This window comes from Squalius cephalus, assembly GCF_949319135.1.
Source record: "Squalius cephalus genome assembly, chromosome: 7".
Taxonomy (NCBI): Eukaryota; Metazoa; Chordata; class Actinopteri; order Cypriniformes; family Leuciscidae; genus Squalius; species Squalius cephalus.
This window is the reverse complement of record NC_137128.1, coordinates 31,400,186-31,688,543: the sequence shown is the minus strand read 5'-3', so window position 1 is coordinate 31,688,543 and position 288,358 is coordinate 31,400,186. Positions and strand designations below refer to the sequence as shown.

Sequence of the window (288,358 nt, the reverse complement as noted above, 5' to 3'; positions counted from 1 at the left end):
GGTGCCATTTCAAAGACAGCTTTTTCTATTAACATATGTTGGGCCACATATGTCTGTATGGCACGATAGCCTAGTATCATGTTTCTAGTTTCCCAAAACCACAGTCATAAGTTGAGAGCCAGTGTTTATGCAATGAACAAGAAGTGGTGAGCAAAACATATGTGGGGCCTACAGATATGAGCTTTCTCTTTCAGTGTATTTCGGCCCTCAGTTATGGTTCATTCTGAGGGTAGATTATTCATTCCATGGGGCATGGCGGGAAAAAAGTTTTGGTTCGTTCTCTTCAATTCGGATTTGACGGCTTCATCAATCAGGGTGTAAGCAGGGTCGACTCACAGAGACTTTCCTGGAGTAAACAGTTCACAGCTGGTTGGAAATCCCTGGCAATGTGATTTTATGATATAATCCCAAATCACTCTGCCAGGAATCCCTCCAGCCGGCCCATTGATGAGATGACCAGAAGAAAGTGAGGAAGAAAACCAGCAACTAACATAATAGCCTGCCAGTAAGCGTTGGGGACACACGTTGTTCCTCAACGCTGTGGTATCACACATCTCCTGTTTCACACTCCGCTCACGGGGATAATTTACCCAGGCTCACGCATACTCTTTTGAAAACAGGCTTTGAATGGAGCCATAGTGTCTTCTGTTTACATGACCCTGGGTTCTCTCTCTGTGTGTGTGTGTGTGTGTGTGTCCACCTTGCCATTAGATTCTGATGACAAGATTTGTCCTCTCACCAGCAAATTGTTACCATCTTTAGCCAAGTATGATCCACACATCAGAGTTTAGCCTGTTAAATGGTGCTCATCATGTGGAATGAGTGTATCATTTCAAGTGACTGACATAATGAGAAACATAAAATTGTCAGGGTCACTGCAACAGCTAAATAATAGAGTTAATTTTCCGCATGAATCATCAGGGCTGTTGTTTCGTGCAGTGGCTCACGATATAGGGCCATGATTGCGATCGGCCTCTGCTCCTCCTCTCATGTCCATGGAGATGTTGTGATTTTTCATCTCTGTGACTGTAGCCAGAAACCAATTGCATTAGAGACCATATTAAAAGCTAGAAGCCAGTTGTCTGAACTAAATGCAAATGGCTGTTTTTACAAAGAGCTGTTTTCTCTTGTAGTCCTTAGCTGGAGCCTTTATTACTGCGTGTGAGATTCACTGTGACCTAAAATGAAAGGATGTGTTGCTTTGTCCTTAGACAGTTGCCTTTTGATATCTCTATATATGATGAACATGTCTGTGAATTTCTGAGTTATAAGTATGACATTTTCTCATGACGGTAAACTCACCCAAGTCTGTCTATTTGAGATTATCTCCAGACAGGCATTATGGAAAGGATCTGAAAAAAGAGAAAGAGAGTCTTTTTGTTCATTTTGAAAGCAGTTTGAATTTCCTTCATTATCTCTGAATGATACATAGTGAATTAGTCTGTGAAAAACATATCTTGTGCTACGTGCACAGATCCCCTTTCACATGGTTTTATAGACCAAGCTGTGATATGCTATAGTGCCATTCATCAGAATATTAGTTTGAACAGCTACATTATATTTATTGTTTGAGTTTATTTATTCATAAAGCTAATTTTTGATAGATCTAGTGCATGCCAAAGTGCTGTACAACGGCCAGACATGACAAAACAAAACTATAATAAAAACCAGAATGCAGTTGAACGTGTTGAATATATCATAGTATGCTTCAAGTGCTTCAAGTATCCTATTGATATATAAACGTGTGTGTATCACATAAATGAGTTTGAACTTTGTTTTACTGTCAATAAGTGTGATTTTACTTGTTAAGCTCTGAAAAAAATGCGTTGAGCTATGTCTCTCATGCGGGAGACAAAATATGGCTTGAATCTTGAAAAGGGAACATAAAAAAAAAAAGGAACATAAATATTAAATCTCTGAAATCTTTACAGCTGGCTTCAAATATAAAGTCTATTCCAAGATTGGATGGACCATTTACACATAAGCGTGTTATTCTTAACAGATCACGCTGAATTGATTACTCTAGTTATTATGATTTATATAAAAAAAAACAATAAAAAAAACAACATTTTTGCTACATGCATATGTTTATGTGTGTTTGTATTTTATTTTCAATTCATATTTTAAGATGCATATAAATAAACTTTTTCCTTTGAGTTCATCTAGTGTTTGTCATTTTAACATTTGTTTGTCAAGTTAACATTTTTCATTCTTTAATTAAAAAAATAAATAATTTAAATGTTTTATACGTCCTTATTGTGATCCACTGTTGACTTCATTAGATGTATAAGATCTTGTAATTGTCTCATTTGTCAATCAAGCAAGATCTATAAGTCAGCCTAAGTTTAGTTGAGCCTTGTTACTGTTTTAGTATTTCATTGGGGAAACTGTGTTTTCCATTTCTCCTTGACAGCTTAATGTGTTACTTAGTTCAATTCCAGAGAGAAAGCTCAGTGAAACCAAATAATTGTCACATCACTTTTGAAATGACTTAAGCACCTTTCAGAAGCCTCATCAGATCCAGACAATTAAAGACTTGTTCAATTCAAGTTCAACTGTATAGTCTAATCTAAGAAAAGAGTAAGTGCTATTAAATACAAAAGAAGGTGAATAAAACAGAAACTCTGTGAAGGAATAAAATATAAATATTTCAGTATGATAAATCTATGATTTCAAGCTGTAAAATAGTTAACTTTGACAAATTTCAATATACAGTCATTGGAAGTGGACTTGTTTGATACGATGACTCATAATGTGGTTTCATCAGTGGCCATGTGAACAAAAGTCACATTGCAAAGTTTGAAAAAATTCTTGGCAAGCTTTTTGCTTTAAAATGATTGAAGTTAAATTCACACAATACAGTATTTCTTGTGCTATTATGCCAAGTGTCAAAAAAAAAACAAAAAAAAACAAACATTGTTTTGCTATCTTTTTCCCATCATCCCCCAAGAGCATGAATTAAGATATCAATTTCAGCAATGTTGTTGAAAAAACATGCTTTTGGGTTTTAGTGACAGGTTCCCTTGCTCTCATAATGTCTACCATCTACTCGCTTTGAGCTGCTGCAGCATGCCTACGAAATTATGGCAATTGAGGCCAGCTCTGGCACCTTGTATTTTCTGCCTGCATCTAGTATTTGACACTCTGTTATGCCCCTGGCAGACAATCACAGGACTTGTGCTGCATGTCTGAAATAACGCCAGCACCCCTCTCCCCATGATTACACATGATTTTAACAGTCTCAGCTGTTATGGCTAGACGGCCTCAGGGGCAGCCCAGGACACACGTGATTGGTCTGGCTGCTCTGACGCCATTGCCTTGTCCTGGCGGGGAGGAAACACTTATGTGGACAAAGGGAGGCATTGCATGCTGGGAAATGGGTGGGCGGGCTTCCCAAGCTGATGTTGCAGATAAAGTTGACTGTGTGCCCGGTGCGTATGGAAAAGGCCCTTTGGCAGGGGGCTGGGGTTTAGAAAGGGGAACCGGGATGCAGATCGAGACAGAGACTTGTGATGTTGAGTTGAGAAACTGAAGGCAAAGGTGTAGGACTCATGATAGCAACAACCTATTGATAATCACGATAATCAATAAGCACACAAGCACACATAATATGCTTGCAGGAAAAAAAAATAGAAAAATTCAGGAAGAGATTATATGTCTCCTGAAGATTTGGACATTAAATCTTGTATTCTTCGGTAAATATTGCTCTATGTTCAGTTGTTATTAACATAGTCCCTGGAAATAATCAGGGATGTCAGTGATTGCGCATCCAAAATGAGATTTTCCGGGTTCTAGAGGGTCACCTCCCTTCCAGGATTTTGTAACCACAGAGATTTCACATTGCAATTACTTCAAATGTACTTGAAATACTTGTTTGTGACTTCAAGCAAACTGTAACTGATTTGTGGTGTCATTAACCATCATTTTAATATGAAACAGAAAAGGTCAAGGTTTTGATTTGATAAACCATTATTTTAAATCAAGTATTTGCGCAATAAAAAATATTGAGCGTGATTGAATTATTAATCAGTACAATATTATTCCTTACATTTGTTGTGTCTTTGTAAATCTTAACAACACTGATCCAGTTTATTTCCTATTTAGTCATATGGAATCAAATGGTAATCTTAGAAACTTGGAATAACATGCTCAGAGGAATTTATCACAGTCTGTCTTAGATGGTTTACATTTTCCTCTTGAGGGACCACATCCAAAAAAACAAAAACCTCCACATCGAGGTTAAACCACATTTGCTGTACTGTCAAAGACACTCTTCATTAACTAAATATCTAACAGGCCTTCAGCTGAAGTAGCTGTCTGGTGGTATAATAACTTTGATAATTATTTAATACATAGCAGAGAGTGTATGCTGCATAACTTCAAAAACACTCTCGAGAACACAAGAGGATGAGCATAATCAGACTTAGACTAAATGAAAATGTGGTTGCATAAGCCTATACAGGCCCTTAAATAAATGTACAATGCCATATTAAAGGACAGCAGAACATGTTTCAGTAGACTGGCTAAACACCGCTAGGGACAGTACGATTCAGCTTTCAACTATAATGTGTTCCAGCATATGGATTTGAAAATGTACGGAACATACATCTGAAATACGGTGTCCTGTGGAAAAAAGAAAAGAAAAAAAAGAACACAGGGATATCAATTATTAAAATAATAGCTAATAGCTGATTTTTATCCAATTAACCTGGCTCACTCTTGCCAACTCCACTCGCTGATTACTAGCGGCGCTGAGACAAGCACTGCTTTCCCACGCATAAATGAAGGTAGGGAAAATTTGGGGACTTTATTGGACTTGGAAAAATGCAATAAAATCTCTCTCTCTGAATGCACCCATCTGTTGGACCTTAGAAGACTTCCTGTAAACAAGTCGTAGAGAACAAAACCTCTCACACCAGGTCTTTGCCCATAATTACCCTTTCATCTTTATTTTCCTCTTTTCTTTTTAGCCTGCTGTCTGCCTGCTGTCTTCATGCTCTTACTCACATTATCACTGCGACACTTAGCAGGGCCCTTGGCACTGTGAAGAATTATTATGATGTTTAATTCCATGGATTTATTTTGAACACTGCTATTTTACTTGTCAAATCTTAAAATATAAGCGATTAGTCATTTGATATCTCGGAAGGGTCTGAAAAGATGGAGCTTTTATATAAAATACGATAAATTCTTTTGCTCGTCTCCCACTCGAACAATGAAATCATTGTGATGTCTCAGTAAAGTGGATCATCTCTACGTTCCTTATGTTTTGTTTCTTACATTTTGCAACTAATTAACATTGTTACTTTCTTAGGCTGCCATTGTTGAGGAAATTAGTAATGAATCCTAATTTGATTTGTTCAGATATGGGCCGTTATGATGTAATTTCCCTTCCCCCTCCTCATAATTTGTTTGCGTGCATCATGTGCCATTTCCTTTCCCCTGCTCTACTCTAGTAGCCTTTCAGCTGCCAGGAAGGGGCATTTTTCATACAGTTACCCATTTACTGGTAGCAACACAGCGCAGTTTTGTATAACTTGAAATCTTCCAGATTACCCCTGTTGCTTGTAATTTACATCAGTGAATTGTAGCTGCAGGATTACAGGATTTACATCCCAATTTAATTAGACTTTCTGTTAGGTTTGATTATTCTGAAAATGAAGAATATAACCCAATCATTGAAGTGCACGACTCAGTCATTTAAGCCAGTGCTCTGAAATAAGGTAGACCTCCTTGGATAGAACATAAACATGAATGTGGCTTTTTAAAATGCAGTTAGCGTGGTATTAAAATGAAACTCTGCTCACACGCGCATACTGTAATAATAATTTACAAGCTCACAAAGCTTAATTTGTAAGCTCACAAAGCTTTAGAAATGTATTTACTGAATTTATTGCTTTTTCATTTCATCCTTTTTTAGATCGATATCATCATGTATGCAGTCATTATTTAAAAGGCTTTTTTTATAATTATTTAAAAACAATTCATAGGTATATATTTAAATATGTTCATAAAATTAAATATATATTTATAAATATGTATAGATTTTTGTCAAATCAACTTCAAAATTTATGTGCTTCAGATAGCATAATATTTTGAGTTTCTGTTGATTAAACCAATCTCCTTCATTGTATCAACTACATTTTTTTAATTTCAATGAACTTAAAATGTTAAGGCAACCAGGTTACTTACTTTTTAAGTTAAACCAACATATTTTTACTATGTAGTTTTTGGTTTTATACTTGTTTCCTCATATCAGGAATTAAAAAAAAAAGTATTGGAAAAACTCTCTTAAAATACAATCTTAAACTCATCTTTTGGCATAAACACAAATTTAAATTAATTAAATAATGTGCTATATATTTACAATCTTTAAATATGCTCCAGTTTTGTTTGATTTACTGGCTGTACATTGAGGCTCATTGACGTATGTAAGCAGAGGCAGTGTGCAGCTTTAGGCCACACTGTTGTTCTAATCACGTCAGTGATGTCAGGTGGAAAAGATGGCTTACTTCCTCTCTCTCTGCCAGGATCCAATTGAGAGAGGCAAAAGTAGCAAGACAAAGCACATGCTCAGGGCCTCTTAATCATGACTGTTGAGGGTCCCAGGAATTAAATTACATATACATTTCTTCCACTGTCTTTATATTTCTATAAACACAGTGAACGGAAATCTTTTGGGATTTTTTAATGACTATAAACACACACATTTTCTTTTTATGTATGTACTGTTTATTTATTTATTTGTTCACTTCGAAACACTATTTTTAGACATAGTCTCACTGACAATATTTTTAGTTAAACAGCTGCTTTATATTGTAAAAAACCATGAAGCCTCAACAACATGAAGCCTCAACAAATTGTTAGGAGTATCACTAAAATCTGGCGGCTATTAAACCCAATATAAATCCAGTGTTGGGAGTCTAAATAGAGGCATATAAATTCATTGCTAAACTATGAAGTGTTTTACTGCAGATTAAATTCTGTTTATTATTTTCACTTTAAAGCTTTTTTGATGTCTGTCTACTGTGAAACTTTATGTCAGAACTGTGTTTTTTAGCAATATGTGGGGTTAAATACAGGTTCCAGCATTAAAATCTAATTTCAAGCACGATAAACACAGGCCCATAAACCTCTCCCGCCACATTATAATGAGCAGCAATTTTTGATATTTAAACAGCAATTTATGAGGGAGGGGATGGAGGGAAAATGCCATATTAATGCTTATTCTTTTTAAAACTAATGAATTAAAAAAACATGTAAAAGGGAAATAATAAATTTAAGTTATTCTCCATGAATAATACCGTAGTAAAAAAAAAAGCACTTATATTTTCTATTTCTTTTATTGGATCCCTGTTTTTTCTTTTATTGGATCCCTGTTTTCAAATATATATTAGAGATTTTGGTAAGCAATTTTCATGCCCTTTAAATCTAACAATAAATGCCACCGTTTATCATTTTTTTAACAATGCAGGACTGCTGTTACAAAATTGCCGAGCTGTAGCACTTGCACTTATTCTTTCTTTTTCATTTATTTATTTATTTGTATGTATCCCAAGCGTTCATGCGTTCAAAACACATGAACAGGTGAAAAATCACAGACACAATACCGTATGCAGACAAAAGGAAAAAACCTGCCTCAAGGTTCGCTTGTAGTGTATAATCCAAAAGTTTGGGTCAAGCAAATCCAGTGGCAAATGAATGTGTTAATTTGACAAAATTTAAAGTTACCAAACTGCTGCATCCCAAAATGAAGTTTTTACTCACAATTAAGTCCAGGTGACTCGCACTCTCAGAGCTGAAATAAACCAAGACTGGTACTGTTGTGGCCTTGGCCGTGGTGATCCTCACAGCCAAGCATGCATGGAACCAGGGCCATACAGAGTGTCCATACATGCGGAGACTGGTCTCCACTGTTAGAGTCCCGAGCAAAGCTCTGCCCTACACTCCTCCTCTAGTCAGACTCAGGAACTGAAACGGAGGCGTACACATCATTCAGAAGTTTGTCTTTGAAAACCACACCCATCCCAGAGCAGAGAGAGGAGGGAGAGGCTGCCTTTTCCTTAAATAACACCAGAGAGGGGAGGAAACTTGTGTTTAACTAGTGTTTTCAGCCTCAAAACAAGCCTCAAAGGATCAGGCAGGAGGCTGAGTTTGTAAAATAAAAAGGAAACAGAAAGTTAGTGATATCTGAGGTCATAGCCTACAGGATTTTCTTTGACTCTATACGTGTCATAGATTTAGATTTTATTGTCATTTACATGCAGTAGTTCTCAAGTCATCAATCTCACAGCATTATGATCATCTTTAATTATTCTGTCTTAAATCATGCCCTGCTATCAACATGCATGAGCAATGTTCTTTATGCTTAATGACCGACTTGTGTTTACAGAATGACTGTTTGTGTTGCTAGGTAACTGGCTTCTATATTATCATCTTAATCCAATCAAACTCAATCACAGCCCACTTTCCCTGAAACTAGATACCACATATCCACATCCATCAATACTTGTTGTTCAGTTGTGTAAATGATGGCTCAAGTCATCTATAGCGGCGGTTCACAACTGGACCTAGTTTTTACATTAGACATCATGTGGCGACCCTACATATTACCAATATTAAATTTGAGTGGTTTTATTCTCTTGGCAGCCAATAATTCACTGCATAAAATTCATTGTGGGTGGTACAAACCATGGCTTTGTTGCAAATGAACCCATGTTTTATGTGTTCTGGGTCATATTTTCTTTTACCTGGCAAGTTTTGTTTATTGTTTGAGGGTGAGGGCATGTCACTGCATCTGACATGTAACATCTGCCTAATTTGACTATAGTGACAAATGAATTTTGACCAAAATACAGTAGTTTGACTGGATACTCAATAAAATTGTTGTGAATGTGTATCTTTATTTCCTTATTTCGATTTGCTTTGCGGTTTATTCAGGGAGTCATTTGCAAACTCAGCAACTGCTCTAAACTATTCTGATTTTGACTGACCGAGTCTGATTCAAGTCTGAAGACTGATTAATGATACATTAAAAAGAGCTGGTTCATTAGACACATTTGCAGCTCAATCTATTTTCTTTTCTCAGTGTTGCATAAAGGTAAGCACTGGTGCAGATTCTTTATTATTGCACACAATCCATTTTTTTTTTTCTCTACCATTTTCGTCTCATTTTTGACAATTGTAAATACTGTCTAGAATCTTACTGGGACTTTTTTCGGGGCGGCCTTCAGACGTTACTGCAGGTTATGGCTTTGACTAATCAGAGCCCTACTGTGGAAGAGGAAATGACACAATTAACAGCCCTGTGAGGACCTGCTTACAAAGGAGAGGTCTAGAAACAAAGTATAAAAGTCTTATTTGGTCTGGCTGGTTGCCTGGACAGCAAGTGAAAACAAAGTTTGCTCACACACTCCCTATCGGGGACTTCAGACAGCCAGACAGCCAGACCTTCATGAACACTTTCACCTGTAACTCCCTGAAAAGGGGAAACTGTGCATGCCTGTGTGTGTGTGTGTGTGTAGTGTATGCATGTATTAGGTTTGTGTATGTATGAGTCATGCTGTATGGGAGACTCCACCCTGCGTAGGAGGGCAATTGAGCCTGTCACTTACTCTGTCCTGGGAAGAACTGCCCAGACAACAGCTCTCTTTGTTCAAATGTCAGTTAAACTCGGGTAATGATGAGATCTTTCCAGCTGTCCAATCCCAAAGCTATTTCGCTTGCTTTATACAAATTAACCAATGCCATAAAAGTACAGCACGATCAGAAATTTAAATGTGTATCCCGTATGTTTTTCTTCTTTTTTCTTTTCTTTCGTCGTCTTATTAAAAAAAAAAAAAAAATTCTACAATTTCTTAGATTGAAACTGCTCTTTAAAATGTCACTTCAATTCTTACCTGTAGCTTCTCTATTTTAGTGCATTTTCTCTTTAGTCATGCAACCTTAAATTGCACTTGTAATAAACGTACGTATTCTGGTTTGTGAATGTGTGTTTGTGTGTGTTGCCTAATTTAGAAGAATCTGGCTGCTAATTCAAAGGCTCAGTCTGGAGTAAAAGGGAATTCGAGACGTGGACATTTTCTGGGATCACAATCCTGCCTGATTGGGTCTGAGAGCAAGGCAAAGTTTAGCAGAGCACTCCTTCACCAACCAAATGTAAGCAAATGTGTGACATTGACCATGTTAATTCCTTTGTACAAAAGGTCAGATGTTCTTTCTTCCATTGAAGAACGGAAAGCTCTTTGGATGATTCTCTAATCAATAACATGAACGTGAGGTTTTGTTCAAATGTTATTTAAGATAATCTAACTTGTAATATATTTTAATTAAATTAGAAAATATATTTTTTATAACATAATTTATCATTATTTAATAAACTATTCTGATTTTGAAAAAAAAAATTACATTTAATGTGTCATTTTCAGTCCTGTTACTTGTTCACAAAATTAGCCCTGTTCTTCTTCCAGAAACATCTCTGAAGATCTGTTGACTGCATGCATGCTGTTTTCAATTTAAAATGAATCTGAGGGAAATAATATTCTGATATTTGCTTTGAAGTCTCTAAACGCTGGGTAACTTTAGGCCTGAGCTGCAGCGGAGGAAAATTAGGCCCATGTGGTCATGTGTGCCACTTAATAAGGGACATTGGGTTTCGCTCTGAAGTAATCTGCCAGCTGGCTGAGTGGCCAGAATCAGATATTTGCTTGCTGCTCTGTCCAAATAAAGCACGTCTTCCTCTTGTCGCCTGCATTGTCCCACTGCTGCGGGTTTGTTTTCACCAATTAAGAATCATTCATGTTGAAATCTGCTCGCTACTTTAGCCAATGTAGCTCTTGGGATTTTCTTCCTGTAAGGGTGCACACCATTTTGAAACGTATAATTCATGCAGCATATAATACAGACTGTTTATGCATTTCCTTTATTAGTCAATGATTGACATTTCACCTCACTGATATATTACAGTTGGTTGTGGGAACAAGGGGGTTTTGTTTTGAAGGGAACTGTGAAGTCGGATTGGTTTCTGGAAACACTTATCCGGGGGCCTGACTGATTATGCCGGGTAAAGACTGCATGCACACTCTGTAGTTTTATTTAGCAGACTGCATGGCAATTAACTAATCACTCGGGCCTAGAAGCAGGTGATTATGCCACATCTCATTCAAACCCGCCGTTCATACACTCTGAACATTGTTTTGCAACCTTTGTCTTGTTTAACTAGGTGGAATCCTCAAACGTATACATATTCAGGAGCTTTATTTTGAAGTGCGGATTTTTTTGCTTTATTTTGTACAGCCATCATTTTATTTATTTCGAAGAGTGATTCATTCTTAATAGTCGGTTAGAATTGGTATCTGAATAACTATTTCATAAAGCTTGCTTATCACCACCTGTATTAGCGTGTAAAACGATCCACTTAATGGAATAATTTTTCCCTCGCACATGCAAAACTAGCACCTAGAGGCATCCATTAAGGGATTTTATTCCTTTAACAAGATCTGATTGTACGACTTCTTCATATAATAGGCATGTACATTGCTATCTGTGGCAAGTTCTGACAGTCTGTCAATGAAATGTAGGTTCAGATGGATTGGGACACACCCAACGTAAGCTTTATCTGCTCGGTGGCCTGTGTTTCTTTCATTCAGTGGGGGGGAAAAAAAAACTGCTTCGGAAATGTGCAAAAAGAACATGTCATGCTGCTAAAGAAAAAGAAAGGCAAGTCAAATGAACTCCAGCAAAGGTCAGCAGCAGTGAGCCATTTGGACTTGTCTAGTTGATAAAATGCCTGCATTGTAATTTAATATGTGTGCCATAGTAGTGCATCAAAGACAACCTCCAGGGGAAGTGACTGAGAGCAAAAAGGTCTGTGCTAATGCATGTTAGCTTCTCTGCACATCGTCTGACACTATAGCTGCATCTCTGTTCATGGTATTGCGCCATATTGATTTTGATTATACTGATATAATGCCTGCAACTGCTGACGCTGAATTGGCCCTTTGACCTAATGGGTTTTAAGCACCTTGCACACGTGCCTCTGCTCAACATTGACACCCAGAAAAGTGTGCATCATAATTAACACCATAAGACTTGAAGAATGGGGTACTCAGACATTTTGTCCTTTATGCATAGTTGTGGTTGATTGGGAAAGCAGCAAAACAGATCTAATCTGGTTTTGGGCGTATGCATATTTTGTGTGTGTGTGTATATATATATATATATATATATATATATATATATATATATATATATATATATTGCATCCATGCTGAATATATATATATATATATATATATATATATATATATATATATTTGTGTGTGTGTGTGATTTCAATTAAATACATTTTTAGAATAAGGATAAGACATCTTAGACTGATAATCAACCCAATATTACGGCCAGACCTGTTCGTTTTGATATTGCTCAAATCATATTTCAGGGTTCCATAATCAGTTTAGACCCGATCCCCAGATGAACTTGATGACAAGATCCCCTGGTTCTAATTTCAGGGAGAAAGACAGGAAGTTAGAGCATACTCCATTTGTAATGATACTGCAATCTTGTGAACACTCCAGAGTTCAAATTATCTTGATCTTGATTTTCTTCCCCCAACACCCTCATGTGCTACTTACAATGTCACAAGAAAAATACGGCATGTGCATGCATGATAAATATTCCTGTAAACATCAATTTACAAATTAAACCAATTCAATTATTAAAATTTTTTTTTATATATAATGAATGAATGGACGTTTATCAAGGCAGTCCTTTGTTGTGAGCATCTACATAAAGTACATAAAAATACATACATTTTATTTTTTATATATGAAATCTATAATTATATTAGTACATATATTGTGTATATATTGTAAATAATAAAAAATAAATAATGACACTAAATATAAGTACTTGGTTTACTATTTATTATATATATATATATATATATATATATATATATATATATATATACTGTATATATTTATTTATATATATATATATATATATATATATATATATATATATATATATATATATATATTTAAATGAAATATAATAATCTGTGAGTGCCTTTACAAAGATAAACACTCTCATTTGTCACTGGATATGAGAATTCATTTAGCTGTGTTCAAGAAATATTTTATTAAATGCAGATTAAATTTAGGCAACAAAAATAATTTTGTGCTGAACAGTATGTCGTTACAAAAGCATCTCCGTTAGCTTTGTCCTGATTCACTGCAAAAGTTCAGCTCTTAAGATTATTACGTTTAGCCTAAATTGTTACTTGTTTTGGTGGAGAGCCATGCTGTCTATTCAATTCTAACATGCATTACACTCTTTTACTATGTTTTACCAGTGAGGGCATGCCACATAGCTATAGTATTAGAGAGCCTCTTGATGAAATATGCCTTTAATCTTAGTACAAGGACACCTTGTGTTCTCAGCAGCACTGCAGTGCTTTTACAAGGTGACACTTTTTTCCCTTTTGTCTCATGGTGACATGTTTTTCATGATCTACTGCTAGGTTCATGCACTTTGTTTCTCTGACATAAAAAGATTAGTGTGAAAATGCTAATCTTATTTGCGTTCTAGGTATTTCTTGTTCTAGTTTGCAAAACTTTAAGTAAATATATAATATTTAAATATAAGTAAATATTAGTGCATATTTTATTATCAGCATTATTTTTCAAATACCAAACTAACCTACTCACTGCAACAACCATGTACAGTGAGGTTCATGGTCAGTGTCACAAATTTACTTATTTGAACTGTGACCAAGAAACAGTGCAGAATATATTTTCATGACGTTTCTTTATTTTAAAATCCTAAAACCCTGGTTATTTCCAGGTTTAAATTAGATTTAGATTTTTTTCATTGTGGACTTCTGAACTTGTACGTGGTTGTTGCAGTGAGCAGGTTCTAGGTTTATGTTTGAAAAACAGAAACAGTGCTGATTGGCTCTCAACACAACAAGGATATTGATTGCTTTTCTTGTACTCACATTCAGCAACTATTTGAATACTCATTTCAGCACCAAACGTTTTTTCTTTTAATTTGTTGATGTTCAAGCAGGTTTTTCAGGTCTTGTTAAGCTAATCAAGTAATCTCAGAGTAAGGTTGACACTTCCAAATTCACTACAAATGTATTTGTCTGGGTCAGACCCTGATCGGTGAGCAGTCAACATAAGTGCCATCAAACCATGTGTTTCTGGCTATCTTGCGGCATCTGGATCCAATTTCCGCCTTTCGTTCTGTCGCAGAGCGAAGGGAAGCTTATGCCATGAGTCACTGCCCTGAGGCACTTTGTTCGGTGGCTAGCCGTGTACACGGGAACCGGTTGTAAAGCCAGCCATTGTAATCTCATCTCTTCTGAACACAAGCCCAAGAACTGGCCTGAGGTGGCAGGGCCGAGTCTCTTTCCCACACTTGCACCACCATTAAACTCCTCAGTCTGGCTTGGGTGAGACAGACAGCTGGAGCTTACTGTTAACATGCCTTCTCTCTCTCTCTCTCTCTCTCTCTCTCTCTCTCTCTCTCTCTCTCTCTCTCTCTCTCTCTCTCTCTCTCTCTCTCTCTCTCTTGTTCTCTTGAGCTGATAATCACCAGATGGTTGATAGTGATTGTAGGATCCACTCTTGTCTTTACCTCATATGACCTCAGGTGCTCTGATATATTTTAAGGAGCACTGAGAACTCTTTTCAGATGCCACTTATATATCAATGGAAGGCATTTATTAAGCTGCCTGTCTTTACATGTGTTAAGGTCACTGTAGATGTAAAAATTAAAGATTCATACTGACTATTAGCTCATAATTTCTTAATGGAATAGTTTTTCTTTTATGTTCCAAAGAAGAAAGAAATTCATGGTTTAGAACACCATGAGTAAGCAATAAGGTCCGAGAGGCTGTGCTGTATTGTGAATAAGTAACGGCTGAAGGGCGTTGTTAGGCACGACGCGAAGCGGTGTCGTTCAGTCGTTCAACCCCTTCAGCCGTTACTTATTCACGATACAGCACTTGCCTTGAGTACCTTATTGCTTTTATAAAACGGTTACCACACAATATTAAAGTAAAAAAAAAAAAATTATTAGTGCAACTTTCATGAAGTTAAATCAATAAAAGCATTCCTTCCGCTAGAAAAAAATAGTCCCTGACCGTGAACAACAACGTTCCAATGTGTAATACATGAAAGCTCAAATAAAAACAACAAACCGTTCTCAAACTTTGTCTCATTCTTTTTATTTTTTACAACACAATATTTGTGAAATTTCCTCACACAAATAGGCATAGCTTATCTCTCAGCATGAGAAAACGTTTATTTTTTTTATTTATTCCGTTATTTTCTCTCTGCACTAAACTAAATATTTTCATAGCCTAAATAAAAACACAAGGGCACATATTTTAATAGATAACAGTTAGGTCTTTAATCTATTTTATTAATGTTATTAATTTAGTTGCTAAAATGCTGCCTAACAAGAGATACTTTTTTTATTGTTGTTTATTTAAATTTATTTGAACATCTCCGTTTATTGTGCACGCATCAGTGTCAGCAGTGTTTTCTGTTGCAGCAAGAATGTCGCTCCAGTGCTTTCTTTGCTTTAAGTTTGGCCTTCAGTAGCTCTTTAGTGAACTTTCACACTTATGTCCACTCACAGACATAATTTCCCTCGATTCGAGACCAGCATCGGACAATCTCTGCACCATGGTGCTGCGAAGGCAGTGATTTGTGTAAACCTTGGAGGTGCCTGCTGCTTTTTCTTACGTAATTCTTACGTTTTTTTCTATGTTTATGGTGATACGTGTGGTTGCTAAGGGTGTTGCTAAGGGCGCAGTGATAAATAGAACCGTTGGGTTAAGCGGTCATAGCCGTGTTTTATCGTGAATAAAGCACAGCTGACCAATCAGAATCACGGATTGGAACTAACCGTTTTATAAGAGTGAGAAAATAATGTCAGAATCTATTAACATTTATTTATTTATTTAATCAGTTTAACTATTCATGAACTATGTCCAGCCTGTAAAACCTATTTGAACCTATTGTAGTAACATAGAAATGAGATGGTTTTAAACAAAGAAATTATTTAATATTACTAACCCTGAATAAGGTCACACAAATGAATTTCCTTTATGAATTTTTTAATATTAAAAATATACAAAAGGAGAAAAGCATTTTAATACGCGTTATACTTACCACAATTATTATGCATTTAAACTGTTTGTCTATAATGCTGTTGGAGAAATTTCCACCCATTCCACCCCCATTCACATGTCTAAATTTGGTCAGTCCAGTTAAGTCCTTCCACAGATCATTTGCTTCGAACCGAAAATTCTGTCAACATTTACCCTCCCTCATGTTGAGTGAAACTTTTCCCATGGAACACAAGAGGATTCAACATGTTGATCTTTTCCATAATGAAAATGCATTGTGATCATTGGCTGACAAGTTCAGTGCCATTTTTATTTATAGTTTATTATTATTTAATCATCAGGATTAAAGATTATAAACTAGTAATTTAAAAAAGGTCATATCTTATTCAATTCTTTATCCAATCTATGTCTTTACACAAATTACCCAAATGTAGTACTCTAAATTAAGTCTATTTCTTGAATTCCTGTTGGGGCTTTAAGGTTTAAGACCTTAATGATTTTTTTTCTGTAACGCTGCTTTGAAATTACATGTTTTGTGAAAGCGCTATACAAAATGACTTGACTTGACTTGACTTGCTATATGCCAAAAAAGAAAGAAACAAAGCCATTTTGGTAAAACGCCAAACATTTGAAAATATGTAAAAATATGTAATGGCAATATGTAGAAATATAATGCTATTTTATACGTTATTAAATTAGAGTGAATTCATAAGCACAGTTTAGGCAGTGCATGTGGTCTGATGTGTGTGGGCGATCTGAGTTCAAATCGTTCTCATTTTCATTGCATAATAACTAAATTAACTAAATGATTTCAAGTTAGTACATTAATTTGAACAAATTTTTCAAATTTTGTTGAAAAGGCTTCATTTAATTGTGTAAAAGAATGAATCTCAATTTAATTTAGTTAAGTCATGCGGGTTTGGAACACCATGATGGTGTGTAAATGAAGACATCATTTTTATTTTTGGGTGAACGATCCTTGTTAGGTAACAATTTCAAATGCTCACTTTTTACAGTGCAGTTTTCATGATAGCTCCCTTTCTCTCCGTTTTACATTCTGGTTTCCACTTTTAAATAATCCAATAATCAGAATTTCACTCTTTAACATTTAATGAAAGTTTTGACTGGATCCTAGCGCCCTTGCTGTTATGTTTCAGTTGTGTTTGTGTTCTCTCTCTCTCACACCCCAGTAGCGATGTGCTGAGGGACTATATGTAGCTGTAAGACCTAAGTGTGAAAACAGCTCCATTTTCATTGCCTGTCTGTTTTCCTCTCTTTCTTTTGTAATAATGGCTGCCTGGCTGGTGTTGAAAACTTGTGGTGTGTTCAGAGTAACAGTGTGTTCAGCCCTTAGACTGGCTCTCTGCACCTCTGTCCACAGCTCTGGAAATGACCTCATTAGTTTTCACATCCTATGCATTGTGAGTGATGGAGAGAGTAGTGATTGAGATTATGGATTTAGCTCACATGGAGGGTGATGTGGTTCCTCCATTTCCTGTTTGGATATTTAGTGATGTGGGATTTTGATAGTTGCTAATAACAATGAGTCATTTCAAAACAAACCTAAAGACTGTGATTCACTCAAAATCTGCCATGACCTCTGTCACAAAGGGGCTCGTTAGACTGAGATATGCAAAACCTGCATCTGCTGTACTTTAATGTTGTATTATAAAGTAGATGCTGGTTTATTAAATAATATTAACAGATTGATATCCATATTTTGAATATTATTAAAAAGGTCTCTTCTTTGATTTCTGTGAAGTCCATGCTTAGCCATATTAATACTTATTTACAAGCATACTATTCTATAACTATATTTATAAAGGCTCATTAAGACCTATACTGCATTATAAGAACAGTTATTTTTTATAATTACTTACAAGTCATGCATTTGCTTTTTCAATGTGCATGCTCATAATCCATTATGCACTGATATAACGTCTAAATATAAAATAGTTGCAGAGGCACTTGTTTGCTGTACCAGTTAGTTATCAATTATGGCTAATGTTTGCATTTGAGGTCATGAATGGTCATTTTGATTTGTTAAAATCTATATCTCCTCAGCCATATGCATGGTATTGCTTATAGCAGTTTGAAATTATACTTTAAAAAATATTGTTTTGCTAGTATGATACATTTTCAACTGTTTGTATTAATGATTTCTGTTTTTTTTCCCAATTATTTTATTATTGTTCATTAGTTACATTTACATGAAACAACTTACAATGAGAAAATCTTCATGATTTCTTAACATTTGCTTTAGGAAAATTGCATCCTATGTTTTCCCTTTACTTAAAGCCATCAATGATGCATTTATAGAGGTTAGTAACTGTATTATCACTCACAATAAGTAGTTATAAGAAGAACACAACACGGCTAATAACAATCTATTCACTCATTTGACAGAAATAAATCTGCATTACTAAAAAGTCATAATACAAGATAATATTAATAATAACAATATAATAACATTATAGCAATGCAAGTTGCATTTTTATAATTGCATTCATGGAACCATACGACTGTAATACTTATAAATCAGTGTATAATGGATTATGAGCATGCGCATTGAAAAAGCAAATGCATGGCTTATAAGTAATATAAAAAAATATATAAATGTACTGTAACTATAACTGTTCTTATAATACAGTATAGGTCTTTAATGAGTCTTTATACATATAGTTATAGAAAAGTAATACTTATAAATAAGTATAAAGGGAGCTATAATTCATTATAACCATGGACTTCATAGAAAGTGTTACCAAAATGATTAATAAAAAGTAGGGCTGTCAAAAGATTAATCGCATCCAAAATAAAAGTTTGTGTTTACATAATATATGTGTGTGTACTGTGTATAATTATTTTGTATATATAAATACACACACATGCATGTATATATTTAAGGAATATTTGCATACATATACTGTATATATATTTATATAGTTTATATTATATATAAATATAATTTTTTTTATATATAAATAACACATTTTTCTTAAATATATACATGCATGTGTGTGTATTTATATATACAAATTTAATTATACACAGTACACACACATATATTATTAAAAACGAACTTTTATTTTGGATGCGATTAATCGCGATTAATCTTTTGACAGCCCTAATAAAAAGTAAATTGACACGATAAAAAATACTTTTTCAATTAAAAGGAAATTTAGCCTCATGGGCAGCGCTCTGACATGTAGCACGGTTGCGCTTCAGATGACCTGAGTTCGAGTCCCGGCACTGCCAGTTCCTATTTGGATAAAATATACAGTAGCACAAAAGTCGTATAGACTTGTCTTATGTATTATTTAACTTTAATGATGCTTCAAGGCTTCGCCTTTGAAGCTTGACAGCTCCTATTCACATTCACTTTCATTATATTGATATATTTCATTATATTCTTCAAAAATTAATCTTTTGTGTTCCACAATAGAACGAAAGTCATACACGCTTTGAAACATGAACATGAAAGTAAGTAAATACTGACAGGATTTGAATTTCTGAGTGAAGTGATCCTTTTAGCAAGAGGAAAAAGCAACATTAAAAAGACAAGTTCAGTCAGACCACCGTGCACATTTGACAACGGTGTACGGTTTATTATTTCAGTCCTTCTGACTCCCTCCTCCCTTCACTTCATTTGGGTTAATGTCCTCCTCTCATTTCCATATGAGTCATTTTGTGGTTTGGAAACGGGTCGGTATCTGACTGTAGCTCCCACTAGAGATTGGTAATAGAGTTAGGGTAGAGACAGGGCGGTCTATGGGTGGGCAGAGGGGGAGTGCACACAGTAGCCATGATGCATCTGCGTGTAGGGTTGAACTCTGGGGTGGTTTCCGTGTGTTCCTGGTTGGCGTGCTCGAGGTGGATGTGATGATAGATACCAAAAAACAAGGGAGCCTGTTTCAGGTGAATGATAGCCTCATTTGGCCTTTTGCTGAGAGCTGAATTTATCGAGCTTGGGTTTATCCAGTCACTGCTCTCCTAAGAAGCTTTTGTTGTGCTAGAACATGATCATTAATCTTTTATCATCTAAGAAAACTGTTCTAAGAAAAAAAGGTTCACTGCCGATGGACATAAGCTATTAGCTTTCTTTTCACAAACCATTAAATGCTAGGGAGTAGTTTTGGTTTCTTTTAGAGTTTAAATTAGCAAAGTAAAATATATATGTGTATATATATAATAAAAACATACTGTATAAATATATAAATATAATAATAAATAAATATTAACTAAAGCAAAATATCAAAAATTAATATATATATATGAATGTTTGATATATCGCTTTAGTTCATATTTATTTATTTATTATTATATTTATATACAGTATGTTTTTAGTATATATATATATATATATATATATAAAATATACTGTATATAAATAATAAATAAATATGAACTAGAGCAAAATATCAACAACAAAAATCGCGTTCGCGTTTTCAGAAGTGCCACATTGTTTTTTACTTATTACCCTCAGGGTGAGTATACGGGTGGGTCTAGTAAGCTGCTTTATCATGGGATGGATCACTGTCATCATTAACATGCAATCCTGGCAGCCACCAAATTCAGGCGGCTCATTCATTTACTACTAATTGGGGATCTAAGGTAGATACACATCTTTTTTTTACTTTTTTTTTTGCTATGCAGTGCATCAATAAACAGTCCCTCATATTTTTGAGCCAACATTGCGGGCTAACAGAAACCAGAATGTAATGCTACTTTCTATGCCAGTAATCATTACTGTAAGTTTGGCAGAGCCTCTCCAGACTCTCCTTTCAATTGCATTCTTGTTTTGCACAGAAACACACAGCATGAATTTTTTTTATTTTTTTTTGTGATGATGGAAATCATACTGAATCACACAGCTTTAGAATAGGGATATGTCTGAGGTTTTCAACCTGCATTTTATTTAATTTATAAAATAAATAAATAAATAATACTTTTTATATACTGTATATTAGGGTTGTCAATAGATAAAAAAAATTGTATCACGATTAATCGCACACTTATCGTGGAATTAAACATACGTCTTGTTTAACTCATTCATTCTGTCATAATTTGTATTATCCAACAAAGTAAATCATTAGATTGAAGGGTGATTCTCACAAAACTGTATTTTCTGCAAGCTTTTTTCAAGGTAAATTTAGTTGTCTTTCCAAAAAAGGAGGGAAATTTGGAGACTCCAAGGACACCAAATAACCAAATGATATAAGGAGATAAATGTATGCACACCAAAGCAGCCATGAAAAAAGTTCTGAATTCACTGTGTAGTACATGTGTACAGTGCAACAGCTAAGAGCTTGTTTACATTGTAGACATGTCAAGTTGCAATAGCCAACAGGACCACATGGAGATGCCAAAAAAAAAAAAAAAAACTAAATGACACATTGACCTGACTGCAAATGCCTACTACAGTACAAGGATCCATTCGGAATGACTAAACACAGCAACATACACATGACAAATCAAAACATCATCCTATGTGTGGAAACAACGTGAACGTACCGAAATGTATCTGTGCATAAATAGAATGTACGTTCAGTGCATGGAGAGTGCACATACACGGCTTGTTTGTGTATCAATATAACGGACTCACGCATGCTTACTGTACGACTCCTATACATAACTGCAATCGTCTTTACCTTGATTGTAATCCTCATCCATCAAAACTTTATTAGCGAGACACTGGTTTGCTTTATCAAGCCGAGAATCTTAGTTTGCATATCATCTGGCGATACAGTGTTCGGTGGGATGTTTTGATACATTTCAGTCTTTATTTCACACAGCGCGATACGTGAGGTATCACGCTCTTCAGAAACAATCAGAATATGACAGAGCTCATGTTTTAATGCGAAACTGGAATGAATAATTCACTGAAAATGTAATTTAAGGTAAATACATTTTTGTAAGTTAAGGATTTTGTATTAAAACCATGGGTCGACAGCCCTATATATAACTTTGTTTTGACCAGTAGGTACTGCTGTATGGCTGTGGTAACCACTTCAAACAGGTGTCACTGACGCATATGGGGACATTCTGTCCCTGTTTAAACCTCGGAAACTGTAATTGTTCCCAGAACATTAGGGAATAACTGTGTGTCAGTGCGTGCAAGGAAGAGGGGAAAGTTGGAATCAGCCCTCAATATTGGGCTTTGGCTACACTCATGTCTCTCCCTCTCTCTCTCTCTCTCTCTCTCTCTCTCTCTCTCTCTCTCTCTCTCTCTCTCTCTCTCTCTCTCTCTCTTGCTTTTTCTCTTCCTGCACTTCTCTCTGGCCTATGTGGAATAAATTATGTTCAGCTTTGGTATGGGTAGTCCTGATGAATCATAAGCTTGTGATTTCAAAATGTAAAAATATCACAAAGAGCTACATTGTTTCAATGGGCAACCCCCACTTCACTGACAGCAGTTTTTTCTTTTCTTTATTTTGTCTATTATTTCTCCTCCATGTAGTAAATCATTGCTAGTGAATGTAAATCAATTTAGAAGTCACATGTTGTTAAACCAATGAAAATGTCATATTTCACTCAGATTTGTGATAACTGTGAATCCTGTTGTACAAATGCCTGAATTTTAAATAATCATTGTCCAGTGTACAGTGTTCTGAACTCTTTACAATATTGTTAGGTAATCATGAGGGTGATTGAGAAAATGAAATATCTTGGTGTTACTAGGATCAGTTAAGTCATATATTAAGTCAATATGTCATGCGCCATTCACACCCATAGTCAAGTCAAGTCAAGTCACCTTCATTTATATAGCGCTTTTAACAACAAAGATTGTATCAAAGCAGCTTTACAGTGATAATATGCAATTAAAGTAACATAGATTGTTTTGGCTTGACAGCAGCTCTAGAATAAAGTTATTGTCCAGCTAAAGTTAGTTTTGATTGATTCACTTCCGTCGCAACAATCATTAGTTATTAACTTAGGGGCCGCAACACGACACCGTTCTAACAGAAAACCCTTAAGTTCTCTCTGCGCAAACTTTAAAAATGTGAACCTGTGAGAATGCTGATGGTGTGTATATGTGTATTACGTGTTTAGTCTATAGGTATGCGCGTTTGAATATATATGTGCGCAGGTGTGTAGTCCTTCTTTACAAACCAACCTTCAACAAACTACTTGTCTGGCCTTAAAATTTATAATACAGAATTTTTATCGCTTCCGTGTAGCCACGTGAACCGGAATTATCCCAACAAATTTTTATCTGTACTGAGGTGAAGGGAAGGAGACTGGTTGACACTTCAGGACTTCATTGTCGTCATGTCCAGGCGCAGGTCCTTCATCAGATCTGGATACGGCCTGGATCTGGCGGACTGCGGTAAACTTCGGGATAAACAGAGAGACTAATATTAGCATAGACGCCATTCTTCTTATGATGTAACAAGTACATCAGGATTGATGGGAACTGTTCCCGGTTCCGGCTGACCTAATCTATACAGCCTAACATTGAATTATAGAAATCTATAATGTGTTATGTGTATGCTAGGTCAAAGAGATGTGTTTTTTGAACTGGTAGAGTGTGTCTGCTTCCCGGACAATGTTAGGAAGATTGTTCCAAAGTTTTGGTGCTAAATAGGAAAAGGATCTACCGCCAGCAGTCGATTTTGATATTCTAGGTATTATCAACTGGCCGGAATTTTGAGATCGCAATAGATGTGAAGGACTATAATGCGTTAAGAGCTCGCTCAAGTATTGGGAGGCTAAACCATTTACTAGTTTTGCAAGTAATCAGCAATATTTTAAAATGTATAAGATGTTTAATAGGGAGCCAATGCAGTGTTGACAGAACGGAGCTAATATGGTCATACTTCCTGGTTCTGGTAAGAACTCTAGCTGCTGCATTTTGGACCAGCTGTAGTTTGTCATAGTCTCTTCATCGCTTGGCCATTTCCCTTCACAACTCTCTAGATGGCGGCATGTTTAATCCAGGATGACGTAAATCTAGTTGTTTTATGCCTAATTGAATATAGAATGAAGTGAACAATCTGCTGCACTTGGAGTATACAGACTCAACCCAGATTGACAGTCCCATTCCAGTCCTTTTCAGTCATTATACTTGAAGGCAGGGGATGATCAAGGGTATGCTGGATCATGTTGTAGGCATGGCTTTCCACTCTGAGAACCTTTGATATTAGTCACTGACCGGATAGATGTGTCTCTGGAGGGACATGGTTTTAGTTTCCCAGATTTTATGGTTGTTTATTGACAGAAGTTCGTAGTTGTTTAAAAATGGCTTTGTTTAGAGCTTAAAATGTAATGCTTTGGGAAAATCTTTAATCAATGTGATGCTGAAGTGGTTGAATAACATGTATAGATGCACTATTCAGATTTAAATATGTAGGCTATTCTCTTGTTTGTGGAAAATGTCCAATCAGAGCAAGGAGAAACCATGTGATGTTTATTTTACCCTTTTTTGTTAATTCTTTTACCCCTGTGTCATTGTTACAGGTTTCTGAGAATCATTTAAATAATGCAAATCATTACAAATGCTGTTTGCATTATTTTGTTAAACAGGGAAAGCAAAACTTTATACATAGCCTACCTTTATAAATGAACAAATGTTGTAAAGAATGTCCAATCATTTGACTATTTGACTAGCCTATTAACTCTTTCCCCGCCATTGATGGAAATTTCCATCATAATGAGACAACGCTTCCACTCGCAATTGACAGAAATTTTCGGCTTTCCGTGTTTTCACTGGGTAGGGAGAGCTATTAGGCCCCACTCATCTTCTGAAAGAGTATTGAATCTCCTGATTAAAACACAGGCGAAGAAGTAGAAACAAGCGATCGCATGTGCATATGAAAAATAACGTGATCATCAACATTAAACCACATATAAAACAAAAATATAGTACAAACTTTGCTAATGTGATTGTTTTGAACAAGTATTAACAAGTATTAAGTATTGGGGTTGGTAAGGATTTTTTTTTGTGTGTGTTTTTGAAACAAGTCTCTTTGATCAAAAACACAGCAAATATTGTGAAATATTATTACAATTTAAAATAACAGTTTTCTATTTTATATTTTAAATGTAATTTCTTCCTTTTATGGAAAAGCTGAATTTTCAGCATCATTACTCCAGTCTTCAGTGTCACATGATCTTTCAGAAATCAAGCCGATATGCTAATTTGATGCTCAAAAAACATTTATTATTATCAGTGTTGAAAACATGTGTGCTGATTTATATTTTAGAGTAAACTGTGATACATTTCTTTAAGGATTTTTATGATGAATAGAAAGTTTATAGAACAGCATTTTTGAAAAATAATTTTTGTAACAATCTAAACGTCTTTGCATTCTGTCTATCTCTATCCATAGATCTTTCTCGATAGATAGATAGATGGATGATCGATCTGCATGTACTGTACATACACTCCAGATAAATTACCTGATATCACCAAACGGCTATTTCAAAACTAGGCCATTAGTCAACCATTGTGACCCTTCCCTAAAATATGCATCTGTCTGTTTATACAAAGCCATATAACTCAGCACCTGTAAAGTCTTCATAGGCATGTAATCTCTAACAATTAACTGATTATTTACATCATCAGGTCTAAAGAAACTTATATGACCCAAGCAGTGATTGGATTGAAAGGGGATAATCTTTCTCATAATGACTCCTCCTTTAGAGCACAGCAAAATTATATTTGAAATCATTTACAAAATGTATGCCTGGACAAGTGCATTTACTACACCCAGACTAAAAGCATTATCAATGGGATCAGCGCTCTATGTAAAGGAAGGAAAGAGGGTGTTTTCAAATGCATATTTCTGGTGACTCATATCACTGAATCTCCTTGGCTAAGGTACACTGCTGATGAGCAAGATTTTCTCTTGCGTCCATTTCCCCTCAAACATATTGCCATTACCATTTTCTGCAAAATAACCCTCATCTTATAGCATCAAGAGGAAAAGAGATGACTTCCAATCTTAAAAAAGTGTGCAGGACTGTCATTATGTCCATGGTGATTGTGTGCAACTACAACCAACGCGTTCAAACTACTTTTTACTATACAGAACTAACTGGATTTGTTATTTCATTTTCTCAAATGTTGTTGTATTATGTTGCTTGAGAAAATAGGCTCTGGAGAAAAAAGATAGTTTGGGTGTGGAAATCGTAGTGGCAGCAGCATCAAACTGCTGCAGAGAAACTGGTTGAGTTACTGTTGCCGAGGGTGCAATCTTGATGACTTTTCGAGGGGTGTAACCTCAGTGACTCAGATGTGAAGTATGTTCTCATTCAAGGTGAATGAGTCACTGGGTAGCAAGAATACTACTTCTTAAGTGAGCACAAATCCTACTCTCCCATGCTTTCTTTCTTCTAACATGAAGTTGAAAAAGGAAAACAAATTATTTAAAAAGAAGCTTTTGGCCAAAATATTGCAGCATGGATTTTTTTTTGTCTTTGTTTTATATATATATATATATATATAAAAGTTTTGCTCTGTTGGCGCAAATATATTTTATATGTGTATAAAAATAAAGTGTGCAGCTGTGAAGCTGAAATGATTATATACTGCAGCTGCGAGTGATGAAACTATCAGAGCAGTAAATAGTTAGCAAGGCATTCAGGTATGATTTTTTTTTCCTGTATTGGTAACAGCACTAGCTATTAAAATCATACTTCATATTTCATGCATTTCATAAACTGAAAAAAAAATTTGGATTTACTTTGAAACAATTTTCACTCAGAAAATGCACAAATAATTACAAAGAAACAGCAAGTAACAAACTGAATTAAAAGTGAATAACAATTGTTTTATTTACAACTTTTTTAAAGTGTGTTTTAAAACCGCAGACTCAAAGGTGCATTCATTAATTTTTACACATCGATAAATGAATAGTGCTTTTGAAATGTCCCAGGAGGCACCACTCATATCAGTATAGCCTAATAAAAGCTGTTTCATTTTACATTGAGCGGGTTGTCTCATGAGGGCCACCATGTTGAGATCACATGACCAGCTGAATAATTCTTGCTTTACAATGGACCCTTTTCACAGACCGTGATGATGTGCTTCCACAGTTATCAACATCTCAAATATTCATCTTTAATATTTGATTTTTTTTTTAAATAATATACAATTATAACACTATAAACACGAATTAACACTACTGTTTCTAATACCACGGCTGATGGATTGGCGGCAAATTTCACATCATTCTCTCTTCTGACTGCTGTAATCAATCTCTCGATATCTCTTCCCTAGTTTGGAAAGTCACAGAAACTTCCGCTTGTGAAAAGTGTCCATATCTTGACTTTTAACGGATATTTGCCCTCATTCAGTAAATGAATCATGGCTGACTGTGAATAGCACAACTTACATGAAAACCTTTGCCTGGAAAGCAAAGTCCAAAACAGCTGTAATATCGGTCAGAGCAATAGATAAAATTTGAGTGCGTGGTGCAACTAAATAATGCATCAACTGGGCAAAAATCATTGTGATTCACTTAATCCAGAGGGCACAAGTTGCACAGCTCATAATAATACTCCAGGGTGAAGTACAATAATTCTGCACAATGACTCACAAAGGAAGGAACAAACATTGAACCATTAAGTACGACTCCCCTCCATTCCCAGCATGAATTCAACCAGCAAATACATAAAAACAACAATCTCTAGATTATCACGAAAAGAAGAAAGAAGCAGCAGTAGTTCTGATTTCACCACGCTGGCCTCGAGGATTCTGAGCAAAATATGAATCCTTATATGAAGTTATACATGAATTTGAACTACCACAAGTATCTCGATTACATGAAAATGTGTCTCTGCGTGTGCGAGAGCTCAGGCATCGGTCATTATTGATGTGAAGAGGAGTGTCGTTTTCAGCGATACAAGACTTGCCTTTCTTAAGTCTGCCCGACAAACATTATTAATTATTCCCTGCATTTAAACCCTATTGTCCTTAGCATGTGAAACAGTTGGAGGCTGTTAAATGTCAGCCACTGTGGCACCTTTAAATAGTCTGCTTAAGACTAGAATAATTAGGAGGATATGCACTGGCTGAATAAATAAGTTTTATGTGCACTTCAGGCAGCTGTCTCTGTTCTGGAGTTTAGGTGCCCGGCTTCCTCCCCCTCGCTACTGGCTCCTGGGTGCACGGCATATTGATTTACAAAAACATTTAATGAGCGAGCGCTAATATTATTTTATTTCCATACGCATACAATATCCACTTCAGAGCCTGAAATGAATGAAAAGTGCAAACAAATGAATGTTTCAGTCAGTTTATTCAAGCACAGAAATTGGCTTTATATAATAAGATGTAAAATGCATTCTGTTTTGCATCATTAAAGGTTCTGTTGATGTTGTGTAATGCAAATTTGCTATTAAAGGCAAAAAAAAAAAAAAAAAAATACAAATCTAAAAGCCTCTAAAAGAGGCTATATTGTCTGAAGTTCTATGATAAACCAACTACAGTTTGTGTTGTTTAGATTATTATTGTTTTTACATGATTTTTTTTTGTTGCTTTGAATTATTCAGTCAGTTTTTAGAAACAATTATATTCCACAAAATTGTAGATCATACGCTTATCAAAATATATAATTTAAATGAGCCTTGAAAAGTAAACTGCAATTTTAGAAGGTACTTTTCTCGAGCAAACAGGTAAAATCATTTCTGTTGTTGGCTTAACCTCAATTTGAATTTACTGAATTTATTGCTTCTCCGAGTTTAATGATTCAGAACAGTACGGAAGTTGCTTTTATTCCATTCTGTTCCTGCAAGAGAAGCTGTTTTGAACATGTATTTGGCTTGTTTTCGAGATATATAATATTCATTTGATTTCTTGGAAGAGGAGATAAAAGGGACCCGTAAAGCATGTTTTCATTATTGAAAAAATTAAGATGACCAATCTGCAGTGCTCTTCCCTTTTCTCATTTTCCAGGTAAATTCTGGCCATAACTAAAACCTAATTTAAGATATTGCTGTTTTTTGGATGTTTTTTTTCCACCAAATATAATTGTGATATAATCAGATATAAATACAAAACAGCTGAATGTTTTTACCCTCTTGGTTTCATGCAATAAAGATAGCAGATGAAAATTATTACTATATGATTAACATTTGTATTTGGTTTTTTGTTGTTATTTGTTTTTATTTTTTAATCAAGTATGAACTAAATACATTTTACTAAATATTTAACAGAAATCACGTATATAGATTTTGATAAATTCCAATTTAATATTACAAATTAAAATAAAATGTACACATTTATTTTTTATTTTATTTTTTAAAAATTTAACTGTCAGAGTAACTTCATAAAACTTTAATTATTGCATGTTAATTCAAAGCTGTCTCAGTTTACAGTATATGCCATATGTAGACTTTAAAAAAAAAAAAAGTCAAAAATTAATACAAAAAAATCATTTTGCATCATTTCTTATATCTCAATAAGTACTATTTTCTATGAGATTAACATTAATTTAAGTCAACAAAAACAGGTGTCCCATTGGTCTCAGTACACTCGGTCAGACTCGATAGAAGTCTGCTGTAATTTTTATATGATAAAAAACAATGGGGTGCTGCAGTGCTATTTATCATCTCAGCAAGCAATCAAACAGTAATTTAGTTGTATTATTTTTTTCGCCATCTTCTCTTTGGATTATGCCTTTGTTCTTTAATAAATGACTAAATGTAAATGGTTGCTGGTGTCCTCTCAGTGACTTTGAACTGCAGAATAAAGCCTCACGATATCTCGCTGCCTGGGCCGTGCCCATAGCAGAGTTTTTTTCTTTTTTCTTTTGCATACTACCCGTATTACAAAGCCATGTTTGTTTTTACTAAAGATGATTGTGCTGTTCTTCTGATAAGGTAGTCAGGCACAGTTTAAGATGAATGAAATGGAGAATTGGAGAACATCTCTCCGGCTTTGAGAGGAAAGTCACTCCTATAGTAAATCTGTTCACCATTCAGTGTTGAATCTGGCCTCGGAATGAGTCTAGCTGCTTTGTCACAGCTTTTAAAGCATTGTTTAATTTCACGACTCAAAAACTTCTGTAGAGAAAATTCTGCTGGCAAGGAAATGCGAAATTTGCTACAGACTACTATAATTACTCTACTGCTACAGATGCTTGGCAATGAGTGTGAGATTTGCTTTTGTAGAGTAGCACACAAGGTTAACTTCTGACAATTTTGATAAGTAGTGAAGGACATTTTTTTTATCCATCTTTTTCAAATGAAGTGTCATAAAGGACGATAACTAGAAAATCCAACGCCCACTCAACAGCCTCATCCATCCCCCATTCTTTTCTGTGGCAGGCAGTTGTCCGTGTCTGACTAGCGCCCAGACGAGCGTGTTTGTGCTAGACTGAACGGCTGCATTTTAAGTGTCTCTTGGCAGACACACAGCAAATACCTGCGCCAGGTGGATCGGCAATCCCAACACTCACTCACACACACACACGGCTCAGGTGTGACTGCAAGTCCGAGAATTCCCAAAACAGTCAGTGTGGTGTAGACTTGCACTTTCAAACTTAAAACCTTGGTAACACTTTATGTTGATGGTCCCTTTTAAACATTCTGTTGACTATAACTTTGCAATATGTCAAGTAACTCACATTAGTAGACTTAAAATCTGCTAACTCTTTATTGTGATGGTTCTCCAACAGATATTCTACTGATTATAAGTATATTTGCAAACTTCTAAAACTTTTAAAAGACAGTTTTTAAAACTACTTCAAACTTTTCACTTCTCAAGCCAACATCATTGTGATGAACTTCTTTTAGTTATTTATTATAAACACTAGTTTGTAGCACAGATAGTTCTACTGTTTATCATTATTCTTAAGAAGTAGATAACTTCTTAGTTATTTACCTATAGCGTAAATGAAGTGAGATTTATATACTGTACATTTCGTAACTTGGAAATCTTGATTTAATATGACGCATTCTCATGTTTAAGACAACTTGGATTGTGCAGAGTTCACTCTGTGATCTCTGCTATCTATAGATGTATTTTGTCCATAGAAATGCATTTTTATGTACAGTGACTGAGGGGCGTTTTCAATGCATAGCTCATAGACCCGATTTATTGATAATTGACATTTTGTATTGATGGATTACATGATCGATTCCACATTTACCGTCAGTGGCCATCGCAACTTTTAGTGCAGTGCAGCATAGAAAATTGTGAGAAAATTATGCGCAAAATGAAAGCTTGAGGAAGTCTCCCACGACAGGACAAAGCAATACTGATACGATCCCCATATATATATATATATACTATATATACTTGTGGACTCTATGTATGCAGACTATCGAGTTACACTATAGAAAAAACGTCTACTTAACTTAACAGATTAACTTAACTTAACTAACCTGGCAGACAATCTATTTTTCTACTGACTTTTTTTCTATAGTGTAGGTCGATAGTGGACTCTATGCACTTGTGGACTCTATGCATGCAGACTATCGAGTTACACTATAGAAAAAACGTCTACTTAACTTAACAGATTAACTTAACTTAACTAACCTGGCAGACAATCTATTTTTCTACTGACTTTTTTTCTATAGTGTAGGTCGATAGTCTGCATGCATAGAGTCCACAAGTTGTTGCAACTCTATTTCTAATGCAGGTTAATCAGCATCCTCCAGACACTTTTCAATACTACTACTAACAGCAAAGTAGGTACTTACGACAGTAACTTACAGTAGTACTGGAATTGTGCCTTCAGGGGTCACAGAATTAATTTTACCTCAAATAAACCTTCAGAAAGAAAAACAAACCTCCTCCTTGCCATATGTACATGTGTGTTTGAGACCATATGGGCAAGTTTATTTTTAGTTGGGAGCCATATTGGGTTTCATTAAGGCTGCAGTGAGGGTCCCAGACGGCCCGCCTCGGTAAAGACCACGCAATGCCAGAGGCCAAAGTGTTTTTTTGCCCATGTTGTGACGCAGAGCGGTGGAGCACACATGCTTACATACACACCATCTCTCTCACACACAAAGAGCGTGTAGAATGGGTTCTTTGTACTGCTTTGGTGCCATGTCTCTGCGCTGACAACATTTTTCCCCTTCAAAGACCAAATCCAACACAACTCCAGCTGCCCCGTCTGTCTGTTTGGGTGGGCGAGAAAAGGGTCAGGACTCTGAAGTGAGGGAGAGCCACGCCATTCTTATACGTTACTTTAAAATGTCTACTACGTCTGTGCCAAAACAGTAGCCATGATTAGACACCGCAGGGTGTTCTAATACACAAGTCCGCACTGGTGTCAGGTATGGATTATAGATTTTCCAGACCAGCCGCATCCTGCGTCTCTGATTGCTGTCTAATTCTCGGAAAATTAGACTTCTTCAATGTTCTTGCCCTTTACCACCATTTTAAAAAAATTCCCTGCTGGGTGAAAGCAATTATAAGTAAATATGAAAAAGGTCCTCCATGTAGACGTTTGTTCTCATTTATCTCCATCAGTATTGCTTGCGTCTCTTACTCTCTGCTTCCCTCTTAGGGCAGAGAATAGAATTGCAGAGCTTTTTCTTCAATTCATTTGCAATCCAATGCTGCTGACAGGTCTCTTCCAGTGAATGCCAGTCTTAATGATTCTGTGACCTTGAGAATGGAGCGAATAGACAAATAGATTAAAATAGAATGTGGACGCTTACAGAATTCGAAATGGGTAAGATGATAGCCTCATATAATTAATAAAATACTAATTCTGTAAGTGTTTTACTGAGAATCGGAAAGATATTTATGTTTTATCAACTGTGCTCACATACAGAGGGAATTTGCCTTGGTATCAGAATTTCCACTTTTTTGTTTGTTTGTTGGTTTTTGGGAGGGTTAGATTATAATGTGATGTGTAAAAAAAAAAAAAAAAAAATTTTACCTTCAGAATTTAAAAATCTGTAAAAATGTAAAAATTTGTATTTAAAAAATTAAAAATTTGTATTTAAAATCTGGAAATAATTATTAATCTAAAGTAGATGTGTACATTACACATCTACTTTTATTTGTATTCATCTTTTATCTGAAAAATATTAAAAAAGTTATAACCCTAGTGTATGGACGTGTAAGGAAAATGTTTTTACTTTTTGTTTGATGTTACACCTCAAAAGTTTTTTTAAGCATCTGAAACCAACATGAATACATACATTTCTAAAAACTTAGAACGTGTTTTAAACAAGATTCTCCTTTTAAAGGATCTTTCATATTTATGATGGCCATCCAAGTTGGCTTTCTCAAGTGCAGTTAAGGGCAATTAACATACTTGTGTACACCAAATTAATGAGTTCTGCTAACTTATTAGGGTTTACAGTGCACTTCTTTAATGTTACTGACTCATTTTCAGAATAATACAAGCATAATGAATATGTTTAGTATTTGTGTGTTGATAATATTATATGCAGAAAGAACATATTTGTACAAGTAGTTTCAATAAGGAAAACAGAAATGTAAATATCAAATAAGATATAATAATAATCCATCACACACGGATTTGTTAACTGCTGAAGTTAACATACATATTTCATAAGAAATAATTGTGTTTTATACTGTTAAGAAACCTTATTGGGCAGTGGTAACTGTTCATGAGAAAGATTGCCTGCAGCAAAAACAGTCGATGGGTCTCTGACGACTGCCTGCCGTTTTCTCACTTTGGAAGTGACAAGGGGTGGCAGGGGTGCACTAATGATCTTCTCAGCTGCTGTCTTGACTGTCTGTTGTAGCCAATTTTTGCCTGTTTTGGTCCCAGAGAAAAACCAGACAGCTACAGACGTGCACAGACTCAATGCCCACTGAGTATAACTGTATCAGAAGCTCCTGTATTTGGCAAGTTCAAAGTCCTCAGATGGCGAAGGAAATATATGCACTGAGCCTTTTTTACATCAATGAAGGTTTTCCCACAAGTTCTGGGAGAGTGAATGACAGTGAGAGTCCATGGCTGACAGTGATGTTGAGTATAGTGAGGAGTTTTGATGTCCACTATTATCTCTACATTAATTCAGTAATAATAATTTATGATTTAATAATAATGATTAGATGTTTTTCATAAATATTGTGGAAATATGATGTACAAAACCGAAAGAAAAAAAAAAACATTGTAACCAACTGCTTATTACAAGTTTGCAAGCATTTTTTTTTCTCAGCAGAGAAAGATTTTTCAAGCAGTGTGCAACTGAATCAACACCAAATTCCAAAAACACTCAAACACCCAGTTCAGTGACAAGAGTGATTACAGAACCAGTCTCTCTGTGCCCATAAAGATGATGAACTTTGGAATTTATGCATTGAATTAAAGAGAAAAACTCAAATAAGTGTTTACTCCCGCACAAGTAGACATATCTGACATTAGAAAAATAAGCGAGGGGAGAGATAATTGCGCCATTCAATAACTGGGACTTCTGCCACCTCTCCAAATAATGGACAGTTTCAGTAACAATCAATACCTGATAATCTGATTTTTTTTTTTTAAGTGAAAATGAAAACAAAAATGCATTTTTTTCATGTATACATTATTGTTTTTAATTCCAATGTCAAACCTTAGTTACATCACTTTTAAACAGTTAGTATAATTAAAATAAACTTACAAATGTTTTGTGTCGTTTTTCATTTTTTATTTGCCATAACATTTACATTTAGCCTATGGATGAGGGGTATAGATTTAAAACAACTCTCATATTTCACCAATATTCTTACCCATTTACAAATGGTATTTTTTCATTTAAAGTTTATAAAAAAAAAAAAATATATATATATATATATATATATATATATACACACTCACCTAAAGGATTATTAGGAACACCTGTTCAATTTCTCATTAATGCAATTATCTAATCAACCAATCACATGGCAGTTGCTTCAGTGCATTTAGGGGTGTGGTCCTGGTCAAGACAATCTCCTGAACTCCAAACTGAATGTCAGAATGGGAAAGAAAGGTGATTTAAGCAATTTTGAGCGTGGCATGGTTGTTGGTGCCAGACGGGCCGGTCTGAGTATTTCACAGTCTGCTCAGTTACTGGGATACAACCACGCACAACCATTTCTAGGGTTTACAAAGAATGGTGTGAAAAGGGAAAAACATCCAGTATGCGGCAGTCCTGTGGGCGAAAATGCCTTGTTGATGCTAGAGGTCAGAGGAGAATGGGCCGACTGATTCAAGCTGATAGAAGAGCAACTTTGACTGAAATAACCACTCGTTACAACCGAGGTATGCAGCAAAGCATTTGTGAAGCCACAACACGCACAACCTTGAGGCGGATGGGCTACAACAGCAGAAGACCCCACCGGGTACCACTCATCTCCACTACAAATAGGAAAAAGAGGCTACAATTTGCACGAGCTCACCAAAATTGGACAGTTGAAGACTGGAAAAATGTTGCCTGGTCTGATGAGTCTTGATTTCTGTTGAGACATTCAGATGGTAGAGTCAGAATTTGGCGTAAACAGAATGAGAACATGGATCCATCATGCCTTGTTACCACTGTGCAGGCTGGTGGTGTAATGGTGTGGGGGATGTTTTCTTGGCACACTTTAGGCCCCTTAGTGCCAATTGGGCATCGTTTAAATGCCACGGCCTACCTGAGCATTGTTTCTGACCATGTCCATCCCTTTATGACCACCATGTACCCATCCTCTGATGGCTACTTCCAGCAGGATAATGCACCATGTCACAAAGCTCGAATCATTTCAAATTGGTTTCTTGAACATGACAATGAGTTCACTGTACTAAAATGGCCCCCACCTTGTTGAATCAATGCCACGTAGAATTAAGGCAGTTCTGAAGGCGAAAGGGGGTCAAACACAGTATTAGTATGGTGTTCCTAATAATCCTTTAGGTGAGTGTATATATATTATAATGTAATAATTTCACAGTTAATCTCCAAATTTATGTAGAAACAACATAAAGACCGTATATTTAAAATACTTTAATGGCATCTTTTTATGAATTAAGGCCATGTATCACTGATTCTAATTCAGCTACTGATGTCTCGATGAAAAACATTACAGTGTAATTGAAAGCTATACATTTTTTAAACATTTATTAGGCTTAAAAAAAATAACTTTTAATTAGGGCTGCACGATTAACCTTTATCGCATCGATATTGAGGTTTTAACTCCCGCAATAACCTAACCTCAGGAGTCTGAGGTTTTTTCCCCCGCCTCTGACATTTGAGTGACAAACCTATTAGCCAATCAAAATGGTCGAATCTCGCGTTCCTGGCTTGCTGGCCAATTAGAAATGGCAATGGAAAGTTACAAGGTTGTATGCAGTGCACCGGCTTTCTGGCAGCAGCAAAGCAGCTAACACACAACGTGTACCTCGAAAAAGCTTGTAACTGCGCAGAAATGGCCAAAGGCACTTCTTCGGTGACGGGAGAGGAAGCGGGGGAGCACTTGTACTTCAGCTGTTTGGACTTATTTTGGATTCGCGAAGAACGACGTGGAGCAAAAGAGTGCTAAAATATGTCGACGTGCCGTGGCCAGATCCAGAGGAAACACTACCAATCTATACCAGCATCTTAAAAATCACCACCGACACCAGGGTTCCAGACTGCGACCATTTTTTGAGAATGTGCGAGTTAAAATTTTATGTGGTCGCATTTGTGCGAGTGCATGGTCATGTAGCCTACTAAGTTAAATTCACGCATGAATTTTCTGCATTGAACTTGTTTTAGCGCCCGCCAAAGTGAATTTTTGTCCCGCCAAAGTCTTATTTGATCGGTGAGTAATGTAGATGAACTGCTGCGCTTGTGAGTGACAGGGCGCATGTTTAACTGAAAGAACGAGCAGAGAGAGAGAGAGAGCCGGTCGCGCGCGCGCATTCTCTCTCTCTCTCTCTTCGGAGCCAGGCGAAAGTGTAAACAAGACTTCACCGTCTCCAAACTAAGCGCTGTCTTGCTCTCTCTCCCTCACACATATTAATCAAAATAAATCGACACGGTGGTAAAAGGTCGGAAGACCAAAGTTTCATGTGGATCATTCGGAGAATTTTTTTTTTTCCTGAATTATCGCTGGGTGTGAATTGTGCTAAATAAATTGAACTGAAAAGCGTTCCGGACATTTAACTGACAAAAAAAAAAAAAAAAAAAACTCTTTAATTAAACGAAAAAAATATCCAGTGATGAAATGTTTTCTGTGTTGACAGAAATCTTGGATGTCCATGTCCTAACTGCTGGGATAATCACACAACGCGCATGACACGTCCAATTCGCGAACTAATGACTCCTTTGAACCGATTCATTTTAATGAATGGTTAAAACAACTGATCTTTCCAACAGTGAACTCAGGAGACGTCTGAATCGGTGTATAACTAATCAGTAACACTTTACAATAAGGTAAATAATGCCCAGCCATGTGAGTGGACTTCGAACGAAAACAGGATGTAAATACAGGTATGAGCGCTGGCTGAATTAACATCACTTTTATTAATATCTTTCACATCTACTGCAGTCAGATTCACCCTTGTTAACTCTAAAGGAATCACTCACATGGCTGGGCACTTATAATGACACATCAAGGATGTTAAGAGGCTAAAAGCAGGTTTAAAACTTGCCCCATTTAAGTCAACAGGGTGCAAATTTTAAAAAGAGGATAACACGGTGTAGGCAACACCGATTTTTGTCGTTGTTCTCTGTACTGACAGCACTCCAAATTTACAAAAAAATTAGCTCAATGTTAAAATTGACCGGAGTTCTCCTTTAATGACAGACAGCATTAATGGCTGCTGTCACTTTAAGATCTGCCGCTTCTGCATATGATGCGGATCTCACACGCGCCTCCTTTTCTGACATCTCTTTACGTTCAATTAAGACTTTATTTAACTCATTTAAGACTGCTCTTATGAGGATACTCGAAAAAAACTTTCGAGTATCATAGACATTTTGGCATAAATCTGTGTTATTGTTCGTTCAAACGCGAAAGAGAACTCAATACTGGCACGCGTCTTTCTGTGCGTCGAGTGTGTCATAAGGACGTTCAAAGACAGTGCGTTCTCTTTTGTCTAGTTGCGCTTGAATGGTTTAAAATCATTTGCATGAATAAGAATGTGGTCATATAATATAATGCTAGCCAAAAGATGACAGAAAAAACAGATGATGCGTTAATTGCATTAAATATTTTTTAAGCGTTAAACTGTAAAAAAGACAGCATTTATTATATTATATTATATTATATTATATTAATAAAGATTTTCATTGATTGTTGTATTTATGACGCTGTCAGTTATACAGCATGACTGTTTTGAATGTAACATCATGCTTTAACCTACTTCTAGTTTAATCGTATCAGATATGATTAAATTATAAATTTAATTGACACTTGAAACTGCTGCTGATATTTTGAAGATGTTTGAGGTTAAATATCAGTGGTTTGGGCTAATTATTTTCTGAATAAATTAGCTAGTGTTACAATTATTCCCCAGTCTCCTCTACACAAACATAAATCATTTATTTGGAGTTGTGATATAATGAATAGAGTGACTCATTTCATCTCACTGTTTTAAAGTGAATGAAACTATTGCAGTGCTTCTGCTCCATTTACTAACCTTAGGCCAAGTTGTGGACAGATTATTTAGCGCTTTGAAATGGCAAGACTGATTACGCACTTCCTGCCCCTTTTCCAGTGATCAAGATAATAATTGGCTGCCTGTGTAGGTGGCATCATGGGGTTATTTCCATGCTATTAGTCCATCAGTCCAACTGCTTGATTTTGCCTTGCTGTTTCTCTGAGCGATACAGTTTGCATGGCAATTAAAGATGCATTATGCAGTGAATATCAAATATCTGCTTGATGTCACTTGAGCAAATTGAAAAATTATTAATAGATTTGGCAAATTTATTTATGCTAATCCACATTCACTTGGTAAATACTATACATATATCTCAGTTTGAAAACTCTGATTATACATTTATAGATATAAAAAAAATTAACATTTAGTTTATTCTCTTCTGTATCCTACAATACCCAGAAGGCTAATAAATAAATAAAACAACAAATCCTTAATGAGAAATATGGAAATAAAAAGACAGGAAGAAGACAAACAAGGCTACTCAAGTACAGTCAAATTTGAATGCAAAAATGAATTCAGTAAGGCATTTATAGAGCTAACAGGACCATGCTTCAAAGATGCTGAATAATTTATTAATGCCAAGGTTAAAATGACAGCACTTCAAGAAAAGCTTTTAGCTACTTTGCTCTGCTTGTCAAAACATTTCACAAATGCTAATGATAAGACATCTATTTCTCCTAAGGACAAACGTAATTAAGCAAGCTTTACGATAGCATACGCTAGCAAACAAAATCAGACTTAATTCCCCTTTGAATTCCTTCTCACTAAGCATGGTAAGTAAATCTACCCTGTAAATGTGTTGTATTGCCATTTGCACATGAATGAAACATTTCACCTCAATTATTACATCAAAATGATGGTTACATTTAGAAACCCTTGGAGGATGCCATTTATTTAAATTCAGTACTCTGAAATGTTAGGGCCACTTCACTCAGAATGCGTTTTTGTCTTCCACTGCTCTGTTTGTTAATTGTTTTTCATTGTAAACATGCACTATATGGCCATGTTTTACCGTTGAGATCATGTCTGCCATTTTGTAACATCTTGCACATGACACAGCCTTCTAAAAACTTTCGACTTTGAGAAATCTTGTTTCGGGACTAAGGTTTCGAGACCTTGTGAATGGCTTCTTACAAGAACATCTTTGACCATTGCGTCCTGTTGCTTTTTCATTTTTTTAAGATGCTGTGTGAAGATAATAGCCTATAGATAACTTATACCCACATATTATACATTTTCTGTGTTCCTCTCCATCTCACGCACAGTTCAGTGCACAAGCCTTTCAAAGTATAATCCTTTGGCTGTGAGGGCAGTAAGACGCGTTCGGTAGACATTGTTTTCAAGCTGTTGTGTGCGCACCATCCGCACTGACACAAAATTTTGGCTTCATGCGGACAGTGCGCCGAACACCGTGGAAGGCAGACAGCCGAAGTATTCTTTAGGCTATAGGGCTGTTCACCCCTATTTCCTATTCCTATAACCCTATAAAGCAGTTATTTTCCATTGTTATCTTAGTAAACATGCACAAGATGGATGTGTTTGAATGCTGCGCTTGCAACTAGTGTCTTGCACATGACACAGCATTCTATAAACGCTGCATTCAAGTTAAAAGCATTTTTTTCCTTTTTTGAACATTTTTTTTCTTTCCACTGCCCTCGTTCTTGCTTTTTTAAACGCAAAAATGCATTCTGTGGGGAATGGCCCCTTGTTTAAAAATTTGTATTTTGCTGCGTGACGTCTCGTGTTTTTAAACGCAAGTTTTGTGTTAACGGCCCTTTAGTTTTAAATTTTTTTTTACATTTATTATCACATTAATGATATCATTCCGTCGTTCTCAATTCTGTTCACACGTGTTTGCCAATCCCCAGTGTCTATCACATGATAGTCTCAATGGCCTTGGTGGCACGTTCAGCATAATGTTTTATTCTGTGCTGCAAACAGCATTCACTCAGTCTTGAGAAGTGGTGTGCTTTGAGAGAGTCTATACCTTCTTGGTACACCTCTTCAGGTTGATCCATGCCGTAAAATGTTCAGAATATATAAATATAACCGATGAAGAGCAGTTTGGAGTGGATGTTTCGAGAGGAAGTGTGCACAGGGAGGTGTCGTGTATATGTCAAACACAATGGATGAGTCAACAGTTGCCATGTTTGATTTAGTCAACATCCTCTCAGGCAAGCTCCTACACATCTCCGCTGGCAGAACATCCGTTTGGCTCCCCATGCTCAAACTTACGCACTGTAAAATTTGCTTTCCATCCACAAATTTTGAAAATGCAAGCTCTCTTAGCACAGCAGGGCCACCAATAAGAGTTGAACCTTTTGTTTTGGATGTTGATTGCACAAAGGATGTAAACATCAAATTATACTATTTAACTTCAGCTGTAATTATAACAGTAATAATTAATGTGCACTTTTGCATTTCTTTGCTCTCTAAATGCCCTTTTGCACCACATTGAAATATTTTTTCACAGCTCAGTGAACTGAATATTACTCTTGTTAATGCAGAGGAAGCCTGAGCTTCAGCAAGTTGGCATGTGAATTCATGGTTTAGATGTCATTTGCTCTCATTTCCTCTCAGTGTTGCTTTCCTCCGTTGCTACAAACTTTATTTCTGCATTGGCAGTGCGGGAGGCGACACTGCTGTCCCTCACTTTGTGTCTGAAGAGGAAGGGGAAGGTCTTCCTGAAAGACTTGCGGAAGCTAGCGCCCATAAAACCGTAGACAATAGGGTTGATAGAAGAGTTGGCATAGGACATGCAGTTAGCCCACGTCTTGATCTTATATGTTGTGTAGTTGGCCTTGAAGTTGGGGTAGAAAGACTGGAACAGGACAAAGATCTGAATGGGACCCCAGCAAATGGTGAAGAGGACAACAATGACCACTACCATTTTGGAAATCTTACTCCTAATGGAGATAGTTCTCTCTGAGAGCAGGTGGACCTGAAACAAACAATGTTTTGACAAGATTATAGAAGGGAAATTAGTCTGATATGTGCTTTCACTTACAAAAAAATGAAATAAAATAATGGATCAGTGACATTTTTAAAGGATAATCTGCATAATGTTATGTGACAAAGAATCTATTATCTTTTATATATAAAGACAAATTTCTGTATAACTGTACGACATATTATTTATTTATTTTTAAAAAGAAGGCTAGGCAGCTTAGATCAAACAGAGTAACACCAAAAAACATTCATGGTTAAAAAATTCATTATATGTACCATATAAATAATATGTAGATATATTTGAAAATATTTGAAAAGAGAAGATTAAGGTGTAGTAGTGACATTTTTCTTTATTGCTTTTCACCTGATGGTTACACCATATTATTGATATCCTTATTTGTCACTGACCTTCCTATATTCATGCAAAATATGAATATGAAAAACTGTTGCTGTTCTAATAAATAGAACACAATTGCTGTTGTAAAAACAATTGAGTTTGACCTCTGAATTACTAAAATAGCTAGCACATTTTCTGGATAAAGGTTCCACAGTTTAATCATTATTCATTATTACATGTTGTGAATTTGTCGACTATGAAAATGGACCGAACAGACCATTCCAAAGAATTTTAAGTGAAGATAAAGTGGCAAAGAAGGTAATAAGAAACAAAAGCATTAATTAGAAAAAAGGTTATTCCACAGTGGCCACTGTTGGTTCAATTATATGGAAACAAATGCCACATCTAACCACACACCAACTAGAGTTTCATTCCTCAAAACTCAGTATACAAGAAAAATAATTTTAAGACATGTATGTTAAACATCTGCAGGCCAAAAAGCAGTATGGTGACTCAGGAGGGGAAATGTGGGGAAAAGTCTTTTTCTCAGACAAGATAGAGCTTTTAGGAGCTTTTAGGCGCTTTTAGGCTGAAATTCAAAGCAAATGTGTGGCAAAGCTAACACTGCCCCCTTCTCAAAGAGTCACTATATCTACAGTGAGGTCTGGTGTTTGGCAGCGTCATGCTGTGAGGTGTTCTTTCAGTGACTGGTTTTCTTATCAAAGGGAAACTGTGCAAAATAAAGCACATCTCAGTTCTATAAAGCATTTGTGGCACTACTTGAATATTGGAAGCACAGGTGCAAATCTAAACCCTGTCACAAATATGTTTTTGAAGGCAGCATACAACAATCGGCTCAGCAGTTGGTGAAAACAATAAAACAAAATGACAAAATCTATTAATAAACGTCCATTTATTTCAACATATGATTATGTCAAAAAATTAATTATTTAATATATGACTGGTTATGTCTCATCTATCTTTAGAAATGACGTTTATGGTGCTTTGGAAACCAATTTCTTTACTGGGAACTTTTACATACAAAACGTGTGAAGTCATGATAGATTTCGGGCACTGCCTATGTGAAACTGAACCACACCTACAGCAATGACTTGTGAGAATGCTGTGTTTGCTGTGAAAATTAGCTTTACAAAATATTAAAAGTAAGGATTAAATACTACATTTTTTGTTAAGAATATTTTATTTTAATACCATTCATTAATTCTATCGCTATATTTATAGTTAGAATGTTTATTAAGAATTAAAGGTGCAGTAAGTGATTTCTGAGAAACACTGTTGATATTTGAAATAAACCCAAACAAACACACCCCTCCCTTCATTTGCTATTAACATGTCACATTTCAATTATATTCTGCTGAAGTGAACAAAATGACTTGGAAAAAAGATTCATTCATTTTGCTGAATGAGACTCAAAGATCTGAGTCAGTAAAATGATCCAAACTTCCCATTACTACAGAGAATATGTAAGAAAAGTGAAGATGACGAATGAACAAGTAAGAAAAACAAATGAACATACAGTACACAAGAGTATATGCAAGCAAAAGTTTGTTAGTTGCCAGACTGTTACTATAGCTAAAATTACTACAACTGCATATATTGGTTCTGTGAAACATAGAAAAACCAATGTTACTCACATATGGAGCAGAATCAATGCAACCTTTGCATCCATTTTCAGGCATTCCCGCTTCCTGTCTCTCCAGCGTTGAAAAGCTTTTGTAATTTTAACGTGAGTCCTAAAGCTCTTGCCTGATCATAACCATTCTTTTTCCAGTGATATTCCTCTGACTTTTTTCTCTTTTGTAATGTCTCTCAGCCATCTCCCTTTCTACAGTCTTTCTTCAAATCTTCTCTCTCTCTCTCTCTCTCTCTCTCTCTCTCTCTCTCTCTCTCTCTCTCTCTCTCTCTCTCTCTCTCTCTCTCTCTCTCTCTATTCCCCCATCATGAGTGTATACACCCCCTACTGCTGATTGGCTACAAGTTTGTTGTGGTGCTCGGTCAGATCCACTTGCAACAGCATTTCTCAGAAATCACTCACTGCACCTTAAAAGTAGCATTTCCAGTAATTTATTTATTTATTTATTTATTCAAGGCACTGTCTTTTATTTTGGCCTTAAATTACTTTTATTTTACCAAATAAAAGTTTACTACTACAACTAGCCTACTTTGTCTTTACTGTTGAAGAGAAGGAAAGAAACAAAGATATTTCACAACCTCTCGTAGAACACCTGAATTATAGATTATAGATTAAAGAGTGTATAGCCTTTTATATATATTCAGTGGAGTGTCGTACCTGATGGCTGTTATCCACTGGTTCCACAGAGGCCTGTCCCACTCTCTTCAACATGAAGGAATAACAGAAGGAGATGGTAATGACAGGCAGTAGATACACAGCTATGAACTGATAGAGGATGAAAGCCTTCTCAGTGGCCTTTGATGGAAACCTCTCCATGCAGTATTTTCTTGGTCCATACCAATAGCCGTCCTCAAGCCTCTGGTACAGGAAGATTGGTATGGAAAGAATGAAGGAACCTTGTTGCATAAGAGAGGGTAAGATGAGAATTCAAATGCTCGTTCATTTTCAGTCTTTTAAATAGTATTCTGGGTGATGAAATGCAGTTGAGTGCTGTCATGCACTTATGTTTAAAAGCATAAATGTGAAGCTTGAATTTTTGTTGAAGCTTTTAGTCTACATTAATTTTTCAGTAAAAAATAAAGTTTGATTTTTGAGCTTTATTGTCTCAACTGTTCTTTTGAAGTGGGGCTACTTTTAAGTGGATGGACCTCGTACTTACGTTATCGATGTAATTTGGTATCCTTGTGTGAACATGCAAAACTTAGCATGGTAATGACGAGTTAAATAAATTTGATAACCAATCCATACATATCCTGTGGTTCTAGCATGTTTACACTGAAACGCACATTTTTTACGTATTGACAGCAATTTAGATATCTACAAAATTACAATGCTACAAATAATAAATACAAAAGTATATAATATAAAGGACAGCTTTAAAAACTTAAACATATTTAGGAATTATTTATATTTTGTAAATATCTTTGTATAGTTACATTTTACTAATATACAGTACATATACATTATGTCGAAAAGACTGACATTATGGGATCTTAAGCCCAATTTATACTTCTGCATCGAACTTACGCCGTAGCTACGTCGTAGGCTGTGTTTAGCGTGCGTACCCTTCGGCGTACCCTGACGCGCACCTCTCCAAAAATGGAACAACGCGTCAATTCTACGCGGACGCAAGTGCTCTGATTGGTCTGCTAGAACCCCTCCCTCGGGTTTCACATGGTCCCTCTACATGAGTAATTGCGCGTCAACGCGGACAATGACGCAGAAGTATAAATTAAAACCAACGCGTTGCCGACAGCGTAGAGGCTCCGGCGTAGGTCCGACGCAGAAGTATAAATTGGGCTTTAGCCCACTCATCTTTAAGTGGTAACAAAACAAGCCAATGGACTATGGTGAGTGAGATTTGCATGGCAAGCCATACAGGTAAATAAGCTTGCCGGCAACTCACTCATTCTTTTTGCTTCGGAGCCGAGTGGTTGTTTGTCAGTGCTCTGCCAATCTGCCTTCATTCACGAGAGGAGACGTTCTGTCACCTTCATTCATATAGCGCTTTTCTGTGTTAGAGAGACGGCAAACTCAGCCGTGTGTTTCACCATAAAGAGCAAACGTGCTGTGTTGTGATCACACCCCTGGGCGCTCCTGGCCCCATCTGACAGCCACTGCCTCACATGTCTGGGCCGTAAGCTTGCTGAGGCGGTGTTCGTTGATGATTCATGTTCTCACTGTGGGAACATGACCATTGCAATGTGGTGGAGTACCCTCTGCTAAACCCCGTTCTCGTTTCTCTGCTCCACAGAGGACCCCTTTGGTTATTACACAGGGTAATCTGTGGATTATAGTGGGAACGAATCCCGTCTCAGCCGTCGCTACACCCTCAAAAGCGTTCGGTGAAACAACATCCCTGAGACGGGTGACTCGGAGAATGAGGGATCTGCTCTTGTCCATGAGATGGTAAATCTTTTGTTCATCAAAAAATAATGAATTTCTGTTCCGCCGCTGGTACCCAACTTTTTTTTTCTTCTTTTTTTTTTTTTAAGAGCAGTTTACTCGATCTCATCCCCCTCTTCTCTCGCCACGGCGCAGGAGTTTGTGGTTCGAGGACGCAATGCCTCCTTACACGTCTCCAGCCACTTCCTTGTGGGAACTATGGAGCCAGGTAAGTCACATCACACTCACTTCCTCTACTTCGGGACGCTACGCCTCCCAGGTTGGAAGCTGCGCCTCCGCGGGTGCATCTGTAGTTCCACTGGTGCCACTTGCATGGTGTCTGGGGGCCTGTCTAGTGCTTCCCAGTCCGTCTCGTTGGCTCATTCTCTTCATCGGACCCAAGAAAGGCAGTAGGTTACAGCCAATCTTGGATATGCATCCTCACATGCGTTCGCCCTCGAGATTAGTTTGCAGCGATCGAGCTGAAGGACTCGTAATTGTCTCAATTTTGCCTCGACACAGACCATTCTTTTGATTTGCTTTCAAGGGCATACCAGTACAAGGTCCTGCCCTTCGGGCTGTCCCTGTCCCCCTGTGTCTTCACAAAAGTCGCAAAGCCTGTCCTTGCCCCGCTAAGGGAAGTGAGAGTTCACATTCTCAGCTATCTTGATGACTGGCTCATTTTAGCTCACTCTCGAGATTTGTTGTGCGAACACAGGGACCTGGTGCTCAGACGCCTCTACCATCTAGGGCTTAGGGTCAACTGGGAAAAGAACAAACTCTCCCCTATGCAGATTATATTTTTTCTCATTATGGAGTTGGACTCGCACAACATGACAGCTTGTCTCACAAACGAGCACGCACGGTCAGTGCTAAACTGCCTGAATTTGAACAGGGGAAAATCAGCGCTTCCACTGAAACTATTTAAGAGACTCCTGGGGCACATGGCATCCTCAGCCATGGTCACGGCGCTCGGATTGATGCATATGAGATCGCTTCAGGACTTGTGGTGCTGTGGCACACATCGGGTGAGCACGCCACACTTTCAGCCCGTGGTCGGACCTTGCCTTTCTATGGGCCGGAGAACAAGCCCTTAGAAAAAGTGTCCAGGCACGTTGTTGTCACAACAGATGCCTCCAGAACGGGTCTGGACGCTGTATGCAATGGACGCTCCTGGACAGGATCTCGACTGCAGTGGGAACATCAACTGCCTCAAGTTGCTAGCAGTACTGTTACAGCCTTGTGCTGGTTTTGAACGTTGTTGCAGGGCAAGCACATGCTGGTCCGGAGAGACAACACAGCCATAGTGCCGTACGTCAACCATCAGGGTGGACTACTTTCACGTCGCATGTCCCAACTTGCCTGCCATCTCCTCTGGAGTCAGTAGCGGCCCAGGTCGCTCCGTGCCATTTACATTCCGGGCGAGCTCAATCATGTAGCTGACTGACGCTCACGCTCCCGGGAGAGTGGAGACTCCACCCTCAGTTGGTCCAGCTGAGATGGAGGAGGTACCCTGTTTGCCTCTCCAGAGTCCTCCCATTCCCAGCTGTTCTATTCCCTGACCGAGGGGACCCTCTGCACGGATGCACTGGCACACAGCTGGCCCCGGGGCCCGGGGCCTAGTTTCCCCCAGTGAGTCTGCTCGCACAGACACTGTGCAAGGTCAGGGTGGAAGGGGAGTAGGTCTTGGAGTAGGAGGGGTGGTTACAAGTGCCCTATTTGCTCTGGCACACCCTGGATGGAGTTTCCTCCAAATGCAAATGTCCATTGGCTTGTTTTGTTACCACTTGAATGTGATTGGGCTCCCAAGTGAGAAGTCTTTTCTACGTAATGTCTCCGTTCCCTCCTTCAGGGAACGAGGCTTACAACAGTAACTGAGACGATATCAAGGCTAGAATAAAGAGATTCTATTTTCATACAGAACATGTTTTTGTGATCCATTGTGCTGCTTTTTAATTGATTTCCAATGCAAACATACGCTAGATGGACGTCTTTGATAGTTGCGCAGCTAGATTTTAAGACTTGTAACGGCTTGCACATCACACTCTAAGAATTTTTTAAATGCGGCTTGAAATGTTGCCTTCTTTTCCATTATTTTGCACTAAGCCTCACACAAACATGTTCTGTGAACGCTGCCTATCACACCAGTTGCATGCTAGTACATGTAATATAGCCAATTTTCAAAGATTTATTACACTGTGGGATGACTTGAAATTATTTATGTGATAATCGACAACAGACACTGTCGAAGGAGATTAAGTTGTATTTACATTTAATAAAGTGGACTAATTATTGCAGTTATAGCAAGAATACAGTCTGTCTGTTATATAAGTGTATGGATGGTGTCACCTTTATTGATATTAATGACATTCTAGCAACGTTTTGTGTATAGTGTATAATTCTACTAAATGACTTACCGATCCAGATACAGATGCTAACAATCATTGCGACACGAGGGGTCCGATGGTGCAGGGATTTCAGAGGATACACAGTCACATAGCAACGGTCTCCACTCATCGCCGTAAGAGTGATGCACGTCGCCTGTACGGTCACCTACACATTGCCAAACCTTTTGTTATCATGTGTTCATATCATTATCAGTACATGCAAGACAGACATGCCCCAGAGTGCTGGAGTAAACATAAAAATTGGATTTAAGTAATCTAAAATCTAGCACATCAAAAATGCATAATGCTTTCAATTTAGAATATATTAATTCTAGACAGAAAAAACAGCCCCATTCATTTGTGGTTTTGTCTGGTGAATTAATTGAAATGAAGGGCCTGATTGCTCATCTTAAATTAAAAGAATCGGGTAGGAGGAGAGGCTTTAGAGAATAAAGTCAACCATTGTGCTGAGTGTTTTATGCAAGCTTAACTATCCCTTAGCTCTTTGATGCAACAGGTGTGAACAAAGAGCTGTTCCATCCCATCATCTTTTGTATAAGGTATCTAATGATTAAACAAAAAAGATGTGCGTAGCCTCAATCTGAGGAAGCCTGTGTTTATGACACGAAAAGCTTCAATGGCTAGGAAAGACCAAAACCACAGCCGGATGTAAATACAACTAAGAATGAAGACTTGTGAATTAACCATAGACTTTCAGTAGATTTTCATGTACAGACAGTAAAATAAATTTTTACTTTCAATTACACTGCAACATTGCTTATATAAGTGAATTTACTTCAAAGTATAGATGAAACAAGTAACTATTCATATGTTTAATGGGATGACATCCCTTTTGTTGCATATTCTTTTTTCTTTTCTTATGTTTTTAATGGTTCTATAAACATACTGTGTCCTACTTTTCTCTTTGGCCAATGCAGTCTCTCATGAAGCAGTGAATAAAGATTGACTCACATCTTCTACTTGAAATGAGGGATGAATCATGTTGTTGAAATGCCACACAAAAATAAATTCTTCCTCCATGTATACCCAAATGTAAACACACACACACACACACACACACACACACACACACCCCTTGATATTCCTCAGAGCATTTCTATTCAATGATGGTTTTCTGTTATGGTGTATATTCTGTATGGCTATTATAAAGGGAACTGTTTGGTTCACAGAGGATTACTCTTTTATGTATTGCTTTATGAGACCGCTTGCCAAGCTATAATCTACAGTTGTTACTTTTAGTTACTCCAAAACACTAGGGGTGCCAGCACTTTTAGCCCACATCCCCATTGCCTAGTATGACAATATTTAGCTCACCCATTGTTGTCGACTTGCATTAAAAGCACATCTGTTACATAGTTCACAATAGTTTTAGCACCAAATAATGTTATAAAAAGTATAGACTCCTTTCTGTCGTTTCCTTTTACCAATTTTTTTTTAACCAACCCCACTGAGAAAACGTGCACGTGGTGACGACATTTCTGCAAAATTATGTCATGCTGCTTCTTCCACATTTTGCAACAATTTCAAAGTTAAATGTCCAGTTATTGGCACTAAAAGGGCAAACAGATGAACGTAAGTCTGGCAAAGTATTATTATGTTGGTTGTTATGTATCACAGTAGTTCAGAAATGAAATGTCCTGTGAGTGGTGCTAAAAGGTTAATGTTTGTTTAAAAAACATGCTACCTAATCTAAAACCCTTCTCTAAGCCTAACTGATAGTATTAACAAAAGAAAATAAAAGATAAAAAAAAACATTTGCAGAATCAACCATTACATTTTAGCTTGGTTCTTCAAGCTCTTTTATTGTGACTACCGATAAAGTTTATTATGTCAGAAAAGCCTTATACTGTATATGGAGCTGGTTAAGTGATGCAAACATCAAAATGTTTTCATTTTGTTTTCAAATCATGCATTATGGTAAATTATGGGTTATTGTGCAAATTATTAATAAATTATTAAATGTAAATTATTGTGCAAGGAACCACTCGAAAATAAGTCTTTATTAATCAGTAATCTGCCCCTAATCATCATAAATCAAAGTTGTTGGTGTTTTACTGCCACTAGTGGACATTTTAGCTGGACACTGCATTGAATTGTATGTAAAGGTTAAAAAAATGTAGGTAGAGGCACATTTTTTAAATGAGTTTAGGTTGTTTTTTTTAGACTTTTTTTCTTTTTCTTTTTTTAATCAGAGTTCCTGGAGCGGCATTCTCTCTGCCAGACAGTCAGAATGTGCTTGTCCAGAGAGGTACATTGATTGTGAAAAAGGTGAGGAAATCAGAAAATGTGCAATGATTAATCTCTACACACCCCACATACCAAAGCAACTACTGTACATTTGTTTCGAAATGTATCTTGAATTTTTGACATTTCAGTTTTGACATCTCTCTATACAGACTTCAATCTAAGAATATATTTTTTATTAGTATTAAAAGATATGCAAGATACTTTTGCAGTATACAACTAAACTATTTCTATACAAGACAAGACAAACATTTTGGTCATGAACATTTAGTTATGCGACTTAAGTTAATTAATTTCATTGCCAAATAATTACATCACGATGTGCCCATCTTTGGCCATCCCCAACTCTACAACACATTGTGGCTTCACTACCCAACACTAAATTTCTTTTAAAAATATGGACTATTGTCTTAACCAGTGTATAAATCCATTTATTGCTGGTTGACACTGCCGGGTACCGTATTGAAATGCAGAATCCTTTCAGCATTGATCTTACACATTTATTCCTCCTACTTTGTACTTGCAGTAGCTTTGTCAGTGTGGCCATTGTCCTCAATGCAGCAGAAAAACATTTGCACTACACAAAAGAAAAAAAAAGAATCTTGTTTTTGAACACTACTCTGTTTTTCCTTGGGTGATCTCCTTACCTGTTGGAGAAAAGCAACAAATTTGCACATGAAGTCCCCAAATATCCAGCCAGGCAGGGGGTAGAGAGTAGCAGTGAACGGCACGCAGCATAGCAGAAAAATGATGTCTGTGGCAGCCAAGTTAGCTGAGGAATTAAATATACGTGTAATGAACGATCTGTCTCATCTGAATAGGTATGCAAAATTGAATGTGCAATGGGGTTTTCCAAGGGGTTCAGGGATTCTACCAATTCTTCAAATATCGTGAAGTTAAAACAATCTTAAGAATAATTGGAGACAGAAATGGTGGAACATGCAAGGATATGTCCAGTGAATGAAATACAAAGTTCTCTCAGCAACACTGAATATGGATGTTAATCTGACTGTCATCCTATGATTGATAAAAACTTCACTGCAAAAAAGACTAAAAGTACAAATACAGTAAAATTACAAATACTAAAATACTAACACATATGCTTTGAGTGATTATGACTTTTTTTTATTATTAGGTCATTCAAGTTACGGCAATTTTAAGGCATTTCCTAACCTCACAATCTTGCTCTAGAGGTCCTTCTGCAGTGTTCCTTGAAATAATGCTATAATTCTTTGTTACATGACAGCACATCATCCTGTGGCTAATGAATCATTTACCACAAATATAATGTCAATAAGAGTTTGAACTTCAATTTGTTTCCTGTCACAGCAATTCCTGTGCAAAATTAGATTCATCGCACTGTGCTTGTATAGAGTACTAAATCATATTATTAATTACTTAATAATTTGATAATAATATTAATAATAATAATTTATGTATAGCTCCTTATATATAAAATGAAGTTCAAAGTACAGTAGGTCTGAGCATCATTTTTACAAGAAATAAAGCATAAAAACAACAAGAATGATAAAATAATTTGAAAAAGATGCAGAAAAGAACAAAAATAATACACTTACCCTATATTATTTTAAAGCAAAGAAATGTCTAAGCTGGTGAAAGGCTGTACAGAAAAAAAGGGAATTGGCTGAAACTCACCAATGTAAAAGTTAGTGGCCGTCCTCATCTGTCTGTGCTTGGAGATGACATATATCACCAGTGAGTTCCCGATCAGCCCCACCAGCATGATGAGGGAGAAGAAGAGGGGCACCAGCCAAGCATCCGTCAGGAAGGGGTGCTCCTCGTCTTCAATATCCTCCATAGAGGAGTTTCCAATGGAGCTGTTCAACAGCTCACTTGAGTTCCAGTCTTCACTAGGAAACATGATTTTAGACTTAAGAAAGACCTTAAAACAAGATGAAAAAAGTAAAGTTTCTTCTTTTCAGCAGTGACAAAATCCTCATCCCCACTAATCCAAGAAATATTAAGAAAAAGCCGTCTGAATCTGGCGTTGTACTTTCATAAACCTCATACTAGTCACTGCGGGAGTTTTGTAGGTAGACGGTTATTTGAGGGAGATGATCACCGTAATTTGTCTGACTTCTCTTCAGCTCTTTAAAAAAGTATCCCTGCGAGCAGTATCCACTCAAAGACAGAGTGGTTTCGCTCCCATTGGCTTTATACACAGCTTGAACACACGTGGGCAACAGAGTGATTGTAGAATGAAGAACTGATGTCAGGTCGCCTAGCAACAATTTTAGGTCTCTCCTTCTCTCTCGCTCTCATTCCACTGCTCTATGTGCAGAGAGAGTAAAATATAAATGGTATTTACCCTGCAATACAAACATAGCCTAAGGAAGTAAAGATACACAACCCTGTGCAATCAAAGAGATCAATGTGGTACAATTTGTTCTACTATGACAACACATAATTCTTCCCTAGAAATGATTAGCCACATCATGGAAACACGCAATTACCGCTTCTTGGGACTGTGCACTCCGTATCATGGTAAATTGCCATGTAGGATCTCCTTTGTTGAGCTCATGAAAGTTTTTCCTCCTTCCAGATTGGTATACATGCACTTTTGGTGCAAATCGAACCAAATTCAGACTATGAACAAGCAATTCAATCAGATCTAAGTTCTGTGAGAATAAGCCCACAATCATGGTCTGACTGCTCAGATGAAGAACACTCCTGAAATATATATTCAGTCAAATTCAACAAGCGTTCTTTGACCCCCTTACAGTGCTTATAATTGCACCCATTTAATACATGAAAGAAAGTGCTTATTATAATCAGAATTGTTTTTGTTTGGAAAAAAGTTCATCATTCATTTTTCAAATTTTATTAAAATATTAAACCAATATTACACAAGCAAGTGCTGTTGTTCGATGTATTAGAGTATGTATAAAAAATAATTATTACAAGGTTCTCTCAAATCTAATTAGTCCGTTGCATCATTTAGATTGCTGATATTTCCTATAACATTCACCCTTATATATGGCAATGCAGTTAATCATACTGTACATACTGTCATTTAACTGTAAGAATGATTACAGGAACATTGCATAGAACCTTTTGAGCGAGACTGCAAGGTTAAATTACTGGAACTTGAATACTTTCTAATTAAAAAAATCATAATCACAAAGTCATAAAATGTTGTAGCTCAATATATTAAGTGAAAGTGACATATGAAGGCCATGGTAACCCATACTCGGAATTTGTCCTCTGCATTTTACCCATCCAAGTTAGTGCACACACATTAGGAGTAGTGAACACACACACACACACACACTGCAAACTGTGGACACACACACCCAGAACTGTGGGCAACCATTCTTGCTGTGGTGCCCAGGGAGTGATTGGGGGTCAGATGCCTTGCTCTGTCACAGTCACCAGCTCAGTCCCCAACTCAGGCAGCGTTCCAGTCCACTTTTAGACATGCACTTGCAAACTTCCCTAAACACTTCCCCTCAGAGGAGGGGAGGAGGGGAGGAGGGGAGGAGGGGGGGTCGGTTCTTGAATCGGTCACACATTAGGGTTTAGGGTCCAACTCTCACTATTAACTATGACTTTTGCCTCAAACTCCTAATTACTGTTTATTAGTAGTAAGGTATGTTAAGTTTAGGTATTGGGTAGGATTAAGGGGTGTAGAAAATGGTCATGCAGAATAAGGCATTAATATGTGTTTTATAAGTACTAATAGACAACATATCCTAGTGATATGCATGCTAAACAGCAACTTAATAGTGAGAATTGGACCCTAGACTAAAGTGTTGAATCTGATTGGTCAATCGTGGCATTCAGTTGTCTGATATTTCATAACATTCGCCATCATCCATGGCAACCCTGTTGATCAGACTTTTTGACTAATCTGGATATCACCACGGATCTTGCATCTAAGTTATCGATTGTAGGGAAAATGACCTCTAAGTACGTCAGGTTTAGTATTACTGTAACAGTGTTCATCTTGTACGCCAATTGTTTTGTACATTGTAGTTGACTACTTTTTTCTTAGAGTAAATGAAGAATGATTAACTTTGCACTAATTGTCTACATCAGCTGGTTAGTACATACTGTGGTGCCTTAATATTTCTGAAATAAAGCAAAAGTATTCATAAAATCAAAATTGACAATCCTTGGAATGGAATATTGCAGTATTATGAATGATTTATCCATGCACACCATTGTTGTTTTAAAAATGCATGTGCCCTCGTAATCATTAATCAAAATGACTTGCCCTCTTGCAACAGAATGTCTTCTCTAATGATGTGTTTACTGGCAGGAGGGCAGGGCAACCTGTAACACACATGAGATCACAGCAATGGACCCTTTTCACATTTCTGGGGTTCTTAGAAGCAGAAATTGTCATAGTTGGGTAAACGGTTATAGCAGTGAATGAGACATGACTGCAAATATAATTTTGTATTTGCATTTGCTCTAATTGCAAATTTAAAAAATCCATGATAGTGTTTCCAGAACTTGCGAGTTTATATCTGGCAATTCTGACTTCTTTTCTCAGAATTGTGAAATATAAACCCGCAAGTGCTGATCACATCAATGATTCATTTATTTTTCATTGTTTGCCTTTGTATGTTACAAGTTTCAGATAGTATGTGCTGTGAATCACTATGAACATCTAATCTGATTTCAATATGTTTTAGTAAATGTCAAGTTTGGATGTTGTGAAACAAAATATTTTAATAAAAAAAAACAAAAAAAACAAAAAAAAATACATTTATAAAGCTATACTTTGTGTGTTACCTTGGCAGAAAATGACAGGGAGTGACAGCAAATTTGAAATCTTTCTCTCTTCTGACTGCTATGGAAGCTTGTTTCCGCCACTGAATAATAATAAAAAAAAAGTTAATTGCGACTTTTTATCTCACAATCCTGACTTTTTTTCTTGCAATTCAGAATTGCATGATTTAAAATCGCAACTGCCAGTTATAAAGTCAGAATTGTCGCAATTCTGAGAAAAAAGTATTTTTTTCCTCTAAGCATTGGACTTTATAACTGGCAGTTGCGAGTTTATGTCATGCAATTCTGTCAGAAAAATTCGGAATTGGGAGAAAAAAATTGTAGCTGTAGCAATGTCCGTTTCATGACAACTTTAAAAATTCTTGCAAAATTTTTCATACATGTACCTCTCCCAACAGTTTTGTTTCACAACATCCAAACTTGACATTTACTGAAAATGAAAATATTCAACCAGATTAGATGTTGTTCCTAGTGATTCACAGCACATACTGTCTGAAACTTGTAACATACAAAGGCATACAATGAATATTTGATGTGATCAGTCATTATACAGTACTTTGATCACTCTTGCACTGAACATGGCAGCATGGTACACCTTACAGCACAAAAAGGTTTAGTTGAACATTCAGGCTTTAAAACTTAGTATGCCTGTCTGGTTGTTTTGAAGGTCATAGGAAACCATGCATTTGTATTCTGCCTCTGGCATTCTCTGAGTCTCTGGGGACTGGTGCCTGCTTCGGCTCAGCATTCAGATTTGCTGAAGGGCTCAGCTTCAAAAGTGTCATGTCCATGGGCCTTGTTCACAAAGCTCCTGTCTTCCACAGGCATTGTGGGCACCATATCGGTTTCACTGCAGCGGTGGTGTATTATTATAAACACTTTACCATGGGAAATAATTGCCAAAGGCTTGACTGCATCGATAACATTTTTAGAAATCATGTCATGAAAAATGTCTGTCCTGCAGCAAACAGAACAATCCAAAATTATACAGGGCAGAACCTGAGGCTAGAATCATTTGTCCAGAGCACTCTTCAAAATCAAATTATTTTGAACTTGGGCATTAGATTTTTTTAATATATATATTTTTTATTTTGTTATTATTTTCAACCTTTGTGGGAAAGAGCAATGCTCTGACCTTTTTCTCAGTTGCATCCTGGCAGCTGAATCTAATCTATATGTGCCAGGGGGGTATAACAGCTGTGGAAATACAGAAACGTAGTGCTTAGTGCCATTGCATAAACATTTATATTTCATTTCTCCATCCTGCAGTTCGCCTGGAATGGAATGGCATGGCAGAGATGTTAGAAGGAAGTAACTTAGCTAAAACTTTACATATTGGTTTGCTTTTCAATTTGTCATTCATAGAAGCCGGTGGTCATGGTTCATAGGACAAAACAATTAAGAAAACTGAGGGGGAAAGTAATTGATGCTCCACAACTTTTTCGTTTGATAATAACCTTATGTGTTGGCACTGATAGGATGACAAATATAATTTGCATAGTGGTGAGTGAAGCTAACAAACCAAGTCCAAGGCTGTTTAAAATGCAAATTTAAAATGCTATTTAAAATTTAAAAAGCGTATAAATGCAATTTATTTTGTCAGTATTTTGGAGTCTGTTATATATACTATATAACATATGTGTGCATATAGATGGCCTCAAAGCTGTTATTCTCTATACATAATAATAAATAAATAATACAGTATAATATTATAAAACTCCCTTTGATTAAGCAATTTCACAAAAGCACATAATCTAGACAAAATAAGCCTGAGGAAGGTCGATTGACTGAAACTGCTACATCAAGTTTGAATAGTGTGCAGGATTTATTTATTTTTTACAGGATTGAAAAATGCATTTTACTTTTATTTATGAAGCATTTTTTATGTTTATGAAAGAAGTCTCATGCTCACCCAAGGCTGCATTTATTTGGTCAAAATACAGTAAAAACGGTAATTTTGTGAAATACTAAAAAAAAAACCTGTTTTCATTTCAGAATTTAAAATGTTGTTATTCCTGGGATGACAAAGCTGAATTTTCAGCATCCTTACTCTAGTCTTCAGTGTCACATGATCCTTCAGAAATCATTCTAATATGCTGATCATCAATGTTGAAAACAGTTGTGCTGCTTAATATTTTTGTGGAAACTGATACCTTTTTTTTCTTTCAAGGTTCTTTGATGAAAGTAAAAAAAAAAAAAACAGTATTTATTTGAAATGGAAATCTTTAACATAACTTGATAATGTACTTACTCTCACTAGCCTTGCCTTTGAACTTACATTTGTTAACTAGGCTTAATGTCTGAGATCAAAAAAGGTACACTAAAGGACAAAAATAAAAAATATCAACTTATAAATGATGGGCATTTTGTCACTTAGCAACCATTTTCATCAAGTATACAAACCATCTGGGTCAGTCTTTATTATCAAAGCTCGGCAAAAGTGCACGTCCCTCATTATGTTTATCTCTGTGTTGTGTTTTTCCTCTCAATAGCTGAGATGGCAGCTGCCAGAGTGCTCCAATTTGCAGAACCATACATTCAGTCTCTTTTAAAAATCTGTGGATTTTTTTTTTTTTTTCCTGTAACGATTGTTTGGAGAAGACCAAAACATCAGTACCCCAGGCAACAGCAATCCAATTCCTCAGTGAGTCTCACTTCAATCTCAAAGCCAATGCCAAAGGAAAATCTATCCACCCAATTAAGGCTAAACTCTTTCTTCCAGCCTTTCCTAAACTTATTCATCAGCATCTCTACATGTTCCCTACTGAATTCAATCAAGCTTCATGATGAGCCTACCAGACTGTTGGAATATCTGTGGACCAGAACCATGAGTACAATGTCTTGATTGATGAGGTGATTTGGTGCTTTTTACATTTTTCAGAATATTGTGACATAATGATTGGTGAGAAAATATGCAAGGAGGACGGGTGATTTCACCCGGGTGTCATTATGATGCACGCATCACCAACATGTGCACGAGCCACGAGGTCTCACATATTCCGCAATTTACATGCCAATCTTTTGTCCTAATAAATTACACACATTTCCGGAGTAATGTACACATTCCTAGAGTATCAAATAGAATATTTTTGACATCAATGATTGCTTTGATATCCAGTACATAGCAAATGGACATCAGAAGGCATTTGTGATATGCTGAATAATTTAAATCAACACTTTTTTGAAGTTGTCTTTTGACAAAAGGTATTGAAATAAATCACAGGTTTGAAATGTACAGACAGCATCATATGAAAAAAAAAAAAAAGCACATCTTTACAGAAACATTTTCTTTGTCAATACATCTAATTACTAGTATTTGATGTCTATGAAATATTCTACAGACCTGGCTCTTTCAGTGTTGTTGTGACGGTTGTAAACAGACTGTGGTGAAAAGAGCATAGCCACTTCTACGTAATTATTACCAAGAATTCTTTTCAAATGGAAATGCTTTGATGATCTCACTAAGCACTTACCTGCGTGAATAAGACCTTCAGAAAAGGTGTGCGGTAAATTTAGTAGGGACTCTTTTGGGAATGTTGATGATTACAGAGCTAGTTAATTGGCGATGAAGTGGCTCCAAATTGCAATTCACACAATGAGCTTCTCTGTCTGTATAAATTAAGCGAAGTCTGAAATGGCATTACTCAAAATGTCTTGTGTCTCTTGATGGTAGATGGGGCTTGAAGAGGCCATGAAACCTGATGTGTAAGTACCTGAAATGTCCTGTGGTTTCAACAGCAGCATCCATTTGATCGCAGTGGCTCAGTGGTTTGTTTCAGTTGAAGAGATGCTGATTATAGAAACTAGAGAGACTATTTAGACCCTGTAGTGGAAAAATGGCTTGTTTAAAAGCTAAAACCAAGATGAATCTTTTTTCTTTTCTTTTTTTACTTTTCATGCTGGTAACCAAGGGAGATGATGTTCACCTATGCGGCAGGCTGAATTAGGCTTATTTCAGATTCGTCAAGAGGTAGATAATGAGTGTTGGGTTTTTTTTTGTTTTTTTTAAATGGTTGATGGTAATGTGAAGAAAGCATTGGTGAAATAGGGGGTGCAATAAGGGAAATGTTGTCTCTGAATCTCCCCAGAGCTCTTTTCTGTCTGAAATGACAGGCTTTGGTCCACAGTGAATGTTTCAGTAAAATCAGTGATGGGCTTATAAAATGGGCAAAAAACAGTAAAAGTAGACATCTAGAAGCCTCCTTGAAGTGATAAGACAGACACTAGGATGTAAGTAAAATCTATGAAGTTGCCACCTTCTATAGGAATGGTGTTGAAACATGGTCAAAAGAATTTCAGACTTTTTTTTTTTGTGCATTTCTTAAGAAAATCTTAGTGGTGCTACAGGATGGTTGCTGAACTCCTTGTTCATCCAAAAAATAAAAAAATATTTACTCATGTCATTCTAATGACAGACTTTCTTCTAGGGAATGCAAAATAATTTATTTTAAATAATGTGGATTATGTGGGTTTTGACCATACAATGAAAATTAATGGGGTCCAAAACAATGTTGTTATTGTTCAAGGGTTAGTTCACCCCAAAAAAAAAAAAAAAAAAAAAAATCAATTACCCTTATGTTATTCCAAACCCGTTAGACTTTCGATCACCTTCGAAACACAAATAAAGATATTTTAAATGAAATCTGAGAGATTTCTGTCCCTCCATCGACAGTCCATGCAACTACTACTTTGTCGTATATATAAGCCTAAATCAAATATGTTCATCATATAAACCGATCAGTTCTCTTCAGAAAATTGTATCTAAACCGCTCAATTCATACGGATTAGTCTTATGATCTCTTTATGAACTTTTTGAAGGATCAAAATGGTTGTTCAGTAGACTGTCCATGGAGGGACAAAAATTACAGACAATTACAGAACAACACAGTAAATACACAGAGAACTAAAATAGACACAGGTGGGACTAATCAGTAACCAGGTATAAACAGGTAGGAATTAGTAACTAAGGAACTAAACTGAAAGGAAACAGAGGGCCTGTCCAAATATCCACACTTGGCCACTTGAGAGCGCGTGCACGCAACAGGAAGTGAGTGCGCAAGACCCTGGTCTGAAAAATGTCAAAGTGCAATACACTTAGCGCACACTAAATCCACACTATCTCTAATACCGCTTCGGAGTGGTCTTTGAGGCTAAGTGTATCCCGTCATTCATCACTTTCAGGAATTTACGTGCCCAGATTTCGCGTCATGTCTAGAAATCTTTCCGTTGTATGTTAAATTAATTAGATGTTGCATATAGGGTGGGCGGGGCACAATCTAATTCGGGGCTAGTTGTAACACACTTGTTTTAAATACTTCCACACATGCTACTGTAGCATGATGAAACTTAGTGTATTTACTAGTTGCCATATTAACACTATAGAGAAAAAATTGCGCAAAAATTAATTAACCTTCGGAAGATATCACTGAACGTTTATTTAACCATAGCAAAAGTACATTTCTTATGTTAATTATTAATCTAGGTTTTTTTGAGTTTATTGAAAATTAGACAAATCGGATATTATTTGAATCTCCGATCTGTTATTTAACAGTTGAGATATAGTTATTTAATGCTGATCTAACCAGCAGAAGACACTATAGCTGGGTTTAAAACCCATTTGTGCGGGTGGGTTTTTCCCTAAACCTAACTACGCACCTGGAACCTAATTACCTGCGTCTACAATCGACACTTAATAAATCAATTTACCTGGGGTGTCTCCAGTCGACTCCCAAGCATCTCCAATCGACACTTGTTCCCTCCATTATTGTCATCAATAAACCTTGTGTGTAGTGCATTCTGTCTGCGCTTGGGTTCATCTCTGCATCCTCATAACAGAATGAACCGGCCACTAAAGAACCCAGCAGATTGTATGTCCTCCCTTTCCAAACGTCAATTAAGGCTCCAGGAATCCTGGTGGACGCCGTCTGTCTCCTATACAAAGAGTGGCGGGATTTTGTTTCCCCCTCTGTCTGAACAGGAGGAGCTGTTTCTTCGCCCATACCGGGAGTTGGTGGAGTTTCACAGTCGGGAGGAGCTGCAGGCTTCTTCCACGGGATCTCCTTCTACCACACTTCCAGTGATCCCAGAGGGTCGTGTCCTAGCTGTGGTTACCCAGGGGAATCAAGCTGGCTCCACTTCTGCCCTGAGGCATCAGTCGTACATCAGAGTCCTCTGCGACGGAATCAGCCCTGTCAGAGACTGTCCTCCATGCCCCTGTCACAGCTCCTGTTGAGCTTCCCCAACCAGTCGCTAGTCCAACCATGGCATCTGCTCCGCGGCCAAGGAGAAAGAAGAGGAGGAAGGGAGCCTCCAATCCTCTGTCTCTGTCTGTCCCTGAGCTCGCTCCTACTGAAGGCGCTGTCCCAGAGTCTACTGCTACGGATAGCGCTGTTCCAGAGTCCGCTGCATCAGAAAGCGCTGTCCTAGAGCCTGCTGCTACGGATGGTGCTGTCTCGGAGTCCGCTGCTGCTGAGGGTGCTGTCCAAGAGCCCGCTGCAACTGAAAGCACGGTCTCAGAGCCCGCTGCAACCGCGGTTCCAGAGTCTGCAGCAGTGAGAGCTGTTCCCGAGCCTGCAGTCGTGAGTGCTGCAGAGAGGGCAGCGGCCGATTCAGCTGCTGAGGCTGTTTTGCGCTCAGTTTCAGCTAGTCAAGAGATGCCGATCGTCATTGCTGCAAGAACCCTGTCAGAGTACTTATCCCGTCTTGTCAAGATTCTAGAAGTCCCTGTCAGTCCTGTCTTGTCCCCAGACCCTGTGCCCAGGCCGGCTGCAGAGAGCGCTGATCCCAGGCCGGCTGCAGAGAGCGCTGATCCCAGGCCGGCTGCAGAGAGCGCTGATCCCAAGCCGGCTGCAGAGAGCTCTGTTCCAGCGTCAGCTACTATCAACGCCACTACAGAATCGGAGATGGGGAGCGTCGATTCCTATTCTACTTCGGGGAGCGTTGATTCCTGGTCTGTTTCTGCGAGCCCGGCACCTTCTCCCACTCCACAGTTGCCTGCTGTACCCCCCGTCATGATTCCTGTCTTGTCACCCGCTGTACCCCCTGTTTCTGTTCCTGTTGCGGTTTCCATCCCTGTCAAGCCGCCTGCGAGCCCTGTTGTCTCGTTCTCTTGCCCCGCCCCCTTGTTATCCTCGTTTTGTCATTATTGCTTTACCTGTGTCACCTGTTATGTTATCATTAGTCTCCCTATTTAATCCCCTTGTGTTTGCTGTCTTGTGCCAGTTCATTGTTACCTGCTATCATTCATTGTGAGACTTTGTTCATCTCTGTGAGTACCCTGTCAAGAGTGTCATCAAGAGAAAGTTCTGTTTCTGTATTCGCTATTTGTTTGTAGTCAAGTTATGTCAAGTCATAGTCTAGTTCAGTCACTCGTTGTCCTGTCTTGTCTTGTTTTGCCCCCTCGTGGGTTGTTTCCCTCCATTATTGTCATCAATAAACCTTGTGTGTAGTGCATTCTGTCTGCGCTTGGGTTCATCTCTGCACCCTCATAACAATGGCAAAATGACATGAAACTTTACACAATTTCCCACAATTTGATTGGTTCTTTTTAGACAAGCCCTTCTGTTGCCAGGTAATGATTCCTTCATAATCACAGGGTTTTAAACCTAGTCATCTGTTTAGTTTAATTTCCCCTATTTGTTATTTATATGCACACACACTCAAGTCTTCCACATTTTTTCTGAAAGGGCACACATACATCAACATATGATTGTTGTTTCTGCAAGAAAAACAAATGTTAGTTATTAATTAAAGTCCATCACATGGGGAACTATTATAACTATGCTATTCTATTCAATACTTTTATGAATTCTATTGAGAAACCACGAGAAAAAGGTGAATAAAGACTGAGAGTCAATGTTAATTATTATGTTTTGAACTATGCTGTAGCTGTGTTTTGCGATGTGTTCGTTGTCAAACTCAAAAACATTTTTATTTTCATTATTAAAAAATCCCAATATTTTGTCTTATTTAGTTTGTCTTGTTTGATTAGGTCAGAAAACATTTTAAGCTGTCATATGGTCATGTTACAACGTGTCCCTCATTCTTTCAGGGGTAAATCAAGAAAAAAGTATACACCGTATTAATGAAACAAAACCACATAATTGTATTAGATGTGTGAAATGAATGTGGGAAAAAATAAATACTCTGAACCCAAGTTGATTTACACAAACTGAGAAAGTGCACTAAAGTCATGTTGTGCCCCATTCTCCCCTGATTTGTTTGTAAAACATAAAATGTTGCACATTTTATTGATGCAGAGACTGCAGAGATTATATGCATTTTGTAAAACATTTACAAATGAAGCTTTGGCACCAGGTGAAAATCATACATTTTGAAAAGTAATCAAATCCCTATTGTAATTATGAGCTATAGTAATAGTGATGTTCGCTGTAGTGAGCACCATGAATAATAAATCAGACTTTGGCATCTGTTTTTTTTTTCCTATTAAATGCATAATGTGAATATCATTATTCATAAAAGTATGCATATTTAATGAATATCCTAATGAAATAGCTTCTTATAATAATTGCAATAAAGTGACAGCCTGTGTGGAATGCTCCTCGTACAACTATTAAATTATACATTGTTGTATTTCTGAATCAAGATCAAATCTTACCACATCTTTGCTTTCTGCATGACTTTTTTTGAGCACTCAACAGGTCTTGTTATGTGTGCTTCTCTATTAACAACATCAAAAACTGTATAATGCATTAAAATTGTGCATGTACATTAAACTTACCTCTTAAAGTGTGCTTATCTGCGGGAGATTATGTTACTCCTGAGCAGAGCCTTTGCTAGCTTTTATATATTAAAACATCACAGTAGGGTATCTTTTAATATAAATACCTCCTTTCATTTGACTACAGTTCAGTGAGCTCATAATGGACAGTGTGGTTGAGAAAGATGCAAGCTGCAGACCTGAAGTTGGTAACCATGCCAACGTTTTCTTTTTCATAATCACCACGGTTAAACCAACCAAAGTAATTTAAAAATAATATAATAAAGTATTAATAATGCAGCGTCTGTTATGGAATGGTTCAGCATGTTTTCTCTCAACTACAGAACATGTAGAGAGTAACGCAATGTATTCTTTGAGAATTGGAACAAAACATTTAAGTTTGGATGTAGCAGGCTCAGCTATATAGCTTGCATAAATACACATTTAATACATTTTCAGGTATATATGGATTGCATAGCAGGTTTTACATGGAATACTTTGTGTATACTAGTTGTGTACCTGTGTCCCAATTCAGAGGCTGCATCCTTCGAAGGACGATTTCGTCACCGCTGTGCGACGAAGGCTGTCCCAATTTGAAGGCTCCTTCAAAAATCGTCCTTCTTTTCCCGTGAAATGAAGGATCAACAGATGGATCCTTCGCTGCCTTGCCTAACCCAGAACTCATTGCGCACCAGCGACAACAGGATTTCTTTTGAGAAATTGCCGAAGTAAACTTTTAAACGGAAGTATTGGGTTCTACCAGAGACAATTTATATAAGAGACATGCCACTTCCTCAATCCTCAATACAACTATAAGGAAAACCCGTAACGGCAAAGATGGCGGTTGTATGCACATGTCCCGCCCCTCCCTCTGGAAAGCCAATCATCTGCTTTTAACAGTCATGCCGGGAAACATTTAAGCCTATCGTCTGGTTCCACTGACGCATGCGCACAGTTGAGTCTGACTCTCTGCCCATTCATTTAGATAGGAGCCTGGTCTTGTTAGTCCGAAATAGCTGCCCGGAGGCGTTGCCAATATAGCGGCCGAGTGGCACGACTTGCCTAAAAGGACTTTAGTTCTACTTAGAAGTTTACACTTCCAAACATTGCTTTTGCCATTAATTGTAATAATCCAGTGAGATTTATGTATGTACAAGGAGTCTGACAACAGCCGGTGATATGTAAAACATCCGTGTTTCACTTCATTGGGTGCTTTAATAATAGAATTGCGTATACGTGATATCATATGTGATATCATATGTGTATCATATGTGATTTCCTAAATGAACTAGTGATTTTTTTTTTAACAGTTAATTGAAATGAACTGTCTGAAAGAACCAGTTCACAGAAAACAATCAGACTTCCCATCACTCGTCATGGGCTCTATTCATTTTTTCTGGAGTAGCCTGCAAGAAGGTCTTGGTTTTATTTTTACAGTTATGACCCTTTAAAGTAGTTTATATATACAGTGGGGAGAACAAGTATTTGATACATTGCCGATTTTGCAGGTTTTCCTACTTACAAAGCATGTAGAGGTCTGTCATTTTTATCATAGCTACTCTTCAACTGTGAGTGACAGAATCTAAAACAAAAATCCCGAAAATCACATTGTATGATTTTTAAGTAATTAATTTGCATTTTATTGCATGACATAAGTATTTGATACATCAGAAAAGCAGAACTTAATATTTGCTACAGAAACCTTTGTTTGCAATTACACGTTTCCTGTAGTTCTTGACCAGGTTTGCACACAAAAAATGCTTGTTCTCCCCACTAGCTAAGTGCTCTTATAATTGCAGAATACATGATTTATCCTTCAGGATTTGGTGCACAGATACTGAGAGGTCACCAGAGACATAGTTTTTCATATCTGCCGGTAAAACTTAACTTTCAACATTCATTTCACAATTGCAAACAAAATTACCTCTTAATCATTGCTAATGACTAGTATTCAATTGTTAGACAACAAAACACTCTTGTTGCATAAATGGTTCACCTGTGAACTTCCATTCATATGCATACTCAGACATCACTTTTGTTGAGGCATGTTGATGTGGACTCTGTAAACACAATACAATAGCAAAGTATTTTTCTTTCTTTCTTTCCTCCAAAGGGCACCTGATTAACAGGAGCTCTTACTGATTCTGAGCTATTATGAAATCCCACTTTCAATTTTTGTTCAGTAGAGACTGGCAGTTGTTTGTAAGGGATTTGAATTTGTTTTTGTTTTTGTTTTTCTCTCAATGCCATTCACGCGTATAATAATAGCACATGTATATTGTTATATTTCATGCATTCTGCAGAAATGTATGCAGCACATAGTCATCTCTTTCCTTTTGGCTGATCTGGATCTGTAGTAATGAACCCTTGTTGTTCCTCTAACTCTCTCTGTCCACAACAAAGCTGATTTGTTTCAGGCATTGCTTCTTTGCTTGTTATTTTTTCCCTTTATTTTACTGCAGGAGTGTTTCTTGAAATTTAACATAAAAGGACAGCTCAGAATCTAAGAATGAAAATCGAGTATCTGGTCATCTACAGATGCCTTCGATGTTATTGTTTTCTGTACAAAAATAGCAGATTGAAACAGATATTTATATTCTGGAACCGATGCTCTCGAGCCAAATATGGTTCTTTCAGTAACGTTAGGCCTATATGGCTCGACAGCAATTTTTAAACTTTTTTTTTCAATAATAAAAGGTAGTGTTATTATTTTAACAAATAATTTATTTCTGTGATGCAAAGCTGGATTTTCAACAGCCATAACTCCAGTCTTTAGTGTCACATGATTCTTCAGAAATCATTCTAATATGCTGATTTATTATCAATGTTGGAAAACAGTTTTTTTTTATTGAACCTGTGATACTTTTTTCAGGATTCATTGATGAATAAAAAGTTTAATAGAACAACATTAAATTAAAATAGAATTTCTTTTATAAGTCTTTACTGTCACTTTTGGTTTTTAATCAATTTAGCACATCCTTGCTGAATAAAAGTATTAATTTCTTTAAAAAAAAAAAAAAAAAAAAGAAAGAAAGAAAATTACATCATCTACCTACCTACATACCTACCTACCTACCTACATACATATATATATATATATATGCCCCTTTTTTACATTTGAGCCCCTGCCCCTGAGGAACTCTCTGCACGTCCCTGACAATACAGACAAATGATCTGTTTTGGAAAAGCAATCTGTGACAAATAGTGCCGTTGAGATGTTCAATCTGCACTCTCTCATTATAGGTTTTTCCTCAACTGTTGCAAATAATACTACGCTGTGAACCACAGCTTTGCTGGCTGTCTTGCAGCTGATATTCCCCCTAAAGCAACAGTAATAATTGCAAGGAGCTTCTTGCAGCAGCTCAGGGTTTTACTAAAGACTGATCTCTATGACTGTGTTCTCCAGATGGGTCACTCACATACTTGGAACTGAATCCACAGGCTTTCAGTTAGCAGCCCAGATCCTTAATCATCGTGAACACCACACCCCATTTAAAAACAAGAGGCAGCTGTACTGGCTCCGTTTACCTGTAACGCTGCAAGAAAAATGTCTATCTGCTATAATGAGGTGGTTAAGCTGGTTTTGTTTGTCATAAAACTATTACTGGAAAGAGCTGACATGCCATCCGAGTTCCCTGTTCAAAGACATGTCAAAATGCAAATCATGTTCCCGATTTAAATTCTTTTCTCATTATTTTATGAAAGTTTCACAGATTGTGATAAAAAAAAGTCTATTTTCATATGTCCTTCATTTTAATGTGCAATCAAAATCTTATTCTCCTCCAACTTCACGATGTCTTATCTGTACTATTTTTTTTCTCAAAGAATCTATCCAAAACATGTGAGAAGCTTTCAAGTGTTGGGATTTAGGATTAATGCGAAAAAAGACTTGTGAGCCCAGTCTAATTAAAACATGACGTTTTCTTAATTAATCTAGCAGGAAAAGCTGCATAATTGCATCTCTTGATAGCGTTGTGCCCGAACACTGAGAACACATGGGACTGTACGCTCCATCCGCTCGGTTCAGAAGGCAGACATGTGACACACAACAACACGTTCGGGTGAGTTGGAATAGAACATCAGGTTTGCATCATTCAGCCTTTTATTAATCTGCCGCTCCAGGCCTGCTGATATTGGACATATATTCCTTTCAGCCGAGCGATGTTAAAATTATCATACATCATGTGCTCTCAGATGCACCCTTGTGTTGTGACTTCTGCTCACATATGCTTCATAGGCTTTGACATTCATTAAGTCCCATTTACTAAAGCTGAAAAGCTTTTTGCTCTCTGAGTTTTAGCTGTGGAGATGTGCCTAGAATGAATAAAACACACTTAGGACATTTATTTGGTTACACTGTTGTTTGCACTTCAATTTCCCTCACTTAACCCAGGGAGCTTTTTCGTTTAAATTGTCTCTTGTCCCCCATCCAGCTGTGTAATGTGTTAAACTGATTATATAGGAGATGACTCAGTGGCTGTCTTTAGGACAAATGCAATCTTTTGGTTGGATGGAATTCAATGCGAACTTGCATAATCGCACAGCTTGTATTCAATTGCATGAGAAAGAACAGAATAATATAGCAGTAATAGAAAATGAATCATAAATCTTTTATCATGCCCTGCAAATTTGTAAAATTACCATGCATTCAATAACAGGAGAATCACTGTGTATTTGGCTTTATTTATTTTCAAAGTATTCATAGCACGTTCATTTAAGTTTCATTTAAGTCTTTATCTCATTAACCTAAAATTATTTGTAATATATTTTTAAATGTACATGAAAAATGAAAAACATTCACATTGGTTTTCAATATGCTTCGCTGCCTTTGAAGTTTGCTGATCTGTCTTTGGAGGGTTGGGTTTGAGAGAGGATGTCTTACTGAGGACGAGGACCTGCACAAATTAGCAAAGCAGCTGTGATCTCTTACAGCACCTTTAATAGCTCCAATTAAAAAAAAAAACACACATTCACTCATAATTAGAAATTGAGGACTGTGGCTCAGTGATTTGTAAAAATTTCCATTGCAAAATTGTGAATTGCATTAATGGAACTTGCCTCAAACTGCTTCACAAGTCTCTAATCAAACTCTGCGTGAAATAGGAGTCATATTTAAGCACATGAAATGTTACAATTACAATATCGAGTTTCTTGGCCCACCAACGAGGCCTATACTGATGGATGGATTTCAGCGAGTCAACGTGAATCTGGTAGCCTACAGGGACGTGCACAGACATTTTGGGGGGCAGGTGTAGGCAAGTTAGTTATATACTAGAACACCTTTAAAATACTTTATTTAAATAAATAAAAATGTCATTATTCGGGAATTTGTAATTGGTACACAGGCATTATGCTGGAATTGGTAAATGAGCAAAATCAATGTTGTGCATTATTGATAGAAATGACTATTTCTTATTACTATGCTATTATTATTTAGATGCAATTACAGTTGCAGTAATAATGTTATGAAATAAGTGTCAAATTTTGAATATAGAAATATGAAATTATACTTTTCTATATGATTCTTTTATATGAAACTGAAACCACCAGTAGTCTAAGTGGCGTCAAGTCTTAGACTGTAAAAAAAAAATAGGGGTCTTAATATACGAGTCAAAGAATCATTCATTCACTGATTCGCTCAAACCACCTGATTCATTCATGAACGATTCATTTTCGAATTCCGTTCATAAAATTGTTTTTAAAATGTTATTGTTTATTCAACTGTTGTATTAAAATGAAAATATACAAATTACATTTGCAATCGTGCTAATATTTGGGGAAACAGCACTTTTGCTCGTGTGATATTGGTTAAGCCTATATAATATAAACATAAAAGACAAAATCGCAATCGAAAATTAATATCTTGAGTTTTCAGGGCATTTTTATTAATTTGGGTGGCATTTCCAACCCCGCATGACGCTATTTTACCCCAACCTTTTTTGTTGTTTAACTTAACGTTTGGCTGCCTAGGTGTAGAAATACTAATAGTGTCGTGTGGTTTAATTTGACAGCAGTGACGCAATGCGAAGCTTAGTGTAACACTATGGTTACTGGCTGTCACCAATGCAGCTCCGATCGATTTTCGTGGTGGGTGGTGGAAGTGGGGGAAGAACAGGGCCAGGTCTCGCAGAAGCCAAATTAAAATAAAACCTAAAATATATAATAAAATTAAAAATGCACTTATGACTTCAAAAAGGGCACTCATCTAGTCAGAGACCAAAAGGGCAAGTACTTGAGCACCACTTGGGTCTATCTGTGTACATAGCATATGCCATCAAAAGTAAATGAACAAGCCTGACTTTGCCACCAGGAAAGAAAGCAAATAAAGCCTGTCCATAGAATTCACTGTTTGCTAGTGATGAATTTCTCAGGTACTGACAGGTGAAGATAGGAAATTGGTGTGAAGCTCACCATCATCTGCTAGCACTGGAAATAAGGCTCCGTGATGCCTATGTATTGCAGAACCCAGAAACTTCTATCAATGTCTGACTGACAAATGGGCTACATACAAAACTAACTTATCAAACACATTTTTTACCTGTTTACCCACCATGTTCCAGGCATTCACAGTTCAGATGGCACAGATAATATATCAGTAGTAATGTCTGTTTGAAAAACACACTGTCCTTTCTGTCAGAAATGACACAGTATTTGCACCTCCAGCAGATTGAGAGTTTCAATAGGGTATATGTCGAACGTCGCATTACGAAACCGGAAAACAGAACGCATCGCTTCCGGTTCAGGTCTTTTGTATGTGCTTCTTGCATTTTTTTACTGTTTTACTCAAGATAACTTAAAAGGAGCGAGCAAAGATGATCATAACCAATGTCCCTCGCATGTGAAGATCGATATTTAAAAGTAAAAAAAAAAAAAATCTTCACACTAACGTTTAGATATTTAAATAGAATAAAACGCCAATAACAAAGTGAGATAGGTAGGTTAGCTGATTACCTTAAAATTCCATAGATATCGGCGTCAGTTCATACGGCTGTTAACACTTTCTATGACAAGCGGATGCGATGAGACCAGGTTTCCGGTTTCGTCATGCGACGTTCGACATATGTTTTCTCCTGAGGTTTAGAATGATGATACAAGTCATCGGTGGATTTTCTTCTGACAAACGCCTGAAATTTAGATTTTCCTCATTATTGGGAATTTACTGCCATCGTCTGGCTAAAAGATGAACTGCAATAAATTTAAATTAAAAACTACTTTTTTTGTTCTTTTTCAGGTGTTTATTATAGTCCTTCTTATTCTGTTTTTTTCCTAAACCCTATTCTTTATTTAAAATATTTATTTTTAAATGCCATAAAAATTGGCTGAAAATTTACTTTAATCTTTTATGAATATAATAAAGTTAATATTTTCCCTTTTTCTGACTATTTACAATCAGTTTCTCTTAAACCTATTTTTTATTTGATAGATAGATAGATAGATAGATAGATAGATAGATAGATAGATAGATAGATCTAATTAAAAAAAAATCCCAGAATTTTATTTTATTAATCTTATGAAAATGAACATGACAGAGTTGCCGATGTCTTTTTTTATAGACAACAGACAATATATGTTAATAAATGACAAAATATGTATGGCAGACAAACGGACAGTAGCAAAACAAATGAACATCTATATTTTCTTAGTAAAGTGTCGCTTAGCAAAGTAGCTAAATTCAATGAATATGTTTAAATTGTTTGCTTATGTTATTAGATATATCGACAAAGGGAAACCAATATGAGCTGACCGGAGATCAGCGTTTAAGATCACTAAAAGGAAGAGTGACGTTGTGCGTCACGTGCACAGCTCGAGCTCGTCACATGATCAGCTGGTGACTCCTTCCCCTCTGATGGATGCAGGATTTACAGCCTTCGCCGCTTCGAAGGGCTCACAGGAATCCATTTCTCTTCAAAATACAGTTATCCAACAGAAAATAACATCACCGTAGCTTTAGGTTTATTCGTGGGAGAACCTTTAGAGAGCAAAACTGGCGCTGTTGTTGGAGTGGATGATGAACGGGCACGCAATTTTATACACCGGGGTCACTTTGGCCTTCTGGACGACCATCCTGATTGTCGGTAAGCGCTAACGAGTCCTGCTGACATAAGCACATAAATAACACACGCATCTTAATATAACTATCTTTATTCGTACGCAGATATCTTTATAATCTTTCTCTGTTTCTCATGTTTCTTTAGCTGGAAAGCCATTTTCTGGCTAGCATCAACTGACGTTAGCTGTCATACACTAGCACGATTACGTCAAATAATAATTTAAATATAATTTTAATGGTATTAAAGGCTGTTGTCATAAAACATTGGTGTAAACATTTTAAATTCGAGATCTAGTGATAGTACCAACAATTTTTAAAGGCTGACATTGAGAATTAGACATACACCTGCTCTGATGAGAACGTAAATAATGTTAGCTAACGTTACGTTAGAGTTAAAAAATGTTTGTCTAGTATTTTTTCTGTTCTTCTCCACACATGGGCTGGAATAGCACAGTAACAAAATACAATATGTAATATGGATTTACAAAAAAAAAGTAACTTAGTTCTAGGCTGTTAAACAGGGTTTTATGACTAAATGAGGAAGATGGCTCTCACATGACTGTGAGCTTTCACACATACCCTCTATGATTCTGGATGGAAAAAGGCTATCCATATTTGGCCTTTTATTCAGATTATTCCACTGATTTTAGTTCTCTTTTTGGTTTAGATGAAAACTATATCACTTTTATACTTTATCACTTTCTGACATACTCTGCTTATTTACATGTAACTTAAAAACTACTAATCATCTTTTTTTTTTCTCCCCAAAGGTACTTGCTATACGATTTTTGATCTTGGATTTCGATTTGATATAGCATGGTATGTGTTCAGTAAGACAATCCTTGAAACATTAAAGCATGTTATTGCTAAGCAGGCTTTTCTTGTTCACTACAGTAACATTTGTTATATAACTGATATCCACAGAACTTAATGTAAGACTTGAAGTAAATTAATAAAATGCTTCTTATGATGTCTTGATAACCTAACCTTTTCTGTCACAGGTTTTTAACGGAGACTTCTCCATTTATGTGGGCTAATCTTGGAATTGGCCTGGCCATCTCTCTGTCTGTTGTTGGAGCTGCATGGTGAGACTGTCCATTTCCTCTTTTTAGTCTGTCACAAAAGCAACAATGGGAAATTTTGACATGTTGTAGTACAGTTTTCCTTATCCTCTTCTACAGTGCTTAGTTGAAAGAGGTCCATAAAAAAGAAGCATTCAACTCTTTTTATCAGTAGCTCACTCACCAAAATATGATCTAATGCAAAAGCTTACAGCATGCTCCTTTTGTAGTATATACATATTTGGATATTTGAATGGTGCTAAACAAACAGTCAGTGACATACTTGTATGTGGAAAATGATGTATTTTGTCTTGTGACTCTGCAGGGGGATTTACATCACTGGGTCCAGCATTATTGGTGGCGGAGTCAAAGCCCCTAGAATCAAGACCAAAAATCTTGTCAGGTATATGCAGTGTGCTTAAAGTTTTATGTGAAAATATTCTCCTTTTTTTTTGCTGCCTAATATCCTGATTTAGTTTGATTTAATTTGTTCTTATGATTCCTTCTGTCTTGTAACTCGGGTTTATTTGCTTGCCTAAGGCTTTTTTGGCTCACATTTGCACTTAGTGACAGTTGATTTTTTTTATTTCTAGCATTATCTTTTGTGAAGCTGTTGCCATTTATGGGATCATCATGGCAATTGTCATTAGCAATTTGGCAGAGGTAAGTTAAAACCTATTTAATTCTTTGAACACATTGGCTTTAGAGTAGGGCTGCAACTAACGATTATTTTGATAATCGATTAATCGGACGATTATTTTTTCGATTAGTCGATTAATCGGATAGGTTTTTTTAAAAATTCAATTTGATTTTTGTTTATAACTAAATAAAACCCTAAATCAGGGTATTTATGTGTAAACGTGTACTTTAAAAAGTGCAAAAGCCACACATTGAGTTTTACTAATATAATCTTTAATTTTTACATTTTAAACCCCAAACACAAAAGTTTGTCCAGTTTTTAAACAGTAAAACTTCTTTAAATATCCAAAATATAAATAAACAAAACAAAATATTGAGTTGCGCTGCTCATATAAACTTCACATTATGAAATTAGGACACAAACATGTTTGTAATAAGATATTAAGCAGCAGATTTTGAATTCCAATGTAGAATGCGATCTGTTATTTCTTGATAACAGACCGCTGCGAAGTATAACCAAAGTCCTTTTAGGCAAGTCGTGCCACTCGGCCGCCATCTTGGCAACGCCTCCGGGCAGCTATTTCGGACTAACAAGACCAGGCTCCTATCTAAATGAATGGGCAGAGAGTCAGAACTGCACTTTCACTGGTCACCGGGACATAAAAACGGCATGTATAGAAACAGCAGTAAAATATGATAAAAATCGCTGAAAAAGTTTGATGACTTTGCCCCAAAATAAGGTTTAAAACGCCTTTTCCCCCACAGGTTATACTTTTACTACGCATGCGCAAGGATTCACGTTCACACCAACTTCATTTACGTCTCTATCCAGAATGCCGGTGTTGTGCCAAGCACTTAAACAATTATATGTATTTAAATGTCTGAAACCTAAAATAAACATTATGTGGTTAAAAACACTGAACAGTTGTGATATAGCCTATGACAAGCGCTGAGCGCGTCCGTCTTTGGCTCAGCGCCAGCCACAGCGCGAAAGCACAGGTTGAATATGGCAGTTATGTCACGTCACTGTACATTCGCTCCTTAGTGGTCAGCTGCTGACTGTTAAAAGCAGATGATTGGCTTTCCAGCGGGAGGGGCGGGACATGTGCATACAACCGCCATCTTTGCCGTTACGGGTTTTCCTTATATAGTTGTATTGAGGATTGAGGAAGTGGCATGTCTCTTATATAAATTGTCTCTGGTATAACACACCAGAAAAACAGAGCGTTGCTATGGACGCAAGATTCTAACCGTAGAGACGGAACGGACTATTTTCTAGGGCTGTACTGTCCTAGTCGATTAGTTGGTCGATACGTTCTGGTTCGACCAAAATTCTGATTGGTCGATTTTCTGCCGTGTTTATTTCATCAGTTTTGCCGCGCTGAGGCGCGCTCATTTCATCAGGTGGAAAGCACTAACTGCTAATGGGGGTGTTTTCAGAGTACCCTTGTTTCACTGTAACAGTCTGTCTTCAAAACACCCCCCTTGTTTTCACCTTTTTTGGATTAGTTCAACCCAAGAGAGAGCGTCGAGCGTAGAAGGTTTGATCTGCTGAATATTATTTATTTAATTGTGAGAGCGTTTAATAGTCAGTCCTCTTCTAACATGTCAACAACAAAGAAATCGACAGTGTGGCAGCATTTTGTTAAAATTGATAACAGGAAAAAGGTCGAATGCAAAGTTTGCAAGCAACAGTTTTCCACAGCTTGACGACAAACATGACATATCATCTAAAAGTGGTAAGCTCACTTGTCTGCGTTAGCTTGCCCTGTCTGTTTTGAGTAGGCTATGAACATATCAGAATTAGCATATTTCAATGTTTTAGTGTGATAACCTAACTTTTTTATTTTTTATTTGGAGCCTAATGCGCAATTGCGCTGTGCTGTTGGTTGTGTTAGTTTTGAGATGCTTTATTTTTCAGTTATGCACTTTATTTAGTTTCTGCTCTTGATCTGGTTTGTTTAATAAATATTATTTTTTTATTAAAGTGGACGTGCCTTTTGTGTTTATTAAGAGTAAAAGCTTTAAGTTAATAGTCTATTCGTGTCTCAGCTGCGAAGCTGAGCTCATGTTCAGCCTCGCTCGGTGCGAGGACATGCACGGTGAAATGATAGTGTCTGACAGTTATAACATATTATTATAACATATGACAAAAATAATTGTCTAAATTATGTTGCATATTCCTCAACAGTTCTTGTGATGATATCACTAGTTGACAACATAGTACTATTTTCGGAAATCATAGGCTATGATATTGCGCAGGTGCACGTGATGCAGCGCTGTCAGAGCTGACAGACTCGAGTGTCAGACTCATTTCAGTGCAAAATAATTAGGTCAAAAACGATTTAATATACTGCAAATAGCCTAGTAGTTGTTTATGTTTATTTATAATTCATTTAGGCGGACAACAAGGCTACCAAGTACTGCGCACAGTGCGCATCTAATTAATTTAACGTTTTTTTTTTCTAACGTCATTTTTAGTCGATTTTTAGTCGAAAATTTCAGGACTTCAGTCGACCAAGATTTTCTTTGGTTGAGTACAGCCCTACTATTTTCTTTAGCGGAAGCAATACAATCATTTTTAAATCAATAAACTCCTTTTTAAATCAATATTTTGTGTAAAATTATTGATTTATTTGGTGGGTAGCCATGTAATAAGCGTGATTATCCCTTACATAGTAGACAAATGCTATAAAAAGAGAGCGGAATGGAGGTACGCAGCTGACAACAGGCTTGATTAAAAGTACAGGAAAAATGATGTATTACTGCACAAGCATTCGCTGAAAACCACTGACTACAGTGACTAAAAAACAATATTTTACTGCTGCTATTAACTGCCTTTATATTTAGTGCTTCACTTTGTAAATACCATTTAATTTAACCTATTTCTGCGGTAGCGCTATTTTTAATCCATCACTTATGTTGCGAGCGAACTGATTGCGCAACCTGATGTTCGATACAAAATAGATCTAGTGTGACTGTCCCGAAGTTAGTAAACAAAGCTGTTTACACAGTAGCATTGAATTAAACTAGACTATACCATTTTCACATCTTCATATAATGAGAATATACAGTTTTTGCTTGCCGTGCTGATGTTTCTCTCCGATTACTCTCTGCCATTTCGCGAGACTGCGTTGTCATGAAAGTGACGTCATCAGTAACGCTCCCCGTGACGTGAGCAGACCAACTAATCGACAATGACATTCGTTGACAACGATTTTCATAATCGATTATTATCGATTTTATCGATTAGTTGTTGCAGCCCTACTTTAGAGTAAATCTTAAGTTCTAGGTTTAGAAAAGAGAGCAGATGTTTTCCCTAAGCTTTTTACATCATTTAAATTAGCTGTATTACATGTACAGTACGCTAGTTGTTCTCAACATTGTTTTTTTTAATGTCATTTAGAACTTCAGTGGCACGACTCCAGAAACTATTGGGTCAAGGAACTACCAAGCAGGTGCATTTTACTTCTAAATCACTTCTCATCTCGAGTGAATACATTTTTCTTTGCTTCTTCTGAGCAACCAAATGAATTTGGATGACACAGTGGTGCTGTTTTTTCAGGCTACTCCATGTTTGGTGCTGGACTCACTGTTGGCTTTTCAAACCTCTTCTGTGGCATCTGTGTTGGCATCGTGGGCAGTGGAGCTGCCCTGGCTGATGCTCAGAATGCCAGCCTCTTTGTCAAGATCCTCATTGTTGAAATTTTCGGCAGTGCCATTGGACTATTTGGAGTGATCGTAGCCATCTTGCAGGCAAGTGTTTTTTCTGAAATTACCATGTATGTTTCTTCTCCTGCAATATTTTAATATAAGTTGTTGTGGTCATTGTTCACTAAATAAAGCATAGCTTTAGTTTTTAATGTTTAAACTAAACTTTTTGGTAACACGTTACAATAAGGTCTCATTTGTTAACATTAGTTAATGTATTAACCAACATGAACTAACAATAAGCAGTACATTTATTACTGTATGTATTAATCTTTCTTAATGTTGGTTAATACAAATACAGTTGTTCATTGTTTGTTCATGTTAGTTCAGAGTGCATTAACTAATGTTAACACATGACTTTTGATTTTAATAATGTATTAGTAAATGTTGAAATTAACATTAAATAATAATAAATGCTGCAGAAGTATTGTTCAGTCTTGTTAAAGGGTAACTCTCGCCAAAATTGAACCTACTAGGCTCTTTTTGTTAATCTACCCCAGTCAAACTTTCGTGTAAAAGCATAATTAGAATGGAAACGCCACTTTTAAGATTGACCGTATTTTCGTTTTAGGTCAAAATGCCTTTTGAATGGGAGTGCATGGGGCACTTCTATGATAGCATCAAAATCGCTATTTTTAAAACACTAAGAAGGCTCGTCACAAAATAAAACTGTACTCGAAGTATCACCAGGTGCTCTACACATGAACTTGAGCATTAACTACATTGTTTGTGTACACTAAGTTTACTAAAAAGAAAGGTTTTGTACGACTGTACGACTATCAGTTAGTGTTTCCGGTGGCTGGAATTTTGTCAGTCAAAAGTAGTCAATCTCGGATAATTTTTTATCTAAGTTATGCTTTTCATTGAAATTACAAGTTCATGACATTTCCTCGTATGGAGTCAGTTCATTACGTTGCATTCGGAGATCGACTACTTTTGACTGACAAAATTCCAGCCACCGGAAACACTAACTGATAAAGTGAGTCGTACAAAACCTTTCTTTTTAGTTAACTTAGTGTACACAAACAATGTAGTCAATGCTCAAGTTCATGTGTAGAGCCCCTGGTGATACTTCGAGCTAGGGCTGTAGTCAAGACCACCTTTGTCGAGTCCAAGACAAGTCCAAGACCAGGACTAGTCGAGTCCAAGACAAGACCGAGTCCAAAAAGGTTTGAGTCCGAGTCAAGACTGAATCCAGGACAGGAAGAAAAAAAAAGTCTTATGCATGACATTATCAAGACAATTATTTTGGGTTATTATTTGTTGATCTAAAAGCAAAAACAGTGTCACAACACCCAGGATTTTTAAGTATAGACATTCCCCTTGATATCATATAAATAAATCTTCTAACCTAAAGAAAACAGAATGATGACATATGGTGATCCCTCAAAATAGCAGTGTTAGAACTGATATACAAACACCAACCCACTAGTATTACCAATAGAAATTATTAATTATATTAGCCTATAGAAATTAAATCATTATGTAATAATGAAATAATGAATGATTTTAATTTTATTTAAAATAATTGACTAATTCAAAAAACAGCAAAAAAATAATTATATAGGCCTAATGGCGCACAAAACAAAACAAAAGATGGCCAAGAATAGATCCCTGTGGAACACCCCAATGGATAGGCACTAAAATGGATCTAAAATGGGTCTAGAATATTAAAAGTATCCAGGTATGAAGTAAACTGTAAGAGTGCAACTTATGTTACATTACTTTAGTTACATTTACTTTAGTTAACTTAAGTAGGTAACTAATTAAATCTTATTGTAAAGTATTGCCACTTTTTTTTTGTTATTAAAAATAAAATTATCTGCCAGATACATAAATGTAATGTAAAAAGTTTTTGTCCTGTCCCACTTTTAGCAGCAAATCATGAGCCTTGAATTGTTAGCATGACCTTATCATTCTTGGTCTATTGATTTCTACTGACAGCAGAGAATATTAAAGTATAAGACATTTCAGGTTTTCAATTAAACATTTTGAAATCCATGAGGTGGTACTGTATTTAATTATAGATTTAATTTTTTTTTTCAATAACATATTCTACTTTGAAAGCATTTGGCCTTTATGAGTGGCCTTTATTCACTAATAAATAATGAATGAGAGAACTCAAATTACATTGTCATATTTTTTACACAGAGTAAGTATTTGTTGTGGCCATTTATTTTAAACAAGAATTTAAAGTGAATCATGCAGTTCTATGGTCCTGGTCTGATTTTTATTTGTATTTATACTGTACCTTTCATGCACCGTTTTATTCCAACAGCACTACTATTATCAAAGCACGGTAGTATTATTGTCATTACACCCATTATTCATAAATCATGTCATCAGATGGCTTGTATTTTGCTTTTAAAAGAGTAAAATGTGCATTGTCCAATCATGGATTGTATGTTAATTGACCTTTAGTTTCACTACACTCTTCATGTGAACAAGCCTTTGGTTTACCTAACAGATAAAGTGCTGTCATGAAGCATATTCTTCCCCATCTGGTTTCCAGCAGGATCATCTTTTGAATTATTTCTCATTAATATCCATCTAGCTACTTATGACCACCCTCTGGATGAATATTTTATCACCATTTCCAGTCACGCACTGTAAATTGATCTGACATGCATACTTGAATTCAGATTGAGATTATTCAGCCCCACAAGAGCAACTCCTATTAAAACGGTCATATCATATGGCTTTTGCAGTTGCAAGATGGTTTTGATATCATTTTGGTTTATCCATTCAATATTCAGTCTGTTCAGGAGAATATGTTTTGTGGCCATGAGATTTAAAATTGTGTCTGTTAACCTAGTTATTTTTTATTTTTTTACCTGTAAAATCATTAACATTGTTTCTCTCTCTGTTTAGACATCGAAAGTAAAAATGGGAGATTAGATGACTACACGACCTACAGATCAAAGACGCTGTGTTGCTGGTGCAAACAGGAGGTGTAAATACATAGTAAATTATTTAAATGTATTTTCCTTTGTGTCTGTTTTTAACCATCATTTTCTGAAGATTGAATTATTGTATGTGCACCAATTTGTCTTAAAAGAGTGCATGATCATGATGTCAAAGGCAGATCTTTGACGACTCACTTAGTTTGGCATCTCATAATACTGAAAATGAAAATATCACTTAATGTTTTTGGCCATACCTCCATAATGCCATTTTTTCAAGAATTCAAGAATTTTTATTTGAATTAAAATAGCCTAATAATATAAACAATGACCCTGCAGACAGAAAAGACTGTCAATAGACCCAATGTTCTGGTCTGTTTTGACACACAGGTTGTTATGTTTGTAATCATCTCAAATTTCAATATATATAATTCGTTGTGATTGTTCTGTACAGTACAAGAAAAGTGATCAATTGCATTAGTGTGGTTCTTTGCGTTGGATGGCTGTAAATCGTAAAGTATTCTCTTGATCGCTGTATGCAAGAATGTTCTTGTATTTGCGTGATGACACCTGGTGTATCCAGTGTGCTTGACCTGATCTCACTCTCATTTGTTGTGTTTTCATGTTGCTACAATGTTTAATTCAAGTAAACAATATCTTTGAGAAAACAGTTATACCAAAACTATGTTAAAAAAAGAAAAGAAAAAAGAATACCAGTCTCCAATTGTATTTCTACCGGTGTGGTCCCTCACTTTGTAGGGCTATCTTCAGTTCAAGAGGATATAATAATCTGATGCGTGTACATATTAAATGCAGCTGTTTATTTTTGTGTGTGAAGCATGAGGGTGTTTGCCATTCTGTATTTCCCTAGTTGTCTCCTGATTTTTGTTTACTTTTTTTTTTGGGGAAGCAAGAAGTGGTCTTTATCCCCTAGGTCCCTGTCGTTACTGTATAATACTGTCTTACAATCAAAGCTGAATGAAGGATATGTAACCAACTTTGTTGTTCATTTAATTCTGAAAATGATAGCCCAGGAAGTTCATAGCAGAACTCCACAGCAAACAGCTGTTGAAGGTTGACTTTAATTGCTTACAGACATTAGATTCCATATTTATTTTAACGCAAATTAAAACCAGGTTACTGGATTTTAAGATCGCATTTTCACAACCCAAATTTTTCATCCACTTGAAATGTTTTAAAAAGACCTACTTTCAGTTTTGCATCAGCTGAAATATTTAGCAGTACAACAACCCATTTATTCCTCACTTTCACTCGCGTAAAATGAAATATGGTGTTTTCCCTTCGCTAATGTCCATAGGTTAGTGAATTCTAACAGTAAACCACTGGTTATAACAATGATCAAACTTGTAAGATCAGTTTACCTTCTTTTAGCTGTACTTAAATGCTTTTCTGTCAATGATGTGTTTGTGAATTGGAGGTACACACTAAACATGATTTTACTAACCGCTGAATGTCCAAAATCAACTTCTGTTAATTTTCTGTTGTTTTAGTTTCTAAGGATCAATCAAACTGCGTACCCCATCTGATCTGTTATTCTTGAACTGGATTTGTGGAGTGATGCATTATTTGTATTGTTTTTTTCACCCTCATTCTTTACCTGCAAGTGTTTATTTTAAAACATTCCAACTTAGACCTGGTTGTAATGACTCAGTGGTTCAACCCACTCCTGGGGATCACACTACGAGGCTGCTTTAGGTCTCATTATAGTGGGGCTTCCAGGACCTGGATGTGGCTGTCTGTGGTCTAGTGGTTCAGGAGTTGACCTTTTTTCCATTTCTCCTGTTTCAGTGATTGTTAAATATGTTAATGTGGTGATTCCATTGTTTTGATGTGTACAAGTGGATCCTCTAGACTTCATAATTGTCCTCTAAGAAATAAAAAAGAAATGTGGAAAAGTCCAACGCCATGTTTTCTGTTTATTGTACAGTATCAGCAGTATCATTGCACAGCATAACTCAAACACTAGGTTAGCAGATGACTAATAATTCATTTATATTTTAGTGCTTTACACTATAGATGTGGAACTGCACATTCCATGATGGATCAGCCAATAGAAGTAAACTGACTACCCTCTCATTGCCATATTGCAGGAGGAAATACACTACTATTCAAATGTTTGGGTTTGGTATGAGTTTTTTTATTTTTTATTTAAAGAAGTCTCTTGCTCACCAGGGCTGCATGTATTTGATTATAATACAGCAAAAACTGTAATATTATGAAATAGTGTTACAATTTAAAAAATAACTTCTATTTTAATATATTTTAAAATGTAAGTTATTCCTCTGATTGCAAAGCTGAATTTTCAGCACCATTACTAGACTTTACTAGACTAGACCATTACTACAGTCTTCAGTGTCACATGATCTTTCAGAAATCCTTCTAATATGCTGATTTGGTGCTCACGAAACATTATCAATAAGATATTATTGATAAATTACATTATCAATTATTTTATATTATTATTACATTATCAATTATTTTATATTAATATTGAATCAAAATCCCACATATTTTATAAAACATATTTTGTGAATTCTGTGCTCCAAACTAAAATATTAATATAGTCTAGCTGTTGCGGAAACAAGTAAACACAAAACCATACTGACATACATGATGTATCTCGCCTAAAGTCATCTTGCCTATAGAATTATGTGTGTGTGAATATATATATCTATATATATGTCACATGTGTTTTATATGTTGTCATTTTACAGAATTTTTTAATAATGATTTGATATTTTGATATGGTTATCTTTTAAAATGTTTGCTGTTTCCTGAAAATCTGACAACTAGCCCTGGTCTCCCTTAATTCAAAGCAAAACTATCCCACTTTAAATATATAAATACAAATTAAAAATACAATATCAAAATGCTTTGAAAAAGAGCCAATATATTCAACTAAACATTATTTGGCTATGCTATGCATGATTTATTAAATGCAGCGTTGTACAAGCATTAGCGATCAGGTGACTGCTTTAATTATCCACCAGATGGCGCCAAAGGACGCAACACCGTTTCATGGCTTTCGTTTATTTAGCAGGTGCATCGCTTGTCACAGTTGCTGCTTATTGCTATATATATAAATAAGGCAACCCTATAAGAAACATAAAAGTAGAGTGAGCTTCACCTGTCAACCGTGACTGTAGTAAGAGAGATACATCTCATTCTTGACTGTACTGCAGTGAACATGTTTGGCTTGATTCTCTCGCTTTCAATCACGCTCGAGTGAAATTGCTTAAAATTGGAAAAAGAGCTGCTATAAGGACAAAGATGCTTCAAAATAAAAACTAAATAGTACATTTTTGTTTCAACCCAGGCAAAAAAAAAGAAAAAAAAAAAGAAAAAGGAATTCCAAAACAAAACAGTACATGCATGGCTCGACACCTATCGAGGAGATATTAACTGCGCCCTCTTGCGGTGAAAAAGCAGACCTCCGATTGAGCCTTCCGAGTCTCCGTACTAAAGAAAACCTGCCTCCCTATTTCTTTATTCGCACACCCATCATCTCTCCTCGCAAAAACACAGAACGGGCAAATGAAAATACAGGGCAAATTATTCAGTCTCATTACTGGAGTGTACGCTGTTGTTAAGGGCTCTGAACAACATGGAGAGATATAATGTTCCTGCAATATGGCATAATCCTTTCATCAGTGTGCATTTCTTTCCGAAAAATGAATTAATCGGCGTTATCTGCAGAAAGAAATAACGGTATCCGTCAAGTAACTCCCTCCTTTTTATGTGGCTATTATGATCAAACTAACTGTATTTCACACAGACGACACATTTATGGCTGAAACTGACAGTTCTTCCGAAATCGACAGTCAGCTGAAGTGAATACAACAAAGATGAATCCCTTTTAGAGGAGCTTCCTGGCTTGCAAAGGAACAAGGTAAGAAATTGCATGTTTGTGTTTATGTTTTGCAAATATGAAACATTTTAATCTCTGCACGACTTCCTTTGAACGATGCTCTTTGTTTTCTCTTAATATCACATGCTATCTTTATTGCCTGCCATCTTGATCAAGGCGTACATATATTCAGCATAGAGATGCTGCCTATACAATCTTAACTCTTGGCCAGATCACTCTACCACAAAATAGTCTTTTTAATCGAAATGCACATTTCAGCTCCTCCCAGCAGCAGAGTCGAGTATAAGCAGAGGGATGATGCTGTGTAATGGTACCCACAGCATCCATGGACAGCATCTTGCCCAGTGTCTCAGGATAGGAAGCTGGCAGGACATGTGTGGCTTTGTGGCCGAAGATCTGAGAGTGTGGAGAAGATTTTAGAGTAAACACTCTGTATGAAGCCTGGATGTTTAATGCATTATAATTATATTTGTAATGCATTTGTAATGCATCTTTAAATCACTGTAGATTCTCATTAATAACAAACACTATTATAAGACTTACATATACATGGTTATACCTTCAAAGAGTGATTTCAAATATGGTTAAAGCCACATTTCATGTCTATACTCATTCTTAAGCATGAATAGACACATTTTAATATCTATAATAATTGGAAACCATCTTTTATGAACAATAATGGATCACATTTTTTAACATAATGCATGATGTTCACAGAAAGTGTTTCTGAATATTGTGTAGTAAGCTTTCTAGAATCTTTACAAAAGTATGGCATTATTAAACATTTTCCTATTAACCTTTTGATTAGTAAATTATTAATGAGAGCACATCATGGTACTTAAGTCTCAGGGCAACCGCTGTTTATGGGGTCCAATTAACATGCTGCTGTCTTCCCTTTTTATTTAATCGGTGATTGCAGTGTAACTTGTTAATTTCACAAATTGTGATACAGTCTTAAACCGTTCCATTCTTAAAAACATCACGGTTGCTCAATGTCAGCTAATGCAGTACGGCACTGAGACCGTTTTGTTGTGTAGTATTAAGTTAAGGGGTTTTAGGGCTGTTTCTCTTTCTTTAACCATTTTTTCATCTTTATCAAGATTTTCTGCTGAATATCTCCTATCCTGTATGTTAGTCAATCTGTAACAATAACATATACTAGTCTGTAAGGACTGAAGTTTTAGCACACTAAAAGGTTTTGCTCACATGCTTGTGAATAAAAACATCTAGTACTTATTTAGATCCTGCTCTGAATATCTTGTCTGGCTTATATATATATATATATATATATATATATTAGTGCTGTCAAATCGATTAAAGGTGAACTAAGTAACTTTTTTACCTTAACCGAACAGCTTTGGAGTCATTGGAATAGTTATATGACTTTTTTCGGGTTGAATGGTGGTCGTCTCGCACCCCCCAAGCGCCTGTGAGCCGAAAAACCACCCTTGCAACTTTGGGCGTGATAGAGCTGGTAAGTCCCGCCCCTTCCGCTAACCCCACTGGACCTCTAGGTTGAAAAATCGTCAATGCAAGTGAATGGGAGAAAATAATTATTTTCTGGTCCCGTTTGAATTTTGCCATGAATGTGAACATATGTTGTCTGTGAATTTTTAATATCATTTTTCGTGTAAAGAATGCTACAATTTAGCTGGTAGAAGTTTGATACGGTTAGACTTTGTGTGAGAGCACTTTGTGGACTACAACTCTTCGCTGCTTTCGACGCAAATCTGAAGAAAGAACAGCCCATTTGGTTTGAATGTTGACATTTGGGTACAAAACACACAGGCATCTCGATCTGTCTCCATATATTATCGCAGCATTAGCACCGTGATTTGACAAGTGGAGGGAAATGTGTTATGGGGTGACGTCACATAGGCGACATGTAGTCTTTCTCGTTATGTCTTTTCCACAACTGCTGGCCAAAGAATCATACAATATACTGTCAAACTTGTAACATGAAAAATTATATAAAAAATTCACAGACAACATATGTTCACATTCATGGCACAATTCAAACGGGACCAGAAAATAATTATTTTCTCTCATTCACTTGCATTGACGATTTTTCAACCTAGAGGTCCACTTGGGGTTTTACGGATGGGCGGGACTTACCAGCTCTATATCAGTATCGCGTGATATCAGGTCCCGCGATGTAACGAATTGCTACGGCAAAAAAAATCTGCTAAAATTCTGTCATTATTGCGCTCCCTCACGCTGTTCGAACCCGAATGAAGAAGACGTTTTAAAAGAATGTCCCATCTGCTTTGATGTCGTTGATCTATAGCCTCTGAGTCGCCAACGAGTTTTTCGACAGTGTTGTCAAATATCTATTCCGAAGCTGTAGCGGGAGCTCTATAGAGAAACCTGCGAGCAAAAAGCGAGAATACAGCGAAGAAATTCCCGAAACTGCATAGCCCTGCTTTAATCACGATTATTCGCATCTAACATAAAAGTTTTTGTTTATATAATTTAAATGTGTGTGTGTGTGAATAAATATACATATACACATAAATATAAATTTATATATATATATGCATGCATACATAAATGGGTGTGTGTATATACACAGACATATATAATATAAACAAAATCTTTTGTGTAAGATGTGATTAATCGTGATTATGTGTGTGTATATATAGGATTTTATATATAACTAAATAAATAAATATTTAATGTAAAGTACATTAAAATATAATTCAGATTTTTCTTTCTACTCTACACAGAGTAACATATTAGACTGGCATAGACAATTAATTCTGATTATTCTGATAGGCTACTCCTGTTGTTTTATCCTGTTTTAACAGTGGTGTGATTGTGAACCTGAATTCTCTGCATATCACCGACAGGATGGAAAGTTAAATAGGGTGTCAATTTGAGTTGAGTTGAGCTGTACTCATTTACAATCAGTCACTTCTCTTGTCTGATATGAGGTCCATTAGTTCTCGTCGGTTCCTCCAAGTGACTCTCTCTCAATGTCTGTATCTGTTCCTCTCATTCACCCACACAGTCTGCTTTTTAAGCTCTTTCTACAGCACGATATCCGAGAGGCCCAAGGGCAGGTTGTCCATTGGTCCATTTTACAGTTTGTTTTAAACAGGAGCTGCTCTGTTTGGCTAATCTGCCTCCATCCACCAGAGATAAATGGCCTTTCAAGTCTGCTGCGGCCCATGAGTTCCTTTCCTTATATGATGGGAATGGTTTTGATGGGAAATTAGGGATCAATGTGTATTGTGCTATGCTGAACGGATACACAAGGCATGTCTATAGAGCGAAACCGTTGGGTGTTGGGATTTGTTGTCATGGGAACAGTAAGACCCGTAACACAAAGGTGGCATGAAGTGGACAGCTTTGTTTTGTACACTGGCTTTTGTCTCTTCCTCAGCAACAGTTTAAAGTTCATTTTTCTGAACTCACGAGCGTGAAAGTAACAAATTATTTACGACATAAGACAAGTCTAGTTGTGCCCTGGAGTACAAAATGTGTTTGTCGGTTGTTGTTTATTTCTTGGGGAGTTGCAAGGGTATTTAGGTGAATGGGGATAATCATGTCTAAGTCTATCCAGATGCCAACTTGGAGGTCCGTCCAAACGAAGGCTTCAGCTGCGGCGGTTTAATTTGTCTCTTGGCTCTGAGTAGAGTGAGCAGCTGGACTTGAGGCAGGGAAAAGCTGGGGCCGCGGTCTGTGGAGCTCACACGCTAACAGAGCTGGAGCGCAGCCACCAAAGCCTTTCTTCAGCTTGTTTGTGTGCAGTATGAACTGTGTATTGAGACAATGCTGTGTAATTAGCCGTTCGGGTTCACATTTTTTCTCAGGGAATGTCTCTGCAATGGTTTACCTTTGTGATGTTCAGAATTAGATACATTTCAAACTCTGAAAGAGAAAAAGGACTCGATTACATAACTGCCTGGTGTTCAAATAAGGCTGCTGAAATGTTGTCTTGCTTGAGTTAGCCTTAAGGAATAGTCCAGGTTCAATACAAGTTAAGCTCAAATGGATGCATGTGTTTGTGCCATAACGAAAAAAAATCATTCTGACTCATCTCTAGATTTCTCGAGGATACAAATTATGGAGGATTTATTAAGAAATATTTAGCAGTTCTGTTATTGTTAACTAAATTACATTTTTTTTGTTAGTCGAAATAAAGCTGAAATAAATAAATAAATATAAATATTAGATGAAAATTAATATAAGTTCTACTAAGTAAAAGCACGTTACACTTACGGTAACACTTAACAAAAAGGTTTCATTAGTTAACATTAGTTAAATACAATAGTTAACATGAACTAAGAATGAACAATACTTCTACATGATTTATTAATCTTAGTTGATGTTCATTTCAGCATTTACTAATACATTATTAAAATCAAAAGTTGTGTTTGTTAACATTAGTTAATGCTCTGTAAACTAACATGAACAAACACTGAACGACAAACATTAAAGCTGCAGTCCATAGTTTTTCCTTTTTGTCGCCATCTCTGTTCGAAATCTGCAATTGCAGTTATTCGCGGAATTGTCAACTTTATGTGGGTTGTGCCTCGGCACGGCACAGCGCGGATGAATCCAATGTTTTGAGGAGAATGTGCGGCTGTCAGTCGCCACGCCGGTGTGGATACTGTCATTCAGAATCACAGATTCTACTTTTTGGAAGTATGACCAACATCAAATTTTCACTGGAAAATCTGAACAAGTAACATTCACGTTTGTTCTGATTCAAGTTTGTGTAAACAAATTTATCCTTGTTTTTGCATGTGCCCGGTTGCTGTCTCTTTTTTTTCTGTAGCCACTCCGAAGTCCGAAGTCTTTTGCATTTTACAACGGGTGAATCTTCAGTTGTCACTGGTGATTGTCGTTTGAACCTTTCTGGATCCGCCATCAAATTGATGAGTTTAATTATATCAAGTGCTGTGAGAAAAGGCTATAAATCTCCACCTCCAACATCCTCACACGCAATATAGCCTACTAGCCGAGACTCCTTCTTTATGTGTACAGATGTGACGTAATGACGCAAAGACATGCTCAAATTTCCTGCGGAAATCCACCAGTAACACTGGAATTAGAAACATTATTACAAGCTTACCGTTTTGAATCGAGCTAAGGCAAGCAGATAGTTTTGAACACTGGCTGGTTATGTATTTGCTCAAATTTTTATTTTGGATAATTTTTAAACCTAAAAAAGTTATGGAATGCAGCTTTAACAAAGATTAATAAATACGTCAACAAATGTATTGCACATTGTTAATTCATGTTAGTTAATACATTAACTAATGTTAACAAATGAGACCTTACTGTAAAGTGTTACCAAAATTACTGAAACTTAACACTAAAAAATATATTTGTAAAAAATAAAAGATGATTCAAAATATAAATAAATACTATAATAGTATATAAATAATACAGCAATACAAAAAAACTGATGTAAAGCTTTCAATTTTATAAAAGCTTGTTTAGTATCTGAGCTGTAAAGTTGTTATAATTTTTCTGGTTATTTTAGGGTTTTAGACATTGTATTTTTGAGGCAATAAAGATGTTAAATTGAATATATCTTTTTACCCTTAGTAAGCTTTTTTACACTACTTCTTGTGGCTATATTATTGGCACAGGGAATATTTTTTAAATAACATTTATGGATTGCCTCCATTTACTTCTAGTGTAAGTGCCTCACTGTAACCAAAGTCCCTTTGGTTAAAGACAGAGAAGTGACATTGTATGGGGATGGGAGAAACTCACCCAAATTAGCTTTGGTTAAACAGGTGTTTAATAATTTGGGTAAATGTGTAAGCTAGATTTATGCATATTTTTTCACATCTTCATGGACACCACAATGATTTCCCTCGTGTGGAATATTTTTCCTTGTAATTATGTATGGTTTGCAAAAATGGCAACTGCTGCGTTTGTGTAGATGAGAAAGCAAAGTGTATGCGTGTTGTGCACACGCTACATTATGGCCAAGCATACGCCCTTAAAATATCATCTGAGTAACGTACCACAGACTTCAGACTAGGTTTTTCCTGGTCAGTGGCGGAATTGTTTTCTGGAACTGCAAAATAGCACCAGGGAATGTTTGCGCCGGAACACACCTCCTCTTTTCGCTGAACCGCCCCTGGGAGCACAAGTTCATTCCCTAATTTACAGACGTGCATCTGTGGAGGGAAAAGTCCGCTGTGCGTCGGGTGCAAAATAGGAATGATACATGTGTTGGTGTACAAAGTCAATTGCGCTGGGTGCAAGATAGGGCCCTGTAAGTCTTTGCTGTAACCCAGATACAAGTTGAAATAAAATGTGGTAATCCACATTATTTTCTTATATATTTTCTTAAATATAAGTTCTGTCAATTGAACTTAACTTGCATTGAACATGGAATATTCCTTTAATTTGGTTCATCTGCAAAGATGAAATATTAAATTTGTCTATTTACAGTAGCCTACAACTGACATTTTAAGATCATATCTTGATACTTCTTTCCTTTTTACACCTCCGTATTTTCAGACCTTGCATTTTTCTCTTCGCTTATTCAAGCTATTGTAGAGAAGGTAACATAACACAGCACAGGATCTTGAAAGTGTCTTGAAGTGGATCTCAAAGTAGTGAGTTGAATGTGTTTTGAAAAGTATAGGCTACTGTATACGTGTTGTAAGATTGAAAGAGTAGCTGAGTGGGTCTTCATGCAGAGTACCATTGAATCTGAAATTGATGTCACGTTCACATCCCACTGAACAGGTGCTGGCCACAGATTTACAGCCAGAGGAAGATGGAAGCCTGCAGGCAGAAAAGCACATTTTAGGCATATATTTTCAATATGTGGTCCTTAGCCTCCTACTGTACCTCTCAATATGAAGCATCTAATTTAGCTTATTTTAATCTTTAGCGATTAGTGGGTGGAGTTTTCTTCAGTTCATATTCAGTATTTTTTTGCTGAGTCTGACTTTGTAACCCAATTTGAGCTTGACAGCTCTAACTGGTGTATAGCTAAAGCTGCTTGAAGCTTATCCAAAACAACTTAAAATTATGTTTTTCTTTTCTTAATTGATTTAGGGTTCTTCACTAAAGCAGTAATTTAGTTTAGTTTTTCTCTGTGTTTTAGTTGTCCGTGAATGATGTGTTGTGAAAGACCTTGTTTTTTTTTCCCCTCTAGTGTAATTATTATAATGAGACTGTTTATGTGAAGCAAGCAGCGTTTCATTTGGACTCTATTCGTGTGAACCATTTTCACAGTGTTCTACTTTTAAAAAAAATACATAATCTTAAATGAATCTCAAAATATTGGCAGGATGGAGAACACTTTAGGCTATTAGACATTTTACTTGTCAATACGGTGCTGTTTTCAAGTAACTTATAGGAGTGGAAACATGCCAGTAACCTTGATTAACGGAGCTCTTTATGTCCCAGATCCATATATTCCTGTACAGAAAATCAATATCTTTGTCTGATTCGTTAAGTTTTTATTATGAGTCAAAGTAAGAGTTGTAAAAAGTGACCTCCTCTGTTTTTAACATCCCTCCAGATTTTAGGATAAAAAGCTCTTTACATTAATAGAAGTGTGAGTGTTTTTATGAAGTGGCATGCAGAGTATGTTGTTTGCAGAGCTCTAGATCGTAGGTTTAGGGTTGTGTGCCAGCGTGAGGTGAATGGTGTCATGTCCATAGGGAGACTGGTATTCAGAGTAATGAAATGGTAGCCAGAGGTCTGTGACTCTCAGCGCGACTCTCTTCACCTGCTGCCATGAGCGTTTATCAACTCTTTGGTCCTGCACGGGTATGACATGTCATGCCACTGACCCCTCTACTTCACATCCATGTGGCAGTGCTGTTAATTGAGTGGATGCAATCCCCTTCTCTTTTTGTCATTGGTTTGTGAAAGTGCAAGCAAGATTTGGTTCTTTTTTTTTTTCTTTTTTTTTTTGACTCTCTTTTTAGCTAAACCCTAAACGTAAACATGGACATGTGGGTGAGTACTATCCCTTTAAGTGAAATTTGACAAATCAAAGCGAGTAAAGCAAAATGATTTTCATGTGCATAAGCTCAAATATTTTTAAAAATATTTTAACAGTAATTTAAGATATTTTTCAAATAATTTTACCACAGGGAAATGGCCTTTAATGTATAAAAAAAACAGGGTCTGGTTAAATTTGAATAGAATTAATAAAAGTTTTTAAAATAGTACAATAGTTTTGTGTGTATTTTAAATGGTCTATAATGAAATATAAGACTACAGTGTGTTTTTTCTAATTTGTTTATGGTGTGACATGCAAAATACTGTATCACATTATACTCCAAATATAATGTCACACCATATTAATTTGCACGCTGTTAGAGAAGTCTGTTGTCTAATTGAAATCAGCTAACATACTTGTAGCGTGTCCACTTTCATTGAGCAACAATGCTTTTAATGAAGCAATTTTAACAAAGAGAGCACTTGTTGGAGCACTTAGGGCAATATTAGTGTAGTCTAATAATGAAATTTGAAAAATTATCATGATTTTAATGAAAATCTGTTTGATTTGGAATGGTATTTTGTGGTATTACAAAAATGTTCATTATGGAGGCAAAACTATTTTATATCAAGGGATTATTTGTTTATTTATTTAAAAAAGCATATTTGTCAAATTATCTGTCAATACTTTTCAGGCCTTTTGGTCGGTAACACGTCTACAATGTTCCCTCTGTAGGCAACTCATTAGGTTTTGAAACAGAGCATTAGTGATTTTCAGCAGAAAGATTAGTTATATCCACACCTCACTAGTTCATACGTGCCTTCACGTGTGATAAGTTTCACACTTCTTTGGTGTGAGATATTGCTTGGCTTGTTATTGGCCTCAGAGAGTATATTTAAGATACTAAAAGCATGCATGGCCATGTTGAGATGGTAACACTTTACAATAAGCTTATATTTGTTAATATTAGTTAACTACATTGGTTAACATTAACTAACAATGAGCAATACTTCTACACTATTTATTAATATTAGTTCATGTTAATCTCGCCATTTACTGTATTTGTAAGCTCAAAAGTTGCATCTGTTAACATTAGTTAATGCACTGTGAACATTAACATTTTTATTAACTAACATTAACAAAGATCTAAAATGCTGTAAAATATTTTGTTCATTGGTTCATGTTAGTTAATGCATTAACTAATGTTAACAAATGAGACCTTACTGTAAATTGTTACATGAGTGATTGTTTGCCATTCCATACAAATATGTATTGTGTGAATATTCAGACATTTATGGTGTCCATGACAATTAATTTGTAAAAATTGTTGCCAATAAGCAATTACGTTAAACGTTCCAGTAAATACTGTTTTGAATGTGGCTGGTTTCATTTTGCTTTTTGGGAATTTGCTACACAGTAGGAAATTAGATGTTTTAGTGACACCATTTTTCACATACATATTTTCTGTTATTAAGTCAATGGGTTTGGAGCTGAAATTTCAAAGAAATGACCTGTCTTGAGTCATCTGCTCAAGTCTAAATCAATTTACAAGTAATTGCACTTCATTTAAAGTTAAGCCCCAGTTCTCATGTTGACATCTCCATTATACTGTATATAATTGTCTGTGGTGGCAGACCTCTTCATGGAAGATGATTTCTGATTTGTAAAAGCCTAAACGTGCATGATTGTAGTCCTCGATTTGGCTATAATTTGCTTGAGTACCTCTGGACAAACATTTTTTCTTTGGTTTTATTATTTGGGGTAGTTTTCGTGAAAATGAAGCATTAGAGAAAACCTTTCTCAGTCGTTTTGCCCTTTATAACTGAGCAGATGATTAGTACTGATCATAGCGCTGCTGACAGACAGCCGCAGTCCCTCACACATGTACTGTATATGCTGAAGATACCCGTCGTCTGTAGAGTGGTTCACTTGGTGCTGCCATCCTACTAAACATGCTCTTTCTATTAAACATCAAAGTCAGGACCTGATTGGTTTCTCTAGGCCCAATTAATTTCCCTGGATGGGTTGAAACCCCACATGTCAGGTCTTATAGCATGTTGTTTGAAAATGAGCCTGATAAGAAAGCATGAGTTTTTCCATCATGAGGATGAGAGGAGCTCTGAGGTGAATTGTGTTTTCATCCACTGTATTTTGAATGAGAGCAGGAGGGTGGCTATAGGGCTTTTTGATCTTGGTGTACGACCAAATTGGAAAATGCTTCCAGTTAAGAAAGGCACAGCTTGTTGGGTTGGGCCGAGTTTATTAATTTTTATTTGCATTGTTGTAAATGCTAAAAAAGATAGGAAAGAACATGTAGTTTGAAAGTTTTTGCTTACAAATAGGTTAGACTTCAATTAGGGTAACTTTCTGGACCACATTGTTGTTTTTTTTTGTTTTTGTCTCTTTAATTACATTATTCAAAATTGTTAGTGTTGAAAATGTCTGCAAGCAGTAGGTTAAATTTCTCAGATATTTTTGGGCTTGTCCCCTAACCATACTTTTTACCTTTTCTTCCATAGTTTATTTATTAAAAAAAACTAGTTTGTACTTTTCCCTAAGAAAATAAAAGCATTTCTTTTAAATTGCCATTTATGGGTACATTTGTACATAACAAACACTGTCTCATTTCAGAAAATGATTATGTTTTAACAAGAAAATAAATTTATGATGGATATTAAAAGCGACCACATGTGGATCAGAATTCTACTAATTAAGTTTTTTAATGGTTGTTATCTATTATTTTAGACTTCAGATTTACATTTTTTTTTTTTTTTTTTTGTAGATTCAAACTGAACTTCTTGTGTTAGCAAGTTCAAGGCTTATTTTTTACAAAAAAAGTCATTACCATCACAAATTAGGCATCAATGGCGATATGTTTTTATTCCAGGGCATGATAAATGTTTCAACATAGATGAAACAGTCGTTTGGAGAAGTTTCATTTGTCAAGATTTCAAAAAGGTTCCTAATTGAAGAATCACCCAAATGCATTATGGCACATTAGTGTTTATCAATTATAGCTCTCAATACAATCTATCGTCTGACCAGAACCAGGATCTGTGGTTCCTGAGCCATTAAATCTCACTTTTATGCCTCCATCTAGGCAGTTTGTAAATAGATGACTGATGAGTCTTTTGTGAAGCGTAGCCATTAACGTCATTTTGAATTATGGAGAAACTGTAGAGGCTGCCCACCTAAATCTCCCAGAACTCTGCGGTCTGTCCATTTTAATGTCACAGTCCCATATGGAAGTTACTACAGTGTGCAAAACAGAGCACAAGAAAGTGATTAATAGATTGTTGGAAACTGCTTTAGGCAGTGGAAGATGGCTGAATCTGTCATTTCTGGATACAGATGTGGCTTCTGAAGCACTACACAACTCTCCCACTCTGCCAGATGTTTCTTTATTGAGTCACTCATGCTGTGTTTCTTTTTCCATTCTTGCTTTTTCCCTGTCTTCTGGAAAAACGTAGTACAATTCCCACACAGTTATTTTTCTTCATGTCATGAATAACATCCTTGACTAAAGCCCTATTCGCACTGGATTAGTATTATCTGGGGACCTTGTGTGATTTAGAAATTCTAATCATTCTTTTTGTTTTTGCTCTTCTGATGGTTTTCAGCTTTCTCTTTCTGCAAATTGTATAGTTGTATGGTGTATAGCGATATGATCCAGCACCCAAAATACTATCAAAACACTCCAACGCAGCCTCCATTCTTTGCGAAAGATGGATAAAAAAGTGCACAGGAAACAAAAACCTTGAAGAAATTATATTTGACCCCGCCAAATCACAGAGATGCCGATTCGCAAGGGACTAATATTATCACAGGACCTCTGTGTTCGGGAAATATGGTAGGTCAATTGCGGGAGAATTTTTACTTTACAAATTACAGACATGGCCGATTCGCTCTGGATTAAGATCACAGACAACCTCCACAATTATCACAAATGACTAGAGGTCACCAGGTAATACTTATCCTGTGCGAATAGGGCTTAACTATTCAGTGTTCAGTTCGAGGCCTACAAGTTGTCCTTTGGTTCCCATAGAACTGTGTCTTATAAAACTAGACTAATGTGTAAAATTACTCTACCATTCAAGTTTTGGGTCACTTTTTTATTATAATTTATATTAAAAAGTAATTTATTTCTGTGATGGTAAAGCTGAATTTTCAGCATCATTACTCCAGTCTTCTGTGTCACATGATCCTTCAGAAATCATTCTAATATGCTGATTTGGTGTTCAAGAAAGTTTTTTATTATTATGAATGTTGAAAACAGTTGTGCTGCTTAATAGATTTGTTGAAACCATGATGGCATTGTATTTGTGCCCTTATGTGTATGTTCATAACATTCTAATTGTGACTATATTTTGTATAAAACAATTATACAAATTATGACTCTTATTTAAGTCTAGATCATTATAATAAAGCTCGATAACACTTTATTTTAGTGTCCTTGTTACATATGTTACATGTACTTACCATAGTAATAAGAGTAAATTATGCATAATTACATGCAATTAACCCTCAACCAAATCCTAATCCTACCCTAACCCTATAGTAAGTACATGTTGATAATTATTATTACTCAGTACTTAAATATATAATTACACTGTAACAATGACACCTTAAAAGAAAATGTAACCTAAAGCTCAATAAGCTGGCTAAATAACACAGTAAATACAATTTAAAAATAGATTTTATACAGGCATTTACTGCAAACACACTTTGATCTCTTCTTTTTAATGTTTAGTTAATGTAATTGTTTAGTGAATGTTGGGTTGAAAGCCAACATGAATAATACAATGCCACAGTTTGGTCTGTTGGTTATAAAAAATTAAGCATATACAGTGGGGAGAACAAGTATTTGATACACTGCCGATTTTGCAGGTTTTCCTACTTACAAAGCATGTAGAGGTCTGTCATTTTTATCATAGGTACACTTCAACTGTGAGAGACGGAATCTAAAACAAAAATCCAGAAAATCACATTGTATGATTTTTAAATAATTAATTTGCATTTTATTGCATGACATAAGTATTTGATCACCTACCAACCAGTAAGAATTCCGGCTCTCACAGACCTGTTAGTTTTTCTTTAAGAAGCCCTCCTGTTCTCCACTCATTACCTGTATAAAATGCAAATTAATTACTTAAAAATCATACAATGTGATTTTCTGGATTTTTTGTTTTAGATTCCGTCACTCACAGTTGAAGAGTGCCTATGATAAAAATTACAGACTTCTACATGCTTTGTAAGTGGGAAAACCTGCAAAATCGGCAGTGTATCAAATACTTGTTCTCCCCACTGTAGATGCTGTACACATTTTGTTGCCAGTTTATTTAATGGATTCCCTTGTGTCAATGTAAAAGCCTTGCTTTTTTCACCCATTAGTTTATGACATAGGTGGGATATTAAATATTCATTAGCCTCTATTTCTGGCTAATTCTGTTATGGATCAGCCTGCGTTGCTTGAGCTTGTGCTAGTCTCAATCTTTTTTCTTTTCTTTTTTAGTTTATTAAGTTAGTCTAATGTGGGACAATATTTGATTCAGGGTCTTGGCTTATTATAGATCCTGACTTTATTGAGACCAAATTGCTAACTTCTGGATTGTTCAAGATGTAACCTCATTAACATTGGCATGTTCAAAAGAGGCGTAAGTCCCTCTTTGAGAGTAATATTACAGTCAAGTGGATAGACTAAATTAATGAGCACAATCCTGTGGAATGTATTCTAGAGCATGTGGAAGTGTTCCATTTATTGAATAATTGATTAGATGGCATTTGAAAAGAGTAGCTGGTTGATATTATCTTACTAATTAATTTTATTGTCGTTCTGTATTGCTCCCCCCCCCCCCCCCCCCCCAAAATGACAGTTGAAATTTCGTTAGAAAGTGCTTTGTACTCTCTGATGGGTAAGAAGTGAAGCCAAAGGTATGATGTGTGGTAATAAGAATTTTGGAAAAAGTCTTTTTGCTCAGAATTTTGCCAATGGGGGTCTTCTTTTTCCACAAGGCCATTGGAGATGTGATGAATATTTCAGTAGCTTTGGTTCTGGGACTTCAGCATATACCAGCATATTCTTTGAGACAAAGTTGCAAGTATGCCTCCCATTATAGTTAGAAGTGAGTAAAGTTTGAGAAGGAACTGATGATAGCAAAAGGAGTTTGTAAATATGATTTTGAGAGAAGACCATATATCAGTGGAGTAGCAACTTAGAGTGACCTCAGCCTTATTGGGTTAGTGTTTTATTGATGTCCTATATTAAGGACCATTACTGTGCTGAAACATCCACCCACAGCTACAGCTCCAGAGAAAGATGCACACTGCAGAATCTACAGCCTCCGTTGGCTTTCCTTGGCCATTAACCTGAATGATCACAAGAAATGTGATAATTGGGCTAGAGGGAACCGTGAGTGAGTCTGAGTCTGATTCCAGGTCTGTTGTTATAGTAGGCGAATGATAACTGAATGATTTACTGCATCTGCAGGGGCTGAAGTGTGTAACCACTGGACATTTCATTGTCCCATAAGGTAACGGGAGATGAAAAGACAAAAATTGTGTGCTGGGTGTCTCCTTTTAAGTGTAAGTGCTATATATATATATATATATATATATATATATATATATATATATATATATATATATAGTCATGGTTAAATTGTATTCTTTAACTGATTTGACATTTGTTTTTATAGTCCAGGAACACAACAATTGATACTTGTACTCCGCAAAGATGCATTAGATTGATCAAAATGTTATGATGATTACAATGTTACAAAAAATTATATTTAAAATTAATGCTGTTCCTGTGAACTTTCTATTAATCAAATAATCCTGAAAAAAGGTATCACAGTTTCCACAAAATATTTAGCAGCACAAATGTTTTCAACATTGATAATCCTAAAAAAATGTTTCTTGAGTAATGTGATACTGAAGACTGGAGCAATGACGGATGAAGAAAATTCAGCTTTAATATTAAATCGCAATAACATTTCACAATATTAGTGTTCTTACTGTATTTTTGTTAAAAGATGCTGTCAAAAACATCTTACTGACCCCAAATCTTTGAACAGTAATGTATGTCCAGGAATGTATTTATACTACACACCTCCCATAAATGGTCATGCATGTCTGCGACTTGCACTCAAGTCACACTTTGGTCACTAAAAAGAGTTGTGTTTGTGCAAGTCACATGTGAGTAAAACATCCTCTTATTGGTCAGATTTCACCTGTTTACGTTCCTCTGCGTCATCTATCAAGATGGATGGACATTTTTTGCTCCACGGGCGTATGTGACACGCAAACATATACTTGATTCCTGTTCTGACTGATACATTTTATATATTTAATTACATTTAAAATTATATGCAGTATATATATATATATATATATATATATATATATATATATATATATATATATATATATTTCTTATAAAATTTCAGTTAGAGCAGGAATTAAAGCTTTGTCAGGACAGCATCACCATCCTCTCCTCTCTGTAACTCTGTATTTTTGGCTTGTTCCTGTGTCTGTGACTGGCGCCGGTGTGATTCATTAGGGGGGTTGGTGAGTGTTGAGCGATTCCCTAAAGGAACTCAAACCAGAGCCGTGTGAATTGTGTCAAACTGTGTTTTTTTTCCCTAGTGCTTATGATGGTTATTGCAGAGGAGTCACAAATGCTACACGGGGTGGTGGTGCAGGTGAGGTGTAGTTACGGGGCCAGTCGTGGCATGTGTTGAGAGATCAGTATATCCTTTACTTCCTCCCCTACATGGTCAGCCTGTGAGTTAGCACTTGCAAGCTGCTGATGTGAGCCCCCCCATCCGAACTGCCGCGGGGGAGCTTTCAACAGCTGGCCATGTGTGAAATCAAGAGGCTTTCTCATCCGGTTTCATCCAACGATCACGCCAGGAGAGAGTGAGAGGGAGAAATTAGCCGCAGGTCTTGACTTCAGGCTGTAGTCTGTTGCTGCGTAAACTTTCTTGCCTTTGGCTTCTTACTCTTAGTGTTGATTGGAAAAAACCTGTCAACATTGTAATTGCTCACAGCAAGATATGGATAGCCAATAAGTGATTTCTAGTTTATCCTAATTAAAGCTGCAGTTTCACTGTTGCTGTGCAAATTACATTGTCTTGAATAGATTTTTCTTACATTTGTTTTTGCTTCATATGGTTAATGGGGTTTGAAAGTGACTTTGGACTTTATTTGTCAATATTATACTGAAAATGAATGCTGCTTTTTTCCCTACATCATAAATGACTTGCACCTCAGAGCGCGTAGACGAAAACACGATAAATGACAGACTCTGGCTCAGGCGTTTCAGAATGACCAAACCAACATTTGAGATGCTGTGTGATGTGATTGGTTCACTGGTTAGTCGAGTTATCCAATCACATCATCTGTTGAGGCAAAGCCACGTGAGTTTGTTGTTGCACATCGAGGGATTTATTCACTAAATGTGTTTCCATCGTCGTTTATGCGCATGTCTTCTTACTGGATGAAAAATGTACCTGCCTCAATTAAGTGCACAAGTTTTTTATGAGCATTTACTTGGCATTTCCATCCATTCCATTTAATTAACGATTAATGATTAAAATCAGTGACTCACCATTTTTTGTGGGTCTGTTCCCACCTGTGGACAAAAAGGAAAAAAACATTTAATAAAATGCAACTAACTATATAGTCATGTAAAGTTAAGATAGCTAAATCAATTGATTTTTAAAGGGAGGAGAAACACTTCCTTTTGTCAAACTTTTTGATAAATTCATCTGTCACCAAACAGATGGCATATGGCAACATAGAGTGGTTAAAATTTCCAAAACAACAATTATTAGCACATCTACTACTGCAGCATTGGCACAGCTATAGGGAGCTACTCTGACATAGTATTAACATAATTTGTTTGTTTAAACAGTAATTGTCTGCTGCAATAGAGATTATCTCAATATAACAATAGAGTTCAGCTAGATGATGCTTCAGTTTGAAGCTATTTCTGCATTTGGATTTAGGGTGATTGGGATCAAAGTTTGTTCTCACCCAACAGTTAAATCGTAAATGTACAGGAGTGTGATGTAACTCCCCTCTCTTTTGTTTTGTAGGCGATTTTTGTAAATTGAAGTCCAGGAGAGTTCAGCGGCGCGGAGAGGTGACGTTGACCGGATGCGTGTAGCGGAGCGTGCCGTGTGGCTTTGACCATGAGCCGGCTGATGTTGGGCCGGACCCTGGAGCGGATCTGCAAGGCTGTGCTGTTGCTCTGCCTAGTGCACTTCCTCATCATGATGATCCTCTACTTTGATGTCTACAGCCAGCGTTTCGACATCTTCAGCCGCTTCAACAATGGCCGTGGAGTGAACAGCTCACGAGGACCCCACCACTACTACAACTTCTCCAGTGGAAGGCCCAACACTACATTTGCAAGTTACCTGGCCACAGCTGACCATCTTCTGCCCAGCACCAAGCCAGAGGCAAACCACACTCCACCAACCCCTAAGCCATTACCACCATGTCCGGAGGTACCTCCTGGTCTGGGTAAGTTCTTAAAAGTACTTACATGGGACATATAGAAAAGTATGAGTGCTAGGGCTGTACGCTAAATCAAAATTGTGTCATAGCATAGTGCTATGGCATAGTGCGCTATTATTAAACTTATGGTCAACTACACACTACAACTGAAAATTTGCCTTGTCTTTTTCACCAAAAAAAAGGCAGGAGGGTTTAATTGGACCACCTACCTTTGCTGTGTGAAAGTGAAGAAATCATGACAAAATATAATAATAAAAAGTAGTAGAATTGTAATAATAATAATAATATAATTGAATAAAATAATCATCTCTCTCTCTCTCTCTCTCTCGCTCGCTCTCTCCCTCTCTCTGTTTATATATATACAGTATATATATATATGAAGAGTTCAGATGCAAAAGCCTCTAAGTGCCATCTGAAATTTTCTTCTAGAATGATAATTTTTATCAAGCTTGTATATTTAAGTTCAGTAATTTCACTTAAATGACAATTAATAGGTAATTTTCATTGCCATTTAAGTGAAATTACTGAACTTAAATATACGAGCTTGATAAAAATTATCATTCTAGAAGAAAATTTCAGATGGCACTTAGAGACTTTTGCATCGGAACTATTCAAATATATATATTATACTCACACATACAGTCGTGGTACAAAATTATTTCTGACTTAAAATGCTTTGAAAAATATTGATATTCAATACCATTTTCACTACCACAGGGAAAACTTGCCACAACATTGAGGGCATAAAATTTAAACAGTAAGTTCATTTACTTTTGACCATAGTCAAAGTTTTATTTTATCAACCGAAACTAATAATAAGAAGAAAAATAGAAATAATAATAATAATCACAATAATTCATATTTATAATAATTATTATTATTATTACGATTATTATTATTATTATTATTAAGTTATTAAGATTTCGTTGAAATGTAAAGTGCATCATAAATAAAATGTATTATTATTATTATTATAAGTCAAAGACAGAAATATATTATCATTGTACTACACTGTACACTGTAAAATAAAAATAAAAATACTTCAGTAATTCCTAATTTCCTAACTTCTCTTTCAATAGTTAAACCCTTGAGCTTTTATTTTGGTGGAAAACTGCAACTACACACTGAGGTGGATGCTGAGGTGGGTTATAATTGTTGGCCAGGCGACACCTTGTCTTCTGTGACAGGACTCTCTTGGCAAGGAACTAGATCAGGCCTCTATGTTGCAACTTCGTAAAAGTAAGAACAAAATTCCTTACAGATCTACAGCGATCAAACAATCAGTTGTGCGAGAGAAAAGCATAATATGAATAATACGAGAGATAGTAATGCATGGAAGGCGGTCAAGCCTCAGAACTCTCAATTTAGTGGCCTGAATAGTTGAAAGCAGACGATGACTGGTGTGATATAAGGGACATGTGGGCAGGACCCCAGTCACTGTTCCCCATCTCAGAGCCATAATGGATTCTCTGCAGACTCCAATTACTGTAAAAGCCGTCATCTCGCTCTGTTTTCCGAGCTGACTGGAGAGTTAAAATGGATTTAACATCAGCATGCACTTCAGCGCACTTATATTTCATCCGCCGAACCGCTTTATTACCGGTGTCTTACGCAGTGCGTGACGTGTTCAGAGAAAATGAGCTGTAGACTAACAGGACTGTACCAATTTACTATCTTATACTACTATGTCAGTCTGTTCCTGTTCACTGTAGAATAAAATATATGGGAAAAAAGGACAGAACTGCTTTATGGGATGTATTCCTAGGTGAAGTGATTATTGTGCAACAGGAAGTCAAATCTCTGTACATTATAAAGCAAAATACCTCTTCCAGAGTAGTATAATCCATCTGCATAAAGAAAAAAAATCTAATTAATTACGATGTCATTGCACTGCATTTTCTAGCTCATAATAGGGCAAACCTTCATAATGAATGTGCAGCAGCTATTTGATATGCCTGCAAGCAGCGGGCCTTTGCCACCCATATCCTTCTAATGAGTTTAAAGCAGAGCTCTGGAGGGAGTTGAGCTGTGTCATATGAATCGTTTGCTGTCTAGACTGCTCAGGGGTCTCTCTCTTCCTCCGTTTTCATACTTTGCTATTTCTACCCTCTTGAGTAATGGCAGTTACCCAAGATGGCCATCTCAAAACTTGTTACTTTCAAACTCATGGCCCAAAATGCTGAGAGAATTTGATAGATGTCTTTAGGGGCTCTTCATGAAATCAGATTTTGCCTCATCTGTAAGGCAGAGTAGAATCTTTCATTCGCTGGAACTTTGACAGGAAGTGTTCAAATGAAAATGCTCTACTGTATTCCCACTTTCCCAGCTTTTTTGTGTCCCCCTTCCTGTCTTCTAACTGCAGGAAGTACAAAGAACCCTCTGTCAACCACTGTTTTCAAAGAAATCCAGTGTTTCCAGCTGTTAAAGTGTGGAACAGGCCGTTGATGAGACCATCCCAGCCTCTCGAGTTCAAAGCCACATTTCAGTTTGTCATTGGCATCGCTGCTTAGTCTTCAAAATGCCACTGTAATGCGTATTTGATGTTTGCTGTCAAGCCAAAACAAGTGTGTCTGCAGTAAACACTTGCACTTTGGCGATTAGAAAACTGTAAACATTTGGAAAAATCGCCTTGATTGAGATGCCATTGAGCCGTTATTAGCCCAAAGAGATTTCGCGAATGAACATTGATTGCATTTGGCGCACCCTTTCCATCATTCGGTTTACAAGAACTGACCTGTTGATGTTGGTTTAGAGAGACTCTGATGTAATTGAGGCGTGTAAGAAGCAGACGTTTCCAGCAAGATTTCCATGCCGGTCCCAGGTGCGTGTAGAACATGTATCTTATTGCAGCAGAGGCCTGTGGGGAAAACCCAGTGTCTGTGGTAGATTGCTTCCCATCTGGCAGGTGTGGCTTGTGGATGATGATGACTCACTGGTGCCGTCTTCCTGGAGGGAAGCTGTGTCACACTGTCAGCCACCACACAAGCGGCAGGAGGCCTTCCGTGTTATAATCACTCACAAGCAATTAATGCATTAGAAATAGCCAACAACCTGGTGTCACAAACAGAATGTTTTTATACCAGAGCTTAAGATTTTTTACAATATTGATGACTGATCACTTACATACAGTGGGGTTCAAATGTGAACACATAGAAATTCTGGAATTCAGAATTTTTTCTTTGTATTTTTATTTCACAATGTAGTACAATAATATCCTATTCAAATTTATGTGATAAACAAGTTAAGGCTAGAAAGTAAGGTCAAAAGTAATCAAAAAGTAATCCGATTATATTACCTAAAATGTGTAATGTAATAGATACTACTACAGTTTTTGTCATGTAATTTGTATTCAGTAATGGACCTCAATTTGTAAGTAATCTACCCAGCACTGTATACTTAAGGAGTAATTGACAACGGGCCGATGAATTATTAGAAAAATAATGCACACCCGAGGTGGTAATGCGGCCGTAATGTTTATTTTTCAGTTAATTTAATTATTTTTCAATGATTCAATGACCCGGAGTCAATTATTCCACTTATACTACAGTTACCACACCTCCGTTGTTCAGATGATGTATTTCAAGACATTTGTCAGGTTTTTTTCCCTTAAAACGCTCTTATGTAGGACTAATCCCAAGCCTCTGTTGCTAATTCCAAAACTTTATTTTAGAGCTAGTAACTGAGACTTGAGCCATTGATAGCAGACTAATGCAGTTATTAATGTAGTTATGAGAGAGAGAGATTAAGCGTATGTGAATGACCTGAGTCTTTCTGTCAGCAGTGTTCGGCAGCAGCGTCTCTACTAATAGCGAAACTGTAAGTTTATCTGCTCCAAGAACAGGGCCATTATTACCTCACTAGTGAGAAATGTCATGTAGCTTTTGAATTGTTCAACTATTTTACTGATAAAATCGCCAGAGCAGCGCTGACAACACGTTTCTGTGCCAGGAGTGTTTGTCCGTACTGTATGTGTGTGCGCTTGAGTGGAGAGAGAGCGGGAGAAAGAGAGCCTGGAACTACTTTATCCGTGCGTTTCCCTGAAAATAATTGCACACCTTAGAACATTTGTCAACCAATCAGAATTAAGCATTAAACAGCCCCGTAGTATAAATATATATATTTTATACTGAAATATATATATATATATTATCAGCCAGAATTGTAACATTGTGGCATCACTAAATTAAATGTGAGCAAATTTGTAACAATTAAGCACAAGATGCTGTTTGGATCATTTTCAGGAATACTGGATGACATTATCAACAATTTTTTTTTATTCAATTAGAAAAATCCAAAATAGAAGCATTTTGACTAGTGCCCTCTGACCGTTGATTCCTTCATCAAAATCCTGTCTTAAATACGACAAGTGCACCTGCCAAAGTGAATAGTTCAGCTTCAGTAGTAACTCATGAATAGTTCAGCTTCAGTGGTAACTCATTTAAGCGTCTCATAGAGCTGATGTGTTGGGATGCTGTAGCCTGCGGCGTTCTGTCTGTAACCGTTCTCGAATAAAACTCGGCCTGCTGACCAGCTGGCCCAAATGTCTCTGACTCACAGGAAACTGACAACCGACTCCATGAGGTGGGAAAGACATTCTCTCGGGCCCACTGACATCCTTCTCTCCCTTGAGTTTCCATCAAGCAAGAGGGGAAAACTTATCCCAGAGATAGCACTTCAGCAAAAAGATTTTGTGAGAGGTGAGATACAAACAAATGGGAGAGATCAGAAAAGGCAAATATTAAAGGGATAGTGCACTCCAAAATGATAATTCGGTCAGTATTTACCCTTGTGCTGTTCCATACTCCAACTTCTTTTCATTTTGACTTTTCATTTTTGGATGAACTATTCCTTTAAGATGGTGCTTTTTAATTGACATTTAAGAGGGTGTTTTGTTTGCACTTAAACCATCGCTTTTGATGAATTGTATATCGCTGCTGAAAAAGTACTAAAACTTATTCAAATTGAAGGCAGAGCATTTTGTAGTGTAGATGTGATAATTGCCAGTATTCATGGATAGTATAATATGGATACAGTATATTGTGCATATGCCTTAAGCATCGGTTGAGTCAGTTGCTTGCTAGTTGGGTTGTCAGGCTGCCACGATGTTTTAATAATACTGTAAGACCAGAGATCTGAATGTTGTAAAAGAGCTTAGAAAGCAAACTGGGTTTGGCACCAAGACAGAGTAAAGTCTACTATTTTGTGCAGTTCGGGAATAGTATTAAGGAGACGTGTTTTATTTTTCCTTTTTTTTTGCCAATCAGCCCATTTTCTTTCACTTGGGCAAGCAGTATTTTCTCTTGGTGTTTCAAGCTGCATTGCTTCTGCACATAAATTTTACAGTAAGGGCAATTTCAGTCAACAATCAGTCATGTGTGTAAGATGTGTATGTTGACATAAATCCATAAATGGTCCCTTTGCAGATGCCTTTAAACAGTATTTGAACTGATGTTCCACAGTCTCTCCTTAAGACCTTCAAAAAACTCTTTCTTATGCATACTGTAACTTATGCAGCATGTTCTTATTCTTCATTAGAAACATGAATGTATTAACAAGGGCGTTATGATCTCATTTGGTTCCGTTTTAGTTAGTGACATTTTTCTATTAACTATTAAACTGTAAAATCAGTTTCGAATCAATTTTTTTAATTTAATTTATTAATGAATTTATTTCATTTTCAAATTCAGAGTGGGACCCTCGTTTTTTTCTTCTTCTTCTTCTTTTAATGGTGATCTCAAGCCCCCCCAATTCTTAACACTGTTAAACCTTCTTTAAAAACTCTTGGTTCAGTCCCTTCTGGTTAGTCCTCCAGGCTCCAGGCACAGGCACCTCCTGGCATTTGATCTCTCTCTTTTTAATTAAAACTTCATATTTAGATCTTCTTAATGAAGAAAGGTCTAGAAAAAGTCTAGCCAAGTAGTTAAACACCAGCATTTTCCTCTCTAACTTTGCAGCAGTTATATAACCGTACAGAAAACTGAATATATAACTATGACCGAGAAGCAAAATTGTAATCATCTCAGTTCAAGTTTCAATCCTCTCTCCATTAAAGCCTTAGCAAAGATGCACTTTTGTTCATCCATTTCAGCCTTGTTTTAAGATGCTTCTTGGGATCTCTCTCATGATTTATTCATGATCCTTCTTCGGTTTTTACAGTACTTGGTACGTGGAATTTCCTGTGGCCTAGTAATAGCTAATCCGCTTTTTAGTGTTTTTCTAATATTTCTGTGTCTTTGTATGGGCACCCCAGGGTCTTTAGGGTTCTCTGCTTGAGCTGAAGGTATAAATAGCACTTTGGCATCACCCAGACGGGTCCATGCTCTGCCCCTCACCTTCCCTGGAACGCCTGCTTGCTTCCTCCAACACGCTCGCTGAATATTTAGTTCAAGTGTAAGGAAACCGAATGTTTCTTGTTTTACAAGAAGAATACCTTCACACATATTACTTTATAATGGAACATTTTCATCTGCTGAGTTCAATGCTCAGTTGTGCAGCGGCCTTTATGTATTAAAACAGGTAAAATTGTGCAAGGTGGAATTTATGCAAGAGTGAAATATTCAGTGGTATTTTGTCCACTAATTTCATCTCTCATCACTGTTGACTGCACATTCATCACAGAATAGGATGTTTGGCTTTGCTCATATGATGACATCTTGTTTTCCTCATCAAAAACTAATTGCTTTCAGCGAGATTACAGTTTCTCAGATATTTAAGCAACCATGTTTTATTTGTGCTTTTGAAGTTGAGGAAATTGAAATGGAAAAGCATTGATAATTCAGCAAGTAAAAAAAAAATAGAGTATATGTTTTAGAGTAACAGAATGATTCTGTAAAAAATACAGTCAAAATGTAAACATATTTACAGAACAACCTGTAAACTGTAATTTACTAACAAGAAAATTGCAGTTTAAACCGGTAAATCCTATAACGCACACTGCTACTAAAAGCTATTTTGTACCTTTAACATATACTGAAAACCACCATAATAATGCAGGTGGTAAAAGAGGAAGCCACATGAAGAATCATGAAGTTCATCCTTTCCACAAGCCAAGCTGAATTATACTAGTATACAAAAGGTGCACAGAGTTATTCACACAACACTAAAATAATGCAATAAACATTAACTGATTAAACAACAGAAGATGTCACATAAACCCATATGTGCATAACTGATAACAAATACTATTAAGAAACAATTTTATCATTTGAATTGCCTTTTTTATTTCTAAAAACTGTACATTTAGCAATATTTTACTGGACAAATTACATGAACTGTACGGTTATATCTTTTACAGTTTTCCCCTGGATATAGTATGGGAACTTACTGTTAATCCGTAGTGTTTTTACAATATTTTACAGTAAAACATTTTTTTTTTTACAGTGTAGAGTAAGCGATAAATCTGTTTTAAGGGAATAAGTTGATGTAATAATTAGACATGCCATTTTTTTTTTATGAGATGCAAAAGCTTAACGACCCTTGATCACTAAGATGGCGAAGTGCAAGGGAAAAATACATTTAAATGAGGCTGTTTTCTGTGCTCAGTGTTATTTTAGTATTATTTATATAGTATTATAGTATTCATATTTTAAATATTCAGTTTTTATTTTAGTTAATTTTAGTTTAAGTTAGTAAAGTAATTTTGTTATGTGCTTTTGTTATTATTTTAGTTTGCTTTAAATATTTCTATTTAGATTTAATTTATTTTTATTTTATCTTTAGTCATTTTAGTACTTCAACTTATTTCACTTAGTTATTATATTATATTTAATATTTATATTTTATTTTATGAAATGTTTTTTACAATTATAAAATTATTAATGAAAACTATTTTTTTATTAGTTTTAGTTTTGGCTTACATTAATAACCTTGCCTGTGCTGTGGCGTGTGTTTCAGGCAGTTTTGTTTTGATTAACTCCTGGCCCGTTTGGACGCTCAGCGGATCCTTGAAATATGATAGTTAATGGGGCGGCAGTATTAAGATTGTCACATCGGTTCAGTGTCTGAGAGAAGATTGTAGACACAGAATCAATGAATGCCAAATGTGAACGCAAGGAGCTAAGGAGGCAAGCACTATGGCAGGCAGAGAAAATTGCATTCATCCCGCCATAACACCCGGGAAGCCATTAAGACGTTGGTGCCTTAACTAGATGAGCAGCGAGCTTTTCCAAATGATAAATGACAAAACAGGGGACTAATATTGTCATCTGGAAGAGGATTACAAAATTGTTGTTGTTTTTTTCTGTGATCGCTGTGATGGAAGTCTTTGAGCAGTGAGTGTGAATGTCTGGAGCAGATATATTTTTTATAGGATGGATACGTGGCTAAATTTAAAATGCAGATGTGGGCGCAGCCATTTCATTTCACATAAACCACTCTTTATAACACTGTTTATAATACGAAACACCAGAAATGGAGAACAGAATGTCATTTTTTTTTTTAATGTATTTCCAGCTGGTTTAATTAGACAAAAAAATCAGTCAGTGTCAGTTTCTGTTGATTTATTCAGAGGCATTTGCTTATTTATTAGAACTGTTTATTCATGCATTGTGTTTCCCTGGATTATGTAAGGAAAGCCAGCTCTGGGAGATCAGGGGTATGTCCTAAAAGAGATCAAAGGATTTGATGTGCACATATTGGATTAGGCCAAGGCCTGTTAATACAATAAGCTTAAACTGATGGCTATTATTGCACTAACAGGATAAGTGACCTCTCATCCCGTCTGGTTTAACCAGTAGACACAGGTGAGATCAATATGAGGTCTCGCAGCAGCCTGTCGCTAATGTCATGTTCATGCCAGTTGGAGAGACTCCCGTTCTCATTTCAAAATGTTTGAAGCTCTGAGAATATGATGATGAATCTCACTGGCATCATGCTCTTGGCAGAAGTACCTTATACGTTTTTTTTTTTTTTTTTTAAACACATCAGGTCTAAATTTGACAGAATTCATAGATTTGGCGGTATCCACATCAAAAAATAAATAAATAAATAATTATTCAGCGTTTTTCTGCAGGCACAAAAGCAAACATCAGTGGTAAAAACTTTTGGGACCCAGCAATTTGTTTTAGAATTTTTGTGAGTTTTAAAGGCAGATTATTATTATTTTTTGCTATGTCTCCTATAAGGGACATCAGGGCCCATTGTATGCAAACTACAGCTGCAAAAAATAATAACCTTCCTATGAAATATGAGGTATTATTTCTATGAAACATTTTGCTAATATAACAAGTTCCAAATCTAAAAAATAGACACAATAATATAAAACTATTCTGTTAGAAATTAGGACATAAATAAAACATCTGTAGTTGAGAATGTACGTTTAGCATGAAATTAACCTGACATTTTTGTCTGCCTGTTGTGTCATGCCTTCATTTTTTAAATAAATCCTGTACAAAATAAAATATTAATAAAATGTATTTTAAAATGATGTTTGTTTTTTAATGCTTCAAAAATTGTAATGACATAAAGTATAAATAAAAAAAAAATAAAAAAAGCTTGCTCTCATTGTTTAAAAAAAAACCCTATTACTGTATATCCTCATTTGATTTGTTACCTCCTTTACAGTGAAAAGAATTGCTTAAAGTCCCCCTGTAGTCAATAATTGTATCTCTTAAAACTCACCAAAATGACATATTTAAACGTTATTTCATGTGAAAAAAATGCCTTAAAAGCTTGAATGCAACTCTACACCCTTGCTTCATTTAGTATACGCGGAGCCATGAATATGCTAATTAGCCCCGTCTCCACTCACTCAGCTAATAATGTGTTGCTAATGCTACACAAACCATGTTCCCGTTCGCCATCTCGGTCTGCCTTCTAACAAGCATCAGAAACGCTTCTAACAACTCAGAACGTTAGTGTAGAAAGGCATATAGGTCATCATAACATTGTAATATACTGTACATCATACACCCGCTATATTGCTAAATCACCCGATTTTTCATATCAACAAAAAAAATATACCGGGATAACCTGGCTTCTCTCGAGACTCCCCTGCTAGTTCCCTGTCAATTATATAAAGCCCGCCGGCACGATGACGTGATTGGTTACAAGGTAGTTTGTGACTTAAGAATCACCAGCGATTTCAAACTGCGTTTTTGAGACTGTCTTTAGATCACTGCAGTTTTAAGGAGAAAATACTCAGCAATGGTGTTGACTTATGAATTTGCACATGGTTTGTCTAAAAGCACATTAAAACCACCACATAGATATGATTTGTCACCACATAGACCATAAAAACTTGATTTTCACCACAGGGGGACTTTAACAGAATGGCTCACATTGCCTGCAATTGAAACATGGGCAGCAAAATGTGAGAAGAGCCATGAGAATGTCTCTGATGATGAGTCACTCCCCCACAGTGATAATTAAGCTGGTCAGATGATTTTTTAGGAAGGTGCAGTGTTGAGGGGGCCGGAGTGGTAAGAAGTGGACGCTGTCTCAGAGAAACTGCCAGTGGCATCACATGTTACATCTGATTCGTGACAAATGGATTTTGTGCTTCTTGTAATTAGGAAATAATGCTGCTCGACCACTTTTGGCACTTGTAACAAAATACGTTTCTACAGATTTGTGTTTCTGCTGCGATCACAAGGTCGTCCGGTTACTGCCGCAATATTGAGAGTTTCTGTTACACTTTTTGAAGAATGAAGGACAATGTAATGAGAGAGAGAGAGAGAGAGAGAGAGAGAGAGAGAGAGAGCGAGCGAGAGCTCAACAACTGCATGCCACATAATTGAGAGAGAGAGAGCTCAACAACTGCATGCCACAGTAATTGAGAGAGAGAGAGCTCAACAACTGCATGCCACAGTAATTGATTTTTAAAAAAGAGGAATGTAATCCTTAAGCTCTGGCAAATTCCTCTCTGGCAGAAGGTCTTTTCAAGTTTTCTCTGCTACATTCAAACTGTTTCAAACTGTCCATTGTTCTTGTACATCATGCACTGTAAAACATAAAAAGAAAATATCACTTTTAAAACAAGTAAAGAATGCCGAAAAAAAAAAAAACTAAATATTTACTAGATTCGTGAATTTGTGTATACTACAATTCTTTAAGTAAAAAAAAAAAAGCATAGCAGGTGGTTGGATTACTGTTTTTATTTTATTTATTTTTTATAGTTATAATAGAAATATGTTTTGTGATTCATTCCCATTTGTGTTCCCAGCATGAATTCATATGGCTGCAATTTTTTTACTTACACTGTTGTCGAACACATTTAGTAACTTGTTGTCTTGTGATGCTTTCCTTAAGCTCAGAGGTCTTGAACCCTGCTCATGGGGACCCGCTGTCCTGCAGAGTTTAGCTCCAACTCTACTCAAACACACCTGAACCAGCTAATCAAGTTCTTCAGGATCACTTGAAATGGGTGCGTCTCAATCAGCTCCCTAGCTCCCTATAGCTCCCAAACTCGTGAATCAGTATATCGTGTTCACGAATTTGGGCACTGGTAGGGACAGTAAAGGACACTGATGAATCTATTTCCGGTGACTTGACAATGTCCTCTTTGTACAACATCACTACTGGTATATGAATAACAGCAGAGCTGATATTGTTCTGACATTACTTGCAATGTTATTTTAAAGTACATTATGATAAATATTTTGCTTGTTACATATACGTGCAACATTTTAGCCTTAAATAAATGATAAATGTTTGCTAGATTATGTTCATTACCTGTCTAGCAATGTATGTTAATGCTGAAATATAATTGTAAAATGACTTTTACTATTTTTAAAAACATGTATCGCGTTTCGTTATATGTAGTAAGCTGGCTCACATGATTTAAATTTCGTGTTTCAGAACTTCCATCAAGGGAACATAGTGAGCATGGATGCGCCCTGGTTTTCACAGTGCATTGTGGGACTTTTTAAGGAGCGAACTGGAAGTATTCTGCAATTGAGACAGCCCTTAAAATGGCATACTCCCTGATCAGTGCCCTAACTACTGAACTAGGGAGCTGATTGAGATACACCCAGATTTATTTATTCTCACATGTTTGCAAAATATTTCGTCATAGAATATAATTTCTTTCCAACTGAATTATGCAACCTGAAGAGCTGAAAGAGCATTCAGAGGGAGCTCTGTCTCTCCTGTTTTGGGTTTTGCGTGACTTATGACTCAGTGAGCACCCATTCGATCTAGAACTGTCAATCATCTTACGTGACCGTAATTCTTGCCCTTCTGCATGACACTGTCATGTACACTTGATGAAGCTTGATTTTACTTAATTCCATACATGCGAAATTTGGAGCAGAAGTTTATATGCCTTGTATATATAAAATTTATAGAGAACAGAAAGCTCTCAGATTTCATTAAAAAGATCTTCATTTGTGTTCTGAAGATTTACGAATGTCTTTACAGTGCAGTGGTGACACGTGAAAGTGCGTGTATGAATAAAAGTAAGTCAAGTTCCTTGATGTCTCCTGAGTGAACCCAAACTGAAAAGCAGCACTCAGTTTTGTTCAAACCTAGTGAAAAGACATAATTATCAACATGATACTGCTGATAGTTTGACAGTTGTTTATGACAATAGGGAAATAGTTGTTTGAATACTTTAGCAATTGGACCGTAACATGTTTCACAGATTGTGTTGGGATTCTTTTCTAAAGAAGACAGAAGAGGCGATGTAAAACCAACCTCCAAAACAAATTGGATTGAATTGGTATTAAAAAATAGCCTCTGTTACATTTCATGTGAGTTTGTTCAGTTATTTGATGCATATTGATTGTTGCACAGAAAATAGCAGGGTTTTTTTTTTAAACAGAATTGACATTTTGTTACATTTAAACAGTTTAGAGTAGAACAATTTGTCCTTGTTTACCCCTGGATGGTTTTTTTTGTCACTGTTTTGTCTTGATCTTCAACCAAATCCCAAAGCAGAGGGAAAAGTGTTCTGTATAGTCATTGTCAGTGGTAGTTAATGTCAGCCACAGATGAACGACTTCTATTAATTAGATTTAAAGACAATGCGCAGCGACATCCACTAGTAAGTGGGCTGCTCATAAATCATGAGGACTTTAGGTGCTGCAATGAAACTGATGAAAAGTTTGGCTGCAGAATAGTTTTAATGGCTCAGCAAGTAAATTGTAGATGTTTAACAAGTTGTAAATGCTGCTGTTCAGATTTGCTGTGTCACCTAATTGAGGCCCTTTTTGTTGTTGTTTTGAGCACATGGTGTGTTGTTTCACAGTAGCCATAAAAGCTAATTTTATTGAGCTTGTCAAGTAAATATCAGCATGGAATTAACTTTATTTAGACTGGCTTATCATAAATGGCGTGTATTGCCGATACACCCTGATAAATATTTTATATACAAGGCATATAAACTTCTCTAAGTCAATATATCTCTCTATGAATTTGCCACACAACCACTTTAAGGTGTTTTGGTCCGCTTGCCTGGTGAAAAGGCTGAAGCAGTAAATCGCTTGTACCTTGAGGAAGTAGGTCACCACTGTAAATATACCAGCAGTAACGGTTCCAGCCATTGTAGCTGTATTGATCATGCAGCCGCTGCCTCTGGAGATCTGGCTCAAAGGTTTTGTTTTCCCACACTAATAAAGAAAAGGGAATTGTTGCAGCCCTGATGCACTAGTTACAGTTACTTCTAGGTCTAGTCTTAGAAAAATCTGAGGACTGGAAGAAAATTATCTCTGAATTGCTGTTTTCCTCTCGTCGTTATTGGATGGGCACATTCAATAGCACAATGTCCTGGGATTTCTGTCAATGCAAGAACTGTATGAACAATGATTGACTAGTATTCTTGGTGTTTTCTGTATTCCGGGACGTTCCTTTGAGAAGCACTGATATCACAGTAGAATGCTATTGTAACCTTTCAGGCTTTTTTTCTTATGTGAAGAGACTTTCCACCAGCATTACAAAAAATGTCTCACCTACCCTGCCTTTAAGGGTCTACATTCTCTGTATATATTCTATGTTTTGTATATAAATATTGAAGCCAGTTTCCACCTTACAAGGTACTTGTGAGAAAGTTTAAAATAAGAAATCAACCCACACTGTGCAATATAAAGTTGTAATTATGAGAAACAAAGTAATTTTTTTGATATATGAAGTCATATTGCAAAATATAAAGCAATTACTTTTTTTGTTTACTGTGATACGGAAATGTGGCTTCCATACACAGCGCTGTTCAAAAGCTTGGCACCGGAACTATCCGTTTTATAAATGTTAGAAATAAACACAGTAAATAAATTACTGTGAGAAATCACTTATGATCAGCAATTTGAACAAAATGTGTTTTGAGTGTACCTGTCCAAACCTGTATTTCTCTAGATTTCACTGCAGAGCTGACTTCATCAAAGGTTCGACTTAATATAAGCTACAGAAGAGACACAACAAATATTAGCTTGTTCAGTTGTAAAATACAAAACAAATAGTTCACATTTTCCTTACTGGTACAGAATGTGTTGCCTGTGTGCTACTTTTTAGCTGCTTCAGTTTGATTGAATCTGCTGAAAATGATTTTTATTTTCTCTCTTGTCTCTTTCAGCTTATATAAAACTTGTCATTTGGACTTAATTCAGAACTGATGGTCAGTACCAAAAGTCTGATTTAGAGCTTTCAATCAAAATATTTTTCTGCTATAGGCCTTCTGCTCAGATATCTCTCCAGCTGGCAGTGGAGAGGGGTGCATGTGGCCCAGTTAAACCCCAGGCTTTGGTGCGGCCACAGAATGATAAGGCTGAGCCAGTAACAAGCCCTCAAACCGCTTGGCCCAAACTCCAATTACACTGGAACCATGTGAGTTCTCAGCATGGACATGAAAGCCAGTTTAGTGGGGTATAATTTCACTGCGGCCATCAAAACTGCCCAAGGCTTCTGTTGGGTCATATTTATAGCTCGTTCAAAGAAAAGGGACCAACACAATATATAGCAGCTTCATCACTGATTCCTCCTTTAACTGTCAGCACATTCATGTACAATATTTTTCTATTGATGTGGGTTTTGAGAATGTCTGCCTCATTTGAGACACAACTAAACTGTCTGTTTCTAAAGTCTTGCAATCAATTTCTAAATTCCTGAACAAAGACAGGGCCCGTTTTCCATAGAAAGGACGCGCAGTGTTCAATGACAAACTGGAGGAAGTGATCACAGTACCTTCTGGGATCTAGGATTATAGCTGTTCAGAAAAGGCTTGCCAAGCTGAAATCTCACTAATTATTAATTACATACCCAAGCACTTGGCTCAGGGGCATGGCATATTTTCTGGAAATATGTTGTTCTCAGAAGGCAAAATACAGCATTTTACTGTACTAAGTACTGAAGGCCTCTGATACTGCCATTTTATGTTCAGCAAACAGCCTGATAAGGGCTTTTGGTTGTAAATGACTGTCAAGCAGATAAAATGAAAATGCACAATGGAAATGTGCTATGGAGTGTAATTGCTGTAATTGCCTCTGTTAAGAGGTTATTAACTCAAAATAATCAGCTGAAGCCATTGACCTCAAACAGTAGCACTTTGTAGTGATTAGTAGACTTATCTAACAGCTAATTTAGAAATATTTAAAGTCTAAATGTAATTACCGGTATTGCATGAGGGCTGTAAACTGCAAACAAGTATTTATGCTTGTGCTTTTGTTTGCTATAGGTTTTCAACAATGTGGGTCATGACCTCTTGTGGGGTTGCTAGAGATGAACATGTTTTATTTCTACAAATTGTATCCTGTTTATGGTACATTTTCAAGGATTTTTTTTATAGTTGTTGGCTAGACTTTTGAAATATGCAGGTGAAATATAGAATAGGTAAAGCATCAGTTCTGTTTACAAAGCAAAGGAAATCTCAAAATCTATCACAATCACTGCATTTAAAAACAAGACATGTTTAGTTTTAGAGTGAAGCAGGTGTTATGTTATATTCTGTTCTGCTTCATTAAATGTTTTAATAAGTGATATATTATACATACAGTATAACTCTTAACCCTTATAACCATTATGTTTGGGTGAATTGAAGGTCATAGAAAAATTTGATACTAGGTTCAAGGATCATTTACTAAATTATCAGCATCCCATAGTTAATTCTGGGTATTCATGGAATAAAATAGGTAAGGAATAATTGACAACGGGCCGTTGATAGCAGACTAATGCAGTTATTAATGCAGTCTGTTAAGAGTCTGTCTCTCAACAGTTTTCGGCAGCTGCGTCTTTCTTACTGTAAGTTTATCTGCTCCAAGAACCGCACCGTTATTACCTCGCTAGTGAGAAATGAAGTGTAGCTTTTAAGTTGTTAAACTATTTTACTGATAAAATCACCAGAGCAGCGCTGACACTACATCTCTGTGCGAGTGTGTGTTGGTCAGTCCGTACTGAATATGTGTGCATTTGAGTGGGAGAGAGAGCGGGAGTACGTATGTGCTTTTCATACATAGTAAAACGTAATTTTGTCACAAAAAACATGGAAATAGTCATTTTTATCCTATTGTTTACCATATTTATTTGCTTAGTCAGTGTCGTTATGGGTTTTGGTTCTTTTGCTGTTGTAGGCTGTAAGGACCTTTGAAATAACCAAAATCATTTGGCGAAGTGATATGTTTCTGTAATGTGGTCAAGACCTGCTTGGAACTTCTTTAGCCGTTCGTTTCCCTGAAAATAATTGAACACCTAGAGATCAAATTCAAGCATTCAGCAGCCCCATAGTATAAGCTGTCAATAAATCTGAATCGGTACCAATAACTGATTTAGAATTGTCATTAAGGTTCTACTATAATACTGATACATTTGTTTGAAATATTTTGTAACATAATTGTTTACTGTCACTTTTGATTAATTTAATTCATTCTTGAACAAAAAAATATAAGAAAGAATAGAACATTGTGAATCTTACAGATCTAAAGATGCAATGCTCTCAGTGAATTGGTGCCCTCTCTGCAAAAACAAAATCCTGAAGGAAACACTGCATTTTTTTATTTTTAACTTTTGGCCTTCAAGTATAAAGTGAAAAGGGATTGGTGTTTTGAAAGGTGTTTCAAAAGCAAGCAGTGAGAGGAAACGGCACGATTTCACAGCAGTTTGCTTCTGTACTGGAATAGAACATTGTGAAGAAAGATTGCAAGAATAAAGATAAATTGTTTCATATGGCTAAACTATCTAAACATAGTCCAGAATGTGTTATCAAAATCGTTTGAGGTGATAGCCGTGGTTGATCTTTTCTATTTCTAGACATTACTTTGCTTCTCTGAGAGCAGAGCTGACTTGTTTTTAGTTCTGGTATTGATAGGCCTGGTTTCATGGCACTCTTTAGAAGGGCTTGGCAGAAGTGTGTGTGTGCCCAGTTCTAGGGTGGTGCTTCCGGCTCCTGCTCATTACCTATGGAGGTAGTGGTGTGAGATTGCCTTCCCCTCTGGTTGGCTCAGCTTCTGTGGTTTCACATGAAAGGCCCGGTTTGACTGCGGATGATGGCAGCTGGGAGCCCCAAACAAAAGGATCCTTTCTGTCTTTGCTCTGTCTCTCTCAGCTGGCCCTTTTATTGCCAAGGCTCTAGCCCGTTTGGAAGTCAAATCTGTTACATGGGCAGTGAGGAAGATGGAATCCGGTTGCCTGGGTTGAGCAGGACACAAATAAGAAAACTCCTGCAAACACTGGGGAAATCATTTCCAGAGATTCCCAGAATGCACCTGACATCCAGCACTGGTCCGACCTTTTGTTTACTGCTAGTTAAACTTTTTGTACCTCTCTGAACATTACTAGAATCTTCGATTGGAGAACCAGTTGCCAATCCTGTTCCTGGAGATTTACCTTCCTGCAGTGTTCAGCTCCAACCATGCTCAACACACCTGTCTGTAATTATCAAGCCCTGTGTTCGAAATCGCCCCTATTCCCTCATTCACTACTCCCTATATTACTCCACTAATATAGTCCACTTGAAGGAGTGAATGAAAAAGAGTGAGTGAATTTGGACACTGAGTGTGCCAAAAGGGCTGCTGCTTTTGCATAGTTTGTGCTTGCTGTAATCATTTGACACTTAGCAAACAGCTCCAGTAGTAATGAAAAGATTTATCTTGAACTCTGTTATTGAAACTAGCAGGTATAAACCTTAATTAAGCAATTTCATAATCAAGTAAAAGGGAATTGTTTATACCTGGATGATATTACGATGTAGATTTTCTGGCGAGATGCGTAAATTCATTCGGTGCAACTGTCACAGTACATTATGGGTATTTTCTAGCTGTTGAGCGTATATCAGTTGTACACTCATTATTGCGGTGCATTGTGGGATTGAATGAGTGCACTCAATAACGTCCACTATGGTTTCGGACAGCCATTATTTTCTTTTTTTTTTGTTGTTGTCTTAGTTTACCCAAAACGGTTCAATCGGTAGCAATCCATTAGGCCTGTTTTACACTGCAGACGGAAGCAGTGCATATGTAGTTCGCCGCCATTACAAACAGGTTACATTTTCACCCTGTCTGCATAAATGCACTGCTTATGCAGGCACAAACACTGTCAGAATTAAAGCACAATGTGATGTTGCTGCAGTTAAGCTGCTTTTTCACCTTATACAGTTCATTTATAACAGAGAGTCAGAGTCATATGCTTATGTTCACTATTGACAGAAATTGCTGTTCAGAATTCTTCACACATCTTACTAGACCTGTTTTTTATATGTCTCTGTGGTGGTATTGAATTCGTAGCTTGCTCCTAGAATAAGAACCTCTCATCTTTTAATTAGAATTACAGGATGTTGTCTCTCTTGCCACACAATCATTAGTCAGGACAACAGGAAATGGGAATGAGTCATCATTAATGGCTTCTGCCATCTTTCAATGATTTCAGATGCCAGTGAGCTACTAGTGCTTGATGAACTCTGCGTACAGTCAGTGCTTTTGCTCTTATCTATTGTACACTCAGAAATGTTGCTGAGTGGACCCACACAATGTGAGAGGATTGGCAGGATCTGAAAAGGATGTTTTTGTGTATTGAACAAAAGATGTGGTGTACATGGAGTGTCTTATGATTCACTTAGAGAAGACAGCGTATATGGCACCTTTTCATTACAGAAAAAGTGCTGGTGGTAAGCAAGATAGACTGAAGCTTTATGGCTGCTTCTGTGAGAAATGGCTGTAGCACACTGCTTTGTTAGGGATAATATTGGGCCTGTTTACACCTGGTCACTTTATGCATTTTTACTGATCGTATAGCTATGCCATTTTGTTCCAGAAAGAGGAACAACTGTTCAAACAACTGTCGCCCAACTGTTCCATGTACACTTGGCCGCATAAATGTGTCGCCGCAAATCGAATATAAATCCGATATTCCGAGATTCAACAGAGTTCACATCAACAAAAGTATTCGTTTCGGAGGGCATTTACTCCTGGTCTTTTCACGAGAAAACGCATGAAGTGACCAGATGTAAACAGGTATTACATGAAAATAGCTATTCAACCAAAAAAAAAATAAAAAAAATATGTGGACATGAAATTTAAGTTTAAATTATTTTAGATGATTCTAGATTAAAACTTCTGATAAGAAAAACAAGTCTTTCTATATTAAAAGACTTATTGTTATTATTATATTGCTATGCAATAGCGAGTGTGTTTTCTTTTCCCAATCAGCCATTGCCTTTCATTTGATTTAAAATGTTTATTGCTGGCATGAAATTAAGGCAAAGTTGATTGAAAACTATTTTATAAATTGTGTTATGTAAAATCTTCCTCTAAGAAAAGACAGTCCATCCCAGTGTACAAAACAATCAGCCAAGCAACAAGATGAACACAAGTAATATTAGCACTATTAATACTGTTATATTAATAATTAAATCCTCATTAATTTAAACTGCAATCAATAACTGAAATGCAAGATGTGTGAGTCTGCTTAGTGTTGACACTTTCAGACATGAAAGAAGTGCAGATACTCGGATGAGCGGACTTGTATACAACATTGTATTTTACCCTCTAAATGCCGCAATCGACCAATCAGAATCGAGAATTCCAGAGAGAAGTTTAATTGAGTACAAGTTGGGTTCGGGAAGTAAAAATCCCATTCATTTTCTACATTGAGGAAATTATTTTGAAAACGATAACTTATAAACCTTTAATAAAATAAATTCTCATAACTGCAAACTCGTTGCCTTTCGGCGAAATTTGTCATTTTGACATCGAAATAAGCCATTCACGTGATTCATGCAAATCCGAGAGAAAAAAAAAAAAAAAAAAAAAAAAAAAAAAAATATATATATATATATATATATATATATATATATATTAAGACTAAAATCTAAAGTTTATCATTTTATAAAACTTTTTGTTTTTGTCAAAAAATGTAAAAAAAATTAACAAGTTTAAAAAAATCACCTTTTCGATGGAGTTTGCAGATATGATTATATTCAGGGGTGCACATAACTGGTGCGCATGCGTGGTAAAAATAAATGATGCGCAGCAGAAAACGTGGAGGGAAGTGTTTTGAGTACCAACATTTTTGGGGACAGGGACACGAGTAGGATAAGTGTGTTCATTAATTATTAGGTGTGCAATGGAACGTTTGATCCGTACGGACCAGGCCCCATGATTCGGCACCGGCACGTATGTGATTTGCGGATTAACTGCTAAGTTTAACCATCATAGAGTGAAAGTTTATAATTTGGACAATTTTGTTTTGGCAGTTTACACATTCAAACGATTTTAAACGCAGAAGAAAAGGCGAAAATCGGGACTTGCATGCTGTTATAAAAATAAATACACATCTTGGCAAGTACTCTCTTGGTTATGTCAAGTGAACAGTTGAAAAAGAAACAGTTTCAGAAAGCATTCGGTCTTAAAGTGACAGCAGCCTAATATTCCTGCTGTTGACTGTCATTAATGTTAATAAAAAAAATAAAACATAAAAAACCTCATCATCATCATCTACCATGTTCGAGAGAAAAGAAGATTTGAGCAGTCAGGAGGAAAGTGATGGCGACAGCTTGTAAGATAAGTGTGCCGCGTAAAGTGTGAGTTCCAAACAGCATCTCCAGGTGCTCACTTGAGAACCAGAACAAAAAAGTTATGTGCACCCGGGAATATATTGTTTATATATATATATATATATATATATATAATCAACATCATTCCCTGATCAAAGCTGTTAAGTATTTAGTCTTGCACCTTTGTCTTTTTGTCATATTTTTAAATAGCTATTTGCTTCAAATCAAAGTTTTATTTTTAGATTAATGTCGTAGCTGGTCTGTTTGGTGCATGGCTTACAACTCCTATACAAGGACTTTTTTAAAGTGGTGTTAATGTTAAACAGCATCAAAACAGTGATCAGGAATAAGGGTTACACACAAGCAGGTAAATATGCCCCCATTTTTCAGACGTTATCATAGTGTCCAACATGAACTGTATGCCATTCCAAAATGTCAGATGTTCTAGTATGTTGTTTGTTTTGATAAGAGAGATCTTATCAAAACCACCTTTCATCTGCTTCATGAGTAATCTCTCTGTTGTCAGTGAACCTCTTTGCCTCTAAGCAGTTATTTAGCATGCCTATTAGCACAGCGATATTTGAATGCTATCATTTATAAGCACCTGCTTTGACTTGACGCTGTGTCCCGGTTGCAGTGCAGCATGCTAGCATTCATCACCTTCTCCAGTGTCTGCCTTACTTACGGCTGGCTGACACCAGCACTGATGGGGCTGCTCCATCAAAGGGCTCTAGTATCTGTCAGTGAGTCACCAAGTCGCTCTGTGAAATGCCAATCGAGTAGCACGGCACATCCGAGGATCAGTTCATTTAAGTTGCCACATGCCGAATGGAGGAGCAGAGGGTGAAACCATTCCCTCTGTGAAAGGTTATCTCCTCACCCCGGTCTTCACCTTTGAAGTTGTGCTGCGCTAAACAATGTGCTATTGAGCAGGATGTAACTCTAGAGCTCCACGGCCTGTGTTGATCTGCCGCTGAGAGCAGAGTTGATGAATTATTGAGTCCTGGGGCGATAGAGGCATTTGGAGGCCATATTGTCCTGGTCTGTGTGAAATTTTGAATTGTGATGGTCAGATAGAGGGGAGCAGAGTTCGAATACGTGGTGATTGAATCAAATGAGTAACATTACAAAAGGGTGCGTGCGTTGATATTCTCCAGTGATCCGTAAAGGACAGAACTGGCTGTTATTTCCCACTGCATTGAGGGTCATTAAATTCAATGATATGATTTAACTCAGATCTGAGTGCAAAAAGTGAGTGAAAGGCCCGTGCACACCAAGAATGATAACTATAATAAAGATAATCATAACAATTTTATTTGTATTAGCCTCCGGTAATTGTGATTCCAAAGTTATCGTTCCTCTGTGTCATTGTTGTTATAGTTGTGGTAAGGACTGAATTAGAATGATTATTAAAACTTTTATGGTAGTTGTTAGGGGTGGGAGAAAAAATTGCTTCATCGATGCATCGCGATTCTCTCTCCAACGAATCTAACCGCAGATCCGCAATGACTCTGCATGTGCTTTAGAAACAACCGTATTCTGCTCGCTTCTAATTCCTCACACACACCACTCAAACCTTCCAGAAAATAATCGCACATAAAGTTCGGGAAGGTTGAAATGAATTACAAGGACATTCGCAAGGACATTTATTGCAATGGATATGCACTGTGCTTGATGTTATGCTTTGCAGTGTGTGGTCTCGCCCGCCAGTATTTTCCTTACAAATACTCTACGAAGGCATAATTTATGTCGTTTGGAATGCAGTGGGCACTATGAAACTCACTGACAGAAGGCTGCTTTCAATTTCAAATGCTTTATGTGCGACTCTATTTGTTAAGTCTACTTGCATCTCAAAATGGTTTTATGATGCGAAATTAATGTAAACAGTCAATTATGTCTTAAGGGATTAAACAGACAGGACAAAAACATCTTATATTTCAAAAGAGATCTGGGCTGCTTTTCCCGAAACCTTAAGCTGCACCTTATCGTTAATACGTGTTTCCCGAAACGTTCTTATTTAAGTATACCTTCTGTAAGTCATACGTTCGTAAGGTTGGTCTGGACCACTCTTAGCTTTACCTTATCACTGTTGCAGGTCTATACGAATATAATTCTGAAGTTTTAATACACCCAGACAGTGTTCAGTTAGGCTAATTCAAGTGTTTTCATGCAAAGAATAAAATTGTCATTACACTGATTGTTGTTAGATTTTTAATTATATTATTATATATATTATATTATTAATTTAATTAAAGAGCGCTCTTAAAGGCCAGTGAAAGCATAGGCTACTGTCAGTTAAGTCCTAGGCCTATTCGGACGCTAATATTGTTTCTCATGGGCTCGTACGGTATTTTAAACATTTATAGGGGTAAGTCGGTGATTTTAGTGCCGTCCGAATCCATAATATCAGCGTTTTTTCTCACCCAAGTGCTTCTTTTATAAAGAACACCGCTTTCTCACATAACGCAGTGAAGCAGCCACTGCACGAGAGAATAATTGATTCTCAAATCATCGATATCAACCAATTCAGCACCATCGCCACGGACAGCACCGGGTAACGGCGCACGTAAGAAGGTATATCTTAAGCAGCTTCACGCCACGCCTTAAGCAGGAACACGCCTAGCAATGGTATACCTTTAGTTAAGTTATACCTTAAGAGTCTTCGTAGCGCGCTAAGAGACAAAGTTATCGGGAACATCGGCTGTCTATGATGTTATCATAATAATCAAACAACAGTAAAGAAAAATCAGAAAAATCTCTCTCTGAGAAAGAAAAAAATCACTCACAGCTCAGCTCTTGAATGGAAACCTTTCAGATACTTTTAAATACTGAAAGCACTCTTTGTTTATGGCTTGTATTTTCTTTGTTCCTCTTTATTATGTAAAATTCTTAACAGACAATTTTTTAAATAATTTTTTTTCATTTGTAATTATTTTAAAAAGTACTTATAATTGTATATGTAATTAAATACATAAAGATTTCACGATTTTTATGTCGGTAAACAAATTAATTAATAAGAAAAAAAGTAGATCAAGAATCGTTCTGTAGGGCTCTTCAGGGCTCCAATTTAAAGAATTGTGAGCAACAGATGTTTAGATCTTCAAATTTCAATCTTCAGAGAAATTCTTTCCCTGAATATCAGAAAACTGCTAGAAATTAGCCACTTGTGCAGTCTTTTTCACTCTTTTCTGGTAAAAAATAAAATAAAATATCCACAGCATTGCTTTTCTAGGAAACTTCTACAAATAATCATTTAAAAAATAATCATTTAAAAAATAGATATGTGAAATTGAATTGTTCTCCATGGTTTATAACGCATATTGAAACCTTGAGCTTGACTTTTTATACTCTGTATAAAAAGTGGCGAAGGGCAGTTTGGCTTGTATGTTTGTGCACACCTTGACTTTGAACTACCACCTGCTGAGGTTTAATTGAACATCTGATATGTACAGAGCTGTGTTGCTTTGAGCACTACTCTGCCCAGTAGCAGTTGGTTTTCTGCATGGATGAGGTGCGTGGAGCAGCTGGTGTGATACAGGTAGTCTGGTGTTTCATCTCTACAGCCTAAAGGAGTCTATTCTGGAGACTTCTCTCTCTCTTTCTTTCTCTCTGTCTATCTATCGATATATCTGACTGTCTGTCCGTCCTCTCTTTCTGGCTGTGTCCAAAAACTCAGGCAGCTGACTTGTTGCCTCGCTGCCTTATCAGGTAATGCCTTTGTAGACAGCGTTTGCGCACAAAGGTACCTCACGAAACTGATTTCAGACAGCGTAACAGTTTAATGATCTATAGCAAAATAGAGCGAGCTTTGGTGATAACTAAGCGAAATATTTTTGCTACAATAGTTTTCGCTAGAAATTACATCAGAAAACATTGGCAATAAAATGTAGATTTACACACAAACTGACCTCCAACGTCCAACGTCCAACTTTCAGACACCATCTTTATTTTTTAGCTCAACTGTCACAGAATGGAAAGCATATGATTGTGGGATATCAAAAGCAGCAAAGGATACATCTATGATGCCTTCAGAATCAATCAGATGAAGTTATCTCAGGAAGTGAAGCTAACATTGGATTGGGACTTGCCTTGATGCCTTATTACCTTGGAATGCATCCCCCTAAGGCAGCATTTTTAAGCTTTCGGACGAAGCCTCTCTCTTTTTCATTTTTAATTTTTCAATCAGCCATTGTTACCTAAATGTTTATTGCAAGACATAAAATAAAGGAAACATCTAGTTAAAAATAGGCTAATCATGCCAAGTTTTCCATTTCTTTTTCACTGAATGATCGCAAGGAAGATGTTTATGATGAATTGACTGAGATTGACAAGGCTCCATTTATTTGTTCAAATATACAGGAAAAACTAATATTGTGAAACGTTTTTACAATTTAAAATAACTGGGTTCTATTTTACTGTATTTTAAAATGTAAATTATTCCTGGGGTGGCAAAGCTGAATTTTCAGCTCTCAAGTAACCTTTGTTATTATGTTTTTGTTAAATTATTATATTATGTTTATAATAAATGTCTCTACTATCACTTTTGATCAATTTAATGCATCCTTGCTGAATAAAAGTAAAAAATCTCACTGTTTGTGATATTGCAAGTTGCAAAAATGTAGACAAATTATAATAATAAAAAATCATCATTGTGAATATATTGCAAAATATTCAATATATATCCTAGCCCTAGTGCCAATTTAGAGACAATCATTACAGCTCTCTCCTCCTGCCCACACCCCCTTAGTCATGTTCCCTCAGCCCATTTCTCTGTCATTCTCTCTTTTTTGGCTCTCCGACTGTTCGCCTCCAGTTCTGTCCTCCCACTCTCTCTCTCTCTCTCTCTCTCTCTCTCTCTCTCTCTCTCTCTCTCTCTCTCTCTCTCTCTCTCTCTCTCTCTCTCTCTCTGTCTTTCCTCCCCACCATCATTCCCTCTACTGCTTTACTTCTCATGGCTCTCAGCGTGCAGTGTTATGTTCAGTGACTCCTCCATCTGTTCATCTTTTCCTCTTCCTCTTCCTCTCTCTCTTCTGCTTCAGTGGTCACTTACAGCCACGTGGTTATGCTGTGTAGTTCACCGGGCGGCCAACGCTCCATCACCAGAGCTGGAGACATAGCTGTAGAATACGGGAATGACCCAGGGTGTCTTAAAAAACATTTGCTGTGACTAAATAAACTTTTCATCTTCGCTTAATTAAATGCGCCCCATACCCCCCCAACCCCCCCCCCCCCCCCCCCCCCCATCATCAGATGGAAATGCCTTGATATATTTTGAAGTTTGAATGACTGTCATATAAATGTAAGGGTTCTCTACCTTTCAGAATTACATTTTTAAAATTCCAATTAAATTATTTGAATTCCAGAATTTGTATTGAATCCGAATTGTGGTAGAGCAGGATGTAGAATAGTAGTTTGAATCTGATTTTTAAGTAGAATTAAATTGGAATAAAATACAAAGGAGCAGCTATACAGTTAGTAGTTTGTTATAAAACATGTACGAAAGTATGAAATCTTTATCTTGTAATCTCCCTACTTTCACTTCCACAGAATAAATTATGGCTGATTGCTAATTAAGCTAATTATAGGATGGCACATTTATAATAAAAAAAAAAAAAAAGTTGAACAGTGTTACTTTGTCTGTGTAATCAGTTATTGGTTTCAGTTCATTTTATGTTTCACTTTGCGTATTTAAGGTGATAGTTCACCAAAAACTTCTTTAATCACAAATTCCAATCATGTTTTTCCAAACCTGTATACGTATTTCCTCTACCAAACACAGAAGAAAATATTTTCAAAGATCTTTAAAAAAAAACTGTTTTCGTCCATATAACAAAAGTCAGCGGGTTCCAAAACAACACTGGGCTCAGTAACTTTCATCGTGTGGACATTGGACAATGCATTTTCTTTTGTGTTCTGCAGAAGAAAGGAAGTCATACAGTTTCAGAATGAGCCCTGTGTTAAAGTTTAGAGCCGGGTAGAGGATGTTCTCACTGTTTGGATTTGAGCATTGCTGCAGGTGTCAAAGTAAAGAGAAATAATTGGATTGAGCTTGAGCCCAGTTTAAGTTTACAGATACTACAAATGTCCTATCTGAACAGGAAAGGCAAGACCTTCTCCCCAACGATGACCCAGTGGGTGACATTTTTGTGGTGGTGAAGTGGTTGTGCTTTTGACAGGATTCGTTTCTAATACTCCCTTTCTCTCTACAGTACAGTATGTTTTTCTCCTTTCTTTTTTTGCCTCTCTCTCCCTTTCTCCTGTGCTCCAGCTGCCTACATTATTATTTGTGGTGATGTTGCGTAACTTTGTTGGCTGTTGGCCTGAGAGCCATGCTAAACCTCTGCAGGGGTCAGAAGAAAGTGGGATGGGGATAGAGAGAGAATTAGAGCGAGTAAGCCAATAAGCGAGTGTGTGTGGCCAAGAGATCCAGGTAATAAACCTTTTGTGCTTTGAGGCACCTACAGTACAGTATATTAGGCAAGGCAAGGCAAGGCAAGTTTATTTATATAGCACATTTCATACACTATGGCAATTCAAAGTGCTTTACATAGAAAGGAATAAAAATAATCACAAAATAAAAGCAAGGAAAAATAAAACGGTTATTCATAATGCTTTACTTAGAAAGGAATTAAAATGCCAATTCAAAGTACTTTGCATAGAAAATATCTGAGCTGAGTGCTGCTGTCTGCTCGGCCTTGAGCGCCAGTTAGCATCAGTGTTAGCTACTGGCTGATTCGGTCTTTGTTCGATCACATTCATCTCGTTTGGAGATTCCTCATCTACATTCATTAATACTTCAAATCTGTTCTCAAGATGTATAGGCGGTGGTAGGAAACCAGTGTTTGCAATCCTTGTCATAGCCATATCTGGGGTAGAGGATGCAACATGGGATGCTTGTGACAATCTGATGTCTCGAGTGCCTTTGGGTCTCGCTCCCTATTTGTGCCATCGATTAGTGTGTTGATCGGCTTGTTTCTCTACACTCAGTATGGCTTGTCGAGGAGCACTAGATTCATGGGACTCACCGGCTGTATGCTGGGGACGTCCATGACGAAGCTCTGTTGTGTGTGCCGTCTGGTTTGGTAGTCCCGTAAGTTACTTTGTTTCAAGAACTGCAATCCTTGTCGGCGCTGATGGCCTCGTGGTCAGCTGATGGCAGTGGGAGGCTGGTCCGATAGGAAAACCGCTTTTTTGTAGTTATTTTTTTTATTATTTAGTTATTTTTATTATTTAGTTTAAGTTTCTAATTTTTAATGTTGATGCCAAGCTATGTCGATTTAGCACTGTGCTGTTATGCTGAAGTTAAAATTAGGAGATCAAATCTAAAAGCGATAGAGCAAAGCGCGGAGCAGTAAGCAAGAGCATCCGAACAGTAGCTAAGCAGGAAGCAGGAACTATTACAGTTTATTAAATTACATTATATTAGGAGTGTAACGTACAGAGAAGTCACGGTTCGGTACATATATTGGTTTTGGGGTCACGGGTTCAATACCAGTTCTGTACAACAGGAAAAAACAAGAAATCCCCAATGCTAGGTTTCTTTTCATTTATTTTGAACAGACAGTATAGTGCAAATTACAGTTTGTTCCACCTAGTGGCATTTAATCTCCCCTGAAGTAGTTTGGACTGTTGTTTATCTTCATTTATTGTATAGCTTCTTATACTTTATACTTATACTTTATAGTTGATATTGATCATTAAAATCATAAAAAAAAGAGACAGGGTTGTGTCATATTGCCTGAACCACAACCTTCGCTTCGGAGCAGTATTCGAGGCTGAGCATATCCCATCATGCATTATGTCCACGAAATCGCGAAATGTCGAGGAAAACGTTCCACTGTAAATTAAATTAATTCGATATTTCATATAATTTGGTATTTAAATTTGGTAGTAAAACATAGTGTTGCACATTTGCGCATACATTTGCACCAGCATTTAAAGTCGCTTTTTAATCGCGACAGCCTTCGTCACGCCGCGGTGACGCAATCGGCCTTCGAATGCGGCCTTCGAAGGGTGCAGCCTCCGAATTGGGACGCAGTTCTTGTTTTGGGTTGGTGCATAGATCATCTGTTCTTCTTCTGCTCTTTTTCCTGTTGTGGTGGATAGCAAACAGTGTTGCATTAGTGCGCGTGCACCCAGTTATGGATTGGAGTGTGGATCACTGTATGTACCGAACCGTGACGTCCGTGACGTGTATGCCGGTTCGGGATGAAAACATGTACCCTGACAAATATTGAGCATTTATATATATATATATATATATATATATATATATATATATATATATATATATATATATATATATATATATATATATAATATGTTTGTGTGTGTATTAATATTTTTATCTTGTATATTCTACTAATTATAGATTTATATTATATATATATATATAACAAAACATATTTTGCATTATTTCTGCAATAGTGCTAATCACAGTAAGTAACCTAACCCTCCTGGAAATAACATAGTAGCCAGTCAGTGAGATTGAAAGTGGTGTGTTACTGCTCTGTTCATTGTAGTATTCATCGGACAATCTTTGGATGTATTGACTGAAGCTAAGATTAGGCTGCACACTAAACATGTTATGACGAGGCGGCGGAAGAACCGGAGGCAATTGTTTACCTCCTCCAATCTTATCAATGGCCTCAGTCATTTGCAATCAGAGTGGAGGGAACACTGTACGTGAGCAGCCAGCCACTATTGCAGGTGTTCAGATTGCAAGGTATTCATCTGTCTAGACCACTTTCTCTCCATTGCCTTCCACGCTACCACTTGACTGCTTGCCTTACTCATATAACGCCGTTAATTAGAAGTAGCTGGATCCAATGAGCCTTTGTAGAGATCACTTCAAAGGGACACCTTTGGAGAGATAGGGGGGACGGCACACGGTGACGGCACGCACTGGATTTATTGAAAGAAGGAGCTTGTAATTAGGTTGGTGGATGCTGCGTCTCAAAAAAAGTGGACACAACAACCCTTTTTTCTTACATTCTATCTCTCTGTGTCCATGAGGACCGGCCAATTATAGCTTATTTATGGAAACAATCTGACTGAGCACAGGATGAGGATAGTACAACACACACTGATGGGTAATGTCATTATAAACATCTGAATATGAAATTGTCACGGTCAACGAAGCTGATTGAATGATGCTAAAGATACAAACACTGATCTTGCATTCAGAAGGTCTTCTAAGGACAAGTAGCTTTATCTCCGGTCTCAATTACATCCACAACGCTGCAGGCCTGCTGCTGCTGCTTATTTTAATGATGTGGCTGATAGGGTAATGAGCACAGGTGCAGCAATAGGCCTCGCATACAATCAACATTAAATGAAACATAACATGTCCTATGCCTTCCAAAATAGATTAGCAGCCTGTGAGATGTTTACACAAAACTGCTGTTCTTCACATCTAAAGTGATGTGATGTTGCTGCTGCCAAGGTCAGCTCAATTTCTGTAAGCTCCATAAGGCTTCCAGGTGTCGATGGGTCAGATTTCACAGAGGTGCTTGATGTTTGATCTTTTATAATCACTGTCTGTGACCTACGTGTACTTTAGATTTACACTGAATATAAAAGACATGTTGTTATACTGTCGAATTTGAAGCACTGAATTTGTGGAAGCGAAATAAAATGGACCAAAAGATTTTTAAACAGTTTGAATATTTTGGAAGTGAAATATGAAAGCTGAATATGGATTATTGAATTTTTAATAATGAAAATGTGTTTGAAATGTTTTGAATTGAAATATTCACAGCTTTCTTTTTTTTTTATTCAACCATGTTGAATTTCAGCCCATAAAAATGCAAGCCCTAAAAATACAATGCATTAAATGCAAGCAGGGTTAATGCAATGCATTTTTTTTTCAAGTAGTGCAATTCAACAGGCTTTTTTGTTTCAAAAACATTTGGCATTATTTTACTTCCATAGAGATATATACGAAAGATTACATTTAACAGTGATATTACTGTACATTTATTATTTTTTACAAATAAGTCTTGTGAGCTCAGTGAACTTAGTGAACATTAGATGACTGCAAAGATAATCTAAATGTCAAAATAAACACTTTACAATAAGTTTTCATTAGTTAACATGAACTATCAATGAACAATGCTTCTACACCATTTAAAATTCTTAGTTAATGTCAATCTCAACATTTACTAATATGTTTTTAAAATCAAAAGTATATGTTAACATTAGTTAATGCACTGTGAACTAACATTCCGGAATTTTCCTAAACTTTTCCTTTAATTTCATTAAAATTAGACTTCTACTTTTAGATAATGAACCTAAATTAGCCTAATCGACCAAGCTTCGCTTGTATTTCACAAGTTTTGTACAACTGAAGTGAAACAACAAATTAATGATAACACAATTTGTTAATTAATTGCTATGAGCTGATTCAGTGATTCAGTTCAGTATTAAAATTAATTTATTGCTTTTTGCCAAGTCTAATTATTTTGTTAATTAAGCTTTTTTTTTTTGCCCCAGTTATTAGCCAATCAACTCGCAGACCACTTGAAATCCTTCAAGGACCACAGTTTAAGAACCATTGCTTTTGCTGATTTACAGATAATGAAAAGGCTTGCTTTATAAAATAAACTCATTCGCCCTTGAAAGGTAGCATGCTCTTGTCTGATCTAGACATGTTTATCTAATATTTTCCTTCATTACCATATTTGATTCAGTTACCGTAGCTGATTTGCTATGCATTAGATTTTTCTAGACAGAATGAATCTTTATGATCAGATGAGAAAACATCATGCTGTTACCTAAAAATGGCCCTCCATACATATTCAGTAGCAGCATAGACTCCTTCTCTAATGAGTGTTGTTGAAGTCCCTGCGGCCAAAATTACGTCAATTCGCCAGCAAAATAGGGATTAGATTGTGGCTAGGTGTAGTCGCAAAATCTTTTAGTGTTAAGACTTGTGCAAAGTCTTTGTATGAACGTGTAATCAAGCCTTACTCTGCTTTATTGATTGGTTGTCTCAACTTAAGATCTGTGGATCAATGAAGAGGAAGAGGGACTCAAAGAAATGTTTGCGCTCCCTCTGCTGGACAGACAGCTAGTGATGATTGTATTGTAATAATCTCACTTTAATCATTCTCAAAGTCACTCTGCTGTTAAGTAATGCTGTTGAAACTCTCATAAGATCTCACTGACCCTCTTTTCTGCTCTGTTCTGCAGTGGGGCGTCTCCTCATTGAATTCAGCTCCCAGATAACCCTCGAGCGGGTACAGAGAGAGAACCCAAATGTGACAGAAGGGGGGAAATACACTCCGCCGGACTGCCGGCCCAAACAAAAGGTGGCCATAATCATCCCATTCAGGCACAGAGACAACCACCTGAAATACTGGCTTCACTACCTGCACCCAGTCCTGCGCAGACAGAAGATTGAATATGGGATCTATATCATCAACCAGGTTAGTGTGTGTGTGTGTGTGTGTGTGTGTGTGTGTGTGTGTGTGTGTGTGTGTGTGTGTGTGTGTGTGTGTGTGTGTGTGTGTGTGTGTGTGTGTGTGTGTGTGTGTGTGTGTGTGTGTGTGTGTGTGTGCGTGCGTATGTGTGCATGTGTATATATGTGTGTGTGTGTGTGTGTGTTTGTGTAGGACACTTGAGCTCTTGATGCAGACCTGAATCCATATGATCTCTGTTGGAGATGTGTTTTCGAACATGATATTTGGTTTCTAGCTGGTCTAAGATGGTTATTAACAATTCTAAGCTAGGCATTAGTTTGTCTAAGCTGGCAATTTAATAATTTACCAACCATCAAGTTTGAAAAAACAACTTTACCAACTTACAAATATACTTCAATATACTCAATATACCGATCTACCTCAAGCATAATTGAATAACTGAGTGTGATGTCATTTCGAATAAAATAAGGCCAAGATGAAGTTTGTTTGGTGTTCGTTTCGGGAGTTTGAAACCACTTCCCAAAGCGAACTTTCCAGAAAAAATTCTGGATAGGAGAACTGGCCCCCTGACTAAGCCTGGTTTCTCCCAAGTTTTTTCTCCATTTCTGTCACCTGATGGTTTGCTTAGTTGGGGACACATACTATTCAGCAATATCAATATATCAATTCACACTGCTGTCATTTTTGTTGTGTGTTTATTTTGTTATTGAAAGGAAAGAGTTTACAGTTACCTCTGCTCTGGTATTTCAAACTTCTTTTTTACCTCCAATCAAAGAATGAAAAAGAACTTTGCCATAGTGGCCATTAAGCTGATTGTTGGGTTGTTGATGGTCTAAGACTAACAGCCTAGGCCAGCTAGTGACCAGTTAAAAAACAATAACCATCTGAATTTTCCAGCAGGAATGTCAGAGTTTGTTCATTTGGTTGGTGTGAATGCTATTTTCACGTGGACAAACCTCTACGCATACGTAAAAAAGTTATTCTTCATTTAAAGAATGAATGAAGTTCACCTTCTTCTCTGGAGTATCATCTAGCTTCAATGGTAAACAGCTGTTTGTATTAGGTCTACTCACTTTGCTACTCACATTGAAAACCTCTAAACCTCTATAAACCTCTATATGCTGTCAAGGTTAGCTAAAAATTGTAATGGATAACAGGGAGCCAAGAGGCTGTTTTATTGAATGGAAGTCAATGGAGGAGATACTTTAAGGCCAATTCACACTGCACCGTTAGACGCCGACTAACACGGACAAACTCCAGATTGCAGTACGCCACTTCTCAGGCATTCCACAACCCGAAAACAAGTGCCAACTAATGCCAACAGATGCCAACTGGGGTAACACACTGATCTGACAAGACCCCACAAAGTATCTGTTTCCGTTGGTTGGTGCAGTGAATATTGGCCTTTAGTATGCTAAATAAACTGCTTCTGTGCAGAAATGGCTAATTAAGTAACATATTGACTTGTTTGCTAATCTTCTACAGATTTGCTATCAGATGTCCGTTTTGTTTTTTCTTTTGGAACTCATATATTTGATTATATATTATATATATTTGCTTATTTTTCCAGTGACGTAGACATGGCCGTTGATATCTCCTCCAACATCTGGAAAAATACTACAAGAATAAGAGATCTGTGGGGGTAGGGGAAGTTGGTTGGGATTGAACTCTGATTTGGACTAAGCAATCGAACCATTTGTGAAAACAGCTGGAAGCATTGCTTCTCTTCCACCTCCCCCTCTTTCATCAGTCTGTTGTTCTTTGTGTGGAGTGACCCTGGAGGGGCATCAGAGATCTTCAAGGCCATGAGAAATCATTAGCCTGCTTGCCACATTGTTGTCTGCCTAGGCCTGTTGTTTGGGTTAATGAGTGTGATCAAAAGTTTGCAGCTATCCATCTTCAAAGTTTGCAGAGTAATGATGTGACCTGTCGAGCAGTGAGCGCTGAGAGATCTATCTGTGGACTAACAAAGAAGGGCAAAGAGTCTGTAATTGATGGAGCATCAGCTGAACACTGGGCTAAGGTTACCTTTCTTAGAGCTATCACCTCACTAAATGCAGGTCAAATATGTGACAGGTTGATTTTCATCGTCACATTATGACTTTTTTTTTTATCTCCAAGATTTAAAACCACTGAACAGGGACATAAAACTAGTCCGTTTTTTAGTGCAGTCTTTAGTATCCGTGTGACAGTTGGAGTTGTTTTAAAATGCAAAGCACTTTGGATCTTTCTCAGGGTCAGCCTTACAATTACAGATAACTGCAGACTGAATCGTTTTAGCTAGTCTTGTCAATTGATTGCAAATTTTAATCAAATTAATTACAGGAAATGCTGATTAGTTAGTTAAATGAATCACGATTAACAGCATAAATCAGTATTTGCTGAGAAAAGACCTCAGAGGAAGATAATGTGAAATTAAGTAAATGATGATGAGTATAGCAGACTAGTCAAAAAATGTATAATTGGACCTAGAGTAAGTTTATCACCGGCCTACATTTCACAGCAATCCATTTAGCTAATAACTAAGAACTGTTTTCTTTTGTAATAATTTAAAATGTAATTATTTCTGTCTAGAAATAATGAATAGAAAATTCGATGTCAGTTTAATACATCTTTGCTGAATACAAAAAAGAAACCTTAATTCTCTTTAGCAGTTTCACTGAATATCTTTTTCAGCATCTCCTGACATGAGAGCTATGTTAAGTTAAAAACGTTGACGTAAAGACACGTTGAAAATATTTTGTTCCATTCCGTTGTGCTCCATCCGACTATTTTTAAATTAAGAACGCGTCATGTGCGAACATCTCGCTCGTTCTGGTGAGGTTTGACGAGACGCATTGCCTGTGGGAGCAGTTGGATTGTGGGTGACAGCAGGCTCGCAAAAACATAAAAGTTGTAATTCAGTTTCTTTGAAGGTAGCTTATTATAGAATTTACTTATCCACACTTTTGATGTTTTCTGTTATATTTGAACTCATTGTAGTCCATCTCATATCACACAAATCTCCTCTTCTGACTCAACACTTGTTAGTAAAAAAACTTATGCTAACATTCATCTGTTTTGTTTACTCAAGCAATGCTGTCAAATTGTGTTGAGTGGGTCTCATCAAAAATGTAAAATGTGTAGCTAGTTATTTGCGCTGTCAGAGCTGAGCAGTGAGGAACGCACACCATATGCACATACGCGCTCAATTGTGACATTATGCACTCTGCATTTTCATGCAAGCAGGATCAGTAAATTTCCATGCTCAGCTCAGTATAACAGAATAGAATAAGAATAAGCAACAGAATAAGCTGAAGGCCAGCGTTTGCTCTTTTCTCAGAACAAGGTGTTTGCTAAATGAGTCCATTTCTGTACGTTGGAGTATCTGGTACATCCAGGGTAACTGTTTACCTACCATTAGAAGACAAAGACAACAGGACCCTTTCAATTTTGAAAGCACTATATGTTATGTAACGAAAGTTTGTGTCTCTCCAGTTTGTGGGTCAACTGTTTTGATATAAAGTGCAGTTTAGAAATGTTCTTTAGTTCACTTTTGATTGAAGGCTGTGTGGATGTGTTGATCATTATCCATTGTGTTGATAATATAACATGATACATTGAAAAACAGAGTGCAATTATCTTCTATTTTAGTTGAAGAATGTAATTTTTCTGACAATTACTTTATCTCATTAGGCATGTTTAATTTACCTACATAAAATGAAAAGAAAATTAAATGAAATATGCAATGTCTGCTGCAGACATTTTCGATTGGTCCAATTCCACAGGCTTTTCTTATCTTGTTGCTAAATTGCCTGTATCCATTGCAATCTTTCTTTAGCATCTTTTATTCAACTGGCTGGAAAATGGAAAATCATTTCTGGATTTTCTTTGCTTCATTTTACATGTAAAAAAACACAATGTTTTGGTCTGTTTGTCATTATAAAAATACCTATATCACAGTTTTTTCCCCCATTTTCAGCTTTTCTTTTTTATAAAAGTTTTATTCTCTTTTGGTATTGTATCAAGCATACCAGAGCAGATGACTCTTATGTCATTTCAATCCTGTATGATTTTCTTCTGTGGAACATAAAATAAGATATTTTGAAACTCAGGGAAGTCAAAACATCATTGGAACCCTTTGACTTTCAGTAGCCTATGTGGACAAACAGTTCTGTAAAATATTTTCTTTTGTGTTCCACATAAGAAAGAAAGTCATACAGGTTTCAGAACGACATACGGGTCAGTAAATGATCACAGAATTTTAATTTTGCGGTGAACTATCCCTAAAGGTTGTTGAATTGTACTCTAGATGATGTTTAAAAAAAACTTGCAGTTCATGAAAAATGGTATAAAATCACAACTTTATGAAAATCTGCTTCTAGGCACTGCATTTTAATGACAATCCTTCTTTTTATCACAGTATTATGGAATTGGAAGTATATAGAAACCTTTATTTCTCTTTTCTTGAGTCAGAGCTTATAAAATACAGTCTCGTTATATTGAAGTGAAATATAATGAGCATTATTTTAAAAGTGACCTCGATTGAAATAGATTTCCCCTTTCAAACATTCATGTTCACAAATGATTTGCATTATTACAGGAAAGCTGCCCTGCTGACTCCTTTGTTTAAGCAGCGACAGTCACAGACCAGTGAATCTGATGAGGATGATGCATCATTGCTGTGACCTCTGCTGCTTGATGTTGAACTGAAATAGTTTGACTCTTGCTGGATCTCCTCCAGTTAATGCAAAGAGGACAGACATTGAGTTCAGCCAGGTTTTCTCTTAAAGGTTTACACACAAACACACACACTGCCTATGCCGAGTCATTCCTCATCAGTATCACCCACTAGAAAACACAGTGTATAATGTGAACACAATAGAATGTGACAGGTGCTGAAAAAATAAAAAAACATTTAAGGCAGGTCAATAAGGACTCTCTCGTCTCGCACTCCCTCCCTGTTTGTCTTTTCCTGTTTCACTCTCACACTTTCTGCAGGATGACAGTTGGGAGTACTTCTTGTATCATGCTCACTGGAGTGTTAAATTATTTTAAGTAAGGCCGCTTTACCCAGGATTGGGGGAAGACGTGCAAATTCTTACGATCTTTTGGCTGCCGGTTAAATGCTGTCATGTCCCAAGAGTGTTGTAACGTTGGGTTTGGAAAGGTGCACCGGTAGGATAGCCCTCTTTTTTTACCTCAGTTCTTCTCACGTCTGACCACTTCAGGAGATTTGACACTCTGGCTTAACAAGTTTAATGCTGAAATATTTGGTTTGTGTATAAAGCAGGTTTTATTCATCCTAAGCATCCTAGAAGATGCATGAAAGCCAAGGTTAGTTTAGTGAGGATATTATGTTCTGTGGGACTGTAACCGACTGTTGATTAGTGAGTTTGACTAGTTCAGTTACACTAGACTCGTCCAGTGGTTGGTGAGTAATAACACACAAAAAACTAAAATGCAATTTTAAATGTAAGTGATTGAAGTCTGTACATTCTGTCAAATGGTGTTTGCACCTGTCACTTGGTAGAAGCAAGCCAATTATTTTAATCTGGGATATTTTATAGATGATGAATTTAAAAAAAGTGTTGGTAGTTGAAAAGTTGTGTCTCTGATTCATTGCCTTTGAAGCAGAGCTTCTTCAGTTGCACAATTACATTGCACTTCAGATCACCTCTGGGGAACTATGTTTCATTGTTAGCATAATCCTTACAACTCTTTTGTCTGAACTCTTAGTAAGTTTGTGCAATTAAAGATGTAATATATCTTAAATTATAGATATTTTGCCTTTTTTGAACATCTGTCGGCTACCATATTGAAGCTCCTCATGCTATTTTGCTATTTTTGAGATATTTGCCTATATGCAGATGGACTTTTTCTTATTTTTTGGCTTTTTTCTCGGCCTTTTTTTAACACAACAGTGTTTCCTGTCTTTACATCCACTTCGAAAAGTCTGAAAAGTAGAAAAATTTACTTAAGAATTTACTTAAGACTAAGTAGTCATTCAGACAACCCACAGATTGGTCGATTGACCAATTATAGTTTTCAAAATTTATATATTATATAAATTCAAAGTTTGGGTTTGGTAAGATTATCTTTTTTTTTTTTATGTTTTTGAAAGAAGTGTCTTATGCTCACCAACGTTGCATTAATTTGATTTAAAAAAAAAAAACCACACATTTATTATTACTTTTTAAAATAACTGTTTTCTAAATGTAATTTATTCCTGTGATGGCAAATTTTCAGCAGCCATTACTCCAGTCTTCAGTGTCACATGATCATTCAAAATTTTATTCCACAAGGTGGCAATGTCTGATACACAATGATGAAGTGACGTTTCACTCATAGTTACTGCAGGCAGGAAACAAAAGAATGGGAAGTATCATCAGCAAAACCTGAAATGGCTTAGCAGAGCAGGTACTGAACGCCACTGTCACTTGATAGTGGATCTGGTGAAGAAGCTGTCAGCGATCAACATATTGATATTGATGATGTTGAAAATGATAGTTTTGAAAATATGTTTGAGATTGCGAATATAAGCCAGATGCTGAATGTACTGGAAAATTAGCTCGACAAGGACAGTGATGATATAAAACTTCTGCTCAAACTGAACCCTTCCAAGCTCTAAAAGGTAACAAAATATGCTTTATTTAATTTTTCTGTAATTGTTACTCTAATATCATGAGAATTTTATAATGTCACGACAGGTAGAGATCCATCCATGTTAGATATAGATCCGGGTAGCTAAAGCTAAAGACCCGAATATGTAATAATGATTGGTGAAACATTCATGCATTTAAGGGTTAAATAAACAAATGCATGTTTTATTGATTATTTCCCACTGTATCTTTCATACATGTAGGGCACGACTCGTTATTCAGTCTCAAAATCATTCCCCTTGATCGCAATAAATACTCTGAGTCTTGCCTTCCTATTCTTTTCTCACCTTCAGACATCCTCCAACTCTCTTTCACCACACACGGGGAGCCTCTTGCCGCCTCTTGCTTCACAAGCTGATTGTTGCCATGTCTGGTTATGATAGCGCTGTGCAGGGTAGGACGAGGACTGTGTCTCGCTAGGTGCTGCCAGGGACACAGGCCAATGTTTCCCTGCCTTCCATCATGCAGATCGTGTTCACTGGACAACTTCCCAGATGCACAGAACAAGCTAATATTCAGAATGTAAACCTGTACTTACTAATACAACATGATAGGCTTCAGTTCTGCTGCACTTGATACTACAGAGTGCATCGAGATGTGTTAGCATAACTCATTTTTATGTTTTTGACTGATGTCCATGTACAAATTACCCTCATTGAGCCCTCAATTACATTTTATTTCATGTTTCTTGTATCTACAAGGAAATGTAAAGTCTGTTTTAATGATAATATTATGCTAATACTTCCTTCATAATGTATGAGATTTTGACATGTATTATGCAAGATCACCAGCCTGTCAGATTTACTTACCAAAGCTTTAGTGTAAAAACATGAAACTTTTAAAAGGAACTGAATGCGTTAACATGTTAAATACCAAAAATTACAAGATTATTCGCAAATTATTGACATTGAGTTATTAAATATATTGACATTCCTGGTTTCATTTCATCTGTTGCCAGAGGCTGTTTATTTATTGAGTATCGATACCATGGTGCTAAAACCTGGTATTGGTATCGATCCTGGTGTCATTCCAAATGTCTGCAGGATTTTGCTCCATGTGGGATATCTGAGATTTTCAAGTTCATATTTCTCAGTTTTGCAGTTAAGGCACAGGATTAAAGGATCCTGCTTTCATCTGAGGGCACTTGGGGATGCAGGATATTTATGATGTGGTACTGCCGTCACTGCTGACCTTTAAGATGCCATGTCATCACAGCTGCCTATCAGCGTGTCATTTCCTGCTCTGTTCTTTTTCTCCACCTGTCTGCCTCTTGCTCACGTGGGGATAAATAAGGAATGAGAGTGAATAACAGCCTTCAGTATTTGTTTGCAGTGGGTGAAAGTCAAACTCAGGCAGATTGGATGTTCAAGCCTCTGTTGAGCCAACAGGGAAACAACCGAACATGTTATTGCATGTCACTCACTTGGCAACAGCAGGGTTTCTTCCGGTTGTGTTTGTTGTGTCATTGTTTTTTGTGCTGTCGGTGGTTCTGGTGTCAGGGTGAGTGCGGTATTATGTGCTGTCATTCTAATAAGATTAGATACAGTTCCTAAGATTTCCAGTGAAACGGCTGCCAGCTTTTTAGAGCCATGAGGAGCGAGAGGGGCGCTTGGTGTGTGCTTGAGATAGATGTGTTGTGTCTAATTTTTGTTGTGATTAGAGTCCAGTTCCCATGGCCACTCCAGATCTCCTACACTCTGATACACTGCACTGTCAGCAGCACTATCTGTTAGCTAGTGTAGGAGACAAGGAATCTATGATCCAATCATTGGGATCTTGTTCGGATTAAGGTAATCACAATACCAATACTTCAGTGAACATACAGTACTTTAATTAAAAACGTATAATTTGTATTACCAATTTCAAGAAAAACATACATGTAATTGAACCAAAATGACCTTTTTAGTTATCTAACATTAATATTATCATTATTGTACATTGATCAAAAGTAGCAGTAAAGCAGTAGCAATTTCAAATAAATGCTGTTGTTTTGAACTTTCTATTCATCAAGGAATCCTGAAAAAAGTGAAAATATTACGCAGCTAATTTCAACATTATTAATAATAAGAAATGTTTTTTTGGGCACCAAATCAGCATACTATAGGAAATTATTTTTGAAGGATCATGTGACACTGAAGACTGGAGTAAGGACTGATCCCATCCATCCATCCATCCATCCATCCATCCATCCATCTATCCATCCATCCAATTCAGCTTTGCCATCACAGAAATGAATTACATTTTAAAATATATTAGAATAGAAAACAGTCATTTTAAAATTTTGCTCCAGTAAGACACCTGTGTGAGTTATCCAAGCTTGTCAGCTCAACAAAACTATACTATATATATTAAAATAGAAAACAGTTGTTTTAAATTGTAATAACATTTTGCAATATTACTATATACTGCATTTTTAATCAAATAAATCCAACCAAAAAATCTTACTTTTGAACAGTAGTGTGTATGTACAAGCATACTAGAATTACTAAAGCAGTGAGTGTTTTTATATATTTAATTAATTATTCATTTATTCATTTTCCTGTCAGTATTATTGTTTGATTAATATTAATGGCATACGGTAATAAAGAGTGGCAGTGGCAGGTCCCATGCATAAATCTGATTTTGTTTTATTTTTGCTCCGCCTGTTTATATTCACTTAAGAAAAGCCCACTTTGTTTACATTATATACATGCATTTGTATGCCTTTGCTTGCAGCTGCATTGCCATGAGCGTTCCTCACAGTCCTCATGCTTATACACATGAGTATTTGAAAGAAGCTGCATACAGTATCAGCCATATCGATCGGATATAATTACTTATATTCTTACTTTTTATATTATAGATTTTTTGTTTACATTTTATTTTAGCATCACTTGGTAGTAAGCAACAGTGCTTTTGACATCCCTAATAGGTATCAAAGCTAGCTCACTCCCTTGACATCATATTTTAACAAAGGCAGATGAAATCTTCCCTTTTCTAGGAAGAATATCAAACAGACAAGTCTACTTTCGTTTAATAGCAAATTAAAATGTGTCTACTCTTCTCTAATATTTCTTCTTCAAAGATCAGAATACCAATTTGACACTCTTTTTCTACCTGCTTTTTCCAATCAGTAGTGCTTCAGGACTGTCTGCTACCAGATTTCTTGAAAATCTACATATTTAACTGTCCATAATTTAAATGTTGATCCTGGTTTCCCTTTAGTTACTTTAGTGAAATTTACAGGATTTCCAACTCGTTCTAAGCTAAAAATGAGACTGGACTGTGCACAAGCACTATCAACTTTGTTCCACTATTTAAGCTGTCATACAGTAGCTATTCATGCTCTAAACAATAAAAGCTTGCATTACAAATTGAATTGAAAGAGAATCTAATCTGGGTATATAAAACCTACTTTATATGGTATATTTTTGATTGTAAAATTCACTACTGTTACCTTTGTGTCAAGAAGGCATGAATAATATAGAGGGAGAGCATTTTAATTTTATTTCCTCTTTGATTTCTTTTTTCTCTCCTTTTAGAAGATCTCAGACCTATTAAGGTTTATCTCTGTTCTGCTGGTCAAAGAGCCTCACTTGGGATTGTAGGCAGACATGTATCCACATAGACATAATTATTATTATTATTAAACCCACCTGAAAAAGCAGGTGTGACCTTCACCCACTGAAGCTACTTTAAGCAGGATAGAGTCTGGTCAGCACACTGTATATATACAGCATATATATTTATATATATATATATATATATATATATATATATATATATATATATATATATATATATATATATATATAAAGCTAAATTGACTGCTGTAAGAGATTATTTATTTTGGACCCTATACACTGCAGTGTTTAAAAATAGTAGCCTAGTTGTAATAATAATAATAGGTTAATAACAGGGTAATAACAAGGTTACAAGCTATCACTCAGTAGGGGCTAGCTAGTTTCTTATAGTTTGGGGCCAAATGTTGGTTTAAAGTTATTGATAATTTCCCATAAATTAAAGAAAAATATTAGTTTTAAACAAGGATACATGAATGGGTACAAGAATGCAGTCGGCATGACAATTTGTGTAAAAATTTAGAAAATGAGATTATTTATGTGTGTTCACATTCAAGAAAGCAGTGGAGCACAGCGTGTGCAATGCATCAAAAAGACAAGGCTACATGTATACAGGGGACTGGTTTTCCTCAGCCCTCACTATAAAGCAGCAGAATAAGCTGTTGATGTCTCATTGCTTGGCCTTGCCAGATTGAGCTCTATTAGATCTATTGCCTAATACTGCTGAGACTGTAATGGCATACTTTCAGATAAAAAATTAATAACGGTCTCAGCTGAAACTTTTTCCCTTTCTGTCTCAGTTTTATGTTTCATCTGTCTCTCTCAGCGTAGCGGTTGACCTTGCTGGGGAGGCATCTGCCACAACATGAAAACAACCCCTACTGAGACTGATCTGAGAACTGTAATGTTCACCCGAGAGCTGAAGTCTGCCAGCTCTGCTTAATCAAGATTATGTGTTCAGCAGTCCTTGTGTTGTGCACTCTAAGAGCAGAAAGGTGACTGGGTGTTCAGGGTCAGTACTGGTAATCAGTGCTGTTGTTTTAGGCTGTTGCCCAGATATAATGGACCAGTATGTTGGGAGGGAATGATGGGTCCTATTGGTGGCGATTTCATTGTGCTACTGTCTGCTTTTCCCAGTGACCTTCATTCATATAAATATCTATCTATCTATCTATCTATCTATCTATCTATCTATCTATCTATCTATCTATCTATCTATCTATCTATCTATCTATCTATCTATCTATCTGTCTATCTATCTGTCTGTCTGTCTGTCTGTCTGTCTGTCTGTCTATCTGTCTGTCTATCTGTCCGTCTGTCTGTCTATATATATATATATATATATATATATATATATATATATATATATATATATATATATATATATATATATAATATTAGACAAAAAAATGTAAGCCAATTAATAGTAAAATTCCATCAAATTGAAATGATTAATCATTACATATTTTAATTGAACAATCCTAAATCAATTATTCAATTAAAATGTAAATTGTACTATTAATTGAAATGTGTAAATCTTTAAAAAAAAAAGCTTACACATTTGTTTGAGTTTATATTTTATAAATTTAATGTATATTATTTGTACATTTGTTCCCACTTTCTTTGTTGATTTGATTATCTTTTTATACAATATATATACTATAAAAAAAAAAAATAATTTACATGTTTCTGTGTGTCTGTCAAAGATGATGCAGATGCAGAACAAATGTGTTGGGAAGCCTATATAATAGTCTGTTCAATTAGCCTCTAACCCTTGATTCTTGCTTGATTCTGGCCTTTTTACATTTTTCTTCCTGATACATTCATGGATGTTTTTTTCCCTTGAATTGGCTATTTATAAGAGCACTCATTCTTTCACTTTATTTTTGTGGTGATGAAACATGTTATTGGAGTAAACAATAGGCCTTGGGATTCATCCTAATGGGTATTCGTATTACCCTGATACCCTGATTGAATCCTTGGAGCATGTTTCTTCATTTTTAAATAGGACAAAAATAACCTAATTTGCACGACACCGACATATTCCATTTAAACTCACAGTGAAAAGTGCATTTTCTATCTGTTCTTCCTAACCTATATTTGCGATATTAATGTAATCGAGTGGCTGCAGTTGTTCTGTGCTGAGTTTTCGTCTCTGAGGGATAAGCGTTATGCGGCGGCCAGCTGTGTGTCGGTGCATGCTGATGTCGTCTGAGCTTTGTGTCTGATGTGGGCGCTGCTTAATGGCTTTCGTAATATTCCTCCAACCTTCAGTTATTCACATAGTCTGCAGTGCAAATATTTCATCCATTATGGCACCTCCATTCAAAATCTAGAAGTGAGACAAAAGCAGGACTTTTGAAGGTTGTTAAGAGTGGATCCTCTCAAAGCTTGCAGGGGATCGGGGGATATAAACATCCAGGTGGAAAAGATTTTAATGATGCAATGTTTCATTCTTTTTCTGCAACAGGGTTTGTGTTTGGGGTTTTGCACCAGGCACCAGGTCAATGTAATCAATCACTTTAAATCTCGATGGTATGCAATTTTTTTTTATTGAATTTTACCACTAGCCGTTCCCCACCCATCGTTGTCAGTATTGGACAACATTTGAAGAAAGTACTGGAGATACTGCGAGCAGCTCTCTGCACGACCAGCATCTAAAATGTGTTGCTTTCAGCCTAAACCTATACAAGCTTGAGTTTCTCTGGAGATACAATTTGAAGTTTTCACTCGTCTGCTTTCACTTGTGGTTCTTTTCAAGGAGGTTTCTCAGACTCAGTTCAGTTCTGCCTCTCATACAAAAGGAAATAAACAAACAAGCACAACACAGCACTCTCTTTTTTTATACGCTTTTGCTGGTGTTCAGTACTGTATTTATTCACAGACATGCAGTTTTGCATAGCCGGATTTTTGATTAAACTACAACAGGTTTAGACCACATTGCACCATATTCTGGTCATCAACCATTATATGAAGTTGATGCTATTAACCTTGCAATCTTTGACAAATCCAGTAAGTATTTCTCCAATAAGACACCTGTGAGATAGCCATTCAGATTAGAAAGTATTTCCAGTTTTTAGCAATATGCATTAGACGTTCTGTGGGATGACTATGCCATCTCAGACTGAGACTAAAGGGCAGACTGGCCTCCACTAATGGTGCGGCTTCTCACTCCCTGGCACCTTGACCCCTGCTTCAGCGGTACACCCACCTGCTCATGCGTTTAGCCAGGGCCATGGTGTGAGTGTCAGCATAATCCACCTGCCACACTTGCAATCTTGGCGAGACAGCACTCCTCAACCCTGGCCGTGTAATAGGCTGTCTTTCAGAGTGGAAAAGTCCCATGGGCACTACACTAAAAGCACAGAGAGAGAGAGAGAGAGATGGCATATCACAGTGTTGGTCACGAACACACGAGGCTCTTTGCCTCTGGACCTTGTGTGGCAGGCCTAATCCATCATTTAAGATGAGAGGCCCTTATTTTACTCTCCCGTCTCACCATCCTCACTATACTGCCGGTTACTATTTACCTTTTAACATGTTAACCTTGAATCGCCGGCACACATCAGGTATTTATAACACCTAGGCCTATAAGCACCTTTTTTTTTACTGTAATAGCTATGCGAGGAAGCCCTCAAAAAGTTTCTATCCTTGACTACTGGGAAATTGTGGTCAAGTGCACATATTCTCATAAAATGTTTAATTCTGGGTCTTCATTAATAATAGATTTAGGCCGATACCAGGCTGGCTGTGACAAAGCGAGAAGCGAAATTATAAACAACTGAGTGTTTCTCTTGTTTTCTTTGAAAAATAGTAAGATATTCCACATCCAATTGAGAATATCAAGGCACATATCCAGCTAATCGTCATGCACATCACCGACATGCACCCAGAGGAGGACTGCAAAATGCTGGCTGAATTGCAAGTGTTCTGAAGGACAAACAGCAAAATGATCAAGCGTCTTTTTTGGTAATTGGCTCATTTTAGTGGGCAAGGGCTCCTAAGTGAAAGTAATGATGTTTTCCCCATATTTAAAGTGAAGTGCTATGCTGGATGTGAGGTAGGGAGTCATGCCATCTGTTTATCAAATTGCCAGTGTAATGCACCGTTTTTAAGACTAATGGGATTTGTAATTAAAGTTAAGCGCATAGGCAACACAAATCAAGAAAGCTCATCCTAAAGCACACTCACGTTTAAATGCACAATTCTATTAGCAGCTGCAGACTAAAGACCATCAGAAAAATGAAGGTCTAATTCTTTAATTGCTTGCCCTCCCCGTCTGGGGCTCTTTTAGGCAGGAACTGTTTTGACAGCAGTTTACGAGGGTGAGTGCTATGCTCCACGGAGCCGACAGATGAGGAAAAAATGTGCTTCTGTAAACTAGGTAAACCCGCTGCTCTGGTAATGCATGATATATTTGAAGGACTTTTTATTGTTGATGTGATATTTTCCACATTTAATACACAGCATCCTTGAAAAAGAAAATATTCATATTTTACGATGCACTAGTCAACAAGCTGCTTTACTGTGTTTCTGTGTTTAAATGGTACATTAAGTTTATAGCTTAGTAAAAACCAACAGACAGGCAAAAACAATGCTTCAGTAGGTGCTTGTTCGTTTTCTTTTCCCCACAAACCGCATTTGTCCTCAGATGCATTTAATTTGTCTGTCCTTCATGGGTTCATACTTTTTTAAAGGGATAGTTCACCATTCTGTCATCATTTAATCGCCCTCATGTCTTGATTTTCTTTCTTCTGTGAAAAACAAAAGGAGTTGTTTAATTTATCGCAGAATGTTCAAGCAGCTCTTTTTCATAGAGTGACGGTGACTGTCCAGCAAGATTTTTAATGAATAACGTGAACAGATGTTAGTTACTGTAGATGTTTCTCCATATAGCCTGCTAGCCAAAATTAATGTAAATTCATAATTGATTTTTTTTTTCTTCTTCACATGTCCTTAAGTCCTGTTCTTCATTTCTGTATTGCCAGCAAGATACCAAGGCAGAAAGACATTGTCTCCCTGAAGCCTGACCTTTTAAGAAGTGAGAAATTGAGGTCAGGCACGGATGCAGTCCAATTATGGCCCAACCTTAGTTAGATTAGCTGCAAAAGTCCTACACTGTATTCATGGATTTCAGTCTGGTCGAATTTGATCTGGTTTTAGAGTGGAGCAAATCAACATATTTCATCTGAAATCAATTACGGATAACCTGCGAAATGAAAACTGATAACCTTCACTGATTGGCTGCTGAATGCAGAAGCATATGAGTATTTCAGTTGTGAAGGATGAGCATTTCAGAGAGAAATCTGTGTGTGTGTGTGTATGGGATTAATATTTTAAAAGTTTGGAGTCTGTTTAAGTTTTTTAATGTTTTTGAAAGAAGCTCACCATGACTCCATGTCACCATGATTTTTTTTTTCAATTTTAATATATTTTAAAATGTAATTTATTCCTGTTATAGCAAAGCTGAATTTTCAGCATCATTACTCCAGTCTTTAGTGTCACATGATCCTTCAGAAATCATTCTAATATTCTGATTTGGTGCTCAAGAAACACTACTTATTATTATAAATGTTGAAAACTTTTTTTGATAGTATTGTTTTCTTTAAATAGAAAGGAACAGCATTTATTTGAATTTGTATATGTACACACATTTATATATTGTCTTGTTAGAATTCTGTAGTAGTTTCCCTTAAATGCCAGTGAAAATCTCAAATGTTCAAAACGTTTTTATTTATGCTTTTTCCATTCACGTCAGAATTCACTATTCTATTTAGGATCAAATGATTTACTTTAAAGTAGATTCAGGTCAGGCATCCAGACAGAATCCTGCTATTTATTACTATGTGAAACAAGGTTGCTGATGCAGATGTGTTTAACGATTCAAGAGAGCGATTCTGAATCATTAATCAAATGGTTCCTCTCCTTTCTGAGCATGGGGCAGATGTTTAGGGAGATAATAAGAAGGGTTCAGAATTCGATTGGTTGTGCTTCAGCTGAGCCTCGTGGAATTGCATGCTTATGCACACTGACAGAATTTTGATTTGGCACAGCGCCACAGCCATTACAACTCCGCTAGATTTCAACAGAGTACATATGTGTTCCATGTCTCGGTCATGACATTCATATTTTTCACGATTCCTTTGGAGTGGTTGGGGTATAGTCTCCCCAGAACTCCAAACAATTTACAGTTTGTCTAAATTGGAGTGTGGTTACAAATAATGATTCTTCACTTAAAGATTCACTCTTGTCACACTTTACAGAAGGCACATGTGGCACTTCAGTACTGTTGCATCTTCAATCCAGCACAGCACACTAACAAGGAGAATTCTAAAGGCTGTCCAAGTCGCTCGTTTCCATGTAGAATGAACGAGGACTGAAGCTTTCAAGCTTCAAAAAGGACCCAAAGCACCATAAAAGTATCATTAAAGTAGACACATGCTATATCTCAAGTGATACAGTAGCGTTGTGTGGGAATTGTTAACCGGATTATTGCATCAGTGTGTTGAACTCCAGAACAGGATCAGTGTGATTCATTAAGGAATCATTTGTTTTGTAAATTGGACCAACTTGAAAGAATGATTTGTTCATGAATCTGACATCTCATGAATGTGCCACATATTTTCAGTGAATAAAATTTAAAAAAGAAAATCTGCCACACAAAGTTGCTGTAATGGCATTGTACCACTTTTATGATATTTTAATGGTGTTTTTGTGTTCTTTTTGAAGCTTAAAAGCTTACGTTCCCATTTATTGTCAATGCAAAAACAGCATGGAGAACAGTAGTTCAAATGTTCTCTTTTTGTACTCTGCAGAAGAAAGAACATCATATGCGTTTGAAAAAAAAAACAAAAAAAAACGTGAGGGCGAGTAAATAGTGACAGAATGTTCATTTTTGGTGAAATATCCCTTTAAATAGACCAACAATAGTACCTCTATAGGGATCAAGCATCTCTCTTACTCACGCACACAAACATAAACAACCCATTTAGTATGCTCACGATTGTGGCTACTGGATACATACACTTTGTTTATTGGATTTGCAATGGTGGATCAAGGGCTAGCTTTCTGTTACACATGTTATGAAGAACAACATAACCCATCAGGGGCCTCCCTCAGGAGGGAAACGCTTGGAGCTCGGCCAGCGAGGCATATAGTGAGGGGATCATATGCTAGCTGGCATGCATACAGTAGACTGGTCAGATTGTGTGCTGTGTTAACACTTCATCTGTTAAACACCATTCAGCCAGCGCTGCTGAAGTGGAGGTGGTTTGCCATCTCTTAGAATAGAGACTAATACTGGTGTCAGGCTGGTCAATCCACTGCAATCATTGTTTTTTCGCTGATGTTTGATTTGGATTGTTAGCATTGAGAGTTTCTCTCCAAATATCAGTGCAGTGCTTTTGTAATGTGAGCACTGAGAGTATTTCAGCTTGACCTGCTGTTAGTCTGTAATACGATTTGGTGGTGTCAGTGAGCTCATGAAAACAGTTGAGCCCCACAGAGGGTCTAAATGGCCGACTCGCATGTAGGAAGTCAGTTTGCACGATGGCTTAGGGCAATACTTGAAGATTAAGATTAAGACATAGGCTGGGTGAACAGTGTGTCCTGAGCATTGACTAAGGCAGGCTTTCTCTGCCTTGACATCGCCTCTTAAGGGTACTGGGGTCCACAGACTTTCCTTGCTCTCTTAATGCACAGTGGCTGAAACCTGCACAAATCTCACAGGGATAAATAAAAAATTGGGGAAAGTGTCACCTTTAAATACCATCTTGGTTATTTTTCACAAGTAGTATTTTAATATGTGCACATTTATCAGGAGAACTTTTTTTTTTTTTTTAAGTAGACTTCATCCCTCCTGAAGGTTCAGGAGGAGTATGTCAATAACAGTGCAAAGATATATAAACTGCCACTTGCCTCATTCTTCACTCTTTAGTTTGTGTCCTAGGTGAATTATTTGCAATTATCAAATGTATTTTTTAAAATATTTGTATATTTTTATATATAGTATTATATAATTGTATTTCCCAGCACAATTAAGGAATCTTACAGAGGCATTAGAGATAAATTTAATGAAGTTACATAATAAGGACCTTTACATTCCATTGCCAGACATTGGCTATGAATATAACCCAGCTGTTAATATGTTTGACATTTTCACAGTTCACATTGTGCAGTTAAATTAGGTCTGTGAAATTCCCCTTCCCCCAACATCTGAACACTTGCCTGTCAAAGAAGAGCGTTGATGTAACACCCACCTGTCTCCCAGTATTATATTGTAGCACATTTATTTCATAAGCCTGATTTATGAAGCCTCTTCATGATGCGCAACTTATCTGAATTGCATACCGGTTGACAACTGAGTATATATTAATCACCTGCTGATGTGCAGGGTCTCTTTTATCCTACAAGCCCCAATAGCCACACAGATTAACGAAAATGAGGCCATCGACGTTATTACATTACATTAGCATGCATCTCATGCTCACCCACATCTTGACTTAACTTCAGTCCTCCTTCATAAAATCTAGCTAGTCTATGTATATTTATCCCCCTCAGTCAAACGGAAATTTCTGTAACTTTCCAGCAAGTTAAACGATTGCGTCTGACATGGAAATTACAGTTTTTACTAAAATTGTTTAATTCTAAATGTTTTTCATATATGTTATGACCACGAACAGTAATGCCTCCAAATTAGCATTGTTTTTCTAGTGCACTTCTCAAGCAACAAAGAAAATCTGTCCTATTAACAAGAAAAGGTGTGTTGTTCTAAACTTTTCGATGGAGGATTTCAAGAAATAGAGGCAGATTTTGGAGACTTCCTTTGCAAGTGTTATGTTCTTGCCTCGTGATACTGATACTGTCATGCTTTGTAATTTATCATTTACTTTACAGTCCACAAAAACACAGAAGGGAATGAAATTAAGACTGGACATGCCTGTTGTCCCTTGTTAGCACAGAATGATTAATAGTTCCCCATTGTGCTTTGTGATTTCTTGCATGAGATCCCTGTGGTGGCGGTGTTGCTCAGAATAAACAATAAAAAAAGAGAGAAACATGGCATGTATCCTAAGCCACTGGACTAATACCAACACATCAAAATCAAATTAGCAAGGCCTGGTTGAACTGGGTATATAGAGAAACATAGAGCGCTTTTCTTGAAGAGGAAGAGTTCTCTTCTGCCCGCAAGTGTTACTGAAGACTGCAGTAACTCACTTTGACAGGGGGACTTGCAGCAACTCTCTATGGTTTATTAGCTGACAGCAGGTGTTCTGATAGCTTTAATGTAAGCTGATTGCTAGGAACACAGTGTATGATTCATTCAGTAGCACCCAGAAAGAGGTTGAGATCTTCTATACTGCTTGTTTGACCATACCTGGCCCCAACCCGCTGAAGGCAATGGAGGGTATGAGTATATTACGAAGACCCAAAATAGTCATTGAGAGTTGTGGAATGGCTAGTTTCAGCCTCAGATGTCACGGCCATAGACCAATGGCTAAACGTCTGATGGATAAGGCACACAAAATGGGAAACACTTCAGGAGCTTCGAAGTCAACAACTGATTGGTTGAATGCTGCAGGATTTCCGGGAGACGTGTGTGTCGTGTTCTTTAGCGGTCTGCCTGGAAACCCCTGACGAAAACCCCCTCATGGAAGAAGAAAAATGCTGGATTTTCAAAAGTATGTGAAGTTCATGGCATAGAGTCATTAAAATACGTCCAAGAGTTTTACATGCCAGTCTGTTATTGTAGTTACATTGACTTTACATTTTTACACCCCTAAACATGACGTTGAACAAAATTGGTTGAATGCGATTGGTTTCTTTACATGTCAGTCAGACGGCCTCTTGGGCAGTCCTTGGCCAATTAAAGTTGCTATGAATTCCAGATCTTCTGCCATCAGTCTGAATGTCTGGCTATGCAAGACTAAGGAACGGCATATCACTGAGTGTTTCTGTCACTGCATTTGACTTTGCAGACGTATGATGGATGTGATCAAAATCGTACTCCCTGTGAGGTGATTCTGACCTTCGCAGTTGCAGTAGCTCGACCCAGAATGCCCCGTTCTTTCTGTTTACTCGAAAGCCTCACGCTTGGCAGAGAGAAAGATTGGTGAGAGAAGGCATCCTCACTCTTTGTTTGAGTGATTTGTTTATAATGAGAAATTCCTAATTCCCTGTGGGCTGTTAGAATATCATATAGATTTTGTGTCAGTCGAACAATGTGAACGTGGGCGCTGGTGTTGTGTACTCTAGTAAGTCTTTCTCTAATAATCTGCTCCAAGGCTGATGTAGGCCCATTGATAATCCATATTTAAATGGTGCACTGATAGAACAGCAATAATTCATTGGCCTCTCAAGTACTGGAGAGAATAACAATAACCCTCTTACCATTGTATAGTTATTTTCTCTATACACCATAACATGCTTTATCCATTATATATTTCTATCTGCATCTGCCTAGGAGGGAGATAGGAGGAAGGAAGTCAGTCAATGAGATAAAATCAGTGGTGGACAAAGTACACAAATCAGAACTTGAGTAAAAGTACAGATACCCTAATAAAATATTACTCCAGTTAAAGTATTGAGTACTCCATTTTAATTTTACCTGAGTAAATATTCTTGATTTTTTAAAGGTGCACTGTGTAATTTTTAGCGGCATCTAGTGGTGAGGTTGCGAATTGCAACCAACAGAAGTTACGGTGGCCGACAGGAAAATATATCGTTGTCTGAGACAGGAGAGATTAGCCAGTTAGGCAATGAGGTTTCTTTACAAAGATAAATTAAGAAATTTGGTTTACTTAATTATTCAGTAAAACGATATGTTATTGCGAATATTATTGTTACTTGTTCATTATTGTGTCAGTGTTTTATTCGCTGAATTTAGCTAGCTTCTTTGCATGAAGAACAGTGACGAAACACGTTTGTCCGTTTAGGGCCACTGTAGAAACATGTCGGTGCATTTCAATGTAAGGGGACACGCGGTGTATGTAGATAGAAATGGCTCATTCTAAGGTAATAAAAACATAACGGTTCATTAAGTAAGGTCTTTATACATCACTTAAAACATAGTTATGTATATGATATTGCATTTCTGTCAACAGATCCTCCTAAATATTACACAATGCACCTTTAAGTAACAAAAGTAAAAAGTACTGATTGATGAATGTTTATTTATTTCACAATTTTATATACTCAATCAAAGAACGCTATGCAAACATACTAGTTTTACATCATTTGAAACTCCTACAGCATGGGCATTAATTTACGTTATGTTTAGTTTTTACCTGAAACCTACCATTCAGACGGCAATGACCACACTGAAGGAAGGAAGGAAGGAAGGAAAGAAAGAAAGAAAGAAAGAAAAGCAAAAGTTAGAAGAGAGCAAAGAGGGAAAGAAATAAAGGGAAGGTTGGGGAAGGAAGAGTCGTAATGAAGGTGAAGAAGGAAAGAGTGGTGAATAAAAGGAAGGAATAGAGGGAAAAAAAAGAAAGAAAAGAAAGGAAGGAAGGATAAAATGATCTTTCAGAGGAATGAAGAAAGAAAAACGAAAGGAGGGAAAGTATGAATGAAGAAAGGGGAAGGAAAAAATGGATGGAAGAAAAGCAATAGAGGTGGAAAGAAGGAAGAAAGCAGGAACATTGATGGAAGGAAGGCAAGAATGAAGAAGGAAAGAAAATGGAAGGAAGGCAAGAAAGGAGGAGGCAACAATAGATGGAGAGAAACCAATGAGGTGGAAGTAAGAATAGAATGAAGTAAGAAAGAAGGAAAATGGATAGTATAGTATAGTTGAAGGAAAGAATGAAGAAAGACGATAGAAGAAAGAAAACAGAAGGAAGGGAGAGAGAGAGAGAGAGAGAGAGAGAGAGAGAGAGAGAGAGAGAGAGAGAGAGAGAGAAACCATAGAGGCTGGAAGGAAGGAAAGTGAAAAGATGATGTTGATAGGAAGGAATGAAGAATGATAGATAGGAGGAGAGAGAGAAAGTGAGGAAGGAAAGAAGGGAGTAAGAAAGGAAGGAGGAGGAAGTAAAGAAGAAACAAATAGGCAGAGTGTTCTCTGATCCGGCCTAATGAATCCATCTGATAGCAGCAGCTCGTTTCGTCTGTCTTTTTGCCATATTAATCCTTGTGATGTCAGGCTATTGATGAAATGGAGACAACCTCAAATTGAATTCTCAGAAATAGCTAGGGTTTGTCTGTAAACTGCCTTTCTTCTGAGCTTCCATAGCCACTGTTTCATTACTGTAAATTAGTTTGCCTGGCCGGTCGCCAGCGCTACCTCATCCTCGGGCTCAGAGCCTCTCATCCAGCCATTGATAAGACATGAACGTATGTCTGAAGCATGGTTTTAATGAAGCCCTGCTCATTGTACAGTAGTTGTCAGGTACAGTAGCAGCGAGGAACAGTAATGAGGCAACGCTCTCCTAAATCAAAGCAACTTTCAAAACAAGCTAAGTTTAATAGCATAACTTCCAGCAGTGCGTTAGCAGCACAGTTGTTCAACAGCGAGAAACGTCAGGCTGTTTTTCTGAGCTTAATGCTTGACAGCAGTTCTGTAGAGAGCTGTTATTTCCTGTGAGTATTTTAGAAATAGTACTGACTATACAAACCATTTCTAGCGAGCAGGAAAAAAATAGGTCACAACAAGAGAGCCTGTCAAAACGTAGCGCGTATAAAACACTCACTGAAAGTGGTCTGTTGACTTTAGCATGCTTGTGCAACATATGGTGTCCTCATTTAGGTGAGATAGAGTTTCTGGGGATGGTGTGGCATAGCGGGTGTTCATCTGGACTGGTTAACCGGAATCCGCAAGGAGTGATCTGTGATCAAGACACTGATGCTCAGGTTGCTGCAGGGCGGTTTGTGTCATTAGTGTACTTTGAGTCACTTTGGATGAAGGCCTCAGCTAAGTGAACCCTCAGCAAGGAAACATTAGTGCTGAAAAGACATGGACACACATGAATCACGCAAGGTGATTTACTAAGGTTTGCACTAGTCAATTTACTGGTACATTATTTACCGCCCAAATTGGAATTGTGCTCTCACGCTAATCTGCCCTGTTTAGTCAATCTGGCCCTTAGTTTTTCAAGTTTTAAAATTCAAAGTCTTCACAGTAATGTTCTTTACTGTGTTTATAGGACTAATATTGATACAGTTTATACAAAAGTAAATTGATCATTAAACCACAAGAATACAAACGTTCAATGAATTATGAATATTTAAATATTTGTATTATTATTATTTTGTATTCAGAAGTATTTAATCGTATTATTATTATTAACAATTTTTGCATTGTTATTATTAAGTAAGGGATAATGTATAGTGAGCCGGTTGTTATAGTGAATAACAACCCCGACAGGCTGAACGGGATCCCGACGCGAAGCGGAGGGATCTTGAATCAGCCTGAAGGGGTTGTTATTCACTATAACAACCGGCTCACTATACATTATCCCGCTTATTACATGGCTACCTACAAAATAAATAAATAATTTGACACAAATTATTTATTCAAAAAGGAGTTTATTGATTTAAAAACGATTGTATTGCTTCCGCCAAAGAAAATAGTCCATTCCGCGTCCATAGCAACGCGCTGTTTTTCATGGCAACGGTCTGTTATACTTCGCAGCGGTCTGTTATAAAGAAATAACAGACCGCATTCTACATTGGAATTCAGCCAAGCCATGTAATAATTATGTATAATATATTCTTAGTGTGCATTGCTTGTATTATTGTAGTTTAATGATTGTTAGATTTAATGATTGCAATTGTCAGAATGCAGAAACAAAAATATTAAAATTATTGAAAGGAAATATAAAAAACAATTATTTGATCATTACTGTTATTATTATTATTATGTTTATCATTGTTGTTTATGGCAATACATTTATTTAAAGTTGATATAAAAAGATATATATATATATATATATATATATATATATGGGGCCAGTTGAGGCAAGTAAAAAATTTAGCCAAAAAAAATCCTTACTGTTGAGCTCTGGAGGCTTTCTTTTTCTCCTCTATGTCCTTTCACTCTATCTCTCACGCACACTTTCCCTGTAACTCAGGTTGATCCGGCTCACTCCTGATTTTTTTTTTTTTGTCCCCTCTTCTTCTCTAGTCTTCAGCTTTGGCATCGATAGCACGCTGGATGATATGGTCAGCCTGCTGTGGGACTGATAATGCAGGCTTACACATACACACACACACACACAAATCTCTGCACACACACACCTGCACAAGAAAATGCACAATGCAATCTCTCAGGATGAGCCCTGGTCCTAATCTGTCTCCATAGCAACGGGGTCCGGGTAGGATTCCCTGGTTGGCCTTGAGTGTGCCGCTAGGAATCCTGCCTCATGACTTAGACCGAGCAAGGGATTGTGATTAGCTATCAGTGTGATCATCAGATAAAAAATACAGCTAATTGCTTCTCAGAGAGCAAGTATTGAGCAACTGACATGGTTACGATAAGCTTATAGAAGAAGGAGACTCTAGCTGGGGGCCGATGTGACTCTCAGACCTCAAGCTGAGTGGTTTAAGTCTTGGTTAAGAAACAGAGTCGGTCGTACTTCTCAGTGTGGTACTGATGGAAAGAGGGAGGCTGTTTTATTTACTGAGCTCAAGCTAAGAATGACTGCAATTTGAAACAACCTTCAGTGGAGATACATTTCAGTTTGTAATGGGTTATAGATCAAACTTATATGAGGATTTATATAACCATATTCATGTACCATGGTATTTTACATTGTACTCTAAAGTATTCTATTTGTATTTTTATCACTTCAATCAGTATGGATTTTTCTACGGTCAAATAGGCATTTAAAAAATAAATAAATGAATAAATAAAAATGAATATTTTTATTTAGCAAGGATGCACTGTTGGCCTACTGTATGTAATGTTACTAAAGTTGTTACAAAAAATGCTGTTCCTTTGAACTTTCTATTCCTTAAAGAATCCTGAAAAAAATTATCACAATTTCCACAACAATATTAAGCAACTGTTTAATAAAACATTATGTACAACATTAATAAAACTGAGAAATGTTTCTTGAACACTAAATCAGCTTATTGAAATTAGGCTGCCTTCACATACAATCATCAGAGTTATCATAAATAAAGTTTTCTAAAAATCGGACATGAACGCTTTCTCAAGTTGTATTTACCTCTTGGAAGCTCGGGGATAATTTTGACACACAGGTTCCTAAGACGGGCCATAAACTTTAAACATGGTGGAGGGGAGAACAATTGCTGCTGTGACTGTTAATTTTTTCAACAACAGCTACATCGCCTTGTCTTGTTGTTAAAGTAGTGCATATCAACATATATGAATAACCATTTGAATCATATTGTATGTTTTATACACAGCTAAAATAGCCTGTATTTGACAACAATTCCAGAATCGGTAGTATAGCATGTGAAGGCAGCATTCTTTCTGAAGGATCATGTGACACTAAAGACTGGAGTAATGATGCTGAAAATACAGCTTTACCATCACAGGAATAACATTTTATATATTGTATACATTTTAAAATAGAAAATAGTTATATATAATATTTCACTATATTACAGTTTTTACTGTATTTTAACAAAATAGATGTTCAAAAATATTACACAGATCTTATATATGTAAGCAATACGGTATGAGAGGCTGTGCTGTATCGTGAATAAGTCACGGCTGAAGGGCGTTGTTAAGCACGGCATCTGGATTCAATTAGTCTGTCACCAATTATGATAGTAATTGGCAGAATAATTGTTTACTCTAATTATTACCATCAATACATTTAATCATTGATTGATCATTGGTGTCTCTTTCTAATTTATAAAAACAGAAAATCATTAGTGCTGGGCAACAATTAATCGCGATTAATCGCATCCAAAATAAACGTTTGTGTTTACATAATATATGTTTGTGTACTGTGTATAACTATTTCAAATATATAAATACACACACATGCATGTATATATTTAAGAATGTCAATATGTGTTGTTATATATAAAATATTTATATATAATATACAGTAAATTATGTATAAATTTACAGTATATACATGCACATTTCTTAAATATATACATGCATATGTTTGTATTTATATATACAAAATAACAGGATAATATAACCAGTGTTGTATAAAGTATACAATCGTCATACTCAAGTATTTTTCTTATGAACAACTTTAACTTTTACTCGAGTCAATTTCCAAAACGGTATCTGTACTTTTACTTAAGTAAAAGCATTAAAGTAAATGATATTAAAAGTACTCATACTGTGCAGGAAGTAAGTACAGGTACATTTGATAAATAATGGCACAGGTGATTGTAATGATGGCAACCCACTGAGATTCTGTGTTCGGGTATGTAAGAGTATGTCACACACACACACACACACACACACACACACACTATGGGCCCTATCTTGCACCCAGCGCAATTGACTTTGTACACCGACGCATGTATCATTCCTATTTTGCACCCGCGCACAGCGGACTTTTCCCTCCACAGACGCACGTCGGTAAACTAGGGAATGAACTTGCGCTCCCCGGGGCGGTTCAGCGCAAAGAGGAGGCGTGTTCCGGCGCAAACGTTCCCTCATGCTATTTTGCAGGTTTAGAAAACAATTCCGCCACTGACCGAAAAAAACTAGTTTAAAGTCAGTGGCGCGTTGCGCATGTTATTCATATGCTATTTTAAGGGCGCATGCTTGGCCATAATCAATGTAGCGTGTGCACAACGCGCATACACTTTGATTCTCTAATCTACACAGAAGCAGCAGTTTTCATTTTTGCAAATCATACATTATTACAATAGATAGATAGATAGATAGATAGACAATTTATTATAAAAGCATAAATCTAGCTTACACATTTACCCAAATTATCATACACCTGTTTAACCGAAGCTAATTTGGGTGTGTTTCTCCATCCCCAATGTCATTTCTCTGTGTTTAACGGCCCTGACGAGAACGTCGGTCTCCTCGGCTGTGAACCGCTCCTGGCGCGTGTCTGGCAAATCCGCCGTTACAATACCAATCCGCCATGGAAAAAGCGCGTCTGCTCTTAAAGGGAATGTGAGATGTCACTCTGATTGGTTTATTTCACGTTACGCCCAAACCACACCTATGAATAATGAAGCTACTTCAGACCAACCCATTTTAGATTTGCACCGGGCGCAAAAGTAATTTATCCCGGCGGTATAATAGCAACAGCACCCAAGACCCGCCCACAAAGTTACTTGCGTTTTGCGCTTGATACTTGCATTTCAGATCGTTAAAATAGGGCCCTATAAGTGAAAGTGATACTTATAGGCCCTATAAGTGAAACATGAGGGTAAGTAAATAACATAATTTTTTGGGTAAACTGCCCCTTTAACTCAAGAACTAAACAATTAAATGAGTGTCAAATGCACATATGATCCACAATACAAAAAATAAAGCAAACTATCTATACATACAACTATGAATGAATTCGTTCAGACAACGCATTTGGAAAGATGCAGAACAATGGAAAAAAGGAGGCACAATGGTTAAAGATGTCCATCTAAGCATGTAAAAGAACAAGCTTTTCATCTTTTTCATCACTACCACCGGTGGGAGAGTTTGGTCGCATATTGCACGTAATTACAATTTCAAAATGTTTACTTAAGTCTAAAACATATTTACCTTATTAAACACAGAAGAAAACTTACATGAATAGCGTCTTCAATTTAGATCATTAGTGGAGAGCCGTTACACATTGCTCGGTGTGCTTGTGCTTCTCAAGTTTTCTATTTGTGATTTGCGAAATGAATCATACACACCTCTTCACGAACCAATTTGACAAATTCATAGGAACCAAACTGACCAAAAGATTCATTTGCGAACTGGATATCGCTATGACCGATCAGAAAGGATTGCTTTGCACTTTGCAGTTGCAAATGTAACGAAAGGGTCTGGACAAATGTATTGGAGTAAAAGTAAAAATGTTCTCTTTTATATGTAGTAAAGTAGAAGTCAACAAAAATATTTATATTTAAGCAAAGTACAAATCAAAAACTGTACTTAATACAGTAAGAAAGCATTACTATACACCACTGAATATAACACTCCCCGGATGAGCCATTGTCCCTGTTGAGGTTAATGACTTAGAACAGGTGCAAGTTGGCTAATGAGGGGAAGGTACTACACCTGTCTCATAATCAACCCTACTTCATGGCGTGTTGGAACCATGCAAATCGAGCCAAACACCTCACAGCTGAAACTTTAGAATGATTGCTTAGCTCCGACGATCGTTTTTCGAAAAAATAATTACACTTTTTTTTTTTTTTTCAAAACCATCTGTTCATGATGTCCACATATCCTCCGTCTTGGAGCTGGTTTCTTGGATGAGAAATACTAAGTCGTGAGCATGTCCTTATTATAAATCTGTCGTTTTTAGCGAGGTGTGTTAATACCAGACATCTACTGCTGTGTTTGCCTGATATGCCTGCCACCTCACAATAAATAAATCTTAATAAACTAGTAAAAATTATCCCAGTAATGTTTAATGAGCACCCTTGGTGGTGAAAAGAAATATATTTTACGTCTCTTAAAGATATTGCCTTATCTGCCTCCCTCACTCCATTTATCTCTGGTATATTGAAGTTCCTTTCTCCTCTAGGCCTCTGAGAGAATTAAAGTTAGGATAAATATTGATAGTAGCTAGAAGTCACTTAGTATCAAGTTATTTTCCTTACTTTTTTAGCATCATCGCCGTGAAATAAGATTTCACTTGCTAAAGCTTTGCTCGAGAGGTGCTTCTGTTTGCATCCAATGCCGTTCATCACTGTTGTTCAGTGAATGCCGCACTCCAAAGGCTCACATAATATGCATTGATATTGCTTTTGTAGTGCTGATCCACAAGCATTGCGCTGAAAAGGCAGTAGATTTGTGGCAGTAGTTCACACCTTTGGATTATTAGGCCAAATCTCAGGCATTACAGGATTACATGGGATTATTGTCACACTGGATTATTTGTTCAGACACCACATGGTGTTATGATGTTGCATGGCCTCCCATTCAGTGTATTTATAGACTTTAATTGCACCAAATTAGATGTTTTTTTAATTATTATTTTAAATAATTGGTAAGCCCCCCCCCCCCCCCCCCCCATGTTTGAGTTTCACTGTGTGGAGTGCTGAATGCTTATTTTAATGAAATGTGCAAACTCTATCTCAGAGTAAAATATTAAAGTTACAGTGCAAATGGTAACACTTTTCAATAAGTTAACATTTGTTGCATTTATTAATCTTTGTCAATGTTAGTTAATAAAAAACATTGTCATTCATGTTAGTTCACAGTTCCATTATCTGATGTTAACAAATACAACCTTTGATTTCAATAATATATTGGTATATATTGAAATAAACATGAACTAAGATTAATGAATGCTGTAGAATTATCGTTAATTCTTAGTTCATGTTAACAAAAGTCGTTAACTAATGTTAATTAATAAAACTTTATTGTGCAGTGTTTATCGGTAAATATATTTATAATAGCATATTTAAATAAATAAATGATATGTTTATTTAAGTGAGATATAAAGTCACAATAAAGAGTTTCAGGTTTTTTTTCCCCCATCCTTATAGCAATTGAGCTGTTATTTATTTATTAGTTTTTTTCTGTTGTGTTTCAGCTTGGTGAGGAAACCTTTAATCGTGCCAAGCTGCTTAATGTTGGCTACACGGAGGCTCTGAAAGATGCAGAATACGACTGCTTCATTTTCAGTGATGTGGACCTAATCCCTATGGACGACCGGAACCTCTACCACTGTTACGACCAGCCCCGTCACTTCGCCATTGCCATGGACAAATTCGGCTTCAGGTAACATATTTAATATTGAGGGAACCACAAAGAGCAGGAATCCGTTGACACACTGTATATGATACATCATTTTATCTCACGTTCATAATTCTGGTCTATTTTGTTACATAAATAATCAAAACTCTCATATAAAGCCTGGAAATGCAATAAAATAAAATCAGTGGCATGTTTTATATGAATTTAATATCCTTGTAGAATTGTGGCTTTGCCTGAGTTTATTACAAATATGCTGGGCTGCATTTGTTGCTATTTACATACATATTAATAGACGGCATGTCTGTATTTGTCTTTGTTTCTTTGCGGAGAACAGAGTCAGTTAATCAAACAGCCAAAGCTTGAGGGCTGTCTGTCAAAGTCTGTGCTTCTGATGATTAATTGCTTTTTTATATGTCTTATGACGCTTTGTCATCTTGAGAATGCAGCTGAATTATAATGTATCAAAAGTTCATTTGTCAGGTGCTGTGGCAGTCTAGACAGACCTGGAGCTTTCACAAGCATATGTATTCATTTTTCAAGGCAGACGATTTTTTAGCCGAGACAGACCAGTTCTCTTTAAATGTAATAGCTGGAGATATTAGAACACTGGTGAAGGTCCTCCGTATTATGTTTTTTTATATATATTGTCGAACTTGAAATTAATTTTGTCTGTCTTCTGTCGGCAAGAAGACATGTTGGCCTTTGCTCCATGGTGTTTAATTTCCTGTCTTTGTGTGAGCGGCTGAAAGGGCCAAGACAATCTTAACTCCGTGCCTTCCTTTGTCATCCTCTGGGAACTCACTTGCATTCACACAAAGGGAACGCCTCTGTCTTAAAATGTAAGCAATGAAGTTAGACCAGTTAGTCCAATAAATAGTTACCAATCAGTTGAATTGAAATGTATAACACATTTCATGATAGTTTAACAGGATTAAAAAGTAGTTGCTGTTATTAATTTATTATTAATTTATTTATTTTTAAACAACCAAATAATAATTATATGATGATAATATATTATTATTATATTTGTATGTTTTTAATTGGTTTTGTATTATTGTACACATTATATATTTTTTTATCATTTTAAATTTATTGGTGCAGTTACTGCATTTTGCTTTTGTATGGCAGTAAAATCAACCTGTTTATTGACTGCCTTAGAAGCATCAGTGGCCATTGATAAGAAAATGATGGGTCTCATTCACTAAGTGCGCATACGCACAAATTTGTGAGTGAAATGTGAAATGTACGAGCGATTTTAAGAACAAAGCACGATTCACCAAAAAATTCGGAATAAAATGTATTCGGAATTTGCGAAAAAAAATATAGGAACAACTGAAACCACACGTACACAAAAAGCACTTACTCTGTACGGACTTATAGTCGTGTTAGGATGAAATATAACTTCTGAATACGATTATAATTATATTGAAGTATGTTGAATTAATTGTATTATATCATCCACATATAAAATGATATAGCTTCCGGTGCAAAGTTTCTCTGAATAACGCAGATATACGCGTATGTACAGCTGGCTAAGGAGAGGTCTGTAATCTGGGTCTGTATAAAAGGTGTTTATTGTGAGAACTGGTGAGAATGGCACACTTGGCATTGCTCAAAGATCGGGCAAAAGCGTGTCTGCAAACAGCCGCAAGTTTGATGAGAGTGACGAAAGGCTGCAAAAAAGCATGTGTGGAAAGCCCTTATATGGAGATGGTTTGGGCGTGTCTTATGCAAATGACACGCGGCCGCTCATTTAGAATACTCCGAATTCACTAATAACAGAACGATGTTAAGAACAAATTCATCTGCGTACGAACGCGTTGTGAATTAGGCGGAGATTTTTCGTGAGAAACTCTCCTGTGCGTACAAATACGAAATAATCCACTGCACGCAATTATTAGTGAATGAGACCCAATCTTTCCCTTAATTTTTATTCAGAGCCACGTTTCACCAAAGCTCTGTCTCAGCAGGTAACGAAACTACAGTACCTGCTTAGTGTTGTGGCAAAATTTGAACTTGGTTTTTATTTCTCTGTGGACAGCCAGACAATATGTTACAAAACAGATGCCACAAACAGACTTTCTCCGAGCCGTGAACTGCCTTCAACTGTCAGTGGGATAGTAATTCCGTTTTCTCTGTGATTGATTCACACTATTGGTTTGTGTCTCCAGTCTGAGGAGGCCTTAACATTGCTGTATTTAATAAGTGGGGCACCTTTAGAGAATTGCACGCTCTCAGACCATGAGCGTGTGAAGAAACTTCAGCCATACTGTTTCTGTGAAGACTGCTGCTGTAGCAGATGGCCTCATTAATTTTAGCTTGTTGTCTTTTAACGCGAGGTTGCTGCATGCACAAGCAAGTGTTGAGTGTGTGTGTGTGTGCGCGCGTGCCTGTAGGTTCTTGCTTGTTGTTTCTCTTTCTCCCTTATGTCGCACATTTGTTTGCGTGGGTGGATGTGGTTGCTGTCATTGGTACACATTGCAGTAGCCCAAGGCGAACCCCGGGTGGATACCCATGATGCACCTGCCAGCCCATAGCCCAGTGGGCCTCTTAAAAGAGAAGACATGGAGACAATTTTTTCAACCACTTAATGCTTTTCCAGACTATATTCATCAAGTAAACATTTCTTTGAAGGCTTCGAACACTTGCTTGAAATATAAATCTGTGGTTTCATATCGCTCTGTGGTTTAAAGGTCAAAAACATGACTTAGTTCTGAGAACCACCAAGGCCTTTTAATTCATCCTTTTTGAATCGCAATGGAGTATGTATATTTATATCAGCCTTTAATCCTGTAGACGATGATTCCTTTGATAATTCTCAGCTGACAGTGGCCTCTTGCACCGTGAGCTGTATTCCTACAAGCGGAGACGGATTCTACAGTTTACGGCGCACTTAAGCTTTTACAGGGCCTTCTTAGAGTTGTGTAGCTTAACTGGCGGGCCTGATGAAAGACAGTTGAAAGAAGGATCAGATATCATTTGAAAATGTTGAATCCCCTGTGGGAGGACTCTGTGGCTCTCTAGAATCACTCATACAAGATGCAATTTTGTCAAATTCGAATGCTTCGGTAGGCTGACTAAAGGGCTCAGTTCAGAGAACTGAACCTACAGAATGATGTTCCCACTCTAGACTTCAATCAAAAATCAAATCTATTGGGAATCCAAAGCCTTTAACCATGCATTCCAGACAAGAATATACCATTTGAGGCAGTCATTAGAGGCGAAAGTGTTATTGATGATATTAGGGTCTTGCGCGCTCAGATTTAATGCTGAAATGTGTATCAACTGAATAAATGACTGTGCTCTGTTCCTTCTCGCAGGCTGCCCTATGCAGGGTACTTTGGAGGGGTGTCCGGCCTTAGCAGAAAACAGTTCCTCAAAATCAATGGCTTCCCAAATGAGTATTGGGGCTGGGGAGGTGAAGATGACGACATATACAACAGGTAAGTCCATAAATATGCCATCTTTCTCTTTTATAAGTGCCTTAGCCCTGGTCATTTAAAGTCACGATAAAACAAAAATAATGTCAGATCTTTTCTCCTGTTTTTGGGATGTCATTTTGTTTTGAGGTCTGGTAGAGAGTGTTTGAAATGTTCTAGACAGGCTTTTAAAAAGTCATGAGTAAGTGTGCGTCATCAGGGACAGTCTCTTTGTTGCTGACCAGAGTTCTTGCGCTGTTTCTAGTTTTTTTTCTTTCTCTGGGTTATGCAGCTCTGCAGGGAGGAGCCATTTATTCTCGCCGCTCACAAATCTACACCATGTCCAGACAGAAACGTGTGAATAGATGATGCTCTGCTGCCTGATGCCTGTCTCTCCAGATAATGAATAGCTGCGCGTTCACTAGCTATCATTTTTCCCCGCTCAGGTGATGAGAGAGCAAAACCTGCAGTATATCAGGGCACACACGCTCTTGCAACAGCGATAACACTCGTGGAGAAATGTCCCATATGTCACTCTTTTCAGTTGTTTGGAGTTGCATTGATAGTATATGGCGGAAACTGGATGGTGTGATAAAGCACACCATTATCTTTTTCTGCCTTTGCCAACTGCTTTTGTGACACAATTAGATCGATTATATAAGTAAAAATAAGCATTATAGCTTGATATGAACAATCAATAGCTTCCCCTGAGATCTCCTCCTGAACTGAGCTGTTTTTATTTGGAGGATATAAATAACTCAATGTTGTTTTGAAGGAGTTTATTTTTGTGGCTCTTATTATATATATATATTTCATGAATATTTATTATCTGTTGATCATTTTGGACTTTCTTACTGCTCATTTTATGTTTTAGTTGTGTTGAAATGAGCACTTTTGCCAGGACAACAAATTAAAAATGTATATATTTAAATTTCTGTTTCATTTGATGTTGATAAAATATTTAAACACACTACCATTCATAAGTTTGAGGTCAGTAAGATTTGTTTAATGTTTCTAAGGAAGTCTTTTATGCTCATCAAGGCTGCATTTATTTGATCAAAAATACTGTAAAACAGTAATATTGTGAGATATTATTACAATTTAAAATAACTGATTTCTATTTTAATAGGTTTTAAAATTGTATTTATTCCTGTGATGGCAAAGCTGAATTTTCAGCATCATTACTCCTGTCTTCAGTGTCACATAATCCTTCAGAAATCATTTTAATATGCTGATTTGATGCTCAAGAAATATTTCTCATTATGAATGTTGAAAATGGTTGTGCTGCTTCCCCATTTTGTGTGTGTGTGTGTGTGTGCGTGCGTGTGTGTGTCTTTAAACAGTGATTTTTTTTTTTCAGGATTCTATGATGAATAGAATGTTCAAAAGAACAGCATTTATTTAAAATAGAAAACTTTTTATATTATAAATGTGTCTTCACTTTTAATGCTCCTTGCTAAATATAGCTATTATAATTTATTAAAAAAAAAAAAATTATCCCAAACTTTTCAACGGTAGTGTAAATATTAAACATGTACACACTTATACGTGTCTATGAACTTATTGCATTATACGTTAGAAGCCTTAAGTGGCCATGCATTCATTTTTTATTCTTGTTGTCTAGACGAGATCTCAACAAAACAAAAGTTGTTTTCTTGTGATCTCAGTGTATCTACAACAATAAAGTTGTAGCCGCCTTTTCGAAAGCGAATTAATCACAAATTAGCTCATCCATAATGCAGTCAATGCCAAGAAAACAAGAAAAAATGGGGAGAAAAACCAAGAGAAAACAACTTTTAAGTCAAGATCTCGAGAAAAACAACTTTTGAGATCATAGGAATGAGCTCATGTCCAAATCATGAGAAAATTAAGTTCACGACAAAGCAAGATCAAAAATGAAGTGATTTTTATTTGAAATAAATACAGCACACATTTAAAGCAAAGCATTTCATTAAAATAATTTTATACAATTTAAATGATAAAATATAGATGACTTTACACACGCACTAAAAAATAGCTTGGGACCAGTAACTGTAAAATTGCTTCTGAGAAATGTAGTTCTATCAAACACTTTTTGAAGCCACTGTGAATTGATATTCAGCTTTGATATATTACTGAAGGATGAATGTATGCTGTTTCACAGAAAGGGTGATGATATAGTCAGCTGTGAGCAGTTCTTCAAAGATAAGATGTAAGAGTGAATGGCTTGTGGACCCAGCTGTGTGTTCTGCTTCGAATTCCCCGTCTGACTGGTGGAGAGACACGTACAGACTCAGACGCTCGTCCATTTAGGTCCTCTGGGTGGAGATTTACTCAAACATACTGTCACTTCTCTGGAACCAGTTTGCTGGGGCTCCAGGGACTCCCAGTTCCTGTCAGAACAACTTCCTCTCTTCCCACTTATTTGAAGTTCACCGGTCTGACAGTGTGAGCCCAAGTGCCAATGAACATCCTTCTCTCTAAGCTCGAAATTCTGCAGCCCAGCTTCTTAAAATCTGTCAGTCTGTGCGGACGTGCCCCTCTGCCATTGTTGCTTTAGAAGAGGCATTTGTTTGTAGCTGGACCGTCTCTGTGGACTTGGTTTTTTAGTTTATTTTTGTGAAGGCAGCTGGATTTAGTGTTCAGAATCCTTGTTTCTTGCTGTAGCTGATCCTGCAGTAGTACAGTTGATTCATTGGTGTCTTTTCTAGCCGTAAGGAAGAACTGGTGGCAGGCCTGATCAAAGATGCCACACTGAAATGGAGTAGGAAAGGTCAGCCACCATTGGCAAGAAGCTACTGCAGCCATTTCTGCCCTTGTCTTTTTTTTTTTTAATGTATGACGGGGTCAGTTGGGTCATTTTGCAGCTGCACTGAAACTGTTTTTGCTATGGTCATAGTTTTTGTCTTTTGATGAAAATATTCTTTAAGTTTAGTAAACAATTTCACCATGTCATACATAGCCAATTTCACTCTGATTATAATGGCAAACATATATTATATATTGACTTAAACATCTACATTTTATACATTCAAAAGATTGGGGTTGGTAAGATTTTTCAAGTCTCTTATGCTCATTATACAAAAATACAGTGACCGAAATATAGTAAACAGTATTATTGTAAAATTTTATTACAATTTATAATAACTTTTCTATTTTAATATATGTTTAATGTAATTTATTCCTGTGATGGCAAAGCTGAATTTTCTTAGCAGTCTTAAGTGTCACATGATCCTTCAGAAATCATTCTAATTTGAATCATTCTGATTTGGTGCTCATGAAACATTTTATTATCTACTGTATGTTGAAATTGTGATGCTTTTTTTTAGGACACTTTGATGAATGGAGCAAAAGAACAGCATTTATTTGATATATATATATATATTTGTAACTAAGTAAAAGTCTTTAAGGTCACTTTCTATTTAATGTGTTCTATTTAATCTATTTAATGTGTTCTTGCTGAATAAAATTAGTATTGATTAAAAAAAATCTTACTGAAACCAAACTTTTGAACAGTAGTGCTCATATTTAGTTCACTATTGTAATACAATTTTGTCATTTATTTATGAACGCTTTATTTATTCATTGGCTGTGTTTTGGTGTCCTTTTTCAGTATTTCTATTTATGATCAATATCTGGACGGCAGCCATGCTATCAAACTCCAGATGGACAATCCCTTATAATTGTCGTCAAAAAGTATTTAATCTTACGGCAGCTTCATAATAATGTTCTTTTTAAAATAATAAGTCACCAGAAGAGGCATTATCTATAAAACCTTCTTAATGGATAGAGCAGTCACTATCATGCTCTTCAAGCTGGACAGAAGGTCATGGATGCATGCATTCGTAGAGTGAAGTCATTGTGGATAGAAATAGCCCAAAGGGATGTGTGTGAGGGAGCATGGTGGACTCAGATGACTGTGTCCTGGCCTCATGCACAGCAAATGTTCCATCAGACTGGCTTGAAACAAAAAAGCGAAGTTAAAAAAAGCCTTTGGAGAGTTTTGCTCTCCCCTCTAGCCATGTGGACAGAGAAACAGCCCATCATTCTTTCTTTGATTATCAACATCTGTGTAGTTGGAGAGGATGGAAGCCCTGGAGGGACATTTCCCTTACAGTGCAGAAAGGAGAAAATGTAAGTTAGTAGACAGGTGTGCTCCACTGCGGATTTTAAGTTGAAATTTTATAGTTATAAACAACTCTTGGGAAGATTGGACTAAAACGAGCAGTCTATTTTTGACAGCGTTCAACAGTCCCAGTCTGAGTTTGTGTGCCACTCCAGGGGCATATAGAGATGCACGAGTATAATACATGATATCAAATTGAACCCAAAGTAGTTAGTTGGAGTGCAATTTGTATGTTTTATAAAAAAAAATTGCAATTGTTTAAATGTTTAAATGCATCTATTCATTTGTCATTTTAACTGGCACTCGTAGTCCTCTGTAAAATAACAGTCAAATATAGCTTATTAAATTTTGTTTTATTTATTAAAAAGCTATTATGAATTATACAGTATATTCTGTACAGTAATCAGTACAGTACTATTTTATTCCAAACAGTTGATGAGCAAAAAACAGAGAGGGAAGGGTAGTGTGTTTGGGGAGGGCTGCAATGGAAGAAGAAAGCCAGACAAGGTCAGTCATTCTGCCATATTGTATGACCACTCCTCTATCCCTCCCTTTCTCTCTTACTAGTTCCCTCTCTTTCCTCACCCTCTGTTTGTCTGTCTCACTCCCTATATCTCTGACCTATCTTTTATTCCTGCTCCTTTCCCATTTCTGCACTGCCAGCAAGACATGAAGTAATAGTAATGATTCCATTTCCCCTCCACTCCGAGGGTCTAATGCAATTAAACGAACTGCAGGGAGAAAGAAAGAAAGGACATCTTGAAAAATTCTCAGTTAATTCAATCAAGGAAAAATAGATCTCCAGTCAACACTATTCATTATTACATCAGCATTCAGGCAAACATTACCTTAATTAAAAAATTGACTTTTTGGCTAATAGAAACAGTGTTAGATATTCCATCATATCACTTATGGTACAATAGTAATGCTTGAGTTCTGGTTATTTTTGAATGAGTGTTTCCCACCTATTTTCCACTTTTGCTCTCTTCCTGCAGGTGTTTTGATGCGTTCTTTGCCTCTAAGGCTGAGATAAATTTAGCAGCATCTTTTGTTTGTTACCAAAAAAACCAAAAACAAAATCATTTTTCTATGCAATGGCAAAGAAGTCACAAATCATATATTTGAGATGGATTTCTAAGGTCTTTATACGGCACAGCATTTTACTTTTTCCCCCAATCAGACGACTCTCAAAAGCATGGCGGCCCCAGCGTAATCACAGCTGTCTGAGCCGAGCGTGAAAGGCCAGAGAGTTCAAGGAACACTGCTGCGAACGAATCGCCCAGTATATATATGAAAATGCTCGCCGAATATGTGTGTATAATATGCATAATAATGAACACAAATCCAGCATCTTACTTGAGGCTCATGGCTGTTTAGCCAAATTACTGCAGGTGTCCAGAACAGGAGCCAACCAAATAGTAATTACAAACATGGACACGGTTATCTGAGCTTTTTTGTCATCTTTTTATGCCTCCTTCAAATACCTGGAACTGAACTGATTCCAGCCAAAACTCAAATCAAAGCAGAAGAACTAAAATAGCTTCTCACCCAGGAATGCAGTTGAGCAAAATTCAGATATGAGACATTCATAAATAGTCAATGTTCTTTAGACTGCAAAATAATGTTTTCATAATCAGTATTTTTGTCTTGTCCAGTAAAATATTTAAACATCTTTAAAATTGTATAAGATAGTACATCTTTTTTTTTTTTTTTTCAGGTACTTTTCTCATTGCCTAATGTTTCATGATTTTTAATAATATCTCTGCATGGTTTTGCTGTTTGAATCGTTGAATCAGACATTATGAGTCCTGGGTCTGACTTGATTACAAATATAACCACAAATAGTACAGAAAATACACACTTCACCTTTAAAGACACTTTAATTGGCATTGATCTCTGGGGACTGTGGCAGTCAAGGTGACACCTTGAACTCTTCATCATGTTCCTCAAACCATTCCTGACCAATGTGTGCAGTGTGGTAGAGTGCATTATCCTGCTGAAAGAGGCTTTCACTTCCACCAGTGAGCACCATTGTCATGAAGGGGTGTACCTGGTCTGCAACAATGTAGGCCAGCAGCCATATCACCCTGTAGCCCAAGACTGGTTGCCCACTGAAGCTAAGCGGGGTTGAGCCTGATCAGTGCCTGGATGGGAGACCTCCTGGGAAAACCAGGTTGCTGCTGGAAGAGGTGTTAGTGAGGCCAGCAGGGGGTGCTCACCCTGTGGTCTGTGTGGGTCCTAAAGCCCCAGTATAGTGATGGGGACACTATACTGTCAAAGAGCACCGTCTTTCGGATGAAACATAAAACCGAGGTCCTGACTCTCTGTAGTCACAAAAAATCCCAGGATGTCTTTCGAAATGAGTAGGGGAGTAACCATGGCATCCTGGCCAAATGTGCCCCTTGGCCTCTGTCCATCATGGCCTCCTCCCCATATACAGTATATATATATATATATATATATATATATATATATATATTAATTGGCTTCATCACTCTGTCTCCTCTCCACCAATAAGCTGGTGTGTGGTGGGCGTTCTGGCGCAATATGGCTGCCGTCGCATCATCCAAGTGGATGCTGCACATTAGAGGGCTGCATTGGGATTGAGTCCCGCCGGGTCCCGCGGGACCCAACGCAAATCTCGCGGGAGCGGGCGGTTTGAACTTTGCTGCGGGCGGGAATGGGTGGCTAAAAAAAACACTGCGGGATCGGGAGCAGGGATGTAGTGGAGGCTAAACGCACGTAAACGCCGTTTACGCACCTCCCAAAATTTGGAAATAGCGTTTGCCCACCTCCAAAGTGCGTTTATCCACCTCTACATTGCGTTTATCCACCTCTAAATGTCACGTTATTTGAGCGGACTTTGCTTTTCCAGTGCGTGATCGCCGATCGGCACATGATTCGAGCATTTGTGCCGTTAACTACAGAGCAGAAAAGCGCGCAAACACGGAGCAGAGAGCGCAGCGCGCGCCACACACACACACACACACACACACACACACACACACGGAACAAAGAGAACGGCGCACACACGTAGAAGAAAACACACGCTCGTGATGTTACTAAACAAGCTGCGCGAGAATGAAACTTGATCGCAGTCGCAACAGGAAATCAATAAAACGATGCAAAAAAAAGTGATTTACAGGCAGCTGGTTTAATGTAGGGAGCATGTCAAAACCCAACTGTGCAAGAGATTCAGAGGGAATCAAGCCTGCACCAGGTTAAAGACTTTTCCCTCTACATGGATGGGGATGGTTGCAACATGTCATTTTTCTCCAATCAGAAACAAGCTAGCGTGATGACACTCATACTGAACATGCACAGTTAGACCCTCCCCCCTCCAAAAAGACTGTAGACATATTCAACATATGCTGCTGCATTTGTTGAACAAAAATTGTTTTGGAGGTATGAAAGTAAACATTTTCATGAGATATATTTTTGTCATACTGTCCTGAAATTTTGTATGAATTAAACAAAACTTACTTCGTTTGAATTATTGTTTTGTTGACTTCTAAGTGGCATGGTTAGCATGTGTCAAAGTCAGTGTGTCTAGCAGGAATATGATGTTCTGTCATGGCTGATAGGGTTGGGGACGGTTGCAAGCAACAAGATATAAATTGCATGTTTAATAAAAGTTTGTTGCATTGCAAACTGTTCAATTCTTCCTGTCTGACACTGAAATATGGAGAGATTGAATAGCATCTGTAACACCTGCACACTGAATCTGTGTAGGCCTATGTTCTACACATGAACAAACAAAACTCAATAACTGTTATTTGATAAATATGACTAAATAAATAAAAAAGACTACAATAATATTATTGAAATAAATAATACTATAATATTATAGTAGGCCTAAAACAGTTAATATTTTCAGAATTCTATGCTCATTGAGACAAAAAGCTTAAGTTAATTAATGAAATTAAAGGTATTTTTAACATGTTGCAACCGTCCCTGGGTCGGGGTCAGTTGCAACATCTGACTTCTTCCATTCAAATAAATACTGTGAACAATATGTCTTATATAATCATCTTTAAATGGTATGGGTAATTGGCAGACAGAAGTTTAATATGTACAAATTTGGTTGGTCTAGTCCAAATAGTCTGAGTAACTGAGAGAAATGCAAAAAGTGTTGCAACTGTCCCCGGTCCCCACTAAACTTGATAGATTTCAACCATATTATTCCTTTCTGAGTCTCTTTAACAAGAACTTAGATTAATGTATGAATTGAATAGTGATTGTGTGACCTATGATGAGGGAACAACCAGTGATACCCTTGGTAGTACCATCAAATGATAGCCTATAGCGATGTCATCAGGATACACATACAACGGTAGGCAGTGGCCCACCTTACCGGGTGACCATGTCGTGGTCCACCAGAATTTATAGTTTACCCACCTCTTTTTTTACCACTACACCACTGATCGGGAGGTAGCCTAGCGACATGATGGAGATGTCAATAATGGCACTTTTCCACTACACAGTACCAGCTCACCTCGCCTTTGTTTGGTTTTCCACTGTATAAAAGTTGTAACTGTATCTGCTTCCAGGTACTTTTTTTTCGTACCACGTCCGGCGAGGTTCTAAACGAGCTGAGGCGATACTAAAATGTGACGTGAAAACACGGCAGACTGCTGATCAGAGAGAATCATCACTATTCACTGCGTCATCATTGCACGCGCCAGACAGAGTATCCTGAATAAAAACAGCAAAAACAAAAACAAAACCATCCAAAAACAGCATACACTCGATTTCCTCCATTGTCCTGTGTGTATGTGTCCAGAATACATGCCGGCCAGGGAAACGAAACAAACAACCCCATGAATCTCTTCAATAGCAATACAAATACATGTTTTTTCCTGCGGGACGGGAGAAGACACAAAATCAATGCATCTCTATTATTGTGCGGGAATAAATTCTCAGAGTTTTGCGGGTGCGGGCTGGAGTGGACATACATATTGCGGGAGCGGGCGGGAGTGTAACACATACGTTGCGGGAGCGGGCGGTAATGGTCAGAAATTCGGCGGGCGCAGGCGGGAGCGGGATGAAGAAAACAGTCCCGCGCAGGGCTCTACTGCACATTGGTGGTGGTTGAGGAGATTCCCCTTCTATGTAAAGCGCGTTGAGTGCCGAGAAAAGCGCTATATAAATGTAATGAAGAATTATTATTATTATTATTATTATTATGTTTAGGTAGGTGGCATGTGTCAAATTTACGTCCACATGAATGGTTTCCAGCAGAACATTGCCCAGAGCATCACACTCCCTCCACAGACTCATCGAACCAGATCCAGTTCTCGCTTCACCTGTGACTGGTTATAATGTTTTGGCTCATGTTAATACTTTTGAGAATACCCTGTAAATCCCATTAATATATTATTAAATATATGGAAATGCCATGAAACATGATAATCATTCAGTAATAGTAAGCACCATCGCTCTACATGTTCCTTTTTTCTAAGGTGAAGTATTTTGCATCATCCATAATGCGCAGTCTTGTTTTACAGTTGATTTAAAATGGACAAAGAACTGGTTACAAACTACCAAATGAATTTGCATGCAAATGTGGTCACTGTTACGCATCAAGTTTCGTCCTCAGTGACGTTTACAAATCCACTCTCTTATGCCATCGACTTTATTGTTTACATTGTCTTTTCTCTCATGATAATCTCAGGCCCTCAGAAATCTCTTTTCTGTTTCTGGGTCAAGAATACCCAGAGATTACCTTCAATCCTCCTAGCTACATTATTTATGACAAAGGCCTTGCTCTTGTATTAGTATGAGGTATATATATATTAAAATATATATATATATATATAAATCATAAAATCCCACACAAACACACAGGAATAGGCATGCCCTTATTCTCCTCGGAAGGATTTCCATCTAATCATATACTTTAAGAAAGGCGTCATCCCTCAGAAATGCAACGCGAGGCTGCTCGAATGACACGATGCTCACATGACAAACATAAGATTTGCACTAATGCCAAGACCTGGAGCCAAGCAGGGAGATTAGAATGGTTGGATTGTTCAAGCAATCCTGAGTCGCTCTAAGCTGTAGTTACTCAAACAAATGGGATTGTACTTCAGCCTGGGTGTGTGTGGAGCTGCGTGGTCTGACTGCTCTCTTAAGCAAACATTCCCGACTCAGTTCTCGGCTACTGACTTGTTTTGCTTTGTTTTTCTAATTCTGCCTAGTTTTCTGCTCATTTGACATTTTCTGGCATTCGTGTGGGTTAACGAGTCTTTGATTAGCTATAGCTGATTGATGTTCATTGTTTAATTAGTGAAAGCCTCAAGTCACTGATAGTAAAGTCTGCCTACTTCAATACCAAATAAGTTCAATACCAAATGATCTTTAAACATAATAATAATAATAATAATAATAACTATTTTTAACAACTGTTATTATTATTAAAATGTTATATTAAAATGTATTGTTGTATTATATTTTGCATTGCATGGTTATTTTATTTGGGGCTAGATGCAAGTACATACAGTGCTATAAAGATATAGCACTGTATGTAAGTTCTTCATCAATTTTGGTACATACTTTGAACGTATAGGAAGATGAACACAAAATAAACAGACTGTCACCACAACTATGACAGTCATTAGACGATGTTTTGACTGTGTGAGGCCAATCAGTCAGTCGATATTATGAAACCTCATAGACACTAACTATAACTTTTGTCTATTGTTCTCCCCTTTTCTGTCAGAATCACACTAAATGGGATGAAAGTGTCTCGGCCTGACGTGAGAATCGGCCGCTACAGGATGATCAAGCATGAGAGAGACAAGCACAATGAGCCAAACCCACAGAGGTAAGACCCTGTTCTCCTGCCACCTCATCGCTGTGCCTGTGAATGCTTAAGATTCAGAAGCTCTGTTAGGAAGTGTTAAATCACACCACTTACAGTATCCTATTCTTGTGACTTATTGATCTAAAACAGCAGAACCCTTTGCACTGCAGATATAAGACATTATGATATTACTGACATTTTACAGTTTTCAGGCAGATTGTATTCTTGCAATTACCTTTACTGCTCCAAACACCATCATGGCAAGTTTTGTTGGTGAACAGGATTGGTCTACCAACTTAGGTCAGCACCAAACCAGCAATAACCAGCCTAGACCTGATCTAGTTTCAGCAGTGAGTTATCATTAAAATTATTGCTGTGCTATTTTGCTATATGAACATAATGTAACATTCAATTCATGTTTGTAATTGACAGTTAAAGGGAGATATGTTTGATTAATTTTAAGTATTTTTTTGTTTGATAGTACCTTCTTGTTTATATCTACAAAAAATTACTGATAATATATGTATATGTATATGTATATGTATATATGTGTGTGTGTGTGTATATAATGTGTGTGTCAACAGGGCCACTGTGGCTAATGGTTTTCCAAAGTTACTAGCCACTCAGCATTTTTACTGGCTACAATTTTGACATCGATACCATGGGGTAAAACTGCCATATAGATATTTTTAATATTATCTCATACTTTGGCAGCAGGTATATTAGGCTGCTGTCACTTTAAGACCTGAAACACATTATAATTTTCAGGACCTGAAACACATAAAGACATTATATAATCTATAAATTCATTATAGATCCATTATACACATGCATTTCTTTCTGAACTGTTTATGTTCACATAAAACACAACTGACTGTATTTATGTGAATACTTGCAAAGACTGGTATTTTTACATTATTTTGTGTGTATCTGACTGTTTAGTCTCAATAAACAGTGAAAAATAACTCAATTTAGTACTGAGAGGCGGCTTTATGTGCGCGCACTTTGGGTGTGAATTGCTCATACCTCATACTGATATGGAAGGGTAAAGGGGCTGCACGTCGAGCACAACTTCTTCAGAAACAAGCCAATCTCACTATCTGTCGCAACTACAACTATTTATGCTTTAAGTCTATCTGCATGCACCTGAAACTCAATGCTGGCCAGCCTCCTCCAACAATATACTGTAAGACGGTAAACTAAACCACTTAGCTATCAGGCTAATTAGCAGTCTCTAAAATGTAGAATTCACAACACATTATCTTTTAAACAGTAGCTAATACTTCACTCACATTCTGTTATATCAAGAGCAAAGGAAAGTTTCTTATATTTTGTTTAATTTGATACCCTATATGTTTGATGTATATATATGTATATATATATATATATATATATATATGTATATATATATATATATATATATATATATATATATATATATATATATAAACATTGATTTTTCTAAATATTAAGAAATGTGGCAAAAATTTGGTCTTCATTATTGACAGACAACATGAAATATTGCCTATATAACTTGAGAAACATTTTTGTCAAAAGAAAAATAGACTATGAATATGTAATAACAGTGAACATTGTTATTGTATTAGCTGTAATAATCCACCCAGTTAGTCACTCATTATAATTGCTAGTTTGGTGTATTGCAAAATTTGTCCAGCTTTTGTTACTCAATTATCTGGGGGTATATAAATGTTCTTTTTAAGATGCATTCAGTCTTCTAAATATGATTGTGTGTGTGGGTTAATGGCAGCTGGTGGAGGTTCTTAATGCTTGAATAGCTCAGACGTCACCGTGTGTAAAATAGCCCAATCAATGAGTCGATAAGCCCATCCGTGGACGGTGGGCTGCGAGCCAGATTGTTCCCAGGTAGAAAAGCTTCACAGCGGAGAAACTAATTGCAAAACGATTCCTGCAGTTGCAGGTTGGTCCACTCTTTCTTGGTGGTTGTCTATCTTAGGAAAGCTTTGAGTGAAATGGCAAGACAGAAACAATAGAAATGCCATTAAAAGTTAGGATTGGTCTTTTCTCTGGTAGGAGGTTTCACTCAGCTCTCACTGTGCAAAGATAAGAGTCAGTGATTTATAATCTTTTGCTCAGTTTCATTCTGATTCTTTTTTCTCTTGATCTCTCTTTCTCTTTCACTCACTGTCTCTCTATTTATGTCTCTCTCTCCCTCGTTCTTTTTGTCTTTTTCCTACAAGTGGCTCAGACAATTGAAGTAATGAGCGCGGCCCACCCAGAGAGCCACGAACGCATGCTAAACTCAATTTCACTGGAGAGGACATAAGAACACGGGTAGAAATGAATGAGGTGTCTTTGCTGAAGTTAATGAATTGAAACATGCCATGCTAAAGTAGGCCTGTTGTCACAGACAGGTCGTTTGTTTGTGTTCTGTCTCAAACGGGTAAAACAATGCAGTTTCGATAGCTGAGATCCACCTTCAGTACAACCATCAGACCGGAAAATGCGCCCTTTATTGTTCGCTGAAACATTTATTTTATGCTGTTTGATTAACCCAGGGCTGCTCTATCAAAACCTTGCAGGAATAAGCAGGATACAGATACAATGCAGGTTATATATAGTACATATACAGTATAAACACGATTTTAAAAAGTCTCTTATGCTCACCAAGGCTGCATTTATTTGATCAAAATTACAGTAAAAACTGTAATATTGTGAAATATTATTACAATTTTAAATTAACTGTTGTGAAAATATTTAAAAATGTCATTTATTCCTGTTATAGCAAAACTGAGTTCCTTCTATATATGCTGATTTGGTGCTCAAGAAACATTTAATATTATTATTTATAAAAAGTTTTTGCTGATTGATATTTGTGTTGAAACCGAGATGCACTACCATTAAAACGTGTGGGGTATGTATAATGTTTCTTATATTTTTAAATTAAAATTATTTCATTATTAAAATTAAAATGTAATCATTTAAATGAATACTTTTATTCAGCAAGAAATCATTCAAATTGATCAAAAGTGACAGTAAAGACAATTATAATGATACAAAACAAATTCTATTTCAAATAAATGCTGTTTCTTTTGAGCTTTATTCATGAAAGAATCCTGAAAGAAAAACTAGCAATTATTTTTGATTAAATAAATGCAGCCTTGGTGAGCATAAGAGACTTCTTTCAAAAGCATAAAAATCCCCAAGTTATATAGTTGCACAATTTTACAGCAGTTTTATTTTGGCGTTAGTCAGAAAAGCTCCATTTAAGTGTACAAAATAAGTGAGCTATCCGTGTGATGATGAACATCCACAGACCGACACAGTCGTGGCCACTGCGGCTCGATGACAATCAATATATCAGGAAGTGCGGTCTGAGATTGATGGATCTCAACCGCATCTCTGAAACACGCCCTTACTCTGCCAGGGCTGATATACAGTAACACACAGACATGCATCAGTGTAGGTGGTAGAGTCGCAACTCATCTGGGCATCTGATTAATAATTGATTAGCACCATAACTAGAATAATGGGAAGTCATTTAGAGTATGATCCCTTCCTCTCTAGATTTTATTGCCTCCATTAGAGACTTGTGGGGATTATTCTAAGATGGCTCGTTTGTACGTGATAAGAGGTTTAGTCTCAAACCCAACAGCCTTTTAAAGTTGAGCAGGAAACTTGATAAAAGAAAGCTGATTTGGGAAATACTGTGGATTACTGACATTTATTTATGCCGCTCTTTCAAGCATATTCGCATTTTTCGTATTTCCTGTGTTAATGTATTGGATTTTGCCTCATTTCCCCTGTAATTTGTCTATAACTGTAGGGTGGACAATGTATTTATGTAGCTTCAGCTTGTATTTAGTAGTTATAAATTTGTTCTCGAGAGCCTTGTGTGTCGTCTTAAAGAGAAATTTGGGTGAAAACTGATAATTTGAGGTGCAAAAATGTAATTAATATGTTTCGTATGAGGCTTTTCCCTATTCAGAGTGCTGACCAACCAGTCAGAATTAACCTTAAGCTATGCACAATATATCTTATACACCATTTTGGCTATTGGCAATTTTATTTTATTTTTTAGTGGTATTGGTTGATATTGGATATTGGATATTTAATTGTGCATTTCATTTTATGTATATGTATACATATACATAATATGAAATGCACAATTAAAAAAACAATATCGACCAATACCTATAAATACATTTTTTTTAAATCAGCCAATAGCGGAAATAGTGTACAAGATATATTGTGCATAGCTTACAGTTAATTCTGACTGGTTGGTGAGCACTCTGAATACAATTTTTCTTTTTATTATCAATGTTGAACACAGTTGTGCTGCTTGATGTTTTTGTGGAAACAGTAATACTTTTTTTACATTCTTTAATGAATAGAAGGTTCAAAAGAACAGCATTTATTTGAGATATTAATGTCTTTACTGTCACTTTTGAATAATTGAATGTGTCCTTACTGAATTAAAGTATAACTTTCTTTCAAAAACAATCTTACCGACCTCAAACTATAAACAGTAATATATATTTTCATATAGGGAAGCTGATACTTCCTGCATCATTTAGGTTGTGGTAACTTCAAGTTACTTCCCGGCACTTTAAGTTTTGTTTTATTTTCCTGTCACAGGTTTAGGTCATTTGTTTTTTAGACATAATAGCTGCGTTCGCCAAGCACACCGTTTTTAAAAAGAGTTGCTAGAATTGATGAATGGTTTCCCTCTCCTCAGCTCTGTTATTGCCACAGCCGTCTTTGTTTGGTCAATCTGCAGAAGAGCATCAACCTCCATAATGAGACGCTATGCTTGCCGGAGGAACTATTACTACTACTATTCATCAACCTTCCCCAGATTAGTTAGTGCTGCTGCACACTGGTCCGCATGAATATTAATTTTAGTTGAGTGTGAGCCCTCTCAAATACTCCAATTTCATTCAAGCAGTGTACATAAATCATTATCTGCAGACTCTCTAATATTCTTTGTGGTACCTACACTGATATGGAAGTTGATAGCATTGCATAAATCAAGCTACCCTTTAACGGATAACTTGAACTCTCTTTCCTACTTTTGTGGCATTTTTCAGAACAAGTGTCCTATTTATTAGTACAGTTCTTCTTCGGCTAAGACCGAAATGTTGAAATTAATATCATTTAAAGTGTCTTAAGGGATGGGAGGTTAAGATGTAATATAAAACACTGGGGAAGCACAGCTCCTGAATACTCCTCTACTTTGCTTTTCTAGCTGAGCTCATTGAACCTAAGGAACCTCTCATTTTATTGATAAACCACGGGAGTCTCATATGCTAATATCTCTTTTTTTCTTATCTTCCAGAGCCCAAACCAAATGCTCATTTTCTCTGTTGTATTCAATTGTAAAATCTTGTTATATTGCATAAGTGTTTGGAAATGTTCAATGTGGCTCATAAAATGTATTTTGTTTTGATACATGATAAATGTGGTTCATTTGTTTTTTTCTTTGTGAGAGTGATGCTCTGTGCACTTTTATCAATGTTATTTCACCCCCTGCTGGTTGACATTGGTATAACCCTATGTAAGTGCTCTGTATTATGATACTTACCTTTTTTCACATTATCATTTGGCAGTGACTTAAAAGTATCTGTTTCATCAGTATGACAATTATTGAAAGTTAGACCAAGGAGCTTGGCTTTACTAGCTCTATGCTGTGGCAGTCCACCAAAAACTTGGTGTTCCAAAGCTGTTATTTTCCTTTAAACATGAAGGGATTAAATAATATTTACATATCTTTTCCAGTGAGTATGGTCTGTCTAGCTCCAAAACGACAAAAAAAGTAATATAAAAAAATTATAGAATTTTTCGCTATACCCCAAGTCTCCTGAAGCCAAATGATGTTTTTGTGTTATGAATAGACCCAAAATCAATGCTTTTAGCTGATAACCTTTATCTTCAGCTCTGAAATCAATGTTGGCACCTATGGAGCAGGTCATGGTGTTTAGTTACAAGACAGGAGAACCAGTGTAATTGAGATTATTGACTTCCAACCTGCCCCAATGCTGCCATATTTCATTTGAGAGCTGAAGATTATTAGTCCATAATGACTTTTGGTATTTCACAGAAAAAAAATAAGGGTACAACAGCTTGTCACTGGGGCAGTATCCTTAAAGGGTCGACTTTGTATCTTATCTTAACCCCTAAAAGTGGCATATTAGTTGAATAGTAATACATACCCTTAAGGTACTACTAAGGAACTTTTAGGGGTAAACAAGATACAAAAAATGTTTTAAGTCTTTTTGAAGGTACTTCAAACCAAGCTGTTGTACCACTAAAGGTAAAATATTTTCACATTTTCTCTGTTCTGAGAGTTCATCAAGTCCAGTTTGAGCCTTTTGTGGGTTTTGTAAATCCATCTTAAATCCATGGCACAGCTAATACGGTTTGCATTTCTTCTTCTTTCTCTAGGTTCAGTAAGATCCAGAACACCAAGAACACCATGAGGAAAGATGGGATCAGCTCGCTGATGTACAGAGTGGTGTCTGTGAAGAAGTATCCGCTCTATACCAACATTTCCGTAGAGATCGGCAAGCCTCCTCCCAGACCCTTCAAAGGATAGAAAGCTACCAGGTCTTGACCGAGAGACCATGACCTTGCTAAAGTTCAGCACACACACGCACACACACAAACTCTGCCCAGGGTCACCTTCCTATGATACAGCAGTGATATGCTGGATAGTTCTCAGGAATACATGGAAGCTTGTTGTGGATTCGTATCCTGATCCAGATCGAGATGTGCACACGGTGTCTGGAAGGACAGAAACATCATCGTTATACCCCAAAGGCTGTTTTTTTTTTTTCAGACCTTGAGGATCAATACCGGGAGGACTGTTCAGTTCTGGTTGTGGTGAGTAACATCTGACGATGATCTACAAAGAACTGCTTGGTCACTTGATGTAAGTCAGTCAGAACATACTGTACATTTCAAAAGCGAATGTGTCTTTGTACCTGCGATGCTTGCAGTGTTCAAATCTCTTCTTTCGTATCACAGATGTTGGTGGATCATGTGAGGTTGATAAATTGGTGCTTGAAGTTGGCTCTTTGGATTGTGTCTATCTCTTGCGCTCTCTTTTATTTTGAATCGTCTCTTGGGACTAAGCTGAATTTCGTCAACCATGTAAACGCTTCTCGCCATTTCTGAGGACGATACCTTAGTCGCGGTGTTATCATGGGAACTCGGGGGACAATTATGTAATGTGATTAGACTGGATCTGGACTAGTCCTACAAGCACATGACTGTGTCAGTCAATATGGTCCAAGTGGATCGTCACTGCAGATCCTCTGGCTGCCGTGTAGATGCCTGGAGAAACGGCAAGAACTTTCGCTTGGAGATAGAGGAGCTTCTGTAGAAGTTACTGATGATCAAACCTCTGTATCTATCACCACCTGCTCAAAACTGACTGTGCTACGAGCCACTCTGTCTTTGTTTACTCTCATTTGCCTCAAAGATTCATATTTAGACCTGTCATATATCAATGCTTTCTTTTTAAAAACTTGAAGGATGAAGTTAGTTATGAGTGCATTGATCAAATAATGCCCATATCGTTCAGTCTTTTGAGGATCATTTACAGAGGCTATATATAAATTATGGTTTGATATTTCCAGTATCATAAAATATTCACCCAGGGTCCAAAATCAACCTTTGGCCACACCTGCCAATTTGAGTGAATTGAGAAAATTTACAGACCGCAAATATGTCTTTCTGGCCAGGAATTAATATTGGCATTTTTTTTTATAAGAACGTTTTTGTCCCTTGGACAAAGGAATTATTTTAGATTGTTTAGCATATTTGTGAAAGCACAGATCATTAGAAGCTGAATTCAGCCTTTGTTGATTTGTAAAAATGTCATAACTTGAAGACCTATTTTACTTCAATTTTTCTTCCTTCATGTTTTTGTTTTGGTATAGGCCTATATCTTAATGTGTAAAGTATTGGGAGATTTTTTTATTAAAGAAATTAATACTTTAATTCAGTATTATTATATATTTTTTGAGTACCAAAACAGCATACTAGAGGGATTTCTGAAGAAAAGGAAAAGGTGTTATGGCTGCTAAAAATTCAAATGAATTTCTCAACATTGCGGTTTAACTGTATTGTCTTGGTGAGCATTTTTATCAAAAACAAGAGATTTTAACTAAATCTTACAGACCCCAAACTTTTGAACTTTCGGGAGGACAAAAAACATCATACATTAAAACAAAATCATATATGAACGTAAGATTGGACTAGTCTTCAAATTTTTCACTGTCCTTTTTTACTCGCAATTGGCATTTGGCGAATGTTCATTTTGGACCCCGTTATACTTTGAAAACTTGTTTTACAGTTCCTTATTCCTTCTTACCATTTTATTTTACTGCCTGAAAACACCAAGCTGATGCCTTCAGATGTTTTATGAGGGGTAAATGTGAGGGGAGTACTAGCTATTTTTTTCTCTCTTATCGGCTTTCCTGCGCAGTGTGTGGACGGTCTTTTGTGCTATCAACGATTCTTTCAGCCCAGCACAGAGGAAGTCATTAATGAGAGCCCAGCCACTCTCCCTGACCTTTTTAAAATACACATTTCCTCTTCTTTTCTCCTCATGCCTTTCAGTTTAGCCTCACCAACCTATTTAATTTCTGTGTGTGCATTTGTGTTGTCTTAACTGCTGACCCAAGCAGTCACTGTGTCACATCGGTTTCCTCCTTAAGTATTTCATCACCTCTGTCTCATAGGTGCCGCTACCTGTCAGTTAAAAGTGCATCACTTCTGCCATGCCGTATTTGTACATACACCACCAAGCAAAATAACTGCTAAAACTTACCTGACACAATTTTGCCTTAAGCTCTTTGAATTTTCCTGTATTAATAGCATTAAAGATTATGTCTATAGTTTAATTTAAAGAAATATGCCCTCTCTCTTTGCACATAGTCGAGTATATTCAGAACTGTTCATTGATTATATTCAGTAATATTTACTATAGCTCTGTGGCCTGCATTTTAAATGCTCAGAACAGTGTTGCAGAATGCAGTGAATCCTGAAACCTTTAACTCGAATGAGATTTCAAGCCAATATCCATATTAAAAAGACATTATGCTCATCCCAAAATATCTTGGCAAATGAAAAGGAATCGGTTTCAGTCGGAGCAAGATGAGATTACTTCTTTTTTGGGTTCTTGTATCAAGGCACGTATTAAATTGAAGGAGAAAAAAAAATGTTGCTGAGTGCTTGTCATTTACATTATCTTAATTGTTTTAAAAAATGGAATGAAGCAGTCCATATGGTGTAAAGGGAATTAGGTCCAACATATTGGAGAGACACACCATGATACTTTTTAATGTGTAGTCATTTTTTGGGAAACTTTTTATTTTTATACCTCTCAATTTAAAAGTGTACTCAGTCATTTTGGTAACACTTTATTTTACAGTGTCCTTGTTACATATGCTACATGTACTTACCATAGTAATAACAGTAAATTATGCATAATTCCATGCAACTAACCCTCAAGCAATTTCTAATCCTACCCTAACCCTAGAGTAAGTACATGTAGTTGCTTAATATTACTCAGTACTTAAATATATAATTAAACTGTAACAATGACACCTTAAAATAAAGTGTAACCGTCATTTTTTTGTTGGTTGCGCTGATTGCTATGGCAGTCATCATAGATTTATGTTACCATGACTAATTTATTTCACAAGTGAAATTGTTCAGTAGGGCAGTTAGCTATATACTGTTCAAAAAATGTTTTTCTCATTTTCTTTTAAGAAATTGATACTATTATTCAGCAAAAATGAATTCAATTGATCAAAATAATATATAATTGTTTAAATAAATGCTGTTATTTTGAACTTTCTGTTCATCAAAGAATAATGAAAAAGTATCACTGTTTCCACAAAATATTAAGCAGCACAGCATAAGAAATGTTTCTTGAGCACCAAATCGGCATGATTTCTAATAAGAAATGGCTGCAGAAAATTGACCTTTGCCATCACAGGAATAAATTACATTTTAACACATTAAAATAGAAAACCTTTATTTTAAATTGTAATAATATTTCACAATATTACTGTTTTTGCTGTATTTGTAATAAAATAAATGCAGGCTTTGTGAGAGAGCAAGAGATTTCTTTTACCTACATATTTATAAAATTACTGAGTGCACCTTTAAGGGCAATGTTCTGAAAAATGTATATGGTGAAAACGGCATTTTTAAAAGTTAGTCTGGTGATACAATCTATTCATTTGATCTTATTGCATTCTTATATTGCCCCAGTGGCAAATAATAATCCGATAATATTAGAAATGTTTTATTGGTTTATAAAAATATATACATTCATACATGTATACAATCATCTTATTTTTCCATCCATAAGTTTTTCATATTTCTTGTGCCAACAAATGCAATCAAGTGAAGCTTGCACAACTCCCATTACCAACCTTGCGAAGCACAAATGCTGTCCTTGAGATCAGGATGCTATATATTCACCGTTCACTTCAGCAACTCTCGCTTTATAGTTTGCGAAATCACACCAGTGCCACAATGAATGCACTTTTCATTGTGATGCCATTCTTTTATCTCACCCTTGGGTCAGCAAACCCTCCCATCCTGAGAACTTGCGCGCGCACACACACACATACTTACACGTAATGCTCAGCCTCTCTCCTTCATCTCCCTTTTTGCCCTCAGTCATTCGCTGGAAAGAACTCCATCTTGTGCTCGATGCTTATGTATGTGAGAGAGGGACAGAAGTGGGCAAGTATTCCACACCTACACAATGACTTGCGTAAGAAACTACTGACGGCCTCAGGTCTTCATGTCTGGGGCACATTTTTAAAGACTTGCTAGGTTTTTTGTACATTGAATGTCAAAAATACTATATCTTATATAGAATGCATTATGTCATATCAAACATACTTTTTGTATACAATCAATAAATCTGATGCTACAAGAATTTGTTGGTGGGTTAATGGGTTTCTGGGGTGGAACGAATATAGAATGCCATATGCTAAAGTTGTTTGTGTGTGCAAAAATATGGAGTTTATAAGAAGACTGTTATGAGGCTAAATGGATCTGAACAAAGTGATAAATCTCATATTTACACCTGATTATTATAACACCCAACTTTTACCAGCACCAGTCCAAATCACTGCTCTGGGACACGGCAGTTTATTGGAAAGGGAACATCGTATCTCTAAACTGTCAGCCATGTGGAGGAAACTCAATAATATGTCCCTAAAAAAGTTATTGTTTTTATGTGACAGATGTTGCAATAAACTAGTAGATATAACATCACAAACATCTTCCAGATTTGTATATGGGATAATAAGACAAGACACATGGATCACTTGTGGTTTATTTATATTTGTGTACATTCTGTGCCATTTCTGCAATACAGGCCTTGAAAAAAAGTAGCAATTTTCCCACAGCTTTGAATGAAGTGTCAGAACAGAAATAAAGCAAAAATGAGTCTGCTTTATTTATACATGATTCATTTATGATAGGCTAGTTTGTTTGTATTTCATGCTACATTAGCTGTTTCCATGCTTGCATGGCTATAATGTAAGTCTTGAAGTCTGAATATACTTTGGTTTTCATGCATTTGAAGCAGAAAACTATGTAAACATACATGCTACAGTACTACAAATCATATATAAATATTTAAAAAAAACAATCACAAAGATTAGCGTAAGATCATTGCATCTGCAGGTGTAATTGTGCACTACACAGTGCCCAATGTCAACGTTTTTTAAACACAACTGCACTGTAGATACTAAAAGGCATATAAACAACGTAATATGTTCACTGTGCTATTTATAACCATGCCAAAAAGGTGTCTCAAAACTAAGCTCTACTATCTGGTTCATTAGGGAATATCCCTTAGTAAGTCAAAGCAATAATATACCCACTCAATTTACATTAACAACTGGAATGTGAAAGGGTTAGTTCACACAAAAATGAAAATTCTGTCATTAATTACTCGCCCTCACGTCGTTCCAAACCCGCAAGATATTTGTTCATCTTCAGAACACAAATAAAGATGAAATCTGAGAGCTTTCTGTTCTTCCATTGACAGCATACGCAACTACCAAGCCCCAGAAATGTAGTAAAGACATCATGAAACTAATTAACTAATAATAGACTGTTCTTTAATCATTAAAAACTTGGGACGCTATATATCCTCAACGCTTTCATCGGGAAGTGTGGTTTAGATATCTGCTGTGTTTTTGTCATCCATTGTATAAATTGGGATGACAGATGACCCCATTTTTGACCTCTTTCCTCAGTTTAGCCCTCATCAGGCTGGCAGTTGCGGACATGGGAACACATTGCCAGACGGTGGCCCTCCCAATAACCTGCATCCTGTTCTTCATGACATCGACATTTAGTACAGGAGTCGACCCACACTAGCTCACCTCCAGGGATCACTTGGGTCCTAGAGGCATTCACGTAACAGTTGGGCCCTGGAGCCACAAAGAGAGAGATGATTAATGAAGCCCATTATCTGTAGATAAAGGTGAATTATTCAATTTTTTCCCCTATCCCATCTTAAAATACAAAGACAGCTATATAAGACAAGTGTAAACACTGTTGTTTTACTAAACCATTGTTTTGTCCCTAACCAGCCCGCAACACTAACTCAACCAATAATGTGAGTTTTGGGACGGGACTATCTGTTTGTCCAAACAATGGAAGATCTTGACTTGAGGGTCCCAACACAGTATTTGAAGGCCATACACATATGATATAAGATTTCTTCTGGTATGCACTGAACTTTGAAAAAATAAAAATAAATGAAGAGAAACTGAGTGTCAATATATTGAATTAACCAAAATTAATTGTGATTCCAGATTTTTTTTTTATTAAACAATAGTTGTTGAGGGGGTACATTAAAAATAAATAAATATATTTAGTTTATACCTTGTGCATATATTGTGTTTTTAGCATATAATTAAGTTGCTTTCTGGTCCATGTCAGAAAAGCCCCTCAAGTCTCTCTCCTGTTTTATCATCCGAATTGTAAAAATTTTAATTCAGACTGCTTAGAAAAGTAACAGATCACCTCTCCACAAAAAGCCACACAACTCTGCGTATCATTCATGTCTGTAGCACAAACTATGCTAGACAAGTTATGTGCAGAATTTAAATACTTAAGGTCAAGTGTTTTTGCAAAATCTCAGCAAGAACCACTAATTAGAAAGCCTTAGAGTGTAGATAATGGCACATTGCTTTTTTGTGTTTAATGTTTAAGATAAGGTTTTACTTTCATTTTAAAGTTACTTTAGATTAACTGAAAACTTAATTGAACATTTTCCAACACTGAGGCAATTTGTATCAACAAAAATGCAACCATTTGAGGAACTGATCATTTATCACATTGGTGAAGTATATGCTTTGATTTATGTGTGTTGTTTTGCCTGCCTTATCTTTAGTCTCTGTAAACACTATAATTGCCTTCATACTTCACAGTGTACAGAGAAAACAATATGGTGGAAGGTAAACTCATAAGGAGCGTTATCTTATTTCAGGTGCAGAGACCAGTGTAGCACATGGCCCGGCATCTGAACCTCCCCATCTGTTATTGAATGAGTTATATGAAGATATTACATACAGCATCATTACCAAAGACCAAACACAATTGTGCCCTCCATTTAGGCTATGTGTGGAGGCCATGAGAATGTGAGAACAAAGGCAATTGCATAGAAGTTTAATCAGCCTTACAGACATGGCAAAGTTTTCTTTTAAATTCTAATATAACCTTACCATCCATGCACTGAGGGCAGCATATCCCTTTCTGATAGACTGGATTAACACATGGTGGAGGGACACAGTCTGCTACCTGACAGTGGGCGATACCGTCGCTGTGACAGGTACAATGATGGCATGCTGAGGGCTGTAAATCAAGTGCAAATCATCAGTTGAAAATAGCTTATCAATTGATGCAATTCCATCAAAAGACATGTATTACTCTATTCTTTCAAAAGGCTTTTTAAACAACCAGCAGGACTATCAAATTGCTTGCTTGTATACATAATGCAGACATTTGATGATGTGCCAATCCAACACAGCATTTTAACATCCGATAATGTGAAGAATGTGATCAAATTCCACTCCCACACGGCTGTTTAAGTAGGAGCCACATTACCACCTGTGGCTCAGACAGTACTTGAGGGTGGGTTAAATGGACTGGAAGAAAATGATGTCAGCTCAGGCAAAGTGTATTCCTTGGAGTCTGTCAGAAGGCTTCAATTTTCCCCTCAGGGATTCCCCATTAGCCATAATAACCAAATCAAGGAGATAATGAAGCACATATAAGCCCGCTTCTTCCAAGCCTGTGCCACCAGAGATATTTCATTCTTCAATTCCTTAAACAGAGTATTAAATTGCCCTTTGTGATTCCAGTCTAGTGTGCATCAGATTTGTTCTTCACCTTGACTCAGAACAAAAGAAACCTACTGTATTAGCTTTTAACTTGCACAATGAATAAATATGCATAAGAATGGGTATGTAGGAATTGGCTCAAATCAAACAATTAACTTTCAGAAACAAAGGGCTACTTTTGTTCTGAGTTTATAAAAAAAAAAAAAAACCTCTAACGTAAATGACAAAGTGGCATAAATAGTGCTAATTTTGCTGTAGAAAATGTAATCAGTGATCTTAGACCTAAATAGGAATGTCTGTTACAGACAGATTTACTGAAGTGCTATTTCATCCGTTAATGAACGAATTGTTCTCCCTTTAAAGGAACACGCCGACTTTTAGGGACTTCAGCTTATTCACCGTATCCCCCAGAGTTAGATAAGTCCATACAGTATGTATACGGTTAGAAGATGGCTGTGTCTCATGTGACCTTGTTATTTGTACATGCTGTGACTATAAAAATCACAACATGTAAATAGGAAAATGTTGGCATTATTTTGTCATTTACTGGGAGCAGTATGCTAGCTGGAGCCATTTACCTCCAGTCTTTGTGCTAAGCTAGGCTAGCGGTGGGTGCGTCAGAAAGAGTTACGGCACGCACGGAGATGAAAAGGGTATGTATGGACTTATCTAACTCTGGGGGATACGGTGAATAAGATAAAGTCCCCAAAAGTCGGTGTGTTCCTTTAAGGAGCATTTCATTAGATTGACCTCAGGAGCTGAACATGTTGCACAAACATCCCCTTTCACTAAACAATGTGCTGATTTGAAAACGAAGAGTTGACTGACTCCAAATTTGCGTACCTACAGATTTCTCAGCACTGCAGATCCTTGTTAACAAACTCATTTAAATAAAGGATAATAAGACCTGTTTTGGTCAATTCAGTGTTTTATCGAATCGGTTCAGTGAACGATTTAATAACACCTTCAATCATCATTAAATACTCACCCTTTGCCACCTATTGGCGCACAGCCGTAACCTGCCAAAAGAGTCCCTGAGATTCATTAAAATCTCCACCACTAATGGAGACAATGTTAAAGGGATAGTTCACCCAAAAATTAACATTTTGTCATTACTTAATACTTACTCACCCTCAAGTTGTTCCAAACCTGTATGAGTTTGTTTCTTCTTTTCTGTTGAACACAAAAGAAGATATTTTGAATAATGTTGGTAACCACAGTTGACGGTAGCCATTGACTTCCATAGTAGGATAAAAAAATACTATGGAAGTCAATTGTTGCCGTGAACTGTCTGATCACCAACATTCTTCAAAATATCTTCTTTTGTGTTCAACAGAAGAAAGAAACTCAGGTTCGGAACAACATGAGGGTGAGTAAATGATGACAAATATTTGATTTTTTGGGTGAACTGTTCATTTAACTTTATCATTAGCCACGTGATGGCGCTACATATTCTGAATTTTCCTTTTGGGGCCATATCAAACCTTTGAAACAGTTATTATCACCGGGGGGGGGGGGGGGGGGGGATAATAGCTGAAACGTTAGGTGGCCTATGGAATTTTTAAACAAACATTGAAAAGCTTAGGGGCCCGTTCACTCATCTTAAAACAATTATTGGCATGGAATTAATGAGTAGCCTATTATTAAACTTTTATTTAGTCACTATGTTAAGGACTCGAAAAAGAGCAATTACAGCGAAAAATAGAAAGCATTCATACTTAAATCCATCAACTTAACAGTGTAAAAATATTGTAATTGTGTTACAAAAAATATTTCTTTCTTTCTATGTGACCCTTGTATGAAGAGTCTTACAGACACATTGAAGTTCACCTGAAAGTGTTGCCCCAGCTCGTAGACTTCTCCTCCGTACTCGCAGCCGATCTTCTCGCATATCGGGCAGCAGTCTTTCGGGTAATGGCTGACATGGATGCAGGCGGCAGGCAGGGATGCGCACTCAGTCCGCGCGCAGGCAGACCCGTCTGTTGTACATTCGCATTGGGTACAATGATCTGAGTCTAAAAAGTACCATTCGCCAACATAATAAACACTGCCGTTCGCCTCACAGGTCGTCTCTTGTTGTCCAGCGCCCGAGAAAGCCACAACACACTGGCCGCAGATCAACAGGGTAAGCAAGACATGAAGAAAACTCCCCGGGGAACCCCAGAGTACAGCCATGTCCATCACCGAAAACTTCTCAGTCCCAAAACAAGACTAGCAAATAAATGGATATAGCTATGCTATTTTCAATAACTTGCTATTGCACACGTCTTTTTAACTAATCTAGATAAAGTTTAAAATACGTTTCATGGTCAGAATGAGCTGTGCGCGCTTTGGATGCAGTTGCGCACAGGGAAGGTTTTACTCCTCCTGGGTTATGTTTCAATTTACACGTGACAGCCGAATACTAGAATATTGATAGGCTGTAGTAGTCATTCGCTTTTATTGCAGCTTATTGCAGCTTTTTGTGTCTATTGAGAGTTTAAACTGGTTATATTTGCTTTTCCTCAGCTCGTTTTATGCAGTTAACACTGTGCATTGTCCAATCTTTTTGCTATTACATACAGAGAATAATAACTTTTAGAAGGAACCACGTAACAGCGACACCACAAAATGCTTTGTTTCTACTCTAAATCAAGTTATACATTCTAATGAATAAAGATGGAAGGTTATTAAATTTTTTAATAGTCATGTTCATGACAATAGACCTTATTCACATCAGCACATTTAACATGAATGAAAACGGCTGTGAGGGATATATCTTCGGTGGGTTGTGCTGTTATTTGTGTCTTGGATTGTTTTGCTGATGAAACACTGCAAAAATATATTTCAGTAGCCTACTAGACAAAAAACTCCAGACAGCATGAGCTATGGAAAATTATATGCAATCAGGGAGCTATACACATACAAAATATAACTTTTTACTATGAAAAAGTTAATGCAAAATCCTACATTCAGGCATACAACTCTTAACAAATATTAAATATTAATATGATTAAATCACCGAACAGAAAAAAAGATGAGGCCATTTGTAATGTACACTAGGTCCGAACGGGTTAATAAAGATCACTATCACGAGTCCTTTAGCCAATCATTTGACTGCGCAAGTTTGTCTCCATAGGAACAGGAATGTTTACACTGATACAGGAAGCTACAATTGTTTTGGTGAGTATCCGCCAGTGGGGAATGTGCTTGTTCTAAAACTAATGTTTATGTTTGCACAAATGTAACGTTATGCCAGCTTAAATATGTATCCAATCATACTTGTTTCACTATCGTAAACGTTTAAAGTCACCAAATACTAGGTTAACGTGTCATTGCCAAAGTTAATTAATAAGGTCATAATTATTTACGCAATATGTTCGTTTATCATGCTCTTTCCCTTTGTAACGTTACAGTGCATCACTGCCGTTGAATGCTGTATGAGATTTTGAAATGTATGTAACAAGTTAGGGATGTATTTAATTTTTTATGTATTTATTTACAGCTATTTTGTCTTCAGTATGGACACACCGAATGCACTCCAGTGGTGAGCTTTTTGTGCTCAGCTCTGGAAATAGCGGCCCCATGGACAATTTCCAACGCCAACAATCTGTGTGGAATTTAGTGCAGGAAAATGTTCCCAGCTCTGAGCTTCCTGAGATCCGAGCAGTACTTGGAGATGCATTGATTGATACGTACGCTGAGTTGTATTCAGAGGTATGAGGCATATTTATGCATCAGCCTGTCTAGTAAGAGAACAGAATGTGATCGCTGAAACTAAGTAATTTTGTAATCTTTTATAAAATAACTGCAAAGCCCACACTACATAATTCATGTCTTCACCTATTAATGTTTAATACATACAGTACGTTAATTTATTTTTCTTTTGAAAGGCCAATGGAAACATCCCTTCAGGCGATGTCTACATATTTTTTATTTATTTAGATTTAATATTTACATTTAATGTTTAATATTATATTTATCTTGTATATCTTGTATAGCCAGTATAGCCTAACCCTGACGTGTAACTTTAAACCAGTTTTGAATTACAACTCCCAAGAGTGAATTATCTCAGTGCATGGAATGCAAACCTTATTTGAACAGATACAGGGACTGTTTCAGAGCTGACTCTTTCAAAGATAAATAGTCTTTCACAAACTGCATACGCAGTATACTCAGACAGCCATGTGCATATGGAAATAGTGGGTGGAAACTTGTCTATGGAAGACTTATTTGATTCCTCCTTACTCTGAACACTAAATAGGATTTATGACCTTCTGTTTAAAAACCCCTCTGCTGTTCATAAGGACTTCTGAGATTTTTTTTTAACATAGTAAGGCATACTAATGCCTCGAATGTGTTCAAGGGAATTGTATACACTTTCACTGCAAATAATGATTATGATAATGCATTGTCTTAGCAACTAAGGACCTATTTTGAACACCAGTAAAGTTTATAACTACTGTGCTGCAAAACAAAAATGCAAGGAACTTTGCTCTCCTAAGACTCTAGTTTTTCTGTCAATTTTCCTCTCTCACTTTGCCTTTGAGCTTGTCCTTGAGAACATTTTTCAGTACAAAGATGAAAGTCAATAAACAAGAAAAGAAACATGCTCTTTTGTATCAGAGTTTGCATTGAGGTCATTTTTAAGCCTGCATCCTCACAGAAATGTCTCTCCGGTGCCTGTGCACATCCTAAACCCCAGGTTCTACAGTGGAAATAAGAAGGAGCTGAAGTTATTTAGGCTTGAAGTTGGTTTTGTGCAGGCACAGCAGGATCAGAATTCTCAGGGAGCTGGTTTTACTCCGTCTTGCATTGCCTTCGACAAGCTTTGAAGTGTATTTTCAGAGTCCGAGGGAAACTTGAACGTCCCAAGACAGGTGTGGAGATTGGTAATAGAGTGCAGACATTGTTTGCCAGTGCCGTGACAGGCTTTCATTTCCCTCTCTGGCTTTTCACCTCACGTGGTGGAGCGTTTGTGAGAATAACACATGGATTTTCTTTTTTATATTCGCTGAAATTTTCAGTTTTTCATACCCATTTCAGAGATTAGAGACACTTGTGATGGGATGTTAACCAACTGGCTGCATTTCTCTAGTTGTAGAGCAGCTTGTAACATGGATTTGGAAAGTGCATTTCATACAAAGCTGAGCCAAATAGCACTCTTCTGTTAACGCTTTCCTCTGTTGACCTGTTTTAGGTGGAGATGTGGGAGAAGATTTGGCAGGAGCTCCATTACTCAGAGCAGGGCAGCAGGCCAGAAGCCCCTGTGTTCCCTCTGGCTGACCCCCCGGCTGTTAAAGAGTTGCTAAAAGCAGAGATTCAATTGTTGCTGCTCTCACTGAGGGAAAAAGCAGCCAGTCAGGGCAGGTGAGGAAGATACATGGTTATAATATTACTGCTATGCAACATGGATCCTCGACTGTTACACAACAGACATCAAGCCTCAAACATTATACCAACAGTTAACTTTAACAGTTATCAAAGCTAACAAAAATTAACATTAACTATCAGCTCTGACGTCTTGTTGATAGTCATAAACTTTATTAAAACCCACTCACTAGACATAAGCCATAAAATTTGCTTCAAATTCTGGCTGAGACAGATACACTGACATGAAAAACTAAAATAAATCATTTTAAATGTGACAAGTAAATTCCAGCATCACAATGTTACAGTGTACAACAGGATGATTTGTTAAAGATCACATTTAATTGTGTTATTCAGTAATTAGTGTTTTTAAAGCTTAATTTTAAGTGAGCTTGTTAGATGACGGCAAAGGGAATCTAAAAATCTAAAAATGACAGAAATGAGCATACACAATTAAATATCTAATATCGACTGATACCAATAAATTAAACATAGTTAAATCTGTCAAAAAACGATATTGTACCAAAATATCGTGCATCCTCGCAATAAAGTCATGGTTTGATGAACTATATTACTTATATTAACTCTAAATTGTAGTCATTTTTAAAATGAACATTTTCAATAGATTCCAACTGAAATGTTTCATCTGAAGATCTAGAACTCACTGTCGAGTCTCATCTGCGGGTGTCGTGATGTAATTGCTTTCCCTGACTTGACAAATGAATGTTCTGACCTTAATGGAGACCCGAAGTATTCTTTTCAACTGAATGGGAGTGAGTTCATAGGTCAGGGATTTGCTTTTGTAAAGTAGCATTGCTTTAAAAGAAATGCTTGCTGATAAATCATTGACTTTTAAAGCTTGGAGCAGCCATAGGAGCACATCACAAAAGAACTGCTTTAAATGAAATGAATCAGTTACGTCAGCAGTAAGGACTATGTCTGGTTTGTTTGACAGTTCATGTTCTGTTTGCTTTTAAATTTGTAGCTATTTATGATTACGTTTCAATTTGTTGCCTAGTGGCTTTTCTTTTTTAGGGTTCTTTGTTACTTTTTGTGGCTCCTTGCTTAATATAACAATGCACCGGGGAAGAAGATATTTACAGGTACCAGTCAGGCAGGAGGGGCGATTTTCTCTCAGCAACCAGCTAAACAGTGGAAAGAATGTCTTTACAAGGTCTTCTTTTGAAAGGTTTTTAATGTACTTTAACAAATTTTTTCAACAATAAAATTTCAATTCTGTCGATTTCATTGGTTAACTATTTACTATTTATTTACTATTTAAACTATTTATATTCCTTATAATCCTTCTCTCTTAGTAGACAAAAAGCTCTCTTTTCTGCCATGGCAAATCAGGAGCAGGTGTTTGGTGACTACCGGCAGAGTCCATCAGAGAAAACACTTTCATTCATTCCCAAATTGCTGAAACGAATTGGCTCTGTCACCCAGAAACAAATATTGCATATGAGCATTGGGGTGTAAACTTGTTTGGTTTCAATGTCAGTTTTTGTTTGTTACCAACTTCCTTTGGTGACATAATTTAGCTGCTGATCTGCTTTGAGGACAAATCTGGATTACTTCTCTTTCATATTGCTCCAGGTTTGGAGCTTTCCCGGCACCTGATGCTGGCCAAAGCAGGAAACCGTCGATTCAATGGCGTTTTTCGGGCTTTAACGTGGGCAAGAAAGCTTTTGAAAGGAATTCATTTAATGGATCTAGTTAGCGGCACTTGTTCCCCTCTCGGCCAATAGCCTCCCCTCCCTCCTGTGTGGTCTAAGTCCTTGTCTGCGTGATTTGTTGTGGCTGTATGGAGTCGAGCTGCACCTGTTTCTTTATGCTAGGTCTCCGTTTAATGGGCATTGAGAGAGAACCTTAGTTCATGCGTGAACTGCGAGCGGCTGAGACTTTAAAAGCCGACCAAAGGAAGGTTCTTAAATCTCTGGAGAGTGATACCACAACAATCGGCGCAGGAAGGCTGGAAAGAGAAAGTTGTGTGCACAGCGTATTTCACATGTAGGTAAATTACCAGTGCAGATGGAGGGGCGTTTTGAAAGAGCCTCTTATTTTCCTCTGATACATTGAGGGATTTTTCTTTTGTCCTCTTTTTGATGTGGCGGCTCCTCTGTGCCATCTTTGTTGGCAAGAGTATGTTCCTCCCTCCTCTGTGAACACTGCTAAGCTGCTTACTGATCTGTGCCCACAATGTAGCCTCTGTTCCTGTCAGTACATCCCCTCTATATGAGCAGAGCAGAGATGGGCGTTGGACCTCTGCTCGTAATGCAGGATTCGGTCAGAGATGCTTGTTAACGTCTTCTGGCTCTTTTTATCAGGCTACAAAAGCCTCACAAACATGCAAACTGTATCCTGTCAGTGTTTAAAAAGAAAGGGTGAAGATGTGAGCAACGATGGGCTGAAAGTGATACACAGCTTTACGTCTGAATAATGTCTTTGAGTGAGAAAGGACCATCTGTTTGCTTCATTTTTGTTGTATTTCTGGTTATTCAGAGGTTTAATGCATATACAGTACAGTTTAATGCAGTTACATGCATTTCCAAATGCAAACCTTTGTGCTTATTTACAATAACATTTCAAAGAGGTGTCCATGAACTGTAACATCAAGTCCAGGCTTGATTTATGGTTAGAAAACATGGCTGTGGATAAAAGGCCTTTGCTCCCTTGTTGTGTGTTGCCTTCATCCGCTCTCATGCACTCAGCAAGTCTGTTTTAAGATTACAGCAAGAACTGAGAGCGGCATTTTATTTATCACTAAAAACAACAGCATTCTGTTCTTATTATTGAGATGTTTTTTTTTCCTCATGTGTATATATATTAATAAATAATAACAATACCATATTGTGCAAATGCACCTTTTAATCCTTAAATAAATAAATAAATATATTATATAATGATATTTATTATCATTCTTATTATTGTTAGTTAGAAATTCCATACTATGTATAAGGTACTATTAACTTCTCCTAATAAATGGGGTGGTATTAAAAAAATGTGATCAGATTTTTTAATAAAGAAAATAATACTTTTTTCAGCACGGATGTATTAAATTGATCAAATTTACAGTTAATATATACAAAATATGTTTTAAATAAATGTTGTTTTTTTCAACTTTCTGTTCATCAAAGAAATGCTGAAGAAAATGCATCAAGGTTTCCACAAAAATATTAAGTAGCACAACTGTTGAAGCATGAAGCAACTTTCCCATTCGGCTGACATCACATAAGTTGCACAATGGTTGTATATTACTAAATGATTTCTGAAGGATCATGTGACACTGAAGACTGGAGAAATGGCTGCTGAAAATTCAGCTTTGCCATTACAGGAATAAATGACGGTAAATTAAAAACGGTATATGAAATTGTAATGATATTTTCCCAATATTGCTGTTTTTACTGAATTTTTGATCAAATAAATGCAGCCTTGATGAGACCCCAGACTTTTGAACGGTAGTGTATTTTTCTTTTTGTATTTTACCCCTAACTGTTTTTTTATAATACAAAACTTTCAGTTGTTCTATTTATTGTAATGTTGTACTGTTTAAAGGTGAGGTAAGCGATATTTCAAAAACGCTGTTGGATATTGTTGATATTTGAAATCAACCCAAACAAACACACCCCTCTCTTCATTGCTCAGCCTCCATAGCTCACCGACCAATCCAAACCGCCCTGCTCCGAGTCGGTCTCGAACCCTGATCGCTAGCATGCGAGGCAAGTGTACTAACAATGACGCTAAACACCACGTTCTCTAGCAGTCATCATCGCGACTCCAAGAGTGGATGTCTGTTTATCATAGCAGAAGTGCAACAAAATAATGCTTCACGAAAAAATGTGTTGTTAGTTGCCAACAGCACAGCAGCTTCAGACAAACAATGGCACTCAAACCCGGTGTTACCCAAGTGTGGAGCGGAATCAAAGCAACCTCCGCGTCTGTTTTCAGGCCTTCCCACTTGGGTCTCTCCAGCGCTGGAAAGCTTTTCTAATATTAACGCGGGTCCTAAAGCTCTTGCCCAGTCATAACCCTTCATTTTCCAGTGATTTCTTCTGAGCTTTTCTCTTTTGTATTGTATCAACTCTCTTTCTACAGTCTTTCTTCAAATCCACCGTCATACGCCCCCTAATGCTGATAGGCTACACACGTTTGTTGTTGTTTGTTCGTGTGTCGGTCCGACTAACTTCTAAACAGCGGTTTTCAAATATTGCTCACCCCACCTTTAAGGGCCAGACACCAAAAGCTATGAGTATGAGAATGATTTGCCTGACTTTCCCCACAGTACAACATCATTCTGCTGTATTAGTAGTTCTTTTGGTTGGGGATATGGGGCCTTGAATAAATAATGTGCCTTCCAAGAAAATTCTGAATTTTTTAAAGTTAGTAAATCAATTTTTCTAGATCAGTGTTTTCTAACTGTATTTGTTTAAGACACCCCATAGCTCCATCAGTAAGTCTCAAGAAATACCCCATCATTGAATCCAAACCAAAAGGTATTCCTCTTATCTGATATTTTTATGGATATCATTCAGCATCTTCATTCATTTTAGTGCACTTTTAAACCACAACAAAAAAATCAATACTGTGTGGAAAGAGACTCTCCAAACAGCTTTAATGAGATGAGATCTATTTAATGAGATCCCATTTTGTCTTTCACAGGTTTCTTGAGAAAGATCTAACTGCACATTTATTTATAAATTAAATCCAATTAAGTATACTTTACTTTTTTAGTTTAACAAGGCAAAATCCTGCTTGGGAATCACAGTAAAACTCTGCTAGCACTTTTCACTTTCATCATTCTGTCATTCTCACTGTCAATAAATGAGTGTGCGTGTGTGTCTCAGGGATGAAGAGGAGGTCATGGCCCTGTACAATCCTAGTGTGGTGAGTTACGCATTGAGCAGCAGTAGCACACAGAGACAGGGGAGTCCAGGCAGCTGGTGTGAAAAGAAATCACCTTCCAGACCCCCATCTAGCCAGAGCAAGATTGGAAGCAGGTCAGTGTTTCAAAATGATATACCCGTGAGTGTACTTCTACAAGACAGAAGTTGATGATATTGATTGGGTTAGTAAGTATTGAATAGCACTCTTTTTTTCAGGTCAGTCTCTAGCCTCTCGTCTCACTCCAGCTGTGAGGAAGAAATCAAGGCCTTAAGACACAAGTTAAACATCACCCATATAGATGAAGTCGTGACCCATCTCAGGTGAGGTGTATATCTGAGCAGTTATACGCACTGCTCCCTTTAAAGTACTCAATTCAGTTGCTCTACCCTTTAGAGTGAGTAAGGCAAAGTGATGCTTGTTTTTAAATGGAAGTCACACAGAGTGTGAGTACATGTTATTATAACTGAGGTTTGCTTTGAGCATATTATGAAAACTATGAAAAACACAAATTTCAGACCTAATTCCATGCATAACAAATGCAATTACTTTTTTATCAAGCAGATAATATTGGAATCATTTGTTTACACCCGAGGCAGTGTACATAACATAATGACTTTTTAGCCAGCAAGATTGTCCGTTTGCAGTTTGATCCAGTTGTGCAGTGAAGTTAATATTGTGGAACACACATTCCTCAGGGTAGATTTCTCCCTCCTTTGCTCAACATGTGCTCATACTGACTATGGATGCAGACCAGACATGCTCCTTCTTGTGCAAACATGCTGTTGTTAAATCAGAATGTTGGACTTCCTCACCTCTTTCCCTCTTTCCCTCTTTCCACGACTGCTCATGCTCATATACACTTTCATCTAGGATTATATTACTTACTGCTGGTTCTAAATTGGTGGCTACATTTCGATTTGGGGTTGTCTGTAAGCTCACACATACACTAACAGTCAAATGTAAATGTTTAATAATATTGAATTGTATGATTTTATTAGTTTTATTATTTATTATTATTATTTACTGGATATATATATATATATATATATATATATATATATATATATATATATATATATATATATATATATATATATATATATATGCATACACACAACCATGTACCGGTACTTTAAATGACTAATATAACCATCTCATACTATCACTATGTCATGGCACCACCTCAGTACATCTATTAAGGGATTCCCTCTTGAGTTCTCTCTCTCCTTAAGCCTCTCTTTCAGTACAAACTTTCTACTTTACGAACGCCTCTCTCAACCCCTTTACCACCCACCATTCTCTACCTCCCATCCTCTCCTTCTCTGCCAGGCATGTGTAACCCTCCACCGAGCTAAGAGGAATGCAAACAGTAAGTCCTGCTGAGTGTGGCAGCAGGGAACTGAGATAGAAGGAGGGGAGCGAGCAGTCCGATCTATCCCTCCATCAGAACAAAAGACCTCATTGTGAGCAAATGAATACTAGATCCCGACATATGTAAGATTCCTTGGCCTTAAAAGAAAAGTGAAGAGAGTTTAAGTGACTACAGTGCTTATGTAACAGAGAAGAAGTAGGCCAGTGTTCGCTTCCCCGCTGATCTGGAAAAGAGTTCATGGTGCAGCAGTTTGAGTCCAGCCCAGATAAAAACTCTTTTTGCTTAAACTTGTTTAAGTGATGCTGTGTTTTGTATGAAGTACTTAAATGAGAAGAGGTCTCCTATTTCTCGGAAACCCATAATGGCTCAGAATATGGACAGTTATTTATAGTTGCCATAATTATGTGTATCTTATTCTTGGTGCCACTTATGGTATTTTGTTTGTTTGATATATATTTTTCCCCATTACACTTCATGAGTGTTGATGTAGAATATATGCATATATGCACTTAATCCTTTAAAAAAGTAGGCCTTGTTTGATTGACAGGTCAGTCCTTACGGAAGAATCTGAAGCATTGAAAAGAGACGTGCGGGTCCTGCAGGTAAGGGCTCATTTTGACATTAAATACTGGTTTTGATTGCAACATCAATTTCAGGATTACTTTAATAACATGTTATGAATCTGGATCCAGAGGGTGGAGGAATCTTTTTTCTTTTTTTTCTATCTTTTCTAAGCGCACCTTTTTTTTTTATCTGCTGAGGCCAAACTCCATTATAGTTGCAGTCCGTAGCTTTTTTTTGGGTTAAAAATTATCCAAAATAAATTTGAGCAAGTACATAACCAGCCAGTGTTCAAAACTATCTGCTTGCCTTAGCTCGATTCAAAACGGTAAGCTTGTAATAATGTTTTTTATTCCAGTGTTACTGGTGGATTTCCGCAGGAAATTCGAGCATGTCTTTGCGTCATTACGTCACATCTGTACACATAAAGAAGGAGTCTCGGCTAGTAGGCTATATTGCTTGTGAGGATGTTGGAGGCGTAGATTTAGCCTTTTAGCCTTTTCTCACAGCACTTGATATAATTAAACTCATCAATTTGATGGCGGATCCAGAAAGGTTCAAACGACAATCACCAGTTACAACTGGAGATTCACCCGTTGTAAAACGCGAAAGTCTTCGGAGAAAAAAGAGACTGCAACCGGCCCATGCGAAAACAAGGATAATATCGGAAGGGCATTAAATGTAGTCAATCAATGCTGATGTTGTTAACATTAACAATTTGAGGACAAAGTATAATTTGCACGGTGACGTGATATGATAAGCAATCGTTAGATTAAATCGGTGCAATTTACTGCAATGCTTTTTCCCCCTTAGTTGGTCAGAACAAAAGTGGAGGTTACTTACTTGTTCAGACGACATTTTCCGGTGAAAATTCTTATGTTGGTCATACTTCCAAAAAGTAGAATCTGTGATTCCGAATGACAGTTTCCACACCGGCACGGTGATTGACAGCTGCACATTCTCCTCAAAACATTGGATTTTTGAAAACCGAGGCACAACGCACGTAAAGTTGATAATTCCGTGAATAACTGCAATTGCAGATTTCGAACAGAGATGGCGACAAAGAGGAAAAACTGCGGACTGCAGCTTTAACTCTTCTTTTGTGGTTTCTACAAAGAACAAAATGTATAGCTTTCAGATTGGTCAGTAATCAGATTTCCCGTATAAACTGCTGCAGTTTTTATTATTATTGTGAAATAAATATTGCAGACATAAAAGCAAGTTTCATCCCCATAAGACTAGTGAAGATAATATGATAGTTCCCAAAACCCAACTCTGAGTGTTCTAACACTGTGGAACTGCTCTTACAGATTAAACAAACTGCTTAATAACCATTTTTAATTATCTCAGTTTAGTGCAACTGAAATCTGCAGTGCAAATTTGTATTTGACTCTCTATTAGTTTCTACCTTTGAGAATAAGAGAATTGCCCTTATATTTGCTTACATGTAATTATAAGGAAAAAATGCAACACTTTACATTACTGTCCAAATTATACTGTAATTACCTACTATAGTCATTTCAAAAATTACTGCCATGATGCTACAGTGCTGTGAATGGTTGCTTGGATCAGTGCTAAGTTTCATCTAAAATGTAATTTATTTCAGTGATGAACTGAAAATGAATAGACTTAGTTTTAGCAATAACAATACCAGCTATGATGTTGGCAAATAGCTGCTATAGCTTTGAGTGGTTGCTATTGGGCGCTCCCAGGTATGACTTCTGTCCTTCAATGTTATGTCTGTGTTGTTTTGTTAGGGCCCAATCACTGAAAGTGTGCAGTATGCATTTTTTTTTTCAACATTTAAGGGGCTTTAGAGGCCCAGTCAAAAAACGTGCATATATCATGTATGTATGAAATCGGATACACATATAGCCTAGTTCTCATTGAGCTGAACACGTGGATGTGACTATTGCGAGTCACGGCCATTGTGCCACCAACTGGCAGCAGGAAGTGTGTCACTTAAAACAGGCTTTGAAATCAGCCGCTTATATTTACCTGAATTGCTGAATGCGGGGTCAGAATAATGTCAAGACATGGCAGATATAAATTAGATTTTTGATGTACACTGAAAAAAATGATTCATTGACTTAGTTGAATTTGCTAAAAAAAATTATGTTAATTGGTTCCACATAATTAATTTTAGCTACATTTAAACAAATGCATTACGTTGAACTAAGTTCAACTTAATGCATTAGTTAAAATGTAGCTAAAATCAATTGTGTGGAACCACTTACGATAAAAACATTTAGTAAATTCAATGAATTTACTGAAATCATTGAATTTACTAAAAAAAATTATCGTAAGTGGTTCCACACAATTGATTTTAGCTACATTTAAACAAATGCATTAAGCTGAACTTAGTTCAACGTAATGCATTTGTTTAAATGTAGCTAAAATCAATTATGTGGATCCAATTAACATAATTTTTTTTAGTAAATTCAACTAGTCAATGAATAATTTTTTTCAGTGTATTTACCTTCTATATTTACCCAATTTTCTAAAGCCATGGGGTGATGGTGGCGCCTGTGCTTGGGCCCGTCATCGCTGTCTGCTTATTTTTTTCAATATGAGGTATCAATCATGTGCCTTTTGAGGTTATTATAATATTTTGATGTTTATTCAGCATATTAAGCCTTAAGGTCCGAAAAATCTCATCCAAACTTTTTGCACGTTAAAAAATAAATACGACCTCATGTTATGTCAATCACATTTACACACTGCCTCTGAAACTTTCGTCTGTCATAAAAAAATTCGGATCCGGTTCAGTTTTCTGCGTTTTCCGCATCTGTAGCAAGCATTTTTAAGAGGTGTTTTGACAATTGAGAGACAGTAAATGACGAATACAAAAAAACGCATACGAAAATTTCGGACTCAGGGTGCAAGGACCTTTAATATGAACAATAAAAAGTGATTCTTTCCTTAGAAATAACAATGACAATATGCACTAATAACAATGTGTAATTATGAAAAACACCACTCATAAATTATACATTCAGTAGATAGTTTATTAGAATTACCCAGTGCTTGCTTAATAATTGCACCTTACATGAACACTCATGTAAAGTGTGAAATATAGAACAGTTGTTCCTTTTGATGTGTTGCATAAGCAGCTGGGAAATGGATAATCATGCATCAACTACCATAGAATGAGCATATGTTTTTTTAAATAATGGATCACAGAGCATTTCTATAGTATATGAATACAAATACGCTAAACTAGCCCATTAAGCTCTTTTTCCATCTATGCAGCCAAACACACAGTGTCACACTGATCTCCTCTCAGTCAGCCAGAGGAACTTAAGGTTTCTACTGTATATCCTTGCTTCACTCTCTCTTCTGTTAAAGTGCAGAGCTCAGCCACAGATGTGAGGCACTCTCAAGCAAATGAGAACGCCATTTGTTTTTGATTAACACACATATGCACACACTATTTGAAGCATTCTGTCCAAACATGCTGTACAAATGCACTTGTCCAAACTCCTGAACATACACAGTTGACATGCTGTACAAATGCACTCCACCACTCACTGTGAAATCTCATCCTGCTACATGTAACAATATACAGTGTTGAGCATCAAATATGTTGTGATTACGTCACGTCACACAGCAGTTTCACGTTTGGGCTAGACAGACAAAACTTGTTACATTGAACTGGGCCGATCCTAAAGGTCACTTAGACTGACAGGCTCATTCTTGACAGTGCCAGACTGGGATGTGTACTGTCACATACCATTAAATTTGATGGTGAAGAAATTAAACAGTTCCACTGGCATAGACTGTTTATTTTAATTAAATGATTGGTCTTTAAAGAGAAATGTATATAATCAGAACAGTGTTAATCAGAATATTAGTGCTAGCCAAGAATTGAATGTCTCATTGCAGCTGGGGCCTGCAATTGGGAGTCTCAGCACTAAGGGGGCCACAATTTAGGGTGGCTGAATTTTATTGAACCCTTTCATGCATGAATTATGACAATCTTCCTATGCTTTTTGATTGCTCTTAGGGCATGAACAACAAGATTTGATTACATTCTTTTTATTTTATTTTTTTACACATTTTTGAATATTGTCTTGGACAATGAGTCAAAGTCAAACAGCTGTGTTATTTTTTACTATCATTGAGATACTGTTATAGTTTTTGTTAATATTTTGAATTAGATTGTAATTTTAGATTTTATGTTTTCATTTTAATGTAGGTCATTTTGTTGTGTGCTTTGTCACTTTTATTAGTTTTTGTAAATATAGTTTTATTACTTTGTCTACATTAGTTTTTAGTTTATTTAAATTATTTTAGTGCTCCAACTTAAATTAAATGAAATTTAGTGCATTATTTCAAGTAATGATAAAGTTTATTTTTATTTTTATGGTTATGGTTTTAGTTTTAGTTGACCCTGTCCCATGCACAGACATCTGCTCATCTGAGGGAGTGTGGGAGAGGGCGTCCCTCCTCCCTCTGGTCTTAGATTTCAGTGTCCTGCCTCATAACTATGGCTTTGCTAATGCTATTTCTTTTCCAGCTGGCGTCTGGGGTTATACCGCTGCCCACAGACCACAGGGCTAAAATGAATAGTCTCCCGTACGCTGGCAGTGACAGTGCTCACCTCAGAGAGCTCTGTTTGTGTTTCATTTAAAAGGATGAGTGTATAATACATGTGCTGGGCAGTAAGCATGACTCTACATGAGTTATCAGTGACTGAACCGAGGCAGAAGGCAGATTGGTGTAATAATCGTACTCCGCTGCCATACGACAATGACGGCTAATGGAGATCCGTGGCTTTGCAACGAAAGCATGTGGATTGGAGTCCCGTTTTAAGAGCTTGAGACTCAGTGGAGCAGTGCTGTGGAATCATTTAGTGCAGTGTGAGCTCTGGGGCTGCATCAACACTTATGATGGTGGGGGCTTTTTTATGTGTCACTTTTTCCATTCTGAATCTGATTTATTTTTTTATTTTATTTTTTTTATCTGTAAAGCAATGTGGCAATTTATTCTTGATGCAGATACAAAGTTTCACATCATGAATTTTTGATTGAATCTTCACTCATAATGGCAAACAGACGAATAAAAAAAGTAAATCTACATACTGTAGAACATTTTGTTCGTTCGTGTTTTTAGTCAAACAGGAATTTTAACAATTACTGATGGAATATTTATATACTGCAGTTCAAAAGTTTGGAGTTGGTAAGATTTTTTAAATGATTTTGAAAGAAGTCTCTTCTACTCACTAAGGCTGCATTTATTTTATCAAAAATAAACAGTAATTTAAAAAAAAAAAAATTTTGATAATTTTAAAATGTAATTTGTTCATTTGATGGCAAGTCAGCATCATTATTACTCCAGTCTTCAGTGTAACATGATCCTTCAGAAATCATTTTAATATGCTAAATTTGCTGCTCAAGTAACATTTCTTATTATTATCAACGTTGAAAGCAGTTGTGCTGCTTAATATTTTTGTGGTTTTAAAAAAACAGCAGGTCCCTCTGCTTAAAAAAAATCTTACACCAGACTAAGATGGTTTGTTGGTCTTTGCTGGTGGTCTGTTGGCTGGGTTTAAAAGTGTTTTTTCTTTTTTTTTCTTTTTTTTCACCAGGTCAGATACCAGGCTAACTGAGCACGCAGCTAAACACCAGCTTGGCCAGGCTGGAAGACCTTAAACTATAGCTGAGGCCAGCAAACAAGTTTAGACTGGTCTAATAGGGGGTTTCGGCCAGAATATTGATCACAAATGCCATAGAATTGTGTCTATTAGAGTGATATGCTAGTATAAACATATACAACAAAGATGATTTGGTAAACATCCGCAGCATTACACTTTAAAATGAAGTTTTATTTGCAGTGAGACCATAGAAGAACCATTCTGGTTTCAACAAAGAACCTTTCAGTGAACAGTTCTTAAAAGAACCATTTGTGACCCTGGATCACAAAACCAGTCACAAGTCGTACGGGTATATTTGTGGCAAAAGCCAACAATACATTGGGTCAAAATTATTGATTTTTCTTTTATGCCAAAAATCATTAGGATATTAAGTAAAGATCATGTTCCATGAAGATATATTGTAAATTTCCTACTCTAAGTATATGAAACATTTATTTTTTGTGAGTGAATGCAGCACAATCGCTAACATAAATGGACAACTTTAAAGGCGATTTTCTCAATGTTTCGATTTTTTTGCACCCTCAGATTCCAGATGTTCAAATAGTTGTATCTCTGCCAAATACTGTCATATACAGACAAACCATACATCAATTGAAAGCTTATTTATTCATATTTCAGATGATGTATAAATCTCAATTAAAAAAAAAATCAATTTCATGACCTATGTGACTGGTTTTGTGGTCCAGGGTCGCAATTTTTAATGTTTGAAAGAACTTTTCCCCCCCACTATAAAGAACCTTTTGTGGAACTGAAACGTCCCATGGATGTTGAGGGTTCTTCATGATGGAACCATCAATGGCAATAAAGAACTTTTATTTTTAAGAGTGTACATTTGGAGACAAACACTGCCGGAAAAATCTCTGCCATAAAGCTTAGTTGAGAGAGTGAAAGTATAATGGTGTTGAAATCCTTTGGCTTCATTGATGTTTTATCACAGGAAAACCTTGAGACTGAGAGAGCCAGTACCCAGACAGAACATGTCTCTCCAGAACCCACCCTAGCAGGTATGTGGTTATTCATCTTCACAAAAAGATTCTGTTTTCATGCACCTTTGTATCAGACAAAAGCCTACTGGCAAACTGAAATAATACAAGACTGTGTAGCTCTTGAGGAGTTTTTGTCCATATAGGTAATTTGTCTATATATAAATTCAACTGTTGAGCATATTTTTTCCTAATAAACATTGCATCATAATGATCATTAAACTATTTTATTTAAAATCTGTAAATGTCTCCAAATGTGAAGTGGCCTTTTGAATAGTGTATCACCACCATCTAGTGGTTCACTCCTAAATCTTATGTACACTTTTCCTCTTTGTTTTGTTTTTTTTGGGCTGATGAAAGTGTGTAAAAACAAGTGTATCAGCTAGTGTGTAATGCAGTTTGTTCTTTTTATTGTACATACAACTCGTTCATAAAAATAAAGCAGCTAAATTAGTAACTCTGCAGTCTCAAATAAAGAAAAAAATTTGATAAAAATGTAGACTGCTTAACACTGATTTCTTGTTTTCTCTGCTGGCTTTCAGAGCTCAAAGAGGAACGGAGAATCATTCACAGGGATCTGAACGTCACGAGTTTAATAAACTGCTCCTACAACACAATAAATCAGAGCACCAGAAACAGAAACCCACAAATCCATGCAAGGTCAGATCACCTTTCCAAAATAATGCTTTGTATATGACTTGATGCACAGTCATCCAGAGGTGGACAGTAACAAAGTACATTTACCTGAGTACTGTACTTAAGTATCTGTACTTTACTTGAGTATTATTGTTTCTGGAAACTTTTTACTTCAACCTCACTACATTTGAAAGACAAATATAATACTTTTTTCTCCACTACATTTCTGTCAAGGTCCTTGAGTAGAAAGTAGCAATGTCAGTCAGGGGATGATTTTAGGTGCAGGGGTTTTTGCATTTTGGTTGGAAATGAAAGTCGGGTTGACGTCAACATCCTACGTTGGATTTTGTTTGGAAATGAAAGTCGGGTTGACGTCAGAACCCGACTGATGTTGGTTTCTGTCGTCAACCTGATTTTCATTTTCAACCGCAATACAACGTCTGTCCAGCGTTGGAGATTAACGCCAATCTGACATTGGATTCTGACATCAACCTGATTTTCATTTTCATCACTGGGTTTGGTCTTCTAAATGTGAATTTTGTCATTGTTTTGGAGCACACTAGCTTATAGATAACAGTAAGGCTAACATATTCATACTAAAAGCCAAACAACTTTAAATAGGGCACTATTTGAGGGAACAGCCATTTGGGTGTCCAAAACCATTGTAGACATTATGGAGTGCACTTATTGAATGTGTTCTAGAAATAAATTTGATATTGATATGAGGGTAGGTAGGCAGGTATAGATTCAGAGGCATAAGGTAGCCTACTGTAAGTATTACATACAACAATGCAACAATAATAAAAGAATGCATTGACATTTACGTTTTACTTTTAAAAGCGAGTAGCCTACTTCTGTACTTTTACTTAAGTAAAAATCGGTCTTTATTATTTGGACTTGTAACAAGAGTAATATTTGACCAGTAGTATCTGTACTTTTACTCAAGTAAGGAAGTTGTGTACTTTGTCCACCTCTGCAGTCATGTAGTTGATCCAAGGTTCTTCTGGCATAAATGTAGTATGTTTTTTAAAGGGAGATGAGTGGTCTAGCTCTGTCTGCAAATGATTCAAAAAGACCAAAACCATCAAACGCAACAGTTCCCCATTTGAAACCATGTCCGCCCAGAGACACAAACCACATCAGGAGCGATGTACCACTAATAAGCTCTTCAAGTGCTGAATCCGCAAGCCCTACTTCTGCTTTGGAACATGGGGACAAAGGTTGCAAGTACAGAGGAAATTCAGTAAGAGCTTCAGCATGCAGACTGGTGCCAGCAGCCACAGTCAGAGCATCAGGATCCGTCAAAGACTTCCTCCTAAAGATGGAGGTGACCAGAAACGGTGAACACCTCCAGCCCACCCCTCCTGCAGTGCAGAGAACAGCCAACAGGGGGCAGAGGGGGAACAGACACCTGAGCGTTCCTCAGCCCAACAGCCTGCTCTCTTCTCTTTGACAACAGGAAAAACCATGTCCCTTACCCATAGGAATAAAACACAAACCACAAGTTGATCTTTAAAATAAACTTTATTTACCATTTCAAATTGAACAGTTTAAGATATACAGCTGACATGACTAAGACAATTTCAATGCAGTTTGGCCCTAAAATGGAAAAGACATGGTTAGATATGTTTGATAAAGTACTGAGCTCATGTCATTAATGTGCTTGTCTTTTACTTCACTGTTTTTATATTGCCATGAGCACACAAGTACACACACACACACACACACACACACACACACACACACTATTGTGATGACATCTCTTCTTTTAGGATACAGGACATGGGAGAGTCATGGGTTTTATTTTTTGCAGTTATGTATTATTTTCTGTTGCTTTCAAACACGTATATATTTTTAAAGTGCTGTAACAACATTAAAATACATGATGCTGTTTTGAATACACACTTCGGTAAGCAAGCGAAAGAATTCAGTTTCATTTGAGATACAGTATGCTGATTCTGTTTATAGCTTACTTTATACAGCCACAGAATTGTGCTCAAGAGTTATTTCCATCTAGAACCTAGAGGTATTTATGTGCATATATTTTTGTTTTGCTCATTATAAACACAGCCCCGTCATGTCATTTGAAGGTGTATTCCATCACAGTTAATTTACAAACTAATTGTTGCCTCATTATTGAGAGCAAAGTCAAATTAGGAGTAAAGTCCAAGTAAAAGTTTTCGGTTCTTCTTAGAAACACATTTTTCGCTTCCCAATAGCAGATTGACATGACGTATTAATATACCAAAATAAAATTTCCATAACATTAATTCAGTTTTTATCATTTTTCAAATGCATTTTGAAATTATTCAAAGATCAGCATACAGGTTAAAACGTTCTTTCCAGGCAATCAAATGTGCTTTCTCCATTTCTTTTTACATTGTGCAGGATACATGAAACTGTGAATGAAATTGACAGAAATGTTCTTAAAGGGTTTTGCAGCACTACAAATACACTTACAATACTGAGATGAAGATATAACATTGTTGGCTTTAGACTGTGTCCTTTCTCGTCAATAAACGATTTCTGTTTGACCAGACGCTTGTTCAAAAAGCATTATTTTTTTTTCAAGTTTCAGTCCAAAGCCTTTGTTTGGCAATGTGTTTGAGTTGAGATCAGCTGGCTTGAGGAGGTTTAGGGGGGAACAAATGTAGTGTCACAGAATATAGCTAAAAAATATTACAACTGATGATAAAATACAGTTTTAGTACTATAAAAATAAAAAGGAAAAATCTCTTAGAAAGGTAGATTTCTGTTAAATGGCAAAAACAGATCATTACATACTGATTAAAATTACTGTACGACATCAATAGTGACGGAACGTCCACTACACATAACATTAGCTACGTTACCATAAGAAATAAAGTAAAAACAACTAAAAATAAACCCCACTACAGCAACCCACCCTGATAAAAACAGATAACACAAACATCAGTTGAATTTTTGTCTTTTTTTTACATTACTGTACATCGGAGAGAGAGAGAGAGAGAGAGGACTAGAGGTGTGGAACAGTGCAAGAACGGCACTGATGCATAACATGTCTACTGTTATATAAAGAGTTTGCATGTCAAGGTCTGTTCACATTGCAGTACCTAGAGACAGACACATGGTCTTCATGCCACGTTCAAGGTCTGAGGACCACACATCAGACAAATGAGAGGACTTCAAGCTTGTGCATTCACATTTGCGACAGCGATTAATCATACAGTAGCTACCGTGTACGTAGCCAGCTAAAGTGAACCAGTAAATAAAAGTGCTGTTAGTCTCACGACACCTAAACTGCTGCTCTAATCTGTCTAACAGAGGAAAAGCTAGAGTCTGTGACTTGCATGTATGGTTGTGCTATTAGCTCACAAAGACCAATGAAACTCTAACTACTCCCCTGAGTGTCCGATATCTCCTGTTAGGCAGCAGGGTTACTTTTATTCTTGTTGCATCTCTTTTTTTTTTTCTTCTTTTTTTCTAACTTTTTAAAGTTAGATTGTATTTTATATATTTTTGGATAAAATCTTGAATATAGGCTATACATATAGGTATATAGACAACCTTACCTTCATGCAGAGATTAATACAATGTACATATAACAATGATCTCTAGACTATTATGCCATCAGGTTTTGAACACTGACTTTATCTGTGACCTGCTCCATCATTTTGAGTCGGTGTCAGAATTTTTTTTTTTTTTAAATATCTTCATTTGTGGTTCAAAGATGAATGAAAGTCTTACGGGTCTGGAACGACATGAGGGTAAGGATGAACTAAACTTTTAAGGTATATTTCCACCAAGAACAAAATGTAGAAGTATTCAGATGGTGAGCAGAAAAAATACTGAATAGGATGAACAAGGAGGAAATTTACTCCAGTACTATAGATGGGGCCATTCACTGGCTTCTCAGACATTTTTTGAGAAGTTTTTTAACATGTCGGCCCATGAAGTGACCCATTCCATGTAAAAAAAAAAGAAAGAAAGAAAGAAAAAGAAATACTATGAATTACTAAAAATGGTTTGCTATTATTAGTCTACGGGCTTCACTGGAGTCTTCGCATTTAAACATATTATTCTAAAGTATTATTCATTTCTTTGTCTTCCCTCTACAATAACTAGTAGTAAAAGAGGAAGAAATGATCCGTGTTGCCGTCTGAACTGAGGCAACTGCAGCGATCTGCAAAACGACATTTGTTTAAATTTCATAACAAAATGAAGCTATTTCAAAGCTGAAACTTTGTATGTATTGTTCGTATTTGTCGACTCAAAATGACAGAAGCAGCACGTCACATACGTATTGCGTTTCTCCATGCACAACGCAAAAGAGAAATACCAATACTACTTTGACTTAACTATACACAGCGATTCGCCGTTTCATCAGAAGTCTCAATACGTGATGCGTCGGCACATTAGCAGCTACCTTGCCAGAATCCCTGTTGAAAAGGCATCAGGCAACATCCCAGACAAATTCACAGTGTGACCAGGACTCTCTATCCAAGTACATGTGCCACTTCAACCGTATGCATCCTAAGTAGTCCTAAGTAATCATTTTGATACGTCACTGGAATGATATATGATAAGCAGCATCTAGCCATACCAACTACCAAACTCTCAATCTGAGTATCTCCCTCCCTATTGCCAACAAAAACAGAACAAATCAAACACACCTAATATGCTGTGGTTTCTATTTTAAAAGTCAGATAGTTTGACCTTTTATGTCTCGCAAGACTATTTAATGTTATTCACAATAATACAAAGGAAAAACTGCTGACTACCCAAGAATTACACTAACTACAGTGATTGTGACTGATGCTACGTTTACCTCTGATCGTTCAGCATTATTCAAAAACACAACTGCTTGGCTCAGCACAGCCAGATGCCTTTAAATGAACATACACACCAGTTCAAGTCTCTTAACACGCGTACACAACATAAAATTACACACAAACATACCAGCTAAATCATCAGAATACAAAGGTCTGTGCACATGTTTTTGGTAACATGCCTCCTTTTCTGTGAAGAGCAGGGTTAGTGTGCATACTACAGTACTGAATCTAATGAGGAACTAGCTGCTTCTGGTTATCGCACACGTGATCCCCTCGCTCAGGAGATGCCTCGGCTCGAGATGCCTGGAAGACTAGACAGATTTGGCATTTCATGTGGAAGTTCCTACATGAAAATCCCTCTCCTTCATGTCAAACACTCAACATCAGCAATAAATCATCTCAAGGTAATGGAAAATGCTTCACAAAAAAGCAAATTGTGTGTAACCCTGAGAATTGGCTTGAGAAGTTATTTGCCTCGGTCCAGATACCTCAGTCAGTAAGAGATTAAGACCAAATATCCTTTGTTTTGTAGTTTTGCTCTCGCTTAAAAGGGTAATAGAGTGGATATTCTCTTGGCCTATTCTTATTTATCGGTATCAGCCAGTCTACTTGGACGATTAACGAAAGTTTAGCTCCAAAACCTGCCGGGAGTCTAGTCAATGGACAATAGACATGTCCTGGTTTGTATATTTAAGCGAATTTTGAGTTAATACAGTGTTAAAAGGTCATTTTATTTAACATGTATTATATCATATACTGGCATTATATTAACCATTGGCCACCCTACTCTCAGACATCAGCATTGGCCATTGAAAAACCCATATTGGCTTGTGAATGGGAAGGTTCCCAAACAAGACAATAGGTACAAAACAGAAACTGAAAATAACACTCCCCTTAACAGTGGCATTTTAACATTGCCACAAAGAATATTTGGTCTTCAGCTTTTAAACCTGACCAGCACTGCCGCCACTATACACACACACACACACACACACACACACAAACACAAGCCAAATCCCACTGTAGCTCCTGTTGCCGCTACAGTCACATCTCCGGACTATTCAACACAGAGTGAAAATATTGTACAATGCGCTATATACACACTGCGTGTATGCAAACACCTCCTGTATATGAACATGTTTGTTTTTTTTCTTTAAAAAAACTGCAGTATTAAATTATGTGAACAAAAAGAAAAAGGTTTTGGATGACAACCAATTTCTCTAGAGGTTAGATTTCATAAAGCCCTTACAATATGTAAAGGTCTCCAGCGAGAGTGGCCTGTCCCGCAGTGTGGGAATGGGAACCGTCCTGGGGGGAAGGTGTGGAGGGGCTCCTCTATGCGCTGGGTGTGGGGTTCAGTGTGGAGCCGTTGCTTCCTGGGATGGTCATACCGATCTCATCCTCTTTCTCCTTGAGTTTCTCTTTCCCCTCATCCTTCAGCTCTTCTTTGAGAGGGCACACCTCCACAGATTCAGGGCCCGTGGTGGCGTATCGTCCCTTGCGGTGCTCCTGGAGAGCAGGGCCCCAGTCCAGGTCAGGCTTCAAGGAGTTCTTCAAACGCTGCAGAGGAAAGAGTCGGTTTAAAAACAGTTGAATTTTGTTCAAAAGGATTGGCATACTTTAAAGCTAAAACTAGAGAATTTATCGGGAAAATTAAGTTATCATAAAATCCCCCCAAAAAATCTTAAAGGGTTTGTTCCCCCAAAATTGAAAACATTGTCATCAATTACTCACCCTCATGTCGTTCCAAACCCATAAGTCATTCGTTCATTTTGAAACACAAATTAAGATATTTTAAATTAAATCTGAAAACTGTGTCGCTTCAAAAAGTTCATAAAGAGATCGTAAAACTAATCCATATGAATTGAGCAGTTCTGTTCAAATTTTCTGAAGAGACTTGATCCTTTTTTTATGATGAACAGAGTAAATTTAGACTTTTATTCAGATAGAAACATTGATCAGCGAACATAAACAGAAGCTAAACCGTACTTGCTTGACCCACAAGAAAAAACCTCATTAGTTCTTGCGGAAGCTCAAACGTCCTGCTTAACACACAAGCCTAAAAGCCTAAATCAAACCTGTTCATCATATAAAGCGATCGGGTCTCTTCAGAAAATTTGGACTAAACCACTCAATTCATATGGATTAGATGTACGATCTCTTTAAGAACGTTTTGAAGCGTCAACGTGTCAGTTGCGTAGACTGTCAATGGAGGGACCAAAATCTCTCAGATTTAATTAACATATCTTCATTTGTGTTTCAAAGATGAATGAAAGTCTTACGGGTCTGGAACGACATGAGGGTAAGGATGAACTAACCCTTTAAGGTATTTTCCACCAAGAACAAAATGTAGAAGTATTCAGATGGTGAGCAGAAAAAATACTGAATAGGATGAACAAGGAGGAAATTTACTCCAGTGCTATAGATGAGGCCATTCACTGGCTTCTCAGACATTTTTGAGAAGTTTTTGGCTAGTTATGTGACAACATGTCGGCCCATTAAGTGACCCGTTCCATGTAAAAAAAATAAGAAAGAAAGAAAAAGAAATACTATGATTTACTAAAAATGGTTTGCTATTATTAGTCTACTCTACAGACTTCACTGGAGTCTTCGTTGCATGCTGCAAGCGTACATGATTTTAAACATGATTTTGTGTAGAGCACTTATTACCTCTCTAAATGTCGATCCCTCAGACACAGCAATCTTGTACAGAGCATAGACAGGTATACAGATAACTGAAGACAAAGCCATGGCAAACCCAATGACCAATGACCAACCAGGGTACACATAGTCATTGTACATAATAGGCTTGTACTGTATCACAGTAAAAATCAGAATGAACTGTGAAGAGAGAAAGACAAAAAGGATTGGTTTGAATGATATAGTGAACAATACCTGATTCAGACAAATTTGAATCAGAACAACCTCTTACTCACAGAAATAATTAAAGGAGACACAAATCTCCAGCAGACCCTGAAGAAGATTGGAGGAGGGAAGCCAAGCATCATCTCCACATCTTTAAAATAGTTCTTGTGACCTGGTTGGAAACACATGGAAATTAACACCTCGGTTTACATCCAGCAACTGTGGCCTTTATATACAGTATGTAAAAGTGACTTTTTAGAGGACTCACCATAGACATACATTATACAGATGCACATGATGCAAGAGATGACGACCAGAGAGAAACTGGCAGCGTAATTGTCCATAAGCAGCAACCAGTATATCCCTGCCTACATCGCACACAGCACAACAATCAATCCATGGATAAAGGACATGTGTATGTGTTTGCTCAAATGTGTTTGTTACTCACCTGTGTGGTCAGCGGCACTCCCAGGAGGAAGCCCACGATAGCGATTCCGAGCGTGACGTAGGTCTTATTTCTGATAATCCAGTCAGTTCCAATCTCATCTACTATAGCTGTCACCAGAGTCTCCAGTAGACAGAACTACATCAACATTAAACAGAAAAAAATAAGCAATTGTATATCACTTTATACATAAACTGCTAGTTAAACAAGACATCTCCTGTAAGAAATACCAGCAAAGGAGCAAAAAAATAATGTAGGTAAAATTGTAAAAAAAATAAATAAAACAATATACACAGAACATAAAAGGAGAAGGGAAAAGAAATTTGTCATTTTGCGTCCATTCCTTTTTTAAAACAGAAAAAGGAAATTAAATATGGAAAATATTCTTAACACTAATGAGACATGGCTCTCAAAAGTGCGGGAGAAACATTGCAATATGCTAAACGTAATAAACAAAAATCTGAAAAGAAGTCAATATTTTGTTTTGTGTGCATGAAATTTGTGCACGGTTTTAATTTAAATGTTGGTATTTAACATAGCACAACTGTACAAAATACAGCAACAATACAGCAAATACTGTTCTTTTTTTTTGTTTTTCTCACCATGGTTAAAAAAAAGGCACACAGACCAGATATTTAAAGTAAATTTTGAAACAAGACTGGAGTAATATAAATGCAGCCTTGGTGAGTATAATAGACTTCTTTCAAAAACATAATTGCAGAAAACTGTGTAGAAGAAAAGAAAGATAAAAAAAAAAAAAAGTGAAACATTTTGACAAGTCACAACACAACACAAGTCTTGGAAGAACTGTAAAAAGACATATGAAAAAGTTAGAAAACAAGAAGAATACCTGAGTGCCCAGGCCCAATAAAATGAGCATAAAGAAGAAGAGCAGGGACCAGAGTGGTGATATGGGCAGCAGTGTTAGGGCCTCTGGGTAGGCCACGAATGCCAGGCCTGGACCATGATCGGCCACCTCTGACACATCTACCCCAAGATGATGAGCCATGAATCCCAGGATGGAGAAGATAACAAAGCCAGCGTACACACTGGTGCCACAGTTTGTTACACTGATGATGATACTGTCTCTGTTTGAATACACAAATCATTAGATTATGTTTGCAATCATATATTCTGAACTGAAATTCTTGTATTCCTTTATTTCAGGAATAAAGATAAAAGTTCAAAGTTATTCTATGCATTTATCTGTACAAGCCACATGGGGGTGCTACAGAGTAATGCACAGACACCAATCACAACACACAGCTCTTGGTCAATACTCAAAACTCAATACTTACAGGTTAAAAATGGTTTAAAATGACACATTAGCAGAAAAATAAAAACGGATGAATTATTACCTGAAACAGTTATTGTGAAACTTGTTATATGATGCCATGGTAATAAGCCCACCCCAGGCGCAGCCAAGCGAATAGAAAATCTGAGAGGCAGCGTCCCCCCATACCTACAGAACACAAAATAAACATTATTGTGTATAGCCTTAGAGATCACTTGCAGTTATGCACAAGTTTGCTGTTATACAATGTACAGACCTTGGCATCTAGAATTTTTTGCCACTGAGGGGTCAAATAGTATTTGATACCACTGACGGCTCCTTCAAGAGTGATTCCTCTAATGAAGAGAATGGTCAGCACCACATAAGGGAAGGTCGCTGTGAAATACACTACCTGAGGAAAGACAACATTACAACTCATTTTTAGTATCATTTTTAAAAAATAGTCTTCTATCTCTATATTCTATGGATTGTTTTTTTCCAGTCAACATATTTTATTTCAGTTAGTTGCTTTTCTATTTTTTTGTGCACAATTTTGAATTTTTTAATCTAATATTTATATTTTAATTTATTTCTGCTCTATTTCAATTAACAAAAACAATTTTAATGGAGTTTTAGTTAATGACAACACTGATGGTAAGTATTTTTTATATACACACATTATAAAGAGATTACATTATTACACAGAGTAAAACTTATAAATATAAAAATATATACACTCGATTAATTTGTAAACTACAGTGACCTGCAGTGGATTCAAGCATTTAGCATTTCAACATCCACGAGAATCGATCCCATGACCTTGGCGAATGGATGTTCTACTCACTTTGCCTGATGACTTGACTCCTCGAATAAGACAGAGGAACACAACCACCCATGACACAGCCAGACATCCCAGGATAGGCAGACGCACCTCCCCAAAGTTCCCAATTCCATCAGAGATATTCAATACATAGTTCCTGAGAGGGCAAAACCAGTAAAGGAGGGATGTGAGAGACTGCAGGATGCAAGACAAATCATTAACAGTTCACTCATCAAAATCATCATGCTAATCTAAATGTTTATTTTTATTTTTCAGAGCTTGCCTTTAGATTAAAAGCATTGTGAGAACAGTCCCATAAAAAAAATAATCTCAGCCACACAATGAATAAGTTTACAAAAGGCAAGAACAAGAATGTCTTTCATACCACAGGGACAACACAACCCAGAGAGCACAAACCATTTATAAAGATGTTGAACGGTCCACACACGTCTCATGGTCAAAGCCTTGCATTCTCTGACCGTTGGCAGTAAAGTGAAGCATTCATTCCCAACCACATACCACATACAATCACAATCACACTCACACTCTTGGAAAAACAAAACATTCTGTGCCTTTCTGTCCCATTGTCTTGTAATGTCATTCAACAAACACATCTGTCAAGTCCAATGCACACAGATCCAAACATCATGACAAATTGCAAACATTTATTATTACCAGCTTTCAATTATTAACCTGTCACGCATTTTAAGTACAGATGAGTAATGGATTGAAAACAAAAATACAAATACTGGGAATAAAAAACCCGGAGAGTTGAATATCAAGATAATTGTGTGAAAACAAATACATCAATTAAGTAATGTTTATTTTTTTCTAGTGCTAATTTATATAAAACTACATAAAAATGCATATAGACTTAGAATTTGTTGGGGGAATAAAGTCAAAATGTCAGGCTGACAAAACTGTCTTGATATCATAAAGAAAGTGTCATTCAAAGAAAATGTGTTCAATAAAAGACATGGGAAATGTCATGTAATGGGACTTCCCAAAACAAAAAACGATTTATATTATATTATATTATTATTCATGATATTCAAAAAATATATATACTTTTTTACTTTTCATTTTTATAAATAAAATGCAGTATATAGATGAATCAACATACTGTACAAAGGTTTGAATTTACCTCCAGTACTCTTCACTAGGACTGGTCCTCTTGGTGCGGTTGACTATCTCAGTCACCCCTGACACGACAGCAGACATATTGGCGAAGGTGGCATTAGCTCGTGGAGTTCCCACCACCCCAGAGCAGTCAGGGGTGTTCCAAGGGTTGTTACAGTACGTCCAGGGCAGCAGGTTTGTCATTGACATGAAGAAGTAATAAAATGCAATGCAAATCACCACATTGTAGTAGATTCCAATGTAGGTAGAGACCACCATCATTCCATAGCCCACACCTTGAAGAAGAGAGGACAACCACAGGACAATAAATTCGCTTTGCAGTTCAATAAAAGACATTACATGTTTCTGCTTTGATATTAAAGCTAAATGAAAAAAGAAGTTATGCAATCCAAAATATAAACAGGATTTGCAAAAAAAAAAAAAAAAAAACTAATTTTATTTGTAAATGTTGTAAATGCTGTAAATGTTGAAATTAACATTAATAGATTAATATATGCTTTATTAAGTATTTTTCATTGTCAGTTCATGTTAACTAATGTAGCAAACCAAGTCAAAACATTTGTTACTCTTTATAATATGGTTCCTTTTGTTAGCATTAAAGGAAGAAATTATGTAAGCGAATCTGGCACATTTAGCATTCGAATGACACATATTGCAAGCCACTCTCAAGTGGAGAAAATACTGTGAGAGTGTATGTTTAAAAATTAATTACTAGTCTAACATGTCAGACAAGTCATAACATTACTTTTAAAGCCAAACCAATACAGATAGATTCATCCATTATGTTTAGTTGTCATGGAAATGCTTCAGAGTTGTTCTCACACCTTCTTTAATGGCCACATGCTCACCTTTAAACACAGGGCTGACCTTCCAGACTCCCAGGCACCCGAGGGAGGTGAACTGCCCAAAGGAGAGCTCCAGGAAGAACAGAGGGATGCCACAAAACACCAGCATGATGAAGTATGGAAACATGAAGGCACCTGTGATGCACACACACCCACACCCACAGTTACATAAAACTCTGACACATCAGTCTTCTAGCTGAAGACAGAAATCTAGGTGTGCTCACTTACAGAAAAAAGACTAGCCAATTGTATGATTCCATTATAGTGTTCCCTAATGCTAATGCAAATAAAGTGAGTAACACCTGAGGTTACATAACTGGTCTAATTTGATTGGACGAGCTGCATTCCAACAGTGCTGATATTTTCCATAACAGAAAAAGAAAGTGGATAAAATGTTTTGTGTGAAGACAAGGGCTGATTATGGCCCGGGGCAATGGGGTCGATGTGCCAGGGGCCTCAAAGCCCGACACCAAAAGCAAAAAGCAAGACACTTCTTCTGGATGCATACAGATGAACATTGCTTAAATAATGATATGCATATAATAAAAAACACAAAATTATCAAAAACACATACAAACAGTCCACTTAGTTCACTTTAGAGGACCACATTCTGTCTGTTTAAATAGGCTGGAGTTCAGTTACTTATCTAAATTATGGGCTAATTCAGGATATGGCCCCGATCAGAGGCAGCTCGAAGAATATGAGATCATGGGGCAGAGGTTTCCGGGCCAGGTCATTGGGGACCATCTGCTAGAGACCCTTGCTTACTCTAGCCTGGTCTATTTTAAGTAAGGTGTGTTATGAGACTTGATACCAAATGAGTACCCTTTTAGGGGAGCAATGAATTGGGAAAAGGACTCAATGGCATGACTTAGAAAAACAAAACCCTAAATCCCACCAGTTTAACTACTTCAAATTAAATGTTTAACTAATTTGGCATGAAATTATAAAATGCTAACTCAACAGTGCATGATAGGCACTGAGAGAAAGTCAATGTAGACATTGGGCAAAGAAAAAGAAATTAACTGGTCACCTCCTCCATTTCTGTAGCAAAGGTAAGGAAACCTCCAGACGTTACCCAGCCCCACTGCGTAACCAACACTGGTGAGGACAAACTCAATCTGGTTGCCCCAGTTTCCCCTTCTGGAGTTTTCATCTTTCTTCACTGGCTCTCCTGGAACCGCTCCGTTCTGAAACAGACACATGTACGAATGAAATGTACACGATGTTGCTTCTCGTAAGTCAGAGAGCATTGAAAGGGGACACATTTTGTTCACTTTAAGCACAGACAAAACAAAATATATGATAGTGAATGCATAATATGCATATGCATATTTTAATCAATGTCAAGATTACTGATTAATATTTATGAACGTGTGTGAATGCTTAAATGCATAACCCCCCTTCATACCTGAGACTTGTGCAATAAACCCCTAACTTTAAGTACGAAGTGCAATTCGAAGTGCAAACTTACTGTTTATGACCATTGTGACTATCTTTGTATTTATATGTTATTTTTCATTCTATAATTATGCTATTGTCATGTTGTATGTGTCTTTGCCTGTTATACTGATTATTTGTTTGAATATATTTATCTATTTTCATTTACATTGTATCTGGTTTTCAATTGTCCATGTTATTTTATATACAGTACACTGTTTATTGTTATGCTGCTAATTCAGTGGAGCGTGGAAAGTGTTTTGTTGTTCCTTTTACAATGACAAATAAAGATCTATCTATCTATCTAAAAATCATCATTTCTACTTCACTTGTTCACTTAAAATGGTCCCGATTATTGCATTTTTACCAACATTAAAAATACAAGCATAAACACAAAAAATTCCAACATTCTGTGTATTCCGGCTTGGTTCCATCTGAGCCGCGGGACATTATTGCAGCATTTTACTGTTTCTACAGTTTAAAGTGAGCAGTACGCACCAAAAGCGCTCAGGGTTGTTTATAGTAATGGTCTTTCAGCACTAATACTCTGATATTTTTATAGCCAAACGCACTTCATTCAAGCCCTTTCCACTCCATGCGAATTGCTTCTCTCTCCCACTGAAGATGCTAAAGCGCCACAATAAGAGCTGCAGATGACGCAGTTATTTTAAGAACAGTAGCAGAAACACTTTGAGCAACAAAATAGATCCTTTGGCTAAATCACTGCAAAAAACAAGAATGTAGCAAACAATTATTTTTATCTGTCATACAGATGAGTCTGACCGTTTAACTAAACCAGGTTTGTGACAAGTAAATGTGGCGCTTTTAGACGTCCCCTCCCCCCCATACACAGCATTATTAATCACCATGTTAAGAGCATTTCATAAAAAACAATGTTATAATTTGCTAAATTATTTAGAGATGGCAAGGAAAGACAACAAAACTTTGAAATTACTAGTTAACTTTGTTTTCTGCTCAGATGAGAGTGTTTTGATTATTAGATTATGTATATAGTTTGTTTTTAGTAGTTTATTATTTTGAGCAAAAAAGATAAATAAATAAAACTGGTCCAGACTTTTCATAAGAGGAAAACCTTGCACCCTCATTCAGTATGTTCTCTAAGTCACAAGGCCTTCTGTGTGCCATACACATAGGTGTCTAAATGTGAAAATAATAATAGCCTGATAAAACCTCTGATCTTACCTTTTAATATACATATCCAGTTGGGCTCAACTGATGAAATATGTACTTTTTTTATAGAAAAATTCTTAGACACCACTGTGTGTCTCTGAGGGCTCAAGATTCTCATCTTTGATGACTATTTTGACTGTTGAGGATTTTTTCTTTTACAAAAGTACTACTGCTGCCCTGAAGGAAATATAACTATTCCAAAAAAGTATTGTCCGGACCTCCGCTGGTAAGGAAATATCCGGACCTCTTGGAACTTTAATCGAATACCCCTGAACTATAGCAAGAAAAAAAAAGAAAATTTTTTGCAAGATGTTAATGTCGTGGTGAAGTGATACTGCACATGCTTCCAACATAAGGAGTTCCCATGCTGATTTGAGTTTGGGTTGTCAATTCATTACCCCGGTCCCACTACTTCCTATAGCTCTCTAACATTTTTTTCTCTACCACAATTTAAAATGTGTTAAAAGAAGATAACCACAAGAAAGCAATTGTCAAAACATTTTGTGAAAATTGCATGCAAGCACTGTTGTGGGCATGCTGGAGCGCACTTGATGTGAACTGAAATCACCGTCATGTGCTCAAGACAAACATTTGGTCTTGTCGGCCTGGTTTAAAGTTGACTCCCTCCATCTGTTCTCATCAGATGCTCTTCATGTTGACCTCTAAGGCAAGCTCACGATCTGATCCGAGCGAGCGCTCCGCCCGCACAGCGAGCACGCTGCGGGAGATGAACATTCAGCAGCGTATCCTCGCGATCTTCCCCACAGCTCTGGGGAGGAATCCAAACTGCACTAGATCATTCTAGTGAGCAATTTTGCTTTACAAATGGATAGTTGACATTTAACATTAAGATACTGTAACTATAATTGATTTGTTGAAGTGTAAATGTGGTATCTCATTGAAAGTTTATAACAATGTGTAACAATTAGAAAAGAATTAGAAAATCTTTAGATGGAGTACCACCGACAGATGTGACATGTCAACTGCCTAAATATAAAAAGATTATGAGCTGCATGTATGAAATGCTTTTAAATGCAGCAAAAGTGTCAGTCCTTCTTTTTTTTAATTAAGGTGTTTTAAGTTTGCTTCAGGTTACTACACAAGTCACTACACACACACTAAGTCTCAGCAGAATCTGAGTCAGTGATCCTGCAGGGAGCAATGGCCCAAAGAGCTCACAGACACATGTGCACCCAATAACCACTGATTTGCCTTTCATCCAAAATGAAATATTCCTCTAGTTAAGTATTAAACAATGCAACACCACTATTTTGTTCTGTTGAACACAAACAAAATAACCCCAGTGAGAATGCTTGTTGAACAATTACAACTTTTATTCCTGAACCTGAAATTGGACTAACTGTACAAGGAGCTGTTTTCAAAACCTTCACTATGGGAGCAGAGCAAAAAAAGACTCACGCAGGGGATTGTGGGATTGATAGCAAAGCGGGCCAACTGGTGTGAGAATCAAAACATTGTTAACTAAATTAAAATGATAGGTGTGGTGTCCAAACTCTGAGGTTAAGGCAGTGACATCTGTAATTAACAATTGAAAATCGGCTGGAAGTAAATTAAATCATAGCTGGAAATGTATGCATTTCAATCAGGTTTTTGACCATGTGTTTACAGCATATATTTACAGAGACAGCCCAAAAATGGCAGACATCTAGAATTTTGAGTGGTATGAACAGATTTCTTCCGCACCGGTGGACAGATAGTTTAAGTCTGCTTTTAGACCTGAGACTGGATGGAGGCCAGCAAATGGACACCTGTGTTGGGTTGTGCTGATGGCTCTCTGAACAACTGCTGCAGCACAGCTGAAGGCCCAGCGTAAGAAGGAGGAGATCTAGAGTAAACCCTGAAACAGGTGGGATCCTTGAGGTCAGAACACCTGGGAGATGAACCGACCTTTAAATACCCACCTACTACAAGCACACGCTAGTTCAACAAAATGCAAGTCAATACTTCTCTGTATCTATCCATCTATAATATTACAGTCTACATTATTGGAACTGTAGCTCTATACAACATACTGTTGATATTTTCCAAAACATGGCTCTTCTGCGCTCACACATGAGGTTATGTTGTGTTTACCTTCCGGCATATCAAAGTATTGTTTAGTTCAGTCTTTATCCGCTTCACTCTGTGATCCCCGTCCCTGTGCTCTGTGGAATGCCCAGGTGTTTCAGCCGTTGCAGTTTGCTCCAAGGATCTGTCTTGCAGAGCACAGAGTGAAAGAGAGAAAGATCGTCCAGCTGGGCCCATCTGCCATTTTACGTAAGACCAAGACACACTCATAAACACAAAGGTCCATGGGGACCCGAGTCAAATGAGTGGTTTACCTTTTAAACTTTCTATAAAAAAAAATAAGAAGGAAAAAATAGAGCAAGGAAAGAAAAGCTAGAAGCAAAAAGGGAAAGGAAAAAGAAAAAAAAAGAAGGAAAAGAAAAAAAGAGAAAGGAAAGAAAAAAAAGCTTCCATAAAAAAAATGCCTCAACAAAATAACTGCCTCACAACAGCATTAAACATTATCTTAAGTTTGTATTTTTTTCCCAAATTTGACTATTCCACAATTTCCTGTCCTACAACCTCAAACAGTGAGAAGAGTATCTATCCATGAAGCCTGAAGCCTGTGACTGACAGCAGCACAGCTCCCTCTGAGTAACTCATTGCAGGTATGTGACCCTGTCAATTTAAGAAGAAAAGTGAGAACTGACCTGTGACTTCTCAACTTAACACCCAGAATGCCTGGAGACGTCCATGCAGAATGTGCTGTGGCATTACATATGGTTCAAAAGATCCTTTTTAGCTCAATAGGGTGTGTGTTTTAGTGTCTATTACATAAAGCTATATGTGTGTGTTCACACTCTGAATCTTTTTGAATAATTAAATGTTGTCTCTCTGAAGTTTTAAATGAACGATCACCTAACAAAAGCGAGAGTGATTGAACGTTTACATTTTTCTTGTGACCATAATCGATTATGTCATCTGCTTCAATGAGCTGCATTCTAAAACTCAAAATGTGGGATGTCAATTTCAGATTATGTAACAGCAATTGAAAGATTTAATAATATTTGATATTAAGAAATTGTTGATGCAACCCTAAGAGAAATATAAATATTTCTAACAGAAATATATAAATATTTCTAACAGAAATATAAATATTACTCTAAGAGGCAACATTTAGATTGTATTCAAAATCAAAAAAAATAAATAAAAAATTATGTAACACTTCCAAGCAAATGCCTCAGATGATGTAACATACCAGTTGAAAGACTAAAAATACATTTTAGCTGTATTTAATAATTATTGATGCATCCCTAAGAGAAATATAAATAGTTCCAAGATAAATATGCGTTAGTGGTGCATGTCAACAAAACACACTTATCAGGGGATCTTTCACACATCTGCTCACCTGATTTCTACGATTAATTCACCACAGCACTATGGAATAAACTATCAAAAGATAATTTTAGGATTCACCTTGTGAGAAGAGTCATGTGATGTTTATAGATTGATCATTCTTTCTCATATGAACCCATACTCATACTTATTGGAGATCATTACGGTCCCAAAAAGATCCTAAAAAACCTCTAATCCAGCAGAGGAAAGTCTATGGAAAAGGGAAATACTGTGACAAATCAATGACTTTCTGCTCTCTGAAGTAAATGCTGTGACCAACCATCATAAAAAATAGCGCAGATTCCAAAACACACCCTGGACAGCGAAACACAAAGCTGCACAGGTCCAAACAGAGATAAGAGACCTACTGCTGACTAATGCTGCAAAACTTTTCCCATCAGGCTAGTAAGTTTAGAGAAATGTAGAGTAGAAAATAAATGACTGAAGCAATTTAAGAACATGAAAGACAAAAACAGAAGCAAGGAAGCCAAAGGAAATGTGTTCTCAGCATTTCTGAAATGGTTAAACACCCATGTCCCTGGATTCACCATTCATCAGAGCTGACCTTTCCCCTTTCTAGTGCTCTCTACTGACCCCCAGTTCACATTTCAAATGCAACATCCTCAATCTTTCTCTGCTGATGAGGGCTTCATTCTCCCCAGGAAAGGATGAGGCACACATACAACAGGCTCATTCAAAGACTCCAGTAAGACTTTCACCTCGAGTTTGTTCAAGGATCAAGATCAGAGGTCAGACCAAGGGTTGTGATTGCAACCAAAATACCTCTTGCAGAGCTTCAGCTGTTGTCGTTTTTTTATCTTGGGTTTTGTATCTTTTCCTTCTCTGTTTAACAGTTATTACAAGGCATTTGTAGAATAACTTTTTGAAAAGACATGCTAATTTCTATATCAGCAAATGCAGTGTGTTTGGGGCGGGACAATCTCTTTTGTCCCAAAGGCAGATGGGGATGGGCAGGAGTGGTAGAAGGATTTGAGGAAAAATCTTCACGTTCAATCCACACTCACGCTGTCACATACACGACCATAGAAAATGTTTATAGAGACTGCCATAAAGCAGCATGAGCAATCTGGTTCCACAAGTGTTCTCACAGTAAGCGACTTGATCATGTATTATACAATATATATACACACAAACACTACAATTCAAAAGTTTGGAGTCAGTAAGAATCTTTTTTATGCATTATATTGATCAAAAGCGAAAGTAAAAAATGTATCACAGTTTCCTTAAAAACAAAAACATGAGTCAAAAACATTGATAATAAGAAATGTTTCTTGAGCACCAAATCAGGATCTTATAATGATTTCTGAAGGATCGTGTGACACTGAAGACTGGAGCAATGATGCTGAATTAAATTAAATTAAATTAACATTAATATATATTTTTCAAATAGAAAGTAGTTTAATTTTGTAACTTTAAATTGTAAAAATATTACTGTATTTTTGATCAAATAAATGCAGTTTTGGTGAGCATAAGACCAGGATCACATTACATCTAAATGATTACATATCCTTGGACACATACAGAAGTGTATTGTGCACAAGGAACTGGTCACAAGCTTCACAAGAGAATCACTAGTTGCTTAATATAAGAAAGTATGATACCACACAAGTGAATTAGCAGTTTTGTGCAACATGGAGTTTCCATTTAAAGAAACCAAAAGTCTGCCTTCAACCCATAAAGCCAGTTGTCAGCTGTTAAACACTAGGAAGGATCCATAACAGCTCTGGTAGCCATCTTGTGGGAGTCATTAGGTCTGCAGATGGCTCTCCTGGTCATTTAACAGCCAGAAAATGACCCATCATTCATGACCAAATAGTATTCACCCTCATGATGCACCTTGTTCTTCCTACTTTAAATTAATAGTAGTTTTCTGACCGCCTAGATGAAGTCAAACACCTTCTAGGGTCCAGATCAAAACATCATCAACCATCATGGAATGTTCAGGACATATATCCATTTCCATCATTCCTCATGTCATGTTAACACTCACAGATCAGAACATGTATAACAGCATTCCAAGAATGATCAAAGACGCTCTAAGGCAAAATGGTGGGACACACCTACCTGGTTTTTGTCTAATTTTAAGCTCCAAGTGACTTCTAGAATTGTTCTAAAAGATCTTGCCCGTCCATTGATAACTGACACCTCAATATTACATCTACACTTTTAGCCACACTTACTCACTTCTTTTGGTCTTACCTTTCTGCTGTCCATTGTACACCCCAGCTAGTAGCGCTTACTCAAGCAGAAACTTACAGATCTCTCCAGGTCAGCAGGAGTAGACTGACACGGCTCCATGTGGAACCTATTCTACCCTTAAGCTGTGGGTGGGGAGAGGGGAGGAGCCTGGAGGTTTGGCTTTTTGGGAGTTTCTTAGCGTCACAAAGGATATATTCACGTTGGCTGCACAAGATTGTATCCTTTTCTTTAAGAGACATGGGTATACACATGACAGTAAAACATGCCTAATGTTACAAAAGATTTCTATTTCAGATAAATAGTACTGTTCTTTTGAACTTTCAATTGATCAAAGAATCCTGAAATTAACAGGAATAAAATATATAGAAAAACAGGTCTAGTTGCAGACACACGCTTCACATAATCAGATCATTCAATTAGTTCTCAATTCAAACAATGAGGGAGCGTAGCCTGCAGACATGTGAGCCATTGCAAGCTGTTCACCTGTTCTTCACACACTTTCATCTAAGAAATTTTGTATGTTCAACCAGCATCTCCTAATGAATTATATCTAGAGACATAAACAGGATATTTTGACCTTTCTCTATCATTGTACCCAGGGCTGATTCCCATTATTACTGAGCTTGTTGCATTCGTAAACAAGGAAACAAATGAATTTGTTATATAGGGACTGAATTTGAAGAACGACCCATTTTAAATTACAATATGCTCAAAAGGGCCAATTAGAGCACTTTTAAAGGCCCATTCAGGGATTCAGGGTTGCATAAGCCACCCCAGTTTTGGCTGACATCAAACATAGACACTTAATGTCATGCAACTTCAGCTTCTAGACTGAAAAACATCTTCAGAGTCGATTAGCATCAGATTTTGACAAGCAAGACACAAAGAAACCAGAAGTTCAAGTCACTTTAAAGCATTGTTTGCAGTGTTTAATGTACAACATTGTGTTCAATGTTTATTAGACAATGTAAGTTAGACTACAGACCTGGATGAACAACAATCAAGTCCACTGTATTTCTGACAGGAATGACAAGAAAAGTTTTTATTAAAGGGCTTTCATGGTCATACTATTTAATATGAAATCGTATTATCTAATATGTAAATACATTTCAGGTGGATGAAGTTCTAGTAGAAGGACGTTAACTGAACTGAAGCATGATGTGATGATTCATGCTTTTGTTTAAACTATTTCTGACAGGTTTTTGGCAAAGAATGACTATGCTCTGATGATTTAAGTCAACCATCTTAAACACAACAATGTTACACCATCTCTCTTCCTGGTATCCTTGTGCAGACATTATGCAATGTTACAGTGTTTACAGACTTTACCTGTGTTAGATCATGATGACAACAAAGTTTAAAGATATATACTGCTCAAAACTTTTAAATGTTTTTGAAAGAAGTCTCTTATGTTCACCAAGGCTGCATTTATTTGATCAAAAGTACAGTAGAAACAGTAATACTGTGAAATTTTACTACAATGTAAAATAATGGTTTTCTATTTAAATATATTTCGACATTTATTGCAAAGCTGAGTTTCAGTATCATTACTCCAGTCTTCTTTGTGGTCACATGATCTTTCAGAAATCATTCTAATATGCTGATTTGGTGCACACACAAAAAATCTTCTTATCTGTGTTGAAAACAGTTGAGTTGGATTATATTTCTGTAAAAAATGTACACATACAATGTTAGTTCTAATTACACATTTCTGATGTTAACATGCATGGATAATATTAATGTTGGCATGAAAAAAGCCTTGGTTGTACAATACGTGTGCCTGTAAATTGTGTGTAATTTAACTTGAATTTCTTGGCTCAATTTTACTTTAATTGTAAATGCCTTGATGTAACCATAGTTTTTTCCTCCACCTTATAAAATACTATTATTAACATTATGCTAGAAAAGCTTTTGCTTGAGCTTAATATTTAGGATATAGAGATAATACTGGAAACCTGAAATATTCATTTTAAAGGAAATTAAACAGTAAAGTTTAATTACAAAACCTTGTCTTGAAATATGTGGGCTACCTAAATGTTTTGTTTAGAGTATGCCATTTAACACACTGTTTCAAATATGAGCAAAACCCTGTGTATCAAACCAAGACCATACGTACCTGTAAAACTGAATGGTCAGACTATCACAAACACATGGGCATGTGATGTTTTGGGGGGTAAATAAAGCGTGTGGAAAGAGATCTGAGGCTGTTCCCTTGGCCTGACAGCTCTGAATCGAAGCGCTGACTTTTTCATCTCTCCTGCGTCCTGAGGGTTCAGTTTGTCATGGCATGTGCACGGCTTGGAGTTTGCTGAAGCTCTGACTGAGCGACTGCTTTACTGTGAGACCAGCTCTCTTCCTCAGGAGCCCTCGGGCAAATCTTCCCAAATGCATGCGAGACACTAAACTTTTCCCAGTCAGTGAGAATCAGCAAATACCAAATCCTCCCATACAACATTTAGCCTGTCAAACAGGCAGTGCTTTAAATGACATATTGTGCAAAAAAATTGTATTTGCAGAAAGAATCTTTGCCCTTTGGTCAGGAAATAAGTAGACTCACTGCTGTGACAGCTGCAGAGGTGGCAGTAGGGTCAGCCAAAACACGCTTGTTCAAAAGACAAGTGTGTTTACACAGAATGACTCTTAGTAATAGACCAAAAAAATAAAAACAATTCTTTGTTCTAGAGTACACTTCAATGCTAATGCTACAAAGCTAAAAGTGAACGTATAAATAGCATTATTGTGTTTCAAGAGCCCCTAATTCTGAAAAGAATGTAACTGAGAAATACAGTCTAGACATGAAATAATATGTTTAACATGTTCCTGGCTAGAAGATGTGAATTAAAACAGTTTAATGCACAGGTAGTTCCAGTCACTTTAATCACCATTCTATATTAATGTGCTGCTTTCATTGAAGCACACATGCACATCACTCGCAAACAGAAACATTCAGGAGCACAGAAACGTATTAACACTGCCCTGCAAAATAGCTACATTATATTTCTCAGCAACCAAGGGGTTACTAACATCCCTGTTTTTAAAGTAATTAAACTCACAGCTTCATTGTTAGCAGAGAGACGCTGCACAGACAAGGTAATTCACACACATATCGCTCTCCCTCGCTCTAATTCAAATAAATGCTATAATTAATTGATTTAAATCAATGTAATCTTAGCGAACAACAATATTTCTGTGTCTGAATCAAAGCGGACAGAATGCTAGATCTACCTAGCAGTAACTGATGAAAGTAACTGTCATTTTTACCTTTCCACTGCAAACATCAATAACAGCTTAACTCTTTCCCCGCCATTGACGGAATTTTCCAGCAACCCATGTTTTCATTGTTATATGGTAGGGGGAGCTATTTTGCATCTTTTGAAATCTCCGGATCCAATAACAAGAACATCGGAAAAGAGTTAATACCAATAACAGGCAAATGACCATATAAGTAGGATAATCCATGGCTAGCTGTGCATTAAAAAAATTGAATGCACTCCACAGAGGTGCCTTTGCTTCATGCACCTTCATGCTTTACGTTGGGTGGTTATTTGCTTCTACGTTGTGTATTAAAATTGTATAATGCACAGCTAGTCGTGGATTATCCCTTACTTATAAATAATGTGCATGATTATTTTCCCAAGCCAATTAAGGACAAACTTCATTGGTCATCTCCAACACACAGTTACCCATCAAGAAAAGACTTCATGGATTCAACTCAGAGTTCAGAAAAATCTTGAATCTGGAGCTATCTATCAGGATGTGATATCAAGGTTAGTATTTGTTTTAGCATTGTGTAGGAAATCAGCAATGTGATATAATGAATAATAATGAAGAAATAATGTAACCTAACACCATCTGATAAACATGGCCAATACATGTATAAAGAGAGCAATATATGCGCCATCATCCCATTTCACGGCACAGTTTCTCGGCCGTCACATACAGTAGGATGCATTAAAGCAGACATAAGGCCGTGATAAATCTAATTTTGAGCAAATAGAGTATAAATAAACTCGAAATTGTAATGCGTGAGTACGCAAAATATTTCTGTGTGCACCTGAAAAGTTTATAGGCACACGCAATATTTGTCAGGCACACGAAAAAGTTTGTTTATTTTTTATTTTTCCAAAGGTCCCTTTAGAGGCTTTGTATGTACTTACATGTTACATGTACTTACTATTGTAATTGAAAGAGTACATTATGCATAATTACAAGTAACTAACCCTAAAAATAAAGTGTAATTGAAATTTATAGTGTTATGGCCATAAAAAGAAGAACGGGAAAACAGTGGAAAAGATAAAGGGAGTCAGAGAGGACAAGGCAAAAGATGAGTGAGATTAGTTTAAAAGTTAGATTTGGCCTGAGGAAAGTACCCATGACTGAGAGAGGGTCACTGTTCTGAACAGCTGTCATAGCTGCCAGCATTAGACAACCTTCACCTATCCATGAAGTTCTGATGGAAGATCACATGGGTAAAATGACCTTCAAATCAAGTCTTAGGGGGAAAGGAATCAAGATATTGGTTCTCAAAAAAAAAAAGTTTTGAAAAGAGAATCATTTCGAAGGTATTTAAAATCATCACATGAGGGGTAGTGAGAAATGAAGCAAGATGGACATAAAGAGAGAGAGAAAGAGAGCAGCTGGAAGCCCACGAGCGCAGTGAGTGTGAGACAGGAGAGACGACTGCCTCCGAGCACACATATGCTTCTGACTGCTCTTTTCCCCTCTCTCTTCTTTCTCTCTCTCCATATACAGTGAGCTTGTGAACTTTGTACAAAAGGTCAGATGTCCATTTTCAAATCATGCTGGACAACTAGATCATCAGATTGTTGAAAAACTTTTGCAGTTCATGCAGCTCGAGTACTATGGGAAATAACAAATACTAAGAAACTATGCAATTGATGTTGTTTTTTAAGTAAACTTAAAATACACTGCTATGCTGATAATGTTTGTGATAAAAAATATTTGTGTTCATTTAGAAAAATGCAAAACAGAAACACATCACTGTGGTCTCAGATGTTGTAACGCACTGTACCTCCCTCAATCCATTTATACACAAAGAACATCCAAAAACACACACACACACGCTCAGTTTCAGTCTCAATCTCAGTCAGTGAATATAAATCAATGTTGATGATATATGATCCTTGCAGTTTGCTGACATTGTGATAGGGCAAACACATTTCGTAATAAACATTATTGACAGTGCATGCTCACACAGGTCTTCATACCTGTGCATATGACAAACCTACGTGCCACAGTTTTACAGCTACAGTGTTAAAGAGATTGCTAAACACTTACTCTCCCCAAACATTATAGCATCATTATTTTTGCTCTTTGGAACATTATGTGAAACCAATCACTAGACAGCATCTCTTTAACAGTAAGATAAATGATCAAGTGTTGCAGTCAAAACGAACAGCATTTGCTTTCTAAACGCCGATCATCATAGATCATTGTGAAGACATTTTGACCCAGTAAGTTACTCAAATGAAATTACTGGCTCATATTATCGCAATTATTAGTCAAGCATGCTCTACTCTAACAGATAGCATTAGACAACACTACAGGATCCAGTAGAATGAACCACATCAGAGAACTAATATAGGAGCTCCATATCGCAGTCAAACAGTACAGAGCTGAATCTACAGCATAGGATTAATCAGATGAAAATGGCATAGCTGTGATTGAAGAATGCTGCACCTTTTTGAGGGACCAAGTCATTTAGAGTATGAAGAATAATCAGTAATGAATTGAGTCAAGTCTTGGAGTTGTTTACAGAGAACTGCTATCAGTGACATATATCAACTCACATACACACACACACACACACACACACACACACATATATATATATATATAAAACTAAAAATGGATTACTTCAAACTAATATTCTCTTACACTAGTCAAAGTGTTCAGGTTTGGTCATTTTGGCTATGCAGCAAAATTCTATCCATTCAAATTTTGAAAAGTACATTATATAGACTTCATTGTTTGCGCAATGTGCAAATTAAAATATCTGGCAAATCAGAAATAATTGACAAACAGCCCCAATGCAAACACTTTCCAAAGGATGCAATTTCATTCTAGTTAATGCTCAAGCCTAAACAGGGAAATGATGATGTTTCCCCACCGTATGCACAAGTACACATGAGGGGTTTGGAGGCTGGAGGCTGTGGCTCTGGCAGATGCACCTGCTCCTCTGTGTGTATGTGTGTGATAAATCAGTGAGCTCTACAGCTGGACACCTGAGTCTGTGGTGCCTCTCGGGGTTCTGGCACTGCTAGAAATCATCAAATAAATCAGTACACCTCATCAAACCCCCTTTTGCATTGAGTCAATAAAGTCTTTACAGGGGTCAAACACTGTGAGGAATCATAATAAATTGCTCAAGTGAGAAATGTTACAGATTAGGTAGACAAAAAGACAGCTATGGTCCACACACTTGAAAAGGTCAGGTGAGCATTGCTTGTGAAGTTTCAAAGGTCTCATCCCCAAGTCAAAGACTCAGATCACATTAGGACTGACTAAAGGCAAGACCAAAATCCAGATCAAATAGCACTACACAGTAAATGCTTCTCGGTACTAATTAAACTATGAAAGAGAATTTGCACTTTAAAAACTGTTCACGAATATAACTTCATGACAATGCAATTTGAGACTGCACATTTCCCCGAACTTGAGATATATGATAGAAACGGTTTTAATTAAGCCCATAAGAATGCCAACATTCATATCAAGATTAAACAAGATGACGATAAATGGATTTTACATAATTCCAAAACTCAAAACCCGCCAAATAATGTCTATTAATTAAAAAAAAAAAAAAAAATTGTGTCTGTCACCTACAGCAAGTAACCTAATTTTGTCTTATCAGTTTGTATTTAGTCACCAGACTGTCACTTTATCCTACTTCACACACTCCTACAAAACGGAGGAACGGAAACAGGTGCAATGGAATGGATGCAACCAAAACTGGCGCAGCAACATAAATCTCTGAGGCACAAAGCACCTTATAGGATATCTATACGTTTTATTTCCAATAAATCTTCCCTATGATTGTTTAAGTGACAAGTGCCTTGGTGACTAAAAAAAGGAGGTGAAGGAAGACAGAAAAAGGAGAAATATGGGCCAGCCCTCCTTTCAGCCTTTACACTTTCCTCCTTCCTTCTGTCTCTCAAACACTGCTCTCCTGCCCACTTCCTTGGAAACTTTATCACATACCCTTCCACCAGCGTCGCCAGAACTTCCCACTGCAATTTGTTATAAAAACTTTTCAGTTGGCCCACACGTGGTCTGGTTTTTAAAGAGCTTCTCACGTGGTCTGTGGGCTATTGAGTCGTCACAGGCCCCCTGAATGATGGCCGAAAAATAAGGCACTGCAGACAATGCTTGGTCTTGATTAATTCAGTTCTTTCAGGACCCTGCACCGTCGTCCGGGCAGCTTCGTACAATTGCCGCTTTGATGCGTCGGGTAACGTGCTCGCTCTCACTCGCTCAAGAGAAACAAAATTTTCAAATTTCCCTCTCGGCAGAGCTCAACATCTATAGAAAACGAAAATGCTGCCCGTTTCAAAACAGCACAACATGACAAAAACACAACTGACCTGATCAGCCATACAAGCTGCGTTGCTGTTGGACTCCGACATGATTCGATAGTGCCCAGTAGTTCTCTCGTCTCAACTCTCGAGTTCTTCATTCACACCTCTCCGTTTGCTTCCGCAGAGAGGGGGGGATGGGGGGGAACAGCCTCCTTTTGGCCAGGCTTGATTAATGCCTGAATTATTTTCACCTCATTTCATCTGATGGAGTTCTGCTTCCTCTCCGCCTCTTTCAATCATTCGGCATGGAAGGTCCCCCTCCACCGCTGCCACTTTCTCGCTCACTCCCTCTCCCTCCCTTTCTGTTTTTCTCTCTCTCTCTCTCTCTCTCTCCCTCTTGCTCCCTCATCCTTACCTCGTCCGTTGTACTGCGAGTTGGGGAAAGCGCCCCCTCCTCTTCTGTATCCCCCATTCTACAAAACAGACAGAGGAGATCCACAGCCTTTGCCTCTACCTCCATAATGAATGGAGTCGTTGTCATTCCAGCACTTTGGCTGCATACTGAGTGCTAGGAGCTGCTAGCTTAGCTGCCTGGAGTCACAGGCGCTGCCAAGCTTTTCAGCGGCCGGCCCACATGATGAAAGACAAAAGTAAGGAGAGGTCCGCTTCCATGGGGCGCGCAACTCTCGATGTCTCTGCATTTCATCCACTTGTTCTCGAGGCAGCTGCACCCAGACCACCAACGCTCCCATTCAGCAACACTTGACTCTCAAATCCTCATCCCTTGACATTGCCAATTCTCCTGTAAGGTCCTGCAAGAGGCCAGAGGAGGGATATACCCTTCCGTTTGTCTGTCGGTCAGGCTACCGCCTTGTAATTCATCCGTTCGCTGCAGGTTACAAGATTTTCTCAGCAATAAACGGACAAAAATCTATAGAGGACATTATGTGGCAGACTGTGGAAAGCTGCATTACAATTCACACAGAAAAAAAAGTAACCTACAGACAAAAGAAAGCTCTCGGTGGCAGCTCCTGGCGATGGACCCAACTGAGCATCCTGTTATTGGTGTTAAAAGTTGACAGACTTCTGGCATTTTTCCTAATGAGCATTTGAAAGAGGTGTACAATAGTGGTGATGCAGTTGATGAGCAGACTTCAAGAGGACGGCCCAGACATCTCTATCCGCATCACAATGTGGAATGGATCACACGTGATAACTGCGGTACCTAACTAAGGTTGTAAGGTTTCATTTTAAATACATGTTCAATAGCCCAAATTAAATAGGGACAAATATACAGTGGCATGAAATAATATTTGGAAACGTTTGGACACTTTAGTTACACTTAAAATATCTGAATGTCATTTCATTAGAAACCAAAATATCAAACCAAGTGGAATCTGGAAACAAATGCTACTAGAGCTATTTATTTATATTGACTTTTAAGCAATGGTATCAAGGTGATTTTTAGTGGATGAATGAAGTCAGTTCTCATCAAGCAAAATAACATCTATATATATTTACTATATTTTAAATATTATATCTTATTTCATAATTTAAAAATCTAACTTATTTTGGTTAAAAAGGTATGTTTGTGCCATATTTCTTTAAAATAAATGCCACTTGGTTTGATATTTTGTTACATAATTGTAAATGGCATTCGTAATTTTTGGCATAACAGTCCAAATTGTATGAAGATAATGCAAATACAACAGTACAAAAGCAAGCCTTTTTTCTAATATCCTCCAGCCATCCCAAAAAGTGTTATGCCTAAATAAATGTAAAAAAAAAGAGTAAATAGAATAAAAATAGAGAATAAAAAAAAATACATGAAACTATTTTACATACAAAATCCTAACCTTGATAATCAAAAAAAAAAAGAGAGAGAGAGAGAGAGAAAAAGAGTTTATTATGCCTATGAGTTATTGATGATGCTCTTCCAGCTGAGCTTAAATACATCTGCTCTGCCTGTTTGACCCTTTGGGCACAGATATCATCACATAGAGATGAGCATCTCTTTACACTTAACTAGACAAAGTTCTTACACAACAAAATTATACTGCAAAAACATCAGAGCCATGACCTAGCGGTTAGCATACATGCTTTAGGGTGAGGACTGTCTTTTGAGGTTCAAATCAGTCTTGTGTCATGTCACAATCCTACTTCCCCCTTTTCAGTATTTCTACTGTCCCCTGTCTTCTTTCTCTATACAAACTGGCAAAGAGTCTGGTTTCATAAACAAATCTATAATAATGATCTGAAGTCAAATTACAGTAGCCTATTTCAGAAATCAACAGCTAATTTGAGAGTGTCCTCTCAATTAATATGTGAGTTTCAACAACAACAAGCAGCTGGCTGAGACTTTATGTATTTGTGACACCTACCCTTTCACACAAACACACACATATACACGCACATAGCTCCGGGCAACTCCTTGTGTCTGTGCCACGAGCCCGGCTGTAAGGGAATCTGACACAGGCGGTCATTAGAGACTCCTCAGGGGCCCCAGCCAACCCCTATTAGTCAAGCAGCAGCACGGAACCTCGCCTCCCATCACAAAAACACTCGCTTCTAATGAGGATATGTACACTCCGCTATTTGCGCTGCCCCATATCAATAGCATAATAGCGAGTGATGAGAACAAGGAAGGGCTGTGACTGAAATGAAATAAACACATCAAAACAAAACTCATTAGATGGATCTTAAACAAGTGTGCACACTTGGGAGTGGGGGAATACGACCTCCTAATTACACACTTAGCGCTCATTAAGGAATTTCAATTTCATAATAAAAACAAACCTAACCTAATCACAAAAACCAAATCATAACCATTTTGAATAGCATTTTTCTCTTCAAGTCATTTATTTAGCTAAAATTTGTGTTTGTGCGTTTCTAAGCTAAACTTGGATGATAAAATTGTTCCCAGAAGTTGGCTAAATATAAACACACAGAGAGTGTATGTATGTATATATATATATATATATATATATAGACGTTTAACTTCATATTATGTATAATATATATAATATATGTATAATTTAATTTAACATCATTATAAAATTATAAATCATTACTTTTATTAATAAAATATTTTACCTTCAGAATGAACTACCTGACATTTTTGCACATTCAATTCAAAACTATTCACAGTACAGTAACTCTAATAATCCTTCTGGAACTTTAAGGTGTTAAGACCCTTTGAGTGCACAATGAAGAAATAGCAGGATTTTGAGCTTAGCGACTGCAATTACTCGGTCACCTCTACTTAGGACCTTCACTTGCAATCTGTGAGTCAGCAAACCCATCTCTTAACCATTAGGCTACCAGCATAGCATACTTTGCAGCTCTGTGTGTTTTGGCACTACTACAGTACTAAAGATACAGCTAGACATTCTAATATAGAAAAATGAGTGGGTAATCCTTTCCTTTTTCATATAATGTAAGTGAAAGGAAACTTTAGACTTTCAAAGTCTAAAATAACAAAAGGCTCCACTAAGATGGTATATTTCACATGTGTGCTGCATTCCAGGTCAAGGTTATAATAGTTAACTGAAACTAAAACCATAAAAAAACATTTTGTTGCTTGAAATAAAATAAACGTTAACTTAAAACAAAATCTAAAAATAAAATAAACTTATTTCAACAACATTTCTCATTTTCATAAAAAAAAAAAAACCCGATATAGACATTAGGGATGCTCCAGTCAATCGGATTATCGGTATTGGCCGATAATCAGATTCAATGACTCAATCGGTAGTCACTTAATATGGCTGATCTCACAAACGGATCACAATTTATTGAAGTAAAACCGTAAAAAGTCCCCACTGGCATGCATTTGCGCCACGTTCACCTGTATCTTCGCGATACATTAGTAAACCATAGTAAATCGCACGTAGATCTTGAGAAAATCCTCACGGAGTGACATGACATGCTGCTTGGCTAAAGCTATAGGACTTCCAGGATCCGGTCGCTTTGAGATCATGACGTCATCATGTCAAGCATGAATATTAACCAAATAAAATCGCTTTTTCTGGGGTTTTCTCAGCACTCTTGTAACAAAAGAACCTCCAAACATGATCAAAATTTGAAGGGGTTTTCTATCAAATGAGAACATGTACTTGATGATGCCATGAGTTATGCCACTTACAGGTAGATGTGAAATCATTAAAAATGCCTTCAGGGTGTAAGGCACTGCTAAGGGGTTAGCAGTGACAGTCAACAGAGAGCTTACACATCACTTATATAAAGCTTGAATGATCAGGATCGGTATCAGCCAAATGTGATGACAAGAAATCGGTAGTCGGAATCTAGAGCTGTCTCTGTGAAGGAATTTCCCTTGTGGTGATTTTGAGTGGCTTAATATTGCGATGTTAAGATGTGGTCAGCAGGCACTTGAATCTTGAAGGAGATTCTAAAGCAAAACAGGCTATTAATAATCCAAACACTTTGAATGAACACGGAGGAGAATAACGCAAACCACACAATGCATAAACGAGAACTGACAAAAAACAACTGAAACACAGGGCTATATAAACATGGGTAGAGCAAAGGAAAGTAAACTAGACATATGTGAAACTAATACGTAACTACAGAAACAAACAAGGACATAATCAGTAACCAATGAAACCAAAATAAAACAGAGCAGGAAAACAGGAACTAAAGGAAAGAGAACAGAATGTCAAAAGAAGGGTCTAGATAACAGAACATAAACCTGACTATTAGCTTGCTGGGCTATTGTTTGTATAACATTTAGTTCCGATCCTTGAATCTGACTGGACGAGAGGCTTTCTAAGATTGCTGATATTTCACCAGTAAGACAGAGTGAATCTCAGTCGATCTCTCTCTCTCTCATTCACTGTATGTTTTGTTTAGGCTTGTTAAATGCAAATCTATGGAGCTGCTGTACAAATCACAATGGTACACAGAGTCTTTCTTAAGTAAAAAAGAGCCAGTTGGTGAAAAAAACACATTCTTCACTCGTTATCATTATTAACTTATTTAACATTCAACACACACGCATTAAGTGTAAAACAAGAAGGACATAGCCTTATAAAAAAATGAAAAAAAACGTTAACATCGTGGTTGCGCCGGTTGCTTGCATTCCTTTGTGGTTGGCTTGTCAGTATAGAGGTATTACAATATTGCAGTTATCACGACAGCCCTATCGGTACCAGTTGCAAAAACCCTGGTCAGAGCATCCCAAATAGACCTATTTTTTTAAAAATAATAAAAAATAACAAAAACACTACAAAATGACTACAACTTTACCTAAAATGAAAATGAAAACAGAAAATATACAAATAAAAACTAATTAAAAATATGAATAAAACTATAATAGTATCTCAGTGACACTAAAATAACAGTGTGACTGAAGCCGTTTTTGAACTTTGAAACAACACAAGTCATTAATCAATGTTTGCCTAGGTCATAAGGACTACTTTTATTATACTTTCATGGACCTTTTATAGTTTTTTGTTAATATAATTCACTTTCCCTTTATGGAAAAGAATGACCAAGACATTCTTAAAAAAAAAAAAAAAGGTGGACGAAGGTGAGGACGAAAAGGTGAGACCCACGGGTCATTTGGACCTCACAACAAGAGTTAATTCAGAAGCCTCTACAGTGTAAACTAAAAACAGGAAAGTAACACAAGAGGTTTCCAGATTCACCAGGGAGTTTCAGTAAGTGTGGTTTCCAGCAAGAGCCCTTAAGCAGGTGTTTCCCATTCAGGGCACGTTCGTTCTATTGACAAGCTGAACAAGAGGGCCTCAGTGAGGGCTAAAATACTACTGCTGACTAAAAACGTCACTTTTTCAAACTTAGTGCAGGCTTTGATGAGCCGTCTCCTTCCGGAGCTCTCTTTTGCCCCATTTACAATCTAGAGTGGTATGTCCAACACACAAAAACAACCCAAAGCAAACACACACACAAAACAGAGGACCACGGTTTTAGACAATCAACTCGCATGATTTTTACCCCCTGCACATGACAGCACACAGGCTGAAATACTGAATGGTTGTTAACCATTCTGGTAACAGAGATATTAAATAATTGCTAATATCTAAAATAGGAAACATAATATCTGAGACATTTCCACAAATCTTATTTAGCTTTTGAAGAGACTTAGAAACCTTAAAAAATTATGGCACCATTTACTTGCTAAACATTAGATGCACTTGAAATAAATACAATGAAATAGATTTAAAACAAAAATGGAGAACTAAGCTGACAAGCAATGTTAGGATGTAATTAGTATCATTAAACAAAGCAGAGTGACTTTAAAATAGTAACTAACATTATGACTAAATTTTGTACATTACTATTTTAATTTGCTATGGTTGGAGTCATAATTTAGCACAACATATGAGAAATATTAACAAAAATTACAAAAATAATGTTTTTTAAAGGTATAAGATTATTAAAAGGTGGAAAAAGCCATCAAAAAAAATTTGCTTTGGAAAATCGATGAATGCTACACAAGATGAATGCAAAGTGACTTATTGTGTTACAAAATAGATAAACATCCCAAACACAGTGAACTCAAGTTTACAAAAAGGGAAGCTGCTGACAGGCTCAATCTATGTTTAATGCCTAAAACTTAACACACTGATAGAAAGAGAGAAAACTCACAAATCAGGTCTATTAAAAATTTCACTGAACAATTAAAAGCATTCAAGTGTGTAAAATAGCTTAATATAATTGACTACTAATAAAAGGAATAATTCAAATAAGATGAGAGTTTTCTTCACCAGTTCCCATTACATCACACTGAATTCATTTTTATGTCTATCATTATAAATCAACTTAATATGCTCTCACTGTGTATTAAGCTTCAATGGTGATCACAATGATGCTAAAACGGGTATCAGCCATTTTTTTGTACAAAAGGAAGTAGTAATGCAGTGAATCTTAATCTAAGCCCATGTTGGACCAGACACTAAATAGGGAAGTCAGTGAAAAGTCTGGCACGAACATTGTAGGGGGCAAAACAGAGACATATTTATGGACCTTCGTCTGAAAACGACTTCCTGCCCTGTTCCTTTGGAGTGCGAGTGAGTGTTTGTGTGCGTACAGGGCAAAGAGAGAATTTGTGACGTCCACCTGGTCCAAACGGCTTTCGGGACACTGAAGAGCAATTTCCAACGCTTGGATTAACCTGAAGCTTCCATGATTATTCCCCCCCAACCCCCCCAACTGCCATAATTTGGCTGGAAGGGCCCCAGCTGCTAATTCTTTATAAATAGCGTGTAGCTCAGACCTCCTCCGGGGAGAATGGGGCTCAGAGGAATGGCTTGGGCACAAATCAGGCTGGAAAAAGCACACAACATACACATTTCGACAAACATATGGGACCATCACTGAGGATGAACTTGAGGTACATGTGACTTTGTCGCGCCTCACGTGGATCTGACAATCGGCCAATTAGAAAAGTGACAACAGGCTATCAAGCTGTGTTTTGAGTTCGAGAATTTTTTTTTTTTTTTAGAAAAGTTCGTTCTAGAAGCTGAAAATGCAAGGAAAGGCTTGTAATATGGCCATCTATGTTTTGACAAATGGTTGAAAATCTGTTTGAAAGAGGACAGAGACCGTGCTCTCAGAGTTTACAAGTTGTCTTCTGGAGTGGATGCCTTTTCTTTCAGCACACAAAGGAAAGTAGTATAAAAAGCACCGGATGAGATTCTCTGACATTTGAGTAAGGCTTTCTGTCACGAGTATGAGAGCCACGCAGTGAGCACTGTTTACTCGCACACAGAGGTCACGCTATAAGGTTAAATGGTGAAATTTTGCCTTTTCATAAACCACGAAAAAAAAAGAGACTTGTATGACCATTTAGAATTATCTAGGTCAAATTAGCAGGTCAAAAAATACACAAGGCCTCAAAAGTTGTCGTCATCGTTTTTTGAACTGTGACAACTTTAACACTCTGATTCCTGTCAATTTCTGGTTTCCGTTTGAAATTGTGTTTTCTCTGAATGTATTATGGATTTCCTGGCTCTTAATTTAATGCATGAACTAGTCAACACAAAAGCATGGGTTGTGTTGCTGTGATCTTTCAACATGGAGAGCTTCAAAATGATAAATAATAGGTCAAGGGGCTGTTTCTGTGGAGAAACCCTGAGAACAGCAGACCCCCCCTCATCCCATGCCTTTTTCTCCCATTCACACCACCACGGGGGGAGCAGGTCGGGTTCAAGCGCAACAAATTACCTAAATATGGGCTGAAAAGGCTTTAAGGGACTTCAATTCAACCATTAAAAATAAAATTAATAAAAGAAGATTTAGGAAGCCAGGTGGATGGAACACAATGCTAAACTGCAGTCCATAATTTCAGCTAGTGAGGAGAAAAAGTGGCTCTTTCTTGGTCAGTATTTGTGTTTAGCCTGGGTAGAATAGGGGCACCTCCACACATAAAGGCGAGAGGAAAGAACACAGAAAAACGAAATTTTCAGCCTGAGTGGTTACTTCAAATGAAATCTAAAGGCTGATTCTCAATGGGCCCTTTTAGCGGAGGGGAGTGTTTTTAAAAGAATCGCAGCAGTGGACGTGTTTGGCATTTGGTGGCCCTTGTCCTCCAATTGTGCGTACTCCACGGTGGCTGCCTTCTCTCTAGGCTCGCTACACTCCACAGACAGTACAGTCTGGGGCTTGAACATAGACAGAAATCATGTTTGACTTCCCTTTTGCTCAACCACATCTGTTCCCATGCCCCTGAAGGCACTTCGGTTGGGGAGCTACAAAAGATGTGTACGCTGTAGTTAATGTGAGTGAGTGACAGCTCAATATGTTCCTTACATAAGTCTGAAAGTGCTGCTGACCTAAGCATGGCCTTGAACTTGATTCTCACCTGCTATAAATGAGACTCTGGATTATGAACAAAAGAAAATAATCACACTAAAGCATACAGATGCTTTTTATAAAAAATTCTGTGACATCTCATAAATTCTTTTAAATTTGGGCTCTGTTCAAAATTCTAGTGAGTTTGGAACAGACATCACTGTTGTTAAAGAGATAGTTCCCTCAAAAATTCTTTACTCACTAAACTGTATGAATTTGTTTCTTCAGTGGAACATAAAAAAGACATGTCTCGCTGCTTTTTTTGTCTATACAATAGAAGTTATGGGAATAAGTGTATATGACTTTCATCTTTTAGTTGAACACAATCAGAGTTACATTAGACTCCAATGTTGTTTGATTCCCATCGTCTTTTGTGTTCCACAAGAGACAAAAAAAAAATGCTTCCAGTACAGGTTTGGAATGATATTAGGGTGTAAAAATGTTGAGTTGACAAAAGTTTAATTTCGTACTATCCCTTTAAATTGTGTTGTTTATACCAGTCACCATGTTCTGGCTAAAATCTAATGCAGTGCTGGGAATAGCATATAATACATTTTTATGCCTGATGTCCACTGCAGACATTGCAAAATACCAGTCTTAGCCTAATGGTTAGAGAGTTGGACTTTCAGTTTGATTCTCAATACCGGTAGGAAACAGCTGAGGTTCCCTTGAGGAAAGCACCTAACCACCAATTGCTCCACGGCTGCCTACTGCTCCGGGTGTGTGTGTCCGCGGGTTGCAGTTTATTACTCACTGATCCTAATGTATGTGGACTAACTTGGATGGGTTAAACACAGAGGACAAATTCCGAGTATGGGTTACCATACTTGGCCTTCACATCACTTCACTTTACTTCACCATGCCATGTTTGTTATTCCAAATATGGTCGTCCTTCACAAGGCAATTCTAAAATGCACTACATCAAGCTCAGGGAAATTATACATGGCCTTAATGTATAATATTTATTATTATAATAATTATAATATATGCATTATTATTCTAAATGTAGAGACAAAATAGTTCAATCTAATTAAAAATGTACTATTCACCCAATATACATGCGTTTGTCATGTATTTTTTTTGTGCCCATTAAAAGTAAAGCATTGTTAGCTTTGCAGATTAGCAACATCTACTGAACATCTAATGCTACTGAAACTATGTCTCACACACTTCACGTGAGGAGCGCTGTTTGTGTGGGGCACACGAGTCACCATTAACCATGTCTTGGAACCATTAACGGAAACGATGCGGAAGCATTTCAAATCAGTCACTTTTGTAAATTTTCAATTTAAGTCAATTTAGAGGCTCCATTTATGTTAGGATGAGGATTTAGAATGATGGGTGACCATGAGACAGCTCACTAAAATTATGAATGTAATTTACGGTTGCTCGTTTAGTTTAATGCTAATTAATTGACCTGTGCTTTGAAACGTTTGAAAGCCCAGAGAGGAGAGTTAAAACGTGCAGCAGTAGCCCAGCATCCTGAGGGACTATGGGATCCAAAATTTGTTTGCGTTTAATTTCCACTTCACAGACAGCAGCACACATTAACAACCCTTGGGAAAGGTTGGAGAGCTGCCAGTGGTACAGAAGAAAAAGTAAGTACAGCATAGGGTCATCACAGCTCAATCAACAGTTCCTCCACAACTGCTTCTGAATGTCTGACAACTCTAGCATTAATTCCTTTCATGTCATTCTACTAGGCTCTAATTATATTTTGGGTTACAGCAGCTCTTACAGTCTCTACTGTCATTGTCAGAGGGGAACAATGGGCTTTTCGCTGGTGATATCTCATTGTCAACATGTCAGGATATTCTTAAAGCTGAACAGATTCTGTCGGAGACAAAGAGGAATTAACACCATTCAAAGCACTGACACAAGCTTCTTGCCTTTTGACAGTACACAAAACCATATACTAAGGTACTACGGATTACCACTTGGTCAGATATATTGTACATTAAGCAGAACTATTTGTGTAAAATGAGGTGCCACTATCGTAATCAGTAAAAGTCATTTAGAGTTATGAGCAAACAAATGTGCTGGTCAAAATCTTCTTTCCCTTCTTGAGAGCCAACCGAACCTCTGTACTGAGTCATAAATCACTGACAGCCAAAAGCACATCTCACCACAAAAAAGAGTTTGTGCCCAAAGAGTTTAAAAGCCAGAATGTAAATGCAAGTTGTAGTTGCAGAGCAATTTAGCATTTGGAAGCCATCAAATACATTATAAACGTCTGATAAACAACAACCTTGAAAGACAAAATAAAAATATAATAAAATTAAGATTAGATTTAGGATTACATTTTTAAGATTAAGACTGTGATTGTGCCAAACAAGCATATTCAATCAATAATCATCATAATAATAAGAATCAGAATTTTGGAAACAAATCATACATATTCCATCTGCAAGATGCACATTTACAAAAATAAATACACTTGTTTAGATGTACAAAATGTACAGGGCACAGTACAAGGCTACAAGTACAGGACAATACAGTTATATGAACATAGACACACAGGAGCCATAACCATTACAATCGCTATAACCAATCACACAAGGGGAGGACTAGGGTGGGGACGGACCTCAAAGGTTTATTTGCTATAGGACCCCTACAACAGTTTCCCTAGCGTTTACAACCTCATATGGACTTCCATATCCATTCTATAACCATGTTCCAGTCCTGAAAAGCTTTTGAGACAGAATTTAGGTGGGAATCATGGGATAATGTAAATTGTCCAATTGTGGAATATTATTATCCTCATTTCTAAACTGTAATTATAATTAAATCTGAAAATGTACTAATTCTCATTTTATGCTGTCACAGTAGTAACTCATTTTAAGTGTCGCAGCTTTTACAAATGAAAAAAAAAAATTAGGCTGGTTTAATGGAGAAACAGTTTAAGCAGTGAAACACTTTTGATTACACTTAAACTTACAATATAATTATACATTTAAGTACTGAGTAATAATAATTAACTACATTTACTTACTATAGGGTTATGGTTAGAAACAGGGGTTGGTTTAGGGTTAGTTGCATGTAATTATGCATAACTTATAGTTATTACTACAGTAACTACATGTAACAAGTCACAAGGACACTGTAAAATAAAGTGGTACCCCACTATATCTTTACAGTTACAGCACAGAACCAGAAACACATTATCCACCTAAAGTCACACAAAAGACATGAGCATCACTCATCCTGACCAAAAATTGCAGCAAAGCAGCTGCTCCATGCAAACCACTGACACTTCACACAAACATATCACAAATAAGGATTCAGAAACACTAAAAATAACAAAAGTATGTCTTAAAATAAAAAACCCAGAAGTAGCAACTATAGCTATAATCGCATCAAAAATCATTAATCAATCGATTTTTATTTTATTTTTCTGAAATTTCTGAATCTCATTTGATATTCCATCTTATAGAATCAAGCCCCCTTGAAAAACAATTTTTTACAAGTATTATGACAGAGACAGTGTTGACATCTATTTACAAGACGTCATACATCCCTTACTTGCGTTATGGTGTTGCAGCACTTTTTCTCAGTATGCAACCACTTTAACATTAGCTCACACTGCCAGATGTGTGTGCCTTCAGCACAGCAATGGTTAAAAAAGCCATCAGGGTTCGGAAACAATGTTATAGCCCAACTCAGAAGTCATATACAGTTTTAAATTACTTTCATAATCATCAGGAAAATTTCTTTATTTAAATAAATAAATGAATGAAAAAAAGATTACAATATACATTAATCGTGAGGTTCCCCGGAATGGCAAAACATTGTGAAAGTCCTGTTTTTCCTCCCTAAATTATACTACATAAACTGTTAAATTTATCCAAGTTTCTTTATATTCTCCTGATCAAAAGTTAAAGATATCTATGAGCTTTCAGGACATTTCATACTACTCCTGTGAGTCTCTATCATGAAAGCTTTAAGTAGAAAAGCACAGTAAATAGGTTTAAGCTCTAATAATTTTTTCTAAGATAAACTCTCTGAATCAATTAATTATTTTCTCTACACTTTGAGAAGAAAAATGTTAATTGAACCATAAAAAGAATGTGAGATATTTAGGACTGTGGTCTGATCTAAAATGCTTTGACCTGCTTGAGTACTAACTTTTAACAGAAAAAAAAATGGCAGACATGTTACAAATAAATTAAAATTCTAATACAAGAATAAAATAACTTTTAAATATATATATAACCTAAAAATAGTTTTAACTCTGAGAGGGAGAAAAAAATAAAGTGTAAAAATGCAAGTCAGAGTGACTCACCAATATGCCAGAAAATTGTTTTTCCTCCATGCTTTTGAAGCTCTCTTCGGCGTGGGTCCCCTTTCCAGAAGGATGCCCGTCCTGGCCTGTCTCTGTGCTCTCTGGGACTCGTCTTGAGCTGCTGGGTAAGTGTCTCAGTTTCTGGTGGCACTGCCTCTCCCTCAATCGTTTCCTCTCTCTGCTAGTTCAGTCGGTTTGCAATGTTGGGCTGAGGTGGCGTCTCTGCTTTGTGCTAATTCTGCGTTAATCCAGGAACTTTTCTATGCTGTGAAAGGGACATGTGACAGGGAGAAGGAGGGAGGAAGAGGGGGGAAAAGCAACTATTAGCCCCCAAACGTGTTGTTCTCTCCTTAAAACAATGATTTCATAACTGCTGATAAGCCTCAGAAACACTGTCCATGTGCTGGCTGGAGTGTGTCAGACTACAAAGTCTGAAATTCTGATATTACAAGAAGTGACGTAGGGGATGCTTATATGATAAACTAGGATGAAAAGATTTACTTTTTTTCCAGAAAATAACCAAAACAAAGGGCTACAGTACCGATGGGTACAGAGCATAAGCTTGTACTGAGAATACACAAACAACTAGGACATCTAGAAAATGACAATGATTTACCATGCCTACAAACAGGCACCATGAGGACTATATTGTAGATTGGTTAGACATTGAGACTACTTCCCACAATTACTCTTTTTTTACTACAAAAACTTTCAAAATACACACACCTTGAATGTGTGAATATGAACACCTTGAATGAATGAATAAAAATTTAGATGTTGCACTAGTATTTACATAGTACAGTAATCCACAATTTAAAGGGGTAGTTCACCCAAAAATGACATTTCTGTCATTACTTACTCACCCTCATGTCGTTCCAATTCCAAATACGCAAGACCTTCGTTCATCTTCGGAACACAAATGAAGATAATTTTTATTAAATCCGAAAGGTTTCTGAAACGTCGTTGTACCTTTCAAGGCCCGGAAAGGTAGTAAAGATGTTAAAATAGTCCATGTGATTACAGTGGTTCAACCTTAATGCTATGAAGCGGCGAGAATAGTTTTTGTGCACAAAAAAAAAAAAAAAAAATAACGACCTTATTCAACAATCTTCCTACGCTGTTCACGTAGTGCAGTGCAGCACTTCCAGGTTCTACGTCAGAACGCCGGCTCATTATTGGTCAGCTCCTGAGTCAGCATCACACGCATGCGTCGTGGTGCTCACGTGAACAGAGTCGGCCAATAATGAGCATTCTGGCATAGAACCTGGAAGCGCTGCACTGCATTTACTACGTGAACAGCGTAGGAGAATGACATTGAAGAGAAAAGATTGTTGAATAAAGCATACAAAATGTACAAAAGTTGTTGTTTTTTGCATACAAAATGTATTCTCGTCGCTTCATAACATTAAGGTTGAACCACTGTAGTCTCATGGACTATTTTAATGATGTCTTTACTAGCTTTCTGGCCCTTGAAAGTTGCAATAACGTTGCTGCCTATGGGCGGTTCAGAAACCTCTTGGATTTCATCAAAAATATCTTCATTTGTGTTCCAAAGATGAACGAATGTCTTAGGGGTTTGGAACAACATGAGGGTGAGTAATTAATGACAGAATTTTCATTTTTGGGTGAACTAACCCTTTAAAAATGAAATGTTTCTTGGCCTTCTTCACAATAACAGACTTACTGTCAGTTTCAGGTAACATCAAGACTCAAGTAGCTCTCTTCACCAACTGGAGCCTCTTAAATTACTTTAATGTTGTTGTGATCCACTCATCTTGGCACAAGCCAACACTGTGAATCACACATCCTGTATTAAAGTAAATGCTTCTCCAGACCAACTAATTGAAACTAATACCTCAGCCTGGACGAGTGAACTTTTACTCATATTTATGGCAAGTGAACTTGCACTAATATTTAAGTGGAAAATTACTGCTACACAGTTTTGTTTTTTTGTCAATGAGAACATCAAACAAGGAGGGACGTGCAACAAACTATCCAAATAGAATAACAAATTAACAACTGTACACACGCACACACACACACACATACTTGGTTTCGCTATCTTTGTGGGGATCCTCCAGGCGTAATGGTTTTTATACTGTACAAACTGTATATTCTATCCCCTAAACTTACCCATCACAGAAAACTTTTTTACATTTTCAAAAAAACATCATTTACTATGTTTATTAATGCATTTCCCCTGTGGGGACCGCTGGCTGGTGAATGTAGGTGATCTCAGGTTTTACTACGCTTATGGGGACATTTGGTGCCCAGTGCCCACAATGTAATATAAACCTGTACACACACACACACACACACACACACACACACACACACACACACACACACACACACACATATACACACACACACACACACACACAGGGAAAAGTAAAAGCATGGACAAAAGTAGGTTAAGAGACAAGTATTCCATCCCTCAGCACCTCAAATCTTCACAAAAAGATGTTTTTATGTACAAAAAGCAGCAAGATAAGACATGAGATAAGCCAAGCAAACACTCTAAACCGATGACTCCTTTATCAGTATTGAGTTGTCTATTGCACCACACAAAATGTGCTGTTTACTGAATGAGTTGAGGACTGCATATGGAAAAACTTAAAACTGTAACCAATAAGCACTTTAAACGTAGAAAAGTCTCCAGAAAGGACAGGGAGCATGCATTAATAACAACAACAAAATCAATAATAAATATAGCTGCAAGCAGCAATTATCGGGGCCAAGCTCAAGACGACGATAAGATGGCCGGGAGTGTCAGACCAACTGCAACAATGAGCAATTAAAGACATTTTTAAGATGATTTTAAGCAAATGGGTGACTGGAGTCACTAATAATATGATTTAATGATTTGTTACTTTTGACCAATAGGTGGCACAGTTACGAATGTGGTGTGGCAAGAGTGAGGAGACAATGACACATACAAAGTTTGTTGTTAATATGTCAAGGCATTGCAGAGATAAAGCCTGAATAGTCATTTTGGCATCATGCCTCAAATTTGCTGCTGCGGTATTCAAAAACGGTTTTGTCTATCGACACGAAGTCCATAACTTTTAGTCTGCACGGCCTGGAGATGATACGATTCGATTTTGGTGAAAATCGAACAAACGGTTTAGAAGTTCGAAAAAGTAGGTTTTACAAGAAAATAAAGATGGCGGACAGGAAGTTTGCCCAAATATGCCAAAATTGGTATCCATGTTTTCGGCATAACCGAAGAAATCTATTAAGACCAGTGACAATACAATAGGCAAATTTATTCAAAAGTTATTAGCATTTTTGGAAATTTCATTATAACTTTTGACCAAAAGATGGCGCTGTCTCAAAATCTTTTAAATACATTCAGGGCATGGTGCTGATGTCACATACTGAGTTTAGTAATGTTGTTACACCATTGCATTCGTTAAGTATAGCAGTTCATATCACAATACTGTATTGAAGTCAGGCATTTCATGTTTTGTTCTATTATAGCGCCAACAAGAGGCACAATCCCACTATTTTTTTTATGTGTATTCAGAGTGAGCCCATACATGTGTGTGTAGAATTTGGTGAAAATATCTCATTTTGTTTTGGAGTTATAGACATTTATATGTATAAACACATAAAAAGCCAACGCTTTGTCTATTAGACCGTTCTCGATGTTCAGGGCCCAGACCACTAATTACTCCAAAGATACAGATTCTTGATTTCAAAATGGCGGACAATTTTTCATGACAGAAAATGACGTCATAGGGTGCAATCGTATAGAGAGCCTAAGTCCCGCCCCTCCGCTTCCGGCTCATGGGACCTTATTTCGGAAAAAATATGTATGGAAGTCAATGGCGAGAGATAACTTATCTTTTTATTCCGTCTGAACTGTGCCCTGAACTACACATATGATGTTTGTCAATTTAAAAGGTAATTATGAAAGTCAAGAAAGTCGCAGTTTGTCATAAAACAGAAGAGTAACGTTTAGTTTTATGTGAAAATCGCTCAATGAACTACATCTCTCGTCTCGCACTTTGTACGTCACAAGATCCGTTGCTCGTATGTGTGTATTCTGGCTCAAAACACTCGGGCATGACGGCGTAACGTTACGATTATAATGTAAGACTATAGAAAAAATGACAGACGTTAGCTTCAGTAAAGTTAGCTTCATTCATTGAGAGAAAAGGTATGACGTCGCATGTGCGCCTTCTGGGTTTGTAGTCTTTGTAATTACGTATTTTCACAGTCTTATACCTCAGCAGTTTTACATCAAGCTGCGACTTTCTTGACTTTAAAATGTATCTTTTAAATTGACAAACATCATATGTGTAAATCAGGGCACAATTCAAACGAGATCAAAATATTTGTTGTCTCTCGCCATTGACTACCATACAATATTTTTCCGAAATAAGGTCCCATGGTGGTCGACCGGAAGGGGAGGGACTTAGGCTCTCTATTGAGCTAGGGAATCAGAGAAAAAATTATTTTGTTTCTACTAGCCCTTATGATTCAAAAGTTATTAGCATAAACATGAGTGAAACTTTGGACAGTTAGTGGCGCTAGAGGGATTGAGTTAGAGACTCCAAATTTGCTATGGTGACAGTTCAGACTATCCTCTATCAGTGTCACAAATTTCATAACTTTCCCGCAGGCTGCCATAGACCCCCAGAGCGGAAGAAGAAGGAAGAAGAAGAAGAATAATAGGAATGCCAACGGATACAATAGGTGTTTCCCGCACCTTCGGTGCTTGGCTCCTAATAATTAAGAAATAGGTTTAAAAAAAATAAAAAATAGGTTTAAAGGGATACTCCACCGTTTTTTCATATTAAACTATGTTATTCCCTTAACTAAGATGAGTTGATACATACCTATGGCGGAATACCATAGCAAGTGCTTGGAAGCACTTCGACTTCGGCGCAGTAATATCTTCACTAGAGGGAGCGGGGGCCGGTGAGAGGATTTTTCACGAGTGAAGATATTACTGCGCCGAAGTCGAAGTGCTTCCAAGCACTTGCTATGGTATTCCGCCATACAATATAGTTATCCATTTTACACGCTTAGAAAAGCGCAATGTTTTGTTTTGTGTCACCGTCCTAGGTCGAGTTACACTACGCGAGTAACTGTATTTAAATAGGGAAAACGTGGAGGTGTTTGGTAGCTTCTCTGCTTGGCACATATTGAATGAACTGGGCTAACAAAGTTTCGCCGCAAGACAGAGCGATTTAGTGCACGCACTGAGACGAGAGAGGTATGTATCAACTCGTCTTAGTTAAGGGAATAACATAGTTTAATATGAAAAAACGGTGGAGTATCCCTTTAAAAAAAACAAAAAAAAAAACAACCATGTCACTATCAATTCATCAACAAAGCCAAATCAGAAGCTGGATGTTATTTAGTAGCAACATGTCACATAAAACATTAATTTGTTGTATTAAAAGCACATATAGAGCTGCAATAAATTGCTTGAGTGAAAGAAAAGTGGCTTTTGCAGCTTGAGGTCTCAGGTCTTGTTGTGGCCGGAAGTTGCCACTGTCACTGAATGCACATGTGGGAGATGACACTAAACCTGGGGCAATTCAACACTACAGAAGAAACTGTTTTAAACATTGCTGTGGGTGCGAAATATACCCTCCAAGTTCCAACAGAAGATATCCAAACAGTTCTTGGGCTGAGAAAACCTAATACCCTTGTCAGCATCATTAGAATCTCAAGATGCTTGTGCTCACTACTAAGGCATTTTTGTTTAAAAAAATTTATTAGTTTAAATTTATTAAAACTAGACTGATAACTGTAGAAAGAGGACTTCAATAAATATAATTTGTCATTCTACTTACAATAATCACTGTCACAAATGTTTAATGGCCAATCAATTTAAGTACAACAGGGTTCAACTATAGCTGCAGACAGTGACAGGAAAGTTGATGAGTATTTCACCCCCCTGGAATGTCACTAATATGAATGGAATCAGAAGACAATGCAGTGTTCCAGAAACCCAGTTGGATGTGGTGGGTGGAAGTTGGGAAGTCACCTTGCAGACACTGCTTGAAGTGGCTAATGAAGTGTCTACACTCCAAAGCTGTGGCAGGTCATAGGGTGGCTCTCATTAGCCGTGACGGGTGGAAAAGACAGCTTCCAACAGCCACAGAGACTTAAACCATCACATCGAACTCCCTCTCTTCAGTTTCATTGGCATTCACAAGCCCTGGCTAATCACGCAGGCATCATGCCTAGCTTGCCTCAAACTGAACAGCCAATGGGAACACAATTCTAAAAACTAATTATGTAGATATGTAAAATGTGTCCTGGTGTGGTTTGATGCACAAAAACAAGACTTTATCAATGAATCTGAAGTTATCTCAAGTTTTAAAAAAAGATTTTCAGTGTCGCCATAATTCATGTCATAATTTGAAGGGGGGGAAAAAGAGTCCCATTATTGTAACAGATGTCAACCTAAAGTCTTTCATTCCAAAATCTAATTTCCATTTAACAGTGAATGTCATCAGACAAAATCTTAGAAAAGGCAAAATAAACACATTTTACATTTTCCCAGCAAGAGCAGAACATCTTTCACTAGACTGGTAGCTATTTTAAGGTTTATGCTTATCCTTTTGGACCTGAAAGCCATGATTACAACTGAGCATCTGTAGTAGCATGATACAATGTACCGCACCTCCTCAACTCCACCCAACACAGATAACACAGAGCAGCTCCAAAACACTGCGATGCCTTCCTACTACAGTGAACTTTACCTCACACATGTGAGTAGAAATCGAGACTCAAACCATTCGATTATTCTTTAATAAACCAAGGCGATTATGAGAAGGATCAAGATTTTAAAGTATTCTGCGGCACTTTTCTATGATTTGTCCAGTAAATGACAGACCATCATGACAGTATCAAATGTGGCAATATTTTACCCTTGTGTGACACTGGACCTTTAGCACGACAAAACATTGACAGAAATAAAATGTATTAACAGTGATATAAGCAGTTCCTAAACCCACCAAAAAGAAAGGACACTTCTTTCTTTGGTTTTTAATTATTTTTTGATAATATTTCTGTTTATGTTGCTCATCCATGAAATGGATGCTATCTGATGCTTGTTGAAATGGATGCTATATGAAGCCGGATTCAGTTGCTACCCAGGTAAGTTTGAGATTAGTTTGAGCAAACTCTGTTGGATTGGTTTTTAGCAGTGTTCATCGTCATTGTAACTTAGGCTAATCTGCTCTTGAGCAGGTTTTATTCTGGGTTAGAGATAGCAAACCAAAACTGGACTAATCAGCTGTAAGCACAGTGACACATATATGTGATGCAATAAAGCCACTCCTCTTGTATCTCTCGATCCAAAATTGCCCATATTTTGCAGCTAATTATTTAATAAATTATAAATTATATGAATTATCATTATAATTATGTATAATTCATATTTTTACCATAGGGCAGTTAAATGCTATAATCTGATTGGTTGACGAACATTCAAAGGTGTGCAATTATTTTCAGGAAAACGCACGGCTAAAGTAGTTCCAGGCAGGTCTTGACCGCATTACAGTTCCATATCACTTCGCGTAGTTAACTGTAACAAGGGAAAATAGGATACAATTCATAACAAGAAATCTGGGCCGTATCCAGATCAGATGAAGGACTTGCGCCTAGACACGACCACAACGCAGCCCTGAAGTGTCAGCAGAGAACGTGTCAACTAGACTATCCCATGCGAAGGCCTCATCGAGACGACAAACTTTTTTTTTTCATGAAATATGTTTTTCCACATACAGGTAAAAAAGTTATCAAAATGATTCCCGTTCACAAGCATCCGCGAAAACGAAAAACGATGTATTATGCATGCCAGGTTTGTAAAGAAAGACTACGCGCCCGTGCACATACGCATTCCAACGCGCATGCCTATACACTAAACACGTAATACGCATGTGCATGCCGTCATGCCATGTTTTTGACGTTTACACGGAGATGGTAACGGTATCGCTTTCAAAACCCGTTTTCAAAAACTTGCACTTAGAAAAAACCTACTTTAAAGTTTGAGTTCTCAGGCCACCAAAATGCTGTTGTTGTGTAAATGAACAGCCAGAACACATTAAAAGTTTTCTGTTTTCAGTTGAAAAAGGTATTGTGTAAGCGGCCCCTAAGTTAATAACTAATAATTTTTACAACGGAAGTGAATCAATTAAAAACTTACTTAAGCTAGACAATTACTTTTCTTCTTGAGCTGCTGTACAGCCAAAACAATCTTTGTTGCATAAAAATCCCTATATAAATTAAGGTGACTTAACTTGACTATAGCGGGTAATATTACCCACACAACCCATTGCGCTTTGGAGGAGGATACAGTTCAGAACTACAAACATGAATAAAAAGTGTTAAAAAACATGGTGGGTGTACACGACCGACGGTTAAGTAAAGAGGTTTAGATAAAGGGGTTTGAGTGACTAATAATCTACATTTTACCTGATAAAACAATATTTATTTAACGTTGTTGTCCATGTTATATTTCATCTTTAACAACAATGTGGACTTTTATAAAGATCCATTAGGCCTTTAACTTTTAAATGCATCTTAATGCAAACACATGAGGAGAGCTCTCAGCATGAAAGATCAACGTGCAACTTTCTCTCCAATACAGTACGAAATTAAATTCAATTAAATGTGGAGGATTTTAACTGTGACAAGATGATTAACAGGCCAGCTTACACTGACAAAATGCGTAACTATGCAGAGCGTCCGTTGAACGACGTGATAGTATGTCCCAAAGCTTGTCTACTTTTTTGCAATGTACTTTTTCTTCACAAAGAGTACATACTTTTAAGGCGTAGTTAAACAAGTAGGCAAATGTGGGATGCAGCACCTGAGTTGACAGGGAAGGTTAATACTGAGCGTTGTGAGCCAGCTGAACCTAAACGAAACCGGGTTGGAATTGTAAGGTTTTGTCAACTCAACCTATTTCTGAAAACTATCTTCGTGCAACAGGCCTCTGGCGGTGTTATCTGTAGATAATTTAAAGCACAAGAGTTAGCCTACTGCCTATCTAAATTCATTAGAATAACAAACTTTGAGCAATTTTCTGGCAAATATTAAACTCAGAGTTCAATCCATTAATCTGAAGTACTTGGTCATACAATTATTGTACATTTTATAAACACACGGTATAACTGGACATTTAAGCAACAACAGAGAAAAAATGTAACTAAAATTATAACATTGCTGTGATTACTGATTTTGTGGTTTTCAGCAAATAAGAATACTGGGAATAACTTTTTTCAATCTAACCATTTTTCCTTTTTTGTTTTTGTTTCTAACCATATGTCTCTGCAGTTTGTCTAGTTTTCCCTCCTTCCTCCCAGGTTGTTTAAAAGGGATAGGCTAACTACTGAAAACAGACATGATCAAATTGACAGGAATTCATCAGGTCTTGTCCACAGTATTTTCGAAAATCAATGACTGGAAAAATTCTTGAATCTTAACATTAGGAAGTTCAAGCATGACAGTACATCCCATAGAAAAACAACAACATTCCTGACTTCCACTCAACCAGCAAGGAAATATTGTTCGTACAGCCATTTAATCCCATTTACTTTACATTGTGGACAAATGGTGGACAGTCTGTCTGGCCAGGAAATTTAACGTTTTGATTTTCGGTCTGATGAAGGTGCCCATGCATGGGAGCACTAATTGTGAAAAACAGAACTACCTTCCGAGACTACATGTGCACAAACATTTGTAGGAGCTGGGATTTTTCAAAAGGCTTCAAAAAAGTAATCCTAAATCTTTCAGAATTTCTCCCAAATTTCCATGAGGAAACTATCACCATAGTTTGCAGAGTTTTCTGACTGACTTTTAACCCCTAAATTGCACATACAACAAATGTACAAAACAACAACATCAAAAAAACCTTTAAATGGTGAATTATGGCCATAGCAAAAGGTAAAACAAACAAAAAGCAAATAAAGTACTTTTGAAATTCACACTCTGGCACCTTTCCGGTTTGTGACATAGAATGTCAACACATGACATTTTTTTTAATGTGTGGGAGCTAAACCACACTATGTACGGTACAGAGGAAGTGTTTTGACAGCGTGGTCACTTAATGCATGATTTGACACACCTCTATGCACTGCTCTGCTCAATCATAAATTATCTTGACATGTTTGAGCACAGATTGGGCCCAGATGTTGCTGTGTGGTATGATTATCCTACATCTTCTCATCTCTTTAGTGGTAAAAATTATCTCAGCGTGCCCAACATGCGTTTAAGCATGATGGATAGGCACGTGCAAAGTATGCTATAACAATCTGTTACATCACAGGTTAACCTAAATTTTTCTGATGCCTGTGTGCAATGTGAATGTTGGAGGTTAGTCTTTTATTTGTTTACTAATGAGCTTTTCCTTATTTTATTTAAGGAAATTGGAAAGACGGCAACAATGTTTTAATTAGATTCAAATGGCAGAATGAAGCAAAGCAGATTGTATTATAGTGTGTTCTTGAATATAGATTCAGCCAAATCAGTGTAAGTGCCAGATTCATGCATTTACAAAATACTTATTTTGAATATTTATAGAATTTTCTAAACTCGTTAAATCATCTAAATCGACAACATGTATGTTAGACCCTATACCGACTAAGCTACAGAAAGACATGCTTCCAGAGGTCATAGATCCTATTCTTAATATCATTAATTCATCTTTGTCATTAGGATATGTACCAAAAACTTTTAAGCTGGCTATGATTAAACCACTTGTTAAAAAAACGCAACTTGATTCTACAGAATTAGGCTAGTCAATTACAGGCTGATCTCGAATCTTGATCGATACTTGAAAAGGCAGTATCTTAAAGGGATAGTTCACTTTGAAATTAAATTTTGGTATGTTTTAGCTTACCTCAAGGGCATCCAAGATGTAGGTGTCTTTTTTTCCGCAGTAGTTTCAATTTTGATATTTTTAGGTCAAACCGTTCTTGTCTGTCAGTCATTTAATGCAGGTCTGTGGTCACTGTCTCAAAGAGCATGCACAGAGTCCAAATTAAAACAATTCCCCATCGTCCAAATTAAACAATTCCCCATCGTAAGTACACATTGATGGCCTAAGACACGAAACGAGCGGTTTGTGTGAGAAAACGAACAGTATTTATATCGTTTTTACCTCTTATACACAGCCACGTCCAAGTGATCTGAGGGGGCGCGCGCATCCTGGTGTGTGACGTGTACGCAGACTGGTGCATAGATATACACACTAGTTGTCGCCTTAAAGACATTCGTTCCAATGAACTGCCGTAGACAAGGCGACATCTAGTGTATATATCTATGTGTACATCAATGTGTACTTATGATGGGGAATTGTTTAATTTGGACGATGGGGAATTGTTTTAATTTGGACTCTGTGCATGCTCTTTGAGACAGTGACCACATACCTGCATTAAATGACTGACAGACAAGAACGGTTTGACCTAAAAATATCAAAATTGAAACTACTGTGGAAAAAAAGACACCTACATCTTGGATGCCCTTGAGGTAAAACATACCAAAATTTAATTTCAAAGTGAACTATCCCTTTAACAACTATGTTCCTTTTTATAAAGAAATGATATCTGCGAGGATTTTCAATCAGGATTTAGACCGTACCATAGTACTGAGACAGCTCTCATTAGAGTCACAAATGATTTTCTCTTATCATCGTGTGTGTTACTCGATCTTATTCCTTATTCCAGTCCAGTGTTACTCGATCTTATTGCTGCATTTGACACTATCGACCACAACATTCTTTTAAAAGGACTTGAAAATTATGTTGGCATTAGTGGAATTGCATTAGCATGGTTTAAATCATACTTATATGACCATTATCAGTTTGCAGCAGTAAATGAAGAGATGTCTTATCGATCAAAAGTTCAGTATGGTGTACCACAAGGCTCAGTACTAGTACCGTTGCTGTTCACTCTGTACATGCTACCCTTGGGAGATATCATTAGGAAGCATGGCATTAGTTTTCACTGTTATGCTAATGATACGCAGCTCTATATTTCTTCACACCCTGACTAAACTCACAAAATCACAAAAAACAATTCACAAAATTAACGGAATGCATAGCTGATATAAAAAACTGGATGATTAGCAATTTCCTACTACTTAACTCAGAAAAAACAGAGATTCTAATTATTTGACAAAAAACACTTCCTCACGTAATAACTTAGAATACTGTCTAACACTTGATGGCTGCTCTGTCAAGTCCTCGTCGTCGGTTAGGAACCTGGGTGTGCTCTTTGATACCAATCTTTCATTTGAAAGTCACGTGTCCAGTATCTGTAAAACCGCATTTTTTCATCTTAAAAATATATCTAAATTATGTCATATGCTCTCAATGAAAAATGCAGAACAATTAGTTCATGCATTCATGACATCAAGGCTAGATAATTGTAATGCTATTATGGGTGGTTGCCCTGCATGCTTAATAAACAAACTACAGCTGGTCCAAAATGCAGCAGCTAGAGTTCTTACCAGAACCAGGAAGTATGACCATATTAGCCAGGTTCAACACTACATTGGCTCCCAATTAAGCATTGTGTAAATTTTTCAATATTGCTGATTACTTACAAAGCACTAAATGGTTTCGCTCCCCAGTACTTGAGCGAGCTCTTAACGCATTATAGTCCTTCACATCTATTGCGATCTCAAAATTCCGGCCAGTTGATAATACCTATCAAAATCGACTGCTGGTGGTAGATCCTTTTCCTATTTAGCACCAAAACTTTGGAACAATCTTCCTAACATTGTCCAGGAAGCAGGCACACTCTGTCAGTTCAAATCAAGTATATTTGTATAGCGCTTTTCACAATACGGATTGTATCAAAGCAGCTTCACAGTATTAAATTAAAATAATACAACAAGGTTTGTTTCTAGTGGAATTTATTGATTGATAAAATTAAATTAAATATCCCCAAAATATCCCCAACTGAGCAAGTCAAAGGCAACAGTGGCAAGGAACCGAAAAATTCCATCAAGTGACCTAATGGTGACCTGAAACTCCATCAGGTGACCTAATGGAGAAAAAAAAACCTTGGGAGAACCCAGGCTCAGTCGGGGGCCAGTTCTCCTCTGGCGTTTATGAACTAGAGACCGGAATTAACTGCAAGATTAAAAAAAAATATATATATATATATATATATATATATATATATATTATATGAATGCCTGGCTGAAGAGATGCGTCTTTAATCTAGTTTTAAACTGGGAGAGCGAGTCTGAGCAACGAACAGTATCAGGAAGGCTATTCCAGAGTTTTGGAGCTAAATGTGAAAATGCTCTCCCTCCTTTGATGGATCTGGATATCCTAGGTATGACCAAAAGCCTCGAATTTAGTGATCTTAAAGAGCGCGATGGATTATAGGGCGATAGAAGATCCGTTAAATAGACTGGAGCTAAGCCGTTTAGGGCTTTATAAGTCAGTAGCAATACCTTGTAGTTAATACGGGACTTTATAGGTAACCAATGTAGTGATGTTAAAATCGGTGTTATATGATCATATTTTCTTGATCTAGTAAGAACTCTAGCGGCTGCATTTTGGACTAACTGTAGCTTGTTTATTGAAGATGCAGGACAACCAGCTAATAAAGCATTACAGTAATCTAGTCTCGAGGTCATGAACGCATGAACTAACTTTTCTGCATCAGAAACTGATAGCAGATCTAGACTAAAAACACATCTCTTTGGCATAGCATACACATAACACATTATAGACTTCTATAATTCAATGTAAGGCTGCATAGATTAGGTCAGCCAGAACCGTGAACACTCCCCATAAATCCTGATGCATTTGTTACATCATAAGAAGAATGGCGTCTACGCTAATATTAGTCTCTCTGTTTATCCGAGTTTTGCCGCAGTCCGCCAGATCCGGGCCGTATCCAGATCTGATGAAGGACCTGCACCTGGACACGATGAAAATGCAGTCCTGAAGTGTCAACCAGTCCCTCCCATGTGAAGGCCTCCTTCCCTTCCCTTTACCTCTGCACAGATAAAACGTTGTCGGGATAATTCCGATTCGCGTGGCTACGCAGACGCGACAAAAAAATTCTGTATTATAAATTTCTAAGGCCAGAAAAGTAGTTTATTGAGGGTTGATTTGTAAAGAAGGACTACACGCTTGCGCACATATTCAAACGTGCATACCAGTTTGGACTGAACACGTAATGCGCATGTGCGCAACGTCTGCGTTTTCGCGGGTTTGCATTTTTGAGGTTTGCGCAGAGATAACGGATAATCGCTTGCACTTTCGAACTTATTTCAGGGAGTGCGTTCTCCAGACACCAGGCACTGTTTTGGTGCAAATGGGCGGCCGGAGCGCATGCGAATGCTGCAAAAATGCTAGTTTAAATATCAAAACAGTGCTATAAATATTGTTTCTTTTAAAAAATACCACAGTAACTGAGATTTAGCCAGAAATAGTAAATCATTCCAGAAATCTCTATTCTCTACCTTTAAAATAGAAGCATCCACTATATGACAAAGTTACAAATTAAGCATAGAAAGAAAACTGAACATGTCAAAATAACTAAACTAAATATCTTTGTTATCCTGAAAAGCATATGCCAGTTAAAGTAGGGTAATACTGTATTATTTTAGTACTTTACTACTTGATAAAAATGCATGAGAAAGTATTACACCTAAACTACAGGAGAAGTTCAAGACATATGACATCAAAACCACCTGACATAAGTGTAATGGATACTTGATCTCATTTGTAGGTCACTTTGAATAAATGTAAATGTAATATGAGAAACCAAAGGTTATATGTGTAACAACGTTCTGTGACAATATAAGGCATTGATTCCTGGATTTTTTTCACATGAAAAAAAAATCCACTTTTCAAAAACGCTACTGAATGTATGACTTTCTGTAATTTCTTATCTAATGTTTGTTGTTTAAGAACAAAGATTACATATTCATCATTGAGACAATTTAGGTGCCTGAGTCAAGCTAAGTAAGAGTGCTAGCGGACATTTGCCACTGTAAATGATTCCAATCAAAACGATTAAAAGGTGTCGCAAATCTGGTAATCTGAACTCATTTAAAATGAACATGAATCTGAAAACGAAAGCAAGAGGAAAAACCCTTTAAACCGCTAGAATAATTTTCACCGCCTGATATGGAGGAATTTGGTTTAACAGGCCCTTCACATGCAAGTTTATTAAACAATAAATAGCTAACATTAAAGGATGTAATTATTCTATAGCTTAGGGTGCAAAATAAAAACAGCATCATTGCTGACACTTTTTCCGCACTGTAATGCTGTTAGTAGAAATAAATCTGACCTGAAACGAACAAATAATAGTTTAACGTTTCTATTAAACTGAATATCTGTACAATTATAGTAAGTCTTTAAACCGAGGAACGACTTACTGGTTCTATGAAATAAAATACGGAAGGATCATTCAGCTGTAGTGTAGGCTACACCTCGTGTATAGTATCATTGGTCTTACCATCGCTTGCTCCGCGGTGTTATACAGAAGACAGCACTGTCAGTGGATCTGTTACAAATGCTCTGAAAGTAGGCTATTACCGGCGTCTAAAGAGTTTTGAACACTATCTTCTCATTAAATTGATGGACACTTCTTTGATAAACTTCCAATTTTCAAAGTGCACGCTCTGTTCAGATGTGGCCCAGCCCCCTTGATAAAAAAGACCCTCCCATTACACCACACGTGAAGATGGTGTTGAAGTTGTAGAGCTCTTAAATCATTTCAGCATAATGTAGCAGCTAACTACCTAACAGTGCGTCGACTGACCGTTGTTATCTGAAAATAAGATATCATCTGAAAATGCTACACCAAAGATAAATAACTCAAAAATAACTCTCAAATAATTTGGACATATAATAAACAGAATAAAAACAAATAAATTAAATAATTAGCATAGGTTAGGATTAACAGCCTTAACAGATGATCTGGCTAAGATTAAGATTTACCGATTATTGAGCACGTGCGTTTTGCTGCGGTTGGTGGATGTTTCCGGGAGACAATAGACCTGCGACTATAGTCATTGAGTAACAGTTTCACATTGAAACTGCAAATAAAACTGCAAAACTCTGATATTTTTATTAACCTGCTACTTTCTAATTCAGCTATTTTTGGTTTCTGGACCCTTTAAATGTAATAAATGTAAAAAGAGTGAGGTGTGCTGCCAAAACCTTACGGCTCTGTCGCATAGCAACACATTTCGAAGCAAACACAAAAAGGGAGCGTGGAATGAATATCATGGGTGAAATGAGGACATTTAGCGACAGACGCACATTCGTTACCTTTTTGTTCTCTAAAAAAGATGCTGGAAGACGATATAAGGAGGATATACAAGCTCCCCCATTCACGCGCCGTTGCGCAGCGTAGCGGTGGGTTTAACAACTGCTAACTTAGCTATACAAACGAGTGCTTGCTTGGCTTCAGCTGTAAGATGTAAGGTGTACCATTGGTCCCTCTCTAAATTTGCCGCTCTGTTGAAAAAATGGCATGAATACGCAATGATATTAAATTAACGTTATTTCTCCGAAGAGGCAGAATGCAGAGTCTAATCTAAATGACATGGGGACTTATGGAAAAAACGAAAGTATTCAGAGTCAAGTGTGTTGGTATGTAAACATCTTTGTGATATGCGCCGTTGCTGTCAGTGTCATGCCTCAAATAAGCATTTATGCCATACAATTGGTAACCTAGCTATTGATAGCTTAATTAAACCACAAGTAAACCACATGTTGAAAGGGAAGAAAGACTGCATATTCTGTCTCTGCATCATTATTTAGCCTAGATAATTCAGTATTAATGCTAACATTTTAATAGTTAAAGGAGTGTTTGGAGTAGCAATATAACTTAAGGAAATTTCAAATTAATTCTTACTCTGGTTAGATTAATATGATTTATCATGTACATTTAAAGTTATTTTTACATTTACAGTTTTATCTTGTTCACCAGTTGCTTACTTCTAAACACGAACAACATTAGTGTGCTCCTCCACTACATGTGACATTGTTGCATCAGCAGGTGTAATATCAGAGACAAACCTTAGGGAAGACTGCCATCTCGTGGTAGAAATTGATACCTGCAGATAAACTTTACACAACGAAAATTAATTATGATTTTGATATTTAACGATGCGAACGAACGTTGGACGGTTGGATTGTGCTCTAAATGTCTGAAACAGCCTGATTTTTTTTTAACGTAAATATGAAAAGTAGCCTACTTCTTATATTCGAGACTGGAGAAAAAAACTCCCTTGTAGAAACGTGTTATGACTTCTTGCCAGGACTCAGGAGAGGGATACTGTTAGTGTTTTGTTGTAACAAAACGCAAACAACATGTGTAGTTTCAATTATGAATTATTTTTCATAAACGTTACGTCAATCTAAGTAAGCTTATGCTACCGTTGGTTTGAGAACCCATGAGGTTCTGTGGCTACACTGCTTACATATTTTCAGACGGTAGAGGGCGACATACTGTAACTTTGAAAGACTAGTAGCGGTGACATGTTGTAGCCTATATTAGAATCCTGTGTTCTAGACGACTAAATGTATTATTTACAATATTTGTGATGATTAAGAGGATTATAATTGTTGACAATGATGGTGATGTTGCATAAGTTAATTACTTGATTTTAGAGTATTTAGAGTGACGATAAGTAGGCTAGGCATTAGATATTTTTAAAGGCATTTTAAAAAAAGAATTTATAGGGCCTACATGAAGAGTGTAGGCCTACAAATCACATGAAAAACTTTTCTTTTAATTTTTTTTTTTTTTGATAAATATTTATATTAGGCTATCAATTTACATGAATAATTTAATTTGCCAGAGTTTCCCATTTTTTTATTTTGTTTGTTTGCACCCAGTGCAATGGAGGAAAACTTATTTGTGCTATATGCTCTTTGTGTAGAAATAAGTAACTTAAGAAAATGAGACAAAAGGCTGAGTACAAAAAAAGAAAATGCTTTTAATTCTGAAAATCCATGAAAAAAAATACTCCCTGACTTGATACAAATGTTTAAATGGAGATTAAAAAAACATATAGCCTATACAAAAGTATGGGTCCTGCCCCGTTTTTATACATCTGGGAAAGTACTACATAATTTACCTTCTAAATGAACAAGAATCTCCTTCTATTAAATACTGACATAATTTAAAGGAAATTACATTATACTGCTATTCACATAATAACTGCTGTCCCAAAAAAGGAATTGTCTTAACAATATAAAATTCTCTTGTCGTTTAAAATAGATATAGTGTCTTTCTTTTTTTTTTTTTCCTTTACATGTGCCTCTTCATGTGCAGGGCCAGGTGATCCGAGCGGGAGAAAGCTCTCTCGCACAGGTGGCACTGAAACGGCCTGTGTCCGGTGTGTTTCCTGTAGTGACGCGTCAACTCGTCCGACCTGGCGAACTTCCAGCCACAGCCTTCCCAACTGCAGTGGTAGGGTTTCTCACCTGTGAACAGAACGGGGGGAAACATTTATTATTGTGTAGGCCTACCAAAACGTTAAAAGTCAGAAATTAAGTAAAAACAACATGTGAAATAAAACTCCACCACATACCTGTGTGTGTCCGCATGTGCGCTTTCAAATGGGAGCTTTTCGTGTACGTTTTCCCACATCCGGGGAAATCACAGCTGTGCGTCGCAGTCCGTTTTCGTGCCCATGACCGACGCCCTCGTTTTGGCTTGCTGTCTTCAGGGTTTAAAAATCCCAGGAGCGGTGAGGATGGTGGAGTCAGCATCACACCTGGCATGGCCGGGTGATTTGCCCGCAATGGTTCGCTAAACATACTGTAATGTCCGTGATACTGCTGATGCTGGGCGTATTGAGGAGGAAAAGACGCGCTATTCATGAACTGATGTTGATGTGCAATGTCAATGTGATGGTGAGAGTTCATTTCAGTTAGGATGCAGTCTTTCCTCCCTAAAATGTCCCGAGGCACATCGTGTTGCACGTGATGCCCATAAGTCATCACGCGCTGGGGTTCTTGTTCATAATAATGACCCACGTAGTCGTTGGCCATCATGCAGGATTGCTCGTGGTTTTCAGATTTGATTTTGTATCCCACGTTATTAGAAGTGGACACATGGTTTCGACAGTTCAGAGCCCTTAGTTCAGTGTACTCCAGTCTGTCTTTAAAATCATGCGAGTCGCCATGATAATTCATGTCCGAGGTAAACAACTCGGCTACCAGACTGTGGCCGGGACGTGCGGTAAAGTTGTTGCCACAAAAAGCGTTCGGCGTCGGGTGACATCCATCGCTGTCGTATACAGTACTGCAGCTTTCGGGTGACTCCGGTAGAGAATAGGCGGGCGGCGGTTGCGCTGAGTTGTTGTCAATGTCAGACGTGACCGAGTTGGACAGAATGAACTCTAGATCCAAAAACTTGGAAAGATCGTCCTCGTCTTTGGCCAAAGATGGAGATTCGACAATGCTGAACTCCACCTCGATGAGGGGTCTCACGTCTCCAACTGTCTTAGTTGGTTCAACTTTCCAGTCCTGAGGGAGGAAAAACATTCGGGTTAGACACCTTTCTCAGATGATCGGTGATTAAAATAAAATTTAAAAATCCACTAAGCAAGAATATTTATAAAGATGCAGCATTACACTTAGGCTAATGACTTCCCATTTTAAAAAAAGAAAAGAAAAAAAAGCAACTTGTTAAGCGCAACTATTTGGGATAGTCAAACAACACAGTCAAACGTCAACTATCTTTCATTATGTTACCAAAAAAACTTAGTTATTGCAATGTAGGCTAAATTGGCTATAATGGCAATATTTATGTTTTGCAAATTAAGCTACTATACGATCATAATTGGTTTTCTCCTCGGACGATTTTTTTTTTTTTTTTTTTTTTAACCTCCATTTAGGCTACCATAAATTTGTAGCATAACTCCTGCGATTACTTAAACGTAAAATACACAACGAAATGTATAAATACACTCAAAATACTTTTTAAAATATAGTCTACCTTAAATAACTTTAAATTAAGAGTTGAACTCACCCGAACAATTTCAGACTGCTTTTGGTCTAAAATCTGGTTGCTTGAAAAAGTATTTATCGAAGGCAACATCGCATCTGCAAGAGCCATGTTGCAAATGTTAGGGAGTTGTTCAGTCTCATTCATCCGAGACAGACAATGCGTCTCTAATACGTTTGACTGGCTTCCTACCTGTCCCATTATAAGGAGTGTCGTGTGGGCGTGCTCTCGTGACGTTGGTCATGTAGTTGTAGCCTATCGAGTATTTACTCTGGCTATCCTTAACAACATGTAAATATTGTCAAAGCACAGTTGATTATTTGGCCTATAATTAAACGTATAATTAATAGCCTAAAACGTAAAATGAATCTCCTTGTTCCATTAAATTGTCAAGAATTAGATAGCTACTCTATGTTCTGGAGGATAACAGAATTAGACATTCTAAAATGTGCACGCTGAACCTGCTGTTGCAGTTTCATTGCAAAAAATCTCACATCACACCATATTTAATAAGAATTCGGTTAGTCATACTCATACGATTGTGTAGATTCAAGAACAAAGTAAAAACCTTTACCTCCAAATAATTTTACTAATGAATGTAAGCATTGCCCCCATTGCATTGTAATTCTTCTGAGTGTAGTTTGAGTGCTGAAGGGGGCGCCACAAACCCCATGCTCGGCCAAACTTCTTGTAGTTTATTGGAGGGCCATTCAAACCGTATTATTTTGATGAATTATTTTTTTTTAAATATATAAATCTATTAAAATGTGTTGAAAATATTCAATATAAATTATTTATCGGGTCTATATTAAATGTGTGTGGTAGCCCAAACAATGCTTGATATAATATTGCAAACAACAAAAGAAAATGTTTCAAGAGGACAACAGAAATCATAGGCTAAATTAATTACTATAAAAACAAACATGTTATATAATGTGGAGCCAAATGTTTCAGTCAACTAGCCACATTACTGTGAGTTTCACCTCTTCATTCGTATTAAAATGAGCCTGATCTAATGTGTCTGATAGGTATTAATTTATCGAGATCGAACTCCTGCTTAATTAGCATTTGAAAACCAGCTGTAAAATCTCGGAGCCATCGAAACAACATGATAATCTCAATGTTCAACAATGCAGGTACATGTTAGGTTAATGATCTCTGAGTCAATAGACCTCCTCTTTCAGTTGATTAAAATGTAAATGAATGGCCTAATGCTCTCGGGCTTATTTTAGAGACAAGGCTTTAACCAAAACACTCTATTCCACCTGATGCCTTCAAGACGTGGCATTACATATCCCCGACACAGTTAAAGTGTTGGTAGAATACAAAAAGCCTACTAGACATTTTATTTAAAAATATCCTCAAATATTTTATGGCTGTAGGCCTATCTGAATATTTGCAGAGAAACAACGAAACGTTTTTCGCGTGCTGTTTCTTGCTCTGTGCAAACCAGCTGCATTTGCACAATCCGATTCTGTCGGTTTATATAGTCCAGTTATTTTTACCCTTTCTACGTAATTCAGATTCCGGTACAATTGCATTGTCTGGAGAGAGAGAGAGAGAGAGGTGGAAATGGAAATGGATAGAATTTCCTGAAATACAAAGGGTGTCCTTTCCCCCAGCACAAGCAGAGTAAGTTTAATTTAATTGTAAAAATATACAACTGAAGGCAACATACGTGCGAAATATTCAAGACACCGAACCTGTTCTCGCTTCTGTGTAGAACACACACACACACACACACACACACACACACACACATATATATATATAGCCTACTTAAAACATCAAAGCTGCATGGTTTACCATTATTATAGTTGTTTATTATTATTATTGTTATTAGTATTTATTGTGTTTATTTGACCGCTACATACCATTTTTGGATGTATTTTTTGCGATAAGAGCCTTACGCGTTCTGTCCTTGAAAGGAACGAGAGTTTGGTTTCATTTTTTTCCCCTCTTTGTTGTTTTCTAAACACAATTAAGGAGATTGCAGATTGGCAGACAGGACACCGTCTTCCCGGAGACATTCAGTTGTATTTACAAGATGCATAATGTGGACAGAGAATTTTTTTCACTGTCCACTTTAACTGATTCACGAGTAAAGCTAGATTAACATTATGGATAAAAATGCGCGTCTCTTTAAAGATAAACAGATATGCCCACATACCAAATATTTTATTAAGAGATTCAAAATGTATGTCGGTCCTGGAATACGCGGGGGACAGAAATAAACCCCATAATAAATATTATAAGAAACATTAACTGTGTGCATTTCATGTTGTTTTTATATAAAAATAAAAATAAAGTTTTTCTGTTCATCAGCGTTTTTTACCATAACACTGACAAAAGCATTTTTTGAGTGACTTTACAATATTGTAAATATGCCCTGATACATGAGTTGTGTTTACTTACTTAGAATTTCCTTGATTTTTATAGCATTTCCCTGATAATATACAGAAAAAAGATATTGGCTTTGATAGACTGCTAACACTAAACAGTAGGCTACATGTGTGGCAGGATAAAACAAGCAGGCACATTTTAAACGCGCACGCACACACGTAATTGGCTTTTGATGATATATTTAACAAAAACATTATACTCATTAGTCATAATGGACTGAAGCTGTCTGAGCAACACTTCGCTTGCATGTTATTTTCTAAATAAAAACATTTCATAATGTTTGTGTAAAACAAACCTTGCTTTGTGAGACTAAGTGAGTATTTAGTCTGTCTAAGACATGCAAGCCTTTTTTTTTTTGGATTTTTAGGGAGATCAGATAAGGAAAATGTTGATTTTATGAAGGAACACAATCCCAGAGTCTCCACCCTTACACACGTATGTCTTGTAAATGATACGTGAGCTTTGGCAAGTATGTGCAGCAAACATCACTGTTTACGTCCATGGATACAGTATGTGCATGTATAATAATTTTTTTGTTTTTTGTTTTTTGTTGAAAAATTAGTTACATTGATGTAAATGAGATTGTGATACAAACACAGTCAAAGTAGCTGCAGTTAACTTGCTCACACACGGATGGACAATCAAACACTGACCCAACAGATTCCAGCCTGAATTCATGCATAAATATCTATTTATCACTTTTGTATTAATGGCAAACAGGCATGTTGTAGCAACACTCCTTAAGACACGTTGAGAAGAATTGCCTTTCAGGGTACACAGGTTCCTTCATCATCATACCTCTCCATTTTGCTGCTAAATGTAGTGACTAATGGCTGAGTCAGTCACCACACACCCACAATCAATTGTATCCATAAAAAATCTGGATCTCTTGCTTGTACTAACTGATTACATTGTTGAATTCACATACAAACCTGTGTTCAATATCGCAGATTACATTAAAAGAGGATTTATAAGTTTATGCCATTTATTACATAATTGCTGAATTTCATTTCATTACAAAATGAAAACAAAATAATAATCAATTTAAACAGAAGATCTGCTCCTTTCCCTTTCATTGTTCTGTGGTGTCTTGAGTGCAGGTAATTACCTATCGCTCACCGACTCAACCACCCAGACAAATTTGTGTGGACGTAGGAGCAAATATTTGTGTCCACTGCAACGACCACCATCAGAGTTGCCCACTCGATCTTCCTGTGCTTGTCTAGCATACAAGAATGACAAAAGGACGAGTCCTTTCACTTCCACTGGACCATGATAAAGACCCATTGCAGAATCTCAGACAAGACAAGGTACAGGTGAGGACAAAACCTCTAGTGACTCAAAGGTGGTCTGAACGACAGCAGATTAACCAAGACTCTAACTAAAAAAGTTATACTGATGCCAAACTGCTAAATCATTGCTGTATGCACATAAACCAAATAATGGCATTTACTGTGGCTGATGGCCTCAATTGCATTTCCCTCCGTTTGTCTTTCTGTACTGGCTTTTCATTTAGGCACTTTGAATTTCAATTACAATCTAATCTAGAGTCTCCAGAATAGTAATTATCCCCCATCACCAGAGCAGGAGGGGAAACCCACTGTAAATACTCTCCCATGAACAACCTAAAAAAAATGAACAGTACCTTTGCTAATTTATCGAGGAGAATTAAGGATTAATCAATTTATTAAGGAAAAACAGCACATGGTCTACCAAGGGTGTGGACCAGGGTTATAGATAATCAAGGGGAAATAAATGACTGAGAAGCCCGAAATCCGACATCAAAAATCACAGACGTGAAATATTTAATTTTTTTATAGGAGGTGTGGCAAAGTATTGCAATGAATGTCAAAATAGCCTTTTTGATGTGATTATTGGTAAACATTTACTCATGTCAAAGTCACATCATATAGAACTGCAGCACACCATAAATATATATTTACATCAATATCAAGCATTTTCAAACAAAAGTCTATACAGTTAAGTGCCCTTGTAACTTCCAGTAGCTCTCCCACTCACTGCTCCATGTCTCTCATCTCCCCTGGTGGCTTCTTTGTCTCCAAGTGTAATAGCTTCTGCCTGCTTTGGAGCAACTCTTGTCTGGGGACACAAAACTTGTCTCTGTGAATGACTGCATGTGTCTGGGGTCAAAAGTCCACAAGAGAAATCATTTCATACAGCCCCGTGCTCCCAAATGCCAGACAAGGTTGAAGAAATATTTACAAAAAAAAAAAAGTGTTCTTTTTGTACTTTCCTAACAGAATTCTGTGACACATTCATACTCAGTCATCAAAAACTGTATGTGAATGCCAAGGACAAATGTAAAAGTAAAAGTAATTAAGTGTACCTTGCTGTAAAACTTAAAGGGGGAAGAAAATCACCCAAAAAGGAAATTTCTGTCATTATATACTCAGCCTCATATTGTTTTAAACGTTTATGACTTTATTTCTTGTGTGCAATATAAGATATTTAGAAAATTTCTCAGTGTTTTACTTCTTTTTTTTCCAGTGTTGTTTTGGACCCCACTGACTTTCATTGTATGGACAAAACAGAGTGTGATGACAGAATTTTCTTTCTTTTCTGACCTATAAGTATCCACAAGACTGAGACTTTTGGTTTTTGTTGTGTGGGTTATCACACATAAGCTGTTTTGAAATGTTTTCCTGAAAAACTGAACAGCCAGGATACGATGAATTGAGCATCAAATCTGGAAATCGACCAGCAAAAACATTTACAGAAATTGTTTTTTTATTGTCGTCACGCATTCCATCAAACAATTATCAGATGATGTTGGTTTGTGTGTCTTTATGCATTTGAGTGGTTGTTTTGTAAAACTGCAGTAGTTTTGACATCTGAATAAGAGGGAAAACAAGAAATAACACCTGCCCATGAAACTACAGCTTTTGTCCATCTGCACATGGTGGGCAATGTTTTCATTCATCAGGGGTGACTTCTACCGTAAAGAATGTGGGAAAACGCACTGGAGGGAAACCCGTGCTATGAGCTCACCTGTCTGTGCAATGCCTTTCACTTCTGACAGACCTGCACTCTGCCATTGTCATTGCCCTCTCATGGTCCATTCATCCATTGACGTAAAATAAACGGGAAATGAGAATAAATGGAAGTGCTCGGCATGATCTATGAGCGGTAAGGAGAACCTCTGATAACAGTGCAAAGGGACAACCACAGTCCATGCGCCAAGTAAATAAATGTCATATTTGTGCGGCTACATCAGTGTCAGATATCGATCAGCTATGTGATTACAGCCCTCGCACTTTCTCCTATTGTAACAGGTTGGGCTCAACAAGCCGTAGCATTTCACATAATATCCCTCGCAAGAGAAAAACAAAGTTGCGTATTGTGTAACCAAAACATAGCGTCAGTACCTGCAGGCTTTCAACCCAAAATGAGCACAACAGAAGACTCGCTACTGCTATTGTGAGTGACACTACTTGAGTTTCCTGCACAATGTGTATGGCACAGTCTCCGTAAGGTGACCCAACTGGGGCAGTTTATCAGTTAGCACCCTGGAGGTTTGATGAGAGAGGAAAAAACATATGTTTTTCAACAATTATTCATCAGTTTAAAATAGCCACCTGTTTTTAATCCATTTACAATAAGTGACCTCTCTCTCTATGGGTAATTATGGAGCAGTATGTCCTTTGGCTAAACCGGAACTGTATAAAGAACCAAACATAAATGATGTGCTTGGGAGATCTCAGATATCAAATTGCCATTTTAACATTTAAATGCCCCTGTGCACAGTTTGGTATTTTATCTTTACACCATTTAGTAGTTCTCAGCTAAAACACGCAGCCACCAGCATGAGGCCGCATTCATTAATTCCTCCTTTTGTTTGCCATGGAGAGTTCCTTGCAAATAACTTGTGGGATCAGACTGCGAACATCGTCATTTGCGCACTTAATGAGATTAAAAAGATATTAATCAGAATTACCAGGTTAATTAAGTAGAACTAATTAACCCTTATCAGAGTGAGGTCTTTAACGTATTTCGCAGCCAAATATTTGAGGCAAATAGTTGCTATGGGATTTTAACACTTATAGGTTTAGTCTAGTCCTGGGCTGGACTAACATGACAACTAACAAATTACCGCAGAAAAGAAATCTCATGCTGTGAGCAGCATGTTCAGACTCACAGAATCTAAAAATACTCTTCACACATCAGTCAAACCATACAATTACCAGTGAATAATTCTGCTGTAAAAATGGGACAAAATGTAAGTAAACTAAGTAAAACTTCCCTGCTACGCGTTTCTGTAAGCGTTTCGTTTTGAATATGCACTTCTATTTCACTCCTTTTGTGTGGAAATGCATTTTTCTACTTTAATGTGCTTGCTCATGACAAGCAGACATTCAGGGAAAGCCCTATCTGACAGTTAGCTTAGTTTTCGAAGCAATCCTGGGTGTTTTCAGGCTTAAACAGGTGGAACTAGTCCTGCATTGGCTGTTCGCAATCAGGTCTTTGAGCTGCTAATAACTCTGAGAGACTCCAGGGAGCCTAACGGTTGGTTCACACTCATTCACACCTGACTGGACAAGACCGGGCTGCTTTGTCCCATCATTTACTCACCCTCACATTGTTACAATACAAACTTGTATGACTTTCTTCCTTTGTGGAACACAACATTTCAACTGTTGTTGTCCATAAAATGAAAGTCAATGGGGTCCAAAACAACACTGAACCCCATTGACTTTCATTGTATGGACAAAAAAACGACATTAAGGTGATTAAATGATGACCAACATTTTTTTCACTATCTCATGAAATGTGCATTGCTCTAAAATTCACTCATGTATAATAAAAGTACTATGGTATAATCATAATCATTACCATTACATGAAATAGTAACGGTAATGAAGTATAATCTGGCAGGAATAATCTGTTTTTGCATTCACATGAAAGCAATTAGCAAAATATCTGCTTCTAAAGCAGCACCGAAACCAAAAGAACAGCGGTCCTTGTGCAAATTCCCCAACATTATTCTGCATCTCAAATGGGAGTTTCTGCTTGGCACTAGTCATCTTCTCTTTTCCCTGCGCTGATGTCAGTAGCCAAGCAGGATAAGACTACAGCAAGAGAGAGAACTCCCTGGGAACAAAGCAGGACTTTTATCTACGGGGTAAAGGGTGGTCTTCCCGACACACACATCTCAGGAATTCCTGACATGGACTAATGCCAGGTCAGCCAGGAGCCACACCAACAATAATCTACTTTCAATTTGTCTACTGAGGGAAAAAGAAAGAGAAGGCCAAGCGTATGTTTCTGTGGGAGGCATGGAGCTTGGCAACGAGCCCTCTCACATGGCAGAGGACTAAATTGAACCACCCTATATTGCCTAAAGACATCTACTGTCAGTGCAGTGAAGGACAAATGCAAAATGAAAATGGAAAAATGAAAGAAGGAGAACATTATTAAAATATGTTGCATGTGTTTAGAACATGTGACACTTAAGCGGAACAAGGAAGAGGATTTTTCACAGAGCTTATGTTAATAATAAAAATGTCAATAATGTAAACAATAGTGTTATTTTCAGCTTTTCTACGGCACCTTTTACAATTAAGGTGAAACATTTGAAGAGAGATTACATTATCATTATTGAAATGAAATAATGGTTTAAAAATTGATTGGTACTGCAGACTGGTACTATATTATGAGTAAAAGAAGAATTAATAGCATTTTACATCATTGGCTAAATCTTACAAACATTATTACCACAAAAAAACATTTTTAAATAAATGCTGTTCTTTTGAACTTTCTATTCATCAGACAATGCTAAAAATGTAGCTGTTTCCACTAAAATGTTAAACAGCGCAACTGTTTTCAACATTGATCATGATAAATTTAAATGATTTCCTGAGCACCAAATCAGCATATTGAAAATTAAACTTTTAAACTTGACTTAAAATAAAAACATACAAAAACAAATGAAGGAAGTGACTCTCATATATTAAAAAGGTATCACTTGATTGATGCTACAGCGCAGTAGTTTATTTTACCCAGGACATGAGGGTAATGAGTCCATTAGAGATAAGAGTGTCTGAGCTCGCCCTTGTCTTAGTTGTTCTTCAACAGTCAGATAACAGCATTTCACAAGCCTCAGGTCTTTTAATAAGAAAGGGGACGCTTAGCCCTCGGTGGGATAAGCAGTGGAGCTTTTTGATCCCTGATGATCTGATGGCACACTTCCACAAGATCTGGAAAATATTACAAAATATTCTCTATTGTTTTTTCTCAAAAAAAAAAAACCTACAGGGTGCTAATTGATCAAATTTACTAGACATTGTCCAGGAAAGTGAGCACAGTTGAAGTGATGTCCATCTGTATCATGTATATCTGTGCCAGGCCTTCTCACCACATGGTCAGCAGTGTAAGAACAGGAAACCAGATGAAGCTACCTCAACGTTCATGGGGGCATCAGTCCATTCTGAGAAAAGCGTGAGTGCACTTCACACATCTATTAGCTGAGAGAGTCTGAGGTGTTATCTCTCCATCCCCTCTTGTGTGTCCGTTAGAGCTGGGACTCTATCTCAGCCCGCCTTTGGTCACTCTGGTCTGTAGTGAAGTGATTACTGTTGATCAAACCTTAACAGAGCAATAAGGTGCTGGACTGAGGAACAAGCTGTCACAAGAGGGACCAGACCTGCTGTTCCTTTGACCTCGAATCCATAAAACGTTTTAAAATCCCCTTGCAAATAAAAAAAAAATAAAGTGCACATGTGATGTTTGTGACATACAGTATTAATACTATTGCTCTGCAAAGTAGACAAGAAAGAAACGCACTTGATTATGTAAGAAACTTCTGGAAAAGGTAATTATATAATAATAATTACTATGATAACTATGAAAGCTACGTTCAAAAGTTTGGGGTCATTGCCAATACTTTCATTCAGCAAGAATGCGTTAAATTGATCAAACATGACAGTTAGGACTTTTAATATTACAAAAATGTCTAGTTCTCAAATACATTTAGTTATTTTGAATTTTCCAATCATTAAGGAATCATGAAAAACATGTATCACAGTTTCCACACACAAAAACAAAAAAAAGTTTCCACATCAAAAAATCTTACCAACCCCAAACTTTTGAACAATAGAGTTCCTTGCATTAACAACTTTATTTCTCATAATTGCAACCTTTTTTCCCATATATATATATATATATATATTACAATTGCGAAATGAGTTGTGACAGGCATATGACACAACCGGGAGCTCAAGCAACCTCTTAAACAAACAGATCAGCAGCAACAGCGTGCCAGTTCCCATCACGGACCACACAACTCGACCGGACCCAGATCACTGCACATCGCCTTTTTACACAACTCTTTGAAATGGCGCCTGTGATAAAGATCGAGCAGGACCACATGAAGAGAAAAACCAACAACTAATTACACTATTACTGCTCCAGGTTGTGATAAAGTTCCCAATCGCAAATGTTCACAGCCACCGGCAAAAAAAAAATGTTGTGCTTCCCCCCTTTTTTCCTCTAAATGTGGCACATGCTGGCATCCTGCATGACGTAGCAAACATCCTGTCCGGACCATGATAGCTCTAAATAAACATGGCATGTAATGTATATATATACTGTAATTGTCTTCATAGATATTTGTCACAAAAACATGATTGGAAAATGTAAGCAGATTTTAAATATTTGGGAATCTTGTTTGGGAATCTTGGAATGTGTGGGTAAGGAAAGGGGAAAAAGCTCTTTAGGAATGTAACATGCATCCTAATGTGAAATGAGCTTTTGTGGGGTGCTTTACTATTATATGTCAGATGTCCTTTGGTTTTATCTGACAGCTGCAGATAGCCTAAATAAAGGGCCAGAACATTAAAAAATAATCCAACGTCATTAAAGTTGTTTTTACTGATTATTCATGTCTTTCTCAGAATTGCTGACTCATTGTGTATCAATGAGCCTGTGATCTTATCATTGGCTTTCAAGTGTTCAGACAAGTCTTATCAAAACACCATGTCATCAGGTCACGTTAAAATTTGCTCACATATAGGCCTCTATATATAATCTATTTAATACTGCTTCATATGTGATTATAAAGCCACATATTTTTGCAGGATTACCCCAACTTTCTCAATCCTGTGTCACATAGACAGTAGGACACTTTTGTAGAATGTACATCAGCAAATGTACATATTTAACACATTTTAGCCTAATATACTACTGCTTAAATGAATGTATTTTTAAATAAGTTGTGGCAGAATTTGGGTTGCATTCATTTATAAAAATACTTTAATCCAGCGAGGATTAATTCAATTGATCAAAATACAGTAAATGTAGTCTAATTATAATGTTACAAAAGATTTAGAAGTAAATGCGGTTCTTTAGAAATTCTGTTAATCAAAAAAGCCTTAAAAAAAAACATTTTACGTTGTGCAAAATCACGGTTTGCACAAAAATATTAAGCAGCACTGTTTTCAACATTGATAATAAGAAATTTTGAATCAGCACATTTCTGAAGGATCATGTGACGCTGAAGACTGGAGAAATATATATTAATAATACAACTAGCTAGAATTTAAAAAAAATTCACAGAATATCCAAAGAAATACTTTAGAAGTACTCTACATACATCAATATTTGTTTGTTTTCTTGGTAGACAATTACAAATATAGGAAAATGCATAACACTTCCTTGTTAAACCTTCTCTGTTTGGTTCACAAGAATCTGCATTGCGTGCAAAGGCAATCAGAGAAGTGCATTAGCATAACTGAAAAGGTGTCCCTCTGCATATGTGATGACATACACTGTAACATTTGGACTGATATTACATCCACAATCTAGAGTTACACTGTGCTCCCTGTTATGCAGATATTTCCCGCCTTAACCCTGCTGTAGGCAGTCAGTATCCAGTGGCGGGACGCAAAAGGCTGCTAGAAGCCTATTCTCCATCCCTGGAGAACCTGGTGCGGTACAGACTGTTTGTCTTAATGTACTACATCCCCGGCCAGCGCCTCGAGGCAAACACTGCCATAGTATTTTTCTATATGAAGGTCTCCCAGGTGCCTGAAACCATATAGTGCATCTTACAAAAGGTAATTAAAAAAGAGCAAAAGCATGCACACAGAAACTGTAACGCAAGTCCTCTCCTTTCAGAGGCCTGTTTTGTAACCGCTGTCGGAGGGGTAAACGGATCTGCGGTGGCCTGGCTGAGAGCGAGGAGGAGGAGGGCGATTAAGGATGCCTCCGGGGCATGAAGCAGGATAACCAGGCGAAGATTATTCATCTCACTGTGAGAAAATCCAAGGGCTATGGCATGGCGACACCCCACCCTGCCTGTCTACGGAGCACGGTATACCTGCTCACACACACTCTGGTCTTTGACAGTTCGCTCCAGAATACATCGACCAAGAGGCTTCTACGACTCCATTTGTCCACTGTCGGGACAGTCACAAGGTCATAATGCGATTCATAATTCATCGGTCACCACAGTTTCTAAGAATTGAATCAGTGATAGGTCCCATAGACAACTACATGGTGAAGTTATGGACAATGCAGTAAGGGATAACTTCCTGAGACTCGCCCATTCTTTTTCATCTTCTGTAGAAAATGTTTTGATTGTCTGTTATTTCTTAATACATGGTCGCAAATACTAGTGTAATTTTAATGACATCTTGTGTTTTTCAGAGATACCAAATTTTAAAGTTTGACTATGAAAACCTTGTAAAAACATTCCTATGTAATAACTTATAACTATAACTATATATTTTTTTATTATATATAATACTCATTTTTGCAATAAATCAGGAAATAAATACTACATACTATACAAACAAATCACTCCCTTATATGATTATATTAGATCATATTCAAATTTTGCCAGAAGTTGTGATTTCTGTGATACTTATTAACCTTATTAGTGTGCATTCAGAAATACAAGATATGAACTTTTATATTTTTGTTCAATTTTCTTTCAATTTCCTAAAAAAAGAGATTTGGAACTGGTCTACAGAATAAAAATTGTATGTATTTATTTATCCGCCAAAAACTATTTTGTCATGTTTATCATGCAAAAAGCACTTTTATAAATAAATAAAACTGATTTGAACATCGAACTAGAGTAGGAAATCAAGGACCTGGGAAAATGGCCAAATATACAGTCAAGAGGACACAACACAAAAATATTTCGAATGATCCCATTTAATATAACAAGTTATATTTGATGTTGACATGAACTGGATATCATTTTTGTCTAATTGGTATTAAAACTGTTAAATCCTGTAAATGCTGGAACCATTATACAATCCTTTAGAGAACTACACCTGTCGCTGAGGCCTAGGGGAAACATTGATAAGCAGGCATGAGCTTTGACCACCTCTCAAAACAAGAGACCAAAAAGAAAAGGTGGTAATTTGTCTCATTGCCAGAGGGCAGTATCACCTTCTCATGATCATGCTTCCCTTCCTCCAGTTCTCTCTCACCTCTGTCTTTCTCAGAGTGACACTTTTCTAAAAATACGGAAGGAATCACCCCCTCCCCCCCTGACCCCCTCCATCTCCATCTTTGACATATTGTGTTCACTGTAACTGAAGCCTCTTCTCTGTCTTCTCTACTCTTTCTCTCTTTCTTTCAGGCTCCCCATTTTTTTTTCCTTATGCCAATGTCATCGCCTCTCAAGCTATGATCTCCAGGGACCTCCGAGATCAAACAAACTGTCCCCAGTTGACATTTCTAACGGAAGTGGTGAGATCTGCAAAGAGCTGGACTTTGAAGGCTTTGAGAACATTCCAGAGGTCTGATCTATCTTAGAGTCATTCTGATTCATGCAACTCATGCTGTCTATCTGATTCAAGCTTCTAAAATAGAAATACATTACTAACATTAAAACTCCCCGAGTCACAGATACAGTAAATTGTGGCCTGATTACGTCAGAAAATATGTTTTCTATTCAAACAATCAGGAAATACTTATTGTAAAAAAGAAAAGAGCCTAAAACATGAAATGTAAGATTAAAAAAGCTTAGCAACAACAAATATGGATAAGATAAAAATGACCATGGAAACTGAGCATAATGGTATTTTAAGAGCTCTAGAAAAGATATCCCAATGCAACCATTTTCAAAATTACACCCATTTCTTTCTGTCACAGCAAACAGCATGAAAATAAGCCACTTCACCGATTAATTGTGCAATTTCAGCATGGCAAATTCTATAGTGAGGCACAGGAAGACAACAGCAGTGTTTTCAAACACTCATTCCATGTACATGAGTGTGAGACTCAAATATATGTCTCATTTAGCCCAAGCTGCAGTGGAGGTTAGGAGATATTTTGTGTTTTGTATATAAAAGCCTCTTGTTCACATTTCAAAACCATTTTGTAATTATCATTTCCCACAGACATGAGAGTTGCCTCATTCAGCTGTCTGTATCACAATAAATCCATCCCAAAAAAGGAATAATTACTTTTAATGGCCAGCAGCTCCTCCACTGGGACCGCTCATTGAGACAATACAAAAACTAGCCGTCTCTTCCAGCAAAACGTGACAGTTTATAACGCAACACCATTTGCATGAAACTCAATGCGATTTAAGCTATAAGAATAACTGTGCATGAAGAGCCAACGCCTGTTTTGGTGATGCTGATGGTGAAACAACTGCACAAACCAGATGGAATCATCTATTTGTGACATTTCCAAGGTGTCAGGGGTATAAGGGAAGGTTGTGGAACTGTGTGTGTTGTATTGCGATATCTCTCTGAGCCAGATAGAGCCAGGGCACTTGGAAACAGGAAGTCCCCGCTAGCTTTTCTGTGAAATCATGGAAAAGGACAGAGCACTTTCCCATCTGGAGCAAAACCTATAGTGCAACCAGAGACTTGCACCTGGCGCAGGTCACCCATCCATCTCACAAGCACAAACAGCCTTCCAGATCACAACAGACACATAGTTTGACATAAACAGACTTTATGACTTTATGCCAGTCGGGATGTGAGATGACATTAAGATGACACCAGAAAACATTTCATTCAATCGTTTTAAAATTCTCATCTTTTACTCACCAACATGTTGGTCCAAATCTGTAGGACTTTATTCTGTGGAATATAAAAGAGGATATTTTAAAGAACGTTTCAACTGTTTTTGTCATTCAATTATAATACAAAGTCCAAAACAACACTGGACCTTCAATTTATGGACAAAACATACTGAGAAATTCTTCAAAATATCTTGTTTGTGTTTCACAGAAGAAAGAAAGTCATACAATTTTGGAATGACAAATGTGTAAATGGTGACAGAATGTTCTTTTCTTTTCTTTTATTGTGAGCAATCAATTCAATTGGTGATAAATTAATAGACTATACATTACAACACAGTGTAAGAAAGTATATATTCTGAGAAAGTATTTCTTCTTGTCGACCATATGACCTAGAGTTTCTGATCTGGTGCCAGATGCATAAACGTACCCGCTAAGTTAAGACTGTGTCTTAAGAACTAGTCTGACCAACCAGCACTTAGTTATGGCTTATCAGTCTTACCTTTTGGATTCAAATTAGATCAATCTACCTTTTTATGTAACTGACTTAAAAAAGTTATG

The 288,358-nt window shown here is 36.9% G+C and overlaps 6 protein-coding genes and 2 long non-coding RNA genes across 12 annotated transcripts in view; 4 read left to right on the top strand and 4 right to left on the bottom strand.

The window, feature by feature from the left end:
* LOC307161493 overlaps positions 1-189 on the top strand; it is a 3,847-nt gene extending 3,658 nt beyond the window's left edge. The window contains exon 2 of the long non-coding RNA XR_013821741.1: positions 1-189. This exon is cut by the window's left edge and continues 392 nt beyond it. This is a non-coding gene — a long non-coding RNA (uncharacterized lncRNA).
* Positions 1-7,966, bottom strand: part of LOC307161495 — an 8,803-nt gene extending 837 nt beyond the window's left edge. Inside the window, exons 1-2 of the long non-coding RNA XR_013821744.1 lie at positions 7,768-7,966; positions 1,303-1,352 (exon numbers count right to left, since the gene is read on the bottom strand). This is a non-coding gene — a long non-coding RNA (uncharacterized lncRNA). The remainder of the gene's footprint in view (positions 1-1,302; positions 1,353-7,767) is intronic.
* Positions 7,967-38,920: 30,954 nt separating this feature from the next.
* kiss1ra (KISS1 receptor a) lies at positions 38,921-52,795 on the bottom strand. Its single transcript, XM_079876230.1, has 5 exons — positions 52,301-52,795; positions 51,292-51,416; positions 48,410-48,545; positions 44,265-44,503; positions 38,921-41,608 (listed from the first exon to the last, which is right to left on the bottom strand). The coding sequence occupies exons 1-5, from the start codon at positions 52,524-52,526 to the stop codon at positions 41,234-41,236; spliced, it is 1,101 nt and encodes a 366-aa protein (XP_079732356.1). The 5' UTR covers positions 52,527-52,795; the 3' UTR covers positions 38,921-41,233.
* A 19,091-nt stretch (positions 52,796-71,886) lies between these two features.
* atp6v0b (ATPase H+ transporting V0 subunit b) lies at positions 71,887-82,031 on the top strand. The gene is made up of 8 exons (XM_079875974.1): positions 71,887-72,196; positions 72,942-72,990; positions 73,173-73,256; positions 73,558-73,635; positions 73,826-73,895; positions 77,278-77,329; positions 77,437-77,627; positions 80,454-82,031. The coding sequence occupies exons 1-8, from the start codon at positions 72,127-72,129 to the stop codon at positions 80,478-80,480; spliced, it is 621 nt and encodes a 206-aa protein (XP_079732100.1). The 5' UTR covers positions 71,887-72,126; the 3' UTR covers positions 80,481-82,031.
* Positions 82,032-83,996: 1,965 nt separating this feature from the next.
* On the top strand, positions 83,997-190,815 carry b4galt2 (UDP-Gal:betaGlcNAc beta 1,4- galactosyltransferase, polypeptide 2). The gene is made up of 7 exons (XM_079876229.1): positions 83,997-84,395; positions 101,406-101,835; positions 133,931-134,166; positions 164,005-164,192; positions 167,489-167,611; positions 178,414-178,518; positions 184,921-190,815. The coding sequence occupies exons 2-7, from the start codon at positions 101,502-101,504 to the stop codon at positions 185,069-185,071; spliced, it is 1,137 nt and encodes a 378-aa protein (XP_079732355.1). The 5' UTR covers positions 83,997-84,395; positions 101,406-101,501; the 3' UTR covers positions 185,072-190,815.
* Positions 190,816-194,705: 3,890 nt separating this feature from the next.
* On the top strand, positions 194,706-215,980 carry ccdc24 (coiled-coil domain containing 24). Of its 2 annotated transcripts, XM_079876226.1 has the most exons (10): positions 194,706-194,994; positions 195,988-196,031; positions 196,354-196,565; positions 198,049-198,218; positions 203,063-203,215; positions 203,318-203,422; positions 205,022-205,076; positions 211,629-211,695; positions 212,217-212,334; positions 213,343-215,980. In XM_079876226.1, exons 1-10 carry the CDS (start codon positions 194,816-194,818, stop codon positions 213,761-213,763), a joined length of 1,524 nt encoding a protein of 507 aa, XP_079732352.1. In that variant the 5' UTR covers positions 194,706-194,815; the 3' UTR covers positions 213,764-215,980. The 2 variants fall into 2 exon arrangements, with proteins under 2 accessions (XP_079732352.1, XP_079732353.1); XM_079876227.1 differs by lacking the exons at positions 194,706-194,994; positions 195,988-196,031 and adding an exon at positions 196,050-196,092.
* slc6a9 (solute carrier family 6 member 9) lies at positions 215,811-269,766 on the bottom strand (the record flags this gene model as incomplete). 4 transcript variants are annotated; one of them, XM_079876224.1, is made up of 14 exons in its annotated part: positions 269,697-269,766; positions 253,415-253,679; positions 225,543-225,699; positions 224,513-224,644; positions 223,669-223,939; positions 222,549-222,681; positions 221,982-222,116; positions 221,790-221,893; positions 221,282-221,519; positions 220,435-220,569; positions 220,255-220,354; positions 220,058-220,158; positions 219,792-219,962; positions 215,811-218,681 (listed from the first exon to the last, which is right to left on the bottom strand). In XM_079876224.1, the coding sequence occupies exons 2-14, from the start codon at positions 253,442-253,444 to the stop codon at positions 218,457-218,459; spliced, it is 1,932 nt and encodes a 643-aa protein (XP_079732350.1). In that variant the 5' UTR covers positions 253,445-253,679; positions 269,697-269,766. The 4 variants fall into 4 exon arrangements, with proteins under 4 accessions (XP_079732350.1, XP_079732349.1, XP_079732348.1 ...); XM_079876223.1 differs by lacking the exon at positions 269,697-269,766 and adding an exon at positions 268,879-269,050; XM_079876222.1 differs by lacking the exons at positions 253,415-253,679; positions 269,697-269,766 and adding an exon at positions 240,367-240,638.
* Positions 269,767-271,182: 1,416 nt separating this feature from the next.
* klf17 (Kruppel like factor 17) lies at positions 271,183-274,028 on the bottom strand. The gene is made up of 3 exons (XM_079876228.1): positions 273,415-274,028; positions 271,970-272,909; positions 271,183-271,862 (listed from the first exon to the last, which is right to left on the bottom strand). Exons 1-3 carry the CDS (start codon positions 273,589-273,591, stop codon positions 271,687-271,689), a joined length of 1,293 nt encoding a protein of 430 aa, XP_079732354.1. The 5' UTR covers positions 273,592-274,028; the 3' UTR covers positions 271,183-271,686.
* Positions 274,029-288,358: the final 14,330 nt, after the last annotated feature.

What these genes read in the sequence shown, in the direction of transcription:
- kiss1ra (XM_079876230.1), bottom strand. Translation starts at nt 52,526, where the DNA reads ATGTTTCCTAGTGAAGACTGGAACTCAAGTGAGCTGTTGAACAGCTCC. An exon ending in TTGTTGCTTTTCTCCAACAG is followed by an intron (nt 48,546 to 51,291) that starts GTAAGGAGATCA and finishes GGCAATGTGTAG; the next exon opens with GTGACCGTACAGGCGACGTG. An exon ending in CAGTGGATAACAGCCATCAG is followed by an intron (nt 41,609 to 44,264) that starts GTACGACACTCC and finishes TGTTTGTTTCAG; the next exon opens with GTCCACCTGCTCTCAGAGAG.
- atp6v0b (XM_079875974.1), top strand. Translation starts at nt 72,127, where the DNA reads ATGATGAACGGGCACGCAATTTTATACACCGGGGTCACTTTGGCCTTC. An exon ending in TTTCGATTTGATATAGCATG is followed by an intron (nt 72,991 to 73,172) that starts GTATGTGTTCAG and finishes TTTCTGTCACAG; the next exon opens with GTTTTTAACGGAGACTTCTC. An exon ending in GTCAAGGAACTACCAAGCAG is followed by an intron (nt 77,330 to 77,436) that starts GTGCATTTTACT and finishes CTGTTTTTTCAG; the next exon opens with GCTACTCCATGTTTGGTGCT.
- b4galt2 (XM_079876229.1), top strand. Translation starts at nt 101,502, where the DNA reads ATGAGCCGGCTGATGTTGGGCCGGACCCTGGAGCGGATCTGCAAGGCT. An exon ending in GGATCTATATCATCAACCAG is followed by an intron (nt 134,167 to 164,004) that starts GTTAGTGTGTGT and finishes GTTGTGTTTCAG; the next exon opens with CTTGGTGAGGAAACCTTTAA. An exon ending in GATGACGACATATACAACAG is followed by an intron (nt 167,612 to 178,413) that starts GTAAGTCCATAA and finishes CTTTTCTGTCAG; the next exon opens with AATCACACTAAATGGGATGA.
- ccdc24 (XM_079876226.1), top strand. Translation starts at nt 194,816, where the DNA reads ATGCGCACTCAGTCCGCGCGCAGGCAGACCCGTCTGTTGTACATTCGC. An exon ending in AAAGCAGCCAGTCAGGGCAG is followed by an intron (nt 198,219 to 203,062) that starts GTGAGGAAGATA and finishes TGTGTGTCTCAG; the next exon opens with GGATGAAGAGGAGGTCATGG. An exon ending in GAGACGTGCGGGTCCTGCAG is followed by an intron (nt 205,077 to 211,628) that starts GTAAGGGCTCAT and finishes GTTTTATCACAG; the next exon opens with GAAAACCTTGAGACTGAGAG.
- klf17 (XM_079876228.1), bottom strand. Translation starts at nt 273,591, where the DNA reads ATGGGACAGGTAGGAAGCCAGTCAAACGTATTAGAGACGCATTGTCTG. An exon ending in AGCAGTCTGAAATTGTTCGG is followed by an intron (nt 272,910 to 273,414) that starts GTGAGTTCAACT and finishes TTCCTCCCTCAG; the next exon opens with GACTGGAAAGTTGAACCAAC. An exon ending in GCACATGCGGACACACACAG is followed by an intron (nt 271,863 to 271,969) that starts GTATGTGGTGGA and finishes TTCTGTTCACAG; the next exon opens with GTGAGAAACCCTACCACTGC.